Raw genomic sequence first — 288358 nt, 5'->3', positions numbered from 1 at the left:
TTGGCCACCACTATCTGGGTGCATAGAGCTTCATACTTATTAATGCTCAGATCAAACACATGGGCCTGGAAAAAAAAAGGCAAAGAACACAAAAAGGTTAATCAGGCAAGAACATCCCTCAGCAGAACGATGCCTGGAGAAATCACAGAGAGAAAAGATCCCAAGAAAAGGCAGCTTCAGCACACAATTACCGTCTGCCTTCAGAGGCTTTGTCCTCTTTTAAGTAAGTGATGTGCAGAAGCTGCCTGCTGCTTTTGAGGGACTGTCCCCCTCCTGCAGGGACTCACGGAGTGAGGACCAGTTCCCTGATGTGGGTGTAAGCTCTTCCCAAGACCGTGGCAAGGCTCCAGCTGATCCAGACTGGGGAAGGCTCAGAGCTGGCATTGCTAACCCCACAGGTCTTAATCCCCCTTCCCAGTGTTACTAGTAATGAGACAAGCAGGTGTTAAAACACAGTCTAACACAGATTGATGCACTGAGTGGGAAACGCTGTCAGAAGTACTGACTACCCTTTATTGCAGAGCTTTCTAACATCTCCAGCTTAATAATAACATTAAAGAATCAAATCAGCAATTAATAGGGAAATTATGGGAACATGGACAGTACGATTAAGGATGTACCCTGTAGTAAAGCAAGGGAAGTACAGGCAAACGCACAGCACAGACCAGTTTGGTGCTGTCAGTCCACTCTGGTCCAGGTGCTGCGGATGCTGTGCCAAAACAGACGTCCTTCTCCCATGGCACTGACAGGTAAAGGTTGGCCAACAGGAAAGGCAAGGATGGAGGGAGGCAAACCCGAAGCCTTGCTCAAGTAGGATTCCCACTGGCACGGACGTCAGACCTATGGCACTAATAATCAGTGACACAGACCTGCCACATCGCTAACTGCACAGTAATGCACGTTTCGCCATGACTCCAGTGGGAAGAGTGGAAGTTACTCAAGAGAATGTGTTAACCTAACATTGTCTCCCAATAATTGCAATTAGCTCTTGTCATTGCTACAGCCTCCAAAGGCTAATAAAACACGACGTTCCTCTCTTCCCTGGTGCTGAAGTGAGCACTCTCCAGCATGCTGGACTCCCACCTTGAATCCATCATGCACACCTTCAGCTTTATGTTTCTTTCCCCTTTTTGGTCTTCAGAAAAGCTAAAGAAGGGATTATTTTATGCTAACAAGTACAGTGGGAATACGGGGGAAATCAGGGCTGAACTACTTGTATATCTCCTGCCAGCTGTATCTTGTTTACCAGCACTTAAGAGCCAGATGAGATGTATTATTTCAACGTTGTGGCCATGCCCACAGTTTGAATCTAGGAATTATCTGAAATCTGACAGCAGTACACTATAAAAGCTTATTCCAAAGAGCATGAAAAGTTTTGTATCAAATCACTACGTGTACTTTCTCATCACACACCAAGTTGGTGAATTTATCTGAATCTGTTTACAGCAAAGAGCTGGGCAAGCTGCAAGAGCACAGGTACCAGGTAGTCTCACGTGTTGCTGTGTCTTCATAGCCATTTGTGATATACTTGGTCTGGGCTGTGGAATCAAAAGTTTTTCAGATGAAGAAAATAAATGAGGAAAAGTCCCTTCATGCTGGAGTAAAATAAGACTTTTCCAGACATGGAGGAGCTTGGGACATGGAGAGGGTTCTCAGACATGTTTTAGAGAAATCCATGACAGTTTGTAATTCAAGAAGGGAATCCAAAGCATCAGCCACAGATGAGGATCTGCAGTTTGGAGAGCCTTTCCTTATGCCCCATCATCAAAAGAATAGGTGGAAAAAAGATGTCAGTCTGATCCACTCAAAATATCACATGCCAGAGCTAAATTCTGAATCTCAACCTGAAAGTTGAGGTCCCACACTTCAGCCAAAGTAATACCAATTTCCTTCCTCTAGGCATAAAAGAAGAGTTGCTGTCCTGCCTTGTATTTATGCCAGCTTGCTATCTCTGAAAAGGAACAAGCTCTCTTTTAAGCACATCAGCCCCCCATGACCCACACTCACTGAAGGCTTAATTGCTTGCCTTCACAGAATACATCTTTATTAATTTAAGGACGTGATTCACCTCTCCCCCCAATGGCACAAGCTCAATGCTAACTAACCTGAAAGCCCAGGAAACACCCCTTGCTTGAGTAGCATCGATTAATCCAGAAAAACAAAGGCAGCATGGAGTCAGTGGCCAGGTTTTGTTTCAGCAGCGAGGTCTGCACTGCTGCTTTACAAGGCTGTCAGTATATCACACCTGCACATCACAGCCAGCAGTGCAGCGTAGCAAAGATGGCATTGTCTGAAGGCTCAATTGGGGGGTGCTGAGCAATGCAATTTACTCTGGGTGAGGCTGTTTTTCAAAAATGCCACCGACAGCCCAGACAAGCAGAATGCCTGGGACAAGAACTCAAAACCATCAGCAGTGTGGAGAAGGTCAAAAGCAAACAAGTTTATGAATGTTCCTACTATAAAGCTCCTCTTTTATAAGCTTCTAAACAAATAGGCTTGTTTTCTTTTGCCAAGGGAATCATGGAAAAAAACAAACTATTCCAGTTCTCCAGCTGGAAACATCAGCCTCATATCAGCTGGCAGACACTCCAGATGGAGGGGTGGGCCATGGGTGTTAGGAAGGACTTAAGAGGCTTTGATTTAGAGCTTACAGGCTCTCTCAGGGGAGGAAGAAATGGAGTCAGACCAACACTGTGCCTTGGGAATATCCTAAAAGGGGCACGGGGCTTTGCACAACACTTGAAGCAGCCTCATGGTGCTGCAAAGAGCTGACCAGCACCATCTGCAGATCTGCCTGGGGTTTGGGGCAGGGCTTTCTGCCCTAAGAACAGGAGTCTGAAATCCTGCAGCTCTCCTTGAGGGTCCTAGGCCCAGAAGCTGCCCAGCTGGCTCAGGTCGTGGGATTAAGGAACACGGATCAGGCTCCAGTTGGATTTCCCATCTCAGAGATTCACCAGCAGCACACAGCTTCTCTCCATCCCACCACTCCAGTGGCCTTCACCCCCCCAGACTACAGATCACTGCTTACCTGCAAAGACAGCCCCGCAGGGCTCACAAGATGAGCCCTCTCTGGGTACCTGACCCTGACAAGTGCCACCTAACCCTGAGCATGACTCCAGCATCAGACCCATGGGGATGAGAGCTGCCCCCCAGATGCTGTCAGGCAGCTGGTGCCAATTGGCTTTTCTGATGAGGGCTGATGTTTGTGTAATTTCCACATGTGGCAGACAAGTGTATTTACATAATCACTTACAAACAGCGTGTCACATCATCGTGGACTCCTACAGCTCACAGGGCAGATGCTTCTACCCATCTGGCCCCCAGTTCCTCTCTCAGTACCACAGCATCACCCAGGCTTGTATCTCCAGCAACGCAGGAAGGCAGCGATGCTTAACAGCATGTGACACTTCACAGTTCAATGAATCCATGGGAAATACAGCAATTTGCTCATGGTCTCAGAAGCAGAAAGTGTAATTTTGATGGGAAGACAGCACATAACAACGTGCCAGTGCAGTGCCTGTGCTGGGACAGCAGCTTGGGTTTTAATGGTACTGATAACTACGTAGGAACAAAAAGCACCCCAAAAATGTATCCTTGTTAGTGATTACAAACCAGTAATGGGTTCCCTGCACTTATCCAGGAACAGCTTAGAAACTCCAGCATGTAGATTTCAAACTCCGGATTTGCTGTCCTCGAAAAGTGTTCCCCACTGTGGTGCATGTCCCCAGAGCCTCCTGACAATAAAGTTGCTTTTCTCTGACACCTTCTGCAGATCCTGTATTAGCAAGCCAGGGACCCTCAGGGTCTGCAGCCCTGCTGCTTGCAGACCACAGCAGACACCTTCATTTGTTCTGCTAGGCATTGAAATAATGGGAAAGGGCTTTTCAGTCAACAACCACCAAAGGAAACCTGGAGTCACAACCCCAAAGTGCCAGACAGTCTGATGGTAGATATGCCAGGCAGATGTTCAAAGTAAACTTCGCCTTGAAGGAAAGACGGTAACTCTGATAAGCCAGTAGTCCCCAAAGATGAGCACTGAAGTTAAGCAGATGCCCAGTTATCTCTGAGATGGGATCAGGTGAATCCTGCAGCCTCTGTCAGATGCTTTTTATTCAATAAGAACATTTTTAAATTAAAATCAGGGTAACGACAGAGCCTCCATGGTACTGGCAATAATGGCTGTAACTGCTGTGTTACAGTTGCAGAAAATATTTGACACAAATGAGCAGCTTTGATGCTTGACTCTCAAACAGCTGGAGGAGAAATCCAGCTCAGTTGCATCCAGAATCATGCAAATACATCCCACCTCCAGAGACTCTCCAGTGAGGCTCCTCATGGCCACTCTGTAAGCTTGGCACAGTGCAAATCCAAGGCTATTACCGTGTCTCCAGCATCAAACCATGTTCAGTGTTTTGAACACTTCACTTCTCCCCACCTGCTCTGCAAGCTGCATTTTCAGCCTGAAAGCCATCCCGAGCTCTCGTCTGCCCAGCAGATTCCAGCAGCTCCAAGGAGACTCGGAGCCCTCTGTCTTTACACTCTGCTGTCCCCCCCTGTCCTGCAGCACAGCAGCAGGGAAAGAAATGTCAGCGGATCTGGGGCGAGCTGCACCCTCCAAGCAGCACCACACAAAAGTAACCAAGCTCTCTGCCAGCAGAAGAAACAACTTGACATTTGTGGACCATGAGGAGGAGAATCCAAGAGCTACCCTGACCTACTCTGTCTTTACTGCATGCCTCGAACGCAAGCTGGGTCTGCAGTGGATGCAGCCTTTGCTGTCCTTTTCTCCTGGGTTTACAAGCCTTCATCCCCCAGCACTGGTCTGGACAATGCCAGCATGCTCAAAAACAACCTGGCAGCAACCAGAAACAAAGCTGGGGGAAATATATGGATGTGTGTAAGAACAAAGCAGATGTACCTGGTAACTTGGCAACAAAGAATAAAATCAGTGGAAGAGCAAAAGGTGAGGGGTGATTTAATATCGCTCTGCCCTTTACCAGCTGACATCTCTTTCTTTGCTTGGCTTTCACTGTGATGGATTTCCCTCATTTTCTTGACTGAATCATAATACCTCATCCATTAACGAACTCTGTAGATGATTTGTTTCAAATTCTCAAGTAATATATTTAACAAGTTGGCAGGTCACCCCGAACCCTTGTCTAGCACCAGTGCATCCTAAAGGCACTAGGCAGGCAAAGCAGCCCCAGCTTGCATCAAGGCCAAGCTGCCATGTGCTGGAGGACTTACTTTATGCCATTGCTACAGTCTCACTGCTGCCAGGTCAGTCTGGGGAGCAGCTCCAGTACAGTTAATTTTCTCTAGGAGGACATTTTCAAGTTACATGTGTAATTTGAATGGGTTGTAAGACATCCAACACACAGGGCAGGCAGGGGCTCCACAGGAGGAAAGGGGACCTGGCTCAGGGGACCCAGGGCGGTTGTGGAGTCTCCTGCTCTGGAGACTTTCAAAAGCTGCCTGGACGCATTTCTGTGTAACATGATTTAGGCGTTCCTGCTCTGGCAGGGGGATTGTACTAGATGATCTTTCAAGGTCCCTTCCAATCCCTAATATTCTGTGATTGTGTGAGGTGAGGACCTGGACCCTGCACAAACACACAACAGTCTTCTGGACTAAGAGAAGCTGCTGTGGGAGAGAAATCTCAGGGCACAGAGAGCCTGGTGGCTGCAGGAGGAGAAGGAAGGACAGTCTGGCTGGCATGCAGTAAGTGGAAGGCAGCATTAATCCCAGGGACTCTGTCCATCTACCTCACTTAGCTTTGACATGTCACCAGCCCTTGTTTAAAAGCAAACATGAGTCTGCCCAACAGTCCACATCAATCTCAAAGATTCAGCAGGGAATAAGAAAGAGCCTTTTAGGTTTTGTGGTAGAAGAAAATGAGCAGTTTTACTCAAAAACAACCACTTTGCTGTGAATGCAATTTAGAAGCCATTTTAAGGAAGTCCCTGCCCACTTCAGCTTGCTCAAAGGTCCTTCTGTGTGATAGCAAAGGGACCTATACTCATTTAGTGTTTTCGCACACCAGCAATTGCCCAGCCCTGCAAGGACAGCAGCAGCCCCCAGAGCACGGGTGGACCCACAGACTACTGCAGAAGGACAGGAGGAAAGACTTGGACATGGCAGAGACATCTGCAGCCATCAGGAGCTCGCAGTCCTGACCCTCCTGGCAAAAGCACTGAGTGATGCCGAGAGGTCTGCCAGCATACCTGATTCATGCCCCACAAGAAAAGGCAGGATTAGGTCCAAAATACCCTCTGAAATATTTGCAAATCTGAAAGGCTTAGCAAACCTCTTATCTGCAGCCACTTAAGCTTTTAAAGACAGAGATTGGATTTTGCTTGCAGTCAATGTTAAATGGGCAGCAGGTCTCTGGGAATTGCTCTATAAAGGCACGCACATGGCAGTGCTAAACTGATGTTTCTCTCCTAACTGGGAAAGAACAGGTATGAAGATGACAGACACTTCTTCAGCATCTTATCCTATAAGATACAACAGAAACCTGGTCTTCAAGACTTCTCATACAAAACAGTTGTCCAGTAAAATGTGCTTATATAAGCGGGAAAGGGCACGCTGGCTTCCTGAGCAGAACAAAGCATTAGCTAGTTTCCTGAAGGTCATCTCAAGTATTGATGTATATCATGTATATCATGTGGGCACTCAGGTGGATCCCCTGAGGGGTGAAGTGGCAGTCCAGGCTGGAGACTGCGGGAAGCTCCGGAATCTGGAGGCCCACCTGGGTCCTGAGGTAAGAGAGGGCTGTCATGGGTGCAGGTGTGCCCTGCTCAAGGAACATCTCGAGCAGGTGGCTGGGCTGCAGCGAGAAATCAGCAGCCTGAGGGGCTCCTGGGAGTCTCTGAGGGTGACAGATAGGAGGTGTCAACCTGCCCCTGCTGATGCCCAGCAGCCCCCTCCTAAGTCCCTACATGGGGTAGTAGCTGACCCAGCTGATCATATGCAGGACAGAGAGCTTGACCGCCCACAAAAGGAAAGGGGCTGGACACTCGTCTCAGCTCGAAGCAGAAAGAGACATTTGCCCCCGACACCCACGATGCCACCAACCCCCACGGTGTCCCTGGGTAATAGATTCGAGGCTCTCAGGCAGGAAAAGGAAGAGGTTGAGGGTCTGGACAGTAGTCGGAACCCGGGAAGCAACCCTGAGAAGCATGTCAAGACTGGGGGAAGTACCGAGCATAGGGAGCGGTGCTGGACGGGGCACTGCATCACAACCAGTGCCACAAAAAAAGGGTGGAGAGTCTTAGTGATAGGAGACTCCTTGCTGAGGGGCACTGAGGCTCCCATTTGTCGCCCGGATAACCTATCCAGAGAGGTGTGCTGTCTTCCTGGAGCACGTGTCAGAGATGTTAGGAAGGCTCTGCCACAGCTCATTTAACCGGAGGACTACTATCCTCCTGTTGTCATTCAGGTTGGATCCCAGGAAGCTGCAACAAGAAAAATGAGGAATATTAAAAAGGACTTTGCATCCCTGGGAAGGTTGTTGAAGGGGTCGGGAGTGCAGGTAGTGTTCTCCTCTGTCCTCCCGCTGGGTGACCAGGACCCAGAAAGAAGGAGGAGAACGGGACAGGTAAATGACTGGCTGAGGGGGTGGTGTCTGGACCAAGGCTTTGGGTATTTTGATCTTGGGCAGGCCTTTGAGAAGCCGGGTATGTGGGCTGCTGACCGACTCCAACTCAGAAAGCGGGGCACAAGTGTGCTGGGGAGCAAGCTCTCTGGGCTGATTACCAGGGCTTTAAACTAGGTTTGACGGGGGAAGGGAGGGGAGCTAAAAGTGACAGAGAAGGGCTGGGGGAAGTTGTCACTGCTGTCACTGTTGAAGGCAGAAGGGAAAAACCTCTGAGTTGTCCCATAGGATCATCCGAGGGCTCCTCAGAGAAGGTAATGATCCCGATACCCCATCCGGAATCTTCTTCTTGCATCCCTCCAGGGGTAACTGCGCCTGCTGCTTCCCTAAAGTGCCTGTATACCAACGTGCGGAGCATGGGAAATAAACAGGATGAGCTCGAGATCTGTCTTTGGTCACAGGGCCACGATCTCATTGCGATCACAGAGATGTGGTGGGACAGCTCGCTTGACTGGAACACTGTCATGGAGGGCTATGTCCTTTTTAGGAAAGACAGGCTGGGGAAGTGAGGGGGTGGGGTTGCCCTTTATGTGAAGGAGCAATTAGAGTGTACCCAGCTCCACCTGGGGGAGGGTGAAGGACAAGTGGAGAGCTTGTGGGTGAGAATTAAGGGGTGGGTTGGTATGGGGGACATTGTTGTGGGGGTGTACTACAGATCAACAGATCAGGAGGAGGAGGAGGTCGATGAGGACTTCTACAAGCAGCTGGTAGTAGCCTCACGATCCTGGGCGCTGGTTCTCATGGGGGACTTCAATTATCCAGACATCTGTTGGGTAAGCAGCTTGGCCAGGCACGCGCAGTCCAAACGGTTCCTACAATGCGTTGAAGATAATTTTCTGACGCAGGTGGTGGAGGAGCCAACAAAGCGGGGGGTGCTTCTGGACCTTGTCCTTACCAACAGGGATGGGCTTGTTAGGGATGTGAAGGTTGGGGGCAGCTTGGGATGCAGCGACCATGAGATGGTGGAGTTCAAGATGGAACTTGGTGGAAGAAGTAAGGCTAAAAGCAAGATTGCTACCCTGGACTTTCGGAGAGCCAACTTCGACCTCTTCCGGGACCTGCTTGAGGGTATCTCGTGGGCTAGGTTGCTAGAAGGCAAGGGTGCTTGTGAGAGCTGGGCAACATTTAAACAGCACTTCTTCCAAGCTCAGGATCGGTGCATCCCTAAGAGTAGGAAATCGGGGAAGGGGGGCAGGAAACCTGCGTGGATGAGCAAGGAGCTCATCGATAAGATCAAAAGGAAGAGGAAGGTCTATGAAATGTGGAAAAAGGGCCTGTCCTCTTGGGAGGAGTATAGAAGTGTTGTCAGGGCCTGCAGGGACGCGACGAGGAAGGCTAAAGCCCACCTAGAGATGAGGCTTGCAAAAGAGATAAAGAATAATAAGAAGGGTTTTTTTTTAAGTATGTAAACAGTAAAAGGAAGACTAGGGATAATGTGGGTCCCTTGCTGAACGAGGGGGTTGTCCTGGTAACGGGGGACACCGAGAAGGGGAGATACTGAATGCTTTCTTTGCTTCAGTCTTTGCTTCAAGGACTCCCTCCCGGGACTCCTCAACCCTGGAGGGAGGAGAAAGGGGCTGGGAAATGGAGATCTCCCCCCTGTTTGACGAGAGAGTAGTTTGGGAGCGTCTGAGTGGGCTCAACGCACACAAATCCATGGGTCCCGATGGGATGCACCCACGCGTGCTAAGGGAGTTGGCAGAGGTGATCGCCAAACCGCTCTCTATCATCTTTGAAAGGTCCTGGAGAACAGGAGAGGTGCCTGAAGACTGGAGGATAGCCAATGTCACTCCGGTCTTCAAGAAGGGCAAGAAGGAGGATCCGGGAAACTACAGGCCAGTCAGTCTCACCTCTGTCCCTGGAAAGGTGTTGGAACAGCTTGTTCCGGATGTCATCTCCAAGCAATTGGAAGAGAAGAAGGTTATGAGGAGTAGTCAGCATGGATTCACCAAGGGGCAGTTGTGCTCGACCAACCTCGTTGCCTTCTATGATGGCATCACCAGCTGGGTAGATGGGGGGAGAGCAGTGGATGTCATCTACCTTGACTTTAGCAAGGCTTTCGATATTGTCTCCCATGACATCCTGCTAGCAAAGCTGAGAAAGTGTGGGATAGAGGAGTGGACAGTAAGGTGGGTTGAGAACTGGCTGACTGGCCGAGCTCAGAAGGTGGTGATCGGCGGCGCAGAGTCTGGCTGGAGACTTCTGACTAGCGGTGTTCCCCAGGGGTCGGTGCTGGGTCCGGTCCTGTTCAACATCTTCATTGATGACCTTGATGAGGGAATAGTGTCTGCCCTCAGCAAGTACGCCGATGACACAAAGCTGGGAGGAGCTGGGAGGACTGGGAGGAGCTGGGAGGACTTGCCAGAAGGCTGTGCTGCCATTCAGCGAGACCTGGACCGGCTGGAGAGATGGGCAGGAAGAAACCAAATGGGGTTTAATAAGAGCAAGTGTAGAGTCCTGCACCTGGGAAGGAACAACCGGACATATCAGTACAGGCTGGGGGATGACCTGCTGGAGAGGAGCTCTGAGGAGAAGGACCTGGGGGTCCTGGTGGACGACAGGTTGGCCATGAGCCAGCAGTGTGCCCTGGTGGCCAAGAGGGCCAATGGGATCCTGGCGTGCATTAAAAGGAGCATGGCCAGCAGGTCAAGGGAGGTGATCCTCCCCCTCTACTCTGCCCTGGTCAGGCCTCACCTGGAGTACTGTGTCCAGTTCTGGGCTCCCGGTACAAAAAAGACAGGGATCTCCTGGAAAGAGTCCAGCGGAGAGCCACAAAGATGATACAGGGCCTGGAGCATCTTCCCTATGGGGAAAGGCTGAGAGACCTGGGTCTGTTCAGCCTGGAGAAAAGAAGACTGAGAGGGGATCTCATCAATGTGTATAAATACCTGAGGTGTGGGAGACAGAGGGATTTGGCCAACCTCTTTTCAGTGGTTTGTGGGGACAGGACAAGGGGTAATGGCCACAAGATAGAGCACAGGAAGTTCCGAACCAACATGCGAAAGAACTTCTTCACGGTGAGGGTGACGGAGCACTGGAACAGGCTGCCCAGGGAGGTTGTGGAGTCTCCTTCTCTGGAGATATTCAAGGCCCGTCTGAACGCCTACCTGGGCAGCCTGCTCTAAGGAGCCTGCTTTGGCAGGGGGGTTGGACCCGACGATCTTTCAAGGTCCCTTCCAACCCCTACAGTTCTGTGATTCTGTGATTCTGTGAATCCACGGCCATGTGATGGGCTTCAAACACATCCAGAAACTGGCTCAAATAGCATTTTGAATACTGCACTGTACTAGTCAGTAATCACAGCTAGACTTTCTTACAGAGCTTGTATTCCTGGAGAAAGATGCATGCAAATACTTGTATGGCCTCCCAGTCTCTTCTGGGCTGGCTGGGAAGAGGCAGCTGGTACCCAGAGGTGCTATAGACACTAAGTCATTTAGCACATGCTGTTTCACCCCACTTGCAGGCAATATTGAGCTCCACTCTGCCAGACACAGAGATGAAAACTGGTTGGATTTACAGCTGGAGCCAGGCTACAGAGCCCGCTCTCCACTGGAGGAGCTCCATCGCCTCTTGCCAGTCCGGGCTCCTGCTGTGCCTCTGTAACAGGCTCTCAGAAAGGCAGGGTTAAACAGCTCTCATGCTGCACAGAGCACACAGCACAGTACATTTGTTCTGTTGCAACTGTAATTCAAACCTCCAGTAATAGTGCTCTCAGCACAAGAATGACCTACCAGACCCCTTGGCTCCAGGGGGGATTTTGGGAACAAGCCTAAATTCCCTTCCCTGCCATCATCCCGTGATAGCCTGTGCTAGCAGCCTGCATCACACACCTCTGCCCCGGGGCTCTTCCTCTTGTGCCACTCATCACTTCCCAGAGGGGTGTGAGAACCACAGGAGGGTGGCCAGCACTAAGCCATGTCCACAGCGGGCAGGTGGACTACCCCATACCCCAGGCGGTGTGTGAGCTCATGAAAGGGAGGAGAAATTGCAATCTGCTTGTCTGCACCAGCAGGATACAGGGCTCAACCCAGATCCTGTCAGTTCTGTGTTCACAGAAAAATGAGGTTATCCTCCCCAGCCTTCCTCCCACAGAGGGAACTAGGGGCTTCCTTCATTAGCCAAAAGGATCCCCAATTCATGAATAAAGACCTTTTGGTTGTTTTCTCACAGGCAAGCTTTACCTACACAGCAAGTTTAGGGTGGTTTCAGGATTTTCTGTCAGTCTGCCTTGGTACCATCACTACAAGGACTTTTCAGCACCTTTCCCTACTCCCTTGTGAATGCAGCAAAACATCATCTGCCCAAGCAGCAGGATTGCTGAAGTGTTACATGACTTTAATTCTTGCAAATTAAAGCTCTAACTAATCAGGAGGCTTAACTACTTATTACACATACGTAGTGGGTTTATGTGGCAAGGTTTTGGTAGCATTGAGAAGCTGCCCCATGTTAGGTAAGGGCCCCGCTGCTGACCAGAGCCGAGCCAATAAGCGATGTTGTTTGCGCCTCTGTGAGAGCATATTTAAGACAGGGGAAAAAAAAAAGCTGCCACATCGGAGAGTAAGAGGAGAGTAAGAGGAGTGAGGAACAGCCTTGCGGGCGCCAAGGTCAGTGAAGAAGGAGGGGGAGAGGTGCTCCAGGCGCCGGACCAGAAGTCCCCTGTGGCGAGGACCATGGTGAAGCAGGCTGTCCCGCTGCAGCCCATGGAGTACCATGATGGAGCAGGGTTCCACACCGTAGCCCGTGGAGGAGACCACGGTGGAGCAGGTGGACCTGCACTGACGGAGGCTGCGGCCTGTGGAGGACCCCCACTGGAGCAGATTCCGGGCCAGACCTGGAGCCTGTGGAGAGGAGACCATGCAGGAGTAGGTGATCTGGCAGGAGCTGCTGCCCGTGGGGGACCCAGGTTGGAGCAGTTTGCTCCTGAGGGATGGACCCCGTGGTACGGACCCATATCTGGAGCAGTTCTTGAAGAGCTGCTGCCTGTGGGCAGCCCACGCCGAATCAGTTCAGCAAGGACTGCATCCCATGGGAGGGACCCCACAGCACAGGGGACGAGAGTGACCGTGAAGGAGCGGCAGAGAAGAAGCGCTATAGACTGACCATAACCCCCGTTCCCCTGTGCCGCTCGGGGGGAGGAGGTGGAAGAGGGTGGATGGGGGGAAGGCATTTTTGGTTTCTTTCCTTTGTTCCTCACTTCTCTAGCTTGTTAGTAATAGGCAATAAATCTTACTATCTCCCTATGCTGAGTCTGTTTTGCCCATCACGATAATTGTTGAGTGATCTCCCCGTCCTTATCTCAACCCTTGAGCCCTTTTCATCGTATTTTCTTCCTGTTCCTCTTTGAGGAGGGGGAGTAAGTGAGCGGCCGTGGTGGAACTCAGCTGCCCACCCGAGTAAAACCACCACAGTGTGCTAGGACAGGTACTGGATTAAGGGTGCTAAACTCTTCACACTGCAGCAGCTCTAGCATCCCCGGAGGGGGACTGTGGTAGGAAACAGAAACAAGAATGTGCCTCATGTCCCACTGAGATTTACTGACAGTGTCTATGGCTTGCTAATAGTTTGCTGCATACTCTATCTCTGAGCCACTGTGCCTGCGTGTAATTATGGTACTGAAATCTCCATTAATGGCATGTTCCATAACTTTACTTCATAATTCTTAATGTTCAGCCACCAGGAAAATTGGTAGATGGCCTGTTTTGAAAGTCACTTTGCTAGGAACAGACAGAATGGGTCACGAGTAATTCATCACAAGAGAGAGGCTGCTTTATTTGTCTGTCTAATACCTGACGACTTTGATCAGTAAGATCTTAACGAGACCTGTCTGCATCCAACACATCTGCAATGCTCAGAGGTCTGCTTTTAGAGCCCTGTTGGGGCTGAGCCCATGATAAGGGCAGCTCTCTGGGCACTGGTAGAGGAGGCCTATGATACTCTGGGGTGTGCTGACCCACAGCAAAGGGTTTGCAGTCTGCAAGTCCAGCTCAGGGCTGAGGTTCAAGCCTTGTCAGGAAAGGGACCTGCAGTTTTCCCATGAAATCAGCAGCAAAAGGGGTCTTGTAGGACCTCGTGAGAAACAGACCCTGTGTGCCTGCCTGAACCCACAGCCATATGCTGTGCTCTGTCACTGCCTGCCAGTCCCACACCACATTCGTCCCATCCTTCAGTATCATTTCTGCTGTGTGAGACAGGGCCATGGTCTTCCCAAGATGCATTTTGAAGGAACACTATAAACTTGAGCAAAAGTTCAGAAAGAAGTACGACTTTAACAAATAAGAGTTTCTGAGCTACCTAGAACTGCTGGCAAAGTCTTCTCCTACTATTCACTTTAAAAACCATAGTTACAAGACACATGTCAAGATGAAAACAAAACCACTGGAAAATGTGACTCCTAACTTATGACAAGACAGCTTTGAAGAGCATGAGTAGATTCAAGGAGCAGGCATTTGTGCAGCCCGTCTGATCTTCTGCAACACTGCTCAAATTTGCTGAAAGTGTTTTTTTCCTATTTAAATGGTGGTAGGTGTGTGTGAATAGTAAATGGTGTTCTTATGATGGAACAGAAAAGCAAGAATGTGTCTATGGCAATACAGGAAACCACAAGATGACTGGTGACAGGGTTACAAAACAAATGGGAGGAATACTGGGAGGAAAGGACAACTCCAAGAACACACAACTTATTCATAATATTTATTAAAAGCACTTCAATTTATCCTGTTAGTCTAACATGAAACTCCTTTGCATCCGTGGTGAACAGATGGTTATTAGTGCCCTTATACCGTAGAGGGTTTCTTTAGTTCCCTATCAGAAAAAATGAAACTCAAGGTAATACGCAGATCTAAAAAAAATAATCTCTTTCAAAGGAATTTTGTGTCTGGCAGCAGAAAGAGTACTGCCCAACACCAGCACTGCCAGGCACACCAGGACACCTGGCTGCTCTTCAGAAACTGACAACACAAATGTGTCCCACGGTGTCATGGACTGCTGTTACAGCAACATCTGAAGTTGTTGGACTTTTGCTCAGTGTCCTCTTGTACAGATTTGTAAGAGAAGTGCTAAGATTTGTAGAAAGGCTTCCAAATGGAAACGTGTGAATGTGAATGCACTGGGAGAAACAGCAGGAAAGGGTAAAAGAAAGAACTTATGTTAAATGATGGCAAATGCAGCCAGTCAAGTGACAAGATAGCCAGACAGAACAAACTGAAGCCACAAAGATGGAGTGGCAAGAAGATGAGAAACAGAACTCAAGCCGTAAAATATCCAGACAAGGAAAACAACTTTGCCTAAGATGGGGCAAGTCAAGATACTGAGGAAAAAGCTCTCTTGATTCTTGAAGGGTCACTGGAAGTCGGAGCATGTCCAGAAACCAGTTTGTCATCATCAATTAAGGAAAACCCAAGAAATGTGATAACAACTCAGCAGCCAGTGTTCTTTGTCCTCTGTATAACTGCAAGAAATCCTGGCCTGACCACATAGGTACAAATGTCCTGGTGCTTGGTACGAGAGAGTAAGTGTGAGTGAAATCAGTTTTGTTTAAAATAAGAATAATCTTTTCCTTCTATATAGTCTTGCACTGATTTTTATAATATTAATTTGTTACATTCTCAAGCAAACTGCCTAAGACTGAAAAAAACCTTTTTCACATGAAAATGCTCAAATCTTATCACATTTTTTCTGTTGTGAAGCTCTGCTGACTAAGAAGTAATCCTGACCAAAGACCTGAAGTCACAATAAAGTTTTAATGTGAATCTCAGAGGCCATCCTTTTTTGTACCAAAGCTAAACAATTCCTAAACAGCAAATAAGATATGCAAAGAGGCAGTTTACATTACAGAACAACATTAATGCAGAAACAGTTTGTTCTCTATGTAAAAGGGCAATAGATAGGTCTGTGTATAATTAAAATAATGATTTCTTGGCTTCAGAAACACCATTAACTAAGCAATTTAAAAAAAAATCACTGTAATCATTCTGCAGCTAAAGAATTAACATATTATAATGCTATTTGTGGGCATGCCCGGTCTTTGAAAAATGCCTCTCTGAAATTCATTTTTCAATTTATTTAATAAATAATCTAAAATTCAGCCCATGTGGAGAGCAGTCCATGTGTGATCCCTGACTCATACAGCATGTAAGGAGTCTGTCCTTCTCACTCAACATGCAGTGACATGGGAGTGCAGCACCGAGACCCAGGCAGCTCACTCCCACTCAGCGCAGCCACTGAACCCAAAAGCTGCCTGAATGGCTGCGGGACTGTCAGTGCCCTCAGCATCCAAGTGGGGCAAGGCTCTAATCCATGGTTAGTTCCAGTAATGGATTCAAATGTGTGGTTTTCAATAAAAGTTGGGATGAAGGTGTGTGGTAGTCCTTAAGAAATGTCTGAAGCAGCAGCAATTTGTTGATCCCAAAACTTCTGAAACTGCTTGTAGCAAACTTGTGAGGGACACTGAGGGTCCAAGCATTTTTGCCCCATTTTTTGTGATCACCATGGAGGCCTGCTTGTCTAGACACTGAAGATTTCTCATCTCTGTGTCACTCCATACAATCTGATGGATGATTGCCTCTGCATTCCTATGGGAACACCTGAATTTGATAGGGCTGTGTTGCACAATGCAAGAGTGGTCCCACGTTTCTCTAAGGCCCAGCAATGCCACAAGAATGCTTTGTTGTTATCAGTAACCCTGAAATCGGCCTTCGTACCAATAAAAGAAACAATCCTGTACAACAGTCTCTCTCTGCATTTGTTCACTGAAGAAGTGGTTAAAATGCCTGTGGGGCTTCATGCTGGGATCACTCTTTGTGTTAAAACCCATCCTAGCTCCAAGTTTCACTAAAGATCATTCACAGCTACAGTTCCATCAATGCAAACACTCCCAAATTCCGTTCCTATTCAATCATCCTCCAGGAAGGATTTCCTTTGCTGTGTAACTCAGGCAGCACAGCAACCTGAACGCTTCTCCTGAAGGGTAACTGAAAGTCCCACCTAACACTGACATCCACAATTGTACTTGCTGACATCCATCACTCCCCTAAGTACAGAGAAAGTTAAAACATGGATCAAACATGTGGTTCCTTACTGCATTTTGATCAGGACTAGACACAGCAGTACTCAGACAACTTAGAGTACAATACCCAAGGTACCAACTACTGTAGGTAATCAGAAAAGTGAGAACATCTGCCCATAACTGAACAGATGCTTTCTATCCTGACAGCATAAACAAAAAACCATTGCACCTACTCCACTGCCCATCACCCATCAGCCCAGCACCCCCATTTCTCTCACCTTCTTTCTGCTCCTGTCTTGTCAAATGCAAGTGAGCACTACTCAGAAATCTCCCCTAGATACTGCCTGGCAGAGGGACAAATTTCAGTCAGCAACATCCCTCTGGAAGGGATACATATTTGTTAAGTCTGTCTTGCCTAAATGATTGATACTGATTTCAGAATACAGTTCCCTTTGGGTTCTTTTTCTCTGTTTTGTTTCCACTTTGCAGGCAGGACATGGGGAGGAGCTTACTGCATCCTCTAGGGATGCCTGGATGACTCTGCTCTGCAGGTCAGCCTCCCACTGATGGTCTAACCATAACACTGAAGGGCTGTGGCTACGATGTTAACAAAGCTGAAAAGCTAGCTCAGAGAAATGCTGGGCAAACAAAAATGACGTAAGTAACATAAGCAGTAAAAAGCTTTATATTCAGGGTTAAATACAGCAGAGCTCAAAACTTCCTATTTTTAGCTTGTTTTCTTAAGAAAAAAACAATGTGTTTCCTGCTGTCTTCTTGTCTCTCCTCTAAAACAACTTTTGACCTCACTTGCAATTTCAGCCAAAGTTGGCTGCACGAGGGAGTTGGCAATATTAAGGTCTTACATGTTTCATAAAAAGGGACAGCTGCAGAGTGCAAAAATCTGGGCAATGCCCCTCACCATGGAAGGGTGAACTCAGCCCCTGTCCTCACCACACAGCTGGAGCTGGCTGGCTGACAACTGCCAGCAGGAGCTGAGCACCACGGCATCAGGCTGCAGGAAGACACTGGAAGGGAAGTGGGTTATAGCATGGAAGTGGGATCATTCAGTTGGGGACAGCATGAGGGTGGTCAAAAGGGAGGAAGGATTAGAGGAGATAGTGAGAAACTGGATATAGGAGGGCGATGAGAAAGTGGGGCTGGGGGAAGGAGCTGAGATGTAATTGTGGAAGGGAAGGGCTGCAGGACACCAAACCATGGGAAATAAGGTTTCATTAGCCTCACTGCTCGCAGGATAACAGGTCTAAAAAGGAAAAGAGATGAGATTTTTCCTGCCATTTCCCCATAGCCATAAGGACAGAGGACTGATGCCTTTTAACTTCTGCTCTGATCATAGTTAGCACCGCATTTGCACAGCTGCAATCTGCAAAGCATTCTGGGATGTAGTTTGCATGAAAAACATTTCTGCAAAATAATGTCTTAATTGGGTCTGCACAGAGAGCTCCCCGTGACCCTCTGGGGCTCTGTGCTGGTCTCTGGCTCACCACAGGGATCTGAGGGCAGGACCAGGCTCTGAAGTCGTACTTTGTTGCTGTCTGAGCAAACAGTTAAGATGATGAACCTGAAAGACAAGCACGGGTCAGCCGAAGCAATCGGCTCCTGGGCAGACACGTTCTGCAGCGGAGCAGGGGATCGAAGTGGGCAGGGCTTTTTTTCCAGCATTGAGGCCACTCGAGGCAGCCGAGGGAGCCGCCAGGACCCGGCAGCCCTCACGAGGGAGGCTGACGAGGCGTAGGCAGAGCCAGCAGTGCCCCCTCCCCAGCCGTACAAAGGCAGGCCCTAGAGAGCATAAGCGACCAGGGCGTGGCACAACAGTCAGGGCGTGGCACTGCAGTTTGCGCAGGCAGGGCACGCTCAGAAAGGGCAGAGCATCCCGCCCCACTTAGGAGAACAGCTCGTCTACCGACTGTCTACCTATAGCTAAACCGCCATGGTCTCCACTAGGCAGAAAGCTCTTTCTAGAAAGTCTGTGGCGACCCAGACTGAGTGCCCGCTCAAAAATGCGGCATTTCAGGTCTCTGGATGCAGGAAATGCCTGAGCCTGTTGCTGCCATCTGAGGGTGGCAGAGACACCATGTGTGTGAGGTGCGAGCAGGTGGATGACCTGGTCAGCCTGGTGGCAGAACTCAAGGAGGAGGTGGAGAGGTTAAGGGCTATCAGGGAGTGTGATAGATTGGTGGAGCAACTCCCTGCCAGGCCTGAAGGAAAGGCACCAGGGTGAGACACCCTAAATACCAGCCCTGAGGCTTAGGCAGGCAGCAGAGGCTCCACAAGAAACACATCACCCCCTACCGCCTTGCGAGCAGGTAATAGGAGGGGACCAGCAGGCAGACAGAGTTCCTGGTACAGTGAACCCCCTCTCCTCTCCTCCCCCTAGCAACGATGCTGATGAATTGGGGGACAGGGGGCAATGGCAAAAGGTCCCTGCTCACCGTTACAAGCGTAGCAGGTGCTCCTGTCCGGTGATTCCCCTACCTCCCTAGCTGCCCCTGCAGAACAGGTACACTGCTCTGCGAGGATAACTGGACAATGGCGAGGGTGATGGTTCTTCCTACTTGGAGGTGTCACCAAAGTCTAATCAGGCTACCCACTGCATTAAAACCTCCTCAGTAAAGAGTAAAAGACGGGTCATTGTCATTGGTGACTCACCGCTGAAGGGAGCAGAAGGCCTGATATGCAGACCAGACCCGCTACACAGGGAGGTCTGCTGCCGCCCTTGTTAAAGATGTAAGGAAGAAACTTCCTTCGCTAGTACGGCCCTCGGACTATTATCCTCTTTTGTTGTTTCAAGTAGGCAGTGATGAAATAGGAAGAACTCCTCTAAGGACTATGAAGAAGGACTTCAGAGCCCTGGGGAGACTGGTCAAGGGTTCGGGAGCACAAGTCGTGTTTTCCTCTATCCCTCCAGTTATAGGAAATAATGAGGGACTGGACATGATGAGCCAGCGGGTTAATAATTGGCTCCGAGACTGGTGTCACCGGCAGGGTTTTGTTTTTTTTTTGACCTTGGGTCGATTTACATGAGACCAGGCCTGCTGACGACAGACAGGAATAGCTTTTTCCTCCAGCAGAAAAGGGTTTTAGGATGGGAGTTGGCAGGGTTCATTGATATAGCTTTAAACTAGGTATGAAGGGGGGTGTGGGTGGAACCGGGGACACTAGAAAGGAGCCTGAATGTGACATGCCAGTTCTTCTGGGTGAGGAATGTGCTAGCAAGACCTCGCAGTCTTGTGTCTTGGTGAAGGATGAGGATGACAGAACATTTTGCAGGAAGGACACAAGGGTTGGTGAGAGGTTGGTAACTATGGAAACACCTGAGTATGGTCAGGAGGGTATTAGGGCTTCTCCTTCCCAAAAGGTGACCCAGCTGAGGTGCATTTACACTAATGCATGCAGTATGGGCAACAAACAGGAGGAGCTGGAGGCCACCATGCTAGTAGGAAACTATGATGTAGTTGCCATCATGGAAACCTGGTGGGATGATTCCCATGACTGGAGTGTGGCCGTTGATGGCTACAAACTGTTCAGAAGGGATAGGCGAGGAAGGAGGGGAGGTGGAGTTGCCCTCTATGTTAGGAAGTGGATAGCTTGTGAAGAGCTGTGCCTGAGAAACAGCCATGACCAGGTCGAGAGCCTGTGGGTGAAAATCAAGGATCGGTCCAGTAAAGGACATCTAGTGGTTGGGGTCTGCTACAGGCCACCTGATCAGGGGGAGTCTGTTGACGAGGCCTTCTTGCTTCAGCTGCAAGAACTGTCGCACTCACAAGCTCTTGTCCTGATGGGGGATTTCAACCACCCGGGTATCTGCTGGGGTAGCGGCACAGTGGGTTCCAGGCAATCCAGGAGATTCCTGGAGTCTCTTGAGGATAACTTCCTGGTCCAGGTAATAGATGGACCGACCCGAGGTGAAGCCTTACTAGACCTGGTGCTCACCAACGTGGAAGAGAGCATTAGAGAGGTTAAGATTGGAGGCTGTCTGGGCTGTAGCAACCATGCCCTGGTGGAGTTTGTGATCTTGAGGAATATGGGTCTGGCAAAAAGCAGAGTCAGGACCCTGACCTTGAGGAGAGCAAACTTCCGGCTGCTCAAGGAATTACTGGCTGGGATCCCCTAGGAAACTGTCCTTGAGGGCATAGGAATGGAACAGAGCTGGCAGCTCTTTCAGGACACCCTTCTGAGAGCGCAAGAGCTCTCCATCCCCCAGCAGAAGAAATCAAGCAGAGGAGGCAGGCGACCGGCATGGCTGAGCAAGGACCTGCAGCTTAAACTGAGGGAAAAGAGGGAAATGTACAGGAAGTGGAAGCGGGGTTGTGTAGCCTGGGAGGAATACAGGGGTGTCGTCCGGATGTGTAGAGATGGGATCAGGAAAGCCAAGGCACAGATGGAGCTGAACTTGGCAAGGGATGTGAAGAATAACAAGAAGGGGTTCTACAGATAAATAGGCAGGAGGAGACAGGCCAAGGAGAGTGTTCCCCCTCTGATAAACGAGACGGGAGAACTGGCTTCCTCAGACACAGAAAAAGCTGAGGTACTCAAAAAGTGCTTTGTCTCAGTCTTCACTGGTGGTCATGTTTCCTATGTCTGTCAGGACCCTGAATGTCGAGGAGAGGGTGAGAGGAGCGGATTCCATCCCACTGTGACAGTGGAACAAGTCTGGGACCACATAAGGAAGTTGGATGTGTATAAGTCCGTGGGATCAGATGGTATACATCCCATACCATCAGATGGCTGATGTGGTTGCTGAGCCGCTCTCCATCATATTTGAAAAATCATGGCTGTCGGGTGAAGTCCCTGGTGACTGGAAAAAGGGAAACATTACTCCCATTTTTAAGAAAGGGAGAAAGGAAGACCCGGGGAACTACAGGCCAGTGAGCCTCACCTCTGTGCCTGGGAAAATCATGGAGCAGATCCTCCTGGAAGACATGTTAAGGCATGCACGAGATAAAGAGGTGATCCGAGACAGCCAGCACGGCTTCACCAAAGGCAGATCTTGCCTAACCAATCTGGTGGCCTTCTATGATGGAGTGACGGCATCGATGGACAAAGGAAGGGCGATGGATATCATCTACCTGGGCTTGAGCAAAGCCTTTGATATGGTCCCTCACCACATCATTCTTCTCTCTGAATTGGAGAGGTATGGATTTGAAGGATGGACTGTTAGGTGGATAAAGAATTGGTTGGCTGGTCGCAGCCAAAGGGTTGTGGTCAACAGTTCTATGTCTGGGTGGAGGCCGGTCACAAGCGGTGTCCCTCAGGGGTCGGTCTTGGGACCGGTGCTCTTCAACATCTTTATCAATGACATAGATGGAATCGAGTGCACCCTCAGCAAGTTTGCAGATGACACCAAGCTGAGCAGTGCAGTCGATACAATAGAGGGAAGGGACGCCATCCAGAGGGACCTGGACAGGCTGGAGAAGTGGACCCATGCGAACCTAATGAGGTTCAGCAAGGCCAAGTGCAAGGTGTTGCACTTGGGCTGGGGCAATCCCAGGTATTTATATAGACTGGGCGAAGAAGAACTTGAGAGCAGCCCTGCGGAGAAGGACTTGGGGGTCCTGCTGGACGAGAAGCTGGACATGAGCCGGCAGCGCGCGCTTGCAGCCCGGAAGGCCAACTATGTCCTGGGCTGCATCAAAAAAGGGGTGGCCAGCAGGGAGAGGGAGGTGATTGTCCCCCTCTACTCTGCTCTTGCGAGACCCCACCTGGAATACTGCATGCAGGCCTGGGGCCCCCAGCACAAGAAGGATGTGGAGCTCTTGGAACGGTCCAGAGGAGGGCCACTAAGATGATCAGAGGGCTGGAGCACCTCTCCCATGCAGAAAGGTTGAGGGAACTGGGCTTGTTTAGCTTGGAGAAGAGAAGGCTCCGGGGAGACCTCATTGCGGCCTTCCAGTACTTGAAGGGAGTGTATAAACAGGAGGGGGAACGCCTGTTTACATGTGTTGGTAGTGATAGGACAAGGGGGAATGGTTTTAAACTAAGACAGGGGAGATTTAGGTTAGAAATTAGGAGGAAGTTTTTCACTCAGAGGGTGGTGAGGCACTGGAACAGGTTGCCCAGAGAGGTTGTGGATGCCCCATCCCTGGGAGATATTCAAGGCCAGGCTGGGCAGCCTGCTCTAGTGGTTGGCAACCCTGCCCAGAGCAGGGGGGTTGAAACTAGATGATCTTTAAGGTCCTTTTCAACCCAGGACATTCTATGATTCTATGATGTAAAACAAGAGACAAAGAAGCCATTCTTACCTTATCTTTCCCTCTTCAGTACCAACGAGAAACAAATAGTCTATCTTTTTGTGAAAATCAAATGATGTCCCACAGCCTGGTAACAGAAGAAAGGAGTCAGACAGAGAATTGGTTTATCTGCCCAGCACACACTCCCTGCCTATACTACATGCACGTTGTCAATGTTTTCAGAAGTGATTTATTAGCCACAAAGCTCCCAAAAGAAATTAGAGCCACTCCTTCTGAAAACCCTTTCCAAGCTGTGCCTTTCTCCAGCACCTACAATTTGAAGAGACAACACAGACAAAGGGGAAGGGGTACTGGAAGAAGGGTGAACTGACTTGGAGGAAGCCTCGTGGCGGGTCAGTAGCTGAATTCATCTCTCCAAGATGTTGTCCTATGCCCTGCCCACTGGGCTGGGCTGCCTCTCAGCTGGCCCCAGAGATCACTTGGTGACGAGATCTGATGCCTGCATAACAACAGCCACAGTATGTAATTTGCTTTCTAAAGCAACAAGCACTCCGAGACTGCCACTGAGAACTCTGGCTATACAAAACCTAAACGCTCCAGGAAGAACTGACACAGACCTATAATCAGCAGCGCCTGCCAGATGGCCTTTTAAAGGCAATGGCACCGAAGGGAGCCTCCATCATTCTCTTTGGGGTCAGCCTCAGCCCCCACACAAATAAGAGAGCTGTTTAGAAGCACAAGACACCTTTTTGAAAACATCTCCCAGCAACTCCAGCTTCTGATTCAAACAGTCTTCTCTCTCATATATAACTTCAAGGATGCTGCTAGGTGCAGAAAGCACATTAGTGTTGCACTCTGCACTCGGGCGCTGCTATTATTCCCATTCTCAACCATGGTCCTACCAAGCTTATTATGAAGCTTAGCATCTGTCCTTGATTCCAAAAGTTTCTAAGGTTTCCAAGACTCTAGCTGCCCCAGTGTTGTGGTTTAACCCGGCCGACAGCTAAGCACCACACAGCCGTTCGCTCACCCTCTCCCCTCCCTCTCTGGGATGGGGGAGAGAAACGGGAAAGTGAAGCCTGTGGGTTGAGATAAAGACAGTTTATTAAGACAGGAAAAAAAATAATGATAATAGTACTACTACTAATAATGTGTACGAAACAAGTGATGCACAATGCAATTGCTCACCACCCGTTGACCGATGCCCAGCCTATCCCTGAGCAGCCAGTCCCCCCACCCCGGCTAGCCACCCCTATATATTGTTCAGCATGACGTCAGATGGTATGGAATACCCCTTTGGCCAGTTTGGGTCAGCTGTCCTGGGTCTGTCCCCTCCCAGCTCCTGCTGCACCCCCAGCCTGCCCGCTGGCAGGACAGAGCGAGAAGCTGAAAAGTCCTTGGCTTGGTGTAAGCACTGCTCTACAACAATTAAAACATCAGCATGTTATCAGCGCTCTTCTCATTCTAATCCAAAACATAGCACCCTGCCAGCTACTAGGAGGAAAATTAACTCTGTCCTAGCTGAAACCAGGACAGATATCCACCCCTTATTCCATACCATTTATGTCATGCTCAGGTTACACTCTTTCCAACACCTTCTAATTAATCACCATTTTCATCTATGATATATAGCAATCATGGTAGTGATGACATACAGTATTATATGATAATTAACATACTACAATTCAACTCATGGGCTATTCTCACCCAGTATTAGGTCCCCTTGAGGTACACACCGGACCTCCCCATTCTTTTGCATTACCCACCAAGTGCATCCAGGTCCCTGAGCAAAAGCAATCCCACGAATGGGTTTGCCTTTTCCTGAGGCAGGAGTAGCCCAGACTGTCTTACCCAGCATGTTTCTTACGTGCACTACAGGAACTTTATCCCCTTCTACAGTGCGTAATAGCTTTCATTGGGCAGGTCCAGCTCGGTTGGCAGATCCCCTAGTGTTGACTAACCAGGTGGCCTTTGCCAAATGCGTATCCCAATGTTTGAATGTCCCAGCACCCATTGCTTTCAGTGTAGTCTTTAACAGTCCATTGTGTCGTTCAACCTTCCCGGAGGCTGGTGCATGATAGGGGATGTGATACACCCACTCAATTACATGTTCTTTGGCCCAAGTGTCTATAAGGTTGTTTCGGAAATGAGTCCCGTTGTCTGACTCAATTCTTTCTGGGGATTCCATGTCGCCATAGGACTTGCTTTTCAAGGCCCAGGATAGTGTTCCGGGCGGTGGCATGGGGCACAGGATATGTTTCCAGCCATCCGGTGGTTGCTTCCACCATTGTAAGTACGTGGCGCTTGCCGTTGCGGGTTTGAGGGAGTGTGATGTAATCAATCTGCCAGGCCTCTCCATATTTGTATTTCAGCCATCGTCCTCCATCCCAGAGAGGCTTTGACCGTTTGGCTTGTTTAATTGCAGCACATGTTTCACAATCATGAATAACCTGTGCTATAGTGTCCATGGTCAGGTCCACCCCTCGATCACGAGCCCATCTGTATGTTGCATCTCTACCTTGATGGCCTGAGGTGTCATGGGCCCATCGGGCTATAAATAATTCACCTTTATGTTGCCAGTCCAGGTCCACCTGAGCCACTTCAATCTTAGCAGCCTGATCCACCTGCTGGTTGTTTTGATGTTCTTCAGTAGCCCGATTCTTGGGCACGTGAGCATCTACATGGAGTACCTTTACAACCAGGTTCTCTACCCGGGCAGCAATATCTTGCCACAATGCAGCAGCCTAGATGGGTTTGCCCCTGTGCTCCCAGTTGTTCTGCTTCCATTGCTGTAACCACCCCCACAGGGCATTTGCTACCATCCATGAATCAGTATAGAGATAGAGAACTGGCCACTTTTCTCGTTCAGCAATATCTAAGGCCAGCTGAATGGCTTTCACTTCTGAAAACTGACTCGATTCACCTTCTCCCTCAGCAGCTTCTGCAACTCGTCGTGTAGGACTCCATACAGCAGCTTTCCATCTCCGATGCTTTCCCACAATACGACAGGACCCATCAGTGAACAGGGCATATTTCTTCTCATTTTCTGGTAGCTTGTTGTACAGTGGGGCTTCTTCAGCACGGACCACCTCCTCCTCTGATGATATCCCAAAGTACTTGCCTTCTGGCCAGTCCATAATCACTTCCAGGATTCCTGGGCGACTGGGGTTTCCTATTCGAGCCCGCTGAGTAATCAGTGCAACCCACTTGCTCCATGTAGCATCAGTTGCATGATGTGTAGAGGGGACCCTTCCTTTGAACATCCAAACCAGTACCGGCAGTCGGGGTGCCAGGAGGAGCTGCGCTTCAGTACCGACCACTTCCGAAGCAGATCGAACTCCCTCATATGCTGCCAATATCTCCTTTTCAGTTGGAGTGTAGCGGGCCTCAGATCCTCTGTATCCCCGACTCCAAAACCCCAGGGGTCGACCTCGAGTTTCCCCAGGTTCTTTCTGCCAGAGGCTCCAGGTGGGGCCATTCTCCCCGGCTGCGGTGTAGAGCACATTCTTTACATCTGGTCCTGTTCGGACTGGCCCAAGGGCTACTGCATGAACTATTTCCTGCTTAATTTGTTCAAAGGCTTGTCGTTGCTCAGGGCCCCATTCAAAAGCATTCTTCTTAGGGGTTACTTGGTAGAGCGGGTTTACAATCAGACTGTAATTTGGAATATGCATTCTCCAAAACCCCACGACACCTAGGAAAGTTTGTGTTTCCTTGTTGCTAGTTGGTGGAGACATAGCTGTTATTTTGTTGATCACATCCATTGGGATTTGACGACGTCCATCTTGCCATTTTATTCCTAAAACTGGATCTCTCGTGCAGGTCCTTTAACTTTATTTTGTTTTATGGCAAAACCGGCCTTCAGAAGGATTTGGACTATTTTCTTCCCTTTCTCAAAAACTTCCTCTGCAGTGTCACCCCACACAATGATGTCATCGATGTACTGCAGGTGTTCAGGAGCCTCCCCCTGCTCCAGCGCAGACTAGATCAGTCCATGGCAAATGGTAGGGCTATGTTTCCACCCCTGGGGCAGCCGATTCCAAGTATATTGGACTCCCCTCCAAGTGAAAGCAAACTGTGGCCTGCACTCTGCTGCTAGAGGGATGGAGAAAAATGCATTAGCAATATCAATTGTGGCATACCACTTGGCTGCCTTTGATTCCAGTTCGTACTGGAGTTCTAGCATGTCCGGCACTGCAGCACACAGTGGTGGCGTGACTTCGTTCAGGCCACGATAGTCCACTGTTAGTCTCCACTCACCATTAGACTTTCGCACTGGCCATATGGGACTATTAAAAGGTGAATGGGTCTTGCTGATCACTCCTTGGCTCTCCAGTTGACGAATTAGCTCATGGATGGGGATCAGGGAGTCTCGGTTGGTGCGATATTGCCGCCGGTGCACAGTTGTGGTAGCGATTGGCACTTGCTGTTCTTCAACCCTCAGCAACCCCACAACAGAAGGGTCCTCTGAGAGACCGGGCAAGGTAGACAACTGTTTAATGTCCTCTGTCTCTAAGGCAGCTATGCCAAAAGCCCAGCGGAACCCTTTTGGGTCCTTGAAATATCCTCTTCTAAGATAGTCTATGCCAAGGATGCACGGAGCATCCGGGCCAGTCACAATACGGTGCTTTTGCCACTCATTTCCGGTTAGACTCACTTCAGCTTCCAATACAGTTAACTGCTGGGATCCCCCTGTCACCCCATAAATACAGATGGGCTCTGGCCCTTTACAGCTTGATGGCATTAGAGTACATTGTGCACCGGTGTCTACTAGAGCCTTATACTTCTGTGCGTCAGACGTGCCAGGCCATCGAATCCACACAGTCCAATAAACTCGGTTGTCCCTTTCCTCCCTCTGGCTGGAGGCAGGGCCCCTCTAGTCCTGGTCAGAATCTTCGTTTCTGTGTTTAAAGGACTGCCTGCTGGAAGTTGGAGCAGCAAACTTTTCAGAGAACCCCTTTCTCCCGATTGTTTTCTTTTGCAACTCACGTACCCGTGCCTCTAGGGTCTCAGTAGATTTTCCACCCCATTTTCTCATGTCCTCTCCATGGTCACGTAGGTAAAACCACAGGGTGGCGCGGGGTGTGTACCCACCATATTGTCTTCTTTGCACGGATGAACGTTTACCCCTAATAGCCGAGACACTGGTTTGTACAGGTGGGGAAGAAAATAAACTCTCTTTAAGTTGGTGGACCTCTTCAGAAAGTTTCTCCAAAGTATTCTCTTTTAGTTGGTGGCCACTGGTTCGTTCAGGTGGGGGGGAAGATAAATTCTCTTTAAGTTGGTGGAACTCTTCAGAGAGTTTCTCCACAGCCGAGACGCAGGCCTGTAGGGAAGAGGAGAGATTTTCTTCGTACTCCCGGAGTTGTTTAGCTAGTTCATCCACTGTGGGTTCCTCGTCCTCTTTCCAGGCCATTATTGCCAATGAGCTGGCATATGATGATGGTGTACTCTGTACAAACTTCCGCCACATGGGTCGTGTACACTTGACTTCATCTGGATCTGTGGATATTTGTGCATCGTCTAGGTCCTTATAAATTAGTTCCCGTATGGCTAATTCCCTCAGGTACTGAATTCCCTTCTCCATGGTGGTCTACTTGACTGGTAGACATACAAGTTCTTCCTTGAAGGGATACCTTTCCTTCACAGCTGAGAGGAGACGCCTCCAGAGGCTGTGAGATCGTGCTCCATCTCCAATTGCTTTGTCAATGCTTGCGTCTCTAGCAAGGGATCCCAACCGCCTGGCTTCCCTGCCCTCTAATTCCACACCATTGGCTCCAGTGTCCCAGCACCGGAGCAGCCAGGTGACAAGCTGCTCACCTATGCAGCGACCAAAATCTTTTCGCACATCTCGTAGCTCACGCTGGTATAGGGTTCGGGTAGTTACTGTTGATTTTTCAACATCCTCATCCTCATCTTCATCCTCCTGCACCTCTGATGGCCCAGCCTCGTCTTTTCTATACCTAGACCTAGCAGAAGACTCTCTGCGTTCTAAACGACCTAAGTCTCTATACCATTTTTTCACCTTGTCTACAGGGGCAACTTGCACTGCTACGGCTCGTTTCTCTGACCCAGCCACAGGAGTGGGAGCGGCTGCAGGAGCTGGAGCAGCTGCAGGGGCTGGAGTGGCTGCGGGAGATGGAACTGGAACGGCTGCAGGAGCTGGAGCTGGAACGGTTGCAGGAGCTGGAACTGGAACGGCTGTGGGAGCTGGAGCTGGAACGGCTGCGGGAGCTGGAGCTGGAATGGCTGCGGGAGCTGGAACTGGAATGGCTGCAGGAGCCGGGACTGGAACGGCCGCAGGGTCTGTCACTAGGTTGATAGTAGCATCAATTGCAGCTCGATAGGCACAAGCCAGACCCCAGCACGCCACAGTGATTTGTGTCACTTTGGAACTGCCAGAGTCATGACACCTTTTTTTCAAGCATTCTACCAGTTTTTTAGGATTTTGCAGTTGTTCAGGGGTGAATGTCCAAAACACTGGAGGTGCCCACTGCTCTAGAAACCTGCCCATATCCTCCCACACTCCCTGCCACTCGCAACTATCCCGCCTCAAGACAGATCTCCGGATGAGATTCCTAAGTAGTTGTTTAACCTTAAACAAAACCTGAAGCGCATTCAGGAGACATAACAAGAAGAACATGCTGGTCTGAGTATCCCAAGGATATTCAACATCTTGGAGAGCTACCGTAACTAGCTCGGGGGATAAGAGGGTGGTGAAGGAGGAAGGGAGAGTGAACAGGTAGGAAAAAATATCTTCCCCTGTCCCCTCCACAGATTGACTCCCTGATGAAAAAAGGCAATAGGTGTAATTGCTAATAGTTTCTGAGATATGGTTTCCGAAGTATAGAGTCGACGACAGTGCTGAGTACAAATACCAGGTTAGAGTCATGACCAGATACCTCATCATTTCATAAGCCATCGTTACACCACACAGTACCATAACAATCTTAAACCAGGGCCCGGAAAGGATAAACAGCACGACAGGGAGCACATACAGAAAGTAACGTGCTATAAAACTCAATTTGGGAAACAGGCACAGCAGACTTGAGATTAAGGCAATCAACATTGTGACTAGCAACTATTAAGCAGGTCGAATACTTATACCAATTTTAGTTTAACACACTCTGGTCAAATCTGTCGATATCTCAACCCTTCGGGCCCCACGTTGGGCGCCAAAAGGACTGTTGTGGTTTAGCCCGGCTGGCAGCTAAACACCACACAGCCGTTCGCTCACCCTCCCCCCTCCCTCTCCGGGATGGGGGAGAGAAACGGGAAAGTGAAGCCTGTGAGTTGAGATAAAGACATTTTATTAAGACAGGAAAATAATAATAACAATAATAATAATAATAATAGTATTAATAATAATAATGTGTACGAAATAAGTGATGCACAATGCAATTGCTCACCACCCGTTGACCGATGCCCAGCCTATCCCCGAGCAGCCGGCCCCCCCACCCCGGCTAGCCACCCCTATATATTGTTCAGCATGACGTCAGATGGTATGGAATACCCCTTTGGCCAGTTTGGGTCAGCTGTCCTGGGTCTGTCCCCTCCCAGCTCCTGCTGCATCCCTAGCCTGCTCGCTGGCAGGACAGAGCGAGAAGCTGAAAAGTCCTTGGCTTGGTGTAAGCACTGCTCTACAACAATTAAAACATCAGCATGTTATCAGCGCTCTTCTCATCCTAATCCAAAACATAGCACCCTACCAGCTACTAGGAGGAAAATTAACTCTGTCCTAACTGAAACCAGGACAAGATCTCAAGAGACAGAGAGGCCATTGTTTCATTTTGTAGTTTGTTTGAATGCTTGATCACTCTGAGTGATTAAAAAGTCGCACCTAACTCCTTATTGGCCTTGTCTGGCTTCCCACTGTTAATTCTTACTCTGCTTATTTCCGTTGGATGAAAGACTTCTTTCATATTTGGCACTTTCTCTTCATTAAGGTACTTAAAAACTGAATGCTAGCCACCTTTCAGCATATTTTTGAAAACCTTCACAGCCTGAGCTCAAAAATCCTATTTATTTTCACCAGCCTGGCACAGAGCTCAGCAAAAGGCTGGGAACCATCACAAGCTTTGCCACACCAGTCAAAGGCACTGCCTTCACAGCTGCAAAGCCACTTCTCAACAGATGTGGAGAACTGTAGAATATTAAGAAACTTTCCACAGATATGTGGAGGACATAACATAGCTCAGACTTGTGCTGCCTAGGCAAAATTCACTTGCAGCCAGGATTTCAACTGGATATTGTTCTCTCTCCACCTTTAAGGCATCTTCTGCAACACTTGAATCAGTATGGGGCTCTTTGCTAACTATCTACAGGTATTTCTGCATCCTTTGAAATATGCTGGCTCCAGAACCAAACATAATATTCCAGTATCAGTCTCGCTAATGCTTAAAACATCTCTCTGCTGCCACCCAGAACTCCCTGTTTGCACTCCAAGATCATGTTCACCCTCCCTGCCAAAATATCACACTGGGAACTCCAATTTATTGCTTGTCCACAAAGGCCTACTTTTTTTTTTTTGAGTTGTTGCCTTCTGAGACAGCACTCCTCCTTGTTTAGAGAGATATAATGTTATAATTGGCTGCATTAAAATGCATTTGGTTTGAATAATTCCAATTTGCGACAAGATAAATCACTCTGTACAACAGCCCTGTTCCCAGCATGATTTACAACTCCACCTGCCTTTTCATCAGTCACACATTTTATCTTTTGTGAGCTTATATTTCCATCCAGAGGACCAACAAAAATAATGTCTAGCTCCAGGGCCACCAATGATCTCGACAGCACCCCCTCTGAGACACTTTCTCAGCTGATAACTCCACTGGCATTTATTTCCTGACATCTGTCAGTGGAAGTTGAACCCCACTGCTGAGACCTCTTGTGCTGGGCTGAGCTCAGCGAGCATTTCGCACCCCCAGGGATGAGCATACGCCCTCTGGTCAGCAGCAAGCTCTGCAAGCTCGGAGCAATCCTATCAGTCCAGTGTAGGCAAATCACAGATCATTGTGGTTTATTCAGATGTCTGAATGTCACATTTATCATTCTGCCTGACACCTTTCCCCAACCACTGGACGAATTCCTGGTACTCTTGATTGAGTTAACGTTAAACAGCTGTGGCTCTGTTTAGGAACCACAGAACTTGCAGTTTGGGTAGAAGTGAGAAAAAACAGGATTTTGACATCTTTTGGACATTTTGGGAAAGACAAAATTGACAGGTGACGAGGCAGGCTGTAATTTATACACGACCTGAGGCCGTGCCACAGTCCTAATAACTGCTGCAGGCTCCACACATCAGAGGCAAGACACACACTTCAGAAGCACAGACTGATAGATAAAAACAGTTTGTATGGAAATGAGCTGTCACATATGTTTGCATCTTACCCTAAACTACAGTCTGGTAAAGTAATACAAGAGACGCTGCAGTCAACTGGGACAACAAAAACTAAAGATTTAGGAAACACATGGAGTAACACACTGTTTGTCACTGCTTGCTATAGCAGAGGCTCAGAGGCAAACAAGAACAGGGGAGAACAGGATGAAAAGATGCAGCGCCTTCCCAAAAATAGCAGTATTTGACTTGCAGCTTGGCTCTCCCCTACTTCACATGAAGGAGAGCAGGTGAGTGCTAGAAAGAAAAGGAATATGTGACTGGGCTGAGATTGCAATGCTCCAAGTAATACCAGACTTTTCTCATTCTGATCAGACAGGACTTTGCATTATAGGTTTAGCAGGCACTACAATTATTTTATAATTTTACTTCTTTGAATAAGATACTCACAAAGGTTTGGTTTTACAATGCAAATAGTAATAGTGCAACTGTCCTGATGTTATGAATGCTAACTTAAACTCTGAAGAAATTAAAAAAAAAAAAAAAGGCGAGAGAGCCCATACGATGAAAGCACAGGACTAGCAGCTGGGAGATCTGTATTCCAGCCCCTGCTGTGCCAAGACAGCTAATGTGGTCATAGTCCCTTCTTCTCCATGCTTCTCACAGCACTCCTGAGGATGCACATCACAGACGAGGGAGGAAAAGAGTGACTGATGGGGGCTATAAAAGTTCCAAACATCAATACCGTTCAAAGCAACACTCCTGTTGTTTTCAGGAATACATTCGTGTTCTGACCCTCCGACTGACAGCCTAACAATCTTAGATAGTGCACGAGCTCCTCAGAAGCCAGGGACTGAAGGACACCTCCCAGCTCCAACACCCAGAAGGACACTCATCTCCGCAGGGCACTCCAGAGCTGGGAAGCCAGGCTAATCCTACTGGCACATGTTTGGCAGCAGCTGTCTCAACCAGCTGAACTCTTGCTCTGCCTTTCTTGTTTTGGTCAGCTTAAGCTGCAGTCTTGATAATGTTTTGCTATTTAATACCTGAGGCTCTATTTCCTCTGTTCTAAAAAAAATAAGTATATTTAATAGCATTTGCAACCAACTAAATATTTAAGAGTGCCATCAAGTGGCCAAGTGCTTGTTAGCGGCAGGGGGCTTCCAGAAGGCACACACAATTCAGAAATCCCCAGGATCACACAACTAACAGACCTCTCTCTATAAACGTGCCACCTTTGGATAACCACACCAGCCTGCTGTTACTGCAAACAAGCCGGGCTGCTGACATCTCAGTATTCCTGACCTGATGAGCAATGAAGGGGATGCACGCTCTGAAGGAGATGCTTATGTATTCTGTAATTAAAAGACAGACACATTAGAGTTTTATGATGGTGCTGCAGCCTCTTGAAAGCAGACAGATGCCTGATGAGACGGATGCTTACAGGCTAGACCGTGGAGGAGGCAATTAGGAATGATACTGCAGCTCAGAGAACTTTTCTGAAGACATTTGACAGAAGACCCAGATTTGACTGAGGAGCACAGAAGAAGCAGCGTTACACAGGCAAACCTGCAGGAAATTTTTCATGGGCACATACTTCAAGTAACAATTAATATGAGAGCAGCCATTATGACATGTGCACCATCCCATTTTCAGCAGTGGTTTACATCAAACACTTATGAAAGTGTATAAAAACAGGGCATTAAAAAAGTGATGTTTTTTCCAGCATACTGTCTAGGCCCCTATTAATTTGTGGTTAAGCATCTCCCAGGTCCCTAGAGGTCCTCTTCCCCCTTCCCTGTGCAGAAACCAGCTATCGATGATTAAATTTGGACAGTATCTTTCAGCATTCCTCTTTGTACATGGCTGGAATATAGACCAGCTATTCTCACAGTAATTTCCTTTTTCTTTTTCTTTTTTTTTGGCCTGCTTTTATTTTTAGTGCATGAAATACTATGCATCTGAAGCAGATCTGTGAAGCATATGATTGGTGATTAGTCTAAGTGGTTTTTAAGAGCTACTAAAAATAATTTCAGAGCAAAACTATTAGTTTTCTAGAAAATTTAATTAAAACAAAAGTAAATTCTGTATTTGTTAGTCTCAAATAAGGTCAGTTCACCACATATACAGCAACAAAGCAACAGCTTTCAATCCTTTGATCAGATAACAGAGGCAGAAGAAAAAAAAAGAAGGTTATGGCAAGAAGAAAGAGGATCCTTCCAAGTGAAATTTCTGAACAGCAATTAGCTGTTATGAGAGAATGGGACTGGTACAAAAGGCTCACACAAAGCATCGAATACCTGTGCAAACCATGGGCCAAATTTTGATTTACATTTAGATATGATGGGAATAGGATGGAAAACAAACAAACAAACAAAAAACCACAACAGACACACACACAATCACTGAAGATCTGAGAAGAACCACCAGCTCATCTAGAGCATGTTGCCCAGGAATGTGTCAAGTCAGGTTTTTTTGTTTATCTCCAAGGAAATATCTCCACAGATAACAAACTGTTTCATTGTTCAACCATTCCTACAGAAGAGAAGTTTTGTCTTATGTTTAAATGGACTTCTCGCTATCTCAGCATCCACTATTTTTGTCCTTTCCCTTGATACCTGTCCTGGTTTCAGTTAGGACAGAGTTAATTTTCCTCCTAGTAGCTGGCAGGGTGCTATGTTTTGGATTAGGATGAGAAGAGCGCTGATAACATGCTGATGTTTTCATTGTTGTAGAGCAGTGCTTACACCAAGCCAAGGACTTTTCAGCTTCTCGCTCTGTCCTGCTAGCGAGCAGGCTAGGGATGCAGCAGGAGCTGGGAGGGGACAGACCCAGGACAGCTGACCCAAACTGGCCAAAGGGGTATTCCATACCATCTGACGTCATGCTGAACAATATATAGGGGTGGCTAGCCGGGGTGGAGGGGGGGGGGCGGCTGCTCGGGGATAGGCTGGGCATCGGTCAACGGGTGGTGAGCAATTGCATTGTGCATCACTTATTTCGTACACATTATTACTATTAATACTATTATTATTATTGTTGTTGTTGTTATTCTTTTCCCTGTCTTAATAAACTGTCTTTATCTCAACTCACAGACTTCACTTTCCCGTTTCTCTCCCCCATCCCGGAGAGGGAGGGGGGAGGGTGAGCGAACGGCTGTGTGGTGTTTGACTGCCAGCCGGGCTAAACCACAACAATACCACTGGCAAGAGTCTGGCTCCGCTTTTCTTTTTTCCCTCCCATCAGGTATTTATACACCTAAGAATAAACTTCCACTTTTCTCTAGCAACAGCCAACTTTGTAGACTTCCACTCTGGGAAGCCAACCACACTACACAAGCTAAACCGAACTACAAGTCTGGTCAAGACCATGGATTTGCTGTGGGAATTAAAGGGGGGGTTTAGGTCCCCATTACTTCCTGTCCCCACCAGCTAGGCTGCTGCTGGGCAATCTGGCTTCCATCCAGCATCTCTGCAGCCAAGGATGAGTGAGGCCTGGGACTGCAGAGCATCTAGGAATTATGTTTTGCTCCAAAGAACCACTCTCCTATGCCGTGTGAGCCACGGCAGGGAAAAGAGTGCAATTAAGCTCCTTCCCTGCACATTAAGGAGTTGCATCTAGCCCTGGGCAACACAAAGACAACCTGCTGGAAACTGAACACTACAAAACACTCAGACACTTCACAGAGCAAATACCATGTTATCACATGAAAATCAGATCCCGGTATTTTACTGGGGTGATACCGTCCTTTTAAACAGTCATACATCATCAAGGCTACCCAGGAAGGCTTAGTTAAATGTCTCCAAACTCCAAAATCCTTGGCATCTGGAATCTGACATCCATAGTATCAGCATCTAGAGAATCTACTGTGCTGGCTTCTCTTTTAAGTACTCACCAAACAAATAAGACAGCTGATACAACTGTCCCTCTACGAAGATCTCTTATGCAGTGCTGGAAAACATTTCTTCGGGCACCATTTCATGAGAGGAACTGGCAAATGCCAACAAATCCCACTTGGAATAGGATCTCTGCTTAGCTCTCTTATACCTGGAGGAATCTGATGAGAATAACTCAGGGCTGAATGAGTTGGCAATAGTTCACGGAGCAATACCTGCTACCTTTCTTTTATGGCAGATGAGACTCTTTCCAACAGCATTTAATTCCTAAAATTTAGCAGTGATCTAAATCCACTGTAATACTGTTGAAAAATTCAGGATGCCCTACACACAGAGTAAATCTCAAGTTCCCCACAAAGAAGATTCATGTTCTTCCTATCTTATAGCCAGGAAAACAGAAGTGGATAAAAGCTGCTGAAGGCACAACCCAAAGCCAGTTACATGATTCACAGCTTAAAATCTTCACTGATACAGAGATTTAAACATCCCCGAATAATCTGAATAATTCTCTTCTACGTTCTCTAGTTGATTTCATGCCACAATACCCTGAAATTCACTTTTGTCATCTCCCATCTGTATTACAGCAAACTGATATCCCTGAGAACAAAACAAGTAGCACTCATGGGAGGGAAAAAAAAAAAGAAAAAGAAAAAAAAAAAGAAGTGCAGAGATTTTGGTGTTCGATGTGTCTAAAAATTCAGAATTTGGTCTGTACTTACTCTTCAATGACCAGTTATTTTAAAGTATTCCTAATAGAATCGTAACCTAAAGCAGCCTGTGATACGAGTCAGTGGAGGCTAAAATTCAGATAGTCATGGTTATTTTTTGACAGTTTAGCAGCCTGCCAAACACTACCAAGCATGAAGTGAAGAACAGTACACTATGACTGAATTCCCTAAGTCCTGATCAGCAGGGAGAAATGTTATACTAAACAACGTATTTTTGTTGTGCAGTGGCAAAAGCCAAAGGTAAGCTAAGAAGAGTTTCAGTATTCTCACAAGTTTCAACTCTAATGAAAACATTACAGATAGATTTCCTTCAGGTTTTTACTGATCCCCTCTGTTGAAAAATGATCCTTACTCATCTCCAGAACAAAAGACAGAAGAGACAAGTCTTTGAAGAAAAAGCCTTTAATGGGGCCTTATACAATTTCTTTGTACCGTTCTGACCTAGGAATAATGACAAGCTATCTAACTTCAGGAGCTTACAAACTAACTTATGTATTGCTAGAATTAATGATGAAATGAGCCCAATGCAGATCTGTAAATTCCAAGGCCCAAGGAGTTCGTTGTAATGAATAAATTCTGTATTTGTTCCTATGCTTAATTACTTCCACCATTAAAAAGTCAATTTATTTCCAGCTGTGGGAATAAAAATGTTGTTTTTGCAGAGTTACATTGTTTAGAGGGAAGGAATTTGGTATTGAGATATGCTTGCAGTGATAAGAAAGCTTAACAGACGGCCTCCTAAAATGCAGACAACCAGAATCCTTAGAGCAATTAGGCGGAAATCACTGTGTAAGAAACATTACCACCTCAAAGAGTATAAAAGTCAAAAGAAATTTGACTTATAAGAGGCCGGCAACTGAAAGCCATGTATTATCTGTGAAGCACCGGATAGATTGTGAACCTGGACTACCCAGTCAATGGGGAAACAGGGGAGGGTCTCGGTCCTCGAGAAAAAAAGTATATAAACTGTTACGGAACTAGTAGGCACGCTCCTGCTTGTGGGACGCCCGCCATTGCAATCGGGAATAAAAAAATGCTGCTTCACTGAGATCCTCACCTGAGCCTGTGTTATTGACTACAGAGTGTTTCTCACACAGAAATGGCTGCTGCTGTAAGTGTTGATCTCTCTTTCCCTCTGCCATTTCTTCTTACCCACTCTTTGTTCTACCTCTGTGACCCTGAGCTTGCTGATTTGCTTGAAAACCAATCATTTTAAACAGCATTGCCATCTTAGGGCACTGATGGTGATACTGCATGCATGTAACATTCAGTCTATGTAATTAGCAGTTCTTAAATGAAATCTAAAGAGAACTAGGTCTTCAAAGCTGCCTTGCGATCCAACTCACAGACTGGATATTAGCCAGTGAAGACAGATAGCTGGCTTATTGAGTATCCTGCTTTTTTCAGGAGCAGAAGATGGTTGGGTCAAGTTAAGACCTCTCTCCAAAACAGAAACACAGTCTGAGAGCACTGGTCTGGAGAAGCAGCACTTGAGGATGAATAACGTCTCTGAAAAGTCTCTGGAGTCACTGCCCCTTAGGGGAAATTGCTAGCATAGAGCCTCTTGTTTCGAGGAATGCCCTATGGGACCTGATATGAATGCAGCTCTGGATACATGTTGTCTTCTACAGATTCCCTGGCACACAGGCTTGGCTTTTCATCAGTAGAAATGCAAACAGGATTGCCCAACCTCATCTGGGAAGACACAGACTATCAAGGCAGAAAGGAACTGAGATATCACAGCAACGGAGACCATTTAAGTGTGAGAGTGTGGCCATGGGGGTCGACAAGCCCCATGGTTGGTGATAACATCGGACTCTTAACGATGAGGCCATCAGGAATGTAAAGAGTTCAGAGGGAACAAAGAAGGGTGATTCAGGAGACGCCTTGCTGTCTCGGGTTGCCTGTTCTCCAGCCATTAAGGCATGGAAGTTGCTGGGTGTTTGCTGTTGCCAGGCAAAGTTGTTGACCAATGAATAGTTAGTTAGTGGAAAAGTACTGCTGTGGGGCGAATGGTATAAGAAGGAAGCCTGTCCTCAATATGGGGAGGCAACAAGAATAATGAAGTTATGTCCTCAACATGAGAGAAGAAGTTAGGCCCTCAGTAAAAGATAATGAAGTTATGTCATCAATAAAGAAGTAGCAGTTACTGATCCTAAAAGAACCCTGGCGTCCGTGTGGTCGTTACGCCACATTTAAGTATCTAAAACAGATCCTGCCCCCTCTGCATTCCCAGGCCACCACAGAGAACCGCTCAGATCTATCGTCTCTGTAGCTGTTAGTCCAAACAAACATGGATAACTACAGCACCAGGCTGGAAGACAAGGGCTACTAGAAATTAGCTCTGCTAGAGGAAGTGCAGAATAGCTTATCCAGCCCACAGCTATTCCTATCTTAACCCTTCTTGCAAGCCCTGTTTTGCCAGGAGGAGAGTCAGATCTTGTTTGTTTCTTTATGTTTCATAATGGCTAGATGCCACAGCTGGAGCAGAAAGTGCTTCAAATGAACAGTAGAAAGCTGACCTCTGGCATTGGGAGCAGAGGTGTAGAGAGAAGACAGCACGGAAGCCACACTTCCATGCGCCTGAGCACTGCTTCACAGTCTGTGTAATTCTCCGTTAAGATTCACGCACTAACATCCCTTTGGACAAATGAATAAAACCAGCTGACGAATGAAAGCAACATGTAGCAACAAGCTACAGCACTTGGCAGTATTGCTGTTTTCATTTCTGCGCTTTCATATCATTTCTTCCTCCACAAAGCATCTAATCAGCAGATGCTGTGCAGCATAAAATTAATGGGTTCATTCAGAAAGCCGCCTCATGATGCCAGACAGCACAGTGGGATTGTTTGTAAATATTTGATTAGGAAAAGCAATCAAAAATGGCATGAAAACATGCACAAAGTAAAGCTTCTCCACTATCCGATTGGGATATTTATAATACAGAGGAGGAGGTGATGCCAGACAATATTAACATATGTGGTATTACACCAAATCCCTTCTCCAGCGACTCTGCCCTTACAAAGCCAGAATTTCTACAAATGCAGCCTGTAAGCAGCCAATAGACAGGAGCTGACATATTTTCCAGGGGATATATTGGGTGTTACATTCTGCTCCATCATTACACAACACAGAAAATGAAGAGTGCAGGAGCATCCCAAAGCCTTTGTGCGGTAGTACCCTCAGCCTTCTCTTTGCTGATTGAAAAAGGGGACGGGGCTCAGGGTAGCAATGCTCCCTGCTTCCTCAGCACTGTGTCCTTTGAAAATTTCCCAACCAGGAGCAAAGGACACAACCAGCCATTAACCCAGGATGTTTTCTGTGGGTGCTTTCTTGCAGCAGAACCCTATTTTGGAGAGGCGTTACTGTTGTCCGGCTGGCAGCCAAACACCACACAGCCGTTCGCTCACCCTCCCCCCTCCCTCTCCGGGATGGGGGAGAGAAACAGGAAAGTGAAGTCTGTGAGTTGAGATAAAGATAGTTTATTAAGACAGGGAAAAGAATAACAATAATAATAATAATAGTATTAATAGTAATAATGTGTACGAAATAAGTGATGCACAATGCAATTGCTCACCACCCGTTGACCGATGCCCAGCCTATCCCCGAGCAGCCGGCCCCCCCTCCACCCCGGCTAGCCACCCCTATATATTGTTCAGCATGACGTCAGATGGTATGGAATACCCCTTTGGCCAGTTTGGGTCAGCTGTCCTGGGTCTGTCCCCTCCCAGCTCCTGCTGCATCCCTAGCCTGCTCGCTAGCAGGACAGAGCGAGAAGCTGAAAAGTCCTTGGCTTGGTGTAAGCACTGCTCTACAACAATTAAAACATCAGCATGTTATCAGCGCTCTTCTCATTCTAATCCAAAACATAGCACCCTGCCAGCTACTAGGAGGAAAATTAACTCTGTCCTACCTGAAACCAGGACAGTTACCTTGCAGGAGTCTCTCTCCAAATAAAAGAATCTAAGTAAGGCATAGTCTGTGATGAACTTAAAGACTCTCTGCATATACATCTACACAAGGAATTAAAAGGTCCCTGCTGCCATAAGGAGCCTCTCCTCCAGAAGGATGTGTCCTTGCCCTAACACCTGGCTAAAGTGGGAAATCCTTCATCTAGTTTCCAGTCCAAGCTCTGGTCTTTTACTTCTGTAGTTCAGATTCGGAGACAAAACAAACCCTGTGGCAAGGGGTGTCAGGTGTCCTCCTGCAGGCTTTTTCTCCAGCAAGTGAATCTGGCAATGCTGGGACAGGATGCTTCAGAGCAGACAGAATCCCCATCTTTTTAAGCATTAAGATACCGGTCTTAGAAGTGCCACACATCTGTCAGAAGCCATTAGGCAGAATTAAGCCTGTGCTGATACAGAGTAACTGATTTCTGGAGGCCCATTCCAGCCTGATTGTATATCATTCTTTAATTTCACACTTTGACTTTTGTATGAAACTAACACTGCAATAGCCAAGGATTAAAATCAGACCAATGTGCTAATTTACAGTTCCTTCCAATAAATGAAGAAATACCTCATGTTGTAATGCAGAAGGCAGACATAGTCAAATACCTTCCCAATGAAAACAGTGTTTTGAGTCTGATCTTGTTTATATAAACAGAAATTAAATATAATTCCATAGCCAGAGACTCTGGTAAGCCTTGTCATGGAATCAGAATACAGCCTAGCAGTACTTTAGATATGCCATGATTGCCATCTCCTACTCAGCACAGCAGGGAATGACATGACCACATAAATACATGTGCTAAGTAAAAGAAAAAGCACACGATTAATAGTTCAAATGGCACTGAGTGAGGCTTGGAGAAAGCTGAGGATTAAGGAAACAGTGGAATTCAAATTGGGAAGACAACACTTGTTAAAATGTGAGTCAGCTGGTGGTCAATATAGAACATGGTCCCAACAGACTATCATTTTCAAATTGATTGTGTTTTCTTTTCTGTAGCACCTACCTTGAGAGTCCAGTTGAAGTAATTTATACACTGTAGCAGAACTCAAGAAACGGTATTACAGTCTTAGTATTCAGGCTGGGACTACATACTGTCAGCTGTAACACCATATGCGAGAAATGATAAGAATTTGTTTCAAAGAAGAAAAGGAAATTGCAATTTTCAGAGCATGCTGTGAAGTCTGGAAGGCTTACAGGCTGTCAGAGGTCTTGCAGTACAACAGGCATATAGAAAGAAGCTAAGCTCTGATGCCTTTAAAGTATGGAAGGTCCCAATGGGGCTTGGGGTTTGGCTGGAAACCTCAAAAACTTTTTGGCAAATCTGAAAATATAGCTCAAACTTTCCTTCACAAAACTTAATTCATTCTTCTCAGTGGGAATCCAGATTCAGAAAATTTCATTAAAAAATCATAAGTAGTTCAGCCACAACTGCAATCTAATCACTACAGATAAACTGAAATGCTGTAAAGGAAACAAATGAACAACAAGGAACATCAAGCTAGCAAAGCTGGATCAGACCCATGACTTACCAGTGGTTTCCTAATTGTATTCCAAGGATCTGAGTGGAGCTGCAAGCTGGTCTCACAAAACATGTAAAATGGCAAAAGTTGTAATTCATCAGATCTGCACAGCCATGAACCCACTGTGCTTCTTCTCAGGCCACAGAAGTCCATATATTTGGGAACCACTGCCTCTGTGTTCGTGAGGGGACATTGCTTAAAGAGCTGTGCGAGGCATCTTATAGACAGGAGTCACAACAGGGCTGCCAATTCCTGCAATATCGTGAGTGCTGCAGTAGCAGGAGGTTTTCTTCCAAGCCTCAGCTTCATTATTTAAACGCAAGTTCTGCTTCTGCTTTGTTTCCGAACAAAACACTTCTAGCCCTCACGGCAATAAAAGGTTTTAAAACACCAAACACATTCTGCTCTGAAAGCACAGGAGGCAAATAAAAAGAAATCAAGTCTTATCATTTGTATTAATCTCAATGTTTTGAGAGCCTGCCTTGTGATCTCTGAATAATCAGACTTGGCAATACCGTACCAACCCTCAGGGAAAATTTTCCTGACTGCCAAAGAAATATTTCTTATTCCCTGAAACACAAACTCCCAGTGCTTATTAGTATTGCCTTTTCCACTTCTAGTTCCTCCTGTTTTCGCACTTTCATATGTCAAATAGCTTCTTGCTGAAGACATCATAAATCCTTACACTGCATGCAAAATAGTTTAAAATACTTTATTTTTATCAAAGACATAATTATTCCATCACTCCCTATTTCCTTAAATTGTGGCCCAGAGACCAGAATTTAGCTTATTTTGCTTTAAGGAGAACTATTAAAAGAAACAACTATTAGTTATTATACTTGTCAAGTTACTACATAAAAATAGATTTGTTTCCCTATAGTGGTTTTTAACAACATTTTTTACATATATGGTCTTGCCTTTAAGGGTGACTGTGGCATGCAGTGCAGCAAGGGACAGCTAAAGCCACAGACAGAAGTTATACAGAGGAAATTTTGCTTTCTTTATGTTGTTTTCATGTTGCTAGTTTTCTGCACTATAATGTCACTCCAGGGTTTACATGCATGCTGCTCATGCTGATTCATACAGCAGTGCTGTATAACTTACATTCTCTGCATAGATTCTTCTACAGTGCCCAGCATTTTGGTATAAGAGCAACTAAGTTCAAGAAAGAAAGCAATTAAAGTTGAAGTTCAGTTAATAACTAGTCCATTTGGCCAGCACAGTCCCAACAGTTATACCACTAATAAAGTCTGTACAGAAGGTCTGATCACAAACTCTTCAGACCTCACAGCTTTAGATTTCTCTTTTCTCCATCAGAATTAGAGAGAAGATGGATGATTTCATCTCAGCACACTGATATGAAACTGTTGTCACAATATAAAGTAATCTAACCCAAACAAACTGATTGGAGCAGCATGTTCAAGGGTACTTAAGCATTACCGCTGAAACACATCAAAACTTATTTCAAGCTGGTACATCCACCACATCTCAGCCACACACTGATGCGCTCATTAAGAATTCCTGCAGCACCTTCCACATTACAGACTGAAACAAGGATGTTTTTTATAGCATAAAAAAGAAAAGAAACATGCTGAAAATCCCCCTCTTTTGCCCTCAGGAAAATGCTTGCTGAATGGCAGACTATACACAAGGATCCACCATTAAAGTGACTCCTTAGCTTGAAAGGCTTCAAATGCAATTGAAAAATGCACACCACCTGATCATATCTAAGCCTGCAAAAGTTAACATGAAAAAAAAATATAGCAGAATTTGGTACAAATGATTTGTATGACCATGGAGTTTTTCAACACCAACACTTAACCATAGAGGCTGCATTCCTATAATCATGAAAAATCTTTTCACAATAGCTCTATCTTCCTATCAACAATTTTGAAACTTTTGAGCATTAATAGTATCAAGCTGATTAACCACAGTAAGCTATGCAATTAGATAAATGGCATTAGATAATTAGGCATTAAATAAACTCATCAAGTCAGTGGCATTCCTTATCCATGTGGCTGATTTCACAACCAGTTGCATCTGGAAAGAGGAAATCTCTGGAAATCATTGGATCCAGAGCCTTTTCGTGGCAGGCAACCATAGAAAATCCACAGCATAAGAAACTCTCTCAAACAACTAGATGTGCCTGCATTGGCCTTACCTAGCTCTTATGCCTCCTTGGCATTTATCACCCCTGATATACTTATGGAATGCTATGGAGGCTGAACAGATCAGTTAATTTAGTCTTCTCTTGTATGGAGGCTCTGCAATTCCTCAGAAAAAAGTGCCATATAAATCTGGTTTACTGTCAGGTGAAAGGATTTTACAAAATTCCCATCTTTCGTGAATCTACACATTTGTCCATCTCCACTGTGAAGTCCTAATGCAAAGAATTAAATCAAGATTGAATCTTCATATTCTTGCTACCGTTCTCTCTCTGATAGAAAAAGAAGCACTCAGATTAAGAAATCTGCTTTGTGGCTCATATGAAGGTTTTGGCAAGGAAAAATAAAGCAAGGAGAAGTAAACAAATTCCTTCAAACTACAACTTAATAAGGAAAAATAGTTAAGTATCTGTCATAAGTAAAAGTGTTTTGGCAAAGTTATATTGGCTTGTGTTTTCACAGAATCACAGAATTGTAGGGGTTGGAAGGGACCTCGAAAGATCATCAGGTCCAACTCCCCCCTTTTATCCAGATTATACTTTGTTAATTATCTACCTAAATGTTGGGTTATTGGAGGAACAGAATACGTGTTAGGGTTGGTTACAAGAGTCACTGGATGTTCCCTAGGAGATGGGGAGCCAGTACCCAAGCACGGTAACACAGCCACCAGTGCAGGGGCCTCAGCAGCCCTTGAGCAGTGATGCTGCTGAGGGTGGTCAGGGCCACTAAAGCCTGTTAGTGCCCAGGGACTTGACAATATCTTTGTCACTTAGAATAGAGTGTGAGTAATAAACTTGATTCCAGGACTCTTGCTATGGAAAATTCAAGCTATATTAATAATGTAACCTTAGCATTTAGCAAGGAGGGGAAATACAAAAGTAAACAAATACTGTTTGGCTTATAGAGCACAGGAATAAGAACACCTATATTTCAGAAACAGAATCTTTAAAGTACACGGAGCATAAAATGACACTTTTAAGAGAGTGCATAGAGCTGTTTTGCCTCTCTGCAACATCTGTAGATTGTCTCCTGCCAAGTTGAGGGGTCTCTCAGTATCAAAGGGAAAGTCATTTAGCCAATTTTCATTATTATACCATCACCTTAGCATCAATAGCAAAGAGAGTTAACCCATCTCTGCTTGGTTTCTCTTGTGCAAATGCTAAAAAGGAATCCCCATAGTAACTTAAAAAACTTGTAGCTGTTTTCAGGGATAAAGCTAAGACAGGGAAAGAGTCAGCCTGGCATTATCAAATAGGTAAGACTCTATGGCATACAAATGTTTAATCTCCTGTGGACTAAAATGCATTAATCAAACTAAACGGGCTAGACAGGGAGGTGAATGGATAGAAGTTAATGGCCTGCAATGCACCGGAGACACAACAGGATGGCTGAGCAGTTCCTTTGATCCCCAGGCTCTAAAAAAAACTCTTAAAACATTGTTTTCCCCAAACACATGAACTCTTTATTATTTCATGTTTAACAAAATGTTACAGCAAAACACTACATTATGAGTTAACTTACTTAAAATTAAATGAATCAAAAGGTTAAGGCTAGAAAAAAATTAGGCAAAGCTCACAGTATTTAAATTACAAACCAGTAATTAATTCACCAACTGAAATTAATCTTTCATATGATTCACTTAATGTATTACACTTATTAGATTATATTTACTAACAGAGTTGACAGTATAATAGGTACTGTCAATTTTATACTCCGAGAGCATGTATGTGTGGTAAGAAATATTTGGTATTCGGAAAACAGATTCAAAAGTGTTGTAATTTTCAGTGTAATTATGTCTAATTGGCCACAGTTAGTTATCTCAATACAATGGATGCACAGTGGCTTAAGTTTCTAACATTGGTTCCACTAGGGAGGTTTTTCAAAGACCTCCACACTATGGAGGAGGATACAGATGTTTTCCTGTGAACTTTAAAGTCTCTAACACAAGACAGTGCAGAGAGCAGCCTCTAAAAAGGCTAGAAGACTGAATAAATCAGACTCCTGGAAAACAAAAGATATGAAGAACTTAAGATTTTCTACAGTAAGCCTTGTTTTAAATAAAAAAATCATTGCTGCCACAGAGCAAAACTTACAGACAAGTGTCACACCTTTAAATTCTCCACATTTTAAAATTTCCATAGATTGTGAATTTATCATGTGACAAAACTAATTGTTCTCAATTACCCATCTGCTATTAAAAAAACATACTTTGGCCTGAATTCACACAGCTCCAGTTTTTCTTTGATCTTGTTACACCATTTGTCTGGGAGATTAAAGATCCCTTTGTTACATGATCTGTCTGCCCAATATAAAGACTTAACACACCACAATACAACTACCTAATAAGCTTTCCTTTGACAAGCTGAACAAACTGAGCTCCTTGACTTTGTTTCCCAGGTCAGTCCTCCTGTTCTTAGATCATTCTTTTTTTTTTTTTTTTGAACACTTCATAGTTTGTCATTCTTCTCCCTGGTATGTTAAAACCAGAAGTGAGCATGCCTTTCCACAGGGATCACTCCAGCCCTAAATACAAAAGGCTCTTTAAGCCTCTCAGTTCCTTTGCAAAATTCCCCTCTCTGCAGAGCCCGGGATCTCAGAGGCAATTCGTAGCTCAGTGCAGCACTGAGGTTTCATCACTGTAGTTCTTAAGCCTTTTTTTTTTTTTTTAATCACTTCTCCTCGAGATCACTGCCCCCATATGGATATATGGCTGGAATTTCTTCACACATGTGTCGTGTTAAGGGGTGTAGCCGATTAACCGTTACGGGTCCGGTCGGATTCAGGGTACTGAACTATCACAATCACAGATTCACCAATAACACATTAACCGATATGGGTCTGGTTGGATTCAGAGCACTGAACTACCACGGTCACGGATTCACCAATAACGTATAACCGCCCTTACTCTAGCCGCATTCAATGAGAACTATCACGGCTAGGAACAATGCAGTTAAGTGCAATTTATTACAGCAACAGGTACACAGGTTCTTTGGATTGCTGGCGATAGTTACTGTCTGCAAAAGCAAGCTAGCATGCAAGAAATACACAGGTGCGCAGCCTGGAAATTAATGCGTTAAAAGGCACAAAGACTCTATAGAGATTTCTAAGTTTCCGCGGAGATACCCAGTATAACCAAGTGTTCAAATCTCACCCAAAGGCATCCCAATGGGGGGGAAGAGGGGCTCAGCCCGTCGACTGATCCCAGGGGTCAGGAAGTCCTCGGGATGGTGCATTCCCTCATGATGGTATCTTCCCCTAACATCCCCTCTCTCTTAGGCCAATTTATATTATTTTCTATCTTTTAGGTGGAGCTTGAGTGACTCTAGTCAAGCATATCTTAGTTATGATTGGTGAAAAGTTTTCCCATCTCTGGTTAAAGGTATAGGCTCTGAGAAATTCAGAGCGCGTGCTCAGTGAGGGGTGGTCGCACCTTGGAGGCGGGTAGCTTTTGGGATGGAGGTGTGTTTTGGTATTATAAGGATATTATAATGAGCAAAAGTACACTAGAGTACAGCATTTGTCAAAACATGACAGGTCGTTGGCTCAGGGTAGCAAAAAGTGCGGCTTATCGGTCTTGGTGTGCACAAGAACAATCGAGTCCACACCTGATCACAGAGCCTAGTTGTGGTGTCTCCACTCCACTCTACGCTCTGTACTGTTCCTTAGAGCCAGCACACCAGGTTCCCCCAGCGCGGTAGCATCTAAGGTTGGAAGCCTAGGGAACGCTCAGGTAATGCAGCTACGCCCTACCCTGAAAGCCTCTTCAATGCTGTACATTTTCTTTAAAATGTGAATGTTAGTTTTATTTTCCTAGTTACTTTAGGCAATTGCACCACAATATGCTTGGACACCATAACACAGGGTGATTTCCTGTACTCATCTACCAAGGGATTTAAATCACTCTGCGTATTTGATCTGATTGTTCCATTTCTTACCACGTCTCAGATAATCGCCTCATCAAAACATCTTATCAGCAGTGATTTTCTGTTTACTTCTTCCTCGTGGATGAAAACGTAGATTAGCATAAGACCTAGTTATTAATGACTTTTGATATGTTTGCCTCAGAGGCATCTAAAAGCCACGTTTTGTTTCTTGTCTTTTTTCTTTCTCAATAGCCTCTTTTAATTAGTACAATGTAGTCATGGAAAAACTTCTTATAGCTATTAAAAAGTCACATAGCACACCCAGCACTCATAAATTAATACAGAGGAGACCCATGTCCTCCAGGGTCTTCCTTTTTGATTATGGGTGTACTGAGTGTCCATAAAAATGTTCTTCTGCACTTCACAAACAAGACTCACATATTCCCTTTTAACTTTTTTTCTTTGCTTATTTGGTTGTATTTGCTTTCTGCATTGTAATATTCCCTTATAGTAGCTATTTTGCATATTACTTAGTGGGTCTTCTGTCTGCTTGCTATAACAAATATAATAATTAAAATAATTAGCAACTAAGCAACTATTATGTTCTATTTCTGTTATTGTCTCATTTTTCTTTCTCAACATAAGTTCTAATATATCCCTAATAAACCAACTACCACTAATAACTGGCATCATCAGCATTTGCAAATGGTGACATTCTTTCAACTTAGAGTACAAATATCTAAAATGTCAATAAACAACACCTTCACAGCTCAGCCACCTTGTTGGCACAACGCAGCTATCAAAACTGTTACCAAAAAGTCAGAGTGATCTTCCTGGATCTTTGACCTCTGAAGTCATATTAAATTTTAGCAACTTTAGATCAGTGCTGAGCACAAGCCTCTGAGTGACATGGAGACATTTTCCCAAAGCTGGGATCTGTTATGTCATTTTAGTGCGTTACACAAATATAGGCCAAATAGCAAATTGAATCCAGACTTCAATATCAATCTCCCTTTGAGGTATGTGCATGCAACTGTGGGCCATATGAATCTCTGTCAGCCTTTGGTGGTAATGCATTAGGGGTGGTATTAGAAAACTCCTGTAGCTTTACTGGGATTTCTCACAAGGCCAAAGCTGCCTGCTGGTCCCAGTCCAGCACAGAGGTCATTATGCGACAGGGGAGTGAGCCCCACTGCAGTCCCCGCACACTGCAGTCCCCTAAGGCACACAGCCTTAGGCAAGACAAGGAATTTCATTTAACCAGTCCAAAATGTTTTTCCTCTGACAAGGTCTTTAATCTCAGTATTCTCAATACAAAAATAAACTTATGTAGCTTAGAGAAAGATTAGCAGGGAACTCCGCTCCCAGCATGCTTCTGTGTCTGTTCTGGGAACATGGTTTAAAGATATATACATCCCCAAAGTCATCTGGAAGAGACTTTCTGTGACCTGGTTCAGAGATCTGAATTCCTTAGGCAGCATTCAGTCCTCTTAGTGCTTTTACTTAAAGCTCGTTGGTCATTCATCAGAAACTACCAAATGTAATATAGCAGCTTGTTATGTAAATCCAGCCCAGACTATCTTCTACATTCTGCATCACAATCTTTAAATCTGACACTGCAGAGAGGAAAATTATCCACACCTGGTACAATTTCTAACAATTTCTAGCAGGACTTGTGGAGAGAGCTTTAAACTAGCTATGACGGGGGAAGGGGGTAAAACAGGGCTCACCAGAGAAGTGCATAGGGGAACAATGCTGAAGCTGGGGGTGAGGCGGATGTCTCATCTGAAGTGCATCTACACCAAAGCATGCAGCATGGGCAACAAACAGGAGGAGCTAGAAGCAATTGTGAGACAGGTTAACTACAACCTAGTTGCAATAACTGAAACATGGTGGGATCACTCCTACGACTGGAGTACTGTGATGGACGGCTACATGCTCTTCAGAAGGGATAGACAAGATAGGAAGGGTGGTGGTGTGGCTCTTTATATTAAAGAGTGTTTTGATGTTGAAGAGCTTGCGGTTGGGAATGATAAAGTTGAGTGTCTATGAATAAGGATCAGGGGGAAGGCCTGTAGGGGTGACATCTTGGTGGGGGTCTGTTATAGACCGCCTAATCAGGATGAAGAAATGGATGAGGCATTCTATGAGCAGCTTGCGAAAGTTACACGATCACCAGCACTCATTCTCATGGGGGACTTCAACTTCCCTGATATATGCTGGAAGTATAATACTGCGCAGAGGAAGCAGTCCAGGAGGTTTCTAGAGTGTGTGGAAGATAGCTTCCTGACACAGCTGGTACAAGAGCCTACCAGGGAGGTGCCCCGCTAGACCTGCTCTTCACTAACAGAGGACTGATGGGAGATGTGAAAGTTGGGGACTGTCTTGGGCAGAGTGACCATGAAATTGTAGAGTTTTCTATCCTTGGTGATGTCAGAAGGGTAACTAGCAAAACTGCTGTCTTGAACTTCCGGAGGGCGGACTTTGACCTATTCAGGTCACTTGTTGCAGGGGTCCCTTGGGAGTCACTCCCGAAGGGCAAAGAGGTCCAGGAAGCCTGGACGCTCCTCAAGAAGGAAATTTTAAAGGCACAGGAGCAGGCCGTTCCGGTGTCCCGTAAGGCGAGCCGGAGGGGAAGAAGACCAGCATGGATGAACCGGGAACTTTTATTGAGACTCTGGGAGAAAAAGAGAGTCTACGTCCACTGGAAGAAAGGACAAACTACTTGGGGCGACTACAAGGAAGTTGCTAAGATATGCAGAGAGGAAGTTAGAAAGGCAAAAGCCCATCCTGAACTCAGATTGGCCACTGTAGTAAAAGAGAACAAGAAATCCTTTTACAAATATATTAACAGCAAGAGAAAAACCAAGGAAAATTTCCATCCTTTATTTGATGCAGCAGGAAATGTGATCACTGAGGATAAGGATAAGGCTGAGGTTCTCAACGCCTTCTTTGCATCTGTGTTTAGTAGTCAGATCAGTTATCCTCAGGGTACTTTACACCCTGACCTGGACGTCCCCTATGATTCAGGTAGAGAATCCCCCCCCCTCCTCCCCTCCCCCCCCCCCCCCCCCCCCCCCGCCCCGTGATCCAGGAAGAGACAGTTAGAGACCTGCTTCTCCATCTGGAATGTCACAAGTCCATGGGACCAGACGAGCTCCACCCTAGGGTGCTGAGGGAGCTGGCGGAGGTAAGTGCCAAGCTGCTTTCCACCATCTATCAGCGTTCCTGGTTATCTGGAGAGGTCCCAGAGGATTGGAGCCTTCCCGATGTGACTCCCATCTACAAGAAGGGCTGTAAGGAGGACCCAGGGAACTACAAGCCTGTCAGCCTGACCTCGGTTCCAGGGAAAGTTATGGAGCAAATCATCTTGGGTGAGATCACATGGCATGTGCGTGGCATCCAGAGGATCAGGCCCAGCCAGCATGGGTTCACAAAAAGCAGGTCGTGCTTGTCCAACCTCATCTCCTTCTATGATCGTGTGACCAGACTAGTAGATGAGGGAAGGGCTGTTGATGTAGTCTACTTAGACTTCACCAAAGCCTTTGACATGGTCTCCCACAGTATTCTCCTGGGGAAACTGGCTGCCCGTGGCCTGGACAGGTATACTCTTCTCTGGGTAAAGAACTGGCTAGAGGGCCATGCCCAGTGGGTTGTGGTTAATGGAGTTAAGTCCAGCTGGCATCCCGTTACAAGTGGTGTCCCCCAGGGGTCGGTACTGGGGCCTATCTTGTTTAATATCTTTATTGATGACCTGGATGAGGGGATTGAGTGTATCCTCAGTAAGTTTGCAGGTGACACCAAGTTGGGAGGTAGTGTTGATCTGCCTGAGGGTAGGGTGGCCCTTTGGAGGGATCTGGATAGGCTGGACTGCTGGGCTGAGGCAAATGGGATGAGGTTTAACAAGGCCAAGTGCCGGGTCCTGCACTTTTGGCCACAGTAACCCCATGCAATGCTATAGGCTTGGGGCAGAGTGGCTAGAAGACTGTGAAGAGGAAAGGGACCTGGGAGTGTTGATCGATGCTCGGCTGAACGTGAGCCGGCAGTGTGCCCAGGTGGCCAAGAAGGCCAATGGCATCCTGGCCTGTATTAGAAATAGTGTAGCCAGCAGGAGCGGGGAGGTGATCATCCCCCTGTACTCGGCTCTGGTGAGGCCACACCTCGAATACAGTGTTCAGTTTTGGGCCCCTCACTACAAGAAGGACATTGAGGCCCTGGAGCATGTCCAGAGAAGGGCTACGAAGCTGGTGAGGGGTCTGGAGCACAAGTCTTATGAGGAGTGGCTGAGGCAACTGGGGTTGTTTAGTCCGGAGAAGAGGAGCCTCAGAGGAGACCTCATTGCACTCTACAACTTCCTGAAGGGAGGTTGTGATGAGAAGGGGGTCGGCCTCTTCTCTCAGATAACTAATGATAGGACTTGAGAAAATGGCCACAAGTTGCGCCTGGGGAGATTTAGATTAGATATCAGGAAAAACTGTTTTCTCTCAAAGAGTGGTAAGGCACTGGAATGGCCTGCCCAGGGAGGTGGTGGAGACACCATCCCTCATGGTGTTCAAGAAGTACCTGGACAAGGTGCTACGAGATATGATTTAGTAGCTTAGTAAGTAGTATTGGTGATAGGAGGATGGTTGGACTAGATGATCTTGTAGGTCCTTTCCAACCTTGTGTTTCTATGATTCATTATAACAAGTAGTTAAACCAAATTAAGCATCACAGGACTTACCTATATGCAGTGAGATTCCTTCAGTGTGAGTCCCAGTCCTTCTGCCTGAATTATCTCCTCTATTACTTAGGTTCCCTGATCTATGGAGAGGGTAAATGTCTTGTCAAAGCTGCCATCCCTTCTGTCAGGATGACTGATGAAGTAACTGTGCCGACAATGTAAGAAAAATCTCAATAATTTTCTTCAGACAGGATCTTCTGTGAAGATATTTTATTCGCGATTGCAGTGGCGGGCGTCCTGCCAATTAGGAGCGCATTACAGTAAACATATCATAACCTTTTATTCCCTATTACCCGACGCCTGGTCACCTCCCCTATTTCCTCATGGGCTGAGTACTACAGGTTCACAAGCTACTCGACGCTCCTCTATACCATATATGTACATTTTTTTTCTTCAACCCTTTAATTTCTCCTTTTTCCCTTCTTTTTTCTCCTTTCTTATGTTTTGAGAACTTGTGATCTTCGTTTTACTGTTCTCACAGTGCTCATCCTGTTTTTCTCAAGCTTCTACCTTATTTTGGAACAGTGAGGCCTTCTACTGTCCACTTATCTACTTAGCATTTCTCCTTGTTATGACTACACAACTACCTTGGAGTACAGAAAATTAGTTCTCTACTGCAAAAACACAACTTTGTTTCTCACAATTCCCCCCTCTTCTTTTCTTACTCCTATTGTTGTTTTTGCACCTCTTCACATACCGCACTCTTGAGTTTTTCCAACATTAAGGTGCAATATTCTTCATCGGATGTCACGGGGGATGACAGATATACAATGCCATTATTATTACAATACCAACAAATAGTTGTTTGAGCCAATTCTATTCAGGTAACCACAAAGTTAGTTTCTCCCAAATGTTTCTAAATCCCCAGGAAGTGTCATCTTGAGCCACTCTATGTAGGATCTTGTTTTGTTTTTGTTTTTTTTTCCCCAATATTTTTGAGATCAGTCAAATTCATCCCATTTGATCTACATATATACAGCAACTGGTATTAATTACAGTGCACGCTCCTCCTTATGAGGTTATTAATAAATCTAATACCATTCGATTCTAGAATACGATTTTTGCAAACTAATCTCCTTTTTCTTGCATCCAGACTGTTATTTTCTAGTTCTTCAATTATAGCTGAGATATTTACAATAGCTTTTTCTAATTCACTCACCTCTAACCAAGGAAAAAACCACCTTGCAAAACTGTGAAATGCTAGAGAATTTTACTAGAGGATTATCTGGAGTCCGCTTAATTCTGCGTGTGGTCTCAAGGGGCTTTGGCTTTGTGGGTCTTCAATAATAGTTACATTTGGAATTATTGCCTCCAGAATGCAAGTTCCCTTCCATCCTAGGGGCACCACCTTCCTGGCTTTATTGCCACAAAGCCAGTACCACCCCTTGCCATTCGGGACAAGCCAACCGGGTACAGGATTCTCATGTTGTACCTGGTGTGCATTATGTATATTAGCATTCCCGTGGCTACCATATTCGGTACAGTATGGATTATTCCCTACTTCATGGATAATATTAACACACCCAGGGTCAGTACTATTGCCCCCTGAGTTTCTATCAATGTTGTTTAAAAGGCACCTTTGATAACACAGTATATTGTAGCCAGGATTATGTGTAGGGAGCTCAACTTCAAAATCTAGTCTTTCCCAGGACTGAGTATGATCTGTTGTTTTTAGAAATCTAGAGAATCCAGACACAGTTGCTGCTGGAAATAGCAATCAGGGACAAGGTCTTTTCAATCTTTCTAGGTATCTGGGTGCAAATCCAACAATTATTTTGAGATAGAACTCCAGAGATGTTCTGGATTAATTGGAAATGCTGATTTTTCCCTCCATCCTATCACTAAACCATTGAGAATAGGTATTACTAAGATAAACTTAAAATACATCATTTCTCTCTCTATATATATACACCCCTATAATAATTAAGAAATAATAATTAAGAAAAACAATAAAAATCACAAACTAATAAGGATTCTTCTGGTGGGGATTAAATATCCCCCCTTCTCCCACTTCCAGGGAGTGTTCCCTGGAAACACCCCAATTCTGTGTAATTCAATCCCTTTTATTCATTAATTCATTAAGAATCTTTCTAAGGAGAAGTTAAAGGTTTACAATAGATACAGTTTTAACCTTAAAAGTCTTTGTTAATGCAGTCTCTCAGGTATCAGGGTTATATGATGCTTTTACCCAGGAATGAGTCCACCCTTTCTCAGCCGTTCTTCCTGTCATCTCAGTAGTCAGGAGCACTTGGAACAGTCCGTCCCACTCAGGTTGCAGTTTCAGTTCTCTCCATGTTTCCATCAAAACACAATCTCCTGCTCGGAATGGATGGATCAGGGCTTCCAAGGGTGGAGTTTGAGCTAATGATCCACAGGTCCTGAGAGATGACAAAGAGGACGACAGCCCGAGTATATAGTTCTTAAGAAATGCATCTTTTGTCTCATTTTGAGGTAATCCATTCCCTTTGTCCATGTACAGCAATCCTAATAATATTTCATATGGTGAAACTCCCACATCTTTTCTTGGTGCAGTTTGAATTCGGAGAAGTGCCAAAGGTAAGCACTTTGTTTGGGGAAGCCGAGTTTCCAGAACTTAGTCAATTGCTTCCTTACTGTCTGATCCGCTCCACCCTTCCAGAAGAGGAAGGATGCCAAGGAGTGTGAAATTTCCACTTAATTCCTAGAGTCCACATTAGCCCTTGCAATATTTCTGACATAAAGTGATTTCCTTGATCAGAGTCAATGTTTTCAACAATTCCATACCTGGGAGTTATTTGTTCTAGAATTACTTTAGTTACTATGTTCGCAGTAGCAGATACTGAAGGGAAAGCTTCCACCCACCCTGACAAATGATCGACCAAGACTAACAAGTATTTAAATCTACCTACTGTAAGGAGTTCTGTAAAATCTACCTGTACATTTTGGAAGCGTTGAATTCCTGGTTCTCACTCCTCTTTGGGCTGACTGCGGATAATTTTCCTATTTACCTTTTGACATACTACACAACTCCTGCATACTTGTTCAGCCAGAGTATATATATATTCCTACACATACATATTTCCATAGCACAGCATCACACGTTGCTTGACCCTCTTGATGTAAAACAGTTAATATTTGCCTCATTAGCACTTTATTCAGCATTTCTCTCCCCTCAGGGAGTATCTGTTTTCCTTTGGACTTTGTGACTCCTCATTACTTAAAAACCTCTTTCTCTTAAAACCTTTTTAGTTCTTTTTAGTTTTGGGTAGGGGTAGCTCAACAGTTCCCTGAATCCTCTCTGGATTTATTCTTCATTCCCCCTCAGACACTAGATGCCCTAAATACTTGACTTCTCTTTCTATGAATTTTAATTTATTTTCCAATACTCCCAAGCCCTGTTTTCCCAGAAAGTTGAATAGCTTGTTAGTGGCTTCCTTCACAACTGTTTTCTCCTGTCCTGACAATAAAAGATCATCCACATATTTGTAACAGTAACACCTTCTCTGGAGGTTGGAATTACTCCAAAATTTATTTTAGAACTTGCCCAAATAAATCGGTGGCCCTGTAAACCCCTAAGGTAAAATTATCCATCTGTATTGCTGCTTCCGCCCCATTTCAGAGTCTTTCCACTCAAAGGCAAATATATCTTTGCTCTCAGGGTCTGAGAGCACCCCATTAATAGCACTGTTATTCCAGTCTAACAATTTACTATTTGAATGCCAAATTTCATTAACAAATCCTTTCCCAACAAGTTAGTCCCTGCCTTGGGTGCATACAATAATTGCCCAGTGATCATCCTATCCCTAGTCTCAGCTTGGTATCCCCCAAAGGTGGCACTGTTATCCCAGCCCCTTCTACCCCCCATCACATTTAGGGTTTCATTAGTTAATTTAATCCCTGATACTTTACAGGCCAGTAATGACCTAGCTGCCCCAGTGTATTGGGTTCACATGGCAAGGTTCTGGTAGTGGGGAGGGGGCTGCAGTGGTAGCCCCTGTGAGAAGAATCCAGCAGCTGCCCCATGTTAGATAAGGGCCAGTTTCAGCCGGCTCCAAAGGGGCCCACCACTGCCCAGAGCCAAGCCATGAGCAATGCAGTTTGTGCCTCTGAGAGCACATCCAATTAAAGGAAAAGAAAACTGCTGCACAACAGCAGCTGGGAGAGTGAGGAATGAGAAACCTCCCTGCAGACACCAAGGTCAGTGCAGAGGAGGGGGAGGAGGTGCTCCAGGTGCCAGAGTCGAAGCCCCCCTGTGGCCCACAGAGAGGCCCTTGGTGGGGAAGGCAGACCCCCCGCAGCCCATGGTGTAACACAGCAGAGCACATCTCCACACTGCAGCCCATGGAGAGGAGCCCATGCAGGAGCAGGTGATTGGGGGGGTGGGGGGGTGGACCCCCAGATTTTCTCTGTTTTTCACAACTCCAGCCCGTCAGCAATAGGTAATAATTTTTATTAATCTTCCTATGTTAAGTCTGTTTTGCCCGCAACGATAACTATAGAGTGATCCCCACTGAGGTACACCTGAGGAGCCCTTGAGGTACACTTTTTCATTTATCAGGGAACTAGCTTTCTGAGAAGCCCTGACTCCCCTATTCTGAATTTATAACAGCAATCTCTCCTCCTTCTTCCACTCCGGATGCTCCTATTTGAAGCGGCCGGCCTGACCACACTTAAATCATCTCAAAGCCTGTCCCTGCTAGGATTCAGGCTGCAATACAGGTAGCTTTCCTTGCCTGCCATTCCTTCATCTCTCTTCCTCTCCTTTCCAGCCTGGGCCCGACTCCTCCCGAAACTCCCTCTATCTCCTACCCTCTGCCTCACTACCCAGTACGCTGTGAATACCATTTGTTTCGCTCTCTACTTTTCCTTCTCATCTCCTCTCCTGGCACACACCTTCATACTACCTACACTGTTCACTCCATCCTCCCACCTTCTGGAGCTTTTTCTGCATATCTGGACAGGGTTTAATCACAAAATGAACTTTCAAGAGCCCTTGGGATACCGGGTCCTCAGGATTCATCCCCGAGTACTTTCTCATTCTGACCCCAAGTCTCTCATATGATTTCTGTGTTGCACACTATTATTATTCCAGCCAGGATTGGCAAGTGGGTATTTCTGCCCTGCCGGCATTACCCCTGGTCCTGGAGGATGAGCTCTTTCCCATTCTTGTATAGCAGCTCTCCTCCTGATCATTCTCTTTTCTTCCCATGTAAACAACATACTTAGTATATACATCATTTCCCCCCAAGAGTATAAGTTAGGTCCTAGGAACTGGTCTAATAGTTCAGCTAGCCTGCTGGGGTCCTCAATTAAAGACTTCATCTCCTTAAAACTCCTGACCTCTCTGCTGGTAAGGAGGGGGGGGAGTTCACTTAAGAGGATACACAGTTAGTGTTAGTACTGTTAGTATCAGGGAAGGCAAAATTCTCAGTAGCTCTTCTACCTTGTTCTAATTCTTGCCAGAGCCTAGAGTACGCTCTCCTCTAGGGACAGTGTTAATTGCAGTCCCTGTCTCCTTTCCTGGAGCGACTGCTGCTGCCACCGGTGCAATATTAGGATTATAGGGAGCATAACTTGGCTCCTCCTCCGAAAAAAAAGGAATCTTATTGTTTACACATAAATTTAAAGCCTGAATTTTCATCAGACCCGTATTTTGGCCAAACTACTGCTGTTTCCTTAATTGGTTCTTTTGTCCAGACTGATACACAATATTTCACCATTTTTTTTCTTTTATCATGTCCTCTAATTTTGAGATTATTTTTCCAATTTCTTATCATTCTTCAGCAGCTATGCAAGAATGGGAAAGAACTAACATCCCCCCGGAGCGAGAGTAATTCCGATAGACCAGAAATATACGCTTATCCAACGGGGATAATAACAACCCACAACACAGAAATCATATGACCAAGGTAAGAAATATTAAGTATTGCCTTGGGGGTCAGGTGAGACTCTGTGTGACGTGTGGTTGAGACGGACTTTTGTACGAAGCGAGTGTGGAGTCCTGATCCGCGGTTCCGTAACTCCGCAAGGGGCGCAGCTGGAGAAGGATGAAGCGTGAGATAAGAGAGAGAAAGGAAGAGTCTCGGAACATTTGGTGTATGGTAAGCCCTTGCACGGGGAAGTGCTTGGCAGTACACCCCCATTTTCCAGAATCGGAACGTTAGTGTGTGGTACCCTGCAGGAGGGAAATTTCTGTAGCAGCACACTGACAAGGGCTAGGAAAAATGGGAAATATGGGTTCCAGGGGACAGGGAGATATCCCTGGGGGAGTGCCTACCGACAGTTCTTCCTGAAGAATGATAAGAAATTGGAAAAATAATCCCAAAATTAGAGGAGATGATAAAAAAAGAAAATGGTTAAATATTGTGTATCAGTCTGGACAAAAGAACCAATTAAGGAAACAGCAGTATTTTGGCCGAAATACGGGCCTGATGAAAATTCAGGCTTTAAATTTATGTGTAAACAATAAGATTCCTTTTTTTTCGGAGGAGGAGCCAAGTTATGCTCCCTATAATCCTAATATTGCACCGGTGGCAGCAGCAGCCGCTCCAGGAAGGGAGACAGGGACTGCAATTAACACTGTCCCTAGAGAAGAGCGTACTCTAGGCTCTGGCAAGAATTAGAACAAGGTAGAAGAGATGCTGAGAATTTTGCCTTCCCTGATACTAACAGTACTAACACTAACTGTGTATCCTCTCAAGTGAACTCCCCCCCCTCCTTACCAGCAGAGAGGTTAGGAGTTTTAAGGAGATGAAGTCTTTAATTGAGGACCCCAGCAGGCTAGCTGAACTATTAGACCAGTTCCTAGGACCTAACTTATACTCTTGGGGGGGGGGGGGGGGGAATTATGTATATAAGTATTTTGTTTACATGGGAAGAAAAGAGAATGATCAGGAGGAGAGCTGCTATACAAGAATGGGAAAGAGCTCATCCTCCAGGACCAGGGGTAATGCCGGCAGGGCAGAAATACCCACTTGCCGATCCTGGCTGGAATAATAATAGTGTGCAACACAGAAATCATATGAGAGACTTGGGGTCAGAATGAGAAAGTACTTGGGGATGAATCCTGAGGACCCGGTATCCCAAGGGCTCTTGAAAGTTCATTTTGTGATTAAAGCCTGGCAAGATACACAGAAAAAGCTCCAGAAGGTGGGGGAATGTAGTGAACAGTCACTGGGGGGCCCTCCTGCAGGAGGCCCTGAAGGTGTGTGTCAGGAGGGGAGATGAGAAGGAAAAGCAGAGAGCGAAACTAATGGTATTGACAGTGTAGCAGGTAGTCAGGCAGAGGGTTGGAGAAAGAGGAAGAAAATCTTCAGGGGGAGTCAGGGCCAGGATGGAAAGGAGAGGAAGAGAGATGAAGGAATGGCAGGCAAGGAAAGCTACCTGTGTTGCGGCCTGAATCTTAGCAGGGACAGGCTTTGATGGGATGTTTTAAGTGTGGCCAGGCTGGCCACTTCAGGTAGGAATATCCGGAGTGGAAAAAGGAGGAGAGAAGGAAAATGGGATGAAATGTTGTATACTGATATGTTGTTTCAGCATCCTGGAGGGAGAAAGGTATGGAATTAAGTTGGCCCCTGACTGAGCCTTTGGTGAAAGTACAGGCTGGAGAAAGATAAAAAGAAGTGTTTAAAAGGGTTATTGAAGGTGTTAAAGGTGTGGTATGTAATGTTTGACAGAGCTGTTTTCTGAATGAGTTGGGAAAGTTGAATGAGCAGGGAAAGAGGATGTAGGCATTATCTAAGTAACAGTCTAGAAGTTTTGGTGTATTTGCTGTGGTGTTTGGTCAGTTTCCCAAGTATCGAGAAGGGGGGGGACGGGGGGGGGCAGCCTGCTCCACCAGGGGTCTCTCCACAGGCCGCAGGGGGCTTCGGCTCCGGCACCTGGAGCGCCTCCACCCCCTCCTTCTGTGCTGACTTTGGTGTCTGCGGGGAGGTTTCTCTCTCCTCGCTCTCCCAGCTGCTGTTGAGCAGCAGCTTTTTGTTTGTTTGTTTGTTTTCTTGGATGTGCTCTCACAGAGGCAGGGACTGTGTTGCTCATGGCTTGTCTCTGGGCAGCAGTGGGCCCCTTTGGGGCCGGATGAAATTGTCCCTTACCTGCCACGGGTTGGTTTCTGGATTCTCCTCGTGGGGGCTGCCACTGCAGCGCCCCCCGAACCTTGCCATAGAACCAAATACACTGGGGCAGCTAGGTCATTACTGGCCTGTAAAGTATCAGGGATTAAATTAACTAATGAAACCCTAAAAAGTGATGGGGGTAGAAGGGGCTGGGATAACAGTGCCACTTTGGGGGATACCAAGCTGAGGCTAAGGGATAAAATGATCTCTGGGCAATTATTTTATGTACCCAAGGCAGGGACTAACTTATTGGTGTTGTAAATGACTGAGTCCCAAATAGGACTGCAATCAAAGTTTACAATTTATTAAATGAATAGAGGCAAGCAAACAGCGCTGGGTGCGCCGGGAGTCTCTGCTCCACCAGGACGCACACCGATTATGTAAGACGGCTAATTTTTATACTCCTAGGCTAATACATATTCATTACTACTTCTAGAAGAGGCAGGGTTATTATAATTGATTTCCCGAATCCGAAGTCCTCCCAGGTGCGCCTGCTTATCAGTCTCTGTTAGTCTCTCGGGGGCCGCTCGGACGGGGAGGCTCATATTCTTCCTCCTTATCTGGTGGTCTCTTGGCCGGATGTCAGAAGTTACTGCACGTCCGTGCAGAGTCAGCAGTTTTTCTCTGAAGAAATCCCTTTGTTCTCTTCTCACCTAAACCCAGGCCTCAATGTTAACCCTTCAAATCCCTTAGTGGCACGAATTGCTGGACCATTCCTTACATTGGGAAGGGATTTGATGATGAAATTGGGCATTCAAATAGTAAATTGTTAGACTGGAATAACAGTGTTATTAATGGAGTGCTCTCAGGCCCTGAGAGCAAAGATATATTCACCTTTGACTGGAAAGACTCTGAAGTGGGGGCGGAAGCAACAATACAGATGGACAGTTTTACCTCAGGGGTTTACAGGGCCACCAATTTATTTGGGCAAAGTTCTAGAACAGATTTTGGAGCCATTCCAACCTCCCGAGGAGGAATTACTGTTACAAATATGTGGATGATCTTTTATTGTCAGGACAGGAGAAAACAGTTGTGAAGGAAGCTACTAACAGGCTATTCAACTTTCTGGGAAAGCAGGGCTTGGGAGTATTGAAAAATAAATTACAATATGTAGAAAGAGAAGTCAGGTATTTAAGGCATCTAATGTCTGAGGGAAAACGGAGAATAAATCCAGAGAGGATTCAGGGAATTGCTGAAAACTAAGAAAGAACTAAAAAGTTTTTAAGAGAAAGAGATTTTTTTTAAGGAATCAGGAGCCACAAAGTCTGAGGGAAAATGGATACTCCCTGATGGGAGAGAAATGCTGAATAAAGCACCAATGAGGCAAATATTAATCGTTTTACATCAAGAGAGTCATTGGGAGGTGCAAGCAATGTGTGATGTTGTGCTAAGAAAGTATGTCTGTGTAGGAATATACACTTTAGTGAAGCAAATATGCAGAGGATGTACCATATGTCAAAAGGCAAATAAAAAGGTCATCCGTAACCCACCTAGAGGGGGACGGGAGCCAGGGATTTGACCTTTCCAAAGTATACAGGTAGACTTTACTGAGTTACCTAAAGCAGGAAGACTTAAGTACTTGTTTGTCCTAATTGACCACGTGACTGGATGGGTGTAAGCTTTCCCCTGGGTATCTGCCACTGCAAACACAGTGGCTAAGGTATCACTGGAGCAAATAGTCCCTAGATATGGGATAGCTGAAAACATTGATTCAGATCAAGGAAGTCATTTCACTTCACAAGTACTGCAAGGGTTAATGCAGGCCTTAGAGATTGAGTGGGATTTTCACACCCCCTGGCACCCCTCCTCTTCTGGGAAGGTAGAGCAAATGAACCAGACATTAAAGAAGCAATTAACTAAATTAGTGTTAGAAACCCAACTTCCTTGGGTAAAATGCTTACCTTTAGCACTCCTACAGGTTCAAACAGCACCAAGAAAGGATATAGGAATTTCACCATATGAGATGCTGTTTGGATTGCCCTATCTGGGCAGAAGGGATGAGATACCACAATTCGAAACAAGAGAGTTTTCTTAAGAACAGTATTCTGGGGTTGTCCTCTTCTTCTTTGTCATCTCTCAGGACCCGTGGGAAATTGGGTCCTGATTCAGACCTGGAAAGGATCAACTCTGGCCTGAATGGGAAGGACACTTCCAAGTACTACTAACCACTGAAACAGCCATAGGAACTGCGGAAAATGGTTGGACTCACTATACTCGAGTGAAGGCATCCGTCGACCCTAGTACCTGGGAAGCTGTTCCTACAGAAGACCTGTTGGAAGCTGAAATCGAAGAGAAAAATCTCATAGTGGACTCTGAGTGGGATAAAAGCTTACAACTGTAAACTAACCTTTTATTTTCACAGGTAGCTAATGAGTGTGACTTGTGATTGAGAGAAAGGACAGACCTATAGTGAATTGAAGTGCTCCCAAGGGGGGTTTGTTATAGTAGTAGTGTACATCTTATTCTTTGTATTGATAATTATTTGGAAACCTAAGGTTTAAAAATAATGACAGGGAAAAATCAATTATTAATTTTGTTTTTAGTGATTGTAGGCCTCAGAGAAAGCCTTGGTCAATTGGCAACTCGGAAAAGGCATGACCAGATAAGAGTAAGACGGGATACCCCGTAAAAATATGGGTGAATGTGACAGAGGGTTATGTACCACAGTCTGTCATGTTTGATGCTTGTGAGGTGTTAGCTTGTGGAGATTTAAATGCCCAACGACAATTGAGCAGAGAGAACAAATAAGTGGGAGAGACCCAACAGCCAGATTGAGAATAGCTGTATGGAAACGATCCTCTATTGCCATCAGAGAAAGGGAGAAACTCAAGGAGAAAACAGGAGAGAAAACAGGAGGCCCTCTTTGAAATGCGGCAGTTCAAACATTTGAGATTGAAACAGGGTACGGGGATGTGAATGCCTGGATAGAATGGGTCAAATATACTGTCCAGAGTCTCAACCATAGCAATTGCTATGCTTATGCCTCAGGACGACCGATTGCCCAGGTAGTGCCCTGCCCATTGAGGTGGACCAAGGATTCCCAGGGGATGCGATGTATGATTGCATTGTACCAAGAAAAGACTGCCTGGGGAAATGAGGCCTGTAAGTCTCTCTCTTTGCTGTTCCCTTCCTTGCGTGATAGCAATATCAGGGTTCCCCCTGCATTCTCTACAGCTATAGGTAGCCATACAGCTTGCCTCTCACGGCAGGGTGTGAGTGCTACCCAGCATCTGGGAGAATTTGCCTTGTGCACGAGGACCTTGAATGCTACCAAGGACTCGATGGGAAACTGCTCAAGACTCGAGATCCCCAGGGCAGATCTCTGGTGGTACTGTGGAGGGAAGATCTTACGGTCCACCCTACCATCCAACTGGGGAGGCACTTGTGCACTTGTTCAATTAGCTATACCCTTCACCCTGGCATTTGAAAGAGAAACATCACAAATACCCAGAAGAAGTAAAAGAGGCTTAGGAGTATCATTTGATGATAGAGTGTACATAGATTCTATTGGGGTGCCTAGAGGAGTTCCCGATGAACAGGAAGCCAGGAATCAAATTGCTGCAGGGTTTGAGTCACTGTTCTGGTGGGTAACAGTCAATAAGAATGTGGATTGGATTAATTATATCTATTATAATCACCAGAGATTCATAAGCTATACAAGAGATGCGATAAGAGGAATCGCTGAACAACTAGATGCCACCAGCAAAATGGCTTGGGAAAACAGAATAGCATTAGATATGATGCTTGCGGAGAAAGGAGGCGTGTGTGTGTGTGATACTGAGCAACCATTGTTGCACTTTTATACCCAACAATACTGCCCCGGATGGCATAGTAACTAGAGCATTGCAAGGGCTTACCACCCTTGCCAGTGAATTGGCAGAAAAATTAGGCATATTTACATCCTTGATCGTAGTAGCAGGAGTTTTGACAGCCATTGGTTGTTGCATTATCCCCTGTGTAAGAGGACTAGTACAGCGGTTAATTGAAACTGCACTATTGAAACAAATGACCATGAAGCCACCACCTTACTCAGATAAGAGGATGATATTAGAGGAGATGGAAAGCAAAGAAAGTGAAGAAGAGGAAGATATCTACCAAATTACACCTTAGAGAAAAGTTTTGCAAAAATCAACATTTTATAAAAAAAAAAAGAAAAGGGGGGAATTGTGGGAATAAAAATGTTGTTTTTGCACAGAGTTACATTGTTTAAAGGTAAGGAATGGGGTATTGAGATATGCTTGCAGTGATAAGAAAACTTAGCAGGGGACCTTGTAAAATGCAGACAACCAGACTCCTTAGAACAATTAGGTGAAAATCACAGTGTTAAGTCAAGTCAGATAAGTGAAGAAACATTACCACTTCAAACAGTAAAAAAGTCAAAAGAAATTTGAAATATAAAAAGGCCGGCAACTGAAGACAAGGCATTGTCTGTGAAGCATCAGATGGATTGTGAACCTGGATTACCCACTCAGTGAGGAAACAGGGGAGGGTCCCAGTCGTCGAGGAAGAAAGTATATAAACTGTACTATGTGATTAGTAGGTGCGCTCCTGCTTGTGGGACGCCCGCCATTGCAATCACGAATAAATTACTACTTCACTGAGATCCTTGCCTGAGCCTAAGTTATTGGCTACGGAGTGTTTCTCACACCCCCCAGGAATACAAATTAAACCTTAGAAACGGATTTGACTGTTCTGCTAGGCCCTCAATTAAAGACTTCATTTCCTTCTTAAAACTCCTAACCTCTCTGCTGGTAAGGGGGGAGTGGCACTGGCTCTGCGGCACCGCACGACCCCGAGGCCCCACCGGGACCCCCTTCCCCCTCCGCTCCTGCCGCTCCACGCTCTCTGGCGCCACTTCTCCAGGGACAGCATGAATTGCAGCCCCTGCCTCCTCCTGGAGCAGCTGCCGCTGCCTCTGGTGCAATATTAGGATTATAGGGAGGACAACTTGATTCCTCCTCCGAAAAAGGAGTCTTACTGTTTACATATAAATTCAAAGCCTGAATTTTCATCAGACCCGTATTTTGGCCAAAATACTGAAGTTCCTTTTATTAGCTTTTTAGGCCAGACAATTACACAACATCTAACCTTTTTTCTTTTTTTTAAATCTTTTTCTCTAGTTTTTGGATTGTTTTTCCAAATCCTTATCATTTTCCCCAAAGGACTATCTTTAGGCACAATCCCGGGGTCTCCACCCCCACCCTGATGACTCTTGGAACCCTTAATCCCCATCTCTTCCTGACGTGCTGCTGTGGACTTTACCACCCACAGGGTACCACACGCCTTCACCTAGGATTAGGACAGAGGTGGGGTGTACTGCCGAGCACCTCACTTCACCGTGCTCAGGGTACCATACACCTAAGGGCCCAAACCCCCGAGACTCTCTTTTGCTCGTTTATCTTTTGCTTCGTCCATCTCCAGCCGAGGGGACTTCGTTTGTCCCCTCAAGGGACTTCAGAACCTCGCAGATCAGGACTCCACACTCGCTTCGCACTAAAAGTGCGCCTCATTCACACTCCACACATGAAGAGATGCAGGACACGGACTCCTCATGGCTCTTGAACAGGAGACCTTTATTGCCATTTTTCACCACTACATGTACTTTCCCCATAGCCCCACGTGCTGTCCACACGCCCGAATCTGTCTTACAATTGGTTAGAGACCCTCAGACACGCGCCTTGAGCCAGCCAGCAATTGGCCACTGCCCAAAGCTCATCTTTAACACTGTAGCCAATTTACTTTATCTTGACCTTGCTCAAGTTTTTGGTTCTACTGCTGTTTTTCTCATTATCTCTAACTCAGGGACGTGTGAAACAGCACAAAGCTCCCTGCAAATTCCTTTCCCACAATTCCCCCTTTTTTGTTTTCAATCAACCAAATGCTTTCTATAGATCTTTCTATCAATCACCGCAGACACTGCAATAAGCAAGGTACAATAAGCAACAGGGTGAAAATCACATGCAGAATTACGATTGTAAAGTAGCGTGCCTACTAGAATCTACATCAGTCAACAAGCCACTAAGCGCTAGGGATGTTGCTTCGCAGCGATGCTGCGTCTCACTCGCACAGCACAATCACACAATCACGCAAAGAGGCCTCTTGCACTTCTCATTCATACCACAAGAACATATCACTTAAAATAATTTGTCCGCGGCTTCAGGAGGTCCTTGTCTACTCCCGTGGTGAGTGGCTGAGAGTGAAGACCCCTCCAAGGAAAATGCTCGGGGTGCACCTAGGGGGGTCCGTTCCACAGTCGATCCCACAGCCGAGCAGAGCGGCTCCTGGCGCAAGGAAGGATGCTATTATAGTTTTGTATAATTACAGCAAAGAGATGCATTGCAATAACCATTTGTTTCATGATTTGTTTTTTTGCCTGAGCAATTAAACCTTACACATGCTGTTGCTGTTTCACATCCCAGGATATCTAATTCCTGTGGCTCTAGGGGCACTTGCGGCAAGTAGACAGTCCAGTCTTTGTTATCTGCCGGGTTCCCCACCAGACATGTCGTGAATGGGTCGTTAGCACTAGCCAGGGACAGGCACATTGCTTCTTGTCCTGTCATGTTGGCGAGGGTGACCCAGATGTTGCGGCGAGGTTGGATGGAGACCCAGGGCTGGCAATAACCGATGACAGCGGCGATTGTGAGGAGGAGACCAACCATGGCCTTACCCCCCTTGCTGGTACCCATCTTGGTCCGTGACCTGTGGAGACACAAGCATACCCTCGACCCCAAGTTATTAGAGGCTGGGGTCCCTCCCAAAGACCTGTATTTAAATTTTTTACCATTACTAAGGCCTGCTCTGACTGTGGCACCCGTGACAGCGTGGAATTCATATTTTTGTAATGCTTTACTATGGGCGGTACCTCTTTGTGAGGAAAGGGTAATGATAGGTGAATCATTACATGAAGTGCCTTTCCCAACCTGTTCTGTGGTGTTTCCTGGGTGTCTCCCCCTTTTTGTTAATTTGGCAGTGTTTTCAAGGTGCGATGTGTGCGCTCAACAATGGCTTGACCCGTGGGGGAATGAGGAATGCCTGTGATGTGTCGGATACCCCAAGTTTGAAAAAAGGTTTGAAGGGAGTGACTAGTATAGGCGGGGCTACTGTCTGGTTTTCTTTTGGGATGCCTAGCGCCACGAAAGCAACACGGAAGTGAGCCTGGACATGGCGACTAGTTTCACCCACCGCAACTGTCGCCCAAATAGCATGAGAGAAAGTATCTACCGATACGTGAACATATTTCAAGTGACCAAATTCTGGAATATGTGTTACGTCAGTCCGCCATAACTGTAAGGACCGTAGACCTCTATGGTTTACCATTAAAGATGGGGTCGAAACATGTTGTTGACAGTCAGGACATGTTTGGACAATCAATTTGGCGTCAGTGATCGATGTAGTGAATTGTTTCGCCAAGACTTTGGCGGATTGACGGAAAAAGGCATGGGATAACCGTGCTTGCTCCAGCACCTTAGGCACCGGGGCAGTCAGGGTCATATTAGTTAGCTGGTCAGCGTGTGTGTTACCCTCTGCAAAAATACCAGGTAACATGGTGTGGCTCTGCATGTGAATAATACAATACAGGTGCACTCGCTGCTCTACCAAAAATAACAGCTCTTTAAATTTTAGAAACAAGTTTTCCTTTGGGATGTGTCTCAAATGTGCCCTCTCAATGCGCTGAGCAACACCTACAGCATATTGCGAGTCCGATACAATATTCAAAGGTACTGTTTTTTTTTCTTTTTTCCTTTTTTTCTCTTTTTTTTTCCTTTTTTTCCTCTCTTTTTTTTTTTTTTTTTGTTTTCTGGCTGCAATGTCCTCGATTACTGCATTGATTCATCACAAATCATGCAGTAATCTCCATTTCCTGCGCTTCTTCTTGATAACAAACACTGGTGAATTCCATAGGCTGTTTGTCGGAACAATATGTCCTTGTTGGAGTTGTTCTTGAACCAAGTCCTGCAGACTACTGCTCGGAAAAGAATCAATTGAGCAATTCTAGTTCCCTTTGGTATTGACAATGGTGGAGACGGTGTCCAAGCCATAGTTTGGATTTGTCCATTATAGTCGGCATCAATTATCCCCGGCAAAACAAACAATCTGGTCAAAGTTGTACTTGATCGTCCTAGCAGCAATACACTACAGTCATTCCCAATTGGTCCTTTGACGTTCAATGGAATTTTATGAATGTGAGTACACCACAACGTGGTGTCTGTTACTGTGGAGGCATCCACTCCGGCACTACCTCTGGTTCTTGCTGAAAGGGTGTCCACGGTGGTAACCGTGGCAGCAGGGCTACAGCAAGGAACCCTGCTCCACTGTGGTACTCCATGGGCTGAGCGGGACAGCCTGCTTCACCATGCTCCTCACCACAGGCCACAGGGGACTTCTGCTCCGGTGCCTGGAGCACCTCTCCCCCTCCTCCTCCACTGACCTTGGCGCCTGCAAGGCTGTTTCTCACTCCTCTCACTCTCCCAGCTGCTGTGTGGCACAGCGTTTTTTTCCCTTTTTTCTTTTTTTCTTTTCTCTTTCTTATTTCTGCTCTCACAGAGGCTCAAACAACATCGCTTATTGGCTCGGCTCTGGTCAGCACCGGGGCCCTTACCTAACATGGGGCAGCTTCTAGATTCTTTTCACAGAAGCCACCCCTATGGCCCCCTGCTACCAATACCTTGCCACGTAAACCCACTACATTCCAATATACTCTTACTTTACAATTATCACGACCTTCACAAACTTCACTTACATCAAAAAAAAAGAATTCCCCACACCAAAATAAACATAACATCATCACAACACCGACGAGGTGGACAATTTACACACACACCACCCCTCGTCTCTTCACCACACTAATATGAAACATATTCCTTACAATTACAACTTTCTTGAATTCTTCACACCTTTTACGTTCATAAAAACATCCAGTCCATGTTTTGCCCGTTACTTCTCTCGACTATCATCCTTATCTCAAATTCCTTGAGCCCCATGTTGGGCGAATAAAAACCATAAGAAGTTATCACGGATTTGGGGTAGGAGGTTTAAAGAAACCAGTCTTCCAGCAGTATCGGACAATAAATGGCACAGAAACTATAGTAATGCTGAGTCGTACTGGAGCAAACAATTTGTGAATAGCATATGCCAACACAAATGTGCCTGTACCAGCAGCCCTTTCAGATTGCAGCGATGATTCACTGAAACCAAGTTTCAAGAGAACTGCAGTCATATCCACACCACTTGACACAGCCAGGTAGAAGATTCCTAGAGATACTAATGAAATTCCAACATGGAATGAAACCCCTGCAGCACCACATTCTTTGAAAACTTTTTTCAGCTGCTGGGATTTATTGAGTTTGTGTCCACTGCTGAGATCTGTGGCTGCCTTTTCAGGGGATCCACCCACATCCTTGGCCGAGCTGCCGGCGGCGGCCCGCAGCGCCAGCAGAGGGGCCGGCGGGCTGAGGGGGCGGGGGCCGGCCGGGAGGAGGCGGGGGGACAGCAGCGGCGGCGGCGGCGCTTGCGGCCGTGCGGACTGTCGCGGAGCGCGGGCGGTGCGCGGCTCTGCCCGGCCTCGCAGGGCGGACAGAGCGGGGGCCCGCGGGGCCGCGGGCCCGGGCGCAGCAGCAGGCGGAACATGGCAGCGCCCGGTGCGCGCGGGCGGGCGCCCAAACCGGAGAAACGCAGCAGCCGGCGGCGGGGCGGGCGGGCGGGCGCCCGGAGCTGACAGCGGGGCGGGCGGCGACGCTGGCGGCAATCGTACGGCACCAACAATTGACCAGTCATAACATTTTCTAACAGTGACCGACCAAACGGTGCGTGTAATCCATATGTAGTCACAGTCTTTCGTAATTCTTTAATGAGGTCCCAGGGGAAGGCATTATATTCATTTGGACCGTTGGGTCGCACCTGCACCGGGAAAGCCATTCCCACCGGGTCCCCGTCTTTTAGCGCTTCCCGGCGCACCGGCTCCCATCGTTCCCGCGGGGCGAAAGCTCGGGCCCCCAGGGAGGCATTATCGGGGGCAGGCAAGGCGGGAGCCGAGGGGGTCAGCGGGGAGGGGCTCTGCGGCGGCGGTCCGCGGCCCTCTTCCTTGTCATCCCCCAGGTCTATCAAATTGCACCGCTCTGGTGACCTTGCAGGCTCTGATCTCGGTTCAGCTGCTGTTATTGCCCGGGCAGCGGCGTTCTGTACTTCCTTTTCTGCCTGCCATGATCTTAAAGTCTCTGTCACCAGCCACCATGTAGTCATCACCTCAGCAGCATTAGTATCCCCACTGGACGCTGCTTCCCATATTTTTTCCCCCGCTTGGTCCCAAGTTTTTACATCAAATACTGTGGAAGCCATTGAGGGGAACCCTTGTTTTCGCAAAATTTTCAATAATAGCTTTATCTTAAATGGATCGTTTTTTACTCCCCTGTCTATTAGGAGTTGCGTTAGTAGTTTCGCTATAGCCTCTTCCTCTGCTGAAAGGCTAGCTCCCATGATCAATGCCCAGCCGCTCACCTGTCCTTCAGGTGATGTCCCGGGGTTGAAGCTGCAGTCCAGCTGCGAGCTTGACTCTTTCGGCTGGGTTCCCTTCAGACGCTCGTGCAGCGCTGCTCCTCCCCTATCATGTCTGGGTCACCATTTGAAGGGATGCAAGACACAGACTGGGTTGTTTTTCCAAATCCTTATCATTTTCCCCAAAGGACTATCTTTAGGCACAATCCCGGGGTCTCCACCCCCACCCTGATGACTCTTGGAACCCTTAATCCCCATCTCTTCCTGACGTGCTGCTGTGGACTTTACCACCCACAGGGTACCACACGCCTTCACCTAGGATTAGGACAGAGGTGGGGTGTACTGCCGAGCACCTCACTTCACCGTGCTCAGGGTACCATACACCTAAGGGCCCAAACCCCCGAGACTCTCTTTTGCTCGTTTATCTTTTGCTTCGTCCATCTCCAGCCGAGGGGACTTCGTTTGTCCCCTCAAGGGACTTCAGAACCTCGCAGATCAGGACTCCACACTCGCTTCGCACTAAAAGTGCGCCTCATTCACACTCCACACATGAAGAGATGCAGGACACGGACTCCTCATGGCTCTTGAACAGGAGACCTTTATTGCCATTTTTCACCACTACATGTACTTTCCCCATAGCCCCACGTGCTGTCCACACGCCCGAATCTGTCTTACAATTGGTTAGAGACCCTCAGACACGCGCCTTGAGCCAGCCAGCAATTGGCCACTGCCCAAAGCTCATCTTTAACACTGTAGCCAATTTACTTTATCTTGACCTTGCTCAAGTTTTTGGTTCTACTGCTGTTTTTCTCATTATCTCTAACTCAGGGACGTGTGAAACAGCACAAAGCTCCCTGCAAATTCCTTTCCCACAATTCCCCCTTTTTTGTTTTCAATCAACCAAATGCTTTCTATAGATCTTTCTATCAATCACCGCAGACACTGCAATAAGCAAGGTACAATAAGCAACAGGGTGAAAATCACATGCAGAATTACGATTGTAAAGTAGCGTGCCTACTAGAATCTACATCAGTCAACAAGCCACTAAGCGCTAGGGATGTTGCTTCGCAGCGATGCTGCGTCTCACTCGCACAGCACAATCACACAATCACGCAAAGAGGCCTCTTGCACTTCTCATTCATACCACAAGAACATATCACTTAAAATAATTTGTCCGCGGCTTCAGGAGGTCCTTGTCTACTCCTGTGGTGAGTGGCTGAGAGTGAAGACCCCTCCAAGGAAAATGCTCGGGGTGCACCTAGGGGGGTCCGTTCCACAGTCGATCCCACAGCCGAGCAGAGCGGCTCCTGGCGCAAGGAAGGATGCTATTATAGTTTTGTATAATTACAGCAAAGAGATGCATTGCAATAACCATTTGTTTCATGATTTGTTTTTTTGCCTGAGCAATTAAACCTTACACATGCTGTTGCTGTTTCACATCCCAGGATATCTAATTCCTGTGGCTCTAGGGGCACTTGCGGCAAGTAGACAGTCCAGTCTTTGTTATCTGCCGGGTTCCCCACCAGACATGTCGTGAATGGGTCGTTAGCACTAGCCAGGGACAGGCACATTGCTTCTTGTCCTGTCATGTTGGCGAGGGTGACCCAGATGTTGCGGCGTGGTTGGATGGAGACCCAGGGCTGGCAATAACCGATGACAGCGGCGATTGTGAGGAGGAGGCCAACCATGGCCTTACTCCCCTTGCTGGTACCCATCTTGGTCCGTGACCTGTGGAGACACAAGCATACCCTCGACCCCAAGTTATTAGAGGATGGGGTCCCTCCCAAAGACCTATATTTATATTTTTTACCATTACTAAGGCCTGCTCTGACTGTGGCACCCATGACAGCGTGGAATTCATGCTTCTGTACTGTTTTATTATGGGCAGTACCTCTTTGTGAGGAAAGGGTAATGACAGGTGAATCATTACATGAAGTGCCTTTCCCAACCTGTTCTGTGGTGTTTCCTGGGTGTCTCCCCCTTTTTGTTAATTTGGCAGTGTTTTCAAGGTGCGATGTGTGCGCTCAACAATGGCTTGACCCGTGGGGGAATGAGGAATGCCTGTGATGTGTCGGATACCCCAAGTTTGAAAAAAGGTTTGAAGGGAGTGACTAGTATAGGCGGGGCTACTGTCTGGTTTTCTTTTGGGATGCCTAGCGCCACGAAAGCAACACGGAAGTGAGCCTGGACATGGCGACTAGTTTCACCCACCGCAACTGTCGCCCAAATAGCATGAGAGAAAGTATCTACCGATACGTGAACATATTTCAAGTGACCAAATTCTGGAATATGTGTTACGTCAGTCCGCCATAACTGTAAGGACCGTAGACCTCTATGGTTTACCATTAAAGATGGGGTCGAAACATGTTGTTGACAGTCAGGACATGTTTGGACAATCAATTTGGCGTCAGTGATCGATGTAGTGAATTGTTTCGCCAAGACTTTGGCGGATTGACGGAAAAAGGCATGGGATAACCGTGCTTGCTCCAGCACCTTAGGCACCGGGGCAGTCAGGGTCATATTAGTTAGCTGGTCAGCGTGTGTGTTACCCTCTGCAAAAATACCAGGTAACATGGTGTGGCTCTGCATGTGAATAATACAATACAGGTGCACTCGCTGCTCTACCAAAAATAACAGCTCTTTAAATTTTAGAAACAAGTTTTCCTTTGGGATGTGTCTCAAATGTGCCCTCTCAATGCGCTGAGCAACACCTACAGCATATTGCGAGTCCGATACAATATTCAAAGGTACTGTTTTTTTTTTCTTTTTTCCTTTTTTTCTCTTTTTTTTTTTCCTTTTTTTCCTCTCTTTTTTTTTTTTTTTGTTTTCTGGCTGCAATGTCCTCGATTACTGCATTGATTCATCACAAATCATGCAGTAATCTCCATTTCCTGCGCTTCTTCTTGATAACAAACACTGGTGAATTCCATAGGCTGTTTGTCGGAACAATATGTCCTTGTTGGAGTTGTTCTTGAACCAAGTCCTGCAGACTACTGCTCGGAAAAGAATCAATTGAGCAATTCTAGTTCCCTTTGGTATTGACAATGGTGGAGACGGTGTCCAAGCCATAGTTTGGATTTGTCCATTATAGTCGGCATCAATTATCCCCGGCAAAACAAACAATCTGGTCAAAGTTGTACTTGATCGTCCTAGCAGCAATACACTACAGTCATTCCCAATTGGTCCTTTGACGTTCAATGGAATTTTATGAATGTGAGTACACCACAACGTGGTGTCTGTTACTGTGGAGGCATCCACTCCGGCACTACCTCTGGTTCTTGCTGAAAGGGTGTCCACGGTGGTAACCGTGGCAGCAGGGCTACAGCAAGGAACCCTGCTCCACTGTGGTACTCCATGGGCTGAGCGGGACAGCCTGCTTCACCATGCTCCTCACCACAGGCCACAGGGGACTTCTGCTCCGGTGCCTGGAGCACCTCTCCCCCTCCTCCTCCACTGACCTTGGCGCCTGCAAGGCTGTTTCTCACTCCTCTCACTCTCCCAGCTGCTGTGTGGCACAGCGTTTTTTTCCCTTTTTTCTTTTTTTCTTTTCTCTTTCTTATTTCTGCTCTCACAGAGGCTCAAACAACATCGCTTATTGGCTCGGCTCTGGTCAGCACCGGGGCCCTTACCTAACATGGGGCAGCTTCTAGATTCTTTTCACAGAAGCCACCCCTATGGCCCCCTGCTACCAATACCTTACCACGTAAACCCACTACATTCCAATATACTCTTACTTTACAATTATCACGACCTTCACAAACTTCACTTACATCAAAAAAAAAGAATTCCCCACACCAAAATAAACATAACATCATCACAACACCGACGAGGCGGACAATTTACACACACACCACCCCTCGTCTCTTCACCACACTAATATGAAACATATTCCTTACAATTACAACTTTCTTGAATTCTTCACACCTTTTACGTTCATAAAAACATCCAGTCCATGTTTTGCCCGTTACTTCTCTCGACTATCATCCTTATCTCAAATTCCTTGAGCCCCATGTTGGGCGAATAAAAACCATAAGAAGTTATCACGGATTTGGGGTAGGAGGTTTAAAGAAACCAGTCTTCCAGCAGTATCGGACAATAAATGGCACAGAAACTATAGTAATGCTGAGTCGTACTGGAGCAAACAATTTGTGAATAGCATATGCCAACACAAATGTGCCTGTACCAGCAGCCCTTTCAGATTGCAGCGATGATTCACTGAAACCAAGTTTCAAGAGAACTGCAGTCATATCCACACCACTTGACACAGCCAGGTAGAAGATTCCTAGAGATACTAATGAAATTCCAACATGGAATGAAACCCCTGCAGCACCACATTCTTTGAAAACTTTTTTCAGCTGCTGGGATTTATTGAGTTTGTGTCCACTGCTGAGATCTGTGGCTGCCTTTTCAGGGGATCCACCCACATCCTTGGCCGAGCTGCCGGCGGCGGCCCGCAGCGCCAGCAGAGGGGCCGGCGGGCTGAGGGGGCGGGGGCCGGCCGGGAGGAGGCGGGGGGACAGCAGCGGCGGCGGCGGCGCTTGCGGCCGTGCGGGCTGTCGCGGAGCGCGGGCGGTGCGCGGCTCTGCCCGGCCTCGCAGGGCGGACAGAGCGGGGGCCCGCGGGGCCGCGGGCCCGGGCGCAGCAGCAGGCGGAACGTGGCAGCGCCCGGTGCGCGCGGGCGGGCGCCCAAACCGGAGAAACGCAGCAGCCGGCGGCGGGGCGGGCGGGCGGGCGCCCGGAGCTGACAGCGGGGCGGGCGGCGACGCTGGCGGCAATCGTACGGCACCAACAATTGACCAGTCATAACATTTTCTAACAGTGACCGACCAAACGGTGCGTGTAATCCATATGTAGTCACAGTCTTTCGTAATTCTTTAATGAGGTCCCAGGGGAAGGCATTATATTCATTTGGACCGTTGGGTCGCACCTGCACCGGGAAAGCCATTCCCACCGGGTCCCCGTCTTTTAGCGCTTCCCGGCGCACCGGCTCCCATCGTTCCCGCGGGGCGAAAGCTCGGGCCCCCAGGGAGGCATTATCGGGGGCAGGCAAGGCGGGAGCCGAGGGGGTCAGCGGGGAGGGGCTCTGCGGCGGCGGTCCGCGGCCCTCTTCCTTGTCATCCCCCAGGTCTATCAAATTGCACCGCTCTGGTGACCTTGCAGGCTCTGATCTCGGTTCGGCTGCTGTTATTGCCTGGGCAGCGGCGTTCTGTACTTCCTTTTCTGCCTGCCACGATCTTAAAGTCTCTGTCACCAGCCACCATGTAGTCATCACCTCAGCAGCATTAGTATCCCCACTGGACGCTGCTTCCCATATTTTTTCCCCCGCTTGGTCCCAAGTTTTTACATCAAATACTGTGGAAGCCATTGAGGGGAACCCTTGTTTTCGCAAAATTTTCAATAATAGCTTTATCTTAAATGGATCGTTTTTTACTCCCCTGTCTATTAGGAGTTGCGTTAGTAGTTTCGCTATAGCCTCTTCCTCTGCTGAAAGGCTAGCTCCCATGATCAATGCCCAGCCGCTCACCTGTCCTTCAGGTGATGTCCCGGGGTTGAAGCTGCAGTCCAGCTGCGAGCTTGACTCTTTCGGCTGGGTTCCCTTCAGACGCTCGTGCAGCGCTGCTCCTCCCCTATCATGTCTGGGTCACCATTTGAAGGGATGCAAGACACAGACTGGGTTGTTTTTTCCAAATCCTTATCATTTTCCCCAAAGGACTATCTTTAGGCACAATCCCGGGGTCTCCAACCCCACCCTGATGACTCTTGGAACCCTTAATCCCCATCTCTTCCTGACGTGCTGCTGTGGACTTTACCACCCACAGGGTACCACACGCCTTCACCTAGGATTAGGACAGAGGTGGGGTGTACTGCCGAGCACCTCACTTCACCGTGCTCAGGGTACCATACACCTAAGGGCCCAAACCCCCGAGACTCTCTTTTGCTCGTTTATCTTTTGCTTCGTCCATCTCCAGCCGAGGGGACTTCGTTTGTCCCCTCAAGGGACTTCAGAACCTCGCAGATCAGGACTCCACACTCGCTTCGCACTAAAAGTGCGCCTCATTCACACTCCACACATGAAGAGATGCAGGACACGGACTCCTCATGGCTCTTGAACAGGAGACCTTTATTGCCATTTTTCACCACTACATGTACTTTCCCCATAGCCCCACGTGCTGTCCACACGCCCGAATCTGTCTTACAATTGGTTAGAGACCCTCAGACACGCGCCTTGAGCCAGCCAGCAATTGGCCACTGCCCAAAGCTCATCTTTAACACTGTAGCCAATTTACTTTATCTTGACCTTGCTCAAGTTTTTGGTTCTACTGCTGTTTTTCTCATTATCTCTAACTCAGGGACGTGTGAAACAGCACAAAGCTCCCTGCAAATTCCTTTCCCACACACACAAGAGACTCCCCGAACCCAACCCAAGGCAAGATACGGTAAAGTTTCCTTTACCTCGGTCCGTGTACAGTTTCCCGGTCTGGGTTATCAGCAGTAATCCCTGTGCCTGTACCCTGTCTGGGCTGTGTCTGTGTATGTCAGTGCTGGCCTCTCTTCTCCCCAGAGCTTCGCAGAGCCCGTCTTCAGATTAACAGTCTTGGTCCTTTGCCGGCCATACTGAGACGACCCACCACCCCCGACGGGACCGCTGAAATCAGCAGGGTGCACCTTCCTGTCTGTGGTGGCAAGAACTCTTCGGCAGGCAACAAGATCCCGGATGAGCCCCCAAATTGTGAGAAAAAATCTCAATTTTCTTCAGACAGGATCTTCTGTGAAGCTATTTTATTCGCGATTGCAATGGCGGGCGTCCTGCCAATTAGGAGCGCATTAAACATATCATAACCTTTTATTCCCTATTACCCGACACCTGGTCACCTCCCCTGTTTCCTCATGGGCTGAGTACTACAGATTCACAAGCTACTCGACACTCCTCTATACCATATATGTACATTTTTTTTCTTCAACCCTTTAATTTCTCCTTTTTTATGTTTTGAGAACTTGTGATCTTTGTTTTACTGTTCTCACACTGCTCATCCTGTTTTTCTCAAGCTTCTACCTTATTTTGGAACAGTGAGGCCTTCTACTGTCCACTTATCTACTTAGCATTTCTCCTTGTTATGGCTACACAACTACTTTTGAATACAGAAAATTAGTTCTCTACTGCAAAAACACAGCTTAGTTTCTCACAACAAGAACATATCTGTTTATTCCCTCAGCATTCAGTTAATTACATCATAACATTTCATTTTAAAACTTATCTATGATATGGAATTAGCAGAGCACATACTAGATGGATTAAAAACTGGTTCACTGTTGAGGCCTGAAGCAGAGCTGTAAACGGAAAAAATAGAGATGTTTTCTAGTGCAGATTTACAGGCATCATTTCTTGGTCCTGCACTGCTAATGTTTTTATTTTAATGTGAATACTTTTATAAACCATTTGCTGGGAGAGCCTGAAGATGACACAACAGTGGGTGACACAGAAATGATGAAAAAGGCAGCTACTCTTACAGTATACTCTTAGTTACAGTATCCTATTAGTTAAACGGGCACCACTGCATGTGCCCTTTCCATACACCCATAGTACATTTGGGAATGAAAGTTACACCAAGGATGGGTAGCTACAGTTTGGAAAGCAAAAACTCCAAGACCCATGCCAGTTGTTTTGGATAACCATTACCATGAGCTGTGACTACACAGTGGCTAGGTCTAAAACTGAGAGGACCACCCAAGGAGACAAAGCTGTGTATCTATGAAACATGCATAACAGATAAACTGGGTCAGTATGTCTGGTTATGGTGCTTGCACTCAAGAATAATGTGGATGTTTTCATGAAAGGTTATAGAAAGTCCACTAATATTATGTGGCTTATAGAAAACAAGTCTGGAGTAGAGCACGACGAGTTGTCTAAAAAGAGAAAAATGAGAGAATGCTTCAACAATGCATATGGGCATTTACCCGTGGAGAAGGAAGTTGCTGTAAAGGCTTTTTGAGCTTGCAGACAATACATTAATGAGTTTCAATGGTTAAAAATTTAAGTTAAATAAATTTAACCTTGAAATGAGACACCATTTACCAGGAGGCAGACCAAATCAAAGTTGGAACAGTATGAGAGGGATGGGGGATGTGAAGAACTCACCATCATATGGAATTTTGACATGAAAATTGAGCATCATTCTAAAACTCATGCTTTGACCCAGCTTTTAAGATAAATCCTCCAGCCAGCATGTGAAGGTAGGATGGGATCCAGCCCTGCTGCCCATTACTTTTTTTTCCTTGACTCCAAGAAGAATGTCACACCTTGCTCAGAACAGCTGTAGGCTTGCCTTAGGAGAGTTATGATCAGAGCTTAGGCTTCAATTCTCTGACTGGTCTTCTGTCAGGATCAGGAAAGAACGTCTTCCTGCTATCTAACCTGACTCCTGAACTTCTATTTTCTGCAAGTTAGTCTTAGTCAACAAACAGTCCATAACTGAAGAGAAAGTGCTTGTCAGGGCATGGCACAACTCTGCAGTGGTACCATGAGTACTTCCTGAAACCTGGTGAAAGCATCTTGTTTATATGCTCAGGATCCTATACTCTGTCAGAGAATATCTGCCCTACCTCTTCCAAGACTCGAAGGTTTCAACGTCTAAGGTTTTCAACAGCATCTTGAGGTAAGAATCACACTCTGAAACCACGAGGGTATAGGGTGCCTAACGAATTTCCTTCCCTTGGAAGAACTTGGAAACAGGCCACTTTGGCCTCCACTACTCCTGATTTGTGCCTCTCGAATTAATGTTTAGAAGATGCTAGAAAACAAAGTATTTGGCCTAGCAGAAGCCTTTGGGACTTGGAGCAGGCTCTGCATGAACCTAATTGTTGTGTAATATGAAGCTGATTTTAATTTTCATGAAATCTTTGAAGTGAACAGTGCATTGGGAATCCTCTACTAATTATTTTTTCCACTGTTTGCTTTCTAGAGGGAACCCAGGCTTCTTGCACAAAATGAGAGAAAGAAAACGGAATACTTCCAAAGACACTCTCTTAGTCCCTGCAGGATGACTTTTACCCACCAGAAGCAAGTTTTGTTATCAGTCATTTTCTTTATTCTAAGCTCCTATTTTAAAGTCCTGATTCTGCAAATCACCAGTTATGGTGTGTAGTAATGGATTCTCCATTCAGTTGTCTGTGTAAGATCAGACCCTTGCAGAGAAGCTGTCTGCAAGGCAAAAGCAGCATGTTCCTTGACCATGCCAATCTTACTTTACATTCATCCTGCTAACTTGTCTTCACTACCTTTCCTGAAGAGAAAGTTTCTCAGTGTTACTGTGGAGCTAACTCCTTGAGGAACTTCACTTCATCCTTAAGTGCTAAGTGCTCGTGGAGCACTAAGGAAGAATAGATTCAATTGACTTGGAAGAGTGGAAGATCTGCTGCGAGATGAAACCTCCAGGTGTGCAAGCAATGCCTACAAAGCATAGGAGTGAAGCTGCAGTACCTTGCTGTTAAAGCCACCTGGATCATTTTCTTCTCTCCCTGTTCTCTCTGAAGCACTCTGAGCATGTCCCATTGGGGAATATGCTTATCGCAATGTCCATCCATCAGTGTCAGTCAGTAGCAGGCAGTAAATGAAAGACTATCCATGTTCTGAGTGCAAGTCTGTACTCCTCACTCATCCTTGTGACTGAAAAGTTACATCTGTGGAGTGCAAAGAAATATCAGGAGAAACTACATTGGCCCGGCAGATATTGCTTTTCTCTAGTCACCTCATGTACTGACAGATGGAGCTGCACATAAAAAGCCATCTCTGAATGCTGTCAGAGGCACTCTTGCTTGTGAAACATGAATTGAGGTGATTACTAAGGCCTGGGCTTGTGGTGCTCCCATGAGCAAGGCAAAACACAAGCCCAACACCCATCACAGCCCTCTGAACCCTGTACCGCAGGCTGTCAATCTAACCAGAAATCCAGCGATCTCATTTATGCAAAAACAAAACCAGAAAGACAGCTTCTCCCGATGGGAATAAAAATTACTTCTAGTCAGGCAGCAAAGATTCTGAATTGCAAATTATGATGACAATATTTCCTTGTTCAGAGGGGACTGTCTCATGCCAAAGAAATGCCATTAGCATCAGAAACTGTGACTTCATGACCCACACGAACAGGGTTCTTTCAGGATCAGTAACTGCTACTACTTTATTGATGACATATCTTCAACCCCTCCTCATTGAGGGCATAACTTTGTTATAAATGACTGAGTCCCAAATAGGACTGCAATCAAAGTTTACAATTTATTAAATGAATAGAGGCAAGCAAACAGCGCTGGGTGTGCCGGGAGTCTCTGCTCCACCAAGACGCACACCCATTACATAAGATGTCTGATTTTTATGCTCCCAGGCTAATACATATTTATTACTACTTCTAGAAGAGGCAGGGTTATTATAATTGGTTTCCCAAATCCGAAGTCCTCCCAGGGGTGCCTGCTTATCAGTCTCTGGTGGTCTCTCAGGGGTCGCTCGGGCTGAAGGCTCATGGTCTTCCTCCTTATTTGGTAGTCTCTTGGCTGGATGTCAGAAGCTACTGCACGTCCGTGCAGAGTCAGCAGTTTTTTGCTAAAAAAAATCCCTTTGTTCTCTTATCGCCTAAACCCAGGCCTCAATGTTAACCCTTCAAATCCCGTAGTGACACGAATTGCTGGACCATTCCTTACAATCCCTCACCTTCTTTTTAATATCATCAATTCGTGTCTCTTCTTCAACCTTTGCTAGTAACAATTGGATTTCATCAGTCAGTTCTCGGGGAGTCCATTTCTTAAGCATCATTATTGACACATCACCTTTTTTCTCTACCAAAGTCATCACAAATTGGGTGCTATTTATTATTCGCCGTATCAACAACGTAAAGCAAGGTGTCATACAAGGTATAAACAATAATGTCATTACACCACATAAAAATAAAAATAGCATCCATGGTCCACCGGGCAACCACGAAAAGAAATCCCAATCCATACCCTTCCAAGTTTGTACTGGGACGTGGGCTAACTTCCTAATTTCCTTTGTTATCTGTTTAACCACTTTTCCATTATCATCAATTTGTAAACAACAATTAGAATCGTTCAGTTTTCCACACACTCCCCCTTCTTCTGCTAGTAAATAGTCTAAGACCATTCTATGTTGAAAGATAGCATTCCTCATCTGAGTGGATTGATCAGCCAGAAGATCCAAGGCCGTCGCTGTTTGATTGGTTACAACTTCGAGGACAGCTTGCAACCTAATTATTCCGTTCAAATTATAAACAGGTTCTCGGGCTCCTGATACCAACTCATTCGGGTTCCAGGTAGCTGGCCCATAATGCTGTATGATTCTTTCAGGAGGCCATTCATCCTTTCCCCATTTTTGGGCACTACCCCTGGCTAAGGAAGTATCAATAGATCGTTTCATTCTGTTCAGGTCATCATATAATCTTATTCCTAAATGATTTCCTTGTGTTTGTGACAATAAAAAGAACAAGGGTCTTATGTACCCCACATAGCATATTCCCGACCAGTTTCCGGATAGCCTCTTGTAAGCATGTTTGCCACACACCCAATAATGTCCCTTTAGGGCCCACGTTCCGTTTGGAAAAGGACCATCCCATCCCTCTTTACCCTTTGGGGTGTGATAATACAGAGTGTCCTTGTTACCGAGTGGTCCTGTTACAATGTCTGCCCCGTTTGTACTCGTATATGCGCACTTCCAAGCTCCCACGTTGGGTTTCCACTTACAGTCACAATTCAGTTCTCTTTGGCGGCCTGTCATATTATAAGCTGACCAGAAATGTTTAAAGAACACTCGCCTCCCGTTCTCATCCTGCCATTTCCAACAATAGACCCGCACCACATGCTGTTCCTTAGTGGTGTTATCACGCTGACAGCTCAAGATTTGACCATCGAATTGTCCCCCCGCTTGTGCTCTTGCCACAGTTTCACATCCGGATCCAAAAAATTCTCTATATGAGCATTTCAGCCAAGTCCCATTTCTCTGCTGAACATGTGTGGCGTTCCATTTCCCGCTATGTGCTGTACAGTTTATAGGACTACATCCAGGATCGGTACAATCATATCCGGGGGACAGAGTCCAATTGCAAATGCTTTTTCCCACCGCCACTGTTCCTGTTCTGTTCAAGCAGTATACACCCCCAGCTGACGAGTGCAACTGCCATGGGCCTCCTTCCTCTTTCCAAAATTGTGTCCCACTATGAACTTCGCTCAAATTACTGACCCACCACTTGGGTTCAACCGGGCCTGCTACCCAGGGCCAACTTTCAGTTCCCCCCCTGGTCTTCCACAAATCCAGCAGTTACTAAGGTTAAAGGCCTTGGCCACTTCCTCCCCCAAAGTGAAAAAGTTATTCCTCCATTCCTGCCCATGGCCCAATTGCTCCTGTAAAAACAATACCAGGAAGTATAGCATTTCTTAACCTTTTGCGCTGTCCAATCTTGAGAGTGTGGGAAATGCCTTCAATCATGGGGTTGGGCCCGCTTTCAGAGCTTGTGTTACCATTCAGCCCTTCGGGGTGATCCAGCTCCTGGAAAACTAATCACAATTTTATTATGGGTTTAAAAGATTCTCATGTTATTTTTCTCAGGACAACCTGATCTTAGCGCGGGAGAAGTCTGGTCGAGGCCCTCTCACTTGGCGGTCAATACCCATAGGGGTTGCCTCCCTCGGTAGACCATACACACCGCAGTGGATGGTCCTACCCCGGTCTTGCCTTCTCCCTTTCCTCCCTTCAGCCTTGTCCTTTTTACCCGGTGCCCTTAATTCATGCAGAATCTCATTGCCAGGATATTAGTTCCTCTTTAGTCCTAGTTTCAGTTCCCCAGGAGTGGACTCAACCCTCCAGGCTTCGGTAGTTATTGGTCCTTTTATTCAGGATGCGTGGGTCCAACCCCTTTTTGCTGTTCTCACAGCTGTTCCAGTAGTAAGTAAAACAAGGTACGGTCCCCCCCATTGGGGGTTCAATGATTCTTCTCTCCAAGTTTTTATTAAGACCTTGTCTCCTGGTTGTATCTTATGAATAGCAAATCCTAAAGGTGGTGTTTGAGCCATCATCCCAATTTCTCTTAGCTCCTGTAATCTCCTTCCAATAGTAATTATATATTTCTGGATACTATGATCCTCAACTACATTGTTCCCTAGGGGCATCCCTTGAGAATAAGGCATACCATATAACATTTCATATGGTGATAATCCAGTCTCACTGTGTGGTTTAGTTCTTATGTTTAAAAGTGCCAATGGTAAGCATTTCGTCCAGGGCAGCTGTGTCTCGATCATTAACTTAGCCAATTGTTGTTTTATTGTTTGATTCATCCTTTCTACTTTCCCTGAGCTTTGTGGGTGCCACGGAGTGTGGTATCCCCACTGAATACCTTTCAAGGGGTACATCCTTCGAATCTTTGCGGCTGGCGTATGTTCGATTATTTCCACACAATTGTGTTCCAATGGTCCTTCTTCTAGAACAGTTCCTAGAAATACTGCTGGATTTAACAGGTTAGTCGTTTTCAAGGTTATGTCATCTTGTTCAGTTAGTATTGCCTGATATTTCATCATCCGGCTGGGTGATAACCAGTGGCCCCCCCTTTTGTTCTAAAACGGTTGTTACCATATGTGGTACAAAAACTTCAATATGTTTTCCCATTTGAAGGCAAATAATTTTCTACTATCTTTATCAAGAGGTATGCAAAAGAAGGCATCCTTTAAATCTATCACGGTAAACCATTTATATTTCTCTCTCACAGATGTTAACAATGTGTAAGGATTAGCTACTACCGGGTGAATGTCCTTTGTTATTTCATTTATTGCTCTAAGATCTTGTACCAATCTATACTCGCCATTCGGCTTCTTTACTGGAAAAATTGGAGTATTGTATTCCGATTTACATTCTTCCAGAATCTGATATTTGAGAAATTTGTCAATAATTTTCACTATCCCCTGCCTAGCTTCTATCTTAAGTGGATATTGTTTGATTCAAACAGGTTTGGCTCCTTCCTTTAATTCCACCTTTACCGGTTGTGCCAGTTTCGACTTCCCTGGTACATCTGTTTCCCATACTGCTGGTATAACTGCATTTTCTACTTCTCTTGGAATATTAACAAAGGGTTTATCTTTGATCATTAGGATTTGTCCTACTTTGGACTCAGGTACCTTCATTATTAATTCTCCATCCTCAAAGGTTATTGTTGCATCTAAGTTGGCTAATAGATCCCATCCCAAGAGTGGAATCGGGCATTCTGGTACATACAAAAATTCATGGGTTAGTTCCTTACCCCCAAAACGCAAATCAAGGGGTCGTAAGAATGGCCGTTCCTCCTCCTTCCCTGTGGCTCCAATTATTGTAGTTGTCTTAGTTCCTAATCGTCCTTTTAAACTATTTAACACTGAATATGTTGCTCCTATTACATTTACAGCCTAATTAACACAGAGAAAGAAGCTCCCATAACCAACAAAAAATTCAAGCCTCTGTCTTCGTTGCCTAGCTTTATTTCAACTAGTGGACCTGCTAGGGTAGATGCCCCAGGTCCCCGTCATTCCTGACTGTTGTAAGTTTGTCCTGCAGCCTAAGACAATTTCTTTCTGATATCAGGGGCCGATTGCCCTGGAAAGAGGCTAGCCAATTGCCTCTGTTTGTTTGTTTGTTTGTTTGTTTTTTAAGCCAGGTCCATTTTTTTTTTCTCATTGCATTTCAAAGTTGGTCCAAAAATTCAAAAATTCCATAGGGGTTTCTTTTGGACCTTGTTGGAACAGATTCTCAATTCCCAATTTAACCAGATTTTGGTATTTACATAATTTCCGGGGTGATTAGGGTCTCAGTGGGGGGGTCGGCCAGGGGAATGCAATCGTTGACAGTTCCCTGAGCGGTCCCATTGGCAATCTGAGCTCACACATGAACTCAGGTTGTTTTAAGAGTTAGCTGCTTTTCTGTTTCCACGACAACTCTCTCGGACACATCACGGTCCCTCTGCCCCAGAGGGTTCACACCCGCGATTTAGAGATCTCAGCCTCGGGTTGAGGCGGAACTATTAACATTCCTACATCCTCTTTCCCTGCTCATTCAGCTTCAAACAGCTCTGTTAAATACTACATGCCACACAACCTTTAACACCTTCAACAACCCTTTTAACACTTGCTTTATCTTTCTCCAGCCTGTACTTTTCTAATGCCAACACCAAAGGCTCAGTCAGGGGCCAACTTAATTCCATACCTTTTCCCTCCACGATGCTGAAACAACATATCAGTATACAACATGTCATCCTATTTCCCTTCTCTCCTCAAAAACAACATTAATTGCAAGACACTGTTATAGTCGATCCATAAAGCGGCCATTTAGTTTATATAGTGGCCACCATTGATTGCAATACTTAATGAAAGTCCTCTTGCTTTCTGTGCCCCCAGTTCTAACAATACCCTTCCAATGTGACAATATGCACCCAAGGAGGCTTTTTTTTAGGACGTCTTTGTTTTGGATTTTACCCATTTCCTTAATTTCCCATTCCCTTTTATTTATTTATATTAGTTACTGTCCCTTGTTTCAATTTCCACGCAAACCTTTTTATTGCAGGTTTTTACTATCTTTCCCTAATCTTCTTCCCAAATGTCCCAATTCTCTGGGATTAAACTCTTCTTTCCACATACAACCTTTACTATTTCAGATTATTAATGAGCCCCGTTCCAATCATAAATCCACAGGACTTCGGAAAAACACCAGAAGCACTCAGCCTTCCGTCTTCTAGACAAACAATACCACCTTTTCCACAAAATTTACATTTCAACAAGATCGAATTTCAAGCCGAATGCTAATTTTTCTCATGCACTTTGTTAGTAAGCCTACACAAAACAAGGAATCACTCCTGTGTATCCGTCAAGATGGGGGGTTAAAAAGGTATCGAGGCCTAAATAAATTCGCTCTCCCCCTTCTTACCAAATTCCCAGGGCTCAAGCCCGAACCACCAAAGAAGTGACTCTCTCTGTTCTACCGCTTTGATAATCAGTCAGCCCCCCTCCCCCGATACTTGGGAAACTGACCAAACACCACAGGGAATATACCGAAACTTCTAAACTGTTACTTAGATAATGCTCCCACCTTCCTCCTTGACACACTCAAAATATTTAAGAACAAAATAGGATTACAAGATGCACCACCGGGGGTGGATTGTTAGGATATAGAGGTGGTAGGTTATCCAATGACTTCCATTCATCATCTTTTTCTTTTTCCTTTTTTTTTTTTTTTTTCCTTCTTCTTCAAACTTCTTGTCTGCTTTTAGTGTAAATATTGAGTCTGGAAAAGGATGTGAAGTCCTGATCCATAATCCTGCATAATCACTTTCATCCTGGCTAAAAAGGTTCCTTTGAATTAACATGTATATTTAAGGCCTGGCAAACCCAGTCTTCAAAGGATCCAAAAACGGGCCAAAAGACATGTGGTCTTAAAGGCTCCTTCGGCCATTCTATCATACAATACTGGACCATTTTTAATTTACTTTTTTCCTTTTCTGGGGCCCCTATCGTTCCAATTTCTAATCATTATCCCTAATGGACTTTCTGGTGGTATGTCTGGTAATTTGCTCCCTTTTCTCTGGTCTTCGATTTTGTCTGACCCATCTAGGAATTTTACTGTGGCAATTCCTACAGCCCTTGGTTGCCTTAGTGAGAGTGTCTTGCAGGGGGTTTAGGACCTATCACCCACCCACAAATCCTATAGGAATCGCTTCAGTCCTTCACTGGCCAAGTCCCTCGCGGGAGATTGGAACCGCGGTTAGAAGACCTCCACAATCGCTTCAGAACTACGTTCCGTCTCAGTCACACTCTCACACACACACAGGCAACCGAATCCCACCCAACCGAACGGTATACGCCTTAAATACTTACGACTCCGTCGTCTTCGTTCGGATCTTCGCGCGCAGAATTACGGGCAAAATATAGTGCTGCAGCCGGCAAAGGGAGCTCATAAAAAAATTTAAATCTTTGCTTGCCCTTATTCAGGTTCAAGATGGTAGTCACAACCCGACTCGAAGAGGAGCCACTAAATGGTGGGGGCGCCCCTCCTAGATCAAGTCAGAATTCAGGAACCAAGACCATCCCGGACGAGCCCCCAATTGTTATAAATGACTGAGTCCCAAATAGGACTGCAATCAAAGTTTACAATTTATTAAATGAATAGAGGCAAGCAAACAGTGCTGGGTGCGCCGGGAGTCTCTGCTCCACCAGGACGCACACCCATTATGTAAGATGGCTGATTTTTATGCTCCTAGGCTAATACATATTCATTACTACTTCTAGAAGAGGCAGGGTTATTATAATTGGTTTCCCAAATCCGAAGTCCTCCCAGGGGTGCCTGCTTATCAGTCTCTGGTGGTCTCTCAGGGGTCGCTCGGGCTGAAGGCTTATGGTCTTCCTCCTTATTTGGTAGTCTCTTGGCCGGATGTCAGAAGCTACTGCACGTCCAGTGCAGAGTCAGCAGTTTTTCGCTAAAAAAAATCCCTTTGTTCTCTTATCGCCTAAACCCGGGCCTCAATGTTAACCCTTCAAATCCCTTAGTGACACGAATTGCTGGACCATTCCTTACAACTTCATCTCTCTTACTGAGGGCATAACTTCATCTATCTATTGAGGACAGTCTCCCTTGTTATACCATTCGCCCCACAGCAGTCCTTTTCCACTAACTATTCATTGGTCAACAACTTTGCCCGGCAACAGCAAACAGCCAGCAACTTCCATGCCTTAAGGGCTGGAGAACAAGCAACCCGAGACGGCAAGGCGTCTCCTGAATCATCCTTCTTTGTTCCTTCTAAACTCTTTACATTCCTGATGGCCTCATCGTTAAGAGTCCGATGTTATCACCAACCATGGGGCTTGTCGACCCCCATGGCCACACTCCCACAAGAAACTCCATCCAAGTAAATCACTGTCGAAACCTCTAGAAATAAGATACAAAAGCAAGCAAGAGGATAGGGCCCTCTTTGTAAAGAATCCATCATAATGGAGTGAAATGGACCCACAGAAAAAAAGGGACCTTTTTTTTCAAAAAGTATACTTTGGGCAGCAGGACAAACACGTAGCTGGCATTCTGGCAGTGCTTCCAAATGCATGTTGCACAAAAGACTGGTGATGTAATTATGATCACCACAGATTCAAAGATCTGGGTTCTTCTTCTGGCTCTACCCCAGCCCCTGTTTGACTACGGGACCATTTGCTCTGGCCAGGATTCATCTCTCCTCACTTTAGCCATCTAAGAGACAGGCATCTAGTCTAAGTGCTCTGCCTAGGCTCACTCTACAGTCTATCAGAGAGAAAATCCCTTCCAGAGATCTACTTAGCTCCTTTCTTGGACACCACCCTTAGGGTGGGACAGATGGCCTCTGGATGTGCTGATCTCTCACCACTGACTGAAGAGGAAGCTCAGGGCAGAAACTCAGCTCCTAGTTCTCAGCTGGCTGAGATAAACTCTGCCCTCTGCTATAAAAATGAGATAAGAAATCTGGATCTCTTACTCACCTAGATTGCAAGCCACTTAGGGTCCACCTTCCTCTACATCTGCATTTTGCATTTGGCAAAATGTACACTGACAGCGTCCAGTATCCTTAGCATTTTATATGCACTGACATCTAACACAAACAGAAAACACTTCTGCATAGCCTGAAAAGTACAGATGTCAGGGTCTTGCTGTGCTTGGTCTGTCTGTTCGATACGGTGAGGCCTGGCAGATTGACTACATCGGACCACTCCCGCAAACCCACCAAGGCAAACAGTACATACTTACCATGGTAGAAGCAACTACTGGGTGGCTGGAAACATAGCCAGTAAACCATGCCACCGCCCGAAACACTATCTTGGGCCTGGAAAGACAAGTGCTGTGGCGACATGGTATGCCAGAGAGAATTGAGTCTGACAATGGGAGTTACTTCCGAAACAATTTGGTCACCTCCTGGGCCAAGAGACATGGCATTGAGTGGGTGTATCACATCCCTTATCACCCACAAGCCTCTGGGAAGGTTGAGAGGTACAATCGATTGTTAAAGACTATGTTATGAGCGTTAAAGACTATGTTACCAGCGTTGGGTGCTGAACATGGAAACAATGGGACACAAATCTACCAGAGGCCACTTGGCTAGTTAACAACAGGGGGTCTGACAGCCGTCCTGGTCCTGCTGAAACAAAACCCCTACACACTGTGGGAGAGTCTAAAGTCCCCGTAGTGCATGTAGGAAAGTGGATGGGGAAGGCGGTGTGGGTTGCTCCTGCCTCGGGAAAAGGCAAACCCACTCGTGGGATTGTCTTCGCCCAAGGACCAGGGTATACCTGGTGGGTAATGCAGAAGGATGGGGATATCAGGTGAGTGCCTCATAGAGATTTAACATTGGGAGAAAACTAATCTGTAATCCAAGTTATATGTTGTAGGAGGACACTGCAGAACCAATGACAGGTCAACTTTGCAAGGAACCAGGCAAGTGCAACAGTGACGTGAGCTAAGCTGGTGCTGGTGTCAAGAAAGCCAACTTCGCCTGCCCTGAGTGACCACTTTGACACATGAAGCTGAAACCATCAAAGGTTTTTATGAACATTTTGGGGAAAGGCCTATGGAATGAAAAGAAGTACAGACCTATAAATATTTTAATGGACAGGGAACAAAGGTGATGAGACTATCTATGTTCTAAAGTATGTGAGACCTGAGTGTGACAGAAATGTTATGGAATAAAGGGTGGAGGTTGTGCTGGGTCTGTCTGGGATGGAGTCCAGTTTCCCTGCAGCAGCCCATACAGTGCTGTGCTCTGCACTCATAGCTGGAACAGCACTGGTATCACTCCAGTGTTGTGTCTATTGCTGCATAGTGCTGGCACAGCATCAGGACTCCCTCCAAGCCCCCAAGAGCCAGCAGGCTGGGGGTGGGCAAGTGATGGGGAGGGGACATCGCCAGGGCAGCTGACCTAAACCAACCAAAGGGATATTCCATACCACATGATGTCACACTCAGCAATAAAAAGGGGGGCTCTCGTGGGGGAGGGGGCGGTCCTCCTGAACAACCACTACGCGTTTTGAGGCCCTGCTTCCCAGGACATGGCCGAACATCACTCGTTGATGGGAAGTAGAGAATAACCTTTTTTTTTTTTCCCTTTCTCTCTGTGCTTCCGCGCGGCCTTGTTTTTTTTTTTTTTCCCATTCTGTTTCCCTTTAATTAAATCATTCTCATCTCAAACCTCGAGCTCTTTGTGTTGTATTTTCTCTCCCTTCCTCTTTGAGGAGGGGGGAGTGAGAGATCGGCCGTGGTGGAACTCAGCTGCCCACCTGAGTAAAACCACCACACTTGCCTAGTGTAGTAAGTTAGAACAATTGTCAGAACAGGCTGAGTCGGGAGGTTGAGCTTGTATCTCGTCTTCTGCGCCTGGGTGGCAGGGCAGTGGGAAGGCCCTGCCTAATTCCTGCACTCTGAGCCCAGGAGATGTGAGCACAACAAGAGTTTGTTCTGCTGTACAAAGTGAGGAATATCCTGAGCACTTCTTGGCATGCCTTCTTTTGAAAAGACTGATCCTGTTCTGCTCCTTGAATACCTGCTGCCTGCCATACTAAAGGAATTGCTAGGCCGGTTTAGATTTCTCAGCAAACTAATAGGAACTTTTCTTGGGCCCAGATGGAATGAACTTCAAGAGAAAAATGTCATTTTAAGAGAAAAATGACGTTGCAATACTGCACATAGAATGCAATCCTTACTAGTACAAATGAAGACAACCCGTCTGGTTTTACTGACAGAGCACAGAGAAATGCATAACAATGACTATTTGGGACCACACCAAAGGCCCCTGTAGCCAAGTGTCTTCTCTCCAAGAGTACAGAGTAGCAACTGCTTAAAGAGCACAAGAATCACAGAGAATATGTCTGTCCCCGTGTACATCCTCAGAGTTTCCAGAAACTTGCAGTTATAAACTTACTCAGAGGACTTGTCCTTGCTAATAGCCAGCAGCAAACTGCCCTTCCGTGAATTGATATTTAGATTCTATGTAGATCTTTGTCCTCCAGAGCACGGAGGACAAGAAGAAAAGGTTCACAATTTCATTACATATCATATTATTCTATTTTAAATTTGCATTAGTCCTGTAGCTCAATAATTTCATAAGGTCTCTCTCATCCTTGTGTTATAGGCAATAATGAACATTTGACACCTTTTCACTATCCTCTTGCCACTCAGGATTCTACAGAGACATATCAAGTCCCCTCTCCCTTATCTGTTATGAGTCCTAGTCTGTTTATGCTCTCTGATACAGAAGTCATCATATATATCTCTGCTCATCCTTGTCGCCTTTTTCTGGACCTTTTTCCATATTCCCACAGCCTAACACATTCTTCTTCAGAGTTCAAAAACAGAACTGCACACAGTAATCAAGATGTCAATATATCACGGATCTTGTCTTGTTCTCTTTTTATTTTTCTATTGTTGTTTCTACTGTTGCTTTATATGTAGCTTTCTATTTAGTTTCTACTGTATCCAGAAGTTTTATTTTTCTTTCATAATAACTCCCATCAGTTTTAGATCAGCCTTTTTGACTACTGCTGAGCACTACTGCATGTTTGAAAAGAAACACCTACAGTGACCTCAAGGCTACTTTCCCGAATAACAGTAATGTTTCTTATGTGCACTACAGGAACTTTATCCCCTTCTACAGTGCGTAACAGGTTTGATTGGGCAGGTCCAGCTCGGTTGGCAGATCCCCTAGTATTGACTAACCAGGTGGCCTTTGCCAAATGTGTTTCCCAATGTTTGAATGTCCCAGCACCCATTGCTTTCAGTGTAGTCTTTAACAGTCCATTGTATCGTTCAACTTTCCCGGAGGCTGGTGCATGATAGGGGATGTGATACACCCACTCAATGCCATGTTCTATGGCCCAAGTGTCTATAAGGTTGTTTCGGAAATGAGTCCCGTTGTCTGACTCAATTCTTTCTGGGGTGCCATGTCGCCATAGGACTTGCTTTTCAAGGCCCAGGATAGTGTTCCGGGCGGTGGCATGGGGCACAGGATATGTTTCCAGCCATCCGGTGGTTGCTTCCACCATTGCAAGTACGTGGCGCTTGCCGTTGCGGGTTTGGGGGAGTGTGATGTAATCAATCTGCCAGGCCTCTCCATATTTATATTTCAGCCATCGTCCTCCATACCACAGAGGCTTTGACCGTTTGGCTTGCTTGATTGCAGCACATGTTTCACAATCATGAATAACCTGTGCTATAGTGTCCATGGTTAGGTCCACCCCTTGGTCATGAGCCCATCTGTATGTTGCATCTCTACCTTGATGGCCTGAGGTGTCATGGGCCCTCCGGGCTATAAATAATTCACCTTTATGTTGCCAGTCCAGGTCCACCTGAGCCACTTCAATCTTAGCAGCCTGATGCACCTGCTGGTTGTTTTGATGTTCTTCAGTAGACCGATTCTTGGGCACATGAGCATCTACATGGCGTACCTTTATAACCAGGTTCTCTACCCGGGCAGCAATATCTTGCCACAATGCAGCAGCCCAGATGGGTTTGCCCCTGCGCTGCCAGTTGTTCTGCTTCCATTGCTGTAACCACCCCCACAGGGCATTTGCTACCATCCATGAATCAGTATAGAGATAGAGAACTGGCCACTTTTCTCGTTCAGCAATATCTAAAGCCAGCTGGATGGCTTTCACTTCTGCAAACTGACTCGATTCTCCTTCTCCCTCAGCAGCTTCTGCAACTCGTCATGTAGGACTCCATACAGCAGCTTTCCATCTCCGATGCTTTCCCACAATACGACAGGACCCATCAGTGAACAGGGCATATTCTCATTTTCTGGTAGCTTGTTGTACAGTTGGGCTTCTTCAGCATGGATCACCTCCTCCTCTGATGATATCCCAAAATATTTGCCTTCTGGCCAGTCCACAATCACTTCCAAGATTCCTGGGCGACTGGGGTTTCCTTTTCGAGCCCACTGAGTAATCAGTGCAACCCACTTGCTCCATGTAGCATCAGTTGCATGACGTGTAGAGGGGACCCTTCCTTTGAACATCCAACTGTCCTGGTTTCAGTTAGGACAGAGTTAATTTTCCTCCTAGTAGCTGGCAGGGTGCTATGTTTTGGATTAGAATGAGAAGAGCGCTGATAACATGCTGATGTTTTAATTGTAGCAGAGCAGTGCTTACACCAAGCCAAGGACTTTTCAGCCTCTCTCTGTCCTGCTAGCGAGCAGGCTAGGGATGCAGCAGGAGCTGGGAGGGGACAGACCCAGGACAGCTGACCCAAACTGGCCAAAGGGGTATTCCATACCATCTGACGTCATGCTGAACAATATATAGGGGTGGCTAGCCGGGGTGGAGGGGGGGCCGGCTGCTCGGGGATAGGCTGGGCATCGGTCAGCGGGTGGTGAGCAATTGCATTGTGCATCACTTATTTTGTACACATTATTACTATTAATACCATTATTATTATTATTATTATTATTATTATTATTGTTATTCTTTTCCCTGTCTTAATAAACTGTCTTTATCTCAACTCACAGACTTCACTTTCCTGTTTCTCTCCCCCATCCCGGAGAGGGAGGGGGGAGGGTGAGCGAACGGCTGTGTGGTGTTTGGCTGCCAGCCGGGCTAAACCACAACAGTCCATTTGGCGCCCAACGTGGGGCTCGAAGGGTTGAGATATCGACAGATTTGACCAGAGTGTGTTAAACTAAAATTGGTATAAGTATTCGACCTGCTTAATAGTTGCTAGTCACAATGTTGATTGCCTTAATCTCAAGTCTGCTGTGCCTGTTTCCCAAATTGAGTTTTATAGCAAGTTACTTTCTGTATGTGCTCCCTGTCGTGCTGTTTATCCTTTCCGGGCCCTGGTTTAAGATTGTTATGGTACTGTGTGGTGTAACGATGGCTTATAAAATGATGAGATTTCTGGTCATGACTCTAACCTGGTATTTGTACTCAGCACTGTCGTCGACTCTATACTTTGGAAACCATATCTCAGAAACTATTAGCAATTACACCTATTGCCTTTTTTCATCAGGGAGTCAATCTGTGGAGGGGACAGGGGAAGATATTTTTTCCTACCTGTTCACTCTCCCTTCCTCCTTCACCACCCTCTTATCCCCCGAGCTAGTTACGGTAGCTCTCCAAGATGTTGAATATCCTTGGGATACTCAGACCAGCATGTTCTTGTTGTTATGTCTCCTGAATGCGCTTCAGGTTTTGTTTAAGGTTAAACAACTACTTAGGAATCTCATCTGGAGATCTGTTTTGAGGCGGGATATTTGCGAGTGGCAGGGAGTGTGGGAGGATATGGGCAGGTTTCTAGAGCAGTGGGCACCTCCAGTGTTTTGGACATTCACCCCTGAACAACTGCAAAATCCTAAAAAACTGGTAGAATGCTTGAAAAAAAGGTGTCATGACTCTGGCAGTTCCAAAGTGACACAAATCACTGTGGCGTGCTGGGGTCTGGCTTGTGCCTATCGAGCTGCAATTGATGCTACTATCAACCTAGTGACAGACCCTGCGGCCGTTCCAGTCCCGGCTCCTGCAGCCATTCCAGCTCCAGCTCCCGCAGCCATTCCAGCTCCAGCTCCCGCAGCCGTTCCAGCTCCCGCGGCCGTTCCAGCTCCAGCTCCCGCAGCCGTTCCAGCTCCTGCAGCCATTCCAGCTCCAGCTCCCTCAGCTGTTCCAGCTCCAGCTCCCGCAGCCGTTCCAGCTCCAGCTCCCGCAGCTGTTCCAGCTCCAGCTCCCGCAGCCGTTCCAGCTCCCGCAGCCGTTCCAGCTCCAGCTCCCGCAGCCGTTCCAGCTCCAGCTCCCGCAGCTGTTCCAGCTCCAGCTCCCGCAGCCGTTCCAGCTCCAGCTCCCGCAGCCGTTCCAGCCCCTGCAGCCGTTCCAGCTCCAGCTCCTGCAGCCGCTCCCACTCCTGTGGCTGGGTCAGAGAAACGAACTCTAGCAGTGCAAGTTGCCCCTGCAGAGGGTATTCCAACCCCTGTGGCAGACCCTGTGGCTGGGTCGGAGAAACGAACTGTAGCAGTGCAAGTTGCCCCTGCAGAGGGTATTCCAACCCCTGTGGCAGACCCTGTAGCTGGGTCAGAGAAGCGAGCTGTAGCAGTGCAAGTTGCCCCTGTAGAAAAGGTGAAAAAATGGTATAGAAACTCAGGTCGTTTAGAACGCAGAAAGTCTTCTGCTAAGTCTGGGTATGGAGAAGACGGGACTGGGCCATCAAGTGTGCAGGAGGATGAAGATGAGGATGAGGATGCCGAAAAATCAACAGTAACTACCCGAACCCTATACCAGCGTGAGCTACGAGATGTGCGAAAAGATTTTGGTCGCTGTATAGGTGAACAGCTTGTCACCTGGCTGCTCCGGTGCTGGGACACTGGAGCCAATGGTGTGGAATTAGAGGGCAGGGAAGCCAGGCGGTTGGGATCCCTTGCTAGAGATGCAAGCATTGACAAAGCAATTGGAGATGGAGCACGATCTCACAGCCTCTGGAGGCGTCTCCTGTCAGCTGTGAAGGAAAGGTATCCCTTCAAGGAAGAACTTGTATGTCAACCAGTCAAGTGGACCACCATGGAGAAGGGAATTCAGTACCTGAGGGAATTAGCCGTACGGGAAGTAATTTCTAAGGACCTAGACGACGCACAAATATCCACAGATCCAGATGAAGTCCAGTGTACTCGACCCATGTGGCGGAAGTTTGTACGGAATGCACCATCATCATGGGCCAGCACATTGACGATAATAACCTGGAAAGATGGTGAAGACCCCACAGTGGGTGACATGGCTAAACAACTCCGGGAGTACGAAGGAAATCTCTCCTCTTCCCTACAGGCCTGCGTCTCGGCTGTGGAGAAACTCTCTGAAGAGTTCCACCAACTTAAAGAGAATTTATCTTCCCCCCCACCTGAACGAACCAGTGGCCACCAACTAAAAGAGAATACTTTGGAGAAACTTTTTGAAGAGGTCCACCAACTTAAAGAGAGTGTATTTTCTTCCCCACCTGTACAAACCAGTGTCTCGGCTATTAGGGGTAAACGTGCATCCGTGCAAGGAGGACAATATGGTGAGTACACACCCCGCGCCACCCTGTGGTTTTACCTACGTGACCATGGAGAGGACATGAGAAAATGGGATGGAAAATCTACTGAGACCCTAGAGGCACGGGTACGTGAGTTGCAAAAGAAAACAATTGGGAGAAAGGGGTTCTCTGAAAAGTTTGCTGCTCCAACTTCCAGCAGGCAGTCTTTTAAACACAGAAACGAAGATTCTGACCAGGACTAGAGGGGCCCTGCCTCCAGCCAGAGGGAGGAAAGGGACAATCGAGTTTATTGGACTGTGTGGATTCGATGGCCTGGCACGTCTGACGCACAGAAGTATAAGGCTCTAGTAGACACCGGTGCACAATGTACTCTAATGCCATCAAGCTGTAAAGGGCCAGAGCCCATCTGTATTTATGGCGTGACAGGGGGATCCCAGCAGTTAACTGTATTGGAAGCTGAAGTGAGTCTAACCGGGAATGAGTGGCAAAAGCACCGTATTGTGACTGGCCCGGATGCTCCGTGCATCCTTGGCATAGACTATCTTAGACGAGGATATTTCAAGGACCCAAAAGGGTTCCGCTGGGCTTTTGGCATAGCTGCCTTAGAGACAGAGGACATTAAACAGTTGTCTACCTTGCCCGGTCTCTCAGAGGACCCTTCTGTTGTGGGGTTGCTGAGGGTTGAAGAACAGCAAGTGCCAATCGCTACCACAACTGTGCACCGGCGGCAATATCGCACCAGCCGAGACTCCCTGATTCCCATCCACGAGCTAATTCGTCAACTGGAGAGCCAAGGAGTGATCAGCAAGACCCATTCACCTTTTAATAGTCCCATATGGCCAGTGCGAAAGTCTAATGGTGAGTGGAGACTAACAGTGGACTATCGTGGCCTGAACAAAGTCACGCCACCACTGAGTGCTGCAGTGCCGGACATGCTAGAACTCCAGTACCAACTGGAATCAAAGGCAGCCAAGTGGTATGCCACAATTGATATTGCTAATGCATTTTTCTCCATCCCTCTAGCAGCAGAGTGCAGGCCACAGTTTGCTTTCACTTGGAGGGGAGTCCAATATACTTGGAATCGGCTGCCCCAGGGGTGGAAACACAGCCCTACCATTTGCCATGGACTGATCCAGTCTGCGCTGGAGCAGGGGGAGGCTCCTGAACACCTGCAGTACATCGATGACATCATTGTGTGGGGTGACACTGCAGAGGAAGTTTTTGAGAAAGGGAAGAAAATAGCCCAAATCCTTCTGAAGGCCGGTTTTGCCATAAAACAAAATAAAGTTAAAGGACCTGCATGAGAGATCCAGTTTTTAGGAATAAAATGGCAAGATGGACGTCGTCAAATCCCAATGGATGTGATCAACAAAATAACAGCTATGTCTCCACCAACTAGCAACAAGGAAACACAAACTTTCCTAGGTGTCGTGGGGTTTTGGAGAATGCATATTCCAAATTACAGTCTGATTGTAAACCCGCTCTACCAAGTAACCCGCAAGAAGAATGCTTTTGAATGGGGCCCTGAGCAACGACAAGCCTTTGAACAAATTAAGCAGGAAATAGTTCATGCAGTAGCCCTTGGGCCAGTTCGAACAGGACCAGATGTAAAGAATGTGCTCTACACCGCAGCCGGGGAGAATGGCCCCACCTGGAGCCTCTGGCAGAAAGAACCTGGGGAAACTCGAGGTCGACCCCTGGGGTTTTGGAGTCGGGGATACAGAGGATCTGAGGCCCGCTATACTCCAACCGAAAAGGAGATATTGGCAGCATATGAGGGAGTTCGATCTGCTTCGGAAGTGGTCGGTACTGAAGCGCAGCTCCTCCTGGCACCCCGACTGCCAGTACTGGGTTGGATGTTCAAAGGAAGGGTCCCCTCTACACATCATGCAACTGATGCTACATGGAGCAAGTGGGTTGCACTGATTACTCAGTGGGCTCGAATAGGAAACCCCAGTCGCCGAGGAATCCTGGAAGTGATTATGGACTGGCCAGAAGGCAAGTACTTTGGGATATCACCGGAGGAGGAGGTGGTCCGTGATGAAGAAGCCCCACTGTACAACAAGCTACCAGAAAATGAGAAGAAATATGCCCTGTTCACTGATGGGTCCTGTCGTATTGTGGGAAAGCATCGGAGATGGAAAGCTGCTGTATGGAGTCCTACACGACGAGTTGCAGAAGCTGCTGAAGGAGAAGGTGAATCGAGTCAGTTTGCAGAAGTGAAAGCCATTCAGCTGGCCTTAGATATTGCTGAACGAGAAAAGTGGCCAGTTCTCTATCTCTATACTGATTCATGGATGGTAGCAAATGCCCTGTGGGGGTGGTTACAGCAATGGAAGCAGAACAACTGGGAGCGCAGGGGCAAACCCATCTGGGCTGCTGCATTGTGGCAAGATATTGCTGCCCGGGTAGAGAACCTGGTTGTAAAGGTACTCCATGTAGATGCTCATGTGCCCAAGAATCGGTCTACTGAAGAACATCAAAACAACCAGCAGGTGCATCAGGCTGCTAAGATTGAAGTGGCTCAGGTGGACCTGGACTGGCAACATAAAGGTGAATTATTTATAGCCCGGAGGGCCCATGACACCTCAGGCCATCAAGGTAGAGATGCAACATACAGATGGGCTCATGACCAAGGGGTGGACCTAACCATGGACACTATAGCACAGGTTATTCATGATTGTGAAACATGTGCTGCAATCAAGCAAGCCAAACGGTCAAAGCCTCTGTGGTATGGAGGACGATGGCTGAAATATAAATATGGAGAGGCCTGGCAGATTGATTACATCACACTCCCCCAAACCCGCAACGGCAAGCGCCACGTACTTGCAATGGTGGAAGCAACCACCGGATGGCTGGAAACATATCCTGTGCCCCATGCCACCGCCCGGAACACTATCCTGGGCCTTGAAAAGCAAGTCCTATGGCGACATGGCACCCCAGAAAGAATTGAGTCAGACAACGGGACTCATTTCCGAAACAACCTTATAGACACTTGGGCCATAGAACATGGCATTGAGTGGGTGTATCACATCCCCTATCATGCACCAGCCTCTGGGAAAGTTGAACGATACAATGGACTGTTAAAGACTACACTGAAAGCAATGGGTGCTGGGACATTCAAACATTGGGATACACATTTGGCAAAGGCCACCTGGTTAGTCAATACTAGGGGATCTGCCAACCGAGCTGGACCTGCCCAATCAAACCTGTTACGCACTGTAGAAGGGGATAAAGTTCCTGTAGTGCACATAAGAAACATTCTGGGGAAGACAGTCTGGGCTACTCCTGCCTCAGGAAAAGGCAAAAACAATCGTGGGATTGCTTTTGCCCAGGGACCTGGATGCACTTGGTGGGTAATGCAAAAGAATGGGGAGGTCCGGTGTGTACCTCAAGGGGACCTAATATTGGGTGAGAATAGCCCATGAGTTGAATTGTAGTATGTTAATTATCATATAACACTGTATGTCATCACTACCATGTTTGCTATATATCATAGATGAAAATGGTGATTAATTAGAAGGTATTGGAAAGAGTGTAACCTGAGCGTGACATAAATGGTATGGAATAAGGGGTGGATATCTGTCCTGGTTTCAGTTAGGACAGAGTTAATTTTCCTCCTAGTAGCTGGCAGGGTGCTATGTTTTGGATTAGAATGAGAAGAGCGCTGATAACATGCTGATGTTTTAATTGTTGTAGAGCAGTGCTTACACCAAGCCAAGGACTTTTCAGCTTCTCGCTCTGTCCTGCTAGCGAGCAGGCTAGGGATGCAGCAGGAGCTGGGAGGGGACAGACCCAGGACAGCTGACCCAAACTGGCCAAAGGGGTATTCCATACCATCTGACGTCATGCTGAACAATATATAGGGGCGGCTAGCCGGGGTGGAGGGGGGGCCGGCTCCTCGGGGATAGGCTGGGCATCGGTCAGCGGGTGGTGAGCAATTGCATTGTGCATCACTTATTTCGTACACATTATTACTATTAATACTATTATTATTATTATTATTGTTATTATTTTTCCTGTCTTAATAAACTGTCTTTATCTCAACTCACAGACTTCACTTTCCCGTTTCTCTCCCCCATCCCAGAGAGGGAGGGGGGAGGGTGAGCGAACGGCTGTGTGGTGTTTGACTGCCAGCCGGGCTAAACCACAACACAAACCCAGTACCGGCAGTCGGGGTGCCAGGAGGTGCTGTGCTTCAGTACTGACCACTTCTGAAGCAGATCGAACTCCCTCATATGCTGCCAATATCTCCTTTTCGGTTGGAGTGTAGCGGGCCTCAGATCCTCTGTATCCCCGACTCCAAAACCCCAGGGGTCGACCTCGAGTTTCCCCAGGTTCTTTCTGCCAGTGGCTCCAGGTGGGGCCATTCTCCCCGGCTGCGGTGTAGAGCACATTCTTTACATCTGGTCCTGTTCGGACTGGCCCAAGGGCTACTGCATGAACTATTTCCTGCTTAATTTGTTCAAAGGCTTGTCGTTGCTCAGGGCCCCATTCAAAAGCATTCTTCTTGCGGGTTACTTGGTAGAGCGGGTTTACAATCAGACTGTAATTTGGAATATGCATTCTCCAAAACCCCACGACACCTAGGAAAGTTTGTGTTTCCTTCTTGCTAGTTGGTGGAGACATAGCTGTTATTTTGTTGATCACATCCATTGGGATTTGACGACGTCCATCTTGCCATTTTATTCCTAAAAACTGGATCTCTCGTGCAGGTCCTTTAACTTTATTTTGTTTTATGGCAAAACCGGCCTTCAGAAGGATTTGGACTACTTTCTTCCCTTTCTCAAAAACTTCCTCTGCAGTGTCACCCCACACAATGATGTCATCGATGTACTGCAGGTGTTCAGGAGCTTCCCCCTGCTCCAGCGCAGACTGGATCAGTCCATGGCAAATGGTAGGGCTGTGTTTCCACCCCTGGGGCAACCAATTCCAGGTGTATTGGACACCCCTCCAAGTGAAAGCAAACTGTGGCCTGCACTCTGCTGCTAGAGGGATGGAGAAAAATGCATTAGCAATATCAATTGTGGCATACCACTTGGCTGCCTTTGATTCCAGTTGGTACTGGAGTTCTAGCATGTCCGGCACTGCAGCACTCAGTGGTGGCGTGACTTTGTTCAGGCCACGATAGTCCACTGTTTGTCTCCACTCACCATTAGACTTTCACACTGGCCATATGGGACTATTAAAAGGTGAATGGGTCTTGCTGATCACTCCTTGGCTCTCCAGTTGATGAATTAGCTCGTGGATGGGAATCAGGGAGTCCCAGTTAGACTCACTTCAGCCTCCAATACAGTTAACTGCTGGGATCCCCCTGTCACGCCATAAATACAGATGGGCTCTGGCCCTTTACAGCTTGATGGCATTAGAGTACATTGTGCACCGGTGTCTACTAAAGCCTTATACTTCTGTGCGTCTGACGTGCCAGGCCATCAAATCCACACAGTCCAATAAACTCGATTGTCCCTTTCCTCCCTCTGGCTGGAGGCAGGGCCCCTCTAGTCCTGGTCAGAATGTTCGTTTCTGTGTTTAAAGGACTGCCTGCTGGAAGTTGGAGCAGCAAGCTTTTCAGAGAACCCCTTTCTCCCGATTGTTTTCTTTTGCAACTCACGCACCCGTGCCTCTAGGGTCGTGGTAGAGTTTCCATCCCATTTTCTCATGTCTTCTCCATGGTCACGTAGGTAAAACCACAGGGTGGCGCGGGGTGTGTACCCACCATATTGTCTTCCTTGCACGGATGAATGCTTACCCCTAATAGCTGAGACACTGGTTTGTACAGGTGGGGAGGAAAATAAACTCTCTTCAAGTTGGTAGAACTCTTCAGAAAGTTTCTCCACAGCCGAGACACAGGCCTGTAGGGAAGAGGAGAGACTTTCTTCGTACTGCCAGAGTTGTTTAGCCAGTTCATCCACTGTGGGTTCCTCATCCTCTTTCCGGGCCATTATTGCCAATGAGCTGACATATGATGATGGTGCACTCAGTACAAACTTCCGCCACATGGGTCGTGTACACTTGACTTCATCTGGATCTGTGGATATTTGTCCGTTGTCTAGGTCTTCATAAATCACCTCCTGTACGGCTAATTCCCTCACGTACTGGATTCCCTTCTCCATAGTGGTCCACTTGCCTGGTAGACATACAAGTTCTTCCTTGAAGGGATACCTTTCCTTCACAGCTGACAGGAGACGCCTCCAGAGGCAGTAAGGTCATGCTCCATCTCCAATTGCTTTGTCAATGCATGCATCTCTAGCAAGGGATCCCAGCCGCCTGGCTTCCCTGCCCTCTAATTCCACACCATTGGCTCCAGTGTCCCAGCACCGGAGCAGCCAGGTGACAAGCTGTTCACCTATACAGCGACCAAAATCTTTTTGCACATCTCGTAGCTCACGCTGGTATAGGGTTCGGGTAGTTACTGTTGATTTTTCAACATCCTCATCTTCATCCTCCTGTTCCTCTGATGGCCCAGCCTTGTCTTTTCTATACCTACACCTAGCAGAAGACTCTCTGCATTCTAAACGACCTGAATCTCTATACCATTTTTTCACCTTGTCTACAGGGGCAACTTGTACTGCTACAGCTCGTTTCTCTGACCCAGCCACAGGGTCTGCCACAGGGGTTGGAATACCCTCTGCAGGGGCAACTTGCACTGCTACAGCTCATTTCTCTGACCCAGCCACAGGAGCGGGAGCGGCTGCAGGAGCTGGAGCAGCTGCAGGACCTGGAACTGGAGTAGCTTCGGGAGCTGGAGCAGCTGCGGGAGCTGGAGCAGCTGCGGGGTCCATTCTAGGGGTTGGAGTGGCCATTGGGCCTGTCACAGGACTTGGAGTGGCCGCAGGGTCTGTCACTAGGTTGATAGTAGCATCAACTGCAGCTCGATAGGCACAAGCCAGACCCCAGCATGCTACAGTGATTTGTGTCTCTTTGGAACTGCCAGAGTCATGACACCCTTTTTTCAAGCATTCTACCAGTTTTTTAGGATTTTGCAGTTGTTCAGGGGTGAATTTCCAAAACACTGGAGGTGCCCACTGCTCTAGAAACCTGCCCATATCCTCCCACAATCCCTGTCACTCACAACTGTCCTGCCCCAAGACAGATCTCTGGATGAGATTCCTAAGTAGTTGTTTAACCTTAAAGAAAACCTGAAGCCCATTCAGGAGGCATAACAATAACACCATGCTAGTCTGAACTTCCCAAGGATATTCAACATCTTGGAGAACTATCGTAACTAGCTCGGAGGATAAGAGGGTGGTGAAGGAGAAAGGGAGAGTGAACAGGTAGGAAAAAATATCTTCCCCTGTCCCCTCCACAGATTGACTCCCTGACAAAAAAAGGCAGTAGGTGTGATTGTTAATAGTTTCCGAGATATGGTTTCCAAAGTATAGAGTCGACGACAGTGCTGAGTACAAATACCAGGTTAGAGTCATGACCAGATACCTCATCATTTCATAAGCCATCGTTACACCACACAGTACCATAACAATCTTAAACCAGGGCCCGGAAAGGATAAACAGCACGACAGGGAGCACATACAGAAAGTAACTTGCTATAAAACTCAATTTGGGAAACAGGCACAGCAGACTTGAGATTAAGGCAATCAACATTGTGACTAGCAACTATTAAGCAGGTCGAATACTTATACCAATTTTAGTTTAACACACTCTGGTCAAATCTGTCGATATCTCAACCCTTCGAGCCCCACGTTGGGCGCCAAATGGACTGTTGTGGTTTAGCCCGGCTGGCAGCCAAACACCACACAGCCGTTCGCTCACCCTCCCCCCTCCCTCTCCGGGATGGGGGAGAGAAACAGGAAAGTGAAGTCTGTGAGTTGAGATAAAGACAGTTAATTAAGACAGAAAAAAAATAATAATAATGATAATAGTACTACTACTACTAATGCGTACGAAACAAGTGATGCACAATGCAATTGCTCACCACCCGCTGACCAATGTCCAGCCTATCCCCGAGCAGCTGGCCCCCCTTATATATTGTTTAGCATGATGTCAGATGGTATGGAATACCCCTTTGGCCAGTTTGGGTCAGCTGTCCTGGGTCTGTCCCCTCCCAGCTCCTGCTGCACCCCTAGCCTGCTCGCTAGCAGGACAGAGCGAGAAGCTGAAAAGTCCTTGGCTTGGTGTAAGCACTGCTCTGCAACAATTAAAACATCAGCATGTTATCAGCGCTCTTCTCATCCTAATCCAAAACATAGCACCCTACCAGCTACTAGGAGGAAAATTAACTCTGTCCTAACTGAAACCAGGACAATTAACCACAAGGACAGGACTGAGACAGAAGGTATGTTGTAAATCGACCATAAGGACAGGACAACCCTAAAGATAAGGGAGGAAAAGACCGCATGCACACAAATAGAACCAGTAAGACCAGGCTTGGACTGATGAAGTCTGTGAAAAAAAAAAAAAAAGATGGGTCAGAAGTTTAGCAGTGAGGAAGACGTCTGGCCTTCACCAAAAGAGCACCAGAGTACGCCAGATGACCACCTAAGGACTCCAGTATGCCTGCGAATAGGGTAGTAACCTACGTTAATGATTCTTCGGAGACCTGATGAATATGCAAGAGACTTACGGGAAATGAAATGAACACGCATATATCCCATTAATAGAAGCACACTGCCAGTAACCCTGTGCGTGTATTAGGCACGATCCCCCAAACAGCCGGCACCATAATAAAGAATACCTGTTTAATAACTTCTGTTATTGAGTTTTCACCGTGTGTGGAAGCAGTGGTCCTGGGGGGATCTACTAGAATGCTGTCCCTTGCCTAAGAAGCTATTCATTATAGTCAGCACTTTGGGTAGAGCTAGAAAGGAGAAGAGAGTGGAAGAATGGAAGAGAGAAAGTTTATTCACAGTGACATTACTATTCTCTCTGGACGGGAGTAAAGTGGAGATGTGAAGAAAAGAATTGAGAATACAGCAGTCAGTTTGTCTGTAAGCAACAAGAGACACTGAACAGGTGGAAAAGCAAGGTTGTTGATATTGTGAGAAACACTCTGTAGCCAATGTAATGGGTAAAGCCTTGTTTGTTCATTAAATGTTGCTGATGGGAGGTTTCTACGGTTGACTGCTTATACCCCCAATATCCTGTTGAAGGAAAAAAAACAAGTATGGGAACTTCCTGTTAAGTTAACAATTGCAATAGAAACCAGCTCCAAATAAGGGCAAAACGACATTCCCCCTCGCATGGGAACACACATACCGCAGCAAAGACATGACCCCAACGCAGAGGAAGATGACGATCTTCATCCCCACGACCACCAGAGGACTGATGAAGACCCCCTAGCAACAGGCTGCGCAGTCGTAGAAGACACCAGGATGTGCCACTAAACCCAGAACTACTAGGCTATAAATCGAGACTCTGGCGGGCTTAGGGGCGCGCCGTTGGCGGAGCAGGAGACTCCCCAGCCGCCCAGCGCTGTTTTACTTATCGCTGCTTGCTGAAATGCTCAAATAAATTGAAATTCAATCTACCTTACCCACGATGTGTCGGGAATGATTTCTACCAGAACTAATTTATAACAGCCAATAACATAGACTGAGGCGAGGATCTCAGTGAAGTAGCATTTTTATTCGCGATTGCAATGGCAGGCGTCCCGCAACCAGGAGCGCACCTGCTAGTCACACAGTACGGTTTATATACTTTATTTCTCGATGACCAGGACCCTGCCCTGTTTCCTAATTGACTGGGTAATCCAGGTTCATAACCTATCCGATGCTTCACAGATAATACATGGCTTTCATTTGCCAGCCTGTTATTTTTCAAGTTTCTTTTGACTTTTTTTTTACTCTGTGAGGTGGTAATGTTTCTTCCCTTATCTGACTTGACTTCATACCGTGAATTTCACCTAAATTGCACCAAGGAGTCCGGTTGTCTGCATTTTACAAGGTTGTCTGGTAAGCTTATCACTGCAAGCATATCTCAATACCACATTCCTTCCCTCTAAACAATGTAACATCTCTAGAAAAAAAGTCTTTCTTATACGGTCACATACCCCCAGTAAATACTTTTCTGTTCAATATCAATTTAGTACTTGCCTTTCTTACCCCTCCTGCCCCCCATACATTGGGCATTCCCAAGAAGCAGCATGTCTGGTACTTCCTGTGCTTATGTTACCAATTCTGGTGCAAAACCAACATTTTTGTTCCCACAATATGATTCCCATGTTGTAAAGTTGTGGCGTAATGACCACACGGACACCAGGGTTCTTTTAGGATCAGTAACTGCTACTTCTTTATTGATGACATAACTTCATTATCTTTTACTGGGGGCCTAACTTCATCTCTCATGTTGAGGACATAACTTCATTATTCTTGTTGCCTCCCCATATTGAGGACAGGCTTCCTTCTTATACCATCCGCCCCACAGCAGTACTTTTCCACTAACTAACTATTCATTGGTCAACAACTTTGCCTGGCAACAGCAAACACCCAGCAACTTCCATGCCTTAATGGCTGGAGAACAGGCAACCCGAGACAGCAAGGCATCTCCTGAATCACCCTTCTTTGTTCCCTCTGAACTCTTTACATTCCTGATGGCCTCATCGTTAAGAGTCCGATGTTATCACCAACCATGGGGCTTGTCGACCCCCATGGCCACACTCCCACATCTCCCCCTTCTTTATTAACATAAAAAAGCACGATTAACACAAATTAAGAAAGCACGATTAACACAAATTAAAACACAGAGAAAAACTACCAGGCATACTAATTCTGTCTTTAACAAACTTTGTAACCACATCCCTGGGAGAGGCAGGCACTGAGTGCTGCCCAGCCGGGGGGGCTCTGGCTGCCCCTCCCAGAGTCCTTGTTTGTGGGTCCTGCATATGCCAGCGGGACCCTCCCATACGGTGTTTTTTGTTTGAGCTGGAGTCCATACCACGGAGGAGAGTGCTGTGATCATGTTAAGGCAGATGATGAGACGGCCGGATGGACCCATCTAGGATGGCTCCTGTTGAAACAGAAGAACAACCTCGGCCCCAAGTTACTAGAGTGTAGGGCCGTTCCCAATGATTGGTGCTTAAATTTTTTACTATGACTTGTGCCCTTTCTTTAACTGAGTTTCTCCCAGATCTGTCTGTTGCCTTTTCTCCAGCATGGACAGATGCAAGGACCTTCCTCTGTCCATCGGTTTAAAAAATTAAGAACATAGCATGCTTTAGCTATCTTTTCCTGGGGGGTCACACCCCTATTCCCCCTTTTTGTTTTAGCTTTTAGGGTACCATGGGCCTGTTCAATAATTGCTTGACCCATGGGGAGAATGGGGCATACCTGTCAGATGTTGAATGCCTCACTGTTGAGAAAAAAAAAATGGGTTGCATGGGCCACATATCCTGACCCATTATCTTTTTTAATCATTTTTGGAACTCCTAATTCCGCAAAAGCTGACAGAAGATGTTTACACACATCCTTTGCCTTTTCTCCTGCATGAACAGATGCAAAAATACAATCAGAAAAGGTATCAGTTGAAACATAAACATAGCAAAGTTTTCCGAATTCTGGCAAGTGTTTAACAAACAATCCTTTAAGTCTATTACTATTAATGTCCATGACTGGGGGAGCATAGTTGGAGATGGTAATCCCGGCTGAAGTGCTCCCATATCTTCCATGACTTCATTAATTTTTCTCAGATCATGTAACAGTCTCCACTTTCCATTCCTTTTCTTGATTACAAACACCGGAGACTTCCAGGGCTAGTCGTGGGAACAATATTGTGAGAAACACTCCGTAGCCAATAACTTAGGCTCAGGCGAGGATCTCAGTGAAGTAGTAATTTATTCGCGATTGCAATGGCGGGCGCCCCACAAGCAGGAAAGCGCACCTACTAGTTCCAAAACACAGTTTATATACTTTTTGATGACAGGACCCTCCCCTGTTTCCCCACTGGAGTGGGTAATCCAGGTTCACAATCTATCTGATGCTTCACAGACAATGCCTGGTCTTCAGTTGCCGGCCTGTTTTTGAGGTGGTAATGTTTTCTCCCCTTATCTGGCTTGACTTAACATAGCGATTTTCACCTGATTGCTCTAAGGAGTCTGGTTGTCTGCATTTACGAGGTCACCTGCTGAGCTTTCTTATCACTGTAAGCATATCTCAATATCACATTCCTTCCTTCTAAACAATGTAACACTGCAAGAACAACATTTCTATTCCCACAATTCCCCCCTTTTCTCTTTTTATAATTTGTTGATTTTTGCAAAATTTTTCTCTAAGGTGTAATTTGGTAGATGTCTTCCTCTTCTTCACTTTCTTTGCTTTCCATTTCCTCTAATATCATCATCTTATCTGAGTAGGGTGGTGGATCCATGGTCATTTGTTTCAAAAGTGCAGTTTCAATTAACCGCTGGACAAGTCCCCTTACACAGGGGATAATGCAACAACCAATGGCTGTCAAAACTCCTGCTACTACAATCAAGGATGTAAATATGGACACTAACATCCCTTTCCATTTACCAAACCAAGATTCCAACCATCCTGTGATGGAAGTGTCTGCTCCTGAGTTTTCTGCCAATTCACTGGCAAGGGTAGTAAGCCCTTGCAATGCTCTAGTTACTATGCCATCCGGGGCAGTATTGTTAGGGATAAAAGTACAACAACGGTTGCCCAGCATCACGCACACACCACCTTTCTCCGCAAGAATCATATCTAATGCTATTCTGTTTTCCCAAGCCATTTTGCTGGTGGCATCTAGTTGTTCAGCGATTCCTCTTATCGCATCTCTTGTATAGCTTATGAATCTCTGGTGATTATAATAGATATAATTAATCCAATCCACATTCTTATTAATTGTTACCCACCAGAACACTGACTCAAGCCCTGCAGCAATTTGATTCCTGGCTTTATGTTCATCAGGAACTCCTCTAGGCACCCCAATAGAATCTATGTATACTCTATCATCCAATGATACTCCTAAGCCTCTTTTACTTCTTCTGGGTATTTGTGATGTTTCTCTTTCAAATGCCAGGGTGAAGGGTATAGCTAATTGAACAAGTGCACAAGTGCCTCCCCAGTTGGATGGTAGGGTGGACCGTAAGATCTTCCCTCCACAGTACCACCAGAGATCTGCCCTGGGGATCTCGAGTCTTGAGCAGTTTCCCATCGAGTCCTTGGTAGCATTCAAGGTCCTCGTGCACAGGGCAAATTCTCCCAGATGCCGGGTAGCACTCACACCCTGCCGTGAGAGGCAAGCTGTATGGTTACCTATAGCTGTAGAGAATACAGGGGGAACCCTGATATTGCTATCACGCAAGGAAGGGAACAGCAAAGAGAGAGACTTACAGGCCTCATTTCCCCAGGCAGTCTTTTCTTGGTACAATGCAATCATACATCGCATCCCCTGGGAATCCTTGGTCCACCCCAATGGGCAGGGCACTACCTGGGCAATCGGTCGTCCTGAGGCATAAGCATAGCAATTGCTATGGTTGAGACTCTGGACAGTATATTTGACCCATTCTATCCAGGCATTCACATCGCCATACCCTGTTTCAATCTCAAATGTTTGAACTGCCGCATTTCAAAGAGGGCCTCCTGTTTTCTCTCCTGTTTTCTCCTTGAGTTTCTCCCTTTCTCTGATGGCAATAGAGGATCGTTTCCATACAGCTATTCTCAATCTGGCTGTTGGGTCTCTCCCACTTATTTGTTCTCTCTGCTCAATTGTCGTTGGGCATTTAAATCTCCACAAGCTAACACCTCACAAGCATCAAACATGACAGACTGTGGTACATAACCCTCTGTCACATTCACCCATATTTTTACGGGGTATCCCGTCTTACTCTTATCTGGTCATGCCTTTTCCAAGTTGCCAGTTGACCAAGGCTTTCTCTGAGGCCTACAATCACTAAAAACAAAATTAATAATTGATTTTTCCCTGTCATTATTTTTAAACCTTAGGTTTCCAAATAATTATCAATACAAAGAATAAGATGTACACTACTACTATAACAAACCCCCCTTGGGAGCACTTCAATTCACTATAGGTCTGTCTTTTCTCTCAATCACAAGTCACACTCATTAGTTACCTGTGAAAATAAAAGGTTAGTTTACAATTGTAAGCTTTTATCCCGCTCAGAGTCCACTATGAGATTTTTCTCTTCAATTTCAGGTTCCAACAAGTCTTCTGTAGGAACAGCTTCCCAGGTACTAGGGTCGACAGATGCCTTCACTGGAGCATAGTGAGTTCAACCTTTTTCCGCAGTTCCTATGGCTGTTTCAGTGGTTAGTAGTACTTGGAAGTGTCCTTCCCATTCAGGCCAGAGTTGATCTTTTCCAGGTCTGAATCAGGACCCAATTTCCCACGGGTCCTGAGAGATGACAAAGAAGAGGACAACCCCAGAATACAGTTCTTAAGAAAACTCTCTTGTTTCGAATTGTGGTATCTCATCCCTTCTGCCCAGATAGGGCAATCCAAACAGCATCTCATATGGTGAAATTCCTATATCCTTTCTTGGTGCTGTTTGAACCTGTAGGAGTGCTAAAGGTAAGCATTTTACCCAAGGAAGTTGGGTTTCTAACACTAATTTAGTTAATTGCTTCTTTAATGTCTGGTTCATTTGCTCTACCTTCCCAGAAGAGGAGGGGTGCCAGGGGGTGTGAAAATCCCACTCAATCTCTAAGGCCTGCATTAACCCTTGCAGTACTTGTGAAGTGAAATGACTTCCTTGATCTGAATCAATGTTTTCAGCTATCCCATATCTAGGGACTATTTGCTCCAGTGATACCTTAGCCACCTTGTTCGCAGTGGCAGATACCGAGGGGAAAGCTTACACCCATCCAGTCACGTGGTCAATTAGGACAAACAAGTACTTAAGTCTTCCTGCTTTAGGTAACTCAGTAAAGTCTACCTGTATACTTTGGAAAGGTCGAATCCCTGGCTCCCGTCCCCCTCTAGGTGGGTTACGGATGACCTTTTTATTTGCCTTTTGACATATGGTACATCCTCTGCATATTTGCTTCACTAAAGTGTATATTCCTACACAGACATACTTTCTTAGCACAACATCAAACATTGCTTGCACCTCCCAATGACTCTCTTGATGTAAAACGATTAATATTTGCCTCATTAGTGCTTTATTCAGCATTTCTCTCCCATCAGGGAGTATCCATTTTCCCTCAGACTTTGTGGCTCCTGATTCCTTAAAAAAATCTTTCTCTTAAAACTTTTTAGTTCTTTCTTAGTTTTCAACAATTCCCTGAAACCTCTCTGGATTTATTCTCCGTTTTCCTTGAGACATTAGATGCCTTAAATACCTGACTTCTCTTTCTACATATCGTAATTTATTTTTCAATACTCCCAAGCCCTGCTTTCCCAGAAAGTTGAATAGCTTGTTAGTGGCTTCCTTCACAACTGTTTTCTCCTGTCCTGACAATAAAAGATCATCCACATATTTGTAACAGTAATTCCTCCTCGGGAGGTTGGAATGGCTCCAAAATCTGTTCTAGAACTTTGATTTATTTGGGCAGTGGCCCTGTAAACCCCTGAGGTAAAACTGTCCATATGTATTGTTGCTTCCGCCCCCATTTCAGGGTCTTTCCAGTCAGAGGTGAATATATCTTTGCTCTCAGGGCCTGAGAGCACTCCATTAATAACACTGTTATTCCAGTCTAACAATTTACTATTTGAATGCCCAATTTCATCATCAAATCCCTTCCCAACAAGTTAGTCCCTGCCTTGGGTACATACAATAATTGCCCAGAGATCATTTTATCCCCTAGTCTCAGCTTGGTATCCCCCAAAGGTGGCACTGTTATCCCAGTCCCTTCTACCCCCATCACTTTTAGGGTTTCATTAGTTAATTTAATCCCTGATACTTTACAGGCCAGTAATGACCTAGCTGCCCCAGTGTATTGGGTTTGATGGCAAGGTTCTGGGGGGGCTGCAGTGGCAGCCCCCACGAGGAGAATCCAGAAACCGCCCCGTGGCAGATAAGGGACAATTTCATCCGGCCCCAAAGGGGCCCACTGCTGCCCAGAGACAAGCCATGAGCAACACAGTCCCTGCCTCTGTGAGAGCACATCCAAGAAAACAAACAAACGAACAAACAAAAAGCTGCTGCTCAACAGCAGCTGGGAGAGCGAGGAGAGAGAAACCTCCCCGCAGACACCAAAGTCAGCACAGAAGGAGGGGGTGGAGGCGCTCCAGGTGCCGGAGATGAAGCTCCCCCCTGCGGCCCATAGAGAGGCCCTTGGTGGAGCAGGCTGCCCCCCCCGTCCCCCCCTTCTCGATACTTGGGAAACTGACCAAACACCACAGCCAATATACCAAAACTTCTAGACTGTTACTTAGATAATGCCTACATCCTCTTTCCCTGCTCATTCAACTTTCCCAACTCATTCAGAAAACAGCTCTGTCAAACATTACACACCACACCTTTAACACCTTCAATAACCCTTTTTAACACTTCTTTTTATCTTTCTCCAGCCTGTACTTTCACCAAAGGCTCAGTCAGGGGCCAACTTAATTCCATACCTTTCTCCCTCCAGGATGCTGAAACAACATATCAGTATACCATATTTCATCCCATTTTCCTTCTCTCCTCCTTCTTCCACTCCGGATATTCCTACCTGAAGTGGCCAGCCTGGCCACACTTAAAACATCCCATCAAAGCCTGTCCCTGCTAAGATTCAGGCCGCAACACGGGTAGCTTTCCTTGCCTGCCATTCCTTCTTCTCTCTTCCTCTCTTTTCCATCCTGGCCCTGACTCCCCCTGAAGATTTTCTTCCTCTTTCTCCAACCCTCTGCCTGACTACCGGCTACACTGTCAATACCATTAGTTTCGCTCTCTGCTTTTCCTTCTCATCTCCCCTCCTGACACACACCTCCAGGGCCTCCCGCAGGAGGGCCCCCCACAGTGACTGTTCACTACATTCCCCCACCTTCTGGAGCTTTTTCTGTGTATCTTGCCAGGCTTTAATCACAAAATGAACTTTCAAGAGCCCTTGGGATACCGGGTCCTCAGGATTCATCCCCAAGTACTTTCTCATTCTGACCCCAAGTCTCTCATATGATTTCTGTGTTGCGCATTATTATTATTATTCCAGATAGGATCGGCAAGTGGGTATTTCTGCCCTGCCGGTATTACCCCTGGTCCTGGAGGATGAGCTCTTTCCCATTCTTGTATAGCAGCTCTCCTCCTGATCATTCCCCTTTCTTCCCCTATAAACAACATACTTAGTATAGACATCATCCCCCCCCCCCCAAGAGTATAAGTTAGGTCCTAGGAACTGGTCTAATAGTTCAGCTAGCCTGTTGGGGTCCTCAATTAAAGACTTCATCTCCTTAAAACTCCTGACCTCTCTGCTGGTAAGGAGGGGGGGGAGTTCACTTGAGAGGATACACAGTTAGTGTTAGCACTGTTAGTATCAGGGAAGGCAAAATTCTCAGCATCTCTTCTACCTTGTTCTAATTCTTGCCAGAGCCTAGAGTACGCTCTCCTCTAGGGACAGTGTTAATAGCAGTCCCTGCCTCCCTTCCTGGAGCTACTGCTGCTGCCACCGGTGCAATATTAGGATTATAGGGAGCATAACTTGGCTCCTCCTCCGAAAAAAAAAGGAATCTTATTGTTTACATATAAATTTAAAGCCTGAATTTTCATCAGGCCCGTATTTCGGCCAAAATACTGCTGTTTCCTTAATTGGTTCCTTTGTCCAGACTGATACACAATATTTAACCATTTTTTTTTTCTTTTATCATCTCCTCTAATTTTGAGATTATTTTTCCAATTTCTTATAATTCTTCAGGAAGAACTTTTGGTAGGCACTCCCCCAGGGATATCTCCCTGTCCCCTGGAACTCATATTTCCCATTTTTCCTAGCCCTTGTCAGTGTGCTGCTACAGAAATTTCCCTCCTGCAGGGTACCACACACTAATGTTCTGATTCTGGAAAATGGGGGTGTACTGCCAAGCACTTCCCCGTGCAAGGGCTACCGCACACCTATGAGTTTACCAGATTCCCTGGTGTACTGCCAAGCACTTCCCCGTGCAAGGATTACTGTACACCAAATTTCCCTGGTGTACTGCCAAGCACTTCCCCGTGCAAGGGTTACCGCACACCAAATTTCCCTGGTGTACTGCCAAGCACTTCCCTGTGCAAGGGCTTACCGTACACCAAATTTCCCGAGACTCTTCCTTTCTCTCCCTTATCTCACGCTTCGTCCGTCTCCGGCCACGCCCCTCGCGGAGTTACGGAACCGCGGATCAGGACTCCACACTCTCTTCGTACAAAAGTACGTCTCAATCACACGTCACACAGAGTCTCACCCGACCCCCAAGGCAATACTTAATATTTCTTACCTTGGTCTGTGCACAGAGTTACCGGATCAATTCTTAAAACCCGGAGTGCCTACCTTCTTCCTTTCCCCAATACTTCACGGATCCTGCCTCTTTAATCAGTCTCGGGCCCTCTGTCAGCTCTCCGCAGAACCGCCACCGTCAATGCACAGGACTGCTGAAATCAGTGGGGCATGCCTTCCTGCTGCTGCGGTGGTGGGGCTCCCCGGTAGGTGACTGGATCCCGGACGAGCCCCCAAATTGTGAGAAATACTCGGTAGCCAATAACTTAGGCTCAGGCGAGGATCTCAGTGAAGTAGTAATTTATTCGCGATTGCAATGGCGGGCGCCCCACAAGCAGGAAAGCGCACCTACTAGTTCCAAAACACAGTTTATATACTTTTTGATGACAGGACCCTCCCCTGTTTCCCCACTGGAGTGGGTAATCCAGGTTCACAATCTATCTGATGCTTCACAGACAATGCCTGGTCTTCAGTTGCCGGCCTGTTTTTGAGGTGGTAATGTTTTCTCCCCTTATCTGGCTTGACTTAACATAGTGATTTTCACCTGATTGCTCTAAGGAGTCTGGTTGTCTGCATTTACGAGGTCACCTGCTGAGCTTTCTTATCACTGTAAGCATATCTCAATATCACATTCCTTCCTTCTAAACAATGTAACACTGCAAAAACAACATTTCTATTCCCACAATATGTCTCGCTTTAAGTTGTTAACCAACTCGGCCTTCGGGCCTTATGTATCCTATTCCTCCCGGATCGAAGGGAAACAGATCCGGCTCCTTTTCAGGGCCCATAGGGCCTGGATCAAAAGGAACGTCCAGGTCACAAGGGGGCTTAACAGCAAAGGCCTGCGTTGGCTGCAGCAGCGGGGGGGCCAATGGTGTAGCAGAAGGATCGGTGGACGAGCCCGCAGCTCCCTCACTGTCTGGCAAAGCACACGTTTCTGATTGTGGTCCCACAGGGCTCTTTAAGGCCTCAGAGACTGCTCGCCAGGTGCCGAGCAATCCCGCCACAACCTTGTCATTTTTAGTAGCAGAGTCCCACACCTTGACCTCAATTTGGTCCCATGTTTCAGGATCATAAACTGTCTGATTCGTAATAAAGGGAATAAGCTGTAAGGTTACGAGGACATTTTTTGTTTCTAAGGACATATGATTCCCCATAGCGCGCAACTGCTTACCTTCGGCCAGCGAGGGGCAGTTGTGTGCGCTGGTCCGCTTCTCTCAGCTCCAGCTTCTTTCCAGCTCCGGTGCGCCAATTTCCAGCGACTTTCAGTACGAGCCTCTTTCCAGCTTGGGTGCGCTTCCTTTCAGCGACTTTCAATACGAGCTTCTTTGAGCGGTTTGCTGAGTTCGGCCGAATCTATCTTCATGAGGCGATCAATGTCCCTGTTCCTGTCCTGGTACCTGTCCTTCAAGTTGTCCCTGTCCTTCAAGTTGTCCCTGTCTGGGCGCCATTTGTGGCATAATGACCACACGGACACCAGGGTTCTTTTAGGATCAGTAACTGCTGCTACTTTATTGATGACATAACTTCATTATCTTGTACTGAGGGCCTAACTTCATCTCTCATGTTGAGGACATAACTTCATTATTCTTGTTGCCTCCCCATATTGAGGACAGGCTTCCTTCTTATACCATTCGCCCCACAGCAGTACTTTTCCACTAACTAACTATTCATTGGTCAACAACTTTGCCTGGCAACAGCAAACACCCAGCAACTTCCATGCCTTAATGGCTGGAGAACAGGCAACCCGAGACAGCAAGGCGTCTCCTGAATCACCCTTCTTTGTTCCCTCTGAACTCTTTACATTCCTGATGGCCTCATCGTTAAGAGTCCGATGTTATCACCAACCATGGGGCTTGTCAAACCCCATGGCCACACTCCCACATAAAGTGGGAAAACAAACAAACAAAACAACAACAAAACAAAACAACCAGCCAAACAAAAAACAACCCAATGATAAACTGAGCGGGTAGATGTAAGGCACACAGCAAAACAGCACAAAAATGGTGAGAAAACATCAACTTGTTAGAATTCTTTTCCATTTCCTTAATGTGAGAGCAGTAATACTGGATAGAAATTACAATGGATTAACACAGGAAACTCTGAACCAGAGATGTCCATAGCTGCTCATAATTATCACATATCTAATCCCAGACACTACAGCAGGGGAGGTGCCTTTTCACAGCATACAGGCTTGATGTGCCCTGGTGGAGAGTTTATCTTCTGAGACAATCCTAGATGTCCCCTTACAAGAGATCAAGGAGTTTACATTTAGAGAAGCATCTCACCATTAGCTTCTGGCAAAACGTCTGGTCTTTCAGGGATCAGAAGACTGGGAACAGGGAAATGCCAACCATAACCCATCAGGTAAAATAAGAAGAATTAAATGGTGCTTCTAGAGGCAAGTCCTTGACCAAAGGGAGAGTCAGCACTATCGTAAACTAGAAGCCCTGGCTAATACTGCCTATGCCTATTTATTTGTGGATGCTCACGTCACAGAACATAGGTGTAATCCCTATCTTGAGTTAAATCTCAATTTACAGCTATGAAATCAGGTGAGTCTTTTCTATGAGAAGCAATCTGTGCAGTATAATATGATTTAATCTCAATGCACCACTTTAATATTTTAAATCCCTCAGTGATATTTTTGCATTTGTTACTTACAAGAGCTGTACCCCACTGCAAATAGGTCCTTGTACTTTGGATTCCTGTAATGAGAAATTTCATATAAGATTTCATTTATTATTAACCATATTCTTCCACAGAAATGCACAGTTTCACACATTAACATCAGAGCCCATTCCCACAGGATTGCACACAGTCTAAAGGCTTGACCCTTTGAATATATGCACTAGTAAAGTTCACGTGAAGCCAGGGATAGAAGAATGGGGGCTTGCTTAATCGTATTAATGATTTCTAAATAAAACAATCGTAATTATTAAAGCCAGGAATGAAAGAATGGGGGCTTGCTTAATCGCTTTAAAATAGATATTGCTGAGTGTCTTTGCTTACTACTGTGCAAATTAACCGAAACAAGGAGTCTCGGGGCCCCTCACAGAAGATGTTTCCTGACAAAAATGGGGAACCTGTCTCAAAAACCAGCTGAGACCGACCTTGTGGTTTGGACAAGAGCCAAGGAGCAGCTGAGTCTGTACAAAGGCAGGGGGTCAACTAGTGGTGATGAAGAGGAGTTATCGGACTTCATCCCCACGACCCCCTGACGACCACCACCAGAAGGCACTGCGCAGGCGCAGATGGGAGGAGTTTATGGAAATGACTTCTTGGAGCTAATTTTAATACAAAGCGGGGATAGGTTATGAATATGTATAGGCATATTGGGAAACTTCATGCATATGTAACTTTTTACTGCATATAACCAAAGCAAGTTGCTGCATTAAGGTGCGCATGCCTTTGGGAGCTATCCCGCATGTGCCCGGCGCCGAAGTAAACCACATACCTACTTTATAACTTATTTGCTTTGAGTTATAGAGTTCTTCCACGAATCATTTTGGCTGGGGTCCCTTCAGACGTTTCTCTCAGCGTTGCTCTCTTCCCGATCACATCGGGGTCACCATTTGAAGGGATGAAAGACACAGACTCCTGATGGCTCTTGAACAGAAGGCCTTTATTACCCTTTTTTCTCCACTACATATACTTTCCCCGTAACCCCATGCGCTGTCCATGCACCTGAATCGGTCATACAATTGGTTAGAGACCCTCAGACGCGCCTCAAGCCAGCCAGCAATTGGAAGCCAGCCCCCGGAAAGGATAAACAGCACGACAGGGAACACATACAGTAAGTAATGTGCCATATAACTCAGTTTGGAAAACAGGCACAGCAGACCTGAGATCAAAGCAATCAACATTGTGACTAGCAACTATTAAGCAGGTCGAATACTTATACCAATTTTGTTTTAACACACTCTGGTAAGACCTGTCATTATCTCAACCCTTCGAGCCTCAGGTTGGGTGCCAAAAGGACTGTTGTGGTTTAACCCAGCCAGCAGCTAAACACCACACAGCCGTTCGCTCACCCTTCCCCCTCCCTCTCTGGGATGGGGGAGAGAATCAGAAAGAAATGAAAGCCTGTGGGTTGAGATAAAGACAGTTTATTAGGAAAGGAAAGGAAAGGAAAGGAAAGGAAAGGAAAGGAAAGGAAAGGAAAGGAAAGGAAAGGAAAGGAAAGGAAAGGAAAAGGAAAGGAAAGGAAAGGAAAGGAAAGGAAAGGAAAGGAAAGGAAAGGAAAAGAGAAGAGAAATGAAGAAAAGAAAAGAAAAGAAAAAAGAAAAGAACAGAACAGAAAAGAAAAGAAAAGAAAAGAAAAGAAAAGAAAAGAAAAGAAAAGAAAAGAAAAGAAAAGAAAAGAAAAGAAAAGAAAAGAAAAAAGAAAATAAAAGAAAAGAAAAGAAAGGGGAAGGGAGGGGAGGGAAGGGGAGGGGAAGGGGAGGGAAGGGAAGGGAAGGGAAGGGAAGGGAAGGGAAGGGAAGGGAAGGGAAGGGAAGGGAAGGGAAGGGAAGGGAAGGGAAGGAGAAGGAAAATAATAATAATAACTGAGTTGCAGAAATCAGACTCTATAACCTCGGAATGGTTATAAAGCAGGTATGTTTATACAGTGCTGCGCACACATACTGGGCGCAAGGGGGATAGCTCCACCTAGCTTGCACACCAAGGGTTACTGGCAGTGTGCTTATATTAGTGGGACAAATACATATTCATTTCATTTCCCATAAGTCTCTTGCATATTCATCAGGTCTCCAAGGAATCATTAACGTAGGTTCCCGCCCCTATTCACATGCATACTGGAGTCCTTGGGTGGTCGTCCGGAATACTCTGATGTTTTTTTTAAGAAGGCCAGAAGTCTTCCTGGCTGCTAAACTTCTGACTTTTCCTGTCTTTGACAGACTTCAGCAGTCAAGCCAGTTCTTGCTGGTTCCATTATCTATGCATACAGTCCTTTACTCCCTTATTAATGGGGTCGTTAACATACATTTGTGCTAGCTAAGACCTACGGAATCAACATCCTTTATCTTGTTCCCTGTCTCATAATGATAATAGTACTACTAATAATAATGTGTACATAACAAGTCATGCACAATGCAATTGCTCACCACCCGCTGACCGATGCCCAGCCTATCCCCGAGCAGCCGGTCCCCCCACCCCGGCCAGCCCCCCCATATTAATTGTTCAGCATGACGTCAGATGGTATGGAATACCCCTTTGGCCAGTTTGGGTCAGCTGTCCTGGGTATGTCCCCTCCCAGCTCCTGCTGCACCCCCAGCCTGCTCGCTGGCAGGACAGAGCGAGAAGCTGAAAAGTCCTTGGCTTGGTGTAAGCACTGCTCTGCAACAATTAAAACATCAGGGTGTTATCAACATTCTTCTCATCCTAAATCCCAAACACAGCACCATGCCAGCTACTAGGAGGAAAATTAACTCTATCCTAGCTGAAACCAGGAAAAAATGTGTATGTGGAAATTCTAAAAATAAAAGAAACTGGGATTCAGAGCAAGCATTTAATCCCAGGTTTAGTTTATATCATCGTTATTAATGGGTTTTACAATTTTAGCATAAACATCTTTATTATCTAGGACTGAATGTGGTCTTTGGTTCTCAATTTCTGTCCTTTGCAAACTTTATAAAGCCTTGGTAACTTGACTATTGCAAGTACTTTTTAGTGGAAGCATTACGTATGTCACAGAGATCCTCTCTCATGCTCTTTTCTACTCACAAGCCCAGAAGCCCTCTTACCACATGTGCAGAAACAACCAAATGGCTCCAAAGACACCGGGCCTGTGCAGAAACATTTCTGTACTTCTGCGTTTGAGGCTCTAGCCCTCAGTTGGAGGAGCAGGGAGGTCTGATTGGGCTCTGCTGCGTTTAGCTGATGGCTCAGGCTTTGGGAGCTGTATAGATCTGCACAGAGACCGTACAGCCATGGTATGGGCAAACCCCAGTCCATATGAATCACCATTGGATAACCAGAAGTTTCCTGACCATAAACCAGTCCAGATGGGGAAAGATGAGCAAGGGTTTCTGTTCTCTTGTTGTTGCACACACCCTGAAAGAGCTCCCACTGTCAGGACTCCCTCACAGATCACTGGGGCTTGCCCCAGGATCTCAACCACCACTTCACAGCTCTGAGCCCTCACGCCTGTCCTTCTTTCTTACCTTCAGCTTTCCCTGGTCAGTTACGGTATTCTGGTATGCATTCTGGATGTTGTTGCTTTGGGGTGCTTCTGGACCAACTATGCTAACCCCCGTCTCCCCCCACAAAGATCAAATAGTTTTACTTCCTCCTTCCTTCCTGCCCTGGTAGGGAAGCCCCCTTTGCTAAGTGCTGGCATGGTGTAAGGATGCCTGAGAGCTGGATTCTCAGGGGCTGTGAGGGCACTTCTTCACTGTGAGGGTGACAGAGCACTGGAGCAGGTTGCCCAGAGAGGTTGTGGAATTTCCTTTTCTGGAGATACTCAAAACCTGCCTGGATGCCATCCTGTGCATTCTTCTCATCCTAATCCAAAACATAGTAACCTAACAGCTACTAGGAGGAATATTAACTCTATCGTAGCTGAAACCAGGACAGATCCGTAGTTCTGTAGCTCCGCGAGGGGTGCGGACGGAGACGGATAAGATAAGAGAGTGTGAAATAAGAGAGAGAAAGGAAGAGTCTCGAGAAATCTGGGGTACGGTACCCCTTGCACGGGGAAGTGCTTGGCAGTACACCCCCATTTTCCAGAATCGGAACGTTACTGTGTGGTACCCTGCAGGAGGGAAATTTCTGTAGCAGCACACTGACAAGGGCTAGGAAAAATGGGAAATATGGGTTCCAGGGGACAGGGAGATATCCCTGGGGGAGTGCCTACCGACAGTTCTTCCTGAAGAATGATAAGAAATTGGAAAAATAATCCCAAAATTAGAGGAGATGATAAAAAAAGAAAATGGTTAAATATTGTGTATCAGTCTGGACAAAAGAACCAATTAAGGAAACAGCAGTATTTTGGCCGAAATACGGGCCTGATGAAAATTCAGGCTTTAAATTTATGTGTAAACAATAAGATTCCTTTTTTTTCGGAGGAGGAGCCAAGTTATGCTCCCTATAATCCTAATATTGCACCGGTGGCAGCAGCAGCCGCTCCAGGAAGGGAGGCAGGGACTGCAATTAACACTGTCCCTAGAGAAGGAGCGTACTCTAGGCTCTGGTAAGAATTAGAACAAGGTAGAAGAGAGACTGAGAGTTTTGCCTTCCCTGATACTAACAGTGCTAACACTAACTGTGTATCCTCTTAGGTGAACTCCCCCCCCTCCTTACCAGCAGAGAGGTCAGGAGTTTTAAGGAGATGAAGTCTTTAATTGAGGACCCCAACAGGCTAGCTGAACTATTAGACCAGTTCCTAGGACCTAACTTATACTCTTGGGGGGGGGGGGATGATGTCTATACTAAGTATGTTGTTTATAGGGGAAGAAAGGGGAATGATCAGGAGGAGAGCTGCTATACAAGAATGGGAAAGAGCTCATCCTCCAGGACCAGGGGTAATACCGGCAGGGCAGAAATACCCACTTGCCGATCCTATCTGGAATAATAATAATAATGCGCAACACAGAAATCATATGAGAGACTTGGGGTCAGAATGAGAAAGTACTTGGGGATGAATCCTGAGGACCCGGTATCCCAAGGGCTCTTGAAAGTTCATTTTGTGATTAAAGCCTGGCAAGATACACAGAAAAAGCTCCAGAAGGTGGGGGAATGTAGTGAACAGTCACTGGGGGGCCCTCCTGCGGGAGGCCCTGGAGGTGTGTGTCAGGAGGGGAGATGAGAAGGAAAAGCAGAGAGCGAAACTAATGGTATTGACAGTGTAGCAGGTAGTGAGGCAGAGGGTTGGAGAAAGAGGAAGAAAATCTTCAGGGGGAGTCAGGGCCAGGATGGAAAGGAGAGGAAGAGAGATGAAGGAATGGCAGGCAAGGAAAGCTACCCGTGTTGCGGCCTGAATCTTAGCAGGGACAGGCTTTGATGGGATGTTTTAAGTGTGGCCAGGCTGGCCACTTCAGGTAGGAATATCCGGAGTGGAAGAAGGAGGAGAGAAGGAAAATGGGATGAAATATGGTATACTGATATGTTGTTTCAGCATCCTGGAGGGAGAAAGGTATGGAATTAAGTTGGCCCCTGACTGAGCCTTTGGTGAAAGTACAGGCTGGAGAAAGATAAAAAGAAGTGTTAAAAAGGGTTATTGAAGGTGTTAAAGGTGTGGTGTGTAATGTTTGACAGAGCTGTTTTTTGAATGAGTTGGGAAAGTTGAATGAGCAGGGAAAGAGGATGTAGGCATTATCTAAGTAACAGTCTAGAAGTTTTGGTATATTTGCTGTGGTGTTTGGTCAATTTCCCAAGTATGGGGGCGGGGGGGGGGCGGGACACGACGGCGACGAGGACACAACACAGCCTCCACCAAGGGCCTCTCTATGGGCCGCAGGGGGGAGCTTCATCTCCGGCACCTGGAGCGCCTCCTCCCCCTCCTTCTGTGCTGACTTTGGTGTCTGCCATGAGGTTTCTCAGTCCTCACTATCCCAGCTGCTGTTGAGCAGCAGTTTGTTTGTTTGTTTTCGTTTTCTTGGATGTGCTCTCACAGAGGCACAAACTGTGTTGCTCATGACTTGGCTCTGGGCAGTGGTGGGCCCCTTTGGAGCCAGCTGAAACTGGCCCTTATCTAACATGGGGCAACTGCTGGATTCTTCTCACAGGGGCTACCACTGCAGCCCCCCACACACACATACTACCAGAACCTAGCCATGTGAACCAAATACACTGGGGCAGCTAGGTCATTACTGGCCTGTAAAGTATCAAGTTTCATTAACTAATGAAACCCTAAAAGTGATGGGGGTAGAAGGGGCTGGGATAACAGTGCCACCTTTGGGGGATACCAAGCTGAGACTAGGGATAAAATGATCTCTGGGCAATTATTGTATGTACCCAAGGCAGGGACTAACTTGTTGGGAAGGGATTTGATGATGAAATTGGGCATTCAAATAGTAAATTGTTAGACTGGAATAATGGTGTTATTAATGGGGTGCTCTCAGGCCCTGAGAGCAAAGATATATTCACCTCTGACTGGAAAGACCCTGAAATGGGGGCGGAAGCAACAATACAGATGGACAGTTTTACCTCAGGGGTTTACAGGGCCACCGATTTATTCGGGCAAAGTTCTAGAACAGATTTTGGAGCAATTCCAACATCCCGAGGAGATGTTACTGTTACAGTATGTGGATGATCTTTTATTGTCAGGACAGGAGAAAACAGTTGTGAAGGAAGCCACTAACAAGCTATTCAACTTTCTGGGAAAGCAGGGCTTGGGAGTATTGAAAACTAAATTACAGTATGTAGAAAGAGAAGTCAAGTATTTAAGTCATCTAATGTCTGAGGGAAAATGGAGAACAAATCCAGAGAGGATTCAGGGAACTGTTGGGCTACCCCTAACCAAAATTAAGAAAGAAATAAAAAGTTTTAAGAGAAAGGTGTTTTTTTTGTTTGTTTGTTTTTTTTTAAGGAATCAGGAGCTACAAAGTCTGAAGGAGTGGATGCTCCCTGATGGGAGAGAAATGCTGAATAAAGCACCAATGAGGCAAATATTAATTATTTTACATCAAGAGAGTCATTGGGAGGTGCAAGCAATGTGTGATGTTGTGCTAAGAAAGTATGTCTGTGTAGGAATATACACTTTAGTGAAGCAAATATGCAGAGGATGTACCATATGTCAAAAGGCAAATAAAAAGGTCATCCGTAACCCACCTAGAGGGGGACGGGAGCCAGGGATTCGACCTTTCCAAAGTATACAGGTAGACTTTACTGAGTTACCTAAAGCAGGGAGACTTAAGTACTTGTTTGTCCTAATTGACCACGTGACTGGATGGGTGTAAGCTTTCCCCTCGGTATCTGCCACTGCGAACAAGGTGGCTAAGGTATCACTGGAGCAAATAGTCCCTAGATATGGGATAGCTGAAAACATTGATTCAGATCAAGGAAGTCATTTCACTTCACAAGTACTGCAAGGGTTAATGCAGGCCTTAGAGACTGAGTGGGATTTTCACACCCCCTGGCACCCCTCCTCTTCTGGGAAGGTAGAGCAAATGAACCAGACATTAAAGAAGCAATTAACTAAATTAGTGTTAGAAACCCAACTTCCTTGGGTAAAATGCTTACCTTTAGCACTCCTACAGGTTCAAACAGCACCAAGAAAGGATATAGGAATTTCACCATATGAGATGCTGTTTGGATTGCCCTATCTGGGCAGAAGGGATGAGATACCACAATTCGAAACAAGAGAGTTTTCTTAAGAACAGTATTCTGGGGTTGTCCTCTTCTTTGTCATCTCTCAGGACCCGTGGGTTGCTGGCTCAAACCCCACCTTTGGAATTCCCCATTCACCACCATCAACCAGGAAACTGGGTCCTGATTCGGACCTGGAAAGAATCAAGGCTGCAGCCTGAATGGTAAGGATCATTCCAGATACTCCTCACCACTGAAACAGCCGTAAGAACTGCAGAAAAGGGGTGGACTCACTATACATGGGTAAAAGCATCCTCCAGACCTGATACTTGGGAGACAGTTTCGACAGATGCCCCTCTGAAAGTTAGCATCAGAAGAAAAGATACATGAATATGACAGATGAGACTGGTGATTGGGCAAATGGACTGTCCTATACTGAATTAGTGTGTCCTAATGATGGAGTATTGGTCTTTTTAATAATCTGCTTACTTGCTTTTGGTATGATCCTGTATAAACCAAGGTGCACGGAGTTCTAGTAATAATTCTGTAAGCAAACCTGTTATTCTGAAATGCTAAAAAGAACTGAGTATCCAACAGAAGGACCAGTCCAAATAACTGAATGTCCAAATTGTGGGACGCAGTGTTGGGTCAATTTGGAAGTAGGGGGTGAATTAAATTGTCCAAATTACAGGCTTTTGGAGGGAAATTGGAAAATTGATTCTGTAAATAAGAGGAGTCAAATCTCTGTGGAGGTAGGAATTTTTTGCTGGAAAAATAATATTTTTTGGTATATTTGTTTTATATTAGTTTTGGTATATTTACTGTGGTGTTTGGTCAGTTTCCCAAGGGGGGATGGGGGGGACACAACTACACAGCCTCCACCAAGGGCCTCTCTATGGGCCGCGGGGGGGGGCTTCATCTCCGGCACATGGAGCGCCTCCTCCCCCTCCTTCTGCACTGACCTTGGTGTCTGCAGGGAAGTTTCTCAGTCCTCACTCTCCCAGCTGCTGTTGAGCAGCAGTTTGTTTGTTTGTTTGTTTTCGTTTTCTGTGACGCGGTGAGGTGACAGTGACAGAGGCACAGCGGGGGCGCTGCTGATTGGGGACACAGGGGAATGGGGACACGGGGCGTCAGGGATGCGGGGGTGACGTCACCGCGTCGCCGCCCTGCCCCGTACCTGCCGCTGCTTGTCACCCGCCTTAGCCGGCATGGCGACCCACCGCCCCGGCCTCCCCTCCACCGGAAGTTGACTCCAGTAGCCATGGCAATGCGCCGATAGCGCTGCTACCGAACTATCGCCCCCTTCCGAGCTATTCCGCGCTCTGGCTCCGCCCGCTGCACTCCCGTTCTCATGAATATGCAAATGAAAGGGGAGGTGGTGGCGTCGTCGGGTCCGGAAGCGACGCGGCTGAGTCACGGCGGTGGCGGGTGCGTGAGCGATGAGTCGAGAGCTTGTCCTCCTGTCCTCACTCCCTGCCGTCACCATGATGGAGGAGATAGACCGGTTCCAGGTGCCCGCCGTGCGCGCAGAAATGCAGCCGCTGGTGAGCGGCGGGTGGGGGCGTGGCGGAGCGGGAGGACATGCTTGGCTGCTGTCTTGCCTGGGGGAGCGGGATTGGGATTAGGGAGGGGAAAACGGGGATGGAGGCTCTCCTCGGGGCTGTTACATAGCGGCCGTCTTCTGCTGTGTCATGGCGGAGGGTGTGGGGGGCGGTGGCCACCAGAAAATGTGGCTCCCCGCACCCCGGTTGGGGCTCGCCTAGACCTAGCGGGTGGGAAGGAAGGAGGCATGGCTATCCCTGGGGGTTGCCAGTTGGCTGCCTGGTAGCCAACGGCTTCCTACATGTGTGTGGCCACCTTATTCTGGGGCTAAGGGCTTGCTACTGGTGCTGTGCCCCAGCTGCATGCAAGCATTGGGGTACGTGTCTGGCCCTGCATCCTGCCTGGTAAAGGTCCTGCATCTTTCTCTCCTCCTTCCTTGCCTTCCTTCCTCGTTCCCCGTTTTCCTCCCCTTCTTCCCTGCCTCCTCATGGTCCCCTCCAAAGCTCATGACCTGTTGGCATCATGGTCAAGGCAGGTGGCTTCAGCGCACCAGCTCCTGTTGGCACCTGGAGGAAGCAGATCCCATCCCAGCACCTGGTTGTGTGGGGTGAACTGCTTGGAGAGGTGCGATGGACTTGACTGAAATGCCTGTACAGATCTCCCGGCAGCGGGAGCGAGACTGTTAGTGGCAGGTTCACGTTAGCCCTGAAGGTGCTCCCGAGGCTCCTGTTGGCTGTCTAGAGTTGGTGTGTGCACCTTGGTTTCTTGTGGCAACTAATGTTTATCAGCTGAATAAAAATTGAGAACACAGTAACTGGCTTGCAAACAGAAAGGCTTTCCTATGCTGGTCTCCAAACTGATTACCTCCCGGTGACAAATTATGGAAATAGTTTCAGGCTGATCTTTTTTTATGGTTTATTTTTTTTAGTCTGTAACCGTTGTGATGGGAAGAGAACTGTCCCTACAAGCTGCTGGGGACCTGTTGCATGCTTACTGTGCATTTTTGTTGAGCATGGTGAGGCTGGCCCTGTTATACCCACTGGTGAAGGCAGCAGGCGTAGTATTGAGATGAGTGAGTTTATAAGAGTCGTTGGCAGACCAAAAAAACAGAACTCTTAAATACTTCCCAAAGCAGTTGGGATTTCTTATGCCCAATAAAATCCCATAATATTAGAGGGATGGAAATGGTATTTACGTGCATGTTTTTGGAGGCATAGAGTGGGCAGAACCTGAAGAGGTGACTTGGTCCAGCCCTGCTGTCTCAGGGTAGGATGTTAGATCATGCAGTAATGGTAGTAAGCTTAAGAAGGTTTCCTTCCCCTCCTCAGCTGCCAAAATTATGAAAGTTTCACAGAGGAATTTCACATTTAAAAAAAAAAAAACAAAAAACAAAATATTCTGAACACAGCTAAAGGAGTTTTTTTTTTTTCCCCTATGCTTCAGGCTTTCTGTTGATTTTTTTTTTTTTTTTTTTAACTAATAGAGTTCATAGTAAAAATGTGTGCATGCGAGGGACTGCTGCAGTGAGTGGATGGTGGGGGATTCTTCCACGTGCTTGGGAATGCTGGCGTCAGTCTTAGGAATGGGGCAGAACGAATCTGGTACAGCATTTCCCGTGGCACCACCTGCTTGTAGTTCCTGGTCAGCACCTGGCATGCAGGCACTGGTGCTTGCAAGGCTCCTTGCAGTTCAGAAGCTGGCTGGGGTTTGTAGCAGTCTGCTTGGCTGGCACAATTCTGCCCCATGCTGCTGTGTTGTTCTACAGCAGCTACTGCTTGTCCCGTTCTTCTTCTTCCCCTCCCTTCTTACCCCATTCCATGTTTTTAAGTACAAAATAACCTGTGCATCTCAGGACTGTTTTTTTTCCTCAGTGGAAAGGCTTCAAATTCCACATGGTCCCAGGGACAGTGGTCTGTGCAGTGTTGAAGGCTGAAGGAGCCTGGCAGTGTTTTCCCCATCCAAAGGGCTGAGGTAGAATCTTGTTTTCTAGGTGTGACCTGAGAGCCAGAACTCCTCAAATTTAAGAGATAGGTACAGCTGGTAAATGCTTAAGGAAAGCCATTCTCAGAATGTAGTCTGAAGCCTTTCTAATCCTATAAGTATCCAAACCTGCCACCAATACTGGCATTATTGTTCAGTTGTCTGTCGGGGTGACAAATAGTGAAAATATTTTAGGTTGTTCTTGTTGTTCTTCGTTTCTGTAGCTTCTAACTCTTGTGTTGGGGAAAAAAAAAAGTCTATACAAGCTGATGGGGACTTGTTTCATGCCCTACTTGTATGTATTTTTGCCAAGCAGAAGCACAAGTCTCCCTCTTGGGAGATGTCAAAAGCCTCCTGGGCAGCTGTCTTGGGGTGGCACTGCTTGAGCTGGGGGTTGGAGCAGGTGACCTCCAGCGGTTCCTGCCAACCTCAGCCTTTGTGGTGGTTCTGCACGAATGTCTGGTGCCCACAGAGTGTGCATCATGACACTAATAGTATTGTAATCACTGAGCAGGGGCAGAGTACTTGGCCCAACTATGACTTTTTGCCCAAATCCTTAAAGTTCAAATGTGTCTGGAGGGGGAACCTTGTCTCATGTCTGGCTAAGGGTTATGTTGGTGTCTTAGTACAAGGCTAAGGGCTGCCCCTAACTGGAGCTGTGTGGAGCATCGCTTGCTCTGACAAAGCCTGCTGGGATCTCTGGTTGCTGCAAGTTGCTCCCAGATAATAATGGGGTTGGTCAGGGGTTGTGTCGCAGAGCAGATAAGCATTTGTTGGGCTGGCCAGCTCTGTTGTGATTTCCCTACCCTTCTCATCAATTGCAATGATGTGGAGCTAGGAGAGTGGCCAGTCATTTCCTCCTCTCTTCAGCCTGTTTGGATAAGCAACACTGAGTCAGACAAGCTGTCTTGATTCTGCTTGACCTCCGCAAACATGGATTATGAGAACTGCTGTGTACTAATGCTGACCCAAGAGAAGGTTCAGTGCAGGACTTAACGAGAGGGATTTGCTGCAGAGAAATAGACGGGATGGCCTACAGACCCTGGATCAACACTGACAAGTCAAGGCCCAGTGTTTCACATCTCTGCAAGATGTATTATTCTGCATGTCTTGATATGTATTATTCTGCATGTCTTGATATTGTGGCACAATTCAGTACACATTCCTTCTGGAACACACATGACATCTTTCTATAATATTGGAATGGTTTTGATTCTGATTTCCTGTCTTGGATACTGGTGGCTCTTGACTTCCATCCCCAAAATACCTGCCCTTTCAAATTAATTAATATACTAATTTACCTGGGGTCTTGTTTACTCCTAACGCTTAATATCATGTCTTCCCTATCAACGCGATGCAAACTCAACTGTGGAAACTCTGTTCTGCTTAATTTCTCTTTGATCTCTGCCTGGTCACAAGCCTTCTGTGCTCACAAAAAGGGATCTCTTCAGTAGCTGCTGGGCAGCACGTTAGTTTCAGAGAAAGCGAAGTTCTAATGTTGCTGGGGCATATGATGTGATGAGGCCTGAAACACGCTATTTCTGGGATGCTTATGCTCTGTGGGTAGCTGTCTTTGCTGATGTGGTTGGGATTTGATGTGTTAACTTGCAGTATTTCTCTAGTTGCAAGCCTTTTGTTGCATTATTGTGACGATTGATGTGGGTTTTTCTCCAACTGCCTTTTTTTTTTTTTTTTTTTTTTGGTCTGGAAGGGTTCATAACACATCATTTTTGTTGCAGAGATAGGTATTAAACAGAGGGAGAAGTAGAGGGACGTTTGCCTGGTGAGGATGCCCCAGAGGAAGAGCATTAGTCTGGAATAGGAATGGGGCAGCCTGTAGTTATATGTGGACCTATTCTAACAGAAGTTCAGCACAGGAACCTCACTACATGCTCTTCCCATGACTTACAAGTTTGTTGTGTTGGCTAAACTCCTGCAAAATCCTTCCTATTTTTGTTAGAATGGAATATACTGAGCACAGTGTGGTGGGGTTGTATCTTGAATTTTGGTGGTATGTGGAAGCCCTCCTGAGCCCGGCTGGTGTATGGTGGCAAACTGACAGATGACAGTATTGGATCGCACATCATTCCTATATGCTAACGCAGGCAGTTGCTGTTCTTAGCACAAAAATGCAAGTAGAATAGAAGTGCATTTGCCCGCATGGCATCGGTACCACTTTTCCTGAGGAAAAAGCACCTGCCAAAATGCAGCAGCTTCAGAGGAGCTTTTCCATAAACTGCAGAGACTTTGTCTTGATTTCTGTAGGTGGCAGCTGGAACACAATATTTTAATTTCCCAGTTCTCCACCTGCTTGAAAAATGGAACTCTTTGCAGAGAAATTGGGCTAATGATTCTTATATCTACTTCTGAAGCATTGTGGACAGGTTGGTTCCTTGCAGAGGTTTGCCATGCTGTGGAGCCTTGGGTTGGCAGCTCGAGTTGTGACTGCTAAAGCTGTTTGAAGGATTTCAATTAGCCACATCCTGCAGTGATGCTGATGGCTCTCTAGCTGAGATGCTGAGTCCGTACTGATCCTGGAGGTGTAAAATTTCCAGAAAACTCAAAGATACAGAAGTTGCATTTCCATACACCCTTTCTTGAAAATTAGTCTTTTTTTTTCCTGTTTTTAGTTTCTATCTACTGGGTACTTAGTTTTTCAAAAGCAAAGTATAATTTTTAGTCAGCAGACAGTATGTGTGTTCAGCATGCTTACAAAATCTGTGTTCTTAGTTTTTGGAAATATTGACTATTTCCTGTTAGGGAAGTTGTGCTGTGCTTTAAGATCTTTTTTGTTTTGTCTGGTGCATCTCTAAAATAAGGAAAAACCTGACATTAGAAAAGCAAGAGTTACTACCAAGGAAAAAGAAAGGTTATACCTGTAGGGCTTAGAAATGGTATGTTAATGTAACGTTAGGTCTCAAGTGCAGCTAGATGAGAAACTCATCTTTCTATAAGGAAAAAGCTTCTAAAATGAAAATGTCATCCCTACGTATATTCATGGTAATGCAGCCCAGGGGTTACAGAGCCATATGTTTTGTAAATGCCTACAGTACATGAGACTTGTAATGAGTCAGTACTACGAGTTCTGAAATATTTCTATTTCAGATTATGCTTCCTTTAGTTATACAATCTGACTTGATGTGCTGCGGTGTCATTTATAGCCGGAGTCTTAAGAATGATCTACCTGAATACTTTGGTTATGTCATGGTTGTTGTTCCCCATTCTGTATCAGGCCTTTGGTGCAGAGGTACAGGAGCAATCTCCATTTTTCCCCCAGGCCACGGAAGAGCTTGAACAGTTATTCTAGCACAGGCTGTGCTGAGGGATGCGGCTGCTTCTGCCAAAGGGTGCAGGAGCCCTGGCTCTGCAGGTTGCTGCTGCTTTTCCACTTCTTTGCACAAACTATTAAATGTATTTCTTCTGTCAGTCACGTTGGGAGATCCATTCATGAGCGAAGAAAGGTGTTTAAACAGCGGCACTGTGAACTTGATGAAGAATTCTACCTGCACAACCTCCGCTAGGGATTCTTCCATACCTCTGTGGGAACAAAAATGTTGTTTTCGCACAGAGTTACATTGTTTAGAGGGAAGGAATGTGGTATTGAGATATGCTTGCAGTGATAAGAAAGCTTAACAGACAACCTTGTAAAATGCAGACAACCGGACTCCTTAGTGCAGTTAGGCAAAAATAACGGTGTCTGAGTCAAGTCAGATAAGGGAAGAAATATTACCACCTCAGAGTAAAAAAAGTCAAAAGAAATTTGTAAAATAACAGGCTGGCCACTGAAAGCCATGTATTATCTGTGAAGCAGGGGATAGATTGTGAACCTGGACTACCCAGTCAGTGGGGAAACGGGAGGGTCCCAGTCACAGAATCACCTAGGTTGGAAGAGACCTCCAAGATCACCTAGTCCAACCTCTGACCTAACACTAACAAGTCCTCCACTAAACCATATCACTAAGCTCTACATCTAAACGTCTCTTAAAGACCTCCAGGGATGGTGACTCAACCACTTCCCTGGGCAGCCCATTCCAATGCCTAACAACCCTTTCAGTGAAGAAGTTCTTCCTAATATCCAACCTAAACCTCCCCTGGCACAATTTTAGCCCATTCCCCCTCGTCCTGCCACCAGGCACGTGGGAGAATAGACCAACCCCCACCTCATTACAGCCTCCTTTATGGTACCTGTAGAGAGCAATAAGGTCGCCCCTGAGCCTCCTCTTCTCCAGGCTGAACAATCCCAGCTCCCTCAGCCGCTCCTTGTAAGACTTGTTCTCCAGACCCCTCACCAGCTTTGTCGCCCTTCTCTGGACTCTCTCGAGCACCTCGACGTCCTTCTTGTAGCGAGGGGCCCAAAACTGAACACAGTACTCGAGGTGCAGCCTCACCAGAGCCGAGTACAGGGGGACAATCACTTCGTTGAGAAATAAAGTATATAAACTCTACTATGTGACTAGTAGGTGTGTTTCTGCTTGTTGGACACCTGCCATTGCAAGCGCGACTAAAAATGCTACTTCACTGAGATACTTGCCTGAGCTTGTGTTATTGGCTACAGTGTGTTTCTCACAATTTGGGGGCTCGTCCGGGATCCAGTCACCTACTGGAGAGCCCTGCCGCAGCAGCAGGAAGGCATGCCCCACTGATTTCAGCGGTCCTGTGCACTGACGGTGGTGGTTTTGTGGAGAGCTGACAGAGGGCCCGAGACTGATTAAAGAGGCAGGATCCATGAAGTAGTGGGGAAGGGAAGAAGGTAGGCACTCCGGGGTTAAGAATTGATCCGGTAACTCTGTGCACAGACCAAGGTAAGAAATATTAAGTATTGCCTTGGGGGTCGGGTGAGACTCTGTGTGACGTGTGATTGAGATGTACTTTTGTACGAAGCGAGTGTGGAGTCCTGATCCTGTTGTCGTTTAACCCGGCTGCCAGCTAAGCACCACACAGTCATTTGCTCACCCTCACCCCTCTCTCTCTGGAAGGGGGGTAGAGAAACAAGGAAATGAAGCCTGTGAGTTGAGATAAAGACAGTTAATTAAGACAGAAAAAAAATAATAATGATAATAGTACTACTAATGCGTACGAAACAAGTGATGCACAATGCAATTGCTCACCACCCGCTGACCGATGCCCAGCCTATCCCCGAGCAGCTGGCCCCCCTTATATATTGTTTAGCATGATGTCAGATGGTATGGAATACCCCTTTGGCCAGTTTGGGTCAGCTGTCCTGGGTCTGTCCCCTCCCAGCTCCTGCTGCACCCCTAGCCTGTCTGCTGGCAGGACAGAGCGAGAAGCTGAAAAGTCCTTGGCTTGGTGTAAGCACTGCTCTGCAACAATTAAAACATCAGGGTGTTATTAACATTCTTCTCATCCTAAGTCCCAAACACAGCACCATGCCAGCTACTAGGAGGAAAATTAACTCTGTCCTAACTGAAACCAGGACATATATCCATCCCTTATTCCATACCATTTATGTCATGCTTAGGTTACACCCTTTACAATACATTCCAATTAATCTCCGTTTTCATTTATGGTATATGTAATGTCCACTGAGTTTGTATAGGCCATGACTGACTTCGGGCTCCATCTGTCTCAGCAGTCTTTCAGGGCAGAAGAGATGGTGTGTGGTGTTGGATCGTCACACGTTGAAGCCTGTTCTCATTCCATCACATCGCTGTGCTTGTCCAATTATATCAAAATTTATTCATTATTATCTGTGTGGCTGTTACTGTGATACCATTAATAGGACATTGATATATAGCACTCATGGTAGTGATGACATACAGTATTAGATAATAATTAAAATAATACAATTCAACTCATGGGCTATTCTCACCCAGTATTAGGTCCCCTTGAGGTACACACCGGACCTCCCCATACTTTTGCATTACCCACCAAGTGCATCCAGGTCCCTGAGCAAAAGCAATCCCACGAATGGGTTTGCCTTTTCCTGAGGCAGGAGTAGCCCAGGCTGTCTTACCCAGCATGTTTCTTACGTGCACTACAGGGACTTTATCCCCTTCTACAGTGCGTAACAGGTTTGATTGGGCAGGTCCAGCTCGGTTGGCAGATCCCCTAGTATTGACTAACCAGGTGGCCTTTGCCAAATGTGTTTCCCAATTTTTGAATGTCCCAGGACCCATTACTTTCAGTGTAGTCTTTAACAGTCCATTGTATCATTCAACTTTCCCGGAGGCTGGTGCATGATAGGGGATGTGATACACCCACTCAATGCCATGTTCTATGGCCCAAGTGTCTATAAGGTTGTTTCGGAAATGAGTCCCATTGTCTGACTCAATTCTTTCTGGGGTGCCATGTCGCCATAGGACTTGCTTTTCAAGGCCCAGGATAGTGTTCCGGGCGGTGGCATGGGGCACAGGATATGTTTCCAGCCATCCGGTGGTTGCTTCCACCATTGCAAGTACGTGGCGCTTGCCGTTGCGGGTTTGGGGGAGTGTGATGTAATCAATCTGCCAGGCCTCTCCATATTTGTATTTCAGCCATTGTCCTCCATACCAAAGAGGCTTTGACTGCTTGGCTTGCTTGATTGCAGCACATGTTTCACAATCATGAATAACCTGTGCTATAGTGTCCATGGTCAGGTCCACCCCTCGATCACGAGCCCATCTGTATGTTGCATCTCTACCTTGATGGCCTGAGGTGTCATGGGCCCATCGGGCTATAAATAATTCACCTTTATGTTGCCAGTCCAGGTCCACCTGAGCCACTTCAATCTTAGCAGCCTGACCCACCTGCTGGTTGTTTTGATGTTCTTCAGTAGCCCGATTCTTGGGCACATGAGCATCTACATGGCGTACCTTTACAACCAGGTTCTCTACCCGGGCAGCAATATCTTGCCACAATGCAGCAGCCCAGATGGGTTTGCCCCTGCGCTGCCAGTTGTTCTGCTTCCATTGCTGTAGCCACCCCCACAGGGCATTTGCTACCATCCATGAATCAGTATAGAGATAGAGAACTGGCCACTTTTCTCGTTTAGCAATATCTAAGGCCAGCTGAATGGCTTTCACTTCTGCAAACTGACTCGATTCACCTTCTCCTTCAGCAGCTTCTGCAACTCGTCGTGTAGGACTCCATACAGCAGCTTTCCATCTCCGATGCTTTCCCACAATACGACAGGACCCATCAGTGAACAGGGCATATTTCTTCTCATATTCTGGTAGCTTGTTGTACAGTGGGGCTTCTTCAGCACGGACCACCTCCTCCTCTGATGATATCCCAAAGTACTTGCCTTCTGGCCAGTCCATAATCACTTCCAGGATTCCTGGGCGACTGGGGTTTCCTATTCGAGCCCGCCGAGTAATCAGTGCAACCCACTTGCTCCATGTAGCATCAGTTGCATGATGTGTAGAGGGGACCCTTCCTTTGAACATGCAGCCTAGTACTGGCAGTCGGGGTGCCAGGAGGAGCTGCGCTTCAGTACCGACCACTTCTGAAGCAGATCGAACTCCCTCATATGCTGCCAATATCTCCTTTTCGGTTGGAGTGTAGCGGGCCTCAGATCCTCTGTATCCCCGACTCCAAAACCCTGGGGGTCGACCTCGAGTTTCCCCAGGTTCTTTCTGCCAGAGGCTCCAGGTGGGTCCATTCTCCCCGGCTGCGGTGTAGAGCACATTCTTTACATCTGGTCCTGTTCGGACTGGCCCAAGGGCTACTGCATGAACTATTTCCTGCTTAATTTGTTCAAAGGCTTGTCGTTGCTCAGGGCCCCATTTGAAATCATTCTTCTTAGGGGTTACTTGGTAGAGCGGGTTTACAATCAGACTGTAATTTGGAATGTACATTCTCCAAAACCCCACGACACCAAGGAAAGTTTGTGTTTCCTTTTTGCTAGTTGGTGGAGACATAGCTGTTGTTTTGTTGATCACATCCATTGGGATTTGACGACGTCCATCTTGCCATTTTATTCCTAAAAGCTGGATCTCTCGTGCAGGTCCTTTAACTTTATTTTGTTTTATGGCAAAACCGGCCTTCAGAAGGATTTGGGCTGTTTTCTTCCCTTTCTCGAAAACTTCCTCTGCTGTGTCACCCCACACAATGATGTCATCGATGTACTGCAGGTGTTCAGGAGCTTCCCCCTGCTCCAGCGCAGACTGGATCAGTCCATGGCAAATGGTAGGGCTGTGTTTTCACCCCTGGGGCAGCCGATTCTAGGTGTATTGGACACCCCTCCAAGTGAAAGCAAACTGTGGCCTGCACTCTGCTGCTAGGGGGATGGAGAAAAATGCATTTGCGATACCAATTGTGGCGTACGACTTGGCTGCCTTTGATTCCAGTTCGTACTGGAGTTCTAGCATGTCCGGCACTGCAGCACACAGTGGTGGCGTGACTTTGTTCAGGCCACGATAGTCCACTGTTAGTCTCCACTCACCATTAGACTTTCACACTGGCCATATGGGACTATTAAAAGGTGAATGAGTCTTGCTGATCACTCCTTGGCTCTCCAGTTGACGAATTAGCTTATGGATGGGAATCAGGGAGTCTCGGTTGGTGCGATATTGCTGCCGGTGCACAGTTGTGGTAGCGATTGGCACTTGCTGTTCTTCAACCCTCAGCAACCCCACAACAGAAGGGTCCTCTGAGAGACCGGGCAAGGTAGACAACTGTTTAATGTCCTCTGTCTCTAAGGCAGCTATGCCAAAAGCCCAGCGGAACCCTTTTGGGTCCTTGAAATATCCTCTCCTTAGATAGTCTATGCCAAGGATGCACGGAGCGTCCGGGCCAGTCACAATATGGTGCTTTTGCCACTCATTCCCGGTTAGACTCACTTCAGCTTCCAATACAGTTAACTGCTGGGATCCCCCTGTCACGCCATAAATACAGATGGGCTCTGGCCCTTTACAGCTTGATGGCATTAGAGTACATTGTGCACCGGTGTCTACTAAAGCCTTATTCTTCTGTGCGTCAGACGTGCCAGGCCATCGAATCCACACAGTCCAATAAACTCGATTGTCCCTTTCCTCCCCCTGGCTGGAGGCAGGACCCCTCTAGTCCTGGTCAGAATGTTCGTTTCTGTGTTTAAAGGACTGCCTGCTGGAAGTTGGAGCAGCAAGCTTTTCAGAGAACCCCTTTCTCCCGATTGTTTTCTTTTGCAACTCACGTACCCGTGCCTCTAGGGTCGCGGTAGAGTTTCCATCCCATTTTCTCATGTCTTCTCCATGGTCACGTAGGTAAAACCACAGGGTGGCGTGGGGTGTGTACCCACCGTATTGTCTTCCTTGCATGGATGAATGCTTACCCCTGATAGCCGAGACACTGGTTTGTACAGGTGGGGAGGAAAATAAACTCTCTTTAAGTTGGTGGACCTCTTCAGAAAGTTTCTCCAAAGTATTCTCTTTTAGTTGATGGATGCTTTTAGAAAGTTTCTCCACAGCCGAGACGCAGGCCTGTAGGGAAGAGGAGAGACTTTCTTCGTACTCCCGGAGTTGTTTAGCTAGTTCATCCACTGTGGGTTCCTCATCCTCTTTCCAGGCCATTATTGCCAATGAGCTGGCATATGATGATGGTGCACTCCGTACAAACTTCCGCCACATGGGTCGTGTACACTGGACTTCATCTGGATCTGTGGATATTTGTGCGTTGTCTAGGTCCTTATAAATCACCTCCCGTACAGCTAATTCCCTCAGGTACTGGATTCCCTTCTCCATAGTGGTCTATTTGCTTGGTAGACATACAAGTTCTTCCTTGAAGGGATACCTTTCCTTCACAGCTGACAGGAAACGCCTCCAGAGGCAGTAAGGTCATGCTCCATCTCCAATTGCTTTGTCAATGCATGCATCTCTAGCAAGGGATCCCAACCGCTTGACTTCCCTGCCCTCTAATTCCACACCATTGGCTCCAGTGTCCCAGCACCGGAGCAGCCAGGTGACAAGCTGCTCACCTATGCAGCGACCAAAATCTTTTCGCACATCTCGTAGCTCACGCTGGTATAGGTTTCGGGTAATTAATGTTGGTTTTTCAACATCCTGATCTTCATCCTCCTGCACCTCTGATGGCCCAGCCTCGTCTTTTCTATACCTACACCTAGCAGAAGACTCTCTGCATTCTAAACGACCTGAATCTCTATACCATTTTTTCACCTTGTCTACAGGGTCAACTTGCACTGCTACAGCTCGTTTTTCTGACCCAGGCACAGGGCCTGCCACAGGGGTTGGAATACACGCTGGGCCCATCACAGGGGTTGGAGCAGCTGCAGGAGCTGGAGCGGCAGGACAGAGCGAGAAGCTGAAAAGTCCTTGGCTTGGTGTAAGCAGTGCTCTGCAACAATTAAAACATCAGCATGTTATCAGCACTCTTCTCATCCTAATCCAAAACATAGCACCCTACCAGCTACTAGGAGGAAAATTAACTCTGTCCTTACTGAAACCAGGCTGTGTCTTGTCTCAGATTTTTGTTCGCATGGAGCCCCAGGTGAGAACAAACCATAGTTTCTGTCTCGGTGTCAAAGATTAGACATCATCTTTGTTTTTAGCCAATCTTTTAGCCATCTTTGTTTTTTCCCATGTTTTTAGCCAAGCTAGTTCTAGGATCACAGCTTCTTAGATCACGCAGGTCTAATTCTGTTAGAGATGAGGAGATAAGGGGATTCAAATCCACCCCAAAACCTGTAAATGTTGCCCGTGGCCTGTTTGAGTGCAAGGGCCTTCACCTGTGGTGGTTGACACAGTAGTAGAGAAGTATACTACCTGAATACTCACAGTGGCTTGTTCTCAGTGGTAGTAGCCCAGTTGTGGGGTTTAACTTTTAATCTGAAACTTGTCTTGTGGTCAGCAGCTTCAAGCAGGTTGGGGTGTGATAAAGGACGACTTTTAAAAATTTTTCTGAAGTCTGCAGAACCGGAACATCCAAGGAGCTGTCTGAACAGATCGACCTTCTGAGAAACGAGAGAGGGAGGAAAAGCTGTCTGTGTTGCATTGGGAGCATGCTGTTAATTGAAAAGAAAAACCAATTAGGAATGTTCCTGACCAGAGACTGCGTTTAAATCTGTTGTCTGGCAGGATCTTGTGGCTGATGCTTTTAAAAACAATATGCTCTTCTGTGTAAAAGCATGATTTTCTTCTCATCCACATTCACACGGTGCAAATAGAAAATACGTTGTCTCCGATGGCTAGAGCAGTCCCTCTAGCTGAGCACTATGCAGACACAGGGCTCCCGCAGGCCCTTCTCTGTCAGTTGGGGCATGGAAAGGGGTCTCAGCTGGTGATCACACTGATGGAGCAAAACAAGTGATGGTTCACCCTTACCAGCATGGCCTGTACCATTTTCAGAAGGGGTCTCAGGTATGGCAAAATGTACAGTGAGTGTTCCTGTGGTACGGCTTCCCTCTGCTTCCCCTCGTTGTTGTTGGGGGACTGCTTTGTTCCACTGGCAAAATGGATTTTGGGAAGTACAGCCTGGGTCATCAAAATGCTGTTGCATCTTTAGACATAGCACTGAGCCCTAATGGTTGCAAATGTGGATTTAGTTTCAAAGCACAAAGGAAGGCAATGCCTGAACCTTGGTTCTCATAGCAGCTGCTTTTGGGACACGTGGAATAAGAGAGAGCCAAATACAACATCCCTTGAGACAAGCTCTGGGAGAGAGGCAGAATAGGTGGACTCTGATCTAGAACAAGTTTTGAGATCTTATGATTTAAGCTGTTTAATAAAAGGTGGAATAATAGTGGAAGTGAAGAGGTTTTCAGTTAGTTGTGCAAGTGATGAATGTGTAACGAATGTTTCACAGGATCTACCTGATATGGAAGCAGGAGGAAAAAAGTTTTTCTAAGTTTAGGATTCCTAAACTCTAGGCAATCTTGCAGCAGAATTATGATGCAGTCCAGGGAAAGGTTTAACTATTCCTCTTTCTCCCTGCCAACCACTTTCAGGTCTGTGGGTCTGTCTAGATCTCTGTAAAGTTTCTTTATCTAAGAAAAAAAATCGAATAGCAGTCCTGAGAATAGCTGTAGGAACAGCATGTTCACAGGCTTTAAAGATGGAGGTCACCTAGCCTGTTGGAGCATGTAAAAGCTGTACTTCGCATTGGGTTGTTGGCATCTGATAATCCTAGGGGAAACTTCTAGCTAGTGTGACTCAATTTCTGTATATCTGCATATGTCAAAAGCTGGGTTTAGATTCCAGTTTTGGTCACTATGCTGGGATTGAGGAGAATGGGTATGGTAAAGGAGTTATAGGAAGTCCAACGTTTCTTGTAAACGCGTTATATGATACTTGCACTGAGATTTAACTGGTACGAATTGCTACTTTGGGATGTTAATGCAGGGCCTGAATGTATAGTCTGGAATTCTTCAAAGCACTAGTGATTCTTCTTCTGCTGCAATGGAGTAAAAAGACATACTACTCCTTTTCAGCTATTCCAGCAGAGCCAAACCCTTCAGTGGATATGCTTTAGCCAGCATATCACAAAAGCACTTCCCCATGAAAAGAATATCTTGTAGCTCTTGCAAAAATTGGGGCAAAGTGTTTGTGAAAATAACTGAGATGATCCATGCTGTGCATGTAAGAATTATTATAAAGAGATTATCTGGTTAGGGGAAAATGCTTCATTTGGATTATGTAGCTACGTATAATTTATAAGCCATGCTTCTTCAGAAAAAGTTTCCTCATGCTGCAGTGGGAAATGTCAGATGTGAGCTTTTATTAACACTAAGGTTCTGTATTTGCAGCATTAAATTCTTTAAGATTAATCTCTGAATTGGGGGAAAAAATTCTTTAGGTAGAGAGCAACCCAGCAAAAAAAAGGTTGTCTCCCCAGGTTCACTAGTGTTACACTTCAGGAATCTGCAGGTGCTTTTGTTTTAATTTGTAGAGGTGTGAAGCTTGCTGCTTGGTTTGTGGCTATAGGCTGTCTCAGTTTGAGAAATGTGGAATATATATATGACAAACTCTTTTCAGTGACTAGGATTCTGGTCATTGATCAGTCTGGGCGTGAGATAGAGGATGTATGTGCTAGTGTTGCCAAGGCACTGGCTTTATTTTCAACTTTGCTCTATAATTTAGTAATCCACAGTGTAGACTCTAATACTGCCAGTGTTTTCCCTTGCTTGTCCATATGATTAACCCTTGAAGCAATATTTAGTACAAATGTGCCTGTGTAGAGGTGCTGTTCAGAAGAGGTAGTGGTCAATGCCCTAGCAAAAGCCTAGCTGGAGAGGCACAAGGTGCTCATACTGGCATGAGAGATATGTGTTTGCTGGCTTACTTTCTTTGCCTGTTCTACGGTTCTGTGATTCTGTTTCATGAGCAAAAAGTTTGCTTTTTTTTCTTAATAAGCTATGGCAGCTTGGCAATGGCTGTGATGCTAAGTGACCATTGATAATTTTGCTAAAATGAGTAGTGAAATTCAGTATTAAGCCTTCAGACTTCCCAACTTCCAAGTCCACACCTGGTTAAGAGTTTATTTTTCTTGACTGCACTAAGTCCTGATAGCTCTGGCAAATGTTCTTATTTGGTTTGAGGGTCAAACACTTCATTTTCGTTTCTGACTTGTTTTTTTTTTCTGTGGAAGACTAGTCAGAATTATAGAACACGTGAGTTTTTTTAATAGATACATAGGAATCCAAAAACAAGTCCTGATGCATTTCCTTGTTGGCTACTTCTTTCCAGACCAGTCGTTTTGGTGTTGTGTTTGTGTTTTGTTTGTTTGTTTTGGTTTGTTTGTTTTTTGTTTTTGTTTGTTTGTTTGTTTTTTGCTTTTGAGAGAGAGATTTTCAAATGGCCACTGAAGTCTGGCTTGCTTTATTAATGAATAGCTGGGAGAAAGCTAAATGTTTTTTACCACAGGTATTTCCCATTGGTATGGAGGCTGGTAGAAATTGCGGAAGAACCTGCTGGGAGACTTTACATAAATTCAAAACTCATTAACATCACAGGGAATTATTAGCAGTTAGTTGCAATGGTGATAAGGTTTTCATGCTGATGCACAGATCTGGGAGGCATGGCTGAGGCAGGCCTATTAAATACCACTCCAAATTTGACCTTCTGAAGTGTATTAGACCCTTGCTGGGATTTTTATTCTCTTGTTATCATGAACTTCTTTTGGTTTAGCAGCATTGAAGAACCTGCTCTTAATGGTCTGAAACACTACTTCAGGCTGTGATCTTAATTGATAAACATGACATCCTTTATTTTTGCATAATAAAAAGGATGAATTGACTTCAGACTTGAAAAATTAAAGATACTTTTCCTTGGTTATTACTGTGGCACGGGACTTAATTCTGTTGATTGCCAACAGATTGTTTGTGTTGTTTTTTTTTTCTGGGACATATATAGGATGGCCTGAGCACAGTGAGATAGAGGCAAGGAAGTGCTGTGGGTGAAGGTGGGGAGCTGGAAGGAGGTATAAGGGAGAGTGGGTTGGAAGGGGGAGCTGAATGGAAGGAGGACACAGGTGCAGCCCTCCTGGAAGACCACCACAGCAGCAGTAAGCATTGAGAGTAATTGTGAGGCAAGGCAGAGGGCTTAATGTGTTTGAATGTGGAGTATGCCAAGTACAAGTGTCAAAGTCCTAAGTCCTGTTTTCAGCCTTTAAAAAGAGGCTTTAAGTGATGCACCATCAGGGTTGTACTTGATGTGCCTTTTTCTTTAGGAACACTCTGGTGAAAATAAATCAATTACTCTACTCTGTCATTTCAGCCCTACTATCTTAAAAGAGCAAATTAGTATTACCATGCATAGTTGCCTTCAGTAATGGCAATTGGAGGCTTCTTGAAAATGGATGGTCTTGTAGCTTTGAGATCTGAGTGGGGAGTGCTGGTTAAACATAACTCACTGTACCTTCAGCTATGAAAATGGAGCAAAGGAAATGGCAGCTTAGGTCTGTTCTTCAGGAGCTCCATAGAAATGATAGGTCAAAACTGGGCTTTTTGTTTTGTTTTAACCTTGGCAAGCAGCCAAGCACCATACCGCTGCTCACTCACTGTCCCAAGATGGAATGGGGAGAGAATGGGAAAGGTAAAAGTGCGAGAACTCATGGGGTGAGATAAAGACAGTTTAGTAGGTAAAGCGAAAGCTATGCATGCAAGCAAGGTAAAACAAGGAATTCATTCAGTACTTGCCAGCGGCAGGCAGGTGTTCAGCAACTTCCAGGAAAGCAGGGCTCACCATGCATAATGGTTTCTTGGGAAGACAAACAATGTCACTGCAAATATCCCCCCTTTTCTCCTCCTTTACCCCAGCTGTTATTGCTGAGTGTGACGCCATATGGAGTGGGACATCCCTTTGGCCAGTTGGGGTCAGCTGTCCTGGTTCTGTCCCCTCCCAGCTCCTTGTGCACCCCCGGCCTCTTTGCAGTGTGAGGAGCTGAAAAGTCCTTGGCTCCGTGGAAGCGCTGCTCTGCAACCACTGAAACAAGGATGTGATGTCAGCATTGTTCTCATCCTATATCCAGAACACAGCATCATGTGAGCCTCCACAAAGAAAATCAACTCCATCCCAGCCAAAACCAGGACAATTTGGAAACTGAGTGCTGCAGTTCTCAGGTTGCTACGACTGTGTAAATGCAGTTAAAATTAATCTGCACCAGTATTAGTCTTATTGTTTTACCTTATTGTAGCTTTGGTTTCAGAGATAATTGCATGTCATTAGTAGGCAGGATCCATATGTGAATAAAACACAGTGTAGTTGGATGCTGGAAACTCTAACACCTCCAGGGGCTCTAATCAAATTTGGTGAACTCTGTGGGAAAGATACTATAAATAAGCAAGGTAACATACTGTGCCCATCTCTTTCTAGATACTTGCCATTGCAGGGGACTTGCTAACAGCTGTGCAGAGTTGTGCTCGTGAACTGTCAGGACTAGCTGTTCTGCTGTTGCAACCAACCCATCGTGTGTTGGTGTCTTGCCCAGCTGTCCTAGCTTTGGTATCATTTTCTTATCCCGAGGAAGCCTTTTTGTTTTCGTTACTTTCTATGCAGCCAGACAGCACAGGTCTCCTCACTGGTGTTGATAAAATTCTTCCACTAGCTATTGTGATTGGCTATTAAATGGAAACTTTTATTTCAACTTCTCTCTCCATGGTTCCTCCCCTCCTGCCCCTGAAGTCAAACTAAAAGATAAAGGCAAAGCCTGTGCATTTGGTTTTGTTTGAAGCTTCAGTTGGTAGGTTTCTGGGAGGAGCAGCACCTTTCCTTGAAGTCTGCATCATTACCAGATTGGCACAAAGGAATGCTGGAGATTCCCACAGCTGGTAGTAGAGAGGAAATTTACCTTGCATGTTCCTCTGGGTCATTGAATCCCAGTAACTTCTTGTAAAAAGAAGAATGTCCGTGATTAGTTCTTTCTTGGGATGCTGAGCATCACTCCAGTTTTCACTCTGCCTCAGATGCTAGGTGCTAGCTCTGGTGTTGTGCCAAACTTGCATTGGCTACTGGATATTTTCCTTCCCATAGCACCTTTAATGTCTGATATTAAAACTGTGTCAATACAGGTATCTAAAAAATGATTGCATTATATCACTCTGGTAACACAAAGTAAATTGTAAATTAAAAAAAACAACAACACATAGTAAATTGGCTAGGTGTATTAGTGTGCATGCTTTTCACCTTAAAGAAACCCAGGTGGTAAACTAAGTGCAGTGACTGGTCTTCAGGCACTAGGTCCTTGGCATGTGGTTAAGCTGTGTTTAGGTGGCTGTGTAACTTAGCAGCCTTGCACCTGATGTGGTGTTGTTGCATGCTTCTGTCACTTGTTCCATAGCAAGTTGTGTGGTTGGTGTTGAATGTTATAGCCAGAGATGAAAATTATGTGGCCCTACGTGCTGGGAAACTCGGGACTTTTACCCACTCCAGTGTCAGGCTGTGCCTCATGCTGCATGTTGAGCAGCTCTTCTGCTAAAGCTTTTGAAAACAAATCCAGGATGCTGGGTTGAAAGTTGCTGGTAAAGCAACTAGCAGGGATTCTTCCTGATCTCTAGAAGAGCTCCTTTTTGTAGTCTGCAGTCTGCATCTCTTTCTCACAGCTCAGAGAAGGCTTTCTACAGATTTAGCTATGCTTGAGGTACTGGGTCAGGACTTTAGTTACTGGAGCTCAACCATGGGGTAGCTGAATGCCCCGTGCCCCTTGAATGCAAAGGCCAGGTAGTAGCAGGAGGAAAAGCTGGCATTTGGAGTGTGTTCTTCAAAAGCTTTTCCACAGCTTTTACAGAATGCACTGATGGTTTGATGTGACAACATCCTATTTTTAAAGCAAACACCTCCCTTCTGGAATCCTAATGTTGTCTAGAAAATGAGCGAGAGAAATAGCAGCTTTCAGGATTTGGTGTATGGATTGGAGAAATTAAGCTGCATTATAAGGTCCAGTGAACAGGAGTATGGACTGTCTCATGTCAGCCTTGTTGCAGGCTTGCCATCTGCCTAATTATCCAGGCGGGCCAGGGTGGAAGGTAGATGTGGCTCCTTTGCTACCTGCAGGCTTCTGACAAGTTCAGGTAAGCTGGAATACTTCAGCATTTGCAAGGCACAGCCTTCCTGTAAACTGTTCTGCTGCTTTGGTGTAGCAGGTGTGCTCTTAGCTGTACACACACACAAGGTTTTGGGCCACCCCAAAAGCACATGTGCAGTACTTGGGGTGTAGGCAGTGTGTCTGATCTGTTGCCAACAGCTCAGAGTGTCATACCTGCTTGGGCCATCTGTTACAACCCCTTTTGCCAGCTGCAAACAGAAATGCAGGCAATCTTTTTTTTCCACCCAATCTGGCCATGTCCTGAGGAAAGGTTTTGCTCTGGCTAAGGTTAAAAAAAAAAAAAAAAAAAGGTACCCAAGCTTTATCCACCATGGGCTGCTGGAAGGGAGGAGTTGAAAAACAAAATCTTTCTCATCTCCTGTGAACTTGTCTCTAGTAAAGAATCATTGAAAATGGGATAAACCTGGACAAGTGGTGGTGGAAGGTTCTAGTTCTGTCCCAAATTGGGTAAGAGCTGCAGAAACCTCTGATGAGCAGTCGTATTTTCTGGTAAGTGGTCAAAAGTCTCTTCAAAGCTTCCAGGAAGGAGGCTCAAGGTGGTCTTAGGGTGACGTGTCCCCATACTGTACAACTTGTCATCTTGATGTATTGAGAAAGTATTGGAGAAGCCCTGCTGTAGCCCTCTCCAGTGGCACACTGGGCTTCTCTGGTCTCTTGTTTCTCTCAAAAAAACATTGCATAAGAAATTAAGTAGTGATTTCCATTTTCCAGGGCAAGAGTGGAAGACAGTAGAAAACCTTAAAGCCTTTTTCCCCAAAAGAACTGATCATTCTTTGTAAAATTTAAATTTCCTGTATGCAGTGTTGGATTAAGAGTATGACAATTTTGTGGTGCTGTATCTCTATCCTCATCTAAATAACCATGCCTGTTAGAAAAATAGCTTCTGAACCAGATAGCTGTCCATAAATGTCAGTTCTGTGTCAACACAAAACCTTGGATTGGATGTGCTCTTGGTTAATATTGATTAAAATTGCAGTCACAATTAAGCAGAGTCTGGTGATGGTGCCATTGTATTGCTATAGGCAACCAACACATTGTAAGCTTACTGAATATTAGATTACATTTTAATGTTTCCATGGTCTTTCTGGTAGAAACAAGGTTTCTTCCCATAGATGAAGAGAGCTCTGACAGCCATGTGAGTACACAGAAATAATGCTAACAAGATCAGGGATTTCTATTTCTGTTCTCAATTGATTATTTTTTAATGCCCTTCCACGGTGGAACAGGTTTTCTGTTTAAGTCTCTTTCCTTTGCTTCCTGAGTGATCAAGAGCAAACGTATTAGAGCCATGCACTGTTCAGCCTGTGTCTTAACTCAAAATTCACTTTTTAAACTTATGTTTCAGCAGTGCCTCAGATTCTGGCTGGTCTCTCCCCATGGAGGTGCTGGCCACCTTCCCGAGAAACCAGCACTGCAGCTGAGGACAAAACAAGACTAAATGAAGAGATTGCTTGTGTCGACTTTCATTTGGAGCTCAGCAACTCATGGCTCTTTCTGAAGCAGGGGGATTTCTCCAGCAAAAACAACCCAGAGGAAAATGAATCTTGCAGCATTGATTTTTGTCTTTATACCCTCTGGCTGTTCTCACTGATGTGAGATGGTAGTCAACAGCCACCATAGGCTAGATGCAGACTTTTGGGACAGCAGTGTGACATCCATATTCCTTGTTCTCCCTGAATAGCCACCATTCCTCTTGTTCTTATAGACAGGATGTTACAAGCTGGCTTAAGATGGGATGTACAATTTTGAAACCATTTCACTTTTATATAGACCAGAAATATATTATGTACCTGTACCAGAAATCATAATATTTCTCTAACAGTTTTTCCTATCACCTTAATGATATGGCCGTGTCTTTTGGCCAATTGAAATGGGATGCAACCATCTCTTTCCATATGAGCAGCACATTTTTTTTTTTTCTAATGGTTTTCTTAAATTTTTCATGAAAGAAAACCTACTCGTGTCCAGTATGGGATCGGTTATTATTTAGGCAGTCCTTGGCTTCATGGTGATGATGGCTGTTAGAACCACATGAGAAAATGAATGGGTCTGTGGTGCTGTTCTCCACCCCCAGGAATATCTGAGGGTGTGTTCATGCTGTGACCATATCAATTACTCCAGCAGAGCGCAGAGATTTCTGAATTAAAGTCAAACTAAGCACCTCTATCCAGGCACCCCAGTATGGAGCCCAGCAGGACTAAAAGATCTGTCCCAGAAGCAGGTAAATTAGCCTTCAGTGAACTTCATGCTTTTCTGATTGCACAGTGAAAATACACCTCGGGTAACTTGGTTAAACCTAAGCAGAGTTGTCTTTCTGCTGCATGGCAGTAACTTAGATAGTAGCAAGTAGCTCAGAGCTCTGAATATCTTTTTTTTTAACTACATGAAAGAGATTTGCCTCCAAGGTATACAAGAGTGCATGCTGGTCATGCACAGATTGTACTGCCTCATGGTTATAAGTCCTTTTCTTACTAACATATTCAAGCTACTTCCAGTGAGGTTACTTGCTAAAAGTCTGGAGGGAGTTTTTTTTTGATGTTCACTTAGTCGAATTGAGTTTTATGGGTTCTAAGGGATGTGTTTTGTAGGTAACTGCAGAGAGGCAGTGTGGAAAGCCAGGCACATATGGTTTTGCTTTTTAAAAAAGAAAAAAAAAAAGGGGGGGTTAACTTGACTTATCTTAACAGTCATTTGGTGAACTGCAATTACATTTTCAAGCAATGTCTGAGCCCTACAGAATATTGTGTAGAATTTCATGGCTTTTCTGTTTGTGGAAGGCAATGATTACTGCGGGCGCTCTCTGGAACTCTTGCAATCCATTTTCAATGCTGCTGTTGCTCCCTTCTAAAATAAATTGTCAGGATGATGTTCTAGGAGAATAACTTCTGCATCCTGCTGCTGCTGGAAAAGTGTCTGAGAACAGGGCAAGCTGTGTGGATTTGGCCTGTGGTATCTGTCCTGTTCTTGAAAGCTTCTTACTCAGTAGATCTATTTTTACATAGCTTTGATTTCTGCAGGGACTCCTATACTGTCTTAGTGTATTAGACTCTGGAGGCAATAGGAAACCAGTGGAAGACCTCTAAAATGCCCTATGAAAGCCATTTGGTAAGGGTTTTAAACAATCTGTATGCCTTGTCTGTCCCTGTAAAATAAGTAAATGAATGTGTGGGCAAGCAAAGACTTATGTGAAGAAGTCTCCAGATGCTTTTGGAAGGCTGTATTTAACAGAGCAACTACAAAGGAGATTTTAATAGGTATTTGTTTCAGGACAATTGTATCAAATATAGTAAGTGTGTGAATTAAAATAGAAGGTTTTGCTATACCACTGCTGGGTCAGTGTGCTGCGTTGGGGAGGAAAAAAATGACATAAAAAGTCAGAGCTGATTGATCCATAGCATTGCTGTAACTTGGTTCTGACTTTGAGCTGCCATGCAGGGTTTTGTTTCTGGAGGGCAAGTAACCCAAGAGGACCGAATGTGCAATGTTATTTCCTGGCCAATCTCTAAGGTGCTCAGGGCTCTGAGCAGGCTCCCTGAGGCAGCCCTTTTATTCACAAACATCCATACAGTTGTGCTCTGCAGAGATTTGAGGCTTTCCTGCACAGGGAGCTGTTTTGGCTGTGACTTCTTGATTAAGATGTCTGTTATTTGCATGGCAAAATCAAGGTACTAAACGTACCTTCCTTAATCAGTCTTCCTTGCTGCCAGCCCTTCCACTGCTCTCCCACCCCATGTTACTTCAGACTGCTGTGGGGTCAGATATGACTTTTAATGCTGGGCCACAGCCAAGCATGTCTGTGTGCAATTGCAGGTTTCTGTCCTTGGTGTGAGAGCCACCAAGCTTCATGTGTACCTGCAAAGAGGCTGCAGATGAAGCAGCTGAGGAAAGATGTCTTGCAAACTCCCAGCAGAGATTTGTAGGGGGCTCTGTGTGACAAGGCGTAGCGCTTGCCTAAGGGGTGACAGTGGGCACAGGCACACAGGTCATGGGACCACCTGAGACATGACAGACAGGGTGGTGCATCCGTGATAAGTTTTAGCACTGCAGAGGAAAAGAACCCCTCGAGAGCCACCCACCCATCGACTCCATGCACAGAAGAGGGAGCCACGGGCTTTTCAGGTGTCAAGTGGGGTGGTATTTCTGCCAAAAAGCATGAATGAAGCTGCAATTAAGCAGCAATAGGACTGATGAAGAAATGCCAGAGGCCAGTGACCTTTAAAAAGGCTTCTGATGGAAGGAACAGCTCTTGAAAGTCAAATCTTTTCCCAAGTTAGATTTTCTGAAACTTTGGCAGACGCAAACCTGCCACCAAAACTTGGCAGGGATGGTGGGAGCTTTTCCAGGGAATATTAAATGTAATACTTGAGTCTGTGCATTGAGGGTGCGCTATTTTGCTGTGTCTGACTGCAGTGCTTCTCTCAGCACCAACCTCTTTTCTAAACATCAGCATAAATTCATCTCCCTCTTCAGAATTTGCAGGGGCAGAGGTCTCTGCTTTCTGCTAGACCCTTCTTCTTTTCTTGCTCCTGCAAAGTAGTCTGTGCAGCCAAGGCCAGCCCCTTCACGGTGCAGGTATAGGAGTCAACACATCAGAGAACAAAAGCACTTGCAGCATAATAAGACCTTGTTTCAAGTTACAGCAATTTTAAATGGCACTTTGAGGAATTCTTGTCAGTAAGTTCATGGGGAGATAAGTCACTCAGGTAATCACTCACAGTATGAATGACTCTGGGTTTGGGACACCTGCTTATTTAGCAGTATGCTTTTCCACACCTGCCTGTCAGCAAAACAGAATTCAGAAGTGGAGAGGGTTGTTTTCCCTACAAATACTCAAGGTTGCATGTTGTTTTAATGTCTATGGCTAAGCAGTACTGCTTTCTTCTGCTGGAAGAGTGTAGCATTTTACTTAGGTACTTATCCTTGTCCTGTACCAGTCACCAGTCTGAACAAGGTGCATTTCTGCACCCTGGAGACGTGTCAAGGCTTCAGAGATGTTTGGTTAGCTGTGAACGTGTTCTCTGCTCCTCTTGAACTTTCTTCTTCCAAGCTGTGCTATAGTTCAAGTGTGAAAGAGACAGAGAAACAATCTTATATCCAAGTTTAAAGAAAATTTCTTGGACTATTACTGCAGAAATGGGGAATCAAAGACTCACAGAATCTTCTAGGTTGGAAGAGATCTCCAAGATCACCTAGTCCAACCTCTGACCTAACACTAACAAGTCCTCCACTAAACCATATCACTAAGCTCTACATCTAAACGTCTCTTAAAGACCTCCAGGGATGGTGACTCAACCACTTCCCTGGGCAGCCCATTCCAATGCCTAACAACCCTTTCAGTGAAGAAGTTCTTCCTAATATCCAACCTAAACCTCCCCTGGCGCAACTTTAGCCCATTCCCCCTCGTCCTGTCACCAGGCACGTGGGAGAATAGACCAACCCCCACCTCAATACAGCCTCCTTTAAGGTACCTGTAGAGAGCAATGAGGTCGCCCCTGAGCCTCCTCTTCTCCAGGCTGAACAATCCCAGCTCCCTCAGCCGCTCCTCGTAAGACTTGTTCTCCAGACCCCTCACCAGCTTTGTTGCCCTTCTCTGGACTCTCTCGAGCACCTCCATGTCCTTCTTGTAGCGAGGGGCCCAAAACTGAACACAGTACTCGAGGTGCGGTCTCACCAGAGCCGAGTACAGGGGGACAATCACTTCCCTAGCCCTGCTGGCCACACTGCTTCTGATACAAGCCAGGATGCTGTTGGCCTTCTTGGCCACCTGAGCACACTGCTGGCTCATATTCAGCCGGCTATCAACCAGTACTCCCAGGTCCTTCTCTGCCAGGCAGCTTTCCAGCCACTCATCTCCCAGCCTGTAGCGCTGCTTGGGGTTGTTGTGCCCCAGGTGCAGGACCCGTGTCCTGGTTTCAGTTAGGATAGAGTTAATTGCCCTCCTAGTAGCTGGTAGGGTGCTATGTTTTGGATTAGGATGAGAAGAGTGCTGATAACATGCTGATGTTTTAATTGTTGCAGAGCAGTGCTTACACCAAGCCAAAGACTTTTCAGCTTCTCGCTCTGTCCTGCTAGCGAGCAGGCTAGGGGTGCAGCAGGAGCTGGGAGGGGACAGACCCAGGACAGCTGACCCAAACTGGCCAAAGGGGTATTCCATACCATCTGACGTCATGCTAAACAGTATACGGGGTTGGCTAGCCGGGGTGGGGGGGCCGGCTGCTCGGGGATAGGCTGGGCATCGGTCAGCGGGTGGTGAGCAATTGCATTGTGCATCACTTGTTTCATACACATTATTATTAGTAGTACTATTATCATTATTATTATTATTATTTTCCTGTCTTAATAAACTGTCTTTATCTCAACTCACAGGCTTCACTTTCCCGTTTCTCTCCCCCATCCCGGAGAGGGAGGGGGGAGGGTGAGCAAACGGCTGTGTGGTGCTTAGCTGCCGGCTGGGTTAAACCACAACAGTCCTTTTTGGCACCCAACGTGGGGCTCGAAGGGTTGAGATAACGACAGATCTGACCAGAGTGTGTTAAACCAAAATTGGTATAAGTATTCGACCTGCTTAATAGTTGCTAGTCACAATGTTGATTGCCTTAATCTCAAGTCTGCTGTGCCTGTTTTCCAAATTGAGTTTTATAGCACGTTACTTTCTGTATGTGCTCCCTGTCACGCTGTTTATCCTTTCCGGGCCCTGGTTTAAGATCGTTATGGTACTGTGCGGTGTAACAATGGCTTATGATATGATGAAATTTCTGGTCATGACTCTAACCTGGTATTTGTACTCAGCACTGTCGTCGACTCCATACTTTGGAAACCATATCTCGGAAACTATTAGCAATTACACCTATTGCCTTTTTTTGTCAGGGAGTCAATCTGTGGAGGGGACAGGGGAAGATATTTTTCCCTACTTGTTCACTCTCCTTTTCTCCTTCACCACCCTCTTATCCCCCGAGCTAGTTACGGTAGCTCTCCAAGATGTTGAATATCCTTGGGATGTTCAGACTAGCATGGTGTTATTGTTATGCCTCCTGAATGGGCTTCAGGTTTTCTTTAAGGTTAAACAACTACTTAGGAATCTCATCTGGAGATCTGTCTTGAGGCGGGATAGTTGTGAGTGACAGGGATTGTGGGAGGATATGGGCAGGTTTCTAGAGCAGTGGGCACCTCCAGTGTTTTGGAAATTCACCCCTGAACAACTGCAAAATCCTAAAAAACTGGTAGAATGCTTGAAAAAAAGGTGTCATGACTCTGGAAGTTCCAAAGTGACACAAATCACTGTAGCGTGCTGGGGCCTGGACTGTGCCTATCGAGCTGCAATTGATGCTACTATCAACCAAGTGACAGACCCTGCGGCCACTCCAAGTCCTGTGACAGGCCCAACGGCCACTCCAACCCCTAAGATGGACCCCGCAGCCCGTCCATCTCCCGCAGCTGTTCCGGCTCCCGCAGCCGCTCCAGCTCCCGCAGCCACTCCAGCTCCTGCAGCCGTTCCAGCTCTTGCAGCCGCTCCAACCCCTGTGATGGGCCCAGCGTGTATTCCAACCCCTGTGGCAGGCCCTGTGCCTGGGTCAGAAAAACGAGCTGTAGCAGTGCAAGTTGCCCCTGTAGACAAGGTGAAAAGATGGTATAGAGATTCAGGTCATTTAGAATGCAGACAGTCTTCTGCTAGGTGTAGGTATAGAGAAGACGAGGCTGGGCCATCAGAGGTGCAGGAGGATGAAGATCAGGATGTCCAAAAATCAACAGTAATTACCCGAAACCTATACCAGCGTGAGCTACGAGATGTGCGAAAAAGATTTTGGTCTCTGCTATGGTGGTTTTACTTGGGTGGGCGGCCGAGCTCCACCACATCCGCTCTCTCACTCCCCCTCCTCAAAGAGGAACAGGGAGAAAATACAATGAAAAGGGCTCAAGGGTTGAGATAAGGACGAGGAGATCATTCAACAGTTATCGTGACGGTCAAAACAGACTCAGAGTAGGGAGATAGTAAGATTTATTGCCTATTACTAACAAGCTAGAGAAGCGAGGAACAAAGGAAAGAAACCAAAAGCACCTTCCCCCCCATCCGCCCTCTTCCACCTCCTCCCCCCGAGCGGTGCAGGGGAACGGGGGAATGGGGGTTATGGTCAGTCTATAGTGCTTCTTCGCCGCCGCTCCTTCTCAGTCACTCTCGTTCCCTGTGCTGTGGGGTCCCTCCCACGGGATGCAGTCCTTGCTGAACTGATCCGGCGTGAGCTGCCCACAGGCAGCAGCTCTTCAAGAACTGCTCCAGATATGGGTCCGTACCACGGGGTCCATCCCTCAGGAGCAAACTGCTCCAACCTGGATCCCCCACGGGCAGCAGCTCCTGCCAGGTCATCTGCTCCTGCGTTATCTCCTCTCCATGGGCTACAGGTCTGGCCCAGAATCTGCTCTGGCAGGGGTCCTCTACAGGCCGCAGCCTCCATTGGTGCAGGTCCACCTGCTCCACCGTGGTCTCCTCCATGGGCTGCAGCGTGGAACCCTGCTCCACCGTGGTACTCCATGGGCTGCAGGGGGACAGCCTGCTTCACTGTGGTCCCCACCACAGGCTGCAGAGGACTTCTGCTCCGGCGCCTGGAGCACCTCTCCCCCTCCTTCTTCACTGACCTTGGTGCCTGCCAGGCTGTTCTTCACTCCTCTCACTCTCCCAGCTGCTGTGTGGCACAGCGTTTTTTTTTCCCTGTCTTAAATATGCTCTCACAGAGGCACAAAACAACATCGCTTATTGGACCGTCTCTGGTCAGCAGCGGGGCCCTTACCTAACATGGGGCAGCTTCTACATTTTTCTCACAGAAGCCACCCCTATGGCCCCCTGCTACCAAAACCTTGCCAGGTAAACCCACTACAGCTGCATAGGTGAGCAGCTTGTCACCTGGCTGTTCCAGTGCTGGGACACCGCAGCCACTTGTGTGGAATTAGAGGGCAGGGAAGCCAGGCGGCTGGGATCCCTTGCTAGAGATGCAAGCATTGACAAAGCAATTGGAGATGGAGCACGATCTCACAGCCTCTGGAGGCGTCTCCTGTCAGCTGTGAAGGAAAGGTATCCCTACAAGGAAGAACTTGTATCTCTACCAGTCAAGTAGACCACCATGGAGAAAGGAATCCAGTACCTGAGGGAATTAGCCGTACAGGAGGTGATTTATGAAGACCTAGACAACGGACAAATATCCACAGATCCAGATGAAGTCAAGTGTACACGACCCATGTGGCGGAAGTTTGTACTGAGTGCACCATCATCATATGCCAGCTCATTGGCAATAATGGCCTGGAAAGAGGATGAGGAACCCACAGTGGATGAACTAGCTAAACAACTCCGGCAGTATGAAGAAAGTCTCTCCTCTTCCCTACAGGCCTGCGTCTCGGCTGTGGAGAAACTTTCTGAAGAGTTCTACCAACTTGAAGAGAGATTATTTTCCTCCCCACCTGTACAAACCAGTGTCTCAGCTATCAGGGGTAAGCATTCATCCATGCAAGGAAGACAATATGGTGGGTACACACCCCGTGCCACCCTGTGGTTTTACCTACGTGACCATGGAGAGGACATGAGAAAATGGGATGGAAACTCTACCGCGACCCTAGAGGCACGGGTATGTGAGTTGGAAAAGAAAACAATCGGGCTCCTACGAGGAGCGGCTGAGGGAGCTGGGGTTGTTTAGCCTGGAGAAGAGGAGGCTCAGGGGAGACCTCATCGCTCTCTATAGGTACCTTAAAGGAGGCTGTAGAGAGGTGGGGGTTGGTCTATTCTCCCACGTGCCTGGTGACAGGATGAGGGGGAATGGGCTCAAGTTGCGCCAGGGGAGGTTTAGGTTGGATATTAGGAAGAACTTTACTGAAAGGGTTGTTAGGCATTGGAATGGGCTGCCCAGGGAAGTGGTTGAGTCACCATCCCTGGAGGTCTTTAAAAGACGTTTAGATGTAGTCCTTAGTGATATGGTTTAGTGGAGTTTTTGTTCGTGTTAGGACAGAGGTTGGACTGGGTGATCTTGGAGGTCTCTTCCAACCTAGACGATTCTGTGATTCTGTGGGAAAAAGGGGTTCTCTGAAAAGCTTGCTGCTCCAACTTCCAGCAGGCAGTCCTTTAGACACAGAAACAAAGATTCTGACCAGGACTAGAGGGGTCCTGCCTCCAGCCAGAGGGAGGAAAGGGACAATCGAGTTTATTGGACTGTGTGGATTCGATGGCCTGGCACGTCAGACGCACAGAAGTATAAGGCTTTAGTAGACACTGGTGCACAATGTACTCTAATGCCATCAAGCTGTAAAGGGCCAGAATCCATCTGTATTTATGGGGTGATGGGGGGATCCCAGCAGTTAACTGTATTGGAGGCTGAAGTGAGTCTAACTGGGACTCCCTGATTCCCATCCATAAGCTAATTCGTCAACTGGAGAGCCAAGGAGTGATCAGCAAGACTCATTCACCTTTTAATAGTCCCATATGGCCAGTGTGAAAGTCTAATGGTGAGTGGAGACTAACAGTGGACTATCGTGGCCTGAACAAAGTCACGCCACCACTGTGTGCTGCAGTGCCGGACATGCTAGAACTCCAGTACGAACTGGAATCAAAGGCAGCCAAGTCGTACGCCACAATTGGTATCGCAAATGCATTTTTCTCCATCCCCCTAGCAGCAGAGTGCAGGCCACAGTTTGCTTTCACTTGGAGGGGTGTCCAATACACCTGGAATCGGCTGTCCCAGGGGTGAAAACACAGCCCTACCATTTGCCATGGACTGATCCAGTCTGCGCTGGAGCAGGGGGAAGCTCCTGAACACCTGCAGTACATCGATGACATCATTGTGTGGGGTGACACAGCAGAGGAAGTTTTCGAGAAAGGGAAGAAAATAGCCCAAATCCTTCTGAAGGCCGGTTTTGCCATAAAACAAAATAAAGTTAAAGGACCTGCACGAGAGATCCAGCTTTTAGGAATAAAATGGCAAGATGGACGTCGTCAAATCGCAATGGATGTGATCAACAAAACAACAGCTATGTCCCCACCAACTAGCAACAAGGAAACACAAACTTTCCTTGGTGTCGTGGGGTTTTGGAGAATGCACATTCCAAATTACAGTCTGATTGTAAACCCGCTCTACCAAGTAACCCCTAAGAAGAATGATTTCAAATGGGGCCCTGAGCAACGACAAGCCTTTGAACAAATTAAGCAGGAAATAGTTCATGCAGTAGCCCTTGGGCCAGTCCGAACAGGACCAGATGTAAAGAATGTGCTCTACACCGCAGCCGGGGAGAATGGACCCACCTGGAGCCTCTGGCAGAAAGAACCTGGGGAAACTCGAGGTCGACCCCTGGGGTTTTGGAGTCGGGGATACAGAGGATCTGAGGCCCGCTACACTCCAACCGAAAAGGAGATATTGGCAGCATATGAGGGAGTTCGATCTGCTTCGGAAGTGGTCGGTACTGAAGCGCAGCTCCTCCTGGCACCCCGACTGCCGGTACTGGGTTGGATGTTCAAAGGAAGGGTCCCCTCTACACATCATGCAACTGATGCTACATGGAGCAAGTGGGTTGCACTGATTACTCAGTGGGCTCGAATAGGAAACCCCAGTCGCCCAGGAATCCTGGAAGTGATTATGGACTGGCCAGAAGGCAAGTACTTTGGGATATCATCAGAGGAGGAGGTGGTCCGTGCTGAAGAAGCCCCGCTGTACAACAAGCTACCAGAAAATGAGAAGAAATATGCCCTGTTCACTGATGGGTCCTGTCGTATTGTGGGAAAGCATCGGAGATGGAAAGCTGCTGTATGGAGTCCTACACAACGAGTTGCAGAAGCTACTGAGGGAGAAGGTGAATCAAGTCAGTTTGCAGAAGTGAAAGCCATCCAGCTGGCTTTAGATATTGCTAAACGAGAAAAGTGGCCAGTTCTCTATCTCTATACTGATTCATGGATGGTAGCAAATGCCCTGTGGGGGTGGTTACAGCAATGGAAGCAGAACAACTGGGAGCGCAGGGGCAAACCCATCTGGGCTGCTGCATTGTGGCAAGATATTGCTGCCCGGGTAGAGAACCTGGTTGTAAAGGTACGCCATGTAGATGCTCATGTGCCCAAGAATCGGGCTACTGAAGAACATCAAAACAACCAGCAGGTGGGTCAGGCTGCTAAGATTGAAGTGGCTCAGGTGGACCTGGACTGGCAACATAAAGGTGAATTATTTATAGCCCGATGGGCCCATGACACCTCAGGCCATCAAGGTAGAGATGCAACATACAGATGGGCTCGTGATCGAGGGGTGGACCTGACCATGGACACTATAGCACAGGTTATTCATGATTGTGAAACATGTGCTGCAATTAAACAAGCCAAACGGTCAAAGCCTCTTTGGTATGGAGGACGATGGCTGAAATATAAATATGGGGAGGCCTGGCAGATTGCTTACATCACACTCCCCCAAACCCGCAACGGCAAGCGCCACGTACTTTACAATGGTGGAAGCAACCACCGGATGGCTGGAAACATATCCTGTGCCCCATGCCACCGCCCGGAACACTATCCTGGGCCTTGAAAAGCAAGTCCTATGGCGACATGGCACCCCAGAAAGAATGTATCACATCCCCTATCATGTACCATCCTCTGGGAAAGTCGAACGATACAATGGACTGTTAAAGACTGCACTGAAAGCAATGGGTGCTGGGGCATTCAAACATTGGGAAACACATTTGGCAAAGGCCACCTGGCCAACCGAGCCGGACCTGCCCAAACAAACCTGTTACATACTGTGGAAGGGGATAAAGTTCCTGTAGTGCACGTAAGAAACATGCTTGGTAAGACAGTCTGGGCTACTCCTGCCTCAGGAAAGGGCAAGCCCATTCGTGGGATTGCTTTTGCCCAGGGACCTGGATGCACTTGGTGGGTAATGCAAAAGAATGGGGAGGTCCGGTGTGTACCTCAAGGGGACCTAATATTGGGTGAGAATAGCCCATGAGTTGAATTGTAGTATGTTAATTATCATATAACACTGTATGTCATCACTACCATGATTGCTATATATCATAGATGAAAATGGTGATTAATTAGAAGGTATTGGAAAGAGTGTAACCTGAGCGTGACATAAATGGTATGGAATAAGGGGTGGATATCTGTCCTGGTTTCAGTTAGGACAGAGTTAATTTTCCTCCTAGTAGCTGGCAGGGTGCTATGTTTTGGATTAGAATGAGAAGAGCGCTGATAACATGCTGATGTTTTAATTGTTGTAGAGCAGTGCTTACACCAAGCCAAGGACTTTTCAGCTTCTCGCTCTGTCCTGCTAGCGAGCAGGCTAGGGATGCAGCAGGAGCTGGGAGGGGACAGACCCAGGACAGCTGACCCAAACTGGCCAAAGGGGTATTCCATACCATCTGACGTCATGCTGAACAATATATAGGGGCGGCTAGCCGGGGTGGAGGGGGGGCCGGCTGCTCGGGGATAGGCTGGGCATCGGTCAGCGGGTGGTGAGCAATTGCATTGTGCATCACTTGTTTCGTACACATTAGTATTAGTAGTACTATTATCATTATTATTATTTTCCTGTCTTAATAAAGTATCTCAACTCACAGGCTTCACTTTCCCGTTTCTCTCCCCCATCCCAGAGAGGGAGGGGGGAGGGTGAGCGAACGGCTGTGTGGTGTTTAGCTGCCGACCGGGTTAAACCACAACAACCCGGCACTTGGCCTTGTTGAACCTCATACAGTTGGCCTCAGCCCATCGGTCCAGCCTATCCAGATCCTCCTGCAGAGCCTTCCTACCCTTGAGCAGATTGACACGCGCACCTAACTTGGTGTCATCTGCAAACTTACTGAGGGTGCACTCGATCCCCTCATCCAGATCATCGATAAAGATATTAAAGAGAACTGGCCCCAGTACTGAGCCCTGGGGGACTCCACTAGTGACCGGCCTGCAACTGGATTTAACTCTATTCACCACAACTCTTTGGGCCCGGCTATCCAGCCAGTTTCTAACCCAACGAAGCGTACGCCAGTCCAAGCCATGAGCAGCCAGTTTCTTGAGGAGAATGCTTTAGGAAACGGTGTCAAAAGCCTTACTGAAGTCAAGGTAGACCACATCCACAGCCTTTCCCTCATCCACTAAGCGCGTCACTTGGTCATAGAAGGAGATCAGGTTCATCAGGCAGGACCTGCCTTTCATAAACCCATGCTGACTGGGCCTGATCGCCTGTTTGCCCTGCAAGTGCCGCGTGATGACACTCAAGATAATCTGCTCCATGAGCTTCCCTGGCACTGAGGTCAAACTAACAGGCCTATAGTTCCCCGGGTCTACCCTCCGGCCCTTCTTGTAGATGGGCGTCACATTTGCTAGCCGCCAGTCAACTGGGACCTCCCCCGATAGCCAGGACTGCCGATAAATGATGGAAAGCGGCTTGGCCAGCTCCTCCGCCAGTTCTCTCAGTACCCTCGGGTGGATCCCATCCGGCCCCATCGACTTGCATACATCCAAGTGCTGTAGCAGGTCGCCAACCATTTCCTCATGGATTACGAGGGCCACATCCTGCTCCCCATCCCCTTCCACCAGCTCAGGGCACTGGGTATCCAGAGAACAACTGGTTTTGCCACTAAAGACTGAGGCAAAGAAGGCATTAAGCACCTCAGCCTTTTCCTCATCTTTTGTAACTAAGTTTCCCCTCGCATCCAGTAAAGGATGGAGATTCTCCTTAGTCCTCCTTTTCGTGTTAATGTATTTATAAAACATTTTCTGTTGTCTTTAACAGCAGTAGCCATATTGAGCTCCAGATGAGCTTTGGCCTTTCTAATTTTGTGTGGTGCCACACCAATAATTTTGGAGTGGTGCCACCATGTTTCAGTGATGGCTACCAAGTCATAGCTAGCTTGCTGCATGATGGTTTCCAGCTCCTCCTGTTTGTTGCTCATGCTGTGTGCATTAGTGTAGATGCACTTCAGCTGGGCCATTGCCTGCTCCCCGGCCCTGACTTTGTTCCCCCTGGCACACCTCTAATGAGCCTTATTCCCTCCCTGTCCGCCTTCCCACCTAGTTTAAAGAATGTAGTGGTTACTATGTGTGTTTTGTTTTTTTTTTAAAAAGCTTTAGTTGCTTTCCTGGCAGCCACTGACTACAGGAGCTGTAGAGTTCATAGCAGCTGCAAAGCATCCATGGCAAGGGAGCAGGTGGCAGGAGATTAAATGTTTTGGGACTTTACAATGCATAATAGAAAGATAAGGGGAGAGAGAGAGAGAGAGAGAGAAAAGATAAGGGGAGAGAGAGAGAGAGAGGGAGATGCATGCTTGGGAGATGCATGCTTGGGAGATGCATTGGAAAGGAAATTACTGAGATGTGCAGAAACACTGCTTTACTGGAGAAGCCTGGATTGTGATGTTATTGTTTGTTGTTGTTGTTGTTGCAGTCTCAGCCTAGTGATGTCTGTCAGGTGGTAAGAGAGAATCATTTGGAACTTGCCAGGCATTTTGCTGACTAAAGTAACTCGTTTTGATTTTTAAATATGCAATCATCTGTTTTAAAGATTTGGGACAACTGTTTATTTCAGAAAGAACCTGTGTGAAAGAAACTTGCTGCTGTGCAAATAAAACATTCAGAAGAATATGTGATATCAACACTTCATGGTTGAACTAGTGAAATGGAGAAGTCGCTGGCTGAAAACTTGGTGTCCAGGTTTGACATACAAAGCCCCGGCTTCTTCAGTAATCATCTCTTCAGGGCCATGAGAGGGATTTTCAGGTTATTAAACTGAACTAGTTGAATAATAATTTCACAGCTGAGAAATCAGTTGGGAGTTAGAAAAAGGGAAGAAAGTGTGTTTCTCCTTCAGTTGTGAAAGAGGTCTTTGGCAGAGACCTGTTCTGAAATCTTGTTGGTCAGAAATTGTATCAATTTTGCAACACATTGACAGAAAATCTGCATTTATAATCTCAGATGTACTGTTTTTAAGATCGTCACTGCTTGTTAAAAGTTGTTAAAAGTTTGTGCTCTTGAGCTCTAATTTCTATTCGAGTATAATTTCAGGAGAAGAGTAGAAATTTGGCAGGGGAGAGGAGGGGCCGGAATCAGATTAATTTGTCGTGACACCAGAGGGTGGATAAGCATAAAGATGGGTGTATGTATGCAGATTGTTATTGGGAGCAAAACCAGTAACTATGGTGTAAGACTAGATCTAGTTGTGAATTGAAATTTAACTCAAAAAAGAGGCCAGTCACCAGAGTAAAAAGTAACGCATAAAATCAAAGTTAGTCAGTGACTTAAATTTATGTTCAATACTTTTTTTTTTTAAGTCACTGATGTTGGTAAGGATATAAATCACAAAGATATCAAATCATCGTGCATCTTTACCTCACGCTTTAGGGCAATGAAAGCAATCAGGGTTGCAAAAGATGTACTGGCAGGAGCACAGAGGGTTTTTCCCTTGCCGCTTCTGTGCACAAAGTCATTCTAACGTGGTGAAGCCCTGTGCTTTCACGCACTTGTGGTCGGTACAGCACAGCCCTGTCTCCACTCTCACGTTCTGTAAAACTGTACAGAGCCTTGTGTTTCAATATGCTCTGTTGGCTTAGTTTCTGTTGGTCTGGTTAATAAATGTTTATTTGTGCTACTTGATGCTTTGTAAAGCTTATGGCTAGAGATTCAGCTGTTCTAATAAAGTTGTCTTTTCTCTTGCCGTAGAAGAATGTCTGCTCACGAAATCACTGCAAAAAGGAAAATAAACTTTCTTCCTTGAAATAGCTGCCTATGGACTAACAATCTTTGTATAGTACAGTCAGTCTTCATTCAGTCCCAGTCTCAGGCTGTAACGTATGTCAGTCCTGGCTTACTGCAGTTCTTGGAGGATAGGCTGGGATTTTTTTGGGGGGGGGGGGGTCTGAGGCCTGAAAGTCCCTCCGTTAGCATTGCCATAGACATAATACAGTGTGCTATGTGGGGGGAAAGGGCTGTAATGTAGATTGTCCTCTTTCTCTTTTCCCTGACCCTGGGTTAGCTCACCTGTCTTAGTGTGACGATGGTCTTCTAAGAGCAGCTCATTCAAGATGAAGATGGTCACATAAGACTTTTCTGCTTCATGCAGCATCACTCATAATGGAAACAGTGAAGGTCATGTTATGCAGCCTGTGTGTGACACTAGTGATCCTCTGTGTTTGTGGAGTATGGCTGTGAGTCTTTAAAATCATTCAACCCGTTAATTAGAGGTGAGGAAAAGGATCCTGCCACAGGGTTACATTGTGCACTGCTCACCAAGAAAATATTCCTAGAGAACTGAAGTGAAGTGGGAGGTTTAGGTTGGATATTAGGAAGAACTTCTTTACTGAAAGGGTTGTTAGGCATTGGAATGGGCTGCCCAGGGAAGTGGTTGAGTCACCATCCCTGGAGGTCTTTAAGAGACGTTTAGATGTAGAGCTTAGTGATATGGTTTAGTGGAGGACTTGTTAGTGTTAGGTCAGAGGTTGGACTAGGTGATCTTGGAGATCTCTTCCAACCTAGATGATTCTGTGATTCTGTGTTTGATCTGGGCCATTGAGATTTGTTAACTTTGAATTCAGGGGTGATATTTTTAGAATTGGTTTCCAAATGTGGAGCTATGCTTTAATTTCTCTTCAGGACCAGAATGCTATGGTGGCTGACCCTTATAAATGCCTGAGTGGGTTTGGAAGAAGCACATCTGTGTCTAATGAATCTAATTGGAAATGAGAAACTTGCATTTCTATATCATGGAGTGTGAAGAAAAGGATTTTAACGTAGGTTGTGTCTCGATATAAGCATTATTATGTATGTGTGGGGCAGAGAAGAAAGCCAACTCTGGAAAACCTCTCCCTAATTTTTCCTGTTTTTGAGGTATGTGCACAAAATGTAGCGTGCCCACTACATTTCAGTCTTTAGTGTTCAGCTTTAGAGGTAAATGCTGAAATGCACCATGGTTAAGGCCCAGAACACTGTTGGCTTACCCCTTTTCTTAGCTGTGGTAAGTGCTGCTTTCAAGTACCTCTGTGGCCCACAGGAGAATGTCAGTGTATTTTCAGCAGCTCACAGAAACACGGAGGTGTGTTGTAAGGTAGTTCTTGAACTGTAGATCCTGTATCCATAACAGTTTGGTTTCAGGAGGACAGGTGGCTTATGCTATGGTGATGTCTGTCCATTTCTCCAGAAATAAGTTTTTGTTAGCCAATACAAGCCAGTTTTAAAGCTTTTTTTTTTCCAAAGATAACTAGCATCCCATGTTTCAGGCTCTGTGAAAACCAGCAGTAGAAGAGAGATCCAAGAGTTCCCTGGTGTGGGAAGGACAGACAGGATTCATCTCAGGGTCTGTGTGGCAGCTGCAAAGAAACATCTTTGAGGAACCAAGATTCCTTAGTGCTGCTGGTTAGAGAATAGCTTCTTACTTTTTTTTTTTTTTGAATGAAATCAGAAGGGTTCATTTTTACAGAATTTACAGAAAAATCTGGCTGCAGCTCAGTGCAAGCTAACAACCTGCAGAATAATAACTTTTAAGGTACAAGGTGTGTTAATGAAGGGTGAACTTTGACCACAGGGTAACACAGTGTTTGGGGTCAGGACTATATGAGATGATTTAGAAAGATTCCTCTGAACGTTGCGTGTTTTGTTTGTTTTTAACTTTCATCATGTTTTGAGGCTGTAAACTTATTCCTTCCACTCGGTGCTTTGGCTTCTCCATTCCTGGTCCTGGTTTTCTGATGCATCTCCTATTGTCCCCAGTAGCCCAATGTTCCTCTGTATATTGGCTGTAGGTTGTGTTTTTTTTTGTTTTTTTTTTTTTTTAACTTTAAATGATAGATTGTGATTTCTTTCAGGCAGAAAATGAAAAAAAATATCTAAGCAACAGATTAAATTCCTCTGTGAAAGCCTCAGTTACAATAATGCTGGCTTTTTCCTCTCACACAATTTTAGATTGAATGGAAGCTGTTTGGGAGAAGAACTATATTGGAGAAACCTGCACTGGTGTCTCAGACCCTTTAAATGAATTAGCTGTCCATCACATGATGACTGTCTTTGGGTAACAGTACAGCAACTCAAGTCCCACTGCGCTCCATTTTCATTAGCAGAGTTCCACCTTTCACTTATACACGCTCATTTCAAAATATGAGTCAAAATAAAAATTCATTCTGATTTGCAGATTTGATTTTCTAGGGCAAAGCATAGTGATTCTAAAATGCCCTTGCACAAAGTCTTCTGCCATGGACTCTGCTAGTGCCAGTGCCTGTGCCCCATGGAGGAGCCGTGCCCGTGCAGCCGGCTGTGAGCGCAGCCCCTCACCTGGCGCCGTGCAAGCCATCTGCTGCTGCGTGCAGTGCTGGTAATGCTCTCAGCGTGTTTCACACCCTGGGAACTTTGCACAAACACATCCTCCTGTGGTGGACGAGGAGGAGGTTGGCTTGAGAGCAGGGGTGGGTCAGGTGTAGGTGGTCAGCAGAGATGGTAATGCCGTAGACTAAAAGCAGTCACTGCACTGCATGCGGTGCTGATGGATTGAGCTCTGGCACTGTGAGCTTGGCTTGCTCAGCCCCTTCTGCAGGGAAGGCAGTTTGCTGCACTGTCCCTGTGCAGACAAACTGTTCTCTGCTCTATCTGCCACCAGCCTGCAGCTTTAGGGATGGTTCTGCTAATCACTAATTGCTTTTTTTATTCAAAAGGGGAAGGAAGGGTTTTGGTGGATGTGGCTTTTTACCCATTATCTGAGATTTCAGAGCTGCTTGTGTAATGCTGCAGTGCAGGGGAGACTCATGTTGTTCTGTTCAGATGGAGCTACAAAATGTCCATTGCTGTGATCTTTGAATCCTCATCCTCCTGGGGTCCCTCTTGCTGACTGTGTGCAGCCAGAGCAGGGCAGCATCCTCTGAGCTGCCTGAGGAAGACTGGGAAGGGAGAGAAGTGGGGATGCCATGCTAGAGTCCCACAGAGCAGGTTCATTCTCCCAGAAACCTGTTTCCCCTTGAAGACTGCGCACCTGTCTGACCTTCAAGAAAGGAAGCAAGCTTGCAGAAACTCAGATACTTGTTTTCCATGAGGCAGAGTGCTGGAACAGGTGGAGTAGTGTAGTAGTTTTAGAGCCCGTACAGGGCTCAGAAAAGCATCCTTAGCCCATGATATCCCAGAGCTGGGACAGAATATTGGAGGAGAGGCCATGCGTTGTCTGCCATAGTTGCTGCTGGAATTAAAAGGTGTCAGGATTCCTGCGAAAGTGGTCTTGCTCCTTAGTGCATTGGAGTACCTGAGGAAAAGAAGGTATCTTTCAGTTGGATCTTTCAGTTGGTTTCGTTGCTGAAAAGGAGGAGCATTAACTCTTTGAAGTCATGTTATTGGGGTCACGAACAAGAAAGATTTTTGGTTGACTGTTCCCCTGTCCTTTTTTCAGTAGCTGATAGCTGCTAATCAGATTTGGCAGCAGTGCATTGCTTCACATGCAGAAACAAAGCCTGCAGACAGACAGCACAGTTAGCCATAAAACTTAAAACTAGCTGTTATGCTCTGTTGATTTTGGAACAGAGTGCTTAGGGCTTACCTGCTCTCGCATGGGAGGTTAGCTTTTCCAGCAGGTATGGTCATCTGTCTGTTAGGATCTGAATCCTGGGCTGCTGTATCTTTCTGTATCAGCCTATATAAATGACTGCTAATAAAACCTACAAGTTAAAGCAGGGCATCTAGATGAAAAGCTCTGCCATCTTTCATCAGTACCTTACAACACTGAGTCACTAGGGTCAATCTTATGAAAGGAATTGGCAAATTGTCAAGTCTTTTTTTTTTTTAAAAAAAAAAAAATCTAATTGCCCTTGCTTTTTGATAGTCAGTTGGAGCCACTGGCCCTTAAATGAGTCAAAGCCTTCAAATCATTGTCTTGGACAGTAAACACCTTGACATGGTTTCCAAAATACAGTGATAGACCACAGGTTTAAAAGCTCTTTTAATTATTTAAAAAACAAACAAAAAAACAACCTGAGATGAATTCACCTTCAGCAAGCTATATGCTTCCTTCTGAAGCTTGATATATGTGAGCTGAAACAAATGCAAAAGGAAAAGGAGCCAAATGTAAAAGAGGTAAAATCTGAAGAGGTCAAATCTGCTGTGGTGTTCTGTTCTGGTGACTCCGGTGCAGTGTTTCAGGCTATTTTCTGTTTGGCAAACTGCATATACTGGTCCTAAAAATGTTAATAACCCTTTTGTAAATGAGTTTTAATGTCTTAATTAAGAATTTCTAGCTATGGTTATGACCTGCAGGGAAATGTATAACTGGCTGTTTTCCCTAGCTGGTTAAACGTTGTCTTCCTAGAAAAGAAGAATATATGCTTATGGGATCTGAAAGCCTCAGACCCAGCGTAAGCCAGGATTCCTGTGCTTAACACTGCAGCAGAAATTTTTGCACGTGGCCACTGCAAGGCAGCTCTCTGCTTCAGTGCAATAGGGCAAGTCCTTGCTCACCTCCATCTCTGAGGTACAAACAGTGTGAGGCAACAGAAGCATCCTCTGCTCTGACAGGATGGGCACAGGTTGCTCAGAGAGGTTGTGGAGTCCCCTTGAAGATGTACAAAAGCTGCTTGGACATGCTCCAGGACACCGGCTCTGAGCAGGGCGTTGGATAAGATGACCTCTAAAGGTTGCTGACAACATCACTCTATGATTCTTTTTATCCAGAAAAAGTAAAAGGGAAGGGATGCACGCTCACAGCCCCAGTAAGGCATGCAGAGAATCAGCAGCTAGCAGAGGTGCAGCAGCCCAGAGAGAAGCAATAGGGCATTTGCAATCAGCAGCCTGTATGAAGAGGGATGGCCAAGGCATGAAAGATGGTGCTTGATGTTCCCAGATGATGCAAGGGTGACTAGAGATTGTGTGTGGAACAGTGGAATGGGCTGTGTGTTGCCAAATGGGAATGGCTGCGTGCAGCCTTGACTAGATTTACAGCATCCTTGCTCGCTGCTGAAAATGTCATTGAGGTACTGGATGCTCTGCTAAATTCTACTTGTCTGTTTGCTGTTAAATACCTGTAAAATTTTGCCTGGTTAGATAGTCTGGAGAAACTCATTCAGTGCTTGTTATAGTGACACTCGTTTCCCTTCTGCAGAAGTGAAGCCACCTCTCACAGAATGGCTGAGGTGGGCAGGACCTCTGGGTCCCTCTGGTCCAACCCCTGCCCAAGCAGGGACACCCAGAGCAGGGTGCCCAGGACCAGTCCAGGTGGATTTTGAAGATCCCAAGGAGGGAGACCCCACAGCCTCTCTGTGCCACCTGTGCCAGTGCTCTGTTGCCTGTACAGCACAGCAGTGCTTCCTGGTGGTCAGGGGGAACCTCCCGTGCTCCAGTTTGTGCCCATGGCCTCTTGTCCTGGCACTGGGCACCACTGGGAAGAGCCTGGATCCTCTTTGCACCCTCCCTTCAGGCATTTCTAGACATTGGTGAGATCCCCCCCGAGCCGCCTCTTCCCCCCTGAACAGCCCCAGCTCTCTCAGCCTCTCCTCACAGGAGAGGTGCTCCAGCACCTTGATCATCGTGGTGGCCCTCTGTTGGACTGTTCACAGCTCTCAAGACAGCGGTAATCCTTCTGCATGTGGGGCATGCAGGGAGGAAAGGTGCTATATGAGTAGGGTCATGGGTATCTCGTTCCCTTAGTTGGGACAGGGCTTTCCTGCTCAAGCGGAGAACACTTCAACACCTAGCACAGGCATGCTTCTGCAGCACTGAAGACCGGAAGAATATTTCTTTAAGACTAATTCCTTGCACCAGTTATATTCTGAAGACAGTGATTTGTCCCTGTGCTGCATCTTCCTTTCTAAATGCTTAGTCGTGGCTGAAAACCAAGGCTTGAATTTATACTTTGACAGGTTACAGCTAAATCCAGAAACCCAGTCATGTCTGTGTAAAGCCATTATTGTGTTTAATGAGAAGTGCATGTCTGCAACAAATGGCACCCCGTTTGTCTTCATCTAATCATCCATAAAATCCACCACTGTTAAAATCATCTCAGCAAATTTGGGGTGAATCCCTGGCTGAAAGTAACTGTCTTGTAGCAGTGGCCATCTGGAAACACCTGTGGCAACATAGCTGTGAAGGGTGAAGAACTCCTCTTTCTCCACTCCCCTATAAAACTCCGAAGTATGGTGTTTCATTCGAGAGGGCAGCCCCACGGCACTGTTGCAAACCACTGTGCTGATTCAGATGTGTTGAGGTGAGCAGCATGAAGAACAAGCGGGTAGAAAATGGCTGAGGACTGCATGCAACAAAGCCTTTAAAGCAAGCTTTATTGGAAGAGTGAGCAATATTCTGCTTATTAGCATAGACTGGAATTTCCTGCTAGCTGTGAATAATGCAAAGGTCACTCACCAGCTGCAAGCAAACAGCGTGTGGTTGATTCTACAATTAGTCTGTCTCTAGCATTGCCACTTCTTTTCTCTGCATTTCTTCTTCTCTACCTTAGGCCGGGGAATCCTATTCAAGATAGCACAGGATTGTAAGAAAATTCGCTTCCCACACCCTGCCCTCCCCATAAGCTTCTGTAAACAGTTGCAGTTGAGATAGCTAGGTGTCTGTTGCCTACCATATGGCCAGGGTATTATAGATCTAAAACTCTTTCCGGCTCAGTGGCACGATTTTAACTCTCAAATGGCTTAGTTATCCTTTCTTCCCAGTCAGCTGGAGTCTGCTAGCACAACGTTATCTGCAACCATTTTACATTGATTTATTTTTAAGTTTTTTCTTTTATCTCTGGGGCTCAGAGAGAAGCTCAGGGAGACCCTGAACAACAGCCTTAGAAAAGCTTCAGGTTCTCTTTGCTGATGAACCAGGAGCCTGTTGGTGGGTGACGCAGCACCATGGCCAGCTCAGAGGTGGGAAAATTGTCAGAGCATGCCTTGGATGGGAAGGAGGACAGCAGCACCACAGGCATAAAACTGCCCCCATGTTAGCTGATGTGAAAGGCAGATGCTCCCTCCCAAAGAATGCAGCTCCAGAGAGCACCTGCCTCCTGCTATAGAGGATCTTGCAGAAAGATTTTAACCTGATGGCTGTATAAAATAAACTACTTCAGAGCAGACACACCTGTCTTGGGACACGTGGCTGATTGTCTGTTGGCAGAGGTCATTTGTATGGCAGAGAGAAGGAGATGCTCAGGACTGTGGCCAACTGAAAATGCAGGAAGAACTGGAGTGAGCGAGCAAACTGGGCTGTGCTGCCATAATAAACCGAATCCTTTCTTTGCAGAATATCACTGGGGAGATGCTACTTAGTATGATACACGTCCTAGATCCTGGAGGGCCAGGCAGTTGTTGTTCTGAGTATATGAGTATTGTGTATCTGAGCCTCAGCTGAGATCTAGGCACCTCCAGTCTGTGGGTGGATCAGTCTGCTCTGCACATGCCAGCAGGGCCTGCTGTGGGCAGGGATGTCTTAAAGCAGATAGAAATCCAGCAAGGCATATGGGATGTTGTGTGATAAAAACACCTAGTCATGTTGTAACAAAATTCTTCACTGTGAGGGCAGTGAGGCCCTGGCCCAGGCTGCCCAGAGAAGCTGTGGATGCCCCATCCCTGGCAGTGCTCAAGGCCAGGCTGGATGGGGCTTTGGACAACCTGGGCTGGTGGGAGGTGTCCCTGCCTATGGCAGGGGGCTGGAATTAGATGGTCTTTAAGGTCCCTTCCAACCCAACCCATTCTGTGATTTAAGAGTATTTTATAAGAGAGAGAGCGCCTTATTTTCTGGAAGTCTGTGTAGTTGGGATAATGTGATCTGGAGTGCATCCTGGGAGTGCTGTGGGTGTTTAAACCTCAGTAGAGAAAGCTCACAACACCATGCTGTGCAAAAGCCCTGGCTTTTTGCACAGCCTTCCCTTTTTGTCCTGCTTGTCCGTTGTATAGAGCCATTCACCTTCTCATATAATAAAAGAAGAGAATGTCATCTTAGATGTTACATTCTCTTCTCTTATCTCTCATAATTTTGTTTTGACAATGCTAAGTGTGCTTAGCAAGGCAGTTGATGCTGCAGAAACACTCTGTAAAACACTGCAGAAACACTGGTGTAATCTCAAGTAATGCCATTAAAAGAAAAGAGTTTTCTTCAGGTTTCTTCATGATGGACTGTGAGCAGACTGTGGTCTGCAAAGTCGTGTTGTCTCAAGCGTGGAAATCTCTGCACTGATAAAAGCTACAAAACAGAGAAGTCAGGCATCAGTGATGCACCACCTCTACAGAACATCCAAAAAGTATCAGCGAAAGGGAAGGAAAGCCCCCCAAGCCATGTCCTTATGCTCACTGAACTTTTGTGCAGCCTGACCAGCATGACCTGTGTGTTGCTGTCATCCAGAGCTGTGCTCCCAGCGCTCTGTGCTGGCCACATGTGCCCAGGTGGACGTCGGTTGTCAGCACAGCTTGTAGTGATGCAGCGAGAGCATTCCGCAGCCACGCAGAGCTTCTTGGAAGAGATGGTATCCAATCTTAAGTCTATGTTCATCTATTTTTTTCAGGAGGTGCCTGAACTTTTCATGACTCCTTATGAGATGTTTGTAAAACTTCTTAAGGAGGAGTTGTCTGTATCACCCATATCAGTAACGATGCTTGCAGCAGCATCCAATCTGTGCTAGCAGGGGAAGAAGAAAAGTGTATTTAGAAGTATTGATGTGTAGTGCTTGCATGAATATTCTGGAAAGGCAATCGTAGCCTTGTAAATTTTAAAGTAAAAATAACTTGAATTGATACAATGCAGAAAATGCAGTAGCCTGAAATGCTTCCTAGTCAGCATTGATCTGTAATACCCAGTTTGGGGGCATCTATAAAGCTAAAGCAAATTTATCTTTTCATTAAACCACCTATTTATGTGTCTTCCACTAATCTTGGAACAACTGAGTCTTGGCTTTTTAATTCAAGATCGTGTTCTCTGTGTCTTCCCTAGCATGATTTTCATAATCCTTCTCAAGGAGGCAAATGGTGGAGTCAGAGAATTGATGAGATGATAGAAAACCTCTCACACTTGAACTCCCAGTTCTAGTCCAGCAAAGGCAATGTGAGAACAATCTCAATAATTTTCTTCAGACAGTTTCACCTTCTGTGAAACTATTTTATTCGCAATTGCAATGGCGGGCGTCCTGCAAGCAGGAGCGCACAGAAAAGTTTATCATAACCTTATATTCCCTATTACCCGACACCTAATTTCTCCCGTTTCCTCATTGGCTGAGTACTACAGGTTCACAAGCTACTCAACGCACTTCTATACCATATATGTACAATTTGATTTGACCAACCATTAATTTCTCCTTTTCCTTTTTTTTCCTTCTCTCATGACTAGAGGGCCTGTGATTTATGTTTTTACTGATTTTGTACTGCTCATCCTGTTTTTCTTAGCCATCCTCCTTAAAAACCACATTGCAAAACTGTGAAATGTGGTCTCAAGGGGGCTTTGGCTTTGTGGGTCTTCAATAATAGTTATTTTGAAATTATTACCCCCAGGATGCAAGCTCCCTTCCATCCTAAGGGCAACACCTTCCTGGCTTTATTGCCACATAGCCAGTACCACCCCTTGCCATTTGGGACAGGCCATCCGGGTACAGGATTCTCATGTTGTACCTGGTGTGCATTATGTATATTAGCATTCCCGTGGCTACCATATTCGGTACAGTATGGATCATTCCCTACTTCATGGATAATATTAACACACCCAGGGTCAGGTCAGTACTATTGCCCCCTGAGTTTCTATCAATGTTGTTTAAAAGGCACTTTTGATAACACAGTATATTGTAGCCAGGATTATGTGTAGGGAGCTCAACTTCAAAATCTAGTCTTTCCCAGGACTGAGTATGATCTGTCATTTTTAGAAACCTAGAGAATCCAGACACAGTTGCTGCTGGAAATAGCAATCAGGGACAAGGCCTTTTCAGTCTTTCTAGGCATCTGGGTGCAAATCCAACAATTATTTTGAGATAGAACTCCATCCCCATTTTGAGAACTCCATCCCCAATTTGAGATAGAACTCCATTTCCCTCCATCCTATCACTAAACCATTGAGAACAGGTATTACTAAGATAAACTTAAAATACATCATTTCTCTCTCTATATATACACCCCTATAATAATTAAGAAATAATAATTAAGAAAAACAATAAAAATCACAAACTAATAAGGATTCTTCTGGTGGGGATTAAATATCCCCCCTCTTCTTTTTCTCCCACTTCCAGGGAGTGTTCCCTGGAAACACTCCAGTTCTGTGTAATTCAATCCCTTTTACTCATTAATTCATTAAGAATCCTTCTAAGGAGAAGTTAAAGGTTTACAATAGATAGTTTCAGCAGTTTTAACCTTAAAAGTCTTTGTTAATGCAGTCTCTCAGGTATCAGGGTTAACTGATGCTTTTACCCAGGAATGAGTCCACCCTTTCTCAGCCGTTCTTACTGTCGTCTCAGTAGTCAGGAGCACTTGGAACAGTCCGTCCCACTCAGGTTGCAGTTTCAATTGCCTCCATGTTCGCATCAAAACACAATCTCCTTCTCGGAATGGATGGATCAGGGCTTCCAAGACTGGGGTTTGAGCTAACGGTCCACAGGTCCTGAGAGATGACAAAGAGGACAACAGCCCCAGTATATAGTTCTTAAGAAAAGCATCTTTTGTCTCATTTTGAGGTAATTCATTCCCTTTGTCCATGTACAGCAATCCAAATAATATTTCATGTGGTGAAACTCCCACATCTTTTCTTGGTGCAGTTTGAATTCGGAGAAGTGCCAAAGGTAAGCACTTTGTTTGGGGAAGCCGAGTTTCCAGAACTTAGTCAATTGCTTCTTTACTGTCTGATCTGCTCCACCCTTCCAGAAGAGGAAGGATGCCAAGGAGTGTGAAATTTCCACTTAATTCCTAGAGTCCACATTAGCCCTTGCAATATTTCTGACATAAAGTGATTTCCTTGATCAGAGTCAATGTTTTCAACAATTCCATACCTGGGAGTTATTTGTTCTAGAATTACTTTAGTTACTATGTTCGCAGTAGCAGATACTGAAGGGAAAGCTTCCACCCACCCTGACAAATGATCGACCAAGACTAACAAGTATTTAAATCTACCTACTGTAAGGAGTTCTGTAAAATCTACCTGTACATTTTGGAAGCGTTGAATTCCTGGTTCTCGCTCCCCTTTGGGCTGACTGCGGATAATTTTCCTATTTACCTTTTGACATACTACACAACTTCTGCGTACTTGTTCAGCCAGAGTATATATATATTCCTACACATACATATTTCCATAGCACAGCGTCACACGTTGCTCGAATTCCCCAATGACCCTCTTGATGTAAAACAGTTAATATTTGCCTCATTAGTACTTTATTCAGCATTTCTCTCCCATCAGGGAGTATCTGTTTTCCTTTGGACTTTGTGACTCCTAATTCCTTAAAAACCTCTTTCTCTTAAGACTTTTTAGTTCTATTTAGTTTTGGGTAGGGGTAGCTCAACAGTTCCCTGAATCCTCTCTGGATTTATTCTTCATTCTCCCTCAGACACTAGATGCCCTAAATACTTGACTTATCTTTCTACGAATTTTAATTTATTTTCCAATCCTTTCAAGCCCTGTTTTCCCAGAAAGTTGAATAGCTTGTTAGTGGCTTCCTTCACAACTGTTTTCTCCTGTCCTGACAATAAAAGATCATCCACATACTGTAACAGTAACACCTCCTCGGGAGGTTGGAATTGCCCCAAAATCTGTTCTAGAACTTGCCCAAATAAATCGGTGGCCCTGTAAACCCCTAAGGTAAAATTGTCCATCTGTATTGCTGTTTCCACCCCGTTTCAGGGTCTTTCCACTCAAAGGCAAATATATCTTTGCTCCCAGGGTCTGAGAGCACCCCATTAATAACACCATTATTCCAGTCTAACAATTTACTATTTGAATGCCCAATTTCGTCATCAAATCCCTTCCCAACAAGTTAGTCCCTGCCTTGGGTGCATACAATAATTGCCCAGTGATCATTCTATCCCTAGTCTCAGCTTGGTGTCTGTTGTGGTTTAACCCGGCCGGCAGCTAAACACCACACAGCTGTTCGCTCACCCTCCCTCCTCCCTCTCTGGGATGGGGGAGAGAAATGGGAAAGTGAAGCCTGTGAGTTGAGATAAAGACAGTTTATTAAGACAGGGAAAATAATAATAACAATAATAATGATAATAGTACTACTAATAATAATGTGTACAAAACAAGCGATGCACAATGCAATTGCTCACCACCCGCTGACCGATGCCCAGCCTATCCCCGAGCAGCCGGCCCCCCCACCCCGGCTAGCCACCCCTATATATTGTTCAGCATGATGTCAGATGGTATGGAATACCCCTTTGGCCAGTTTGGGTCAGCTGTCCTGGGTCTGTCCCCTCCCAGCTCCTGCTGCACCCCCAGCCTGCCCGCTGGCAGGACAGAGCGAGAAGCTGTCCTTGGCTTGGTGTAAGCACTGCTCTGCAACAATTAAAACATCAACATGTTATCAGCAATCTTCTCATCCTAATCCAAAACATAGCACCCTGCCAGCTACTAGGAGGAAAATTAACTCTATCCTAACTGAAACCAGGACAGTGTCCCCAAAAAGTGGCACTGCTATCCCAGTCCCTTCTACCCCCCATCACATTTAGGGTTTCATTAGTTAATTTAATCCCTGATACTTTACAGGCCAGTAATGACCTAGCTGTCCCAGTGTATTTGGTTCACATGGCTAGGTTCTGGTAGTATGTGTGTGTGGGGGGCTGCAGTGGTAGCCCCTGTGAGAAGAATCCAGCAGCTGCCCCATGTTAGATAAGGGCCAGTTTCAGCCGGCTCCAAAGGGGCCCACCACTGCCCAGAGCCAAGCCATGAGCAATGCAGTTTGTGCCTCTGTGAGAGCACATCCAAGAAAAGGAAAAAAACCTTCTGCACAACAGCAGCTGGGAGAGTGAGGAGTGAGAAACCTCCCTGCAGACACCAAGGTCAGTGCAGAGGAGGGAGAGGAGGTGTTCCTGGTGCTGGAGCCTAAGCCCCCCTGCGGCCCACAGAGAGGCCCCTGGTGGAGCAAGCTGCCCCCCCTGCAGCCCATGGTGTACCACGGCAGAGCACATCTCCACGCTGCAGCCCGTGGAGAGGAGCCCATGCAGGAGGAGGTGATCGGGGCGGGGTGGACCCCAGGGGGTCCCCAGCCGGACCAACCCGCCTCTGACGAATAGACCCTGTGGCACAGACCCACACCTGGAACAGCTCCCAAAGAGCCCATTTTTCGCTGCCTATGGAGAAACTCACACAGGACCAGCCCAGGAAGGTCGGCACCCCACAAGAGGGACCCCACACCAGAGCAGGGGGGAGAGCGACCGTGAAGGAGCGGAGGAAATGAAGCACCACGGACTGACTGCAGCCCCCACTCCCGGCCCCCTGCGCCACTCAGGGCAGGGAAGAGGTGGAAGAGAGTGGATGGGGGAAGGTGCCCCCAGCTTGTTTCTTTGTTTCTCACTGCTCCAGTCCATCAGCAAGAAGTAATAAATTTTATTAATCTTCCTATGCTGTCTGTTTTACCTGCAATGATAATTGTAGAGTGACCCCAATGAGGTACACTTGAGGAGCTCTTGAGGTACACTTTTTCATTTATCAGGGAACTAGCTTTCTGAGAAGCCCTGACTCCCCTGTTCTGAATTTATAACAGCAATCTCTCCTCTTTCTTTCACTCCGGGTATTCCTATTTTAAGTGGCCGGCCTGGCCACATCTTCTCAAACCTGTCCTTGCTAGGATTTAGGCTGCAACACAGGTAGCTTTTCTTGTCTGCCATTCCTTCGTCTCTCTTCCTCTCCTTTCCAGCCTGGGCCCGACTCCTCCCGAAACTCCCTCCATCTCCAACCCTCTGCCTCACTACCCAGTACGCTGTGAATACCATTTGTTTCGATCTCTACTTTTCCTTCTCATCTCCCCTCCTGGCATACACCTTCATACTACCTGCACTGTTCACTCCATCCTCCCACCTTCTGGATCTTTTTCTGCATATCTGGCCAGGCTTTAATCACAAAATGAACTTTAAAGAGCCCTTGGGCTACCGGGTCCTGAGGGTTCATCCCCGAGTACTTTCTCATTCTGGCCCCGAGTCTCTCATATGATTTCCATGTTGTGGGTTGTTTTTATCGCAGTTAGATAAGCAGATATTTCTGCTCTATCGGAATTACTCTCGGTCCTGGGGGATGTTAGTTCTTTCCCATTCTTGCATAGCTGCCTGCCGAATCATTCCCCCCCTAAACATTCTTCTCCAGTGAACAACATACTCAAGATTGACATTCCCCCTCCCCCCCCCCCCCCCCCCCCCCCCCCCCCCCGGAATACAAATTAGGCCTTATAAATGGATTTGACTGTACTGCTAGGCTCTCAGTTAAAGACTTCCATTTCCTTCTTAAAACTCCTAACCTCTCTGCTGATAAGGGGGGAGTTCACATAACGTATTTGTCCTTGTCCCACTGGAATCTCCCTAAGAGGATACACAGTTAGTGTCAGTACTGTTAGTATCAGGAAAGGTGAAACTCTCAATATCTCTTCTACATTGTTCTAATTCTTGCCAGAGCCTAGAGTGCGCTCCTTCTCCAGGGACAACGTCAATTGCAGTCCCTGTCTCCCCTCCTGGAGCAGCTGCCACTGCCTGTGGTGCAATATTAGGATTATAGGGAGCATAACTTGATTCCTCCTCTGAAAAAGGAGTCTTATTGTTTACTTATAAATTTAAAGCCTGAATTTTCATCAGACCCATATTTTGGCCAAAATACTGAAGTTCCTTTTATTGGCTTTTTAGGCCAGACAATTACACAATATCTAACCATTTTTTTTAATCTTTTCCCCTGGTTTTTGGGTTCTTTTTCCAAATCCTTATCATTCTCCCCAAAGGACTATCTTTAGGCACAATCCCAGGGTCTCCATCCCCACCCTGATGACTCTTGGAACCCTTAATCCCCATCTCTTCCTGACGTGCTGCTGTGGACTTTACCACCCACAGGGTACCACACGCCTTCACCTAGGATTACGACAGAGGTGGGGTGTACTGCCGAGCACTTCACTTCACCGTGCTCAGGGTACCGTACACCTAAGGGCTCAAACCCCTGAGACTCTCTTTCGCTCATTTATCTTTCGCTTCGTCCGTCTCTGGCCACGCCCCTCGTGGGACTACAGAACCTTGCGGATCGGGACTCCACACTCGCTTCGCACTAAAAGTGCATCTCATTCACACTCCACACAAAAGTCTCCCTGAACCCAGCCTGAGGCGATATACGGTAAAGTTTCCCTTACCTCGGTCTGTGCACGGACTTCCCGGTCTGGGTTATCAGCAGTTATCCCTGTGCCTGTGCTGTGTCAGTGCTGGCCTCCCTTCTCCCCAGAGCTTCGCAGAGCCTGTCTTCAGATTAACAGTCTCGGTCCTTTGCCGGCCATCCCGAGACAACCCACCACAACGGGACCACTGAAATCAGCGGGGTGCACCTTCCTGTCTGTGGTGGCAAGAACTCTTCGGCAGGCGACAAGCTCCCGGACGAGCTCCCCAAATTGTGAGAAAAATCTCAAATAATTTTCTTCAGACAGGACCTCCTGTGAAGCTATTTTATTCACGATTGCAATGGTGGGCCTCCTGCCAATTAGGAGCGCATTATAGTAAACATATCATTGCCCGCGATTTTTGTTTTTACTGATTTCGTACTGCTCATCTTGTTTTTCTTAGCTATCCTCCTTATTTTGGGACAGTGGGACCTTCCCCTTATCTGCTTAACATACTCCCCACTGCTATGCCGCACAATCACTTTTGAATATGCAAGGTTAGTGGAATTTTCCACTGCAAAAACAACTTCTGTTGCAAAAACACAACTTTGTTTCTCACAGCAATAACCAAGAATAATTACAATGCAGTTGTTATTTTGACAGAAAACTACAGATTTTCATCAAAACCAAGTTCTGCTAAACCATTAGCTGCAAAGGAAAGCAGTTGTTTGCCCTCCTTCAGGATGGTGAACTTTCTATTCCTTACTAGCAATAGATCTGTTTTCACATGTTAGCATTTGACTTGGGTGGTCCGAATGGCTCTTAAGGATGGCGTGCTTTGCTCCCGAGCACTACAGGCTGCTATCAGTCACTTCTCCTAGGAGAGATGGGATTGCTGCCAGCAGGGTCTGTACAATTAGGATTAACTGGGGCCATGGAGTGGTGAGAGCAGCATCTCTAGCTGCTCCAGCGGGTAGTAGCTGCCAGCTTAAGGTGGGATGGTAGCTAACAATGCACAGCATTTGTGAGTTCCCCTGAAATCTACTGATAAATCTATTCACACCTCATATATGAGAAATAGGTACTGGTTTCCATTGTCACCTTGTGTTAAAAGGGCTACTGGGGAATAGCATGCAGACAACTCTTCTGTCCTCACTCCTGCAGCAAAACTCCTTGCTTATGAGCACCCAGGTACCCTGCTGTCCTAGGTTTATTCAGACACTTCCTGCATAACTTCTCTCCTCCCTGTTTCTTATTGTATTGTGAATCACTCTGTGGTCTGTCATGGTTTATTTTTACAGCACAGTGAAAGGTATAATAGGGAACTCATAAACATGCTGGGGGGAAGCCACCTGAAATAGCAAATGTTTCTAATTATGAAGTTAAAGCTTCCTTTCTAAGCTATTGGTTTCTATATTACACCTTGAACAGCCTGAAAATGTACTTGCCTACAATTAGACTTCCAGATGCAATAGGTGAATTGTAAATGAAACCCATCCGGTGGAAATTTAAACTATTAGCCTGGAGCAGTAGCCCTACTCTTTATGGTTTATGGTGCTGCACAGCCTACCCATCCAGTAATGTTCTGTGAGCCCATAAAGTTGAGAGGACAGTCTCTTAAAAGCAAAACAGTTTAGTTTAAAAATAAAAAATGTCATTATCACCTTCTTTTCTGTTTCATTATTTTTTTAACTTTTTCAGGCTTTTCCACATTAGTCTGGTTTAAATAGAAAATAACTTATCTCTGCCTTACCAAGATACATTAGGCAATGTTCCTGAAAGGGCTACATCTAATTAGTTTCAGTCATGGTTTTGGTACCTGCAGGGTGAAAAAATAATAATAATTTAATTATATATATATGTAGATTTCTGTACAGGGTTGGATAATAGTAATTGTAATCGAGTCTTTGTGTTCCACCGTTGTGCTTGGATCTTAATCCCTTTCCTTACGCAGAGTTGCACACCGATGGTCCAGGTTTGCTCCATTAACAAACTGCTTTACTGACTACTAATTTAAGGCTGTGGGGCACATCTTCAGCCATCACCAATTTGTTGCAGTGTTCATGGAGGAACAAGAGTGGTAGTGCCACAGCTGGAACAGGAAGAAATGACCTATTCTTTGCAGCAGAGCTAAAGCTACACAAGAATGGGCAGGGATCAGGGCCACGTGCATCTGTGTTCAAGAGAGCAGGGTACAGTTCAGATCTGTCTAAAGCTGCCATGTCCTGGCTCCTGAAAAGAAGTCATCAAGCTCACTGAGATTGACATCTGGACCCAGTGGTCTGAATGCAGCCTCTTCTTTATCTGCTTGCTGCACTGGGAGCCAAGGGCATTTCAGATGCCTTTGGAGATGGTTTAAATAAGGTCTACAGTAATCATGTTGGCTGGCTTGGGCACGGGACATTAAAACTGACATCTTGTCCTCCTACGGTTTAGGATTTGATTAGGTGCCAGTTTGCATGAAGCTTGCCATGGTTGTTAGAATAAAAAGAAACAGGAGAGGAGCTTTTACTTGACTAAAAAGAAGAGCTCTATATAAGCAGCTGTTTTGCTGGGGAAGAGGTGGGAGATTCTTCTTCTGCTTCATTTCTCTTCCATCTCTGTTTGCAGGTAAGATATTATTCAGTCTTTCATTATGAGTGGATCCATAGTTTGTTTGGAAAGTATACTTAACAGGCAGGGATCGATACCATAATAGAGTTCTCAAATAATCTGTTACAGGATAAAATAAGTTAAATGAAATTGCTTGGGTTATAAGATGTAGAATACTTCTGGTGTTTTTTGAGTTAAAGCAATGTGCTTTCTTGTTTTCTTCTGGGAAAGAAGAGGAGTTTGCCAGTGGCATTTACCTTGGTTGTCTTTTTTTTTAATGCAACAAAAAGAAATAGTTTTTTTGACCATCTACTGAAATGAAATACTTGCTATTCCGTTAGCTTTGTACTTTTTTAATTTATGGAGAACGGTTGTGGAATTGTTACACCAACAATGTAAGTGAATGTCTTAACAGATGGTTCTCGTGCTGGCTTGGACAAAAGCAGCCTCTTCCATCCTGATGTGGCATGTTTGTTGTTCTTAAATCCAGTTATCTTGACAGCGCTTGAGTAAGTCTTTGTTGCTTCCTATGCAGTGTAAGGATAGTGTTGCTGCAGTACTTTTGCATTGAAGTGTTGCCCCACCCTTTATTTTTCTTCTAAAATAAAGGAACAAAAGTATTGACTTTCTCCTTAAATCTCAGCTCTGGTGTGACATGTTCAGCTGGAGAAATCAGAATGGAAATGTAAAGTTCCTCCAGCTGGAAATGTTTTTTACAAAGGAGGTACTGTGTGGTTATGTCAAAGATATGTCAGAACTTGAAACTGTCTTCCCTCCATTGCATCCAGTGAGGAAAGTTTATTAAAAAAAAAAAGTGCCGTGGAGCATGTAATTGTTTGCATATGACATGCCAAGCTTGCTCAGGTAACATTTAATCTCCTGTTTCTGAAGCAGGGATGAGTCTTCACATTACAGAGAAGTGTGGACTCTTACTCACCCCCCCCAGACTTTAACAGCTGTAGGAGTCTTATGCTTAGAGAGACTACTTTTTTTCAGCTGCGATGTTTTTGTGACAATCGTCATGAATGTGACATGAGATACACCAACACCCTCCCTTTGCTGTGACAGCAGAATCCGTGAATCAGCACAGCCCAGCTGCAGTGGCTTCGAGGAGCAGCAGCCTGGCTCTGAGGGCCAGGTGATGTGGTAGTGGCTGCAGCACAGAGCTCTGGGCTGCGTGCATGTGCAAGGAGCGGTGTGATCCCAGCCTCGCCACTTCCCTCTGGGGCGTGCAGCAGCTGCTCAGGCTCTGGGCTTGTGAGTAGCACGGGCTGAAGGAGATGATCAGATGTGAAGGCAGCCCACGCTGCCAGAAAACCCATTCCTGCCATCTTTCAAGGAAAAAGCAGCGTGCCAGCCTGGGCTGCCAGCTGAGCTGCGCCATTGTAAGTGGTGGAAGAAACACAAAACATACTGTGAGCAAATGTCACAGATTTGTGGGTGAATAACTTGTCAGCCTAGCAGCTGAAGGACGAATGCATTGCATTCATAGTGAGAGGCTCATCTGAATAGTTGAAATCTTGTTTCAGGTCATTGTTCTGTTCTCTCTTGTGTTCACCTGCCCAGTTAGTTTGTGCTCTCTGTGCAGATGTGATTGGAAAGTGACTTTACCAATCATCTCCAGATAAAAATCTCAAGGAGTCACATTGAGGAAGCAGTAGGAGGGCCTCTTTCTGGTGTGACCCAGTGAGAAACCCTATGAGCTGATTGTCAGTGGGCTGGATTCTTGCCCCACAAAAAAACACCTTCACTGTGATAATCGCCTCCTGTAAATTGTATGGATGGTACAAGACCCAGGCTACTTCTGGAGGCCTTTATGAAATGATGTTCTTCAGGAGAAGCCATATAGCGCAGCTGTTGCTGGGGGTGGAAGGGTGTAGAGACAGTGAGGAGTTAAACTGAAATGTGGGCAGAGAGCATTTTCAGCATCCGTGTTGTTGTGTGGCCACACTTTTGTGAGATATGTCTTGGCTCTGTAGAAACCACAGTACTAGCTACCAGTCTACTGGGTGTACTTTTTAATTTTGAATTTAAAACATATTATGTTAATGCAATGGGATACCCACTGGTGTGATGGAAATAGAGAACAATTACTGAAATGTTTATGCAGGATGAGCAGGAATGTCTTAGTTCAAGGTTCTGGGTGTAGTTGTAAATGAAAATGTGTTTGGCATGGTGTCCTATATAATTAAGATGCCACACATTGCCTCTTTTTGCATGGGTGCATGTGTCACTGTCAGCACCTCAGGATTATCATGGGCATGATGGCAGCAGGCAAGTACCTCCATAATTTTCTTGATGTAAAAGCTGGATCCGAGAACTAGTAGCTCAAACTGGAGTTTAGCCATACACATGTTTTTAGAGACTTAAAAAGCAGTCACAAATTCCCCAAATCCTGCCCCATTATCGTGGGGAAGTAGTTATATTTGAAAAGCCCTTGGAGCAGTTGGAGTAAATGGCCCTAAACTGTACTGTTTGTGCAATTTAATATCCATTTCTGCTCAAAGCAATTCTACGGGGATTTTACATACTGTAAAAGCAGAATAATTTAATTTTGCTGTGTTAAAGTCTGTTAGCTCTCCTGCAAACAGGAAATAGTTCACAGCTTCTTGATAACTCCAAAATGACTGAGGTGGGAAATTCAAGTGAATTATGTTTCCCTGTGTAAGCACAGGTGTATACTCAGCGTTGACTGCATTGCTCTGCTTCAAATATTTGCAAATACTGCAGAAGTAGAAGCATAAGAAATAGGGACAGGGTAGATGGGCATGGCTTACACTATGATTAAACATAATGCAATCTTAATGTCATTCTTAGTATGCAAAATTCATCCTAGTGGCTGTGCAAACTGGTTGGCACACAGATCGCAATTAAATTGTTGATCCTCCTGGCACAGATGACCCACACGTGTTGTTCTGGGTGTTTTCTGGACATGACCCTATTTCTGTCTCTGTGACCCTGTTCTGTTGGGCTCAGGCCACCTCAGTGTGCTGTCTTGGGGTCACCCCACATCACACCCCTCAATTAAAAGCCAAGGTTCTGCAGGCACTGTACACAAGTTTTTGTCATGATGCTGAATTTCCAGATATGATAGTGATCCTGTAACTTAAATGGAAAACATTGTTGTGGAGGCAAAATAGTGACGAGATGGATTTTTACTTCAATAGTTGTAAAGACAGAGAAGAGTTGAAATGGAAATGTAGTTAGTTTCAATTGAAGGCCTCCAAGTTTTGTCAGGCTAGAGCACAGGTTACAGGTAGGTTAGAGAGCTGGCTGTTACGCAGGAACCGAGGTGTCTCACCCAGTGTCGTGGTTTAACCTGGTCGTCAGCTAAAGACCACACAGCCGTTCACTCACTCTCCCCCCTCCCTCTCTGGGATGGGGGAGAGAAACGGGAAAGTGAAGCCTGTGAGTTGAGATAAAGACAGTTTATTAAGACAGGAAAATAATAGCAACAACAACAACAATAATAATAATAATAATAATAATAATGATAATAGTACTACTACTAATAATGTGTACGAAATAAGTGATGCACAATGCAATTGCTCACCACCCGCTGACCGATGCCCAGCCTATCCCCGAGCAGCCGGCCCCCCCACCCTGGCCAGCCACCCCTATATATTGTTCAGCATGACGTCAGATGGTATGGAATACCCCTTTGGCCAGTTTGGGTCAGCTGTCCTGGGTCTGTCCCCTCCCAGCTCCTGCTGCACCCCCAGCCTGCCCGCTGGCAGGACAGAGCGAGAAGCTGAAAAGTCCTTGGCTTGGTGTAAGCACTGCTCTGCAACAATTAAAACATCAACATGTTATCAGCACTCTTCTCATCCTAATCCAAAACATAGCACCCTGCCAGCTACTAGGAGGAAAATTAACTCTATCCTAACTGAAACCAGGACACCCAGGAATGATTATCTCCATGTGAAACCCTCTTCAAAACTAATGGGCTCCCAGCTATGGACAATGAGCTACTTAAGGGTGAGAATAAAAGGTCTGGGAATAAGGAGAGGGAGATGGTGAGAGCAACAGAGGGTGTGCGAAAGAGCTGTAAAGAGCCAGGGATCCTAAAATCATGTCCTGAGATAGCTGCACTTAGCTTACAGGCTAATCATTATGATTTGTGTCATCGGTACGTTATGTGATTATACATCGTAGTGGGCCGGGACTCTGCTGCCTCTTCTGAAGGTCATTATGACGCACTTAGGTATCTTGTGTTTGTACAGTGTGCGTGCCAGTTTAGATAGGTCTGTGTGCGGTAATGTGTGCTGGAGGTATGCCCAGGGGGGAGGCTCCATGTAGATGAGCTTTTTAAAACGTGAGTTTCATCTAAAGCATCGGAAGCTCTCTCTCAGCTATGGTGCTGGGGGCAGGGACCTAATGAGACTGCTTTAATACGGCGGTAACATACATATTAGGTAACAGTTGGAAATACAGTCTATCTTTCAAGGTTTAAGCAGCACTTTCTGAAAGTGCCTCAATTAACAGCTAATGACAAGCTTTCTTCAGTGCTTCTCTCATTGTCTTGTATAGCCAGATAATGAGAATGATCATCCAGAGAGACTCCAATTTATTTACCACTTTTTATTTTATTGGGAGGCTTCTGGATATTTTAGCCAGTAATATTCCTGATTTGTGCCTCCATAAGTGCCTGAGTTCAGCTTAAATCAATCATTACTCTTAAGATGTGCATTTCAGATAGCTTTTTCCAGCAGCACAGGCATTGCAAACCTTAAGTTAATTCATGAAGCTGATTCTACCCTGCAAAAGATGGAACTAGTAGGTAGGGAAAACAGTACCTCTTTCCCTTGTCTGTCATCTTAATGGAATTTAAGATATCTACAAAGGGCTGTTTCAGCTAAATATCTCATGTCCACCAGTATTTGAAAATAAAATAATGAGCTGAAAGTGTTTCTGTGCCCACCCACACTGTTAATTGAAAGCCATGAAGACAAAGAGGTAGAACCAGGCTCAAGGGATCTTTCTTACAGAAAGTTTTTGTGAACCATCTCTCCTGTATCTGGATGTATTTTCTAAGCCATCCTCATGAAGCTAAAAAGACTTTGCTGTTAATAGGAGGTCTTCTTAATGCTTCCCCATGCATTAATTCTATAGGCAACTTACAAATCAAATTGAAACCCTTCCAAAAAATCCCATTCTTCTGTTTTGTTGACTCGTTTCTAGTCTCCACTTCTCCATACAAAGCAAAAGAAGCAGACGCAAGTGTGGACTTAGCCTCAACATCTACAATTGAGAAGGTACCTTAGGGGAAGATACTAAGGCAAGTTGTGCATTTTTTATTTTCTTTTTAAGCTCATGTGTTGCTGTTAATTGTGAGCTCCTTATATAAATGAGACTCACAGGGAGCAGAAATTGTCATATGTGACAGATTGGTAGAGAGGCGACTCTACATTGATCAGGGATGTGTGACATAATTGGCACATTGGGGAGTTCTGTCTGAATTACAGCAGTTTGGATGATAACGAGAAAGGAGTAAGCTCCTGAGAAAATTAAATGAGCAAAGAGCATGAAGCTCTTTGCAAGGCAATTCTGGAAAAAAAAATTGCTGGAAAAAGATTATAAGAAAAAGAAACAAGCCTGTATACTGAACTCAACCTTTAAAATGTCTGGGGAATGATGTGGCTTGCAAGACTTTCAATTTGTTTATGTAATTTTCTGCTTAATATCAAGTACTTGCAGGAAGGAACCACTTTTCAGGACTGTAATATAGTCCTGGAACTGCAGCTTCTGACCACTTTCCCCTGCAGTGTAGTTTGAAGTGTAATATTGGTACTCACTGCTTTCTGGTGCATGCTATCAAGTGGATTCAGTAGAAATGCATTTATGAAAATGCTCTTATCTCAGAGACAAAACCAGGGAGGAGGACACAGCTCTCCTGCTCTTGTGTTGAACAGCTTCACCTCTCTGTATCTCAGCTTACCCAAATATAAAATGGGGATAATGATTCAGACACCTCGCAAAAATGCTTTGAAAGATGAAAAGGAGGGTAGCTGAGACACATGGGAAAGAACTCAGCATCACTGCCGGGAACTCGAATTAAGCTATCTAGGTTTTGTGGCAACAAAAACAAAAAGGCGAACAAAAGTTCAGGGAGCAGAGAGTAGACAAGATACTGTGAAGCCATTCTAGATCAGTAGTACGGTGCCTGGGACATTGCATGTGTTTCTGATCACCCACCTTCAAAAAGATGTAGAACCAGAAGGAGATGCTAACAAGAAAGAAAGAGACTGAAAATAGTGGAATTGTTTCTTCTTCAGGAAACAAATAAAAGGATGCATACTAAGAGGAGGAAAATAATCAAGGAGGTAGAAAAAGGAGACAAGGGTTTCATGGGTACCCAGACTGCTACTCCAAAACAGAAGTTGGTGAGGCTGAACAACACAGACCCAAAGCTGAGTTATAGTGGGGTGAGGGGGTGAGGCTGGGATGTGAATCCATTCCTGTGGCTTATGGACCCACTGGCACAAGGCTCCACTTGCCAGAAGGGGAGAGTTAATGGCTACCAAGAATGCCCAGAGCTACTTACAAACTGTCAAGTTAAGCCTCCTCCCCAATATGGACCTTATGCACTATGAGTAGTGCATGGTCTTGTGATACAAGACCATTTCTCTGTTCAGATGGACAGGGTTCGATCTGTTCATAAGGAACACTTTTTGTATTTTGGTGTAGTCTCATTGCGCCTGCCAGGCTGTCTAGTTGCTCACAGCAGGTCAAAATACCCCTAAGTCAGTCATTTTGTGGGCTGTTCTGTGGTGTTTGGCCAGACACGGTGCTTGAGCACTTCACAAAGTCTTTGTTTATCTCTGCAGCATTCCTGCCTAGTGAGGGGATGGATTAAATAGCTCACAAGGTCCCCCAGCCCTTTCAGAATACCTTCCCTCTCTCTCATGATTTTGTGGCAGGATGAATAAGGGCTTAAAACAGATAGTAATTCAGGCCAGAACATCATTTGGGGTTTTTGGTGCAGCACACCTGTTGCCTTATGATTATTTTATCCTCCTGATTCATAGCTTTTCTCCTATTCACAGCACATCTCCCGCTCGCTTTGGTAGTAGCTGCAAGCACTCAGCAAATTGCACTCCAGGGCTATGAGCCAGGAGCCCAGGACAGAGACCTTATTAGTGACCCTTTGTGGGAAATCTGACTTCACATAAGAGCTCAAGAGTAAAGGTACCGGTTCCCTAGGACAGCCCTGGGTTGTATAACCACAAGATCATCTTTCCTCCTGTGCACTCTGTTTCCCTGCTCCCTACGTGACTTGCAGCTTCTGCAAGAAATCACGTACTTGGGCTTCTCTTCCCTGGTTGCTTAACCCTGGTTCATCTCCAGCATAGGTCTGTACTGTCCCCTGAATTACCAAGGAAAAGAGGTTATGTGAGTGTGTCATTAAAGACTGTTTTATAGCACATAGGTTGCGGGGACTCAAATTAGGCTGCATTCGCTGTATTTCAGAGCTTGGCTAACCAGCCCTGCTGGTTTTGGGGGTTTTTCTTGTAATGTCAGTTCCCTGCAGTTTTAACAGAGGAAAATGGGCTATAAAGGAAGTCCAGCATGACCTGGCACAGCAGCATCAGCATGGATCAGGGCCGTCTGAGCGCTCAGCTCTGTGCCACTAGCCTTAGCTAAGCTCAGGCCACAGGGATAAGCGAGGTTACTAAACCCTGCTGATTTCTTATCAGTGCAGGAGGGCTTTTAGAGCTTAACACAGCCAGGGAAGTAATAGCAATGGTACGCTCACTGTCCCCGTCCTGACTCTTCCTTGTCTTCTTGGACCTGTCCGAGAACATCCTTTGGCCCCTCATAGCTAGCCATCCTATCCATTTCCCCCATCCCCATCCAGCTCAAGTCCTACCAGCAGACTCTGCCTACCATCACCCTCAGGCTGCGATTGCTGAGGGGTTATCACTTAGCAGGGAGGGCTGAAGATGACAAAATATATTCCCAGCACCCCCACCCCAACAAAAAAAAAAAGGTGTATTTATGTTTATTACATTACATATTGATGTGTTTTCTTGTTTGTTTGTTTGTTTGTTTTAATGAGGTTGAGAACTATCTGGAGTGCAGAATTTTGGCCCAGAGAATAGACATTTGGCAAATGAAAAAAAAACTGTCAAAAACGAAAAGATTTGGGCAGTCATCCTCAGCAAGCAAAACTCTGCATGTCTCGCAGCAGCCTGCCTTCCAGCAAGCCTCCGGGAGCCCCTGTGCAGGGCTCTGGGGCTGTTCCACGTCTCTGCGGCAGAAGGAGCAGCAGCCCAGAGGGAGCTGAGCAGCAAGGGCCAGTGAGCGTGTGTCTGAGCCCGTCCCTGGGAGCGCTGATGGCAGCAGCCACCCTTTCATCTCCCTTCCCAGTTAAACGGCTTCCCCCCAGCGCTGGGGGAAGAGGATCTGATTTGGCTTTTTGTGCGTGCGAGGAGCTTCCTTGACCTCCTGGTCCCACCTCGTGCAGTATTTCCTCCGCAGTCTGCTGCATCGCCTTGGAGGGGGCCGGGGACAGATGGCTTGATTTAGGCTGATAAAGGGGCTGCCTTCAAAGGAGAAGTGAGGCGGAAGCTGTCTGGCCTGATATCTCTTTCTGGCGCTGTCAACGGGAGGCTGAGGAGACAAGCTGGGGCCAGATGGAGACCAGCTCCATTGCAGGGAACATGGAAAGAAACAAAGCTTCCCTTAAAAGCGCTCTCCTCATGCTGTTAAATAGTGTCTGCTTACCTTTATTTCAAACAGCTCCTGCCAAGCCAGGTTTACCTCAGTATTTAAGGCATGCTCTGGTCCTCACTCAGGCTGCTGCACTATGTGAAAGATAACAGCGCTAAATATCTTCAGTTGCTCTCAAGGGACAGCCGGGGATGTGGCTGGCATTTTGCATGCCACCAGCTTGAAGCTCAACGTTGTTAAACCCTAACCACGCTTGTCACTTCTCATCTGCAGCCTCTGACAGCTCTGCAGCTGTCAAGCACCTTGCTGAGGCCGGCTCTGGCTGTGGTGTCGGGCTGGCATGCTGTCCTGGCCCTCTGCAGCCAACAAACTGCAGTCCTGCAATAACCAGGGAAACGCAAGCCAGCCCAGTGCCACTGGCTTCAATAGGGGAGGAGGTGAGAGCTGCCACTTCTGGGAATAAAAATAGTTTTTTCTTCAGAGATCTTAATTTTGTACTTTTTTTTTTTCAGGAATGGGCGGGAAAGAAGCATCTCTGCCCTTTGGAGGCAGAATAGTTTATAAGCTGTGTTCATAAAAATCATCGATTTCCCTTTAAGTCAGCTCCTGTGCCTTCGTCTCGGCTTCCCTGATTAGTCCCATAACGAGGATATTTCTAATACAAATGTGTCAGGGGAGAGCTGAGCCAAACAGTGCTCTATCAGAGGAGAATCCGTATCCTCTGGCTGCTAATTAGTCACAGAGACACAGGTGTGGAGGCGAGGTGGACTCTTATTTTAGAAGCCAAAATACTTTGTGCCCTCAGAATTTCTTGAGAGCTGTGCTGAGGCAGAGCTGCTGGAGATCCACCTCGGCTTTCGCATCCCCACCCCTCGGACGGGTTTGCTCTGCTGCTGCTTCTGCTGCTGTTTGCAGGGTTATTTCTGTCACAAGCTTGGCTAAACAGAAACTCTCTCCTTATAAATATGGAAATCTGATGATTGAGCTCTCCATCTCTTGGGACAAGTTCAAAGCACTGTGCTAAAGAGAAAAAGGCTGCTGAGCACTCTGCTTGGCAGCTTTGTTTTCTGTGCTAGCGGAGAGAAACCAGTAAGATTTTCATGCTAGGATTCACCTTTGCAGGATGGGCAAGTGGCCTCCTTGGCCGTGCTCTGGACAATGTGCTGCCGGCTTTGAAATAAAGCATGGCAAGGTGAGGACAAGAGCAGTCCTTGCCCATGCTGCCTTCTCAAAGTTGTTAGCGTTACCCACCAGACTCCTGAGTCTGTCAGCCTGGATTATGGGGTCAGGAGACACCGCTGGGTGGGTATGAAAGCATAGGCTGGCAGAGTCCCATGCTCTGGCCAGGCTGGTGGCCACCACTGAGATCTCCACCTGTCTGCAGCGTGAGAGATACACTCAGTGTGTGAGCCTTGGGCAGCTGTTGGTCTTTTGGGTTGTGTTGGAAGAGTCTAGCTTTTTAGGTTTGTTGAATGGCTTTGAATGTCATTGGGCACCCATTATTCATGAGAAATCTCTTGAAACCTTCTTCCCAGAGTGGTGGGTCTCCACACTGCTCCTGCAGGGCCTTGTCTGGACCCTGCTTCGCAGGCTGTTTCCTTTTCTTGGCTTTCTCAAATCTTACCTCACGGCGTCCCAATGGAGGGGGGGAAGAGAGGCTCAGCCCGTCGACTGATCCTGGAAGTCAGAAAGGTATCCTTCACGATGGTGTCTTACCTCACATCCCCTTTCTCTTAGGCCAATTTATATTATTTTCTATCTTTTAGGTGGAGCTTGAGTGACTCTAGTCAAGCATATCTTAGTTATGATTGGTGAAAAGTTTTCCCATCTCTGGTTAAAGGTATAGGCTCCGAGAAATTCAGAGCGCGTGCTCAGTGAGGGGTGGTCGCACCTTGGAGGCGGGTAGCTTTTGGGATGGAGGTGTGTTTTGGTATTATAAGGATATTATAATGAGCAAAAGTACACTAGAGTACAGCATTTGTCAAAACATGACAGGTCGTTGGCTCAGGGTAGCAAAAAGTGTGGCTTATCGGTCTCGGTGTGCACAAGAACAATCGAGTCCCCACCTGATCACAGAGCCTAGTTGTGGTGTCTCCACTCCACTCTACGCTCTGTACTGTTTCTTAGAGTCAGCACACCAGGTTCCCCTAGTGTGGTAACATCTAAGGTTGGAAGCCTAGGGAACGCTCAGGTAATGCAGCTACGCCCTACCCTGAAAGCCTCTTCAGTGCTGTACGTTTTCTTTAAAATGCGAATAGTAGTTTAATTTTCCTAGTCACTTTAGGCAATTACTCCACAACATCTTACTTGAAATAATGGGCTCCAAAACAGAATGCCTAAGCTGAAGCCCAAGGGATAGAGAGGAGAGCATGAGAGACTCTTTTGTGAGGTTTGCAGGTTACATTCCCGCCGTACATCCCTCTGTGACGCTTCCCTTTCTCTTCCAGAATATGCCATTACTGACCATTGTTCGGCTTGACTCACTATAAATCTCACATCCTTTATCCCTCTACTTTTACGCTTTCTCACATAGATCACACAAATCTGTGCACATCTTGTACATCTCAGTTCCCAGTGTTTTTTTTTTGTTTTGTTTTTTGTTTCGTTTTTTAAATACTCTATGCTTATAGATATTTCATGTTTATATTGTAGTGGTACCTAGAGGCTTCAGAGGTCTGTTGTCTAAAATACTGTGAGGCTGTGCTTTTACATACCTACCTATGCACATCAGATTCCCTTCCCCACAAGCATGCCATCCACAGCTACATTCCTCAGGACAACCTTGTGTGTCACAGCTTGAGGCAGAGCGAATCTGCAAGTAGCATATGATTTCTGTTCCCAGGGCAGAGAGACTGAAGATGTGAATACCTATTAGCAGGAGCAACGTTCTAGCCCAGGAGCCTGGGATGACAACATGGGAATGATAGAAACTTCTCAGTGACCTGAACGTATGCCCTGCATTTGGGGTGCATGAGTTTCTCACTTGTTTTTGTGCTAAGTCAGTTTCTCATGCACAGAACATCTATCACATTTTCAAGCTCATTGTTTTATGTGGGGGAAAAAAAAAGCAAAACACTTGGGCTTATCCTTTCTTGTTAAGATTTGTTTGCAGCATGTGATCCACATGGGCAGCTTCAGAACGCAGGAGTCTGCTGGGCTGCTTTCTGTAGGCCGTCACGCACACATTGGTACCAGGACTTCCAGCATCTTTAAGTTGGACAGAAGACAGCACGCACATCATCAGCCTGTATTGGAGAGAGACAAAGCTAACTGGATGATATTCCTGAGCAGCCAGATCATAATGATTTAGCTGCTGATAATCAGACTGATGCCTCTGAACTGAGGAGAGAAGTGATGGGTACAGCCTTGTATGTTGGGCCTTTCCGTGAGATCAGAGGGTGAGGGTGTTGTCCGTAGGCACTCTTCCCCCTCTGCTTTATTAAAAAGCAGAGCTGCTTTAATGATCACAGAATTCCCCACGGAGAGCAGAGTGGAGAACGTCTTCTAGTGACTGCAAGAATGACTGATCTTGAGGGTTGGAAGGGTGGGCAAGTAGAGGCATCTCAATTACCAGCCCTGTTCTTAAGGGGCAGCTGAAGGCCACAAAAACTGCATGCCCATTCCCTTCCACATGCACTGGGGTCCCAGAGGAGTCACGGGGCAGGCTTGTTAAGCTCGCAAGATGTCAGAGGTGTTGACTGTGAAGGATGTGAAAGGAAGCTGCGTTTCCAAAGGTGCTTCAAGGGTGTATTTGCACCCAGCTCCATTGCTCAGGGTGTAACACTGCAGTTTGGTGGCTGTTTGGGGTTATTCTTCCCCATAGTCAGTGTGGGCTACTGGGAGAGGCAGGCGGTAAGAGTAAAAAGACTGTTGACCTGGAAAGGGGAAGAGGAGTGGAACAGAGAAAAAATAAAAACCCTACCCGGCACCCCCTGATTTAAGTTTAAAGTGGTTTCAGCTCCTCTCCATGCTCCTGCATACCAAGGATTCACACTGATGCTGTACCATGAAGGTTCACTGGAACTAATTTCTGATGTTCAGACACAGCACGTTGTACTCGCTGCAGGACGTGGCTGTACCTAGCAGGAGGCAGAGTTTTCAAGGTCTGTTGTGTTGAGCCCAGAAGAAGAAAAAAATGATAAGGAAATGCCCCACCATTCAAATGCTGCTGTTACCCATGCCCAATTAAGCTGTGAGCATGTGGGGAGAAAACTTTGATTAAACTCTGGCCCGAGCCAAATGACCATGCAGCAGTCTGATTGAATGTATTTTTTTCCCTAGGAGGCATAAAGGGGTCTCAGGAACAGCCAAAAAAACAAACAAACAAAAAAAACCCACTAAAATGTATTAAATTCTCAGAGCCATTTTGGAGCCCCTGCAGCCACTTGCCTTTTGATTGGGAGTGTTATTTGCCTCCCAGGGAACAGAGAAATCACATCACCTGGCCTGGGACAGGTGACACCACATAGCTGTGACCCTGATGCTGGGGTCCAAGCTGAATGCATCGTCTAAGGAAGGCTTGTAAAAAAGGATAAAGCCACAAGTGAATTCCACTAGCAAAAGCACATGGTGAATCTCGGTCTGCTTGTAGGCATCCACAAACAAAGGGCTAATTAGTCGAGTAAATGTTTCTCTGGGTAGATTTGCTACAGAGAGAAAAATGTGTGCATTCAGTATGCACGGAGGCAAGGGGGCAGCTCCAGCTGAGCCACAGGAATGCTGTCATGCTCGTGCTCATGTGGAGCCCTGCACGTTGCTACAGAACCAGGGTTATGCCAGTGCCACAGACAAGGCACGCTCATGCTGGGGACGCTGTCTCTGGCCCAGCTCAGTGTCCTTTTGGTTCAGTTTTGCAATTCAGAGGGAGCAGGCCTGGCCCGTGCACCACAGTGGTGGTTGCTCAGGCTCTGCTGTTGCTGCAGGGGCCCTCTGCGCCCGTCATGAGTGCTGTGCGGCAGGAACGCGTGCCCACGCGGGTCTGCTGTAGCAGTGAGGTGCTGTTGAGGAAGGAGAGCATCATTCCCGGCCTTAGAAATGAATTCCTGGCACAGACTGACTCTGTTATGGACTGTGCTGGTGTCTCCATCGTCACCCCACCTGCAGCCTCAGGGTGGGGGGACAAGCCCACCAGACCTCCTCGGTAGTCAGTGGTGGGGGAAGGAGCGAGCTCTCCAGGGACTGATTCATCAGCTGGGCATGTTTGAGAGATCGATCACATATTGCAAGGAAATCACAGGAGCTGTTCTGAAGTTGAGACCATAAAATAGCTTCTGACACAGAAAATAAGGATGACTATTCCGAGTCTGAGTAAAGGTCTCACCTACCCCTTCATCGTGTCCTTGTAAGGATGAGAACAGGGTGAGCCCCCAGTGCTGCCTCCCTGGTTCACTCCCTCCAGTGATCTGTGCCTCTAGGGCTGCCTAAGCTGGCAGCAGTGCTTTAGTATTTGATAGTCCTGATGGATATCCCTTCCATGCATTTATCTCACCCTTTCCTGAGCCCCTTTTAGCATCCACAGTAGCCTGTCACCTGTAGTATGAAGAAGTACCGAGTTTGTTTCCAGCTGTTGCATGTTAACTGCCATTTGATAGCCCTTTCTTGTAGAAAATAAAGGCTGGCTGATCCCTATTCGCCTTCTCATCCCACTCAGGATCATTTAAACTTCTCCCAGATCCCCCATCTGTTGTCTCTTCCTGGCTGAAGAGTCCTGGTCTGTGTCATTCTGGTCATCTCATGGAACCTGTCATCCAGGATCTCTTCCTTGAGTGACAGAAGCTAGCTGCAACTCATCATTTTCATTTGTGAAGTTGGGATATTTTTTTTTTCTTCTGTCTGCCACTTTTATCTTCATTTAATTTCAACTGTTGTATTTTTACCATTCAGCTGCTGTACTTTGTCGTTCAGTGTGGTTATTAAAAATCTGGTATTTTTTGTCACAAAAGTAGGATTTTTAACCTAAAATCCACGTGATTTATTATTCATGCCTAATCATGTTCTCCTGGATACTGGCTTGGTTGACTGCAACTTACTGTAACCTTTCTCACCATATTATTAAACTGCTGCTGCGCTACTCTGGCAGTGGCTATGTTTTAGAGGAAGGTTCAGCATTATCTATTTTGTGTCATTGAATGCAGAGTCTTGTAAGCACTATCCATTTTAAGTGCTGTCAAAGAACGTCTACTGGACAGTGCAAGGGAGCAGAATTTTGATAAAATAATCCTGCATGTGTTATTTGACCAGTTCCTATTAAGATACAGCCTAATTCAAGAAACATATTTTCTCTCTTAAACACAGTGTATTAAAAAGAGCTAAAGAATTAAAAAGAGCAAAGAGAAGGCAGGCACTGGGGGGTGGAAGGGATTGTGGTTCACAGACTCACCAAGTGCTGAGGAGGACCTCTGGATGCCATCTGGTCCAACCCCTGCCCAAGCAGGGACACCCAGAGCAGGGTGCCCAGGACCAGTCCAGGTGGATTTTGAAGATCCCAAGGAGGGAGACCCCACAGCCTCTCTGTGCCACCTGTGCCAGTGCTCTGTTGCCTGTACAGCACAGCAGTGCTTCCTGGTGGTCAGGGGGAACCTCCCGTGCTCCAGTTTGTGCCCATGGCCTCTTGTCCTGGCACTGGGCACCACTGGGAAGAGCCTGGATCCGTCCTCTTTGCACCCTCCCTTCAGGCATTTCTAGACATTGGTGAGATCCCCCCCTGAGCCGCCTCTTGTCCCCCCTGAACAGCCCCGGCTCTCTCAGCCTCTCCTCACAGGAGAGGTGCTCCAGCACCTTGATCATCGTGGTGGCCCTCTGTTGGACTCTCTCCAGTGTGTCCATGTCTCTCTTGTACTGAGGGGCCTGGAACTGGACCCAGCACTGCAGGTGCAGCCTCCCCAGTGCTAAGTAGAGGGGAAGGATCATATCTGTTGACCTGCTGGCAATGCTTTGCCTAATGCAGCCAAGAATGCTGTTACCCTTCTACTCTTCATTGCTGACTCACCTTCAACTTGGTGTCCTTGGTGTCCTGTCAACTTGACTCCTCGGTCCTTTTCTGCAGAGCTTACTGACTGAAGGAGAACTCACTGAGCTCACAGACTGATTTCTTTCTGAGACAGAAGAGCAACAGTCCCTTGCTTTGAAACTCACTGATTGGCTTGCATTGCATACAGGTGTCAGTGCCAAATCATGGGTTGCATTTTTACTAGAAAATCTGTAAAAATCTCCAGAAACTGAGAGATGGACAATATTAATTAGCTAGTTTGGAGTGGTATTTATCGATATTTAGTTTCTCACGATTTGTTCTATTTCTACAAAGTGATGGTTTCTTCAGATATTGGACTTAATGCTGGATGTTTGTTTTCCCTGTGCAGCTGTACCTATTATAAATCAGAATTCATATACCCATATTTGTATATATACATATGCATGTTCAATTTAGTTTCTAGCTGGGAAGAAGTGAACACATTGGAAAATCAGTGGTGCTATATAGAGATAGGTCCAACAGGTTTGAAATTTGACGTGAAAGGATTTTAAATACTTTCATCAGTGCTGGAGCCAAGTGAATTGGTAACTTGTCTCTGTATGAATGCTCTGATGCACTGTAACACTCAGTACAGCGCTACCTGGATTAGGTTGTCTGCGAGTGGACACGATGGAGCAGATTTAAGTTTTGGGAGCTTTTGTTTTAGGGGGATTCCAGTGAAAGTTGCTGTGCTGACAGATACTGAAATTAAATCTTCCCATTTAGCCACAAAATAGGTCCAGTATGGGAAATACAGGCTTCTTCAGTCTTCTCCAAGATGGACCGGAGATTGAATTCACCTTTTCATTTGGTCTTAATTCCTTTTGAGCTAGACTTACACAGCTGGTTCAACTCAGTTGAAACTGTAGTGTGTTTCATACGACACACCAAAGAGTCATCATATGAAAATGGCTTGGGACTATTGCCAGCCCAGGCTGAATTTGATCTGGTGACCCACCCTCCATTTTATATTCCCGATATCATCTATCATGTGTCTGATGTTGAAATCTGGCATTTCCAGAGATACTTTAAACATACTAAACATGCTTCCAGAGTTCTGTGATTTTCCCCTAGGTTTCAGCCATTTGAAACACCAGCATAGTCTTTGCTCCCTCTGAACGCGGGTGGGGATGGACTCGCCTAATAGTCAGTTAGAGAAGTGACTGCATAACTTTTAGCTAAACCGTTCTGTTCTGTTTCATTTTCTATCTCCACAGGATCCAACAGCTGCATCTATTTCGGACAGAGATTGTGATACGAGAGAGGGAGAGACTGTAGCCATGAACTATAAGCCGCCCCCACTCCAAGTGAAATTAGGTGAGTCTTTGCTGATGAAGAATGAGAAGGCTGAATCTAGGGTCTGTAATATGTTGAGGTGCTAGTGGGATCATAAGCAGATCTCCATGACTGAATGTGCCAGCTCAGCTCAGAAATCTCAGAGCAGTTTATCAGTGTGATTCCACTGCTCAGGGAACTGACCTACAAACGTTGAAGGATGCTTTGTCTTGGGCTGTGGTAGAGGTCTTTTTCAAAAGGAAGGCATAGCTTTTTAAACTCACAGAATTTCATCAAGCTAAGATTAAGGCTTGGCCAGAAAAAGAATGAAGATAATATAGAGGGACTGTAAAAAGAAGAGGACAGGATGACTGCAAACAAAAGGGAGAGGAACAGAGACTTGGACCATTACCAGGAAAAGACAGAGCTATGTTGTTGTGAGGTGGAGGGACTGTAGGTTTGTAATGGTTCACAAAGAAATGCTCATGCTATTTCTGAGCAGTATTTCTGAAGTTCTGGAAGCAGCAGCATATACGAGCACAATACACTGCTTCCTCACAAAGCTGATACTTACAAGAGGACAGCAATCCACACGTTGCCATCCTGCTTCCAAAACCTGAGCCGCTGTTGTGCCATACAGACTCAAGACCCTGACAAAGGACATGTCAAAGGAATAGTGTGCTTTTTGCTTAGAGCATGGGTAAAAAATGGTCTGGAAAATTTCCAGATAGGAGCAGAAAGCAGTCCCTAGTTGTCCTTCGCATCAGAATAAATGACATTGATGGGATACTGCTAGAGCTGATTGAGGTTGACTGTGCTATGTCAGGGAAGGCTCTGAAAAAAAGTGGATGCCCAGATGTTCAGTGGCATAGCTCCGGACCCTACCAAATAAATGACAGGGAAGGTCAGCAGACAGCTAAAGTCTGAACAAGATTTGGGAAAGTGTGAGCATTGTTATGTGGTTATGAAGAGATCTTGTCAATAGGTAGGTTTAACCCAAGGACCTGCTGTACTACTGCAAACAGTGGTGTTGGCTTCATTGGTAAGAGAAGCTTTAAAGAAACACTCAGAAAAGGCTGGAAGCACTTGTGCAGTCTCAAGGCTCTGATGGAGTATATGGGAGATTGAATAATAGACAAATCTGGTCATTGCAGTGCATAAAGGAATTTTGTAGACTAGGTCCATGGACAGCAAAGTAAATGAAAGTAGTTGAATAATGATCTTGAAGAAAGAGTGACTAGGGAGGAAAAGACAAAGTTGTATGTGCAAATGCAGCAAGGTTATGCAGCAAAGTGGAAGACCTTGAACTATTGATAGAGGATATGAGCAAGTGCATTGGGACAGTAGATCTGTCTTGCAATAGCAATCATAAGTACTCTAAAACCTGCAGCTGCTTTTCAGGAAAAGGCAGAAAGCAGTGTTAATGACAGCTCAACTCACAGTTTGGTAAAAGATAATCACTGCCAGCATGCCATATGCCATCAGGTTCCTTTTTCACTACCTAAAGAGTTCTGTAATGTTATTAGAGAGGTAATTACTACTGCAGTAGTTGTTTTGGATAATTTAACATCAGGAATTAGGTTGGAGAGCAATTGATACTATTATTGGGAGGTCCGAGACATTCTTGTATTTCTAGACAATAAAGATATCCTCCAGAGATTCACTAATGTGACAGAAAATGGTGCTATTCTATACTTGGCTTTGGTAACACATGAGGACATTATAGAAGATCTGATCATCAGAAATAGATTTGGATTCAGAGATAATAAGTTCAATTCATGCAAATTAAATGTAATTTAAAATAGATCTATAACAAATTTCAGTTTTATGAAGTGGGTGCATAAGCAGGGACAGTGAATTGAGAACCCCGGGAACTACATTAGGTAGTGGTGAAGGAGAAACTGTCAGAAGAAAGGAGATTGTTAATGGACTTCTCCAACAGTCATTTCTTTTAGAAGTTCATTAATGACAAAGGGACAAAAAGCAGGAGGGAGTTGGCTAAGAAAGGAGGGAGACATCGGTACAACAAAGACTCAGAAATACCACAGAGAAAAGGCATAAAAACTGAAATAATAGAAATGAGAAAAATATGACAGGAGCAACTCAATCTGCTGTAAATTGGAGTTTACCAACTGGAAGTGACTAAGGAAGAGGAAGCCTGATATGATTGCAAGATAAGCAATTGTTAAAATGGATTAATACATAAAAATATGCCATAGTCATACCTTTGCAGTTTCCCAGCTTTTTTCCAAACATACAGATACAGCAGAATGATTAGTTCTTCTGCCAAAACTTCTGCTTTATCATGTAGGGAAAATTTTATTCCATTTGGCCACTGCTGAATGATATTATCCACCATTAAAGTGGGAAAGGTAGATACTAGAAGAGTCGGTATCACTTTTTCCAGTAGATAAAGGTGTATCATTGCTATTGTGAAAGGCCAGGGTAAGATGTTTGCAATGCAGTGTAACAACCTCATCTCTTCAGTTCCACCAATAAGAATTTAGTGTAGGCTAGGCGTAGATGAGAACTACATAAGACATGGGATTTGAAAGCCTGTCGTATAACAGAAAACTAAAAGAGGTTGGTATATTGAACCTGGTAAAACCAGGATGGAGAAAGAATTTGCTTGCCATATATAAATCTTTCAGGAAGTAAATATCAGGAACAAAAAAAGAAATATTTGACGTAATAAATGGTGTCAATATTGGAAAAGTTAAGCATAAATTGTGAGGGTTATATTACATCTGGAAATTAAAGCATGCTTAACCATGAAAGCAGAGACAGGCTCAACTGGCATCTTCTGGGAATAACAGAAAACATCCAAAACTTGTATTATGTTAGAGCTCCACAGAGTTATAGAAGAACGCAGCCTCCAGGACCTGCTAGTGCTCCTGCCTAGTGAATGCTCAGTGCTGACCACACTGTGCTTATGAAGATCATAGTTGGTGAAATCTACCTGCTTAAGAGGAATTGTCCAACAACGCTGACAAGCATGTTCCTGCCCAGGCTCCAGAGAAAAGTCTGCTCAAAAACCTCCTCTCCCTGTGGATACAGTGTGCCTCTTTAATTAGGTGAACGCATATCTAGCGGTATTTGGATTGACTCTCTACTCTTAGCCATAGTCTGATGAGTGCTAGGTTACCTGGGCCAAAACAAGACTGATGGTATTGTCTGCAGCCAGTGTAACATGCTTTTAATCCACATCAGTCAGCTCCTGCTGCTGTCGTTCTTAAAATCTGCCCGACCTTTGCAATTTTCAAGCAGCTTAATGTCTCACATCTCCCAGCTCTGGCTCCTTTTCTTCCAACTCAATCTTTAGTTTCTTCTGCATTAAACTCATCAGGATTTGGATTGCTTTTTAATCCCTTTAAGCCTAGACAAAGTTCAGGTAGTACATAAATGTTTAATAGCTTACCTGACAGAGCCATTGTTGGGGATGGTAGTGACTAGGGTTTTAATCTTATTGCAAGTTTTCTGTATGGATAGTGGCATTTTTCACTGTTAAATCAGAATCAATTGTTCAAATATCAAATGCTCTGACGGAAGGTTGATAAATGTCATTTTATACTCTGTGAAGATTCATATATAAATCTGTCATATGTGCTTGCTGGAAGCTTGGTTTAAATGAGCTCAATTAAATACCAACCCAGCATGCATACAAGTTTTGCTTCCAGAGCCCACAGTGATTGAAGGCGACAGAAAGTGTGCTGTGCTGCATGCTCCGAACTCAGATTTATCCTGCTGCTTGAATGTCCTTTCTATGGTTGTTTCTCTGCCCCATAAGTAAATACATGGCATTACCACATGTTTGTTTGGGGGTCAGTTAGATACAAGAAAATCTTCACAGGTGGCTTTTATTTCTAGTAACTAGGAACTAAAGATTACACCTGGTTTGTAAGTGGAATAGTAAAGTATTTAGCTTGTTGCTGGTACCCCATCTAAAAAGAGACAAACTTCACATCAAGGGAAAGTAACTTCTCCTGCTTCATGTAATTCATCATCTTAAGACTTACAGATATTCTATCCATATTAATTATGTATTTCTTACTTTCCTAACACTCCCACTTTGTCTTTCTCTTGAAGTTTCAGGACTCAGCCATGCTTCTTTCTTGCCTGCAAATTACTTGATAAGGAGGCTCCCGACAGCACTGGGGGGGTTGGGTGTCCGTTAGTGCTGGGAGATGTCTCCAGCACATCCTTATTAGGAGGCATATCCAGATGGAGCACATACCACAAGCCTTTGGAAAACAGAAGAGAGTCGTGATAAGGAGAGGAAGGAACAGAATAATCCCTAAATGTAAACCTCAGGGGCTCCATATCCACTGGAAGGTAACAGATCCCCACGGGATCTCCACAAGATGACATATTATTTTAATGAAGTTTATGCCATCTGGTTTTCTATTTTGCATTTTTAATTTCACCTCTTTGCGCTGAAATCCCCATCCAGACAGCCTGTCTTACCTAGCAGTCAGTGATGTGACAGTTTGCGTTAAAACAAAATAGGCAGTGTGGCAATGGGTTGCAGCACAGGCTACAGTGGTGATGAGGGACTGTGGCAGTGGCATCTTTATCAACATATCCACCATGCCAGGAGCTTGGCAGTAAATCCCCCACATCCCTGTCTGCAAGATGAGCATACGAGAGAGAGGCAGACAGAGCGACTCATAGCAGCATCCCTCTGAGACCTGCTTCCTTTTCTTACTCAGTGTCCGTGACTAGCATGCAGGCTGGCTTCAACGCAGACTTTCATGCAATCTCAACTGTTGTAGAGGGAAGGAAAACTGCAGTGTCCAAGGCATGACACCTGGCCAGTACACTTAATGTGCTGGAGGGAGATATTCCACCCCAGAAAGGGCTCGCTGACTGTAACTGGCTCCAGGCAAGCAAAGTAACAAGGGCTGATGATGGGTATCAAAAATCAAGCTGCCATTAGGGAGTTTCGATTGTTTTGTGGAAAATTAGAGAGGCTCTCCTTGGATGTGGGGTCTTGAAAAAGGATAAATCTTCTCCATTTATGAAAATACATGCTTTATGGGCTATATTCAGAAGAGGCTCAAATGTTGCAGCCAATACCTTTCTTCCCAGCCTTTTGACCTCCTAATTATTCTCTGTGGGCTCTTTCTTCTAGACACCCATCAGGGATGCAGTGCACCTGATGTCAGCACTTCCTTGCTGTCTAGTTTAGCTAGGTTCTGGAGCAGTTTCTTAACTGCTTCTTTATAAAGTTGCCAGCCAGCTAATGGGGAAAGGTGGGTATTTTTGGAGGGCTCTGGTGGGATCTTGTCTGCTTAGATGTAAGCACCTTCTCTCCTTGAACTAGGTAGAGAAATATGGCACTGCTTTTGGAAGATTGCTCAGTGGGGTGCCTAACTGTATGTGATCAGCAAATGTCTAATCTGGCACACTGGATCCCACCTTAGGACTGAGTGAGCTACATGCAGATGAAGTCCCAAAAGGAAGCCTATTTCATATTGATGCTGGCTTGAAAATATTTGTGGTTTTTATTTTAGATTTTATTTGCAAAGCTTCTTGTAAAAAGTGACCTGAATTGCAAATGTAGCAGATAATTTTCCCACTTTCCTAGCTACAGTTTTGTTCCTCTCCCAGCTTAGATCTCATGCTGGTATTTATCTAAGTACCAAAAAAACCACAGTGGCTGGTACTAGTCAGCCCCATAAGGGTTCCCACATGTCACAAAGTTGCCTTTAATGAAAGTTGCTGTTGCTCAATTATGTAATCTGCCAGCCTAACCAGAAACTTCCCTTGCTTCAAGAGGCAGGAAGCTGTCCTACAACTAACAGAGCAGAGCTATTTCATGAATTAATAGGGTACTAACACTTTGCTGGGGCCAGCTGCATTGTAGGATGTTGCTTTTTTCTCCAGGAGACACTGCACAGATCATTCTTAGAGCAGGTCAGCCACAGTCCTGTTACTGTCAGGGAGGAAATTATGCTCTCCTGGAGCCTGGACCTATTGCTAGGGTGAGCATAAAAGCATCTTGAATCATCCCAGCCTGGCCTTTTGGCTTTCTGAATGACAAGAAGGAGATGAGAGCAACCGAGCAGCCATAGGGGTGGCCTGAGTCAAGCAGGGTGAGGTGAAGGAAGGAGAAAAAGCTGTGCTCTGACACATAACCATAATGCTCTCCCTCCAAGGAGAGATGAGATCTCAGATTAGACCACCGAGGCTTTCTGTCTGCTTCTGTTTCTCTCTGTATCAGTCCCACCTCTCCATGGTGTTGTTTATTTAAAAAAAAAAAAAGTGCTGAAGTTAAAAAAAAGCATATTTAAAGGATACATCAAATGTCCTGAAAGATACACGAATTTGAGTAAAATTTTCACTTTTTTGCTCTATTATACATACCATACAGAATATGCTATATACCATATTGTCCTGGTTTCAGTTAGGACAGAGTTAATTTTCCTCCTAGTAGCTGGCAGGGTGCTATGTTTTGGATTAGGATGAGAAGAGCGCTGATAACATGCTGATGTTTTAATTGTTGTAGAGCAGTGCTTACACCAAGCCAAGGACTTTTCAGCCTCTCTCTGTCCTGCTAGCGAGCAGGCTAGGGATGCAGCAGGAGCTGGGAGGGGACAGACCCAGGACAGCTGACCCAAACTGGCCAAAGGGGTATTCCATACCATCTGACGTCATGCTGAACAATATATAGGGGTGGCTAGCCGGGGTGGAGGGGGGGGCCGGCTGCTCGGGGATAGGCTGGGCATCGGTCAACGGGTGGTGAGCAATTGCATTGTGCATCACTTATTTCGTACACATTATTACTATTAATACTATTATTATTATTATTGTTGTTGTTATTCTTTTCCCTGTCTTAATAAACTGTCTTTATCTCAACTCACAGGCTTCACTTTCCCGTTTCTCTCCCCCATCCCGGAGAGGGAGGGGGGAGGGTGAGCGAACGGCTGTGTGGTGTTTGACTGCCAGCCGGGCTAAACCACAACAGTCCATTAGGCGCCCAACGTGGGGCTCGAAGGGTTGAGATATCGACAGATTTGACCAGAGTGTGTTAAACTAAAATTGGTATAAGTATTCAACCTGCTTAATAGTTGCTAGTCACAATGTTGATTGCCTTAATCTCAAGTCTGCTGTGCCTGTTTCCCAAATTGAGTTTTATAGCAAGTTACTTTCTGTATGTGCTCCCTGTCGTGCTGTTTATCCTTTCCGGGCCCTGGTTTAAGATTGTTATGGTACTGTGTGGTGTAACGATGGCTTATGAAATGATGAGGTATCTGGTCATGACTCTAACCTGGTATTTGTACTCAGCACTGTCGTCGACTCTATACTTTGGAAACCATATCTCAGAAACTATTAGCAATTACACCTATTGCCTTTTTTCATCAGGGAGTCAGTCTCTGGAGGGGACAGGGGAAGATATTTTTTCCTACCTGTTCACTCTCCCTTCCTCCTTCACCACCCTCTTATCCCCCGAGCTAGTTACGGTAGCTCTCCAAGATGTTGAATATCCTTGGGATACTCAGACCAGCATGTTCTTGTTGTTATGTCTCCTGAATGCGCTTCAGGTTTTGTTTAAGGTTAAACAACTACTTAGGAATCTCATCCGGAGATCTGTCTTGAGGCGGGATAGTTGCGAGTGGCAGGGAGTGTGGGAGGATATGGGCAGGTTTCTAGAGCAGTGGGCACCTCCAGTGTTTTGGACATTCACCCCTGAACAACTGCAAAATCCTAAAAAACTGGTAGAATGCTTGAAAAAAAGGTGTCATGACTCTGGCAGTTCCAAAGTGACACAAATCACTGTGGCGTGCTGGGGTCTGGCTTGTGCCTATCGAGCTGCAATTGATGCTACTATCAACCTAGTGACAGACCCTGCGGCCGTTCCAGTCCGGGCTCCAGCTCCCGCAGCCGTTCCAGCTCCAGCTCCCGCAGCCGTTCCGGCTCCCGCAGCCGTCCCGGCTCCAGCTCCTGCAGCTGTTCCAGCTCCCGCAGCCGTCCCGGCTCCAGCTCCCGCAGCCGTCCCGGCTCCAGCTCCTGCAGCCGTTCCAGCTCCCGCAGCCGTCCCGGCTCCAGCTCCCGCAGCCGTCCCGGCTCCAGCTCCTGCAGCCGTTCCAGCTCCCGCAGCTGTCCCGGCTCCAGCTCCTGCAGCCGTTCCAGCTCCTGCAGCCGTCCCGGCTCCAGCTCCCGCAGCCATTCCAGCTCCTGCAGCCGTTCCAGCTCCCGCAGCCGTTCCCACTCCTGTGGCTGGGTCAGAGAAACGAACTGTAGCAGTGCAAGTTGTCCCTGCAGAGGGTACTCCAACCCCTGTGGCAGACCCTGTGGCTGGGTCGGAGAAACGAACTGTAGCAGTGCAAGTTGCCCCTGCAGAGGGTATTCCAACCCCTGTGGCAGACCCTGTGGCTGGGTCGGAGAGGCGAGCTGTAGCAGTGCAAGTTGCCCCTGTAGAAAAGGTGAAAAAATGGTATAGAGACTCAGGTCGTTTAGAACGCAGAAAGTCTTCTGCTAAGTCTGGGTGTGGAGAAGACGAGGCTGGGCCATCAAGTGTGCAGGAGGATGAAGATGAGGATGAGGATGTCAGTAAGTCAACAGTAACTACCCGAACCCTATACCAGCGTGAGCTACGAGATGTGCGAAAAGATTTTGGTCGCTGTATAGGTGAACAGCTTGTCACCTGGCTGCTCCGGTGCTGGGACACTGGAGCCAATGGTGTGAAATTAGAGGGCAGGGAAGTCAAGCGGTTGGGATCCCTTGCTAGAGATGCAAGCATTGACAAAGCAATTGGAGATGGAGCACGATCTCACAGCCTCTGGAGGCGTCTCCTGTCAGCTGTGAAGGGAAGGTACCCCTTCAAGGAAGAACTTGTATGTCTACCAGTCAAGTGGACCACCATGGAGAAGGGAATTCAGTACCTGAGGGAATTAGCCGTACGGGAAGTAATTTATAAGGACCTAGACGATGCACAAACATTCACAGATCCAGATGAAGTCCAGTGTACTCGACCCATATGGCGGAAGTTTGTACGGAATGCACCATCAACATGGGCCAGCACATTGGCAATAATAACCTGGAAAAACGGTGAAGATCCCACAGTGGGTGACATGGCTAAACAACTCCGGGAGTACGAAGGAAATCTCTCCTCTTCCCTACAGGCCTACGTCTCGGCTGTGGAGAAACTCTCTGAAGAGTTCCACGAACTTAAAGAGAATTTATCTTCCCCCCCACCTGAACAAACCAGTGTCCACCAACTAAAAGAGAATACTTTGGAGAAACTTTCTGAAGAGGTCCACCAACTTAAAGAGAATTTATATTCCCCCCCACCTGAACGAACCAGTGGCCACCAACTAAAAGAGAATGCTTTGGAGAAACTTTTTGAAGAGGTCCAGCAACTTAAAGAGAGTGTATTTTCTTCCCCACCTGTACAAACCAGCGTCTCGGCTATTAGGGGTAAACGTGCATCCGTGCAAAGAAGACAATATGGTGGGTACACACCCCGCACCACCCTGTGGTTTTACCTACGTGACCATGGAGAGGACATGAGAAAATGGGATGGAAAATCTACTGAGACCCTAGAGGCACGGGTACGTGAGTTGCAAAAGAAAACAATCGGGAGAAAGGGGTTCTCTGAAAAGTTTGCTGCTCCAACTTCCAGCAGGCAGTCTTTTAAACACAGAAATGAAGATTCTGACCAGGACTAGAGGGGCCCTGCCTCCAGCCAAGGGGAGGAAAGGGACAACCGAGTTTATTGGACTGTGTGGATTCGATGGCCTGGCACGTCTGACGCACAGAAGTATAAGGCTCTAGTAGACACCGGTGCACAATGTACTCTAATGCCATCAAGCTGTAAAGGGCCAGAGCCCATCTGTATTTATGGCGTGACAGGGGGATCCCAGCAGTTAACTGTATTGGAAGCTGAAGTGAGTCTAACCGGAAAGGAGTGGCAAAAGCACCGTATTGTGACTGGCCCAGATGCTCCGTGCATCCTTGGCATAGACTATCTTAGAAGAGGATATTTCAAGGACCCAAAAGGGTTCCGCTGGGCTTTTGGCATAGCTGCCTTAGAGACAGAGGACATTAAACAGTTGTCTACCTTGCCTGGTCTCTCAGAGGACCCTTCTGTTGTGGGGTTGCTGAGGGTTGAAGAACAGCAAGTGCCAATCGCTACCACAACTGTGCACCGGCAGCAATATCGCACCAACCGAGACTCCCTGATTCCCATCCATAAGCTAATTCGTCAACTGGAGAGCCAAGGAGTGATCAGCAAGACCCATTCACCTTTTAATAGTCCCCTATGGCCAGTGCGAAAGTCTAATGGTGAGTGGAGACTAACAGTGGACTATCGTGGCCTGAACAAAGTCACGCCACCACTGAGTGCTGCAGTGCCGGACATGCTAGAACTCCAGTACGAACTGGAATCAAAGGCAACCAAGTGGTATGCCACAATTGATATTGCTAATGCATTTTTCTCCATCCCTCTAGCAGCAGAGTGCAGGCCACAGTTTGCTTTCACTTGGAGGGGAGTCCAATATACTTGGAATCGGCTGCCCCAGGGGTGGAAACACAGCCCTACCATTTGCCATGGACTGATCCAGTCTGCGCTGGAGCAGGGGGAGGCTCCTGAACACCTGCAGTACATCGATGACATCATTGTGTGGGGTGACACTGCAGAGGAAGTTTTCGAGAAAGGGAAGAAAATAGTCCAAATCCTTCTGAAGGCCGGTTTTGCCATAAAACAAAATAAAGTTAAAGGACCTGCACGAGAGATCCAGTTTTTAGGAATAAAATGGCAAGATGGACGTCGTCAAATCCCAATGGATGTGATCAACAAAATAACAGCTATGTCTCCACCAACTAGCAAGAAGGAAACACAAACTTTCCTAGGTGTCGTGGGGTTTTGGAGAATGCATATTCCAAATTACAGTCTGATTGTAAACCCGCTCTACCAAGTAACTCGTAAGAAGAATGCTTTTGAATGGGGCCCTGAGCAACGACATGCCTTTGAACAAATTAAACAAGAAATAGTTCATGCAGTAGCCCTTGGGCCAGTTCGAACAGGACCAGATGTAAAGAATGTGCTCTACACCGCAGCCGGGGAGAATGGTCCCACCTGGAGCCTCTGGCAGAAAGAACCTGGGGAAACTCGAGGTCGACCCCTGGGGTTTTGGAGTCGGGGATACAGAGGATCTGAGGCCCGCTATACTCCAACCGAAAAGGAGATATTGGCAGCATTTGAGGGAGTTCGATCTGCTTCGGAAGTGGTCGGTACTGAAGCGCAGCTCCTCCTGGCACCCCGACTGCCGGTACTGGGTTGGATGTTCAAAGGAAGGGTTCCCTCTACACATCATGCAACTGATGCTACATGGAGCAAGTGGGTTGCACTGATTACTCGGCGGGCTCGAATAGGAAACCCCAGTCGCCCAGGAATCCTGGAAGTGATTATGGACTGGCCAGAAGGCAAGTACTTTGGGATATCATCAGAGGAGGAGGTGGTCCATGCTGAAGAAGCCCCACTGTACAACAAGCTACCAGAATATGAGAAGAAATATGCCCTGTTCACTGATGGGTCCTGTCGTATTGTGGGAAAGCATCGGAGATGGAAAGCTGCTGTATGGAGTCCTACACGACGAGTTGCAGAAGCTGCTGAGGGAGAAGGTGAATCGAGTCAGTTTGCAGAAGTGAAAGCCATTCAGCTGGCTTTAGATATTGCTGAACAAGAAAAGTGGCCAGTTCTCTATCTCTATACTGATTCATGGATGGTAGCAAATGCCCTGTGGGGGTGGCTACAGCAATGGAAGCAGAACAACTGGGAACGCCGGGGCAAACCCATCTGGGCTGCTGCATTGTGGCAAGATATTGCTGCCCGGGTAGAGAACCTGGTTGTAAAGGTACGCCATGTAGATGCTCATGTGCCCAAGAATCGGGCTACTGAAGAACATCAAAACAACCAGCAGGTGGATCAGGCTGCTAAGATTGAAGTGGCTCAGGTGGACCTGGACTGGCAACATAAAGGTGAATTATTTATAGCCCGATGGGCCCATGACACCTCAGGCCATCAAGGTAGAGATGCAACATACAGATGGGCTCGTGATCGAGGGGTGGACCTGACCATGGACACTACAGCACAGGTTATTCATGATTGTGAAACATGTGCTGCAATTAAACAAGCCAAACGGTCAAAGCCTCTCTGGTATGGAGGACGATGGCTGAAATATAAATATGGAGAGGCCTGGCAGATTGATTACATCACACTCCCCCAAACCCGCAACGGCAAGCGCCACGTACTTACAATGGTGGAAGCAACCACCGGATGGCTGGAAACATATCCTGTGCCCCATGCCACCGCCCGGAACACTATCCTGGGCCTTGAAAAGCAAGTCCTATGGCGACATGGCACCCCAGAAAGAATTGAGTCAGACAATGGGACTCATTTCCGAAACAACCTTATAGACACTTGGGCCAAAGAACATGGTATTGAGTGGGTGTATCACATCCCTTATCATGCACCAGCCTCCGGGAAAGTTGAACGATACAATGGACTGTTAAAGACTACACTGAAAGCAATGGGTGCTGGGACATTCAAAAATTGGGAAACACATTTGGCAAAGGCCACCTGGTTAGTCAATACTAGAGGATCTGCCAACCGAGCTGGACCTGCCCAATCAAACCTGTTACGCACTGTAGAAGGGGATAAAGTTCCTGTAGTGCACGTAAGAAACATGCTGGGTAAGACAGTCTGGGCTACTCCCGCCTCAGGAAAAGGCAAGCCCATTCGTGGGATTGCTTTTGCTCAGGGACCTGGATGCACTTGGTGGGTAATGCAAGAGAATGGGGAGGTCCGGTGTGTACCTCAAGGGGACCTAATACTGGGTGAGAATAGCCCATGAGTTGAATTATAGTATGTTAATTATCATATAACACTGTATGTCATCGCTACCATGGTTGCTATATATCATAGATGAAAATGGTGATTAATTAGAAGGTATTGGAAAGAGTGTAACCTGAGCATGACATAAATGGTATGGAATAAGGGGTGGATATCTGTCCTGGTTTCAGTTAGGACAGAGTTAATTTTCCTCCTAGTAGCTGGCAGGGTGCTATGTTTTGGTTTAGAATGAGAAGAGCGCTGATAACATGCTGATGTTTTAATTGTTGTAGAGCAGTGCTTACACCAAGCCAAGGACTTTTCAGCCTCTCTCTGTCCTGCTAGCGAGCAGGCTAGGGATGCAGCAGGAGCTGGGAGGGGACAGACCCAGGACAGCTGACCCAAACTGGCCAAAGGGGTATTCCATACCATCTGACGTCATGCTGAACAATATATAGGGGTGGCTAGCCGGGGTGGAGGGGGGGGGCCGGCTGCTCGGGTATAGGCTGGGCATCGGTCAGCGGGTGGTGAGCAATTGCATTGTGCATCACTTATTTCGTACGCATTATTACTATTAATACTATTATTATTATTATTATTGTTGTTATTCTTTTCCCTGTCTTAATAAACTGTCTTTATCTCAACTCACAGACTTCACTTTCCCGTTTCTCTCCCCCATCCCGGAGAGGGAGGGGGGAGGGTGAGCGAACGGCTGTGTGGTGTTTGACTGCCAGCCGGGCTAAACCACAACACATATCTCCTTTTAAGCTCAAAGCACTCTGCAGATATCCAGTTAAGTTTTATATCGCCCTGTTGTATGGTATAATCTTATAATACCTGTCAAATCCAGCAATAAGTATACAAAGCATATTTGGATAATGAGGAAGAGATAGCAGGAAATAAAATATTTTTTCATCTATGCTGGAATAGAATAGAATAGTTCTGTTGGAAGGGAGCTTCAAAGATCTTCTTGTCCAACTGCCTGACTACTTCAGGGCTAACCAAAAGTTAAAGCCTTTTAATGAGGGCATTATCCAAATACCTTTTGAGACAAATGCCACAGTAGGGGTTGACCAGGATTATCCTTGAATTTTGCAAGAGGCTGTTGCAGGTCTTGCTTAAGCTGAGGGGCTTGCTGAGAGGATTGCTAAAAGGGAACCCAGTGGTACCCAGCACTGGAGTGTGACATACGGAGACGTAACCAGGCTGTGAGGGAATGGGCCCAATCCCTACCTGTTGCTCATCGCTCCATCACTGGACTTCTCCATGTACAAACACCCTAAGATTTTACCTGATGGCAGGAGAGGATTTCATATCTCTGGCTTTCGCAGTCTCTAGCTGGGGACAGGGATTCTGCACAGAGACACCAATCACGTGTCCACTTCCAAGCACCAAATTACTTCTCCTGTGCTATTGTATTAATTTCTGCTTGTTAACAACATTCTCTGAAACCTCAGTCACTTAACTTGAATGATGTTCATTTACAGCAAGCAACTCTGGTAAGGGTGAAATGGCAACAGAAATCCTGTCCTAAGGAAATTCAGCATGTTGTTCCCTGGTGTGCTTGAGTTGGAAAAAAACTAAGGATCTAATTTATGGCTGGGCCCCATCTTAGTGGAGACTGGAGTGAACAAAGGAATAATCCACTTGGGGACAGAGGCTAACAGCACAAGCTTTGGTGTTGGCTCCTGCCTTCCAGCCTGCTGCTGTGCATTCGTGGCAGATATTAAATTGCCATACTGTCAGGGAGGAGTAGTACTGGGAATATCAGTCAATGAGCTGAGAACTACAAAGCCCTCAGGGTTCAACATAACAAAATTCGTGTATTTCTGGTTGAAACTTTACAGATGGTCTCTAGCCCAGTAAAGGACAGGCTGCCTTTAACTCTCCATGTTGCTTCTGAAACTGATCTTTCAATGTGTAGTTATTTAACTCATGTGTAGCTATTGAACCACTCTCATAAGGTTGTGTATGGGTTCAGAACTTGTTCTAAAGCAGATCCACTGAAGAGACACAAAATGAACAGTGGAGTAACCTGTCCCAGTGCTGTTCAAAAGGATGCCTCACTCAGAGACCCCCTTCCAGTGCTGCTTTTGCCAGAGGTCAAGATGAAAAAGTGGCTCTGGGAGATGCCATCCCAAAGGGAGCAGGTATCAAGCTTCTTGTGCAGTCTGAATGGGTTGGTACCTGTCTGCATCCTTGGCTTCTTTTCTGCATCATCTCTTCCCAGTCTGCTTCACAGCTTGTGACTTCTAAGTGTTTCAATACAGAAAGTAGAATAATAAGGGAAGGTTGTAGTAGACTGGACAAATCAATGCCATTAGTGTATCTTTTTGTCAGTACCTCAAGTACTGTACTATTCCCAGTTGTTCTTCTGTAACAAGGCGATTTATGTTAATTAGGTACAGCAGCTGTTGTTCCTGGGAAGAAGCTCTGTAAGTAAATTAGGGAAACATTTTATTAAAAAGCTGTATCTCTTTAGCTAGGTCCTCAAGTTCCAGCTCTATTGACAAAACTGCAGATTTCCGTATCCATAACTGTTTGTTTGGTGACCTCAAATGACATCATTACCTTAAGTGCACAAAGCCATTTATTTTCCTCCCTTGGGAGCACCCATTTCCTTGAACACAGTCTGTACGTTGGGGGGGGGGTGAGGGGGGATGAGTAATGTGGAAGCCAGAGTGCAGTGGCAATATAGCACTGCTATTGATTTTCTTCATGAAGACAGAAGTGCAGCCTACCACTCGGAGGTCTCCTGGGGCTGGGAGGAATTTATTTAAACATTATTTCATATGTTATTACTCTTACCATTTGTAAGAGAAATTGTGTACACAGATTTATTGCAGCATCCTTCCTGTAGGATATCTCCAGGCTGTTTGGAAGGGAATAAGAGAGTGAACAGCTGCATCACGTTAAGGGCAGTAGGGCTGTCTGCAGACAGAGTGGCAAAGATGAGGGCAGAAAAACAGATGTGACAGGCGTGTTATTGCAGATTAGCTAGAGGAGAAATAGAGGGTCAGAAAGGAAGAGGTGTGTGAGATGCTGTAGCTGACACAGGCACCAGTAAACAGTAAAGCCATTAAGAGAAACTGGAATCGAGCAACCCAGTGGGGTTCAGCAGAGATCTCTGGGCAGGAGGATGTGTGTAGGTGGATGAGACAGAGGGAAGGGAAGTACCAGTCAGCAAAGCCAGGAGCAAAGCAAAGCGTGGACAAATAAATACGAGCACGATGTGGCATGATTTACATTTACACCAAATGATCCTAGTCTTTCTGTCACTGCTGTTCAATTTGTTATGCCAGCCCACCAGGGTCTTACTGCCCCTCCCAGCCCTCCTCCATCATACGTGCACCTCTCCTGTGACAAGTCACTGCGTACCCACCTGCCTCACCAGCCGATAGACACACGTGCACTCACATCTTGTATCACACACAACAGTCTTGACTAACATGGCTTCAGATAAAAGGTCGCGTAGGAGGAGGCTATGAGCTAGCTGTATTATTCTGATGGGCAGTATCTGGCCATCCTCTAGCCTCGGAGTTTTTATAGTATAAACATATGTGGTAGTCCAGGAAAGTGAGCTAATCCTGGAGATCTGCTTCTACACAAGTTATTTCACTTTGTAATCAGAATGTGCCAAAGCATCTGAATGGAGGTTTTGTGCTTGAAGCAGAAGACCAGAGCTGTAAATTACAGGTTCTCTTTTTTGCACTGCCCTGACCTGCCATAATCTGTCACAAATGTAAGAAGTAGCTCAGATCATGTCCTGCTTATTTCACTAGCAGTAGGTTGTGAGGTAAACAAATTAAGCAAATTACTGAGAGTCTCTGATAGAAGGAGGGAAAAACACAGTAATTGAAGTAGTGATTAGAATAAAAACTACCCTGGCAGAACCTAACCACAGCAGTCATCACCCCAGCAGTGATAAGCCCATGGTCTGTTCAGAGGTCTCACTACATGCTGCATATTGCTCTCATCGCTGCTTTCTGTGAAGCAAATAGAGACCCCATTTAAAAGTGTGTTCACCCCCAAAGATGATGTGCACTTTGTTCCTGACATTAAAAAGACTAACATCAGCTGTGCTAACAAAGCTGCCCACTCAGGTGCTGACACCTTCGGCAGAACCAACACAGGAAAGGGATGATAGGACTAAGTTTTCTGGCTTCACAGAGCCCTGTGTCCTCAAATGTAGGTTCCACCTGCTCCTCTGGCCCTCTGCAAGGAAACACTTCCCCCGGTCTGACTATTTTTATAATTCCTTCTAACATCTCTGCAGGTAGATGAGTTTCTGTGTAGCAGTCAAGGGAAGCAAGTAGAGCCCAGTGTAATTAATGTAAACTGGCTCCAGAACAGACCACGACGTCCACAGACAAGGTTGGATGATGCTTTTTTTTTTTAATTGTTTGATTTATTAATGATGAGCCTTAAACTGTACCTGACAGTTAATTGAATTTGTTCTGACTATTCAGTGGTGTGGGCTCCCCCTTTGTCTTCTCTGTGCTGCACACTCAGCTCTTAACTGGGAAAGGTTACTGCCTGCTTATTGAATTCTGGGGCTAAAGTGCTCTGTCAGCAGACCAGGGCTCTATTATGGAGAAATAACACATACTTTCTCAAAGGGAAGGGGCTTGTGCTGGTATAGGAATTCACTGCAATTCATGTTCTTTAACTGCTATCCTTATTCATGGAGGATGCTCACAGCACCCTGAAAACTTCTTGTCATTTCTCTGAAATCTTAAAGGATCCTTCAGAGACTCAGGAGAGTTTCCAATCTCAATGTGCTACAGTGGGAAAGCAGAATGGATGAGGATGTCATCAATATTTGTGTCCTGGCAATAGCAGGGTCCTTGTTAGGTGAGGGTACCCTAGTGGTCTTGGAAATGGACCTGAGCTGAACATTAACGGAGGAACATTCAAGAAGCCCTTCTGCCCTGAACCTGGGGACAGTCTGTCTTGTCTCCACTTACAGCAGCCAGCATTGCACCAAGCTGTGCACAGCAGAGTCGCAGTGTGCCAGGCACAGTACAGCAGTGCAGCTAAGCACCACCCATGTGCCCAGGCTATTATGGTGTCAGTGAGGAAGATGTACCAAATGATGGACAAGAGGTAGGATTGGAGCAACAGCAGCAAACTAAACATGTTTTTTTTTGCTCAGTTAGCAACTGTTGGACTTCATCGTGTCCATCAGTTTCAGCTCAGAGGGCTGGGGAGAAGAGCTTCCCCAAAGTGGGGGAATCAGCATGTTTCTTTCACAGTGCTTCATGGAGGGAAGAGGGCTGGTTGAAGCAGGTCACGGAGCATGTTGCTCCATGGGCCTATGGTGGGCACACACAAAGGAGGCTGTTGCCTAGGTTAGCAGACCAATGGAAGTGATTCTACAGCATCTCCAGCTGTTCTCAGGATCCAAGTTTGAGGTCAGAGATCCCTCCCACCTTTTACACCAACACCTTTATGGAGAACTTTTAGAAATAGAAATGAGGCTGCAGTGCAGACAGTGGGGGCAGTTGTGCAACGAGGCTTATGGATCTTGCCCTGGCTGGGACTGAGAGGGAGCTTCGCCTGTACCCTGACAGCTGCTTCACCCCTGGAAGTAACGAGACAGGTGGCCTCTTCAGGAAGGACCACAGCCTGTACCAGTTGCAGTCTTTCTGCTCTGCTGCATGCAGAAACCCCTCTGGCACCTCTCCTCCTTTTCTCTCAAACCTCAAGCTTTTGGCACAGCTCTTTTTTTGTTCCGCTTGGCAGCTATTCTCTATAAAGCAGGTCTCGCTGAAGGAAAATAAAGCTGTTTTTATAGATGCCACATACTTACCAAGATAAGATTTTATTTAAAAAGTTGTAAAGTCACAGCAGTAATTGGACAGTCTGATCCCATTTCGCCAGTTGTTAAACACAGCTATCATTTAAAGAGCTTTAATTACTGACTGAATCATGGCTGAAAAGCTTGTGCTGAGGGTAGGCATTTATTGCATCATTCATGGAAATGAGGCATCACAGTCAGGTACTGTGCAAAACAGTCATAGTCCCCTTTGTGAAACCTCTTCCAGAAGGAGAAACAGAATTTGTTCATCAGTTTTTAAAACATATGAGTATTCCCCAAACTGTTTTTCTAAATTAACCTGTAGAAAAAGCATGTCCCACAGACAACGTTTGTGTTCCTTTCTCCAGGTCTGAATAAGAGGGGAGAGGAAGGATAGCAAACACATTCTTGCCAGGTAGATCCAGCTTGCTAGATTCATTTGCTCAGAGTCATCTCCAACTTCTCCTTTATAATCCCTGTGATCTGCTCCTCCCTGCCTCCAGCCTTGGCCAGTACTAGTGGTGGACTCCTGTTCTCTCCCCTCTGCTTTGCAAACTGCTCCTCTCCCAGGCTTCGTCCTGCTTTCTCTCTCAGTGAAACAGTTCATCCTCATGTTTCATGACTGCACACCTCAGCCACTGCCTCTTCCCAGCTCCTGCCTTCCACTCCGTGTCCCTCTTGCCTGTGGGTTCTGCCCAAATCTTTTTCTTTCATCTCTGTCCTCTGCTCTGGTACTTAACTCTGTGCCCTTTTCTTCCCTCAGTTCTTACCCTGAGAAGAGCTTGAATTGATTCAGCCTAAGCCTCTGTGGACGGGGAACTGTTTCAATTCCATCTTTAAAGTAACACTTTTTTATAGCACAATAAAATAAATCTTCTACAGGGTGTTAAGGTAATTCTATTGTAAACCCAAAGTCATCATGTTAAGTTTACTGTAACTGATTTTTTCTACCTTTTGCTCTAAATGCAAGACAATTCCTTCTTTTTCCAAACAACCTACACACATACCCACTTTTTTGCTCCCTGCTATGAAATGGTACAATCAAGTCAGCAGCTGTCGATGTCTTTTGGAGGAACAATGCACTCTCCCATCTAGCTCAGCAGGCTGAAGTTCAGGAGCTTAAAAGTGCTTTCTGCCATGAGTAAACTGTGAGCTGGCTATGAGAAGAGAGATTTGATCACACCAGTTGTTTCAGAGCTGCGGGCTGCTGGCAGTTCCTTCACTGCAATGGAGCTCCCAGGAAACATCGTGCCAGAAAACAGCCCCTCTCGGTCTGCCTCCACTACCGGGCCCAAAATAAGAGCAGATTTTCAAAAAAAGAAAGATTTGCTTTGATTTATTTAAAATACTAGTTGTAAGACTAGCAATTTGGGAGAAGAGGTGAAGATTACAATTGAGACAATTGTACTTTGTATAAGTTGATCTGACAAGCAGTATTTGACATATTAAATGACACAGTGTTAAAAATAGATCCTGAGCAAGGCTAGCATATTTAATATTTAAAGTGATGCTGTCAGGCATGGGTAGTTTGAGTCCAGAACAGAGGCCGCTCTTTAAAATTAAGATTTTCAGGTTTTGTTTAAAATTTTTAAAGAAGAAACAGGTATCTTGGGCTTAAAGTCTTCAATAAACCCTAGCACTTTGTTTTTGTACATTCACTGAAAGAATATGTACTTGCTCATTCCGAAAGTATTCCCAAATCTGGGTCTAATTTGCAAGGTGTTTCTGGCTAGAAAAAATTGGGAGGCTCAAGACACAAAACATCTTTGCCTTGTTTAGCTAATAGAGACTTTCAGTCAGAACATGGAAGATTCAAGTTCTTTCTCTGCCTGAATGCTTTAACTACCAGGCTGAAATGTGGCTTTACTCAGCTTCTGATCTTTGGGGCAGGACGACGTAAAGCAATTGCAAAATGTAGAAACAAAACCGTGACGTAGATATTTCAGTGCAGTCAGATGCTATGTTCTTAATGCCTCACATAACTGACTCACTTCTGCCTGTGTGCAGAAGAGCTAAGGTACAGGATAGTCCTTGGCTTTGGCTTTATAAAGTGTTTTGCTACCCTTCATTGAAAGGGGATGATCAGCCACACAAGGAGGTGATCTCCTGTCCTTTGCTGACAGTGTTCTTCTTTGTGTCTGCAATAAAACTGTCATAGCAATGCAGGAGTTTCCACCTTCCTAGAAAATGGTGTTATGGACACATTATGGCTGTACCCTCTGCCTCAGGGTAGGGCAGAGAAAGAGGAAAGGGCAGGAATAAAGGGGGAAAAACTGTCTGCATTTACCTGGTTATGACCATCAGATGGAGGATGACAGGATAATCTGGAGAGTTGTAAGAGGAGTGGAAAGACATTGTAAGAAACTTCCTTTGTGGCAGTGAGGAGCGATACCAACATGGCCAAGTTGGCAATCAATTGCCTGCAGCATCTGATGGGTACTTCGTTCCCAGCCTGTTTCTTTTCACACCTTAATCGCAATTAAGGAAAACCTTTTTCACCACAAGAAGAGTCAAGCACAGAAAATCTTTTCCTAGAGAGGACGTGTCACCTCCATCCTTGGAGGTTTTCAAAACCTAACTGAATAAAGCTCTGAGCAGCCCAGTCTGATCCAGTTGGTGATCCTGTTTTGAGCAAGGCACTGGGCTAGAAACCTCCTGAGGTGCCTTCCAACCTTCCTATGATTCCATTCCTGGTTTGACTTCCAGTTATTTTTTTCAGATGTCATATCCTTTCTAAGTCCTATCTAGTTATTCTTTTGGGATCCCAACACAAACCCAGCAGGATTTGCAGAGGTTGACTTAGGTAACTTGAGTGCACTGGCACAGAGCAGTCCTCATTCATAAACATGAGGTCCACTGGTAAACAAGAGAAACCCAATTGCTGCTTCATTTTCACTCTGTTACAAATGTTTTTCTTTCTATTTTTTTATTGCTCTATTCTTTTTCTTTAATCCAGTAAACCTCCCCAATTGTACAGTGATTACATTTAAGAATATATTAAAATTATTTTTCTCCTTTGCTTTTACCTCTGACTGACTCCAGTGCACAGACAGGGTAATTTGTTCTTTTACAGATGTCTCCTGACTGGCATTTTATCCATGTTTCTCAATGTCGAGTGATCTTCTAATACCAGCAAGCAGCCTAATTTCTTGCACTCACTGTGTCCTAGCAGAACAAGGGCATTCACAAAGGGTAGCAATGGAATATTACGAAGCAGAAACAAATTCAAGATGGTTGTGCAAGTTTTCATGAGGTGCAGCACAGATGACAAACAAGCACCTGCTAATGCAGCTGTACAACAGCTCCACTTCTTAGACCAGTTTGGGCTCTTCTTAGCATTGCTGATGTCTCCAGCAGCCATTGGGAAAGGCAGTTCAGTCTCAACTTGGCAGAAGGATTTTTTTTCCACTGTAATTTGGGTTATTAAGGGGACTTTGCAAGAAAAGATCATGACCCAGAGCCCCATCACATGTAGATCCATACGTGTTGCTTGCCACAAATGATTAAGAGAAAGAAAAGAAAAAAAAATAAAAAAGTGGCTGAATCCTCCCATTCTGTGTTCTTTCCCATTTATATCCCATGTATTTTTTTTCTGCAGAATGGGGGGAGCGTTTTTTAAGCAGAAGAAGTTAAAATTCATCCTGAAGAATGAGGTCTGTTATTTTGATGACTTAAAAAACACTTCTTAGTGAATCTTCTTAGAGGAATTTAGGGCAGGAGTGGAGGCAGTGGGCAGGTGTTCAACATTGTTAGAGGTGCAGAGATTCTCTTGGGAAAAAATGAATGCTGGTCTGGAGCAAACTGTGATGTATTGCTTATAGCACAGAAGAAAGAAATTCTCTTTCATGATCTCGGAGTCTTTGGAACAAAGAGATGCTTATGAAAAGCTGATTGTGATATCTAACAAGTTTACAGAATAATGCTAAAAGTTTTCTAACACAGGATACAGCAACAACAACAACAACAACAACAAAAGCAACTTGCCAGACCTCATAGACCAGCTCTATTATCCAGAGGCAGAATCACAGAATTGTGAAAAACTAAGCAAAGAATATTGAAGACCTAAAATTGAAGACTCTTGAGTATGTTTCTTGTGGTCCTTCACCTCAACAAATTATTTACTTTTGCTTCCTGAGTACTGTACTCATCATGTAGTTAGCACTCAAGTTGGCCTTTAGCAGTGGTTAACAGAGCTGCTGAAAGTCTGAGTACTCTGGGCTGTGACCCGTGGAGGAGACGGCAGTGTGTTAGGTGGAAGAAAAGGATAAGTATTGATATCAGGACTTGTACATGGCCACCATTGTAAAACCTTTTATTTGGGGCAGTCCTTGAAAACCTCTAGGGCTTGCTAAACACGTATCCCTCTGCCTATTCAGCAGTGCTGAAGTCACCCCAGGCTGGTGGCCTTGGTCCTCAGAGCTTCCAGAGGCAGGGAGTGCCCCATGGTAGCAATCTGCTCAGGCACTGACTTGTGCCTTCTTCCTTTGGCCCCACAATGTTGTGAGACATTTTTAGGTACCAAAGTCTGCTCTGAGCCAGAAAATTAGGGGGATCATTTTAGCTGGCTGATCCTAGTTGTAATTGTTGACTTCACTTGGAGGCTGTCAGATGTAACTGGTAAACGCAAGCTCTCTCAGGATGATGCCTTGCCAGGTCCCTAGCACCTTGCACTGTCATCACTAGACATCTGTTGACTGTCCTGAGATCTATGCAGACGACCAGATTATGGAGCCAGCAGTGAATCCTAAGTAGGATTTTCCACAAGGTGAACCAAAGTAAGCAGGGTGCATTTAACTCTTGAAGTAAAGTAAGAAAACTATACAGCCACTGAGGCCATTCTAGAGCACCAAATGGGATAGATTTTAACCTCCAAGTTTTCCTGTCTGTGTTTCTGAAATTTGTACTCTCAAAGAGCAAAATTTCATTATTGGCTTCCAAACAATAAATCTGAAGCTGCTGCCCTGCCACAGAGAGAACCAGCCCAGAGCAGCAGCACCCACTGCCACAAAGCACCCGCACCAGCACAGAAACAATAGGGGTACTTTGCTGGGTTCCTATTTATTCCAGTTCACCGGCTTTAAGCATCAAATTAATTTAATTTACAGAAGAAAAGCCTTTCTGCCCCCTGTTTTTGATTCCATCCTCTCCAGAGGGACGTGGAAGAGTGAAGGCTCTCTGTGCCTTTCCCACCCGAGGCTGCTGCAGAGGTGATGCTGTCAGAGCTGCTCAGACAGCTTCATCAGCATGCTCAGGAGAGGAGATGCTGCTTGCTCTCCCTTACATGTTACTGGCCCCTGTAGAGCTGGTAGGAGGAAACCTTGTTCCTGTCATTGGCCTGAGCCAATGTGACTTAAGGCGCCTGGGGAACAGACACAGAGGATGCAAAAATGCCAGTTTGAGTTGTTTTTCTGGCTCTCCTCAGTTTTTGTCCTTACGTGCTCCAAGTCAGGGCACGTCTCCCTGCGCAGCTGGCTTTGCTGGGTTATGTGTTGGTGATCGGAAAATGCACACACTGCTCAGGGAGAGAACCTCTTGAAGACAGATTGGCACATCCCAGTGCCCCCAAATTTTTGCTTAAGTGCTATCCCTGGAAAGGACAAGGCTGTCAATCCAAGGGCTTCCTCCACATCTCTGCTGGTGCTGACCAGAGAGAAGTTGAAGGCTTTTTATTCCCCGAAGCGTGGTGTTGCCCTTCCGATCACCTCGCAAGTGCAGCTGTTAGCAGCCACAAAGGCTCGTTGAAAGCAGAGAGTGTTTTCTGCCACCCTTTCCCTCTACTCACAGCTTTTCCCCATCCTCCTTGAGCACTGCGCATGCCAGAATCAGTGGGGCGGAGAGACTATCAGGAAATCTGAACATTACAGCTATTTCTGTTTGGGTCTTGGCAAAAGCCAGGCTCTTTCCAGCATCTTGTGTGTGAGAAAGAAATTCTAGGCTTGAGAGTTATTAAACAGGTTGTGGGTGTGGGTGGGTGTGTACACCATGGCTGCTTCATCCTCCCTGCACTCGCATGAACTTTTTGCCTTGGGGGAACTGGTTCATTTCCCTGCTCCAGTTTGTGCATTCAGAGAGTTTCACACTGAAGTTGTCTCCAGGACAGCCAGTCCCATCTCCCATCACCCCTACTTTCTGTCCCCGGGGTAATTTGACATGTAGTGTGACTTTGAGCTGTTGAATCTTCCATAGAGGGAAATAATGAGACATAAAAGACAATTACTGCTTACCCTGCACACAGTTGGTTTGCAATGGAAATGAGTTCTTGATTCAAAACAGATTATGAACAGGCAGATTAGTTTCTTTAAAAAATGCATACCAAAAAGAAAAACAAAACAGCCTTGTGTTTTTGCAAAGGCTTTCTGAAATACCACCATGCCTTACGACAACTCCTCACATCTTCTGCTCTAGATTGCAGTCTGTAGCTTTGTTCCTTGCACATCCCGCTGCTGAATCCCCTTCCTTCCCCTTCACCCCTTCCTGTCCACCTGGCAGCACCGCCTGGCTGAAGGTCATTTTTATAAAGTCCTTTGAAAGGACTGGAATTAACACTGACTGGTGGAGTTCAGTGTTTTTGTCAGGAAAAAAAAGCTGACCCTCCTCGCTCCGCTTTTTCATCATTAGCTTCAACCCACTTTTGCTGTGTTTAAGAATCTGCGGGTAGAAGTTAAAGCCTGTTGTAAATCTTAATTATTGAAAGATAATTCAAACTGCAGTTGGAACCAAGAGGAGCTGTACATCACTGAAACACCTACCGTTTTAGCTGCCTGTACTGCTTACGCACATTCTGTTTTCTGTCTTAATTTCCTCAGGCATGGAACTATGTCTTATATACACACTCTCTAGTCCCATAGTGCTACTGCACTAAAATCTTGCTTGCTGAGACCCTCAGGCTATTTCTCTCCTTTCTTCTACTCTTACAACTCTTCTGTTCCTTTTATCCCAGCTCCAACTCCGGTCAGGCAGACAAACCTGTAACTATACAGCAATCAACCTCATGCTTATATGCAGTAGGAGATTTTTAGCTCACAAGAATGTATTTGCCAAGTGAAGCTGAATATACACACACCATGGCCCAGCACAAACCTGACCCACGCATGCAATGAGCACAGAAATTACAATAATTCCCATATTGCTTTTGCTTGCCTCCTCTCCTTTGTTTAGAAATGCTGTAGAAAATCCTTAGCTAATGGTCTTCTGATAAGCAAATCCGAGCTGGTATTTTTCCTCCCCTCGGTGAATACAGCTGCCCATCAGGGAGGGAGGTAGAAGTGTCAGCCTGCCACCATTTCTGCCTCACTGGGTCACTGAAGAGAGCGGGTCAGTGGCAGGGGCTCCACAGCTGCAGCCTGGGGAAAGATCTCATTTAGTGCTGCAGTGGGGAGAGTAGGCAGCTGGGGGGCAGAGGCAAAAACCTCCCTTGCCGGCTGTTAGGGGGAGGCGGATGCGCTTGCCAGTCGATGGGATCACATCAGGTCTTTCGGTGTGGCAAGACAGAAGTCTGACTCTTTGCAAGAGGATTGGGAACACGCGGAGCTCTGAAACACAGGGTCTGACACTCAGAGTCTAGTTTGTACCTGCCTCCCCTTCACCTGGACTCCTTTTTACAGCCCCCAGAAAGCAGTGTGAAACCTCACTCAGGCCAGCAGTGCTTTAGCACCTGACCTCTGTGGCTGTGAATGACAGCTGCACCGGGGTGGCCAGCAGAGTGACATCGGGATGGCACTGCTATACCGCAGCTTTGGATGGGCCTGACATCAGGGTTTTATATTAAGAACTGTCCTCATCTCTACCTGTACGTTGCTGTTATCTCCAGCGTGAGCCCCTTTGAACTCTGCCTGCAGAGAACTTCAGGACCATAACAAATGTGATGTGGGCACTAAGATTGACTCTGTTTCTCTGGTAGATTATTGCTGTGCCTTTAGCATAAGTGATGCTTTAAATGAAGACAGCTATTACCAATAAGAATTAAATTGCATTTAATAGACTACTTTTTTATTTTTTTTTATCTAATATACTGTGCAACAGACTCAGGACAAGCAAATGACTTTGTCTTAAACCTGTATTCATCTGAGTAGAAATGATGTTGGAGGGAGCATTTGCAGAAGTCTTTCCGGATGAAATAACTTAATTTTCTTTGTCCCTTTAAAATATGTAAAGGGAGAGAGTAACTCAGATTTATGGATTATATTTTTTAGAGTTCACTTTATAAGCTGAAACTTTTTAGCTGGGCTTGTCAGGTTGCGAGCACTTCCCCAGGTATCTAACTTTGTTCTTTTGGCTGGTAGGAAAACTATTTGAAAAATAGTTGAAAATACCCCAAAAATATCTTTCTGAAGGTAAATGTGCAAGAAGAAAAAATACATTTAAATAAGACTGATGCTGTTCATACATTCCAGTTTTGACAGTGATGGATGAAATCTTTATATTCGGTATTTTGCAGCCATTAGGAATAAAAATCTCAGTCTTTAATAAGTGAAAAAGCACTAGCTGAATCACAACAAAATGCCCTTGTGAGCTGGGAGCTGCGACAACAGATGCATTTGAAATCAGCCCAGATAGATGTTCAAAGCTGAAGAGAGATCATTTGCTGCCTGCTGCTACATAGTCACAACCTGTCTAAATAAGATGGCTGCAGAGACAGAGCAGGGAGAGGATGGGGAGCCAGGAATCCCCATTTTCTGCTTCCCTGCTGCCACAGACGCTTTACATGGCTTGAAGGTAAAGCAGTTAAACAGTTTCTCCCATCAGTAAAATATAGCTTACTGCTTCACAAAGGTGATTCATGATTATACCATGCCATGAAGAGGTAAAATGGGCTGTGTTCAAAACAGTAAATTATTTCCCTAATGTTTACAGCTATAAGGTTTCCTTTGCTAGATAGCTAGTTGCACTGGATACCCAGCTCTCCTTCATGTCAGAGCCCAATAATGGATATAAACAGAGAAGTCATTCTTTCCTATAATCACGTGAAGGTCAGATAAATGAGCTTTGGGGCTGGGACAACGCGTCTAGTGTACAGGGGCATGCTGTTGGAACATAAAGCCAATTTTGGAGACGCTTGTGGTGTGAGTGGATTCTAGCTTTGGTTGGGACTGGAGCAGCCATTTACCTGTCCTCCTCTGTGCTAAGGAAAAGCATGGCACTTAGTTTAGTGTGTGTTTTCTGAAGGGAAATGCAAATAGTAACATCAGCCTGGCCCCACAGAAACCTCTCTAACTTGTGGAGCCAGCACTTCAGAAGAGCATTCCCCAGGAGTCAGTGTGAGAAAAATCTCAATAATTTTCTTCAGAAAGGACCTTCTGTGAAACTATTTTATTTGCGATTACAATGGCAGGCATTCTGCAAGCAGGAGCACACAGTAAAAGTTTATCATAACCTTATATTCCCTATTACCCGACACCTGATTTCTCCCGTTTCCCCATTGGCTGAGTACTACAGGTTCACAACCTAGTCGACACACTTCTATACCATATATGTACAATTTGATTTGACCAACCGTTAATTTCTCCTTTTCCTTTTTTTTCCTTCTTCTCTCGTGACTAGAGGGCCCGCGATTTTTGTTTTTACTGATTTCGTACTGTTCATCCTGTTTTTCTTAGCTATCCTCCTTATTTTGGGACAGTGGGACCTTCCCCTTATCTGCTTAACATGCTCCACACTGCTATGCCACACAATCATTTTGAATATGCAAGGTTAGTGGAATTTTCCACTGCAAAAACACCTTCTATTGCAAAAACACAACTTTGTTTCTCACATTAGCCCTGCATTGCTGCGCAGGCAGTGCACTGACTGCTTGTTGTAGGAGCTCCTGTGTTAGAAGTTAAGAGCTGCATCCTTGGAAAAGAGACACAAACATCGTGTCTGTACTGTACTGCATACCACTTCTGTCTCTGATCAGGCCTTCAGGGGAGCTTAAAACCACTGCCCGGCAGGGTTTGTGCCAGCTCTCAGTCGTGCCAAAGGGACAGAGCAGCAGCCAAAGCAGCAAAACAGAAGAAAATGCAGCTACATGGGTGCTTAAAACCTGGTCCAGGAGGGACCTTGGAGGACAGATTTGTATGCCCACTCTTGTTGAGAGTTCTCACAATTAGACATAGCTTGCTAATCTCCACAAGTTTGTCTGGGTCAGCAAAAATGAGGTGCTTTGGGTAAAAATATTGTCATGCACAACTTTCCCAAGATGGGAGCTGGATGACTTAGCTATCTGACCCCCTACTTATGTGAAGAGTCTTTTCTTTGTGTCGTATTTTCTCCCCTTTTCCCTTTGAGAGGGGGAGTGAGAGAGTGGCCGTGGTGGAACTCGGCTGCCCACCTGAGTAAAACCACCACTCACACACATGCGCTCCAAATCTCCCCAGGGAGCACAGCCCTTGTCGGCACCGGCATAGCCGCAGCACACAGCATTCATCTACCTCTCTTTCTATACAGCACTTCTCAGCGTGCAGGCAAAGCCCCTACTGAAGTGTGCCCTGAAATCTCTCCAAGGAGAGACGCTCCCAGCTGCCAAACGCTCTCTGTCAGTGGTGAAAGTTCGGGACGGTTTCAGTGTTAAGTAGATGCATGCCGATGTCCCGGGGCTGAATGATGCTCTGAGCTGGGTTCAGGACTTGGTCTCCAAGTGAAAGTTGAAGTCAGCATTTTGTTCGTTCTCCCTCCGTTTGGTCATGACTCTGTTGATCATTCAGCGGGATGTGAACAGACAGATTAATTTTATTTACTGTGTAATTTAAATTCTCGGCTTGCTTGAGAAGGAGGAATTCATCAGGGAATTGCTGCAGTCCTCAGCCTCTGAAACGGTCTTGACTGACAGTGGGGGACAGAAAAACAAATACATCCCAAAATCTCATTTTGTAGATCTTGAAGATGGAAAAATACAACTCTGTCACACTGGATGAATTTCTCTTTGTCTTCCCACTGCATCAAATCCCATGGAACCACACCGCACAGTCCTCATGGCAGGAAGCCCCGTCTCCTCCCACCTAGGCAGGTTCACAAGCAGCTGAGGTAGTGAGGTTCAGCTAGCAGCTCTCGGCCAAAAGACAAGAGCAGGCAGTGCCTGCCTGCTTCCAACCCACAGTGCTAAGGAAGCAAATCAGCCTCATCTGCCACCAAACAGCATTTGTGCTGATCAGGCTGCCTCAGATGAGGATACCCACAGTCAAGCACTGTGGCAGTGAGAGACAACAGCATCCTAAACCACTCTCAACCCAAACTGTTTGAACATAGCCAGAGTCAGCATCTTGAGATAAATGGGAAGCGTGGATTTGGGGATTCAGACCCTCCAAACAGATCTTCAGCATAGCATGAGCTGATGCTCACCAAATTCCTGGGTTGTCTGCTTTGCCTGATACTGCAAAAGGAGCAGTTCTGCAGGAGACCAAAATGTACGCTATTTTTTAACGTTTCTGGTTAGGATAGAGTGTAGACAAAACCAATGTCACACATAGCAATGTGTACCAAAAAGCTGCTCAGAATTCCATTTAAAAACAAAAAATGGGAAATTGTAATTAAAACTGGTTATGATTTTGTTAAATACTGAATCCAGAGGTATGATTGTAATGATTTATTCAGCTCTGATGTTTTACATAGACACATTCATGTAAGTTCATTCTGCTTCACATGCTCCATTGCTATCTTCCCTTGTCACAAAGGAACCAGACACATCCAGCCAGTTGAACAGGTAACAATTCTACATTGCACCTCCTGCTATTCAGAGGTGTATATAGGTATTGAAAGGATCCTGGACCCCTCCCCACATACACACACACACACGCACAGACGTGTGTGTCACTCCACACTTTCCTCTTCCAACACAATGTCCAGGATTGGCTTAGGAGGAAGTGCTGCAGCCACAATCCCCAGTGCATCAGGCTGAACGCATAGCTGCCTGTGCTCTCTGAGCTCTCCACTGAAACAAAAGTTTGCTCCACTCGAGTGTGGAGCCAGGTAGATTACCCAACACAACAGCCCTACTAATGATCAGACATGACCTTCAGACTCCTAATTGAGCATACTTTTTAATGTTAAAGGCACATACCAGCTGCTTCATACCCTCCCAGCCTCCTATGTTCTGTCGTGCACAGGAAGCATCTGTCTGGAAAATTAGTGAAAAGCCAGCAGGAACTCAGATTTGGTTGAAGCTGTCTCACCCCCATCTCTACTAGCCTTGCTGGAATTGCTTGCCTGTTGGCTCTGCAAGCCATCACATCTGTACTTACAGTATGCTCACTCACCCATAACCAACCGCTTCATGGGAAGGGGATGACAAACCACATGGGTGTGAATATTTCACTAGGTACAATGATAAAAAGTATAACAGCCAAGTGAAATGAAAGCTGAACAACTCATTTCAAATACTTGCAAATGCCACGTTCAGAGCATTGTTGGAGCTCTGCTATTATACTGCCCTTTTACTGCCAGCAGTTAGAAATTTCTCTGAAATAGCTGGAGAACAGCCTTGTTTTATTCTGGTTTCCCAATCTCCAAGTCTCTGTCATTCACCTTGTATCTCTGCCGTATTAGCTTTTTACTGAGCATCAAACAGCAAACTCAGCAGGCACAAAATAACTGGTGTCTGGGAATCACAGTCTTCCATTCCTTCATTTGTTCTTGTGTGTCCCATTTTCTCTGTATTTGGCACCAGTGCCTGTTAACAACCGTTCCTCATTCTCCTGGTGCCTGAAAGTTGCCCAGAATTAGGTGGTTTTGTAGGGTCGGCATCGATTTTCCATCAGGCTGTGTTGCCTTCCTGGAAGTTTGTTTGCACATACTGGAATACCGCGGGCAGCACAGGCAGTCCCAGACATGGAGAGCCTTTGCATAGCCAGTGCCAGAAGTTGCCAAGGGCAGAAGACAAACTAAGCCTATCCTCTGTGGTTGGACCATGCCCCTCATGTTTCAAGCTGTGGCCTTGAGGCTTTTAGGGAGACAAACAGGAACATAGGTGCCATTTAAGTCCAATGGGGAATATTTGACTACCATACCAGAGAGCCTGGGATACTGAGAAGGAAAGAGCACTTTTGTTTTTCATGCAGTCCTAACCTTGAGAATTGCCCAAGGACTTGGTTCCCAGTTTTCACACAAGGGTTAGCACAGTTGGGTCACTGGAGGGTGGTGGTGTTGGGATTCATGCTCATTTGGGTCTAACATCAGCCAGTATGGGGCAGCCTGTAAAGAAAAATGCTGTTTACTTTTCAAGACTAGGTTGTTCCTTCTCTCACCTTCTCTTTACCATGCTGCTGTGGCGTAATGACCACACGAACACCAGGGTTCTTTCAGGATCAGTAACTGCTACTACTTTATTGATGACATAACTTCAAATCTCTCTTATTGAGGGCATAATTTCATCTCTCTCTTATTGAGGCATAACTTCATCACCCTATATTGAGGACAGGCTCCCTTCTTATACCATTCGCCCCACAGCAGTCCTTTTCCACTAACTATTCATTAGTCAACAACTTTGCCTGGCAACCAGCAAACTCCCAGCAACTTCCATGCCTTAATGGCTGGAGAACAGGCAACCCGAGACAGCAAGGCGTCTCCTGAATCACCCTTCTTTGTTCCCTCTGAACTCTTTACATTCCTGATGGCCTCATCGTTAAGAGTCCGATGTTATCACCAGCCATGGGGCTTGTCGACCCCCATGGCCACACTCCCACATGCTGCTATATGCATTTGATTGCAGCTTCTACGAGGACTTATTTGTGAATTTATAGTTTTTTTGTAAACATGTCGGACCCTGACAGTAACATCATCTGAACTGCCTAAGTCAATCACATTTCTAAAAGGAGCTTAGATACTTACCATGTGGAGCTCTGGCCTTAAAACAAACATCTGGGAGCTAAAACTAAATGAGCTGGAAAAGAGCTCGCTACCTATAAATGGAGTTCACCAACTTCACCTGCTAGGCCAGGAGGAAACACCAAGCAGAAAATGGGCACTGAAAGCCCACCATTCTCATGGACCTGATGGTTGGTGCGCAAGGCTGCTCAGAATTACTTCAGGAAACTGGCACTCAAACAGCTCCTTTGGTTGATGGTGGAAGTAGCAGCAGTTCATAATACTTGTAAGACTTGGTTAGCTCGTTTCCTTGCCTCCAAGCCTGAAGTGACTCATACACATCTCTACCATCTTCCAGGAGCTTGTCCTGTCACCCCAGAGCTGGATAGAGCTCCTGTTCTCCCTCCTATTTTTTGCTTTTTGGCCACCAGGGACTCAGTATTCATAGCATCCAAAAGGGAGCTGAACTGTTGATTCATGATTAAGAAATTTGTCTGGGGACACAAGCATGGATGTGACAATGACACTGTATTCCTGCAGTGCTATTGCTTTGGGAATATTCGCTCCAAGCCACTAAGTAAGTGAAAGAAGGGGTTAAATAGGAGAAGTCTTATCATTCAACCTCACACATTAAATTATCACTCAGTAAGAGCAGAGAAATAGTCATGGGGAGACCTACTGAAGGAAGAAGACGTAGCTAAAGCTCATATTCATCAACTGAATGAGTAATCTGAATTGGAAAACAGCATTAGTGCTTGTAGTGAGTAATCAATAGGAATCAGAGAGCAGCAGTACATTTAAAAGGCTCAGGCAAGCCTGAAGTGTCTTGACAGAAAATGAAATCTGTAACCTTGTTTCTGAGTCAGGTGCTTTTTGTGAATTATACAGCATCTTGAAGTATTGGCAACTTGTATAACTTGTATATTGTAACAGCACTGCATATTTGTGGTCAGCCACTAGAGCTCCTGGTGTAGATGTGTGGAAGCTGTTTTGTATTTAGGGTTGTAAACCTTTGCCTCCATAAAATCCCACTTTATCCCTCTATGTTTGAATAGCACCATTCACATGGCCTGCAAAATACCAGCCTTTTTTTTTTTTCTGGAGACAAAGACAACCACTGCATTTGCAAGTTCCAGTCATGAGAAATTACTGTGATTTAAGGTTTTGACTTCGATACTGTATCAGTCTCTTTTTTGCTCATGCCAAAGAGAGTTATAGGTCTGGTCCTTCCCCTGCCAACTTCAATGAGCTTTTATTTACCTCTGCTGTCAGCAGGAGCAGCGCTGGGCATGGTTTGTATGAGTATATACTCTTCTCTGCAGGTTCCTCAGCCACAGTATCTAGGCATCTCTGCCGCTTGTTCATCTGTCAGAAAAGGCGGCCGTGGACACATTTCCTTGCTCTTACCCCTGTGGTAAGGACAGAGTTGGCCTATCTCACACTTGCACACCTGGGTAGGCACGCAGCTTTCCCACAACAAGCAACAGGTGCTTTTCTCTCCAAGGGGAATAAAATCTGCAAGAGAAAAATATATCAGCACATTTCACACACCCCAGGGGAAGCAGAAGCAAAATGAATTCATTATTCAGGTTCCCCAGCCAGCAGTCTGGTAAACCCCTATTATTCAGGCATGACACAAAAGTAGTTTCCAGCATTTTCTCACGCTCTGGAGAATGTTTTTAACTAGGCCTTTTCCTGCCTTGCTGGTCTCACTTTGCTTTTCCCTACCAGACTTGCCTGGCATTACAGGATGAGTTTGGGGCAGTTAGCTCAGCTTTTGTGGCCAATTGCTAACTGATTGCTTTGAATCAGAAAATTAAATATCAGTTTATATGACAGCCCATCATAGATGGGCTCCTATTCCTCCTATCCTGGAGGCAGGGATGATTTAATACAGCACAAATGCTGCATTCCTGCAGAAGGCTTAGCTTTTGGACCTGAACTCTGGTTATGATCCTGTGGTGAGAAGTTATTAAGAAGAGAAATAGCCTCTCCTAAACGAGAAGCTAATTTTAATCCCCTCTTGCAATGAATACACAAAGAAAGCCCCGCATACTGTCAGAGGTTTAAGGTACATTTCAGCAGCAAATAGAACATGCTTTGAAAACTAAGCAAACAATAGCCTGTTTAAAAATACAGCTGCACAACATGCAGCTTTTTTATTTTATTTAAATAAAGAAATAAAGCTCGCAAGATTCAATGTGAGATAAAAGAGGAAGACACACTGGGGACATCACAGGCTGTCAGGAGGAGAAGGGGTATAATAATGATAATAGTACTACTAATAATAATGTGTACGAAATAAGTGATGCACAATGCAATTGCTCACCACCCGTTGACCGATGCCCAGCCTATCCCCGAGCAGCCGGCCCCCCCCTCCACCCCGGCTAGCCACCCCTATATATTGTTCAGCATGACGTCAGATGGTATGGAATACCCCTTTGGCCAGTTTGGGTCAGCTGTCCTGGGTCTGTCCCCCTCCCAGCTCCTGCTGCATCCCTAGCCTGCTCGCTGGCAGGACAGAGCGAGAAGCTGAAAAGTCCTTGGCTTGGTGTAAGCACTGCTCTGCAACAATTAAAACATCAGCATGTTATCAGCGCTCTTCTCATCCTAATCCAAAACACAGCACCCTACCAGCTACTAGGAGGAAAATTAACTCTGTTCTAACTGAAACCAGGACAGGGAGGCAGCAACGTTTTCTGCTGTAGGGTGTGTTAGTCCATTGAGTTGCCAGCCAGGGAAGTGGTAATAACTCAGGCATGGTGTCAAGCTAGGCTGGACTAACACTAAATGATGGTACTGCATTGACGGAGGCTCTTTTCTGTCCCAGCTGGGCCCCTCAGTGGCAGCCTGAATAGGAGAAAATGTAAAAGGATAAATTTCCTTGCCCAGCATACAGTGCAGTCTCAGAGCCCATAGCTGCACAGAGGCAGGGGTTCTGCCCTTCTTCAGCCTTAGCGGGACAGTCCTGGTCTGCATCCAGAAGCTCCATGGCTGTCGTGGTGTGGCCTGGTCAGCAGGCTGCTGCGAGGCAAGGCATATGAGCTTTAGCCCCTAGGGACCTTGGAGGCTACAACGGGACACAGCTCCTCCGGCCTTTGCTGTGTCTGCTTGGGAGATGGAGTGCTCATGTCCTGTGCTATTAATTCTGCAATCCCTTTTGCTGCAATCAAATCTGGGTTTCTGTAGCTGTATGGTGACCTGCCAGGCTGGTGCCCTAATTTTGCTTTTCCCCTTTGTATCCCATATGCAGAGAAACAGAGGGAGCTGGCTCGGAAGGGCTCCCTGAAGAACAGCAACATGGGCAGCCCAGTTAATCAGCAGCCCAAGAAGAACAACGTGATGGCACGGACAAGGTAAAGGACTGGAAAACTCAGCTGTGCTCTAAGCTGTAATCCCTAATGGCCTTAAGATGACAAGAACAACATTCATTGCTATTCCCCTACAAATACACGGCAAGAGCAGTGATGGCCCTTCCCAAACACTCTGTGCTGTGTTGCATCCTGTCCCATGGGGGAACGTGGGGACAGCTGGGCCCAGGACGAGTGACAATACAGGCTGCAGGAGGCAGAGGGAGCCCAGCCTGGAGAACGGCTTTTACCTGGGAAGGTAGTGATAGGACAAGGGGGAACAGTTTTAAATTAAATGAAGAGAATTTAGATGAGATGTTAGGAGGAAATTCTTTACTGTAAGAATGGCGAGGCACTGACACAGGCTGCCCAGAGAAGCTGTGGATGCCCCATCCCTGGCAGTGCTCAAGGCCAGGCTGGATGGGGCTTTGGGCAACCTGGGCTGGTGGGAGGTGTCCTGCTCATGGCAGGGGGGTGGAACTGGGTGATCTTTAAGGTCCCTTCCAACCCAAACCTTCCTGTGATTCGATCATTCTGTGAAAATCAGAGGTTTGATATGTTTGTCTCGAATGCTCTGGGCATCCTCATGTAACGTTGTAATCCTACCAGCGGGAGAGCGTACAGTGCTGCTTCATGTAACAGCAAACTGTTTTAGAGTTTAGTTCTGACTTGGCTGCTTTTATCCCAATAGTTCCCCTGCTTCTTTTTGAAAATGCCCTCTTCCCCATACTGATTAACTTAATGAAGGCTTGTGTATAATTCATCTCTGCGTGCTTTGCTATACACCTCCTCCACACTGCAAACAGCATGGTCATACTTTGCTGGGGCTGCTTTGGCTCATCTCTGTATGACAGTATCAGACAGTGCTACAAACCTCTGTAAACAAAGAAGTTCTTACCCGAATACTTTCTTTCAGAGTATTTCTGGTGGTTTTTTGTTTGTTTGTTTTTGTTTTTTTTTTCCATGCAGGCATCAGTACAATTGTGTATTGTTTGCCTACATTCAGGGGCAGGAACCCACTGAGTCAACAGGATTGCACTCTTTGCATGCTATGAGAAAGGTGGCAATTTTTATTGGAGGATCTTATTTAAAATGACAGCAGAGTCTGCATTAAAGCTGTGTTTTTGTTGATGAATGAGAAACTTGCATGGATTACCATATATTAAGTAGAACGGGAGCTGTAGGTGAGAGCCTCTCTCTGTGCAACACATCCAACAGATGAGGTTCTTTGTTTCAAATTAGTTCCCAAAACCCACAACAGCAGTCATAAATCATGCCAGGACTTTGTCAAGTTTTATTTGTAAGCACCTGCAATGTTGGTGAAGTATGCTACACTGCTCACTGCTCCAAATTTGGTTGTTGAGACCACGTAAAGGTGCTAGGCCCTTACTGGGAGTAAGAAATTCTGCAAATGCCCAGCTGGGTTTTCCGTACCCACTGCTCCTCTTTGTATCCCAAATGCAAGCTGGGAAGACTTGGATTCTTTTGGCATTAGGCTGCACAATAGCTTCCCAAGAGGAATAGTAGCAGATTTGCTGCTTTAGAGATTTAGAAACACTGAAATTAGTGGGGGAAGATAGTAAGGGAGAGAGGATAAGTGCTGATGCCCACCTGTAAAATTAGTTACTTCTGCCTGGAGGGGCTGCTGTTTCAGAGGTGCCAGTGGAAGGAAGAGTGATTTGGTTTGGGAAGGGTAGAGCACTGACGACCATTGACAAAAGCTTTAGAACAGCCAGCTCAATTTTATTCCATCCATGGACAGCTGAGCAGTGTTCAGGGATGTGGAGAACCCTGCACAGACAAGCTAAGCCTGCTGGCAATAGATTCACATCTCTTAGTTACTTTTCACACAGCTTTTAGAAGTTTCCTTTGGGATCTGAAAAACACAGGTTTGCAGCAACTGCTTTAGTAGCAGATGTAGCCAAGCTCCGTTGCTCCCATATGGAGAGCTGGGAGATGCCTGGCACAGGCTCTTGCTGGCCCATGATTCCTCATCCCCCAGCTCCCTTGGCTTTCTGGGAACCAAGCAGCACTCTGGGCACAGCCCTCACGATACCTCAGAATGGTTTGCTCTGTCCTGCCATAGACAGGGCAACCCCAGGAAGGCAGAAATGTCACAACCTTGTTCACAAGGCTGCAGTACAATGAGAGACTCCAGTGGGATACACTGCAAAACATCCAGGTTCTAGTTGCTCTTTATGTCTGAACTGTTGGCTTCTTCCAGGCTCTATAGGAGAAGAAGCTAAAGCCGTTTCCCCTTTTTTGCTCTTCTCCTCATCAAATATGTTTTCCTTCTTTCATTCAAAGTGTATTGCTTCTCTTTGTCCCTGCCCCACTTCCTCCTCCTTCCCCAAGGCCATTGTTCTTCAGTATTACTTATATGAATTTCTGAAATCCGGCCTCTGATACCAGGTTCCCTTCGCCATTGAGTCTTCTCCTGAGGCAGGGGCACATCCAGCCTTAGAGGTGAAAGAATCTGGATCCATAACATGCTCAGCCTCCCTAAGAGCAAATAAAATGTGAACAAGGTTGGTGTGATGCTGCCAATCCCCACTGCAAGCACAGGCAGAGCCCACAACATCATCTGCACTACTTCTACGCAGCCAGATATTGTAGTCCACTCTAAAGATAAACTAAACGCAGATGTTGTAAAGTATTCCATGTTAAGCAACCAAAACCACCAAGACAAAAAGCTCATACCTGCAGATGAAAGCAGGTACAACTTAAACCCAGCTTTGTTCCAAGGACACTGGGAAGCAAGAAAAAAAAGGCAATCAGGATGTGAGAAAAAGGCTTAAATCAAGGACAAAAACATTATCACAGTTTTAGTCTGTGGCAGAAAAGTTGAAGTTCCGTTGCTAAGAAAAAAAGCATTTCTCAACAAAAAGATGTAGTGATTTGTTTTAATCAAGTAAATAGCACCACAAAGGACTGTTCTCCTTGATCCCCTGATAGTGCTTTGTTCATTCACAATGTAGTAACAATTGTCAGTGAGTGTATGTGGAGCAGTGACTTGAAAAATGGAGAGCAGGCATGGAAGTGAGTGCTTCTGGTATCTGGGTAGGCAAGCTGCCAGATCACAGCTTCTGTTTTAGTTCCAGACATCTTTGCTTTTTGACTTCCTTCCTACATGCTTTGTAGGGAGCAGAAGGAACCTCTGGAGGATATGGGAAGGGGTTTTGCATTTTGCAAGTGGATCCCATTTTCTGCAGTACCCTGATGCAGCAGCCTGGAAATTCTGCATCAATTAATTTATTTAGCCTTGCATTTCAATGAATGCAGTAAGAAAATGCAACTAGTTATGAGCCTATACATCTGCTTCGTTAGAACATTTAATATATTTTGCTTTCCCTGAGCCTTGCCCATCTTCAATGCCTTTACATTACTAAAATCATAATGACTTTCTGAAATTTTTGAGCAGAAGAGCATTGCAGCTGGTTAAAGAGCAGTTAGAGCATGGATGAGATAGATTATCATTTTTAGATTTTCCCAAACTCTTAGTGAAGCCCTGCTGCATCATTGTATTGTTAAAGACCAATCATTTATTTGGGAGAGAATCTGATTTAACCCACTGAATAAGGAGATTTCCATGATAATCTTGCAGTTCCCACCTGCTAAACATAGTACCTTGCTCCATTTGCTCAGTCTGGTTGATCTTATTTTAAATATGAACCCAAGTCTTTGTGCAGTTTTGTGGATGAAATAACTGTTGTGAGCTGGATACCATTGAATAATGTATTTTCCTTATCCTAGAGGCTCTGAAGTCTATATTCCATTCCACAGACTCCCTCAGGCAATTAAAGGTGCAAAGTCATCATCAGCCATTGTAACACTTCTGATGAACTGAAAGTCTTTATAGAATAATGGGATTTTAAAAGTGCTAGTCAGACAGGGCTCTTATGCTGCACCCACTAGCTCTCACTTCTCATATTACTAAATTTAGGGGTGAGATTTCACAAGTTCTGTGTTATGGGGACTGGGTAGGGACTCAGGCAGAAAGACCAAATCCCTGATTTCCAATCTTATAATACCTTCCTTTAGCTAGAATACCTTCTCCTGCTTACTTATTGCAAGTGCCATGTACTCATTGCTAGGAAAAAAAACAACACAGAAATCTGATAAGGCAAGCACTGTGAACTGAACAGTTTCATCAGAATGAAGCCCAGAGTGTCCCAATCATTTTGTCTTCCAGGGAGGAGTGTGTTCCCAAGGCATGTCCAGCATCCGTCCTTGTAAATCTGCTCTGAGCTACCCAGAGACACAGCCTGCCTCCTCTGAATTGCACCTATTTAAATGTCTTCACCAGTAAGGGAGGATTTGCAAAGAAGTGAAATGGGGAAAGCTTAACTATCATGTGACTTTGATACGACTGTGTGGTACTGAGCTTTACTGTGTGGTTAATGGAGAACATTTAATTATTTCAGGCTCGTCGTTCCCAATAAGGGCTATTCGTCATTAGATCAGAGTCCAGATGAAAAGCCACTGGTAGCCCTGGATACGGACAGGTATGCAAAGTGATAATAAGATGATATATGTTAAGGTGCAAGCAAGTTTTCATGACAAAGCACAGCACTGGAGCTAACTCCTGCTGAAACCATTCTTGCAGACCACTTGCAGCCTTCCTTGCTGTGCCCTTTGGCATATGCCATAATTGGTCTGTGCATGTAAACAAGCAGGAAGAGACAAGAGTAAAGAACACTTTCATGGAAATGTCTGAGGTTCACAGATGAAAGTTGCTCTCCAGGCTCCCTTGATGTAAATTCTCTGTGCCTAAAGGACAGCTTCACAGCACAAGAAGGATAGGACTAAGCAGGGAATTCAGGTCTCTTTAACTGTTTCCTTCTTTGCTGTCTTGTCCTTCCCTGCAGTGATGATGACTTCGACATGTCCAGATATTCCTCCTCGGGATACTCATCAGCTGAGGTGAGTTACACTCTCTCTTCCCAGCCATGAATGCTGATAGTAGAGCATCCAGAAACGCCTTAGAGTGGCCTTTTGCAGCCAGAAACAGCTACACAAGGAATTTACCAGTGGTGTAAACTCTGTGAGTCTGTAAGGGGCCGTGGCAGAAACTGTGTCATGTTTCTTTCTTCCCCAGTGATCTAGTTGGCTCCGTCCCCACACCGCCACAGCACAGACAGAGATTTTCCTGTCAGCTTCACTGAAGCTTTTCCCAGTTCTGCTCAGTCCTGCAGTGCCCATGTGGTGCAAAAGCATCAACTTGTCTGTTGTGGCAGCTCAGCAACCGTCCGCTTGCCAAGGACACAAATAACGGAGCTGAGGGTGTGCTGTCATTTCCAGTTCTAGCGGGGGTCAGGGTCACCTGGAGGGTGTTTACTTGGAGCAAGCAGAAATTCCAAAGAGGACTTACAGATATGAACTCTTGCCCTCTCAAAGAGAAATGGCAGGAAGTTCACGTTTGCTAATCCCTTGCATTGTTTCTGAATGTATTCCCAAGCTCTCCAGTGAATTAGTTGCTCAGCCTCTGGGTGCTGCTTCTGTAGGATCTGATTTACAATCAGGGTGCTGAGCAGCCATTCTGCGCGCAAGCTGCTGGAAACTGTTCCCCCTTGTGTCTCTTCCTGGGGCAAAATCCCTCTGAAGTGTGGAGAAACAGCCAAGAGCAGGGACCAGGTCAAATGATCTGGGCCATCTGTGGGCCCTGACTTGAAGGGTTTTTCACCCAGAGCTGGCTAGGCAGCACTTGAATCTGAGATTACAAAGAACCAAGTGGCTTTACTACCACCTTTCAAATGCTGTAGTGCCCCAGACTGAGTGGAGGGACTACACAGCTCCCAGTTGGTTTATTATCATTATTTCCCATTTTAAATATCATATATATTTCCCATATTGTATGTGGGAGATATATTCCAGAATAAGGGACCTCCTTCCTTTTCCGACCTGTCAGAAGCAAGAAGTCTCAAGTGTTTGACTGTCTCTTTGTCTGTAGCAGATCAACCAAGACTTGAACATCCAGCTGCTAAAGGATGGGTACCGGTTAGATGAGATCCCAGATGACGAGGACCTCGACCTAATCCCCCCTAAATCAGTCAACCCTACCTGCATGTGTTGCCAAGCCACCTCCTCCACCGCCTGTCACATCCAGTAGTGAGGCCGGCAGGCTGTGCTTTCCACTATAACTGTAAAACTTAACCGCCATTGCTTCCTCCTATGGTAGGATGTGCACCTCTTTGTGTTCATGGAGCCAGGAGAAACCAAAACATTCATTTTATGATTGGTTGATAAGTTATTTTAAACTCTGGTTAAACAAAAGAGTTAAACTCAAAGTGCCAGGCAGTGCCTGGCAGAACTGACTGGTCCGGAGAGTGGATACAGAATGGCCCAGAGATACTTCTGGGTTTGTGTAGGCACCAGAGATGTTTTGTAAGGTGTCAGTTCCAGAATGGGAAGGATCAGATGGGGCTGGAGTTAATCCTACCCTCTAAAAACAATCCATTTGCAAGATCAGGGGTGAGTCTGAGGTGTCAGGGGGGTTTACCTGAGGTCAGTTCATAATTAGTTCACTAAGCCTCATTTGCCTGTGTAACCAAAATTACACCATGACCAGGGCACAGGAATGGCAACAGAGCAGGGCATCCTTTCTTATGGCAAGTCTAGCCAGGATCAACATGACACAATTCATTCACTTGCAAAGAGAGCAAGAAGGTGGCATTTCTCTGTGAGTCAGTAGTAGCTGGAGCTATTGTGTCACATACCCAATGCAATCTACCCTTAGCACCACATTAAATTATCACCAAACACATCAGATTTGATTTGCAATCCATCCATACTCTCAGTAGATTCAGTCCTTGCCTGAGAATACCATAATCATGAGTTCAGTTCAGTTGAATACACTGACTTCAGCTTCTACTTAATTCCTGTGAGAGCCATCTGCTTCCAAAAATCTTAAACTTTGTTCAACTAAGAAAAAATGAGTCCTGCATAAGACAGGACTCGAGCTGTACAGTCTGAAGGTCAGTGCTGAAAAAGCTAGTTGAAGAAAGCATATTTTTTGGAGCTCAGCTGTTGGTACTCTTGACAGTGCATCTCTTGGTGCCTATGGGAGACATTAGTTAACGTGGTGGTGTCAGACTTTAGGGGAGTTTTCAGCAACAGAGGGATTATGAGGAGATTGAGCTGAAAAAAAGCCATGAGAGGGAACGACTGTTTATTGCATCTCTGCCCCCTTGTGAACTGCTCTGTTAGAGCAGTCCCACATCAGGAACAATTATGTTTATTTGATGCTGGAATAGTCAGGAAACCTGGCATTACATTAGATTTCTGGGCTGAATTGCCAGTTCACCAACAGATCGTTTTAAATGCAAAATCATTTCTGGATTTAGGAAATATGTCTTCTCCTTGTTCAGTCTTACACTGCTGGCTTCAGAAGACATGGGATTCAGGTGATGGATAGGCTGACATCTTTCTCTGAGGTGAAATCTTTTGACACAGCCACAACTGTGTCTTTTCCTGCTCAGCCAGGAAGAAAGACTGCCTGCCTTATGTCAGCACTCTCTTTAGAGCCTGGTGGAGGGAAAAAATGAAGGCAATTCTAAGTTTCCCATCAGAATTCCCCTGAGCCACGAGAAAGAGCCTGATCTCCACCCTGAATTAGAGATCCCCTGTATGAAATTTGCACATCATGAGCTGACTCTTTAAGAAGTTCTCTTAGTGATGAGGAGGACACTTGTTTAACATCACATGTTTTCACTCTGTGCAGTGCAAGGCATGATGTCATCCGCAGCATGAGCAAAAGAGCAGGCATACAGGGCTCCTGGGCTTTATTATTCAGCAGCTAGCTGCAGGCAACCGTGAAAGCTGTGTTTGCCCCCTCCTCGAAACAGGGACTGTTGCCCTATCTGCCAGGGAACAGAAAGAGGATGGGGCAGACTTGTTTACTGAGCATCTCTGCCTCCTTGTGCAGAAGTGCTGGTTAACTTGCCAACTCCTCTAGGGAGAGAGTGTTCCTCTATTGAATTCCTCTCACTTTCTCATCATGTGGCAGTGCTGAGGGGGAATATTTCAAAAATGTTTCTAAAGAAGCACAAAGCTTCAGGTCCCCAATTCCTTGCTTCTTCTTTCGTGTGCCAGCCTTCCTCTCCAGTGCTAGCTCAGGTGTGAGATTAGCAAGTTGTCTGCAGTGGGGAGAAGAGCTCTAACAGCACTGTGTGGGAAGAGAAGTTAAAAGGGAGGAAAAGCTCAGGAGTCTTTTTTTCAGATGGGGAATGTAGTCAAAACAGAAAACAGAAACCACATGGTCAAACTAAATCCTATAGGACATGGCCAAGTCTCTTTAAACATTCACACTTCTAAAGCAGGAGTTTGCAGTTCAGCGTTGGTATTATGCAACATCTCCATTGCACTTATCCTCCTGGGTCAGTGTCTGTGCCTTTCAGGCAGGCTGCACACACACAGCCTTTCCCACAGCCTTTGCTCAGGAGCTTGGGGTATTTTGGTGAGCCTGCTCAAGCAATGAGGTGTCTGTTTCCGTTGGTTAACCTTGGCAGACTGCACATCGCACAGTTCTCCATCAAACCACCTTTGTCTTAGGACAAAGATGGAAGTAGACGTCTGAGATTGTCTCCCAGAGCTGTAACTTCCCCTCTGAAGGACAGACCTTCCCTGTAACCACTGCCCCATGGCACCACTGCTAAGTCCTTTTATTGCCCCGATTTCTGTTTTTTGCCTGCCATGTGCTCTGAGGCATTCCCCAACCCCACAACCCTGCAACCGCCCTCCACCCTTTGCATTGTGTGATGTGCACCTGCTTCCACCATAACCACTTAAGGTCACAGAATCACAGAATTGTAGGGGTTGGAAGGGACCTCAAGAGATCATCAGGTCCAACCCCCCTGCCAAAGCAGGTTCCCTAGAGCAGGCTGCCCAGGTAGGCGTTCAGACGGGCCTTGAATATCTCCAGAGAAGGAGACTCCACAACCTCCCTGGGCAGCCTGTTCCAGTGCTCCGTCACCCTCACCGTGAAGAAGTTCTTTCGCATGTTGGTTCGGAACTTCCTGTGCTCCATCTTGTGGCCATTACCCCTTGTCCTGTCCCCACAAACCACTGAAAAGAGGTTGGCCAAATCCCTCTGTCTCCCACACCTCAGGTATTTATACACATTGATGAGATCCCCTCTCAGTCTTCTCTTCTCAAGGCTGAACAGACACAGGTCTCTCAGTCTTTCCTCATAGGGAAGATGCTCCAGGCCCTGTATCATCTTTGTGGCCCTCTGCTGGACTCCTTCCAGAAGATCCCCGTCTTTCTTGTACCGGGGAGCCCAGAACTGGACACAGTACTCCAGGTGAGGCCTGACCAGGGCAGAGTAGAGGGGGAGGATCACCTCCCTTGACCTGCTGGCCATGCTCCTTTTAATGCACGCCGGGATCCTGTTGGCCGCCTTGGCCATGAGGGCACACTGCTGGCTCATGGTCAACTTGTCGTCCACCAGGACCCCCAGGTCCTTCTCCTCAGAGCTCCTCTCCAGCAGGTCGTCCCCCAGCCTGTACTGATATGTCTGGTCGTTCCTTCCCAGGTGCAGGACTCTACGCTTGCTCTTATTAAACCTAATTTGGTTTCTTCCTGCCCATCTCTCCAGCCTGTCCAGGTCTCGCTGAATGGCAGCACAGCCTTCTGGCGTGTTGGCCACTCCTCCCAGCTTTGCATCATCGGTCCCTGGGAGGGAACTACTCATTTGCACATGTGAAGGAGGAAGATGAATTTAAATGTGAACTAGGCCAGTGCTTCCTCCAAATAGACAGAAGCACAAGCCAAGTGTTTTTCCCTGCTCACAGAAGGAGCTGGTTGCACAAATAGTTGATTTGGCATGACAGTACAGGACCATAAAATGGCATTTTTTTGGCTTCTCCTCTCTATGCTTTGTGTTCATATATTTTATTAGGGGAATAAAGTAGAAAGGGTGGGGAAAAGTAGTTACCTGTGTAGGGTCATTATCAGGAAGGCTGAATGGATTAAGGCAATGCACGTGTGGCTATCATAGAAAACTGACCACTAACCCTTCTGAACTGCAGCCCCTTAATCAGGTTATGACCATAGGGCATGTTTGTTGGCTCATTACAGAATCTGATGGACAGCCCAGCAGTGTGTGTTAACAGCAAATTGGCTTGGCTCTCCCTGTCTGGTCTTGTGTTCAGACCTTTGTGTTTTGGCCAGAAGGTTTTCCTTGTGCCCTCACTGGAGGTTGTGGGGGCTTCCCAGGAAGGAGTATAGATACATGGTTGTTCTGTCACTGCTCTCCTTACATCAGCAGTATATCTGCTGCCATGGCCCAGAGAAGACAAAAGCAAACAGCACTGCCCCTGACTCTTTGTTGCAGCATTAGAAAGCCCTAAAATCTGCAGAGCTGCTGGGTACTCTCCAAACTGCAGGTTACTTGCAAGAAAGCGAAGCATTCCTTGTTCCAGTCTTTGCACCAAACCATACGGTCTTTTCAGGCCCTATTTTCAGTCTGAAGTGTACAGAATACCAGGGGGAGGAGCGCCGTGGAGTATGAAAAGCTGCATTACTGTCCATCTAAATTACCACGCAAATAGGATAGCTTCCTTATAGTGATGCTGGTGCCTCTAACAAAGGAATTTGCATTTGAAAATTCCTAAATTTGAAAATTCCATCCTAAAGCCAGATTGGCTTTTTTGGCTAGGATTTTAAGTAATTTTAGTCACCAAATTACCTGAGTTTAGGCAAATCATTTCCTCTTATCAGATGTTAGTTTAGCCCTTTCATGTCAACTTTGGACTACAAGGTCTCAGCACTCAATTCTTGTCTCTCCAGTCAGTCTGCAAACCTTTCCAGATGTCCGTGTGAGGGGAAGTATCCTCCCAGTATCGAGGAAGGGCCCTAGATAGCGTGGTCTAGTCTGCTTTTCCTGTGGTTGTATAAATAACCTTTGGTTGAAGGAAGGCTGATGTCCAGGTGACCATCCCGGAGGCTCATTTGATGTCCTATCAGGCATATCTTAAAGCCAACTTTTGGAAGAGCCACTGGATCATATCTGATGTTGCTGCACGTCTACCCCCAACGCGTATATTTGGCTGTCAAGTCTACTCTGCTCTTCTGGCCATCCTGCTTGTAGATGCCTTGCAATTGCAAAAGCAGGCAGCCAAGCCTGCTTCACAGAGGGGCTTGAGGATGCTGTGCTCACCCACAGACAGGACAGACTCAACTGCTTCTGGTTTGGCTCTCCGTCTCCTTTCCCAAAAGGAGACAGCTGCTCTGCTCAGCTCAGCTGTGTGCTGGCTGACACATTGATCTGAGATCCTGAGCAGAAACCTTCCCTCTCCATGCAGAGTTTGTCCTCAGGCTGGCCTGCAAGCTGTACAACGGTGTGCAGGAAGCTTGAAAAGTGCAGCACCCTGTATGTGACTCAACAGAAACATGAAGATGCTTTTGAAGGAAGGAAAGACCCAGCTGGGCACCAGATGGAACGAGAGAAGAAAAACAAGCAATAACTGGAAAGGTTGCCAAGTGCTGCCTTGACCTAGGGCAAATCCCAGTTGTCCAAACTAATCTATCTCAGTACAGTGCTGATACCAAGCTAAGCTTGTTTTCAGATGCATACACCAGAAACACCATGTCCCTGAGCTAGCACTGCAGCCAAATAGTACTGCAGAGAGTCTGCTGGACCATCAGAGCACAGAAATGAGATCCGGGGTCCCTCGCTGCTTTTAGCACGTGTGTTTGCTCCAACCCCAGGCAGGTCACATCCCCTCTTGACATCCATTCCCTTCTGCAGCGCAGAGGAGAAACCTGCCTTCCCCGGATGCTACCACCACCCCGCATGGATGTTGCCAAGTGTGTGGCAGGCACCACTGATAGGACAGATCTGTAAACAGGGTGCAAAAAGTATGCTATAAAAGTTTTACACATATTTTCAAAGTTCTGCAGAGAACAGCAACACAACTCTACTCTCCTTCTGTTTACCAGCTTCTGATGTTGCTTGCATGTGCCAGAAGGCTGCAGGGTGAGCTTAGTAGAGAGATTAAACAGCTTTGGGGGCAGATGTTTGGCAATGGGATGTTTCCCAGTTATTTGGCTGTTGGCTCATTCACAGCTGGCTACTTAATATGCATGCTGACACAGGGAACATGTAAGAAGAATTGGTGGTTCAACAGCACCATCCCCTGCTAGCAGACTTAAGGAATTTAGGAGTGCAAGTGGATTTCCAACTCAGACAGTGAATTTTAATTGGGTGGAAGAGATCACTGAAGGGTTTATTTGAGATATTCCCAGGGAAGTTTCATGCTTTTATATTTAGCATTTATGTAATGATCTGAGGCACTTGTGTCTGGGCTCTTCCTTTATTTTTCCATTCTTCCTTGACGTACTCACAAGTATGGCCACTCTTACCTAGAACAGAACAGGCTTTGTCACCTGGCTGCTCAGCAAGCACAGGCTGCATGTGCCACCCTGAACATACCCTGGCTTTGGCCTCTGGCACCCTTCAGAGCTGTCTCTTCACAACTCACTTCTCTTTCTAGTTCTCATGTCTCAAAAACATCTGCAGAGATGGGCAGAGTGCTACAGGGGAAGCTGGACTAGGCTGAGCCTGAGGGGCAGGCACAGGAAGGTCTTCATTTTAAGGTGCTTTTCACCTCAAGGAGGACAAGGCATCCTTGTCACTTCTTGTCAAGGCCTTCTTGTGCGAGAGGTTGCTCCAGACTTGAACTGCACCTCACCAGACGAACGTGCCTGTTACAGAGCCACACAAACCCTGAAGCAGAAGGGCCAGAGACAGAGGAAGAGATTGGGACCTGGGATTACATACAGAGGGTTAATGACAGACTAACCAGCTGCAGGTTTCTCACAGGGGCTCGCATCCCAGTTTTCACTCCCTGCGTTGTGCAACTGAGCTGTTGCATTGCTTCCCAAAAATTACAGCTACATACCCTCCTTCAGCCCCCTTGACATCGGTGGCAATCCCAGGATCACAGCAGCCTGGCTGAGCTTGCTTGGAAGGTAAGGGCCAGGGGCTCATGGAGGTTACATGGAGCAGAGCACCGTGGCCCATGCAAGCGTTCAGGAAGCCACGGCACGGAGAAGGACATCGCTGACTTTCCCTGGCGCCTGCAGCGAACAGGTCTTCCCGTTGCTTTCCAGACCCAGTTGCCAGCAGAAACTGGTGGTGGGTCTGAGACTTTCTTTTTCTGTAAAAAGCTGCTTCAGCGAAAGATGGATTTGCTCCTGGAAGGAGCTCTCCTGGCTGATTGTGCCTGGTCTGTGAGGCAGCCATTTCCATAGTAACAAGTGGCTATAGAGGCGGTGGGATTACATCAGGGAGTGAAGGTACAAAAGAAGCCTCATTTAAATGTGACTGTCTCAGGCATGGCACTGGAAACCAGCACAGTAGGCACCAGGAAAAGAAAAGGCCACCAAAAGGCCATGCTGAGATAAGTCCCGTTACATGCCGAGATGTTTGCCCTCCCAGAGCAGCATTTCTCCCCGAGCTGTCTATTCAGCTGCCCCAGGTCAGGTCTCCAGAAAGCACTGCTCTGCCCGGGCTGCCTTCTCATTTCTGCACTGGTCCCAAAAAAGCTGCATCTTCATTTGTTATTCATCTTCCTCAAGGCCGCATGATCTGGGAAAGGAAAAGTTTATCAGGAGATGTGATATAGACCAATGGGGAACTGGAAAATTTGGACAAGCTCTCTTCACGGCAGCCTTTCTGGTTTTTGTCACTTCTGCCTCCTTCCCCAGCTCAGATTTCTCTGCTCTGTTTCTTCGTGTGGGGAAGCTGGCTGGGATAGCAGGTATGTTCAGCTTGTTGCTGCCTCTGTCCGGTGACAAACCCAAGGCAAACATCAGACCAGCAGGAGACCCAAGAGGCGTGATGGTGGGTGAGCCAGCGAGCTGGATGGGATTTCTCTTCACCCACCTGAGTGGCCAGGGGAAGGCTGTGGAGCTGAGGGTCACCTGAGCGAGTTTAAAACCTTGGTGTGAGCCACCAAGCCCAGGTGGGTGCTGTCACCCTTCCAGCATCAGCACTGTGGGCACACTGGGACCAGAGATCCCAGTCCAAGACCTGCCTGAGCCTGAGACCCATGGGGAGGCACAGATGGAAGTCTGTCAGTGGTCCCCTTCTTGGCTGTGAAACACGTGGGTAGGGCTGTACTTCTGCAGGGAGAACAACTCTTGCAGAGGATGAAGTCTTTGCAGGGGAGAAAATTCAGGAAGATATTCCCCCCCTCCCTCCCTTTTTGCACATTTTAACTCCTTCCACAGGGGTTATTGGACCCTTAGTAAAGAAGGAAACAAAGCACCATTAAATACTTTCTAAAGGGTTCTGAAAGCAGGTGCTGCTTGCATGCAGAGCTGGTCTGTGTCTACCGTGTGACTTCCAGACCTCATGGCACATCCTGTAGCTGAGTCACCTGGAGCGCCGTGCGGGAACTAGGGTGGGAGAACCAACGCTGACCATCATGTCAACAGCTACAGCTTCCCAAACTAGAGAAGGGTCAGATAAGGGAAGGGGGGAAAGCAGCAGCAATGATAGAAGTATAACTAGTTGTCACAGGTAAACTTTGGTATCTGTGTCCAGTGGTTAGTTCTAGAATCTCAAGCCTTGTTATATTGCACACGTCCTCCTTTTACTCCTCTTTTCTCAAAGCAGCCATCATCTTTTTTTTTTTCCCCTTGAACTAGTGATGAGCAACAGAGGCAGTTGCACCAAAACGACTCTCAGCCCAGTTCTGCATCCCCCTCTCCCACCCAAACCCAAGGCAGTCCGGACAGCTGTTGGCCATCACAATTCTTAATTTTTAGTAACTCCACTTGGATTTCTTTCCTTGTGTACCATGGCTTCCTCCACAAGCACCCCAGCAGGGCAGCACAGGAGGCTCTGACCATGTCCCAGGAAGCTTCTTTGCTCCTGGCAGCACCTTGCAGACATGCATCTTACCGGGAACGTACTGGGTCGATGCTGGTGAGATCCGGCACTGCCAATCTTGCGTACGTGGAAGCTGATGGGAATCTGGCAGGAAGTGGCTACTGTTCCTTTTTGATTTTGATTTTCAGGGAGAGGGGGATTTTTTTGGCATTAAGATTTTTGTCCACCTTCCAGTGGCCAAGTTCTGGGCTGCATTAATAATTGGGGTTGATTGGCTGTCCGGGCAGGTATGGAGCTTCACACCAGCTTTGATAGCAAATGTCACAGCTGCATCCAGAGCCTGGCTACAGGCTGGGTTTCTCCTGTGCTGGCAATGAGCAGGCTGCGCTTCCAGCAGGCTCCAGATAACCTGGCAGGTGGGGGGACAGCCCTCTTCTGAGTCCAGATCAAGTCCGAATTTCCATTTCATGTCCTCAGCTTGAAAGAAACTAAACCCAAGCAAATGCTACCAAGGTCTCCTTCTACCGCACAGTGCCTGGCGCCCAGGGGAGGGGGTGGCGGGGGGCATTTGTGGGTCACTGCAGATGGGATCCTTCTGGGATATAGTTAATGGAAATGCCTTTCAGGAGAGACCTCCCAACCTTTGTGTTAATCTCAGAGCATGAGATGAATTTCTGGCTGTCCTTGCATATAGTGAAACATAGCTGAAACAGCCAAATGCAAAGTAGAGTTAAATGTAGGGTTTGACCTGAATAACCTTTTAATTAGGAAGATAAACTTGTTGTAGCTTGACCTTAGTCCATGTTAGGAACCTGCTAATCATTTGACATGCAGAGTATGTTAATGCTGCACTTAACTTGGCCATTGGTTTTATTATCTTGTTTTGGGAGTTTTTTACTCCTGAAGCATCAATCTGCATCTTGTATGGCTTCTTTTTCTTTCTTCCTGTTCAGAACATGTAGCACACTGTTGTACTTCTGTTCCCGTCCGCGTAGAGTATTGCCTTAAACAGATCAGTTGTGTTGTGGTTTGTTTTGGGTTTTCTTTTTTCTACCATCAGTTTTATGCATTAATTTATTTTAAAAGTATGTTTGTTTGAAAAAACATGAAGCGTATAATATTTTTTTTAACATTTCCATTGCAGTATTTATCATTGTTACTGTTTGTGTGTAGTGTAACAATTAATGATATTAAAAAGCATATATATGAAAACCAGCCTGCCAGCCTTTGTCACTGGAGCGAGATGGACAGTGGGGTGGGAGGACACGAACGACACCATCTCCTCTGCAGCCCCAGCCCTCGCTGAGGCTGAAACCATGGGTGGACAAGTGGATGGGGAACAGGAGGTTTTGTACTGATACACCCTTGCTTGGCCTCCTGCTCAAGGAAAACAGGCGCTCTCCTGGGAACAGAGGGGTGCTCTGTAGTGGGGTGGCCCCTGGGAGCCCTCTCCAAGGATGAGGGGATTTAGGAAGCCAGCCCTGGCCTTCCCCATGAGGAAGCATCTCAAAAGACTGCTCCTCTCCCAGTAACACCTTGGCTGACGGGTTGTATCTGCAGAGGCAGTCCCACTGCTTTCCAGCCCCCGGTTCCCTCCCGCCCGCATCGCTTTGCATGTGCTTTCCTTCAACCTGTAAGCCAATGATTTAGGGCTGCCAGTGACAAATGGAGAGGAGCTGGGCAGTGAGCCCAGGACACGGGAGGGAGGTGCAGCAGTGCCATCAATGCCTCAATACCGTGAACTGCTGCTTTCCTGCCAGTAACTAATGCAAACCCATGGGCAAGAGGCTCACAACTTGAATTTATCCCATTAAAGAGCAAGCCACAGTCCCCTCTTGCCTCGCCATGTCCCCCCATGGGCAAGAGGCTCACAACTTGAATTTATCCCATTAAAGAGCAAGCCACAGTCCCCTCTTGCCTCGCCATGTCCCCCCAACATGGGACAGGCAGGTTTTACCCAGCTCCCAGGAGGGATGAAAAACAGTGGCATCTTGGGGAGCCTCAGGATGGAGGTGCCCAGGGCATGGGGGGGTTCTGCTTGGCATCCTTTGGGCAACAAGCACACGTGGTTCATGTAAATCCCTTCCCGGGTGTAACCTGGCTGACGGTGCTGGGTGAGGATTGCTCCCTCCACCAGCCCTGCAGAGCCCACCACAGCACGCGGGATAGCAAATGAGCCACTCACAGTCACCTAAATCCAGCTTTTTAATGAAAAAGGGGAGAGAGGTCCCCCCAAGCAGGCAGTAATTCCCCTGGATACCCTAAAATGACCGACCAGTGCCACAGTCCAAGTGTGGAGCCCCCTGCCGTGCCGCATGGTGGTGGCTGCAGCGGTGTGGTGCTGCTCCGGGATTTCTAAGGAAATATGGGAGGGGGGGCTGGAAAAGCAGCAATTACTGTGATGCCTGGGAGCCACAGTCCCAAACCTTTCACAATATCTTGACTAGGACCAGCTGAAATTGTTTCCTACCCTTGCTAATCTAATTGCCTGCAAGAGAGGAGGAAACCTGGGGCCAGGGGGATGCCCATGGCAGGAGGCATGGAGGGAAGATGGGGGAGGGATGCAGGGACGGGTTGCTGTACCCTAATCCAGGACATGCTGTCCCTGGGAGCGCAGCCATGGCACAGAAAGTGCCCAAATCCCCCCTGCTGCCACACTATGATGTCACTGATGACATAAGCACCACCAGAAGCTGGTGGCACCGGGGCCCCATTCCATTTCCACGCAGGGCCACGTGGGCTGGGAGACCCCAGTCCCATGCAGTGTCACTGAGTCCGCCCAAGACCCACCAGGACTCAGTGCTCCTGTGGCCACAGCACCATGTTCCTCTTCGCCCAAAAACACAAGACCCCTGTCAGCACCTACACCGACTCCTACTGGCCGCCGTGCACCTTGAAGAAGTTGATCCATGGGAAGGCCCTGCTGCAGCTATGGAAAAAAAAAACAAATTTGTGACCCAGGTAAATACCTCGGGGTTTCTCCCCCAGCCCAGCAGGGGGAGGTGGATGGGGGTGCCTCGCTTTCTGTAACAGAGGCTGTTCATATTCCCTGGTCAACAAAGTGTGTGACACCCCACGGCCCATGCTCGCTGGCTTTTTGTCCCCTGGGCTTGATGTGTGACTGTGGGGCTGCACCCCGTGGTGGCTTTGGGCTCGTAGGGCAGACAAGCACAAGCTCTCACACGTCAGCCCTGTCCATCAGTAGGTTTCAGAGTTCCCACTGAGGAAGGGGAAACTGAGGCAGTGGCAGGGCACCAGCCAGGGCCATGAGGTGACACGATGGTGATGGGGGACAGATTGGGAAGCTCTGGGAGCTGCCCCAGCACAGAGCCCCAAGGCTCCAGCTGGGAGCCCTCTGTGCCAGCAGGACCCCATGGAGGCCGGGAGGAGCCCTGAGCATGGCAAAAGCTCTCCCAGCCCTGCTCCTGGAGGAGGACGGATCCCTGAGCCATGGCCTTGCCACAGCAGAGTCCATGTGTGCCATGGCCATGCAGCTCTCACCATGCAGCCCAACAAGCAGGCAGACTCTGATGCAAACCACACCACAAACCGACTCATCTCTTGCAGCCTCGTTAGCATGTGCATTGTAATTAGAGAGCCAGCAGAGGGCATGGAGAAAGATTTCACTGCTGTGCGGGGACAGAACAGGCTCATACATACTGGGAGACCCTGGCCCTCTTGGTCTTTGCCAGCTGTGGGGGACCGGCTTTCTCTCATAACTCCCTTCCCTACTGCTGCTGCTGGCCCCATATGCGGTGGTCCTGGTGCACCCACCCCAATCTCTGCTTTACTGCAAGCCCCGATGTGAGACACGAAGCTGTGTTTTTGCAGTAGAGAACTAATTTTCTGTACTCCAAGGTAGTTGTGTAGTCATAACAAGGAGAAATGCTAAGTAGATAAGTGGACAGTAGAAGGCCTCACTGTTCCAAAATAAGGTAGAAGCTTGAGAAAAACAGGATGAGCAGTGTGAGAACAGGAAAACAAAGGTCACAAGTTCTCAAAACATAAGAAAGGAGAAAAAAAAAGGGAAAAAGGAGAAATTAAAGGGTTGATCAAAAATATTGTACATATATAGTATAGAGGGGCGTCGAGTAGCTTGTGAACCTGTAGTACTCAGCCCATGAGGAAACAGGGGAGGTGACCAGGCATCGGGTAATAGGGAATAAAAGGTTATGATATGTTTACTATAATGCGCTCCTAATTGGCAGGACGTCCGCCACTGCAATCACGAATAAAATAGCTTCACAGAAGATCCTGTCTGAAGAAAATTATTGAGATTTTTCTCACAATTTGGGGGCTCGTCCCGGATCTTGTCACCTACTGAAGAGTTCTTGCCACCACAGACAGGAAGGTGCACCCCGCTGATTTCAGCAGTCCCGTTGGGGGTGGTGGGTCGTCTCGGTATGGCCGGCAAAGGACCAAGACTGTTAATCTGAAGACGGGCTCTGCGAAGCTCTGGGGAGAAGGGAGGCCAGCACTGACATACCACAGACACAGCCCAGACAGGGTACAGGCACAGGGATTACTGCTGATAACCTGGACCAGGAAGCCGTGCACGGACCGAGGTAAGGGAAACTTTACCATATATTGCCTCGGGGTGGGTTTGGGGAGACTCGTATGCAGTGTGAATGAGACGCACTTTTAGTGCAAAGCGAGTGTGGAGTCCCGATCCGCAAGGTTCTGTAGTCCCGCTAAGGGACGAATGAAGTCCCCTTGGTCAGAGATGGGCGAAGCGAAAGATAAATGAGCGAAAGAGAGTCTCGGGGGTTTGGGTGTACGGTAGGTGTAGGTATACAGGTGTAGGTGTTTGTAGGTGTACGGTACCCCGAGCACGGTGAAGTGAAGTGCTCGGCAGTACACCCCACCTCTGTCCTAATCCTAGGTGAAGGCGTGTGGTACCCTGTGGGTGGTAAAGTCCACAGCAGCACGTCAGGAAGAGATGGGGATTAAGGGTTCCAAGAGTCATCAGGGTGGGGGTGGAGACCCCGGGATTGTGCCTAAAGATAGTCCTTTGGGGAGAATGATAAGGATTTGGAAAAACAACACAAAAACTAGGGGAAAACATTAAAAAAAAAATTTAAATGGTTAGATATTGTGTAATTGTCTGGCCTAAAAAGCCAATAAAAGGAACTTCAGTATTTTGGCCAAAATATGGGTCTGATGAAAATTCAGGCTTTAAATTTATATGTAAGCAATAAGACTCCTTTTTCGGAGGAAGAATCAAGTTATGCTCCCTATAATCCTAATATTGCACCAGAGGCAGTGGCAGCTGCTCCAAGAGGAGAGATGAGAAGGAAAAGTAGAGAGTGAAACAAACTCGGGGTCAGAATGAGAAAGTACTCGGGGATGAATCCCGAGGACCCGGTATCCCAAGGGCTCTTGAAAGTTCATTTTGTGATTAAAGCCTGGCCAGATACCCAGAAAAAGCTCCAGAAGGTGGGAGGATGGAGTAAACAGTGCAGGTAGTATGAAGGTGTATGCCAGGAGGGGAGATGGCAAAAGTAGAGAGCGAAACAAATCGTATTCACAGCGTACTGGGTAGTGAGGCAGAGGGTTGGAGATAGAGGGACTTCTGGGAGGAGTCTGGCCCAGGATGGAAAGGAGAGGAAGAGAGATGAAGGAATGGCAGGCAAGAAAAGCTACCTGTGTTGTAGCCTAAATCCTAGCAGGGACAGGCTTTGAGAAGATGTTTTAAGTGTGGCCAGGCCGGCCACTTCAAATAGGAATATCTGGAGTGGAAGAAGGAGGAGAGATTGCTGTTATAAATTCAGAACAGGGGAGTCAGGGCTTCTCAGAAAGCTAGTTCCCTGATAAATGAAAAAGTGTACCTCAAGAGCTCCTCAGGTGTACCTCAATGGGGATCACTCTACAATTATCGTTGCGGGCAAAACAGACTTAGCATAGGAAGATTAATAAAATTTATTACCTATTGCTGATGGGCTGGAATGGTGAGAAAGAGAAACAAGCTGGGGGCACCTTCCCCCATCCACTCTCTTCCACCTCTTCCCTGCCCTGAGTGGCGCGGGGAGGGGGGCGGGCAGGAGTGGGGCTGGAGTCGGCCCATGGTGCTTCGTTTCCACTGCTCCTTCACATTCGCTCTTCCCCCTGCTCTGGTGGCTCTGGTGTGGGGTCCCTCTTGTGGGGTGCCGACCTTCCTGGGCTGGTCCTGTGTGAGTTTCTCCATAGGCAGCGAAAAATGGGCTCTTTGGGAGCTGTTCCAGGTGTGGGTCTGTGCCACAGGGTCTATTCGTCAGAGGCGGGTTGGTCCGGCTGGGGACCCCCTGGGGTCCACCCCGCCCCGATCACCTCCTCCTGCATGGGCTCCTCTCCATGGGCTGCAGCGTGGAGATGTGCTCTGCTGTGGTACACCATGGGCTGCGGGAGCGGGTCATCCTTCCCCACCAGGGGCCTCTCTGTGGGCCGTGGGTGGCTTCAGCTCCGGCACCTGGAGCGCCTCCTCCCCCTCCTCTGCTGAAGCAATATGTGGATGATCTTTTATTGTCAGGACAGGAGAAAACAGTTGTGAAGGAAGCCACTAACAAGCTATTCAACTTTCTGGGAAAACAGGGCTTGGGAGTATTGGAAAATAAATTAAAATTCGTAGAAAGAGAAGTCAAGTATTTAGGGCATCTAGTGTCTGAGGGAGAATGAAGAATAAATCCAGAGAGGATTCAGGGAATTGTTGAGCTACCCCTACCCAAAACTAAAAAGGAGTAAAATGAGGGGAAGGAATTCCCAGGTAGCCTTGCGTTGTTTGACACATCCCTGAACTAGGGATAATGAGGAAGTAAGCGGTAGAAACAGGAACTTGAGCCAAGTCGAGATAAACAACTTAACTGCAATGTTGAAGATACGTTTTGTGCAATGGCCAGTTGCTGGCTAGCTTGAGGCGCATTCCTAAGGCTTTCTGACCAATTGTATGACAGATACAGGCGCGTGAACAGCGTATGGGGCTATGGGAAAAGTATATAGTGTGGAAGAAAATTGCAATAAAGGTCTCCTGTTCAATAGCCATTGGGAGTCTGTGTCGCTAATCCCTTCAAATGGTGACCCCGATGTGATCGGAAGAGAGCAAGGCTGAGAGAAGCGTCCAGAGGGACCCCAGCCGAACGACTCAAGCTGGTGGTGGGACTGCGGCTTTAATCCCGGGACATCACCTCAAGAAGCAGGTGAGCGGCTGGGGCATTAACTATGGGAGCTAATCTATCAGCTGAGGAGGAGGCGATAGTTAAGTTATTGATTCAACTCCTGATAAAAAGAGGAGTGAAATATGACCCATATAAAGTGAAATTATTGCTAAAGTTCTTATGAAAGAATGGGGCCCCGTCGACAGTTTCAGCGGTGTTTGATGTAAAAACTTGGGAAAACGCAGGGACAACTATATGGGACGCTGCCTCGCAGGGAGATACAACAGCTGCTGAGGTGATGACGACCTGGCACTTAGTAACTGAGACACTGAGATCATGGCAAGCGGAAAAAAGGGTACAGACAGCGGCCGCTCAGGCTACGCAGGCGGGTGAAATAAAAAGCAGTGACTGTGTACCGCCAAAGAAAGCAAACCTGGATAGACTTGGGAACAGAGGCAGAGACAACATCCCAACCCATGGCGGCCACTCCGCGCTTGATGCCATTGCGGCCATCAGCATCGCCATCACTGCCTCCCACAAGGCCAGTGGCGCTGCCTGTGGGAGATCCCTTTGACCCCTGAGATCGTTGGGAACAACTTCAGAGGGAAGCAATAAAGGACGGGGGGCGCAGGGCTCGTTTTTCCAGTCCAAGTTTGGGATCACGGGCCAAATGACTGGAACCCCTTCCAGTGGGACCTTATTAAAGAACTGTGGAAGACGGTGACCACTTATGGGTTATCAGCCCCGTTTATGCAGTCCCTGCTGGAGAATGTCATGACGGGACAACTTTTAACTCCCTTTAACCTACGACAAATGGCGGCAATGATATTAATTCCGACACAGAAATTATTATGGGAACAGAAATGGAGAGATTTGTGTGAACATGCAGTGCTCCAAAATTTAGAAGGGCAGCCGGGGGATCCGCTTTTAGGAGCCAGTATACCTCAACTGATGGGTACAGACGTGATAGTGGATCCACGCCTTCAGGCGTGTCTACATCCAAACATCCTCTGGCTGACTGCAACCCTAGCCCTCCAGGCAATGTTAAGAATTCCAGAAACCGGAAAGCCTGGGCAGCCCTTTACAAAGGTCCAGCAAGGGGTGTCTGAACCATACATGCAGTTTATAGATCGGCTTCGCGATTGACAATCGGGAAACAAGAGAGGCCTTGCTGCAAAAGCTAGCGGTAGAAAACGCAAATACCGACTGTAAAAAAGTACTCCAGGCCTTGCCTGTGAATACAACAATAGTTCAAATGATAGAGGCGTGTAACCGAGTGGGTTCTATCGAACATCATACCGAATCGCTGGCGTCCGCCTTTGCAGCAGCACTAACCATCAGTCAGGACCCCAAGGGTCAGAAAAAATGCTGTCGGTTTGGAGACCCGAGCCACCTAGTCTCCGCATGCCCCTGGCGGGGGCGGAGGGGTAACTCGCCGGCAGTTCCGCCCACTTTGTGTCCCAGATGTGGGAGGGGACGCCACTGGGCGAGCCAATGTCTCTCTAAATACAACGCGGAAGGACAGCCTTTGCCGCCGCGGCAGGGAAACGGGAAGAGGAGCGCGGGGCGGGGCCGCGCGACGACACAAGCACCCCCGCCTCCCGGTCAAAGAAGGAACCTCCCACAAAGGAGGGCTCCAAACGTAATGCTGACGCAGGGTCCAGCGCCACCTGCAGCCCCGCCGACACTATCACCACCGTGGACGCCCTCTCCGCCAAAACAAGAGGGAGTGCCGGAGTGGATGTCTCCACAGTAACAGACACCACCTTGTGGGGTGCTCATGTTCATAAAATTCCATTGAACGTCAAAGGACCAATTGGGAATGGCTGTAGTGTATTGCTGCTAGGACGATCAAGTACAACTTTGACCAGATTGTTTGTTTTGCTGGGGATAATTGATGCCGACTATAATGGACAATTCCAAGCTATGGCTTGGACACCGTCTCCACCAACGTCAATACCAAAGGGAACTAGAACAATTGATTCTTTTCCGAGCGGTAGTACCAAAGGCTGTGGACGCTATCAGGGGAGCGGTAGTATTCGGATCAACCGAATTCCCCAAGGTATTTTGGGCTGCCGGCATAGCCCAGCATTGGCCAACGCTTACTGTTACCCTTTGGAATAGCTCTGAGCACCCACACTCCAGTCAATGCAAGATGCTGGTAGACACTGGAGCGGATGTTACCATCATTGCCATTAAAGACTGGCCCTCTGCTTGGCCCATGACAACTCCCACAGGCGGATTGGTTGGAGTGGGAGGAATGTCAAGCACCTTTCAGAGTGCCACGATGCTTACTATAAAAACCCAATAAGGTACTACGTGCATGGTACGCCCTTACATTACTAATATCCCCATCAGCCTGATGGGGCGAGATGTGATGGGGCAATGTAAATTCACCATCTCCTCCCCTGAAAATTTTCAGTAGCGGCCATTGATGAGCGACTGACACTCCATCTCACTAGTATGGGTGGATCAATGGCTGCTTACAAGAGATAAGGTCGCGGCGCTGCAGGAGTTGGTTCAAGAACAACTCCAACAAGGACATATTGTTCCGACAAACACCCCATGGAATTCACCGGTGTTTATCATCAAGAAGAAGAGCGGGAAATGGAGATTACTGCATGATTTGCAACGAATCAACGCAGCGATCAAGGACATGGGCTCCTTGCAGCCAGGATTACCCTCACCTACAATGATACCCCATAATTGGGACATCGTTGTTATGGACTTGAAAGATTGTTTTTTCACAATTCCTTTGCATCCTGATGACACTCCTCGTTTTTGCCTTCTCGGTACCAAAGATCAATAGGGAGGAGCCTATGGACCGATATCATTGGACTGTACTACCACAGGGCATGAAAAACTCCCCGACTATGTGTCAAACCTATGTTGCAAAAGCTATCCAACCAGTACGCCAATGCTTCCTGGAGATATATATATACCACTACATGGATGATATCCTACTAGCTGGACCATCCGGTGATAAGGTCCAAGAGGCACTGCCTGCCTTAAAACAAGCGTTACAGACAGCAGGGCTCCAAATTGCACCTGAAAAAGTGCAGACCCAAGCACCTTGGAAGTATTTGGGGTGGAAGATTTTACAGCAAACCATTCAACCACAGCAGATAGCCATTAATGCAGATGTTAAGACACTGAACGATGTACAGAAATTACTAGGCAATATAAACTGGATTAGAGTACAGTGTGGGATAGACAATTCAATATTGGCACCTCTATTTGAATTATTAAAGGGAGACACTGATATTAATGCCCCAAGGCGATGGACTAAGGAGGCTCATAAAGCATTGCAGATGGTTAACGAAAGAATCTCAGCACAGCAATGCCATCGCTGTAGTGAGAACCTCCCCCTTCAATTATATTGAAACAAGATTGAAACAGGGTATGGGGATGTGAATGCCTGGATAGAATGGGTCAAATATACTGTCCAGAGTCTCAACCATAGCAATTGCTATGCTTATGCCTCAGGACGACCGGTTGCCCAGATAGTGCCCTTCCCATTGGGGTGGACCAAGGATTCCCAGGGGATGCGATGTATGATTGCATTGTACCAAGAAAAGACTGCCTGGGGAAATGAGGCCTGTAAGTCTCTCTCTTTGCTGTTCCCTTCCTTGCGTGATAGCAATATCAGGGTTCCCCCTGCATTCTCTACAGCTATAGGTAGCCATACAGCTTGCCTCTCACGGCAGGGTGTGAGTGCTACCCGGCATCTGGGAGAATTTGCCTTGTGCACGAGGACCTTGAATGCTACCAAGGACTCGATGGGAAACTGCTCAAGACTTGAGATCCCCAGGGCAGATCTCTGGTGGTACTGTGGAGGGAAGATCTTACGGTCCACCCTACCATCTAATTGGGGAGGCACTTGTGCACTTGTTCAATTAGCTATACCCTTCACCCTGGCATTTGAAAGAGAATCATCACAAATACCCAGAAGAAGTAAAAGAAGCTTAGGAGTATCATTTGATGATGGAGCGTACATAGATTCTATAGGGGTGCCTAGAGGAGTTCCCGATGAACAGAAAGCCAGGAATCAAATTGCTGCAGGGTTTGAGTCACTGTTCTGGTGGGTAACAATCAATAAGAATGTGGATTGGATTAATTATATTTATTATAATCAGTAGAGACTCATAAATTATACAAGGGATGCGATAAGAGGAATCGCTGGACAACTAGATGCCACCAGCAAAATGGCTTGGGAAAACAGAATAGCATTAGGTATGATGCTTGCGGAGAAAGGAGGTGTGTGTGTGTGATACTGAGCAACCACTGTTGCACTTTTATACCCAACAATACTGCCCTGGATGGCACAGTAACTAGAGCATTGCAAGGGCTTACCGCCCTTGCCAGTGAATTGGCAGAATAATTAGGAACAGACACTTCCATCACAGGGTGTTTGGAATCTTGGTTTGGTAAATGGAAAGGGATGTTAGTGTCCATATTCACATCCTTGATCGTAGTAGCAGGAGTTTTGACAGCCATTGGTTGTTGCACTATCCCCTGTGTAAGAGGACTAGTACAGTGGTTAACTGAAACTGCACTATTGAAACTAATGACCATGGAGCCACCACCTTACTCAGATAAGGTGATGATATTAGAGGAGATGGAAAGCAAAGAAAGTGAAGAAGAGGAAGATATCTACCAAATTACACCTTAGAGAAAAGTTTTGCAAAAATCAACAATTTATAAAAAAAAGAAAAGGGGGGAATTGTGGGAATAAAAATGTTGTTTTTGCACAGAGTTACATTGTTTAAAGGTAAGGAATGGGGTATTGAGATATGCTTGCAGTGATAAGAAAACTTAGCAGGCGACCTTGTAAAATGCAGACAACCAGACTCCTCAGAGCAATTAGGCGAAAATCACAGTGTTAAGTCAAGTCAGATAAGTGAAGAAACATTACCACTTCAAACAGTAAAACAAGTCAAAAGAAATTTGAAATTTAACAGGCCAGCAACTGAAGGCCATGTATTGTCTGTGAAGCATCAGATAGATTGTGAACCTGGATTACCCAGTCAATGGGGAAACAGGGGAGGGTCCTGGTCATCGAGCAATAAAGTATATAAACCGTACTGTGTGACTAGTAGGTGCGCTCCTGCTTGTGGGACGCCCGCCATTGCAATCGGGAATAAATTACTACTTCACTGATCCTCGCCTGAGCCTGTGTTATTGGCTACAGAGTGTTTCTCACACTTCGTCTGTGCACAGAGTTACCGGATCAGTTCTCAAACACGGAGTGCCTACCTTCTTCCTTTCCCCAGTACTTCATGGATCCTGCCTTTTTAATCAGTTTCAGGCCCTTTGTCAGTGCTCCGCAGAACCGCCACCGTCGATGCACAGGACCGCTGAAATCAGCGGGGCATGCTTTCCTGCTGCTGCGGCGGTGGGGCTCCCCAGTAGGTGACTGGATCCCGGACGAGCCCCCAAATTGTGAGAAACACTCTGTAGTCAATAACATAGGCTCAGGCCAAAATTATAATCAGGACGTGTTCTTCAAAAAGCCCCCTTATCCTTCACAAAAGTATTTATTCCTTGGAGCAGAGAAACTGATGCACATCTTTCAGCGTTGCTTGCATGTCCTCATATTCTGCAAATTTGCAAGCATCTTCCAGCTTCAGCCAGCGGAAGGCTTGGTGCTCCTCCGAGAGCTTGATTTCTGTACAATTCTTCACCTCTGCCAGCCAGTAAACAACGGTTTTGGGTTTGCCACGGGCAGGACAGTGCATTTCTTTCTTGTACCCCTGCACAAGGGTGAGCTGACTGGCCTGAAGACCTGCCTCCTCCTGCGTTTCCCGGAAGGCTGACTGCAGGTCATCCTCTCTTGGATCCACGTGGCCTGTCAAGAACGTGAAAATGTAAGTCTCCAAGATGGAAACTCAGACTTTGTTTACACAGTTGACAACTAGGAAACATAGGGAGGACACCATAGCTGATACAGAACTGAAAATGGAGAACAGAGACTACTTGTCAAACACTCCTCTCTTGATTTCTCTTTTGTGCCATTTATGATTGTTTCCACTGCATTTTCTGAAACTGTCAGTGGACTGTTAGCATGAGAAATCTTCCCAGTCCTCCTCTCATCTTCTGGAGCGCTCTGCACCTGTAATGCTCCACCTTAGATCACATTTCAGGCTAAGGACTGAGCACCTTAGGAATACTTTTCCTTTAGCCAATAAGAGGGAGGACTGCTGATCTGCAAGAGACTTAGTTCTCTCTCAACCCTTCCCTCCCACAGAAGCTTAAGGCTCAGTTCTGCAAAACTCTTACTCATGCCAACAGCACAGAAACAATGGGACCAGACACCAACAAATGCTATTTCAAAGGTGGGTTTCAGAAAAAAAAGCTTTAAATCACTTGATTCACAGCTTAGGGCAATACTATAAGCACTACTAAAAGTTCCAACATCTTTTTATATCCAAAAAAAAGAGTGAAAGTTGCCAAACAGAACCAAACTAGCTTCCTGCATCTCCTTCTGTTCCAGCGCATCCTAAACCACCATGAAGTCAATCATGAAATCACTTCAACTGGAAAAGCAGAATGAATCACGAAGGGGATTAAAAAAAAAAAGCATCTCCAAGCACATGGTTAAAAAAAAGGTGGCTGCACTCCAATGGTAGATCAGATGCTTATGAACCCTGAGCCACCTTAGAATCATATAGATGCAATTATCATATGAAAGATAACACCAATATTTTCTCCTATGCTGGGATATGCAGCAGTTATGGGTATTTTTATTTCTCCCATATATTCCCCTCTGAAATACAGCACACCTAAATGCTAGCCCTGTCAACAGCTGGTCTTCTCAGACACCCTATTTGTTCTACATTGCTTAGAATGAGAGGTGCCATTACAAACAAAGGATAAATATAACATATCTCCAGCTGTTTGTACTTTTGTTGAGAAATGTCAGATTTGGTTTTCTCATGAAAGATGCAGACAAGACCATAAATAGAACAAGCCAAGCAAGATCTCAAAAAAGCAACTTAACAGGAGTTGGGAGGCTTCAAAAGGGGGGGGGGGGTGAAGCTTAATTTTGCCCCTTGTGTCACTCTGTTTTCTACTTAGGAGTCTGTAAATAGCCATGATTTCATAGAATGGCCTGGGTTGAAAAGGACCTTAAAGATCATCTAGCTTCAACCCCCCCTGCTCTGGGCAGGGTTGCCAACCACTAGAGCACGCTGCCCAGAGCCGCATCCAGCCTGGCCTTGTATGCCTCCAGGGATGGGGCATCCACAACCTCTCTGGGCAACCTGTTCCAGTGCCTCACCACCCTCTGAGTGAAAAACTTCCTCCTAATTTCTAACCTAAATCTCCCCTGTCTTAGTTTAAAACCATTCCCCTTGTCCTATCACTACCAACACATGTAAACAGGCGTTCCCCCTCCTGTTTATACACGCCCTTCAAGTACTGGAAGGCCGCAATGAGGTCTCCCCGGAGCCTTCTCTTCTCCAAGCTAAACAAGCCCAGTTCCCTCAACCTTTCTGCATGGGAGAGGTGCTCCAGCCCTCTGATCATCTTAGTGGCCCTCCTCTGGACCGTTCCAAGAGCTCCACATCCTTCTTGTGCTGGGGGCCCCAGGCCTGCATGCAGTATCCCAGGTGGGGTCTCGCAAGAGCAGAGTAGAGGGGGACAATCACCTCCCTCTCCCTGCTGGCCACCCCTTTTTTGATGCAGCCCAGGACATAGTTGGCCTTCCGGGCTGCAAGCGCGCGCTGCCGGCTCATGTCCAGCTTCTCGTCCAGCAGGACCCCCAAGTCCTTCTCCGCAGGGCTGCTCTCAAGTTCTTCTTCGCCCAGTCTATATAAATACCTGGGATTGCCCCAGCCCAAGTGCAACACCTTGCACTTGGCCTTGCTGAACCTCATTAGGTTCGCATGGGCCCACCTCTCCAGCCTGTCCAGGTCCCTCTGGATGGCATCCCTTCCCTCTATTGTATCGACTGCACTGCTCAGCTTGGTGTCATCTGCAAACTTGCTGAGGGTGCACTCGATTCCATCTATGTCATTGATAAAGATGTTGAAGAGCACCGGTCCCAAGACCGACCCCTGAGGGACACCGCTTGTGACCGGCCTCCACCCAGACATAGAACTGTTGACCACAACCCTTTGGCTGCGACCAGCCAACCAATTCTTTATCCACCTAACAGTCCATCCTTCAAATCCATACCTCTCCAATTTAGAGAGAAGATTGTGGTGAGGGACAGTATCAAAGGCTTTGCTCAAGTCCAGGTAGATGATATCCATCGCCCTTCCTTTGTCCATCGATGCCGTCACTCCATCATAGAAGGCCACCAGATTGGTTAGGCAAGATCTGCCTTTGGTGAAGCCGTGCTGGCTGTCTCGGATCACCTCTTTATCTCGTGCATGCCTTAACATGTCTTCCAGGAGGATCTGCTCCATGATTTTCCCAGGCACAGAGGTGAGGCTCACTGGCCTGTAGTTCCCCGGGTCTTCCTTTCTCCCTTTCTTAAAAATGGGAGTAATGTTTCCCTTTTTCCAGTCACCGGGGACTTCACCCGACAGCCATGATTTTTCAAATATGATGGAGAGCGGCTCGGCAACCACATCAGCCATCTCTCTCAGCACCCTGGGATATATACCATCTGGCCCCATGGACTTATACACATCCAATTTCCTTATGTGGTCCCGGACTTGTTCCACTGTCACAGTGGGATGGAATCCGCTCCTCTCACCCTCTCCTCGACATTCAGGGTCCTGACAGACATAGGAAACATGACCACCAGTGAAGACTGAGACAAAGCACTTTTTGAGTACCTCAGCTTTTTCTGTGTCTGAGGAAGCCAGTTCTCCCGTCTCGTTTATCAGAGGAGGAACACTCTCCTTGGCCTGTCTCCTCCTGCCTATTTATCTGTAGAACCCCTTCTTGTTATTCTTCACATCCCTTGCCAAGTTCAGCTCCATCTGTGCCTTGGCTTTCCTGATCCCATCTCTACACATCCGGACGACACCCCTGTATTCCTCCCAGGCTACACAACCCCGCTTCCACTTCCTGTACATTTCCCTCTTTTCCCTCAGTTTAAGCTGCAGGTCCTTGCTCAGCCATGCCGGTCGCCTGCCTCCTCTGCTTGATTTCTTCTGCTGGGGGATGGAGAGCTCTTGCGCTCTCAGAAGGGTGTCCTGAAAGAGCTGCCAGCTCTGTTCCGTTCCTATGCCCTCAAGGACAGTTTCCTAGGGGATCCCAGCCAGTAATTCCTTGAGCAGCCGGAAGTTTGCTCTCCTCAAGGTCAGGGTCCTGACTCTGCTTTTTGCCAGACCCATATTCCTCAAGATCACAAACTCCACCAGGGCATGGTTGCTACAGCCCAGACAGCCTCCAATCTTAACCTCTCTAATGCTCTCTTCCACGTTGGTGAGCACCAGGTCTAGTAAGGCTTCACCTCGGGTCGGTCCGTCTATTACCTGGACCAGGAAGTTATCCTCAACAGACTCCAGGAATCTCCTGGATTGCCTGGAACCCACTGTGCCGCTACCCCAGCAGATACCCGGGTGGTTGAAATCCCCCATCAGGACAAGAGCTTGTGAGTGCGACAGTTCTTGCAGCTGAAGCAAGAAGGCCTCGTCAACAGACTCCCCCTGATCAGGTGGCCTGTAGCAGACCCCAACCACTAGATGTCCTTTACTGGACCGATCCTTGATTTTCACCCACAGGCTCTCGACCTGGTCATGGCTGTTTCTCAGGCACAGCTCTTCACAAGCTATCCACTTCCTAACATAGAGGGCAACTCCACCTCCCCTCCTTCCTCGCCTATCCCTTCTGAACAGTTTGTAGCCATCAACGGCCACACTCCAGTCATGGGAATCATCCCACCAGGCTTCCATGATGGCAACTACATCATAGTTTCCTACTAGCATGGTGGCCTCCAGCTCCTCCTGTTTGTTGCCCATACTGCATGCATTAGTGTAAATGCACCTCAGCTGGGTCACCTTTTGGGAAGGAGAAGCCCTAATACCCTCCTGACCATACTCAGGTGTTTCCATAGTTACCAACCTCTCACCAACCCTTGTGTCCTTCCTGCAAAATGTTCTGTCATCCTCATCCTTCACCAAGACACAAGACTGCGAGGTCTTGCTAGCACATTCCTCACCCAGAAGAACTGGCATGTCACATTCAGGCTCCTTTCTAGTGTCCCCGGTTCCACCCACACCCCCCTTCATACCTAGTTTAAAGCTATATCAATGAACCCTGCCAACTCCCATCCTAAAACCCTTTTCTGCTGGAGGAAAAAGTTATTCCTGTCTGTCGTCAGCAGGCCTGGTCTCATGTAAATCGACCCAAGGTCATAAAAAACAAAACCCTGCCAGTGACACCAGTCTCGGAGCCAATTATTAACCCGCTGGCTCATCATGTCCAGTCCCTCATTATTTCCTATAACTGGAGGGATAGAGGAAAACACGACTTGTGCTCCCGAACCCTTGACCAGTCTCCCCAGGGCTCTGAAGTCCTTCTTCATAGTCCTTAGAGGAGTTCTTCCTATTTCATCACTGCCTACTTGAAACAACAAAAGAGGATAATAGTCTGAGGGCCGTACTAGTGAAGGAAGTTTCTTCCTTACATCTTTAACCCGGGCGGCAGCAGACCTCCCTGTGTAGCGGGTCTGGTCTGCATATCGGGCCTTCTGCTCCCTTCAGCAGTGAGTTGTGGTTTAGCCCGGCTGGCAGTCAAACACCACACAGCCGTTCGCTCACCCTCCCCCCTCCCTCTCCGGGATGGGGGAGAGAAACGGGAAAGTGAAGCCTGTGAGTTGAGATAAAGACAGTTTATTAAGACAGGGAAAAGAATAACAACAATAATAATAATAATAATAGTATTAATAGTAATAATGTGTACGAAATAAGTGATGCACAATGCAATTGCTCACCACCCGTTGACCGATGCCCAGCCTATCCCCGAGCAGCCGGCCCCCCCTCCACCCCGGCTAGCCACCCCTAGTGGATGGGAATCAGGGAGTCTTGGTTGGTGCGATATTGCCGCCGGTGCACAGTTGTGGTAGCGATTGGCACTTGCTGTTCTTCAACCCTCAGCAACCCCACAACAGAAGGGTCCTCTGAGAGACCGGGCAAGGTAGACAACTGTTTAATGTCCTCTGTCTCTAAGGCAGCTATGCCAAAAGCCCAGCGGAACCCTTTTGGGTCCTTGAAATATCCTCTTCTAAGATAGTCTATGCCAAGGATGCACGGAGCATCCGGGCCAGTCACAATACGGTGCTTTTGCCACTCATTTCCGGTTAGACTCACTTCAGCTTCCAATACAGTTAACTGCTGGGATCCCCCTGTCACGCCATAAATACAGATGGGCTCTGGCCCTTTACAGCTTGATGGCATTAGAGTACATTGTGCACCGGTGTCTACTAGAGCCTTATACTTCTGTGCGTCAGACGTGCCAGGCCATCGAATCCACACAGTCCAATAAACTCGGTTGTCCCTTTCCTCCCCCTGGCTGGAGGCAGGGCCCCTCTAGTCCTGGTCAGAATCTTCATTTCTGTGTTTAAAAGACTGCCTGCTGGAAGTTGGAGCAGCAAACTTTTCAGAGAACCCCTTTCTCCCGATTGTTTTCTTTTGCAACTCACGTACCCGTGCCTCTAGGGTCTCAGTAGATTTTCCATCCCATTTTCTCATGTCCTCTCCATGGTCACGTAGGTAAAACCACAGGGTGGCGCGGGGTGTGTACCCACCATATTGTCTTCTTTGCACGGATGCACGTTTACCCCTAATAGCCGAGACGCTGGTTTGTACAGGTGGGGAAGAAAATACACTCTCTTTAAGTTGGTGGACCTCTTCAAAAAGTTTCTCCAAAGTATTCTCTTTTAGTTGGTGGCCACTGGTTCGTTCAGGTGGGGGGGAACATAAATTCTCTTTAAGTTGGTGGACCTCTTCAAAAAGTTTCTCCAAAGTATTCTCTTTTAGTTGGTGGACACTGGTTTGTTCAGGTGGGGGGGAAGATAAATCCTCTTTAAGTTGGTGGAACTCTTCAGAGAGTTTCTCCACAGCCGAGACGCAGGCCTGTAGGGAAGAGGAGAGATTTCCTTCGTACTCCCGGAGTTGTTTAGCCATGTCACCCACTGTGGGATCTTCACCGTTTTTCCAGGTTATTATTGCCAATGTGCTGGCCCATGTTGATGGTGCATTCCGTACAAACTTCCGCCACATGGGTCGAGTACACTGGACTTCATCTGGATCTGTGGATGTTTGTGCATCATCTAAGTCCTTATAAATTACTTCCCGTACGGCTAATTCCCTCAGGTACTGAATTCCCTTCTCCATGGTGGTCCACTTGACTGGTAGACATACAAGTTCTTCCTTGTAGGGATACCTTCCCTTCACAGCTAACAGGAGACGCCTCCAGAGGCTGTGAGATCGTGCTCCATCTCCAATTGCTTTGTCAATGCTTGCATCTCTAGCAAGGGATCCCAACCGCTTGGCTTCCCTGCCCTCTAATTTCACACCATTGGCTCCAGTGTCCCAGCACCGTAGCAGCCAGGTGACAAGCTGTTCACCTATACAGCGACCAAAATCTTTTCGCACATCTCGTAGCTCACGCTGGTATAGGGTTCGGGTAGTTACTGTTGACTTACTGACATCCTCATCCTCATCTTCATCCTCCTGCACACTTGATGGCCCAGCCTCGTCTTCTCCACACCCAGACTTAGCAGAAGACTTTCTGCGTTCTAAACGACCTGAGTCTCTATACCATTTTTTCACCTTTTCTACAGGGGCAACTTGCACTGCTACAGCTCGCCTCTCCGACCCAGCCACAGGGTCTGCCACAGGGGTTGGAGTACCCTCTGCAGGGGCAACTTGCACTGCTACAGTTCGTTTCTCCGACCCAGCCACAGGGTCTGCCACAGGGGTTGGAGTACCCTCTGCAGGGGCAACTTGCACTGCTACAGTTTGTTTCTCTGACCCAGGCACAGGAGTGGGAACGGCTGAGGGAGCTGGAACGGCTGTGGGAGCCGGAACGGCTGCGGGAGCTGGAGCCGGGACGGCTGCGGGAGCTGGAGCCGGAATGGCTGCGGGAGCTGGAGCCGGGACAGCTGCGGGAGCTGGAGCCGGAACGGCTGCGGGAGCTGGAGCCGGGACGGCTGCGGGAGCTGGAACGGCTGCGGGAGCTGGAGCCGGAACGGCTGCGGGAGCTGGAGCTGGAGTGGCTGCAGGAGCCGGGACTGGAACGGCCGTTCAGTCTTGAGATAAAGACAGTTTATTAAGACAGGAAAATAATAATAATAATAATAATGATAATAATGATGATGATAATAATAATAATAATAGTATTAATAGTATTAATAGTAATAATGTGTACAAAATAAGTGATGCACAATGCAATTGCTCACCACCCGTTGACCGATGCCCAGCCTATCCCCGAGCAGCCGGCCCCCCCTCCACCCCGGCTAGCCACCCCTATATATTGTTCAGCATGACGTCAGATGGTATGGAATACCCCTTTGGCCAGTTTGGGTCAGCTGTCCTGGGTCTGTCCCCTCCCAGCTCCTGCTGCATCCCTAGCCTGCTCGCTAGCAGGACAGAGAGAGGCTGAAAAGTCCTTGGCTTGGTGTAAGCACTGCTCTACAACAATTAAAACATCAGCATGTTATCAGCGCTCTTCTCATTCTAATCCAAAACATAGCACCCTGCCAGCTACTAGGAGGAAAATTAACTCTGTCCTAACTGAAACCAGGACAGTCACCAATGACAATGACCCGTCTTTTACTCTTTACTGAGGAGGTTTTAATGTAGTGGGTAGCCTGATTAGTCTTTGGTGACACCTCCAAGTAGGAAGAACCATCACCCTCGCCATTGTCCAGTTATCCTCGCAGAGCAGTGTACCTGTTCTGCAGGGGCAGCTAGGGAGGTAGGGGAATCACCGGACAGGAGCACCTGCTACGCTTTTAACGGTGAGCAGGGACCTTTTGCCATTGCCCCCTGTCCCCCAATTCATCAGCATCGTTGCTAGGGGGAGGAGAGGAGAGGGGGTTCACTGTACCAGGAACTCTGTCTGCCTGCTGGTCCCCTCCTATTACCTGCTCGCAAGGCGGTAGGGGGTGATGTGTTTCTTGTGGAGCCTCTGCTGCCTGCCTAAGCCTCAGGGCTGGTATTTAGGGTGTCTCACCCTGGTGCCTTTCCTTCAGGCCTGGCAGGGAGTTGCTCCACCAGTCTATCACACTCCCTGATAGCCCTTAACCTCTCCACCTCCTCCTTGAGTTCTGCCACCAGGCTGACCAGGTCATCCACCTGCTCGCACCTCACACACATGGTGTCTCTGCCACCCTCAGATGGCAGCAACAGGCTCAGGCATTTCCTGCATCCAGAGACCTGAAATGCCGCATTTTTGAGCGGGCACTCAGTCTGGGTCGCCACAGACTTTCTAGAAAGAGCTTTCTGCCTAGTGGAGACCATGGCGGTTTAGCTATAGGTAAACAGTCGGTAGACGAGCTGTTCTCCTAAGTGGGGCGGGATGCTCTGCCCTTTCTGAGCGCACCCTGCCCATGCAAACTGCCACACCACGCCCTGACTGTTGTGCCACACCCTGGTCACTCACACTCTCTAGGGCCTGCCTTTGTGCGGCTGGGGAGGGGGCACTGCTGGCTCCGCCTACGCATCGTCAGCCTCACTCGCGAGGGCTGCCAGGTCATGGCTGCTCCCTCGGCTACCTCGAGTGGCCTCAATGCTGGAAAAAAAGCCCTGCCCACCTTGATCCCCCGCTCTGCTGCAGAACACGTCTGCCCCGGAGCCAATCGCCTCGGCAAGGCGATCTGTGATACTCATCACAGAGGTGAGTATTCTCTCAGGTCCCAGGTACCCAAAGCCACCATTTAGTACTAGAAGTGGGGTACGTGGGGAGCTCTTGTTGCTCTGTCAACAGGTCTCACTCACTTGTTTGTGTATCAGAAGCTTAATCACCCTCTTACAATGCGACATCATCTCAAACGCAAAATACACTTCTATTTCCAAAAGGAACTATGCAGAAAACAGCATCTGATGTCTTAGATATTTGAGATCAAATATGTTGAGGCTTTAAGTAGAAATTATTTTCTCAGCACTGCAAGTCAAGCTATCTCGTTCTTTTTGAGGATAAACTTATTTTCATCTTGTACATATATAAAGCTGGGACTCTGAGCCACAGAATCCACCCGGCCTTGCACAGTTGGATTCCTTTCATAGCATCCACAGCAAACGCCCACAGAACATCCACCAACAGTCAGTAACCAGTACCTTTTATGATTATCATAATCCATAGTGTCCTGGTTTCAGCTAGGATAGAGTTAATTTTCCTCCTAGTAGCTGGCATGGTGCTGTGTTTGGGATTTAGGATGAGAAGAATATGGATAACACACTGATGTTTTAATTGTTGCAGAGCAGTGCTTACACCAAGCCAAGGACTTTTCAGCTTCTCGCTCTGTCCTGCCAGCGGGCAGGCTGGGGGTGCAACAGGAGCTGGGAGGGGACAGACCCAGGACAGCTGACCCAAACTGGCCAAAGGGGTATTCCATACCATCTGATGTCATGCTAAACAATATATAGGGGTGGCTAGCCGGGGTGGAGGGGGGGGCTGGCTGCTCGGGGATAGGCTGGGCATCGGTCAGCTGGTGGTGAGCAATTGCATTGTGCATCACTTGTTTCGTACACATTATTATTAGTAATACTATTATTATTATTATTATTTTCCTGTCCTAATAAACTGTCCCTATCTCAGCCCACAGGCTTCACTTTCCCGTTTCTCTCTCCCCCATCCCAGAGAGGGAGGGGTGAGGGTGAGTGAACGGCTGTGTGGTGCTTAGCTCCCGGCCGGGATAAACCACAACACATAGTTACCAAACGTGCAGTGAGCTGAGGTAGCAATAAAGCTGGAGACCAGGGTTCAGTTTCAAACCACGGGACACAAATGCTACCTCCTGCACACCAGCACAGGAAGAGGCAATCACCTCACCCTGACTGTTGCTAACCTCAAGTCTAAACTCAGTAAGTTTACACTTTGTGCAATACATTCTACCCACCAGGAACAAAAAGTACCACTGACAGCACATCACACCATGTTACAGCTCCTCAAAGCCATTTGCACTAGTGCAGGAAGAAAACAAGCCCTGCATCCCCTGCCCATCAGATCTGACTTGCGCAAAATCACAGTTCTAGGAGCAGGGATCAGGCTGATGAAGTTCATGTAGGGGGGACCCAAGCAATACAGCTAAATCCCATAAAGGCTGGAACTGCTCAGGGAACTTCAAAAACATCAAAGTACAGCTGTAGGCATGTTGTGGTTTAACACACTATATTGTCTTCCTTGCACGGAAGGACACTTCCCCTGATAGCTGAGACACTGGTTTGTACAGGTGGGGAAGAAAATACACTCTCTTTAAGTTGGTGGACCTCTTCAGAAAGTTTCTCCAAAGTATTCTCTTTTAGTTGGTGGACACTGGTTCGTTCAGGTGGGGGGAGAAAATAAATTCTCTTCAAGTTGGTGGAACTCTTCAGAGAGTTTCTCCACAGCCGAGACGCAGGCTTGTAGGGAAGAGGAGAGACTTTCTTCGTACTGCCAGAGTTGTTTAGCCACTTCATCCACTGTGGGTTCCTCGTCCTCTTTCCAGGCCATTATTGCCAATGAGCTGGCATATGATGATGGTGCACTCCGTACAAACTTCCACCACATGGGTCATGTACACTTGACTTCATCTGGATCTGTGGATATTTGTCTGTCGTCTAGGTCCTTATAAATTAGTTCCCGTATGGCTAATTCCCTCAGGTACTGGATTCCCTTCTCCATAGTGGTCCACTTGCCTGGTAGACATACAAGTTCTTCCTTGAAGGGATACCTTTCCTTCACAGCTGACAGGAGACGCCTCCAGAGGCTGTGAGATCGTGCTCCATCTCCAATTGCTTTGTCAATGCCTGCATCTCTAGCAAGGGATCCCAGCCGCCTGGCTTCCCTGCCCTCTAATTCCACACCATTGGCTCCAGTGTCCCAGCACCGTAGCAGCCAGGTGACACGCTGCTCACCTATGCAGCGACCAAAATCTTTTCGCACATCTCGTAGCTCACGCTGGTATAGGTTTCGGGTAGTTACTGTTGATTTTTCGGCATCCTCATCTTCATCTTCATCCTCCTGCACCTCTGATGGCCCAGCCTCGTCTTCTCTATACCTAGACCTAGCAGAAGACTCTCTGCGTTCTAAACGACCTGAGTTTCTATACCATTTTTTCACCTTGTCTACAGGGGCAACTTGCACTGCTACAGCTCGTTTCTCTGACCCAGCCACAGGGTCTGCCACAGGGGTTGGAATACCCTCTGCAGGGGCAACTTCCACTGCTTCAGCTCGTTTCTCTGACCCAGCCACAGGAGCGGGAGCGGCTGCAGGAGCTGAAGCGGCTGCAGGGGCTGGAGCAGCTGCAGGGGCTGGAGCGGCTGCAGGAGCTGGAGCGGCTGCAGGAGCTGGAACAGCTGCAGAAGCTGGAGGGGCTGCAGGAGCTGGAACTGGAGCAGCTGCAGGAGCTGGAGGGGCTGCAGAAGCTGGAGCGGCTGCAGGAGCTAGAACTGGAGCGGCTACAGGAGCTGGAATGGCTGCAGGGTCTGTCACTAGGTTGATAGTAGCATCAATTGCAGCTCGATAGGCACAAGCCAGACCCCAGCACGCCACAGTGATTTGTGTCACTTTGGAACTGCCAGAGTCATGACACCTTTTTTTCAAGTATTCTACCAGTTTTTTAGGATTTTGCAGTTGTTCAGGGGTGAATGTCCAAAACACTGGAGGTGCCCACTGCTCTAGAAACCTGCCCATATCCTCCCACACTCCCTGCCACTCGCAACTATCCCGCCTCAAGACAGATCTCCAGATGAGATTCCTAAGTAGTTGTTTAACCTTAAACAAAACCTGAAGCGCATTCAGGAGACATAACAACAAGAACATGCTGGTCTGAGTATCCCAAGGATATTCAACATCTTGGAGAGCTACCGTAACTAGCTCGGGGGATAAGAGGGTGGTGAAGGAGAAAGGGAGAGTGAACAAGTAGGAAAAAATATCTTCCCCTGTCCCCTCCACAGATTGACTCCCTGACGAAAAAAGGCAATAGGTGTAATTGCTAATAGTTTCCGAGATATGGTTTCCAAAGTATAGAGTCGACGACATTGCTGAATACAAATACCAGGTTAGAGTCATGACCAGAAATTTCATCATATCATAAGCCATTGTTACACCGCACAGTACCATAGCGATCTTAAACCAGGGCCCGGAAAGGATAAACAGCACGACAGGGAGCACATACAGAAAGTAACTTGCTATAAAACTCAATTTGGGAAACAGGCACAGCAGACTTGAGATTAAGGCAATCAACATTGTGACTAGCAACTATTAAGCAATCTAATACTCATACCAATTTTAGTTTAACACACTCTGGTCAAATCTGTCGTTATCTCAACCCTTCGTGCCCCATGTTGGGTGCCAAAAGGACTGTTGTGGTTTAACTCGGTCGGCAGCTAAACACCACACAGCCGTTCGCTCACCCTCCCCCCTCCCTCTCTGGGATGGGGGAGAGAAACGGGAAAGTGAAGCCTGTGAGTTGAGATACAGACAGTTTATTAAGACAGGAAAATAATAATAACAACAAGAATAATATTAATAACAATAATAATAATAGTACTACTACTAATAGTGTGTACAAAATAAGTGATGCACAATGCAATTGCTCACCACCCGTTGACCGATGCCCAGCCTATCCCCGAGCAGCCGGCCCCCCCACCCCGGCTAGCCACCCCTATATATTGTTCAGCATGACGTCAGATGGTATGGAATACCCCTTTGGCCAGTTTGGGTCAGCTGTCCTGGGTCTGTCCCCTCCCAGCTCCTGCTGCACCCCTAGCCTGCCCGCTGGCAGGACAGAGCGAGAAGCTGAAAAGTCCTTGGCTTAGTGTAAGCACTGCTCTGCAACAATTAAAACATCAGTATGTTATCAGCGCTCTTCTCAGCCTAATCCAAAACATAGCATCCTACCAGCTACTAGGAGGAAAATTAACTCTGTCCCAACTGAAACTAGGACAGCGGTGCACTGAGATCTTTAATATATCAGAGATTAATGAGGATCCAGATATAGTGGCCTAAGGCTGTGTTATTCTTAATATAGTCTATGTAGGGATTTTACAAGATTTATTTTATGCAGAGTGACTGACACTCGCTGAGTGAGTATCTGAAGGCCAGCCTTTTTCTCCACTTTAAAAAGTGCATTGAGAATGAAAACATCTGTCTAAGAGCTGATTAATAATTAAAAGCATTTTAAAATTGTGGATCGGATCCTAGAGCATAATTTTGTGGTACGTTGATTTCCTTCACAGTACATAAAATGTCACCACTGGTTTCCACTTTTTATGCTTGACATTTCCCCCATCTTTATAGCCTTTAAAAACCTTAGAATACGGAAACAGTTCTTCTCTGATGACAAGGTGTGACCTTATTCTGTGCTTTGAGTTGGTCCCTCTATATAAAATTCTAGTGCTTCGTTACAGTAAGTACTCACTTATTACCAGCATCTAGCTGACTTTCGAGATTTTTCTAAAACTTCATTGCAAAAGAAGTAAGAAGGCCTCAGGTTTGCCACACAGAGATGGTGGGCTGACTGGTCCCTCCCCCTGTCTGACCTTAGAACTGGGTGCTCGCAGAGAATTATGCCTCCAGACTCCCTTCTTTCTCAAAACAGTTGCTACTTCCAACTATTTTAAGAAGTGTTAGTCTTTTGTCTTAGTCCGGTTTTCAGGGAAGTGACTCAGAGCTTCAAGACTTGGCTTCGCTTTAATATTAAACTACCACTTTGAAGAATGTTATGTTTTTCTGCACCAAAAAGCAGTGTTGTCTCAGGTGTACAAATGAAGTTAGATCCTGACAGTAGCTGGGAGAATGCTGGCTGTTACTCACTGTAGAAAAATAAGTGTTCTCTCTTTTTGCCAGAAGATGGCATTACCATTAACAATTTAGGATTCTTGGAAACATACCAATAATGCCCTTACGTCTTTATAAAGTCATTGTGAAAAATTATGTATCAGTTTTAGAAACACTGTCTTCAGACACAATCTGCAATGTTGGACAAATTAAGGTATTTGTTTTATGAGGAGACAGGCACCCCATTCTTTCAGATCACTGACGATTAAAAGGCCAGAAGGGTTCCATTGTGATCATCTGTTCTGACAACTGTAATTCCCCTGAATTCTTTCTTGTGTGAACCAGACTACATTTTCCAAAAATAGTCTGCTCTTGAGTTTTAAAATGATCAAAAATGCTAGAGCCATGACCATGGCTTATTTTTTTTCCATGGTTAATTTTTGTTATTCCTTTATTAGTCAATGTTGAGTTTTCCTGGGTTGTGTAATAGCTGTTCTATGGATGGAGAGACACCAGAGTTATCTCCTGGAACCACTTAGATCCAGCAAGATTTGTTATATCTGGGGAAGCAAAACAGTTTTATTACTTTCAGGACCATCAATAAGCCGTGCAGAGCTGCTTACATATCTCAGAATTAACCTTCTTGTATGTTCTGCAGTACCTGTATTACTTGGATTTTCCATGTTTTGAGAGTTTTAGTCCCTCGTTACCCCAGATAATGGAAATCTGGCTGCACAGTTATTTCTAGCTGTTTAAATATATTTTGTTTAATTTTTAGTTAGAACCTTGAGCTTAAAATTCGTAATTCTCTCTCCTTGTCTGTTACTCTTGTTTTGGGAAGTGTTTCCTTTTTTGTTTTCCTTTTCTTCCTCCTAAAAACTGTGCCCAACATTATCATTCAAATAGAGGTTAACACAGCAGTAGTTCTTGCGCTAGTTTTTGGCCACTCTGTTTGTATTTAACATAAGCATATGTAAAGATGTAAGTATAATCTAAGATACAAGAATGAGAATAGACAAATCTGCTGGATTGTTTTCATCTTTAACAGAGAGATTTGTGTCTCCAATTTGTATTCTAGCCTCTCTTCATCAAACAAAAGAGGTTTCCCATGGCAATGCATACAGTTAGACAGGACCTGTTCTGGTTTTATATTTGGAACTACCGATAGGCATTTTTCAAAAACATAACTCTCCCTGAAATGAAGTCTGAAGTTCCTGTGTAGTTTATCTGTTAGAGAACTTAGGGAAATTGTGAATGCTTACAAAAGCCTTTGTACATGTGTTGAAGTTAAACCCAAGAATCAGTACAGACTCTGCTAGCCTCTGTCAATTTTGATTCCCCCCTCCCAGGATCTAATAATCTCAGCAGTGGCTTGGCCTTACCTCAAGATTCAGAATCACATCACATGTGCATTAAATAAGTCTGCCTACACACCTCTGGCTTTGTCTTGAAGCTTGTTACTGCTGAATCACATAATTTCATTACGGCTAACTACTCTCCACATCTTAGACTTTAACTTCCAAGTCACTTTAGATGTCCTCTACTGTACCTTTTGGCCTCTCTAATATCCTACACAATCAGCACTTTAATAGAATCTTTTTTCCTTTGTTGTTGTTGTTGCAACTTAATGTGTTAACTAATTTTTATGCTATTGGATCAAGTTTGGGGATGATATTTAGTGACCGTATTTTCTTTTATAATGTTAATGTTCACTTGCCGAGGCGACCGGCTCCGGGGCAGACGCGTGCTGCAGCGGAGCGCGGGATCGGGACAGGCAGGGCTATTTTTCGGGCATCGAGCCTACGTGAGGGAGCCGCCAGGCACCGGCAGCCCTCGCGAGGGAAGCTGACGAGGCGTAGGCGGAGCCAGCAGCGTCAGCGACAGCTCCTCCCCCCGGCCGTTCAAAGGCAGCCCTTAGGGAGCGCGAGCGACCAGGAGCGCGGCGAACACGGCCGGCAAACAGGGAGTGACGCGGCAGTTAGCGCAGGCAGGGCGGGCGGGCAGGCAGGCAGGCAGGCAGGGCGGAGCGCTCACACCCGCCCATAGGGACAACTCCTCTAACGGCACTCTCCCGTCAGCTGGGCTGCAATGGTCTCCACCAGGCACGGTGCTTTCTCTAGGAAGTCAGTACACACCCAGACCGACTGCCCGTCCAAACATGCGGCAGTTCAGGTCCCCGGATGCGGGGAGTGTCTGAGCCTCTTGCTGCCATCGGCGGGAGGCAGAGAAACTGCTTGCGTGAGGTGCGAGCAGGTGGACGACCTGGTCCGCATGGTGGCGGAACTCAAGGAGGACGTGCAGAGGTTGAGGGCTATCAGGGAGTGTGAGCGGGAGATAGACTGGTGGAGCAACTCCCTGCAGGACCGGAGGGAGAGGGACCAGGGTGAGACGCCCCAAAGGGGGGTGGACCCCCTGCCCTGTCGCCATCGGGCAGAGGGAGGGGACCTGCGAGTTGAGGAGGAATGGAGACAGGTCCCCTCTCGACCTCGCAGGAGATGCCCTCCCCTTCCGGCGCCGCCTTCCCAGGTGCCCTTGAACAATAGGTTTGAGGCCCTGGAGCTTGAGAGACTGGTGGGTGAGGACGAGGTAGGAAGCCTACCCAGGAGGATGCCTGAGGTGAGGAAGTTGACTCCATGCCTCAGGACTGCCTCCACCAAGAAAGATAGAAGGGTGATTGTTGTGGGCGACTCCCTCCTCAGGGGAACGGAGGGCCCTATTTGTCGGCCTGACCCCACACATAGGGAAGTCTGCTGCCTCCCTGGGGCCAGGGTCAGGGATGTTGCCAGAAAGCTTCCCAACCTGCTTCGCCCCTCTGACTACTACCCTCTTTTGATAGTCCAGGCTGGCAGTGATGATGTTGAAGAGAGAAGCGTGAAGGCTATCAAACAGGACTATAGGGGGCTGGGATGATTGGTGGTGTTTTCGTCTATCCCTATGGGGGAAGGGAGAGGCACGGAGAGGACACGGAAAGCTCACGTGGTTAATAGGTGGCTCAGAGGCTGGTGCCAACACAGAAATTTTGTTTTTTTTGACCATGGGGCGCTTTAATTGGCACCCGGCCTGATGGCCGCCGACGGGTCCCTATCTCTAAGGGGAAAATGGATCCTAGCCCAGGAGCTGGCAGGGCTCATTGAGAGGGCTTTAAACTAGGTAAGAAGGGGGACAGGGCTGAAATAAGGCTTGTTGGAGGTGTGCCAGGGGGAACAATGGCAAGGCTGGGGGAGAAGGCAATTGCCCAGATGAAGGGCATCTACACTAATGCATGCAGCATGGGTAACAAACAAGAGGAACTGGAAGCCATTGTGCAGCAGGCAGGCTATGACTTGGTTGCCATCACGGAAACGTGGTGGGACCACTCTCATGACTGGAGTGCTGCAATGCCTGGCTATCGGCTCTTCAGGAGGGACAGGAAGCACAGAGGGGGTGGTGGTGTGGCTGTCTACATTAGAGAATCTTTTGATGTTGTGGAACTCCAGGCTGGGAATGATAAGGTTGAATCCCTGTGGGTTAGGATCCGCGGGAAGGCCGGCAAGGCTAGCGTCCTGGTGGGGGTCTGTTATAGACCGCCGAACCAGGATGAGGAGACGGATGAGGAGTTTTATAGGCAACTGACAGAAGTTGCAAAATCGTCGGCGCTTGTCCTCGTGGGGGACTTCAACTTCCCGGACATATCCTGGAAACACAACACAGCACAGAGACAGCAGTCTAGGAGGTTTCTGGAGAGCGTGGGAGATAGCTTCCTGACGCAGCTGGTTGGAGAGCCTACCAGGGGATGTGCCCCGCTAGACCTTCTGTTCACAAACAGTGACGGACTGGTGGGAGATGTGGTGGTCGGGAGCTGTCTTGGGCAGAGTGACCACGAAATGGTAGAGCTCTCTATTCTTGGCGAGGCCAGGAAGGGGACCAGTAAAACCGCTGTATTGGACTTCCGGAGGGCTGACTTTGAGCTGCTCAGGACGCTGGTTGGCCGAGTCCCTTGGGAGGAGGTTCTGAAGGGCAGAGGAGTCCAGGAAGGCTGGGCGCTCCTCAAGAAGGAAATCTTAACGGCGCAGGAGCAGTCCGTCCCCACATGCCCAAAGACGAGCCGGCGTGGAAGAAGACCGGCCTGGCTCAACAGAGAGTTGCGGCTTGTGCTTAGCAGAAAAAAGAGGGTTTATAATCTTTGGAAAAAAGGGCGGGCCACTGAGGAGGACTACAAGGATGTAGCGAGGCTGTGCAGGGAGAAAATTAGAAAGGCCAAAGCTCATCTGGAGCTCAACCTGGCTACTGCCGTTAAAGACAACAAAAAATCCTTTTACAAATATATCAACGCGAAACGGAGGACTAAGGAGAATCTCCATCCTTTACTGGATGCGAGGGGAAACCTGGTTACTAAGGATGAGGAAAAGGCTGAGGTGCTTAATGCTGCCTTTGCCTCAGTCTTTAGCGGCAATACCGGTTGTTCTCTGGATACCCAGCACCCTGAGCTGGTGGAAGGGGATGGGGAGCAGGATGTGGCCTTCGCTATTCATGAGGAAATGGTTGGCGACCTGCTACGGAGCTTGGATATGCGCAAGTCGATGGGGCCGGATGGGATGCACCCGAGGGTACTGAGAGAACTGGCGGAGGAGCTGGCCAAGCCGCTTTCCATCATTTATTGGCAGTCCTGGCTATCGGGGGAGGTCCCAGTTGACTGGCGGCTAGCCAATGTGACTCCCATCTACAAGAAGGGCTGAAGGGCAGACCCGGGGAACTATAGGCCTGTTAGTTTGACCTCAGTGCCAGGAAAGCTCATGGAGCAGATTATCTTGAGTGTCATCACGCGGCACTTGCAGGGCAACCAGGCAATCAGGCCCAGTCAGCATGGGTTTATGAAAGGCAGGTCCTGCTTGACGAACCTGATCTCCTTCTATGACAAAGTGACGTGCTTGGTGGATGAGGGGAAGGCTGTGGATGTGGTCTACCTTGACCTCAGTAAGGCTTTTGACACCGTTCCCCACAACATTCTCCTCAAGAAACTGGCTGCTCTGGGCTTGGACTGGCGTACGCTTCGCTGGGTTAGAAACTGGCTGGATAGCCGGGCCCAAAGAGTTGTGGTGAATGGAGTCAAATCTGGTTGGAGGCCGGTCACTAGTGGAGTCCCCCAGGGCTCGGTACTGGGGCCGGTCCTCTTCAATATCTTTATCGATGACCTGGACGAGGGCGTCCAGTGCACCCTCAGTAAGTTTGCAGATGACACCAAGCTAAGTGCGTGTGTTGATCTGCTCGAGGGCAGGAAGGCTCTGCAGGAGGATCTGGATAGGCTGGACCAATGGGCTGATGAGGCCAACTGTATGAAGTTCAACAAGGCCAAGTGCTGGGTCCTGCACCTGGGGCGCAACAACCCCAAGCAGAGCTACAGGCTGGGAGATGAGTGGCTGGAAAGCTGCCTGGCAGAGAAGGACCTGGGAGTACTGGTTGATAGTCGGCTGAATATGAGCCAGCAGTGTGCTCAGGTGGCCAAGAAGGCCAACAGCATCCTGGCCTGTATAAGAAACAGTGTGGCCAGCAGGTCTAGGGAAGTGATTGTCCCCCTGTACTCGGCTCTGGTGAGGCCGCACCTCGAGTACTGTGTTCAGTTTTGGGCCCCTCGCTACAAGAAGGACATGGACGTGCTCGAGCGAGTCCAGAGAAGGGCGATGAAGCTGGTGAGGGGTCTGGAGAACAAGTCTTACGAGGAGCGGCTGAGGGAGCTGGGCTTGTTCAGCCTGGAGAAGAGGAGGCTCAGGGGCGACCTTATCGCTCTCTGCAGTTACCTTAAAGGAGGCTGTATTGAGGTGGGGGTTGGTCTGTTCTCCCACATGCCTGGTGACAGGACGAGGGGGAATGGGCTAAAGTTGCGCCAGGGGAGTTTTAGGTTGGATGTTAGGAAGTACTTCTTTACCGAAAGGGTTATTAAGCATTGGAACGGGCTGCCCAGGGAGGTGGTGGAGTCACCATCCCTGGAGGTCTTTAAAAGATGTTTAGATGTAGAGCTTAGCGATATGGTTTAGTGGAGTACTTAGTGTTAGGTCGGAGGTTGGACTCGATGATCTTGAGGTCTCTTCCAACCTAGAAATCTGTGTCTGTGTGTCTGTGTCTGTTATTGTAGAAATGCTTGTAAATCCTTCCAAAGAACTTCCCTTGAATTACAGGGGAAATATATTTAGTCTTAAACAAATTGGTTTTGTTTTTGATTCTAGACTAAACAAAGCCATAAGAAGGCAGTGGGCAACAGATACTTGAGGGGCTATCCCTAAAATGGCTTTTCCCATTTTATGGAACAAATAAAAATATCTGCAGATATTAATCCATCTGGATAGAGACAGCTGCACAATGTATTGCTTGGGAGACATGAGTTAAGGAGCTGAGGGTTTTTTGGCATACCTTTCAGTGATGCATGTTGCTTTTTTGGGTTTCCCAAGAATGCACGTATGGTGTTCCAGTAGCATATATATAAATTTAGAGAAATTCTGTGTTTCAGATTTCACATAATGTTTCAGCTAATGTTCAAGAACACCTAGAAATGCTCACAAGATTCATGAAATACAAAAGAAAGTTGCACAACAAAACTACAACTTTGTGGTAGTTCATCTGTAAAATGAATAATCCTCATTTTTCAACATGAGGTGATAACAAATGCAGTTTCTTCTCCTTTGGTTAGTTAACCAGGGGTAGCTGAACCACATTAGACCACGTGCTCTAATATTAAATTGGGTATCTAAAATTAGGCATTTTACATTCTGTAAGTTTGAGGACAGGGTTTCAGTAGCTGCGGCATTCATCGAGTAGACATCAGGCGTGTAGGAGCTCTGCAGCAGTAAGTAACACTGCAGCGTGCATTTCTTACCCGTTATTGTCTATTGTGTATGATTTTAAAATAGTTTCATAGATAAAATATTTGCTTCATATTTAGTTTATTATTGCTATATTCTACAGTGTTTGGCATTCCAGTGTATTGTAACTTGGAGTATAACAATCTTCTAACTGCAGGTGATGGCATCTGGGGAAACATGTAGTTTCTTCATTAGTATCTTGGTCCCTCAAGGTGTTTCATATAACTCAAATATTTGTCTTGTTTGATTTCTTGTAGACTTTAGCTTGCAGATGGCATCATGCCTTTAGGAATGCATTTGTGAGACAGAACTTGAAAAAGTTCTTGAAAATTTATCCCCATTTTGCTGCCTTTGGCCTTCAGAAGACTGATGAGCTTGCCAAGGTTTCCATGAAAGATTATACCAAACTGGGGGTACACGACATGAATGACCGCAAACGACTCTTTCAGCTCATCAGAATAATCAAAATTATGCAAGAAGAGGAAACCTTAAGAGACTTGAGCAAGCAAGATTTCCAACCAAGTAGCCTTTTCATTCAGCCTCAGGTGACCAGATCGGGTCCCTGTAGACAGCTGTGTTTTGAGTCCTTCTTTGAGGAAAATAATGGAACAGTTAAAGACTCTGAGCCAGAATCATATGGTCCATCTGATTTCAGTGCCAGTGAGGAGAACAGTCTTGTGGAGCTGTTGGGACACGCTCAGCCATATGATTCAGAGCTGATCAGATTAACCAGAAGAGATGTAAATACTCCTGGAACGTGCACAAAAAAGCGAACTGAAGTGTACAACAGTTTCTGATGATATTGCTCCTCTCCTGGGGGATTCTGAAACTCCCATCATCCAGACAGTAACTCATATTTCAGGGTAGAATTACGGAATACCTCATGCCTGTATCAGGTAATAATCAGTTACCTTTATTTTACTATATTTCAAGCTAGTCAGAATTAATTCTTTCTTTTCTGAGGATGAGAATCTGTCTTCATGGCTTCCAAACAAGCAATACTACCACTACAAAAGCTGTACAGAGCAATACAAAATCTTATAGAGAGATATTAATAAGCGCTTGCAACTCTCCAAGTCTGGTAGAAGGAATCAGTTGAATTCACCAGCTGCTACTCACCAAGATTGTCTAAGAATAGTCTTTTCTTTCAGGATATAAGGCTTTGTTTTCTTGGTGCTTTGGCCAGTCTTTCTCTCTTTTTCTTTCCTTAAGACTATTTTGCAAAACATTATTTTTTCAAAATAATGTGTTGCTTCTTGGTAAGTTCGTCAAGTTTTTTCCAGTAAAAATGATGCATGCTGTGAACTATCATTGTTTATAAAGAAATTTCTGAACTGGAGTTTTAAAAAGAACCAACGAGTATAACTGGGATGAGATACAGACATGGGGAGAGGGATGCCTTGCAGCTGCTCCATGAGCACAGGATTGGTAGCATTCATGCATTTTCCAGTGTTTGGTAACGGAGGGGCTACAGTTGTCTGAACCCCTGGTAAATCTAAAGCACAGAGTAACTTTTATTGGCTTGTACTAGGCAGAGTGCAGATAAGCACTGTGTAAACTGATTGCCTGAGTGAAAAACTGCCACCTAAAAAGGCTCAAATCAGCTATCACTACATCCAAAAACATCCAAACTCAGTAGGCGTCTCCCAGGATTGGTTATTTAGACGTCTAGGGATATACCACTATGTCAGAGCACCATCAGGCTTCTGTTTGGAAGTTGGCTGGGATCCAGGCACTAGCTGTTTCTGCAGTGAGCCTCCTGAAGATCCTGGTTCAGCAGGCAGAAGCACATAGCTCCCTGCAGCCATACCACCAGAATCTAGCTTATTGCCATGCTGTTGTGGCATGGTTTGAAATGATAACTTTGTGCAGCGGTTTGTGCAGAGAGAGAGATGCTGTCACCACAGCAGAAAAGTACTGAGGTGGCACAATGGTTAGAGAGAATGCTTAAACCCAGATTTTTCATCTCACAGGTTATAACTCCCCTTTGCTGGAAAGAATTCCTACCATTCCCACCTTCCAGAGGAGGGTGCTAACCTCCTAAATGTATTGGCATCTTAGTGCGTTCTCTGTCTCCTCTGGAAGCTGAGCCAAGGTGAACAAAGAAGGCAGGATTCATGGTGCTGGAAAGTAAAAAGTGATGAAATATAACCTCATGGTTCAGCTAGAGGAGTTCAAGATCTTGAATCCTGTGATAGAGCCATGTTCTCCATTGTTCTCACTTTCTTCCCTTGTTCTCTTTTTTCCTAAGCACATTCTTCTCTGCCCAGTGTTATGGCTCATCTCATGGGCTTTCTGCATCCTGCTCCTGACACGCCTGAGTTCCTTCTCCTCTTTTGACCACAGACTGCATGTTCTGCATTCCAGGCCTGGGGCCACTCTGCTGACATCTGGGTTTCTGATTCCTGTTTTGCAAGTGCCCAACTCCTTCACTGAATCCATTCCCATGTCACCTTGTGATTTGCCCACTGTGAAGGCTAGTCTAGTCTCATCTATAAGAAACACTGGAAAACAGTGGCATGATGTTAGATTACAGAAAGATTAAGAGCTCTTATAATATGTTTAAATATATTTTCCACTTGCCCACAACAAATGACTCGATTTTGACAGTAGCAGACAGGACACAGTGGTTCTTCTGACCTATTGTTTAATCTGGTTTCTAATGATCTGTTTTGAGATTGTTTTTTTCTAATAATAATAAAGAAGAAATTGTATTTTATAACAATGTTATTAAGAAAGGTTAATAGCAAATCTAAACTTCAGGTTCATCATATAAAATTAAAATGCATTCTGTTCCCATACAAAATATAGTCAATTAAAGGTGCCTCATAGAAAGAATCTATGCCTCTCCTCTCATAAACAGAACCTCCAAGCCTTCATGGTTTCTTTTCTCCAAATCCTGCAATCAGTCTGTTCTCCTTCATGCTCTTAGGAAAAGAAAAACAACACAGCTCTTTCTGGAGATCACCAAGTCCAGCCTCTGGTGACATGAGAATTAAACTTCAGAGCCTCTGATCCTTTGATGGACAACATCTGATGCCCACTGATATCACGCTAAATTATGAAGCATCTTATTTCAAGTATCATGGCCTTTCTTTTGAGGGGAAAGAATTTTCCATCTAAGTACAGGGACTGATCCTGGTCTGCATAGGAAAGCCATGCTAAAATTAATCTCCTTCCACCCAACTAGCACTGCGTTGCTGGCAGGACCTCTCACTTTCTCGTGACCTGTGCATACATCCTGCAGTCCCACCTTTTCCTCAGCTCCAAGCTAACTTGTGAAAGTGCTCAGCAGCTCTGTGATTGCCTCACTTCTGTGTGCTCACTGAGCAAGGGCTGTTGGAACTACTGCAAGTGCTCACATCTATTTGTGCTTTCAGAAGGTATGAGGACTAACCAGCTGCCATGTGTTCTCCTCACCTTATGCATGGGAAAGCTGTCCCCGTCTCCAGGAGAAGGGGCACTGAGGCTGAGGAGTCTTGCTCCTGAATGCCTCATTTCTCTAAGCAAGGGAGGCTTCTTAAAATGTTACTGGGAGGCCTTGCTTCAGCTGTGACTTGCTGGTGGCCTGGAGCCGGGACACAGGAACCATCTTGAGGTCTCTAAACGCAGAGCCTGGTTACATCTCAGGAGCAAGAAGAACTAAATACCCCCCCTCAAAGATCAGGGCCCTGATGTAGGACTTTCTTCCTCAGGTACAATTGTCACTCCTTCCCTTACACTCCTGTTCCCCAGGGCTATGCTGTGTGATGTTCCTTGCATCAAATACACAACCAAGAGAGCTGTGTAACTGCGACCGCTGTGCTGCTGCTGCCAAACCTGGCTCCTGGGGGTAGCTGTAGAAGCAGGTGGTGAAATTTGCAGCTGGTCAGACAGCAGCGTTCCCTTACCCTTAGCATTTGTGGCTATTGAGCTACTACAGCCATTACTGAGGAAACACTGTGATGGCCGAATATGTTGTGGCAGCCCTAATTTTGGAGTGGAAACACTTGCAGAGTGTTGTTTTAGGCAAGCATGTTTCAAGGTCACTTGTGACTTCAGCAAGTGGCCTTATTTTGTGGTTCATCTGTGGTACATGCAGCAGCAGAGATTTTGCAGGGTTCCAGCTGATCATTCTGTAGTTCTCGACTCAACTACCAGCTTGGTGTAACGGCACTGTCAGCTTCTTAAATCCCACTGCCTATAACTGCACTCTTCTGATGTGATAAATCAATTGTCAACCCAGACCACAAGCACTCTGCAGCTGAGCAGAGCTCAGACATGGCTTGTAGAAGGTGAGCTTTTGTCTTCTTACTCTTGGCACCGGCGTGAAAACAATATGCTTATTAACACGCTAGATGAACCTGTGGTACAAAGTCCCTTGTACATAAGCCTCCTAGTCAGCCGCTCGTTACTTGTGACTTCAGTGATCTTTTTCGGAAGGTCTGGAGCGTTAGCCCCACACAAAGAACAAATGCTCCAGTAGCCATCCTTCTGAAAGCACCAGAACATCTTATCCTGCCTTGATTTTCATTTACTTTTGGTCTAGTTAGTGTACTTAAGCTGTTTCTTCACTTCTGTTTGCAAACGCTTTTCTGGATAGCTTTTGAACATTTCTGTTCAGACCTGAGTCTGACTTCAAAGTGTTGTTTTTTTTTTTTTCTTTCCCCCTCATTTTCTTAGCAGCACAGAAGTGCCTCTAACATGTGAGAAGCTGCTGTGAATACTGTGGACAGGACTGCCTGCCGCTTGGTGAGATATTTAAGCACTTCTGAGCTGTTATTCTTAAGAACGTGGCTTATTGGTATTAAGGTAATACAAAGCTCATGTTGCCAAGTAATCATCTCTTATTTACTCAGAATTCTCTCCATCATTAGCTAAAATATGCACTAATCACAAACCATCAAACCAAAAGCTAGCCCCTTCCCACCCACGCTCTGCAGCACCAAGTGTGGTGAAACGCTAGCTGGCGGTTTCCAAAACTGTTCTTGTGC

General features: G+C 46.5%; 1 protein-coding gene and 3 long non-coding RNA genes across 7 annotated transcripts; 1 reads left to right on the top strand and 3 right to left on the bottom strand.

Moving 5' to 3' along the window:
• Nucleotides 1–53403: 53403 nt before the first annotated feature.
• LOC121063033 lies at nucleotides 53404–61866 on the bottom strand. The gene is made up of 3 exons (XR_005815797.1): nucleotides 61534–61866; nucleotides 60007–60015; nucleotides 53404–53416 (listed from the first exon to the last, which is right to left on the bottom strand). It is a non-coding gene; the product is annotated as an uncharacterized LOC121063033 (long non-coding RNA).
• Nucleotides 61867–67018: 5152 nt separating this feature from the next.
• LOC121063032 lies at nucleotides 67019–71757 on the bottom strand. Its single transcript, XR_005815796.1, has 2 exons — nucleotides 71644–71757; nucleotides 67019–67848 (listed from the first exon to the last, which is right to left on the bottom strand). It is a non-coding gene; the product is annotated as an uncharacterized LOC121063032 (long non-coding RNA).
• A 55675-nt stretch (nucleotides 71758–127432) lies between these two features.
• On the top strand, nucleotides 127433–250999 carry LOC121063018 (protein FAM219A-like). Of its 4 annotated transcripts, none has more exons than XM_040543326.1 (6): nucleotides 127433–127756; nucleotides 198884–198983; nucleotides 234606–234708; nucleotides 239127–239207; nucleotides 239571–239625; nucleotides 240656–240821. In XM_040543326.1, exons 1-6 carry the CDS (start codon nucleotides 127652–127654, stop codon nucleotides 240809–240811), a joined length of 600 nt encoding a protein of 199 aa, XP_040399260.1. In that variant the 5' UTR covers nucleotides 127433–127651; the 3' UTR covers nucleotides 240812–240821. The 4 variants fall into 4 exon arrangements, with proteins under 4 accessions (XP_040399260.1, XP_040399262.1, XP_040399261.1 ...); XM_040543328.1 differs by having other exon boundaries at nucleotides 127436–127756; nucleotides 240653–250999; XM_040543327.1 differs by having other exon boundaries at nucleotides 127437–127723; nucleotides 240653–240821.
• LOC121063031 lies at nucleotides 173459–179891 on the bottom strand. Its single transcript, XR_005815795.1, has 2 exons — nucleotides 179835–179891; nucleotides 173459–173515 (listed from the first exon to the last, which is right to left on the bottom strand). It is a non-coding gene; the product is annotated as an uncharacterized LOC121063031 (long non-coding RNA).
• Nucleotides 251000–288358: the final 37359 nt, after the last annotated feature.

Source organism: Cygnus olor (genome assembly GCF_009769625.2).
Source record: "Cygnus olor isolate bCygOlo1 chromosome W unlocalized genomic scaffold, bCygOlo1.pri.v2 SUPER_W7, whole genome shotgun sequence".
NCBI classification, from domain to species: domain Eukaryota; kingdom Metazoa; phylum Chordata; class Aves; order Anseriformes; family Anatidae; genus Cygnus; species Cygnus olor.
This window is presented reverse-complemented; position numbering and strand designations above follow the sequence as displayed.

Excerpts from the sequence above, each read along its gene's own strand:
- LOC121063018 (XM_040543328.1), top strand. The coding sequence starts at position 127,652 with ATGAGTCGAGAGCTTGTCCTCCTGTCCTCACTCCCTGCCGTCACCATG. Across the intron at positions 198,984-234,605 it reads CCCACTCCAAGTGAAATTAG|AGAAACAGAGGGAGCTGGCT; the intron begins GTGAGTCTTTGC and ends TCCCATATGCAG. Across the intron at positions 239,208-239,570 it reads GTAGCCCTGGATACGGACAG|TGATGATGACTTCGACATGT; the intron begins GTATGCAAAGTG and ends CCTTCCCTGCAG.